At 48.8% G+C, this 243,521-nt stretch overlaps 2 protein-coding genes and 1 pseudogene across 3 annotated transcripts; 2 read left to right on the top strand and 1 right to left on the bottom strand.

Annotated features, from left to right (window-relative positions):
* The first annotated feature begins 92,531 nt into the window (after positions 1-92,531).
* Positions 92,532-171,493, top strand: JPH3 (junctophilin 3). Its single transcript, XM_016197293.2, has 5 exons — positions 92,532-92,913; positions 120,687-121,464; positions 165,097-165,221; positions 167,974-168,857; positions 171,338-171,493. The coding sequence occupies exons 1-5, from the start codon at positions 92,532-92,534 to the stop codon at positions 171,416-171,418; spliced, it is 2,250 nt and encodes a 749-aa protein (XP_016052779.1). The 3' UTR covers positions 171,419-171,493.
* Positions 171,494-172,362: 869 nt separating this feature from the next.
* KLHDC4 (kelch domain containing 4) lies at positions 172,363-223,555 on the bottom strand. Of its 2 annotated transcripts, none has more exons than XM_087827191.1 (12): positions 223,431-223,555; positions 220,421-220,512; positions 218,887-218,965; positions 218,177-218,275; positions 208,725-208,861; positions 194,807-194,899; positions 193,527-193,686; positions 186,243-186,318; positions 184,351-184,559; positions 183,315-183,717; positions 182,273-182,383; positions 172,363-173,782 (listed from the first exon to the last, which is right to left on the bottom strand). In XM_087827191.1, exons 1-12 carry the CDS (start codon positions 223,527-223,529, stop codon positions 173,694-173,696), a joined length of 1,647 nt encoding a protein of 548 aa, XP_087683317.1. In that variant the 5' UTR covers positions 223,530-223,555; the 3' UTR covers positions 172,363-173,693. The 2 variants fall into 2 exon arrangements, with proteins under 2 accessions (XP_087683317.1, XP_087683316.1); XM_087827190.1 differs by lacking the exon at positions 172,363-173,782 and adding an exon at positions 181,126-181,389.
* LOC148091010 (centrin-2 pseudogene) lies at positions 208,918-209,692 on the top strand (annotated as a pseudogene).
* Positions 223,556-243,521: the final 19,966 nt, after the last annotated feature.

Raw genomic sequence — 243,521 nt, 5'->3', positions numbered from 1 at the left:
GAACCGCCTCCTCCGCTGGCATTTGCATTGGGACCGGATTACAGGCTGGGGAAAGGTGGGGCACCCAATCACCTTTAAATTCTGCAACTGCAAGCAGCGGTCTTGCCATCTACAAATAAGGAAACTGAGACCCAGGAGCAAGAAATTCATTCATCCTCTGCCCTATCTTTAGAGCCCTTCTTTTGATGTCTTGCGATCAAGGATGGGTCTGTTCCCTCAGCAACTCTATGGAGGCCTGGGGTGTACCAGGCTCTAAGCCCTGCTGGGCAGCCATAAGCAAAGTGGTGCCCTCAATGCCCTTAGGAACTTTCAGTAGTCATTGCAGAGCCATAGTAAGGGGAAAAAGAAAATTTGCCTTCCACCTTTCTCCACACCTTGGACAGATTTTCCTGGAGCCACCCTGGTGGTGTTGGCCAGTGTAGGAAGGAGCAGGAATTCAGGATAGTTTCCCAAGGGTATTAAATCCAGGTAGGTAGCAGGGGTGAGGCTGGGTCTCCCGCCTTATTTCCCCAGCCCAAACTAATCTCTACAAATAATTGAATTAGCCCTTGTTCTCTTTGAGCTCACCTTTTCAAGTGATTCCGAGGAAGTATTCACATTCCAAAATCTACGAAATGAGGGAGTGAAGGAACATGAAATCGAGACCATTAACACCTTTGTCTTCTATTGATGATGAAGTTCCTCAGAATGGAAAGATCTTGGGATCTTATCAGCATTGGGGGTTCCTCAAATCCAGCCCAACCTGGCTATGAAACCCTCAAGCTTTGGTGCGGAGCCAACCTGGATTTCAATGCCAGCTCTAGCCTGCTCTGGGACCTTGGCTGTTCACTCAACCCCTCTGAGCCTCAATTTCCTCATATGTTAAAGGGAGTCAGGAACTTTGTGCCCTGCCCTCCCAGCTGACAGCAGAGCTCAGAGATGCTAATGGGAGCCCTCCCTAGCTAGGATAACTGAGCCACAGAAGTCACTGGATCAAGATTCCCCAGCTCCTGACAGCCTTTTTACCACTTCTTGCTGTGCTATTTGCTACTTAATGTCTGTACTGGGTTGAATCGTGCCCTCCAAAAGATCATGTCCACCCAGAACCTCAGAATGTGACCTTATTTGGAAATAGTTTTTGCAGATATAATTCAGGTAAGAATCAAATTGAGATCATGGTTAGATTAGGCCCTAAACCCAGTGAGAGTGTCCTTCTAAAACAGGAGTGAGGAACCTTTTTTCTGCCAAGGGCCATTTGGATATTTATAACATCGTTGGAGGGCCATACAAAATTATCAACTTAAAATTAGCTATGAAAAAAGCTCTTAGATTTTTTGAACTTTGAGTCTCGCCTGTTGTTGCTTCGGCAGGGCCAGACCAAAAGATTTATACCGCCTGCAGGCAGGACTTTCCTACCCATGTCTAAGAGACAGGAAAGAACAAGCAGCGACTCGGAGAAAAAGGCCATGTGAAGATGGGGGCAGAGATGAGAGCCAGGGATGCCTGGAGCCACCCGGAGCTGGAAGAGGCAGGAAGGATGCTTCCATAGAGCCTTCAGAAGGAGGATGGCCCTGCCCACACCTTGACTTTGGACTTCTGACCTCCAGAACTGTGAGAAGATAAATTTCTCTTGCATTAAGCCACCAAGTTTATGCTTTGTTATGGCATAAGGACACAGACTGTGTCATGTCCCCCTCACCTTCAGTCGGGCTCAATTTAATGCAACTCTGGATAATAAATTGTTACCCTACAGCAGGGGTGGGGCATGTCCAGCGCCGGGGCCTTATATGGCCCTCAAAATCATTTGGTTTGACCCTGCCAAGGCAACTGCAGGCAGGACTCTAATTTCAATAAATCTAGGAGCTTTTTTTTATAGCTAATTTTTAAGTTGATAATTTTGTGTGGCCCTCGAATGATGCTATAAATATCCAAATGGCTCTTGGCAGAAAAAAGGTTCCTCACCCCTGCCCTATGGGATCAGACCCCATTAAAGTTTTGGGGACCTTTAAGGGGAACAGCATCTAGCCCCCTACAACATTAAGGAACTGGCAGCCTGAACTCCCTCTGCCCGAAGTAGACATGCCATGCCCCCTGTCTGCAGGAGCTGTCCCTTCTGCATACTGTTCCCTTCCCTGGGAAGCAGCCAAGGGTCTCCCAGGAAAGAGGGGTGGACACCCACCTGATAGTCCTTCCGAACATAATCTCTCAGGCCTGGCCCTGAGGCTGTACCTGCTCTCCCTCCCAGCCAGGGCTCCTACTCTAAAACAGATTCCATCTTCAGGATATTTAGAGCTGCCCACTTTCCTTTTCTCTGCAAAAGGTGACCCGTGGCTTCAACATTTCTCCATCTCTGCATTGACATGTGGAGGGTCTGTGGGTCTGTGGGTCTGTGGGTCTGTGGGTCCGTGGGAGGAGGTTGGGGGGAGGGACACAGTGTAGGTCAGACAGTGGGGCATTCTTCCCCCTGAGCAACACTGAAGCTACAAGTAAAAGGCAGGGCTGTGTGTTCAGATAAGGAGTCCCCACACAGCACTGAGTGGGACAGCAGGTTTACTAGATCCTTCAGGCTGTACTTGTCTTGAGCTTAACTTGGGGCCAGGGGCTGATGAGCAGTGGGCCCTGCTGTTGAGGAGCTCACAGTCGAGGATGGGACAGTATGTCTATCTGCATTTTCGAGAGAGAGACTTGGAGCTCACTACAAATTCCCCAAACAAATGATTTTGCAGTGGAGATATGATGTGCCTGGGATTACTTCGTGTGTCTGAGTTAGTGATGCCGACTAAATTACCCAGGAGGCGATGACAGGGCTGAGACCAGATTGGTCATCTGGATTCCAAGGACAGCCCCCTTCCCTCCCCTCCCCCCACCACACAGGCCCGAACAGCCTCGCTTTTCCTTTCTCGTTGAGAATTGGGCAGAGAGGAGCCTGGAGGCCAGGCTGGGATTAGGGAAATGAAAACAGAATGGAGACTGAGTCGCAGATTAAACAGCTGGGGCTGGAGGCGCGCACAGGCTCCCTGCCTGGATCTGCCGCTTATTTTTTCCTGGGAGGATGTTGTCAGGATGTGTGTGGTCTCAAGTGGGATGGACTTAGTGCGTTTCATTTTTCCTTTGTCCTAGACCCTGCTTTCCTGTGACTGAGAAAGCAGACCGCTGATGTGGAAGCCTGAAGAAGTGGGTCCTGCCCTGGCCGGGTGGCTCAGTCAGTTGGGTTGTTGTCCTGTACACCAAAAGGTTGCGGATTCCATTGTCGTCAGGGTACATACCTAGGTTGCAGGTTTGACCCCTGGTCTGGGTGCGTACAGGAGTCAACCGATCAACATTTCTCTATTTCTCTCTCTCTCTTTCCCCAACCCCCTCAACTTCCTCTCTCTCTAAAAATCAATAAACATATCCTTGGGTGGGGATTGAAAAAAAAGAGAAGCTTACTGACATGATCCTTGCCGGGTGCGTCAACTCCTGATAGCCTCCTGTGACTGCCATAACCCCAAGTGACTGGTCCTGAAACTATCATTATTCCCATTTCACAGATGCTCAATGGCCAGTCATGGGCCCAGGCCCAAGCAGTTCATATATGTTGGAGCTAAATTCTGACCTAAGTCAATGGCCCAGACTTTCCAGGAGGAAAGCACAAAGGTGACTTGTCATTTAGTCACTATTTCTGCAAACCAAGACTCCAAAGGTGTCTTTCACATGCCAGTTTTCCTAGCTGTGACGGCTGACAAAGTCCACCTGGGATCGTAAGTGGGCAGTTGTCTCAAACTGTGCCCAGCCCTGTTTCTGCACAACCGCACACTTTCCTCCATGCAGACCTGCTTCCCAGGGTGTCTTTGGCCTTAGGCCAGATGTTGTGTTTCCCCAGTGGGAATTACCTGGGCTCTTATTTAAGATGTGGGTTCCTAAGCCTGACCCCAGATACTGAGTCAGACACCCTGGGAGTGGGGCCTTGGACTCTACATTTGCCAGCTCCCTGGTGATCCCCATACCCTAGTTTGAAGACTGTTAACGGGGTGGAGGTCATGCTTTCAGGCTTCTAGTGTGCTTCTCTAGATCAACCAATAGCAACCACAGTAATAATCAGAGTTAATTTTGTGTTACATGCCTACCAGCCAGCAAGGATATTCCCTATTGACACATCGATAAACTGAAGCTTAAAGGGCTCAAAGAAAAAAACTCATGCATAGTGTGGTGATTGTGGGGGGTGGAAGAGGGTATGAGGGAATGAATGGTGATGGAAAAAAATAAAGGACAGAAAAGTCACACGGTGTGGATCCTCATCAAGTTCTGCAGCCTATTTCTGTTGTACATTTGTTTTTCACATTTCTCTGTTGCTTGTACCACAGTAATGAAATGCTCTGAAAGCCAGCAATTAATTCACTGCTGCTCTCAGTTTTGTGTGTTTTGTTTGTTTACCTTTTTTACTGTGGAAGTTTTCAAAAATACCCGAAGTCAAGGAATAGTGTAGTAATTCCCCATATCCTTATGGCCCAGCATCAACAGAGATGGCATTTTGCCATTCCTTAATCCATCTACTTCTCCCCCGCCACCCTGGCATAACATTTTCTTCATGAAGTATTTTAAAGCAAATAAATTGGAGAAAAAAAATATATATATGTATTACTGCATGTTTTTTCTGATTATGAGGTAATACATGCTTCTTGTAAAGAGATTATATCTCACTAAAATTAATGTAACAGTTACAAATAATCTCACTCCTCAGTCACAACCAACATTAATGTTTTGAAATACATCTTTCTAGACACTCTTGTATTCATATATACATGCCTAGTTTTACAAAAATGGTACACTCCATAAAAATAGGATTGTACTTTATATTTTGTGATCTGCTTTTTTCTACTTTACCTGTCCCAGCTGTCGTCCATTTTCTTTTTTTCTGTTAAACCTCACCTGAGGATACTTTTTCCATTGCTTTTCAGAGAGAGGAGCGAGGCCTGTGGCTAACCAGAAATTAAATTTAAAGAACACTCACATAGCGGGGGTTCATTTTCTAGGGCTGCTGTAACAAAGTACTGCAAACTCAGTGGCTTAAAACAACAGAAATTTATTTTTTTCAGTTCTGGAGGCTAGAAGTTTGAAATCAAGGTGTTAGCAGGGTTGGTTCCTTCTAAGAACTCTGATGGAGGGAATCTGTCCCAAGACTCGTTCCCAGCTTGTGGCGATTGCCTGTAGTCCTTGCCTCGTAGCTCTCTCACTCCCACCTCTACCTTCATCTTCACGTGGTCATTTTTGCGTGTGCCTGTATCCAAACGTCCCCTTCTCATAAGGGCATCAGCTATTAGATTTAGGACCCACCCTAGTTCAGTATGCCCTCATTTAACTTTACGTATTACATCTGCAAAGACCTCATTTCCAAATAAGGTCACATTCATAGGTTCCGGGGGGACACTGTTGGACCCAGCAGAGTGAGGGGAAAGCAGGATTGTCTGGAGCCCCAGTGGCCTGCACCCTGAGAGTCTGGGGATGCTTTGTAGATGTCTTATGTTGCTGTCAGAATCATCTCTGCCTAGTGACGAAGACACTCCTGTGTTGGGAAACTCAGGCCTTACTCTGAGAGTCGGTTTGGAAAAGCATTGACAGCTTGTCACTTTAAGATACCCACAGAAAAAGAAAGAGGAAATCCAATGGTCAGCTCTTCTAAGCCTAAACTAATAGATGGCCTGTCCCACAGCTTTACAGAAGACAGGTTTGTTCATAGGAAAAGTTGGGTTTCCCATTGGAAGCCAGGACTCTGATAGGGTTTTCCATCACTGTAAGGGGTGAATTCCTTCAAATTCCTCTGTGCCAAAAGAGGGTCCATTTCATACCAGGCGGGAGGAAGACAGTGCCTTCTCTGCCCAGAGATCCAGAGAAGGGGCTCTCGTTGTAGCTAACCTCATAAGATCTCCCAGGGTAGAGAGAAGTCTAAGGGTGGCCCCCTAAGATTCCTGACCCCTGGTTATCCAAACACTAATCTAGGTGCTGCTGTGAAGAGATTTTGCTAATGTAAAGTCCAAGGTCAGGTGACCTTAAAACATGGAGATGATCTGGGTGGGCCTGACCCAATCAAGTGAAACTTTTAAAAGCAGAGAGTTTTCTCTGGCTAGTGGCAGAAGGGAATTCAGAGATGTTAGAAGGGTCAGAAGGACATGCCATGCCATTGCTGCTTTGAAGACAGACGGGGCCATGTGAGAAGGAATGTGGGTGGCTTCCAGGAGCAGAGAGTGACCCCAGCCTACAGCCAGCGTAGATCTTAGACCTACGACCTCAAGAAAATAGATTCTGCCACAACCTGAATGAGCCTGGAAGCAGATTCTCCAACAGACCAGAGCCCAGCTGGGTGACACCATTGTTTTCACCAGTGAGACCTGAGCAGAGAACCCAGCTGAGCTGTTCAGATTTCTGACCTGCAGGTTGTCAGATGCTACCTGGGGTGTTTTTTTTTAAGCCACTAAGTTTGGGCTAACTTGTTGTGCAGCAGTAAAAATTAACACACCTTTGCTCTTGGTGAAATTCTAGGGGTGGAGACACTAGATGGGGGAGAAACGGAGATTTGGGGTTGGGCAATTTCATTTCCTTCTGTTATACCTCCATCCAAATGTTCATTCATTCCATTTACAAGAACTTCTGTTCCCTGTGCAAGACATAAAGCTACCAAAGTTAACCGGGTATGGAGTGTCCTCAGTGGCTTCAGAGGTGATGGAAATCAGAGAGGTGTGCCCTCTTCTTGTGGTTAACTAGTTATGAAGACCTGGGAACCATGGGTGTCTAACCACATTTGATCCTGGCATTTTACAGGTTCCTAGGGCTAGAAGGAATCTTGGTAAAGTCTTTTTTTTTTTGGTAAAATCCTCACCTGAGGATATTTTTTCCATTGCTTTTCAGAGAGAGAGAAGCATTGATGTGAGAGAGACACATCAATTGGTTGCCTCCCACACGTGCCCCGACCCAGGGCCGGGATCAAGCCTGCAACCGAGGTACCTGCCCTTGGCCAGAATCAAACCTGGGACCCTTCAGTCCACAGGCCAATGCTCTGACCCCTGAGCCAAAACGGCCAGACGGTAAAGTCTTTTAACACAATAAATTCCCCCTTCGGGGTAACGTTCCAGAAAATTGCATTCCTTCACCCCTCCCCCCCCAAAAAAGAAGTAAGCAGCAAAGGCTTTTGTACATCACAGTTCTGGGTACACTTAGCAAGTTACTTTCCACCTCCCAGTAGCTCTACCTCACGGAGTCGACGATGGTAGGTGTGAAAAACTGACTTCGTAGCAGGTACTCGAAAAATGTTAGAAGTTGGGCTTGTGATCCTCAGCTGTGACGCTGAATGCACACCCCTCCCTGATAGCATGTCGTTAAGCAGTGTGACCCCGAGCAGGGCTCCTGAGCAATTTCCCCATCCCATCACAAAGCTGAGGTCTAGAGCAGGGACTTGCAGTTCTGGCTGCACGTAAGCAACACCTGGGGGGTGGTTAACCGCCGCCAGTGCTGGGCCAGTGAGGAGCTGAGCCACAGCCTAGAAAGATGACCCACGGAGCCCTGGGCATTGAGGGAGCCCGTGGACGGCGAGGACCAGGTTTCAGGTGGGAGGAGGGTTTGGTGCTCAGCAGGTCAGTGTAGGGTTTGAAAGCCATCTCGCCTCTTGCAGACTGTGGGACTGTCGTGCTGAGGAGGGAGTGTGAGGAAGGAGGGGATTTGGAAAGCCCCCGCTCAGGCAAGGGTGACCCGAGGCCATAAGAGTTGATGAGGGGGGAGGGGGAGATGTTTGATCTTGGAGGAAGATCATGGACAGACACGGCCCTGCACCTTCCTTCCAGAAGACAGAGGGCTGATTTGTCTCTGTTGTGGGTTGAATTGTGTCCCCCCAAAATAGGTGCTGAAGTCCTAAGTCCTGGTCCCTATGAATGTGGCCTTAGGGTCTCTGCAGGTGTTATCGGGTTGAGATCATGTCATTAGGGTGGGTCCTAATCCAATAGGACTTGTGTCCTAAGAAGAGACACAGAAAGGAGGCCGGATGAGGATGGAGACAGAGACTGGAGTGATGCAGTCACAAGCCAAGTGACACCTGGGGCCACTAGGAGATGGAAAGGCTGAAAGGATCCTCCGCTAGAGCCTGCAAAGAGACGCAGCCTGCCAACACCTTGACTTCAGACTTCAAGCCTCCAGAACTCTGAGAGAATCAATTTCTGTTGTTTTTAAGCCCCCCAGTTTATGGTACTATGATAGGGCAGACCCAGGACACCAATCCAGTCTTTGAGGCAAGGGCCTGGAATGGGCAACACTGCTGATGAACTACCCAAAAGCTCTTCCCAACTGTTCTCTCGCTGTCTCAGACTACAGAGGTTGGAAAACAAAATCTTTACCTGCCCACTTACTTCCCTTATATCCAGGAGTGACCGTGTGATCCAGTTCAGGCCAATAAGACCCAAGTGAGTCTGCCCAGGGGTGTCTGAAAAGGTCTGCTTCTCTAACAGGAGGGGAAAGGTGTCAGGCACACCTCTTCTCCCCCCCGCCCCCTCATCAGAGCCTCTTTGAACACAGTGTGGCCCCAGCATTAGGGGTCCACGGCTGCGGTCCTATTACCTTGCAGTGGCAAGCACGGAGACTCCCCCAGACTCTGCCTGGCATCACTCAGCGGCTCAACCAAGCTTATGGCACAAGAAAAATAAACCCATCCATATTTGTTCAAATTAGTGGGTTCTCTGCTACCTGCAGCTGAACACTTTCCTAGCTGATATCATGCTCTACCCACAGGAGCCTTTTCAGACCCGCTTCCCTCTGGCGGACCAGAGAGGTTGAAGGCAGGAGCTCTGGAGGGCGGAGTGAATAGATTCTAATCCCGACTCACCCCAGTTTGCAATTCACCCCCTTCTCTGCAAAATGGAGATGAAGCTATCTACTTTACAAGATGACTGGAGAGTAAGTAGGGGCCCTACCAAAAGCTCAGGACTATAAACAGGGCCAGGGGGAGAACTGTCATCTCCCCTGGACTGGACTTGGAACAAGCTCTTGACACCAAATGGGTGCCCCTTTCCTTTGTGTGTGTGTGTGTGTGTGTGTGTGTATGTGTGTTTATATCACAGACACCATTCTCTTCCTACCCGCCCCCCCAGCTTGGCTCAAGCCATTCCCAGTCAGAGAACAGTAATGGCAATAGATCATCACAGTCTCTGCCATTGATCGAGTGGGTTCTGTGCATGGGGCGCAGAGCAGTAAGTCCCTTGCCAAAGGACAGACGGCTAGCAAGTGACAGAGCTGGGTCTTGAGACTGGCAGCACACCGTGCCTCCTGCCAAGTCCGAGCTAAGGGTTTTGGCACTCACAGCAGGAAGGGCAGAAACTCCAGGGGACAAAGCACTTTCACGCCTCATTTAACCCTTGTGACACGCTTGGAAATCAATGGATCGTTATCTGCAGGCAAAGAAGGCGGTCAGACCTCGGGGAAGGAGAGCAGACGCTGGCAGAGCTCGGCTAGAACAGTGGTTCCCTGATCCCAAATCCTGCCACCCTGTCCTCTCTAGAACGGCTGAAGATGGAGGCCGGGTCGGGATTGCAACTCATGGGGAAGGGTCACTGTAGAGCGAGTTTCTTCAACATGACGTAGGTGACCCTGATGTCAAGTTGCTAACAACGGTCGAGACCTACTGGAGTCTGGGTACTTAGCGTCATCCTCTCAGTTCTCCTTTTATAGACGAAGAGAGTGAGGCTCAGAGGGGCTGCTTGTCCTGCGTAGACAGCCAGCAAGGACAGGCCTGTGTCCTCTCCACTATGTGACCCTGTCGCATTGGGGTTCCTGACCACGTGGAGGCCCTTGCCCTTACATGGTAACTACAGCAGCTTTAATACATACATATATATGTTTGTATGCTTTTATATGTAATATGTATGGAACCATCTGAACCATCCTTGGCTGTACAACACTCGAAGGCCATGCTGCATGTCCCAGTGGACGTTCAGTCCTATTGATACACATGTACTGATGACTTCACTAAATTTTTTTATTTTTTTATTTTTATTTTAATCTTCACCAATGAGATACATTTCCATTGATTTTAGAGAGAGGGGAAGGAAGAGGGAGAGAGAGAGAGAGAAACATTGATTGGTTGCCTCCTGTAAGCAGCCTGGCCAGGAATCAAGCCCGCGACCCTTCGGTGCACAGGACAAGATTCCAACCAACTGAGCCACACTGGCCAGGACTGACTGAACTAAATTCTAAGCCGTTTGAGAGCAGGGACCATTCTTTTTTAAAAAATATATATTTTTATTGATTTCAGAGAGAGGGAGAGAGAGATAGAAACATCAATGATGAGAGAGTCATTCATCGGCTGCCTCCTGCGCGCTCCCTATAGGGGATCAAGCCTGCAGCCCGGAATCGAACCGCGATTTCCTGCTCAACTGCGGAGCCACGCCCAGATGGACTCTTCTTCTTTTTTAAAAAAATATATTTTATTGACTTCAGAGAGAGGAAGGGAGAGGGAGAGATTGAAACATCCATGAGAGAGAGTCATTGATCCACTGCCTCCTGCACGCCCCCTGCTAGGGATCGAGCCCACAACCGGGAATCGAACCACAGTCTCCTAGATCCTAGGTCGATGCTCAACTGCTGAGCCACACCGGCTGGGCTGTAGCTGTTTCTTATATGACCTGTAGATGTTTCTTATACGACAAAAAGCAAACATGCTCTCACAGATTTCTACTTAAATCTCACTTGCCAACATTGCATCTGTGGCCACCCATGCTGCGAAGGAGACGAGGAAAGAAAGCGCCAGGATGTGACCAAAGGCTTGACGACTGGGCTTGCTCACTTGAGCCTCTGCCATCGCACTGGGAGAAGCGTGCCCAGGCCAGCCCGCAGGTCCTGAAAGGAGACTGAGGCATGGAGCAGAGCCATCCCTGCTAAGCCCGGCCTGGATCAGCCAGCCTCCACCAGATGCGTGAGTCCAGAGCTGCCCTACTGATCAGCTGACCCTCAGCCTACCTGTAAATGTTTGAGAATGAATGTTTGTAGGCAAAACTCGTATAACTTTACACCAAAACAAACAAGTCAATTGAAAAAATTGTCAGAGGACCTGAATAGACATTTCTTCAACATACAGATGGCCAATAGACATACGAAAAAACGCTCAACATCACTAATCATCAGAGAAATGCACATTAAAACCACAGTGAATCCTGGCCGGGGAGCTCAGTTGGTTGGAGTGTTGTCCTGTACACCAAAAGGTTGCGGGTTCGATTCCTGGTCATCTGACTTGACTTATCTGTGGAATCTAAAGAACGAAATAAAGGAACAAACAAAAGAGACACAGACTCGCAGATACAGAAAACAAACTGAGGGGAGGAGGGTTTGGGGGCTGGGTGAAAAAGGTGAAGGTGAAGAAGTACATATTGGTAATTACAAAATAGTCACAAGGATGTAAAATATAGCACAGGGAATAATTGTAATAATTATGTATGGTGCCAGGTGGGTACTAGACTTATCAGGGGGATCACATTGTAAGCTATATAAATGTCTAATGACTGTATTGTATACCTGAAACTAATATAATACCATGTCGACTGTCATTGAAAAAGAAAAAAGAAAAAAAACCTCTTGAGTCTGCACATTGAAAGATCACACCTTGTCTCAGAAAAATTAACAACAAAACAAAAATAAAACTTCACTGATACAAAAAAAGAGAATTAATGATTGTCATTGCTGTTTCTAAATACAAATTTCCACAACAGCTTTATAATTCACATGCCATATAGTTTACCCACTTAAAGTATACAATTCAATAGTTTTGAGTGAATTAAGAGTTGTACAACCATCATCAAAATTTTAGAACATTTTCATCGCCCAATACCGTCATTCCCCATTTCTCCCCCACAACTCCAACCACCTCAGCAACCCTAGGCAACCACTTACCTGTTTTTATCTTTATGGATTTGCCTGTTCTGGACTTTTCATATAGATAGGGCCATGCACCTGTGGGCTTTTGTCACTGACTTCGTTAACTTAGCCTAATGTTTTCAACATTCATCCATGTTGTAGCATGTGTCAGTATTTCATTGATTTATTTTTGTTTTATAGTTTTATTTTCCCCCAGATTTATTGAAGTATAATTGACAAAAGTATATATACTTAAGGTGTACAACCTGAGGATTTGATATATGGATACATTGTGAAGTGATTACCACAATCAAGCTCATGAACATTCCCATCACCTCACACGGTTACCCTTTTTTTATATGTGTGTGGTGAGAACACTTACAATCTACTCTGTTAGCACACTTCAGGTCTACAGTACAGTATTGTTAATTCTATACGGGACATTAGATCCTCAGCATTTGTTCATATGATAGTTGAGAGTGTGTACCCTTTGACTTATCATTAATGATTGCTGCTTTGTGATGGTTTCTCGCCTGTTACTGTGGCCATGGTTACCTGATGTAGTAGGCAAACCTCATTGTTTACCGCTGGGTCAGTAGCAGAGCATTTCGTTTATTAAGCAGACACTAGGGCATAGCAAAGAGGGCCAAGCTTTGTCTCCCTCAGGGAGTTTATATCTTTAGCTGAGGAGAAGAAGAAGAAAGCCCTTGGAGTCATGGTGACTTGCTATTTTTGTTTCTCATATTATCACCTTGCACAGCAAAGAAAGCCATTGTATGACAGGCATTACAGTAGGTACTTTGTATGTTTAATTCTCAGTGCAGCTGTGCATCAGGCAGGAGGCTTTTGGCTATGCAAACCAGAAAATCTAACATAAAGGGGCTTAAACAAAAAAGAAGTTCATTGTCAAGAAGTCCTCAGGTATTAAGGCTCCAGAGATAGTTAATGCATTGGCTCAAGGACAGTGTTGAGGACCCAAGGTCTTTCTGTCTATACCTTCTGCCTTCCTTTGTCTGTTAACCTGGACCTTCGTCTGGCTCTCCTCATGTTCACAAGTGGCTGCACTGTTCCAGGCATCACATCCAGCATCCAACAGAAGAAGAAAGGTCATCTTTCTTTATGTATCATTTTTAAGGGCAAAACCAAAAATCAAAACAAAACAAAATCTTTCCCTGAAGCCCCTCAGCTCATCGGCCAGGTTGTGTCACATGCCCGTGCTTAAACTAACCACAGACAAGAGGAATCGGGTCATCACGATGGCCCTTGGATATGTCTTCTGGGATTGGAGCCAGACTCTTCTGGTTGTGCAGAGAGTGTGGAAACTCTAACGAATTTAGGGTTCTGTTTCCAAATGAGGACACTGGGGCTCTGAGAGGTTATATAACTTGCAGGAGGTCACATCTGGTATGCTGTTGTGCCGGGCTTCCAACCTGGCACAAATTTGTCTGACGCCGAATGTCTGTCCACCAGACCACCCTGCTGCTTTATACGAGGTGGGAAGATTGGATGAGGAAGGGCTTACATCATTATAGGGTCCTTATTACCCTTTAAGTATCATAACCTGTGGCCAGCATACTCCATTAGAGTCGGGTTTTGGTCATGGAGGTGCTCTGTCATTAATTTTATAGCTGGGCAGGTACAGTGTAGCCTCTGATAATCACACGGGCTTATTCCAATGTTGTCTGAAGGCCAAGCCTGCCAGATTCATCGCCCCCACATGTGGGGGATAGATGCATGGCTTCCTGGTTCCCTTTTTTCCTTCTTGTCTGCTCTGTGGGTGGCTCTCAGAGAGTGAGGTGCCACACTAGGATGAGGGAAGGAGCATCCCTAGCGCCAATATTAACCCAGTGCCACGGATAACTGTGGATTAGGTGCATCAACAGCAACCTACTCATTGTCACCATTCACTTGGCACTGCACGTCCCTGGCATGAACACAGGCCCATGTCGTGCCCAGCCTCGAGCTGATTGTGGGGAACCCTCCTCATTCTGTCTCAGTCATTGGAAGCAAGAGGGACCTGGGAAAACCCAGAGCTTTGGAAGCCTGGGTTCTATATTCCTTACCTGTGTGGCCTTGGATGTGCCACTTAATTCTCTCTGAGCCTCGGTTTTCTTATCTGTGTAATGGGTGATGCCGTACAGGGCTGCTGACCATGAATACTGATACCTGATATGTGGCTGGGCCCCCAAGGGCAGTGGCCGTGAATGTCATTACGGTTGGGCTTGGACCAGTAAAATTGGGATGACCAGTCAAAGCTCCTAAGTGAAACTGCTGAGTTTATAAACTCTGGTGCCAGTTTCTTGCAGCATTTGGAGTGTGGCTGAGGTGGATGCAAATGAAGTGAATTGATCTCCTACTAGCCGCAGAACATCTTGGCATACTCTGGAATAAGATTTTCAAGTTTCCTATGAGTGCAGGCTTCAAGGTCTTATGAACTTCCTTACTTTGTCCAGGGAAACTAGAAAAAAATTTTTAATAGATTTATGCTTCTGTATGGGTGGGTATATTAACTTCCTATGGCTGCTGTAACAAATTACCCCAAATTTAGTAGCTTAAGACAATACAGACTTAATATCTTATAGTTCTGGAAGCTGGAAATCTGAAATGAGCCTTACAAGTTTAAAAATCAAGACGTCAGCAGGGTTGCATTCATTCGAGAGGCTCCAGAGGAGAATTCATTTCCTTGCCTGTTAAAGCTTTTAGAGGCTACTTGCATTCCTTGGCTGGTGGCCCCTTCTTTCATCTTCAGAGTGCATCTCTCCGACCTCTGCTTCCATCATCCCATCCCCTTCTTCTTCCCTGACCTTTTAACTTCTCTCTTATTCAGAACCCAGTGACGACACTGGGCCCACCAGATAACCTCCCATCTCAAAATCCTTAACTTAATCACATCTGCAAAGCCCCTTTGCCATGTAAGGTGACATATTCACAGGTCCTGGGGATCAGGATGTGGGCATCTTCTAGGCTATTATTCAGCCTGCTGCAGTGTGTATAAAGCAAACCTGTGGTGGAGGCGATGGAATGTGCAGCAAATGTCCAATGTGCTCAGTGCTCCTGGGTTGTGGGATGATCTGCTGAGGACCAGAAAGGGATTCTAGATTATTTCTGAAGATTGAGAGAAAGATTTGGCTTTACTAATACTGGCTCTGGATTGACACTGGCTCTCTGTGTACAATTCACAAATTTTAAAATGCACATATAGCCCTAGCTGGGTGGCTCAGTCGTCCTGTACACCAAAAATGTTGCAGGTTCAATTCCCAGTCAGGGCACATACCCAAGTTTCAGGTTCAATTTCCGGCCGGGGTGTATATGGGAAGCAACCAATAGATTTTTCTCTCACATCAATGTTTCTCTCTCTCACCCTCTCCCTGCCTCTTTCTCTAAAAATCAATAAAAACATATTTTAAAAAAACAAAACAAACAAAAAATACACCAAATTGAATGATTGTATAAAACATTTTAGCTTTGTTTTATGTAATCAAGAACTACCTAAGGAGATGACTATAAGCAAATCATGAAGTTCTAGACATTTTTTGTTGGTGCAGAGAAGCTGTTGTATAGCAAAGGTGTTTGGTAGAGGTTCTTTATTTTTTGTTAATCTTCACCTGAGGATATTTTTGCCATTGATTTTTAGAGAAAGTGGGAGGGAGGGAGGGAGGAAGAGGGGGAAGAGAGAGAGAGAGAGAAACATTGATGTGAGAGAGACACAATGATTGGTTGCCTCCTGCATGTACCCGACCAAGGCTGGGAAATGAACCCGCAACCAAGGTACGAGCCCTTGACTGGGAATTGAACCTGTGACCCTACAGTTTGCAGGCCGATGTTCTAACCAGTGAGCAACACTGGCCAGGGTGAGCTTTATTTTTTTACAATTGTACAGAGGAGTCCCTTCCCCTCTCCATTCCTACTTCTCAACAGAGTGAGAATTGGGTGGAGGAGAGACGAGAGCTTCTAATAGCCAGAATGTTATAGGGACAGCTCTGGTCCCCAACCACACCTAGATTTCTGGTCATAAGTGTACCATATATCTACAGAGAAAACACAGTTCTGGTCATTCTCTCTTTCGAGGCTGGGCTAGGAAGTGGAGACCAACATCCCTCCCTCCCTCCCCTTCACCTGAAGACTGTACCTGGCCACAGATATGGAGGGTGGAGGTGAGTGTGTTTGGACAGTTGATGGGGGATTCTTAGCAAAGGCTTCAAGGAGAGTTTGACTGAGGCTCCCTGAATTTATGCACAATGTTTGCATGTAAACACCTATGCTGGGTGTTTTTTTATTTAAAACTGAGGGTTTGTGCCTTTCACCATTTTCCGAAAGGAGTCTGGGCCCTGAGGCAGGTTGAAAAGAATTGGGAAAGCATCATTCTGAGCTCAGGCTCTGTTTGGACTATGAGATTGCCGCTCCACCTCTCTGAGCCTTGACTTTCCTCATCTGGACCATGGGACAGCCCTGCCCCACCTTGGATTGTTGTCAGGGACACACAGAGTCTGTGTCTTTGTGTCTTGAGGAGCTTGGAAGCTGGCGGCCATGTCCAATACTGGTCATGCCAGCATTTGCTGACTCCATTCTTCTTCCAGGGTTGCATGGGCCTCTCTGGGTTCTCAGCTACCAGTTTCCCAGCAGCCTTTTTGTTTGTTTGGAACAGTTTCTTGGGGTCTCCTAGAGGAAAGATTCCCAGCTGAGTTCCAGAAAATGAACACACTCTCTCCCCTCCTGTTTGGAGGGCTCCCAACTGCTCCCTTGGTTGCCCGGCTGAGAAGAAATGATGTGAGGAATGTTTATCTCTTGAGCAAGCAGCAGAGCTCCTTTCAGCAGAACAAGAGGAAACCGCAAAAGGGGGCACAGGGGTCTTGCCAAAGCCTGGCGCTGCGGGAATATCCATGTTCTTTGTCCTGCCTCAGCCCACAACGTCTTCAAGAGAGGCTGAGTCAACCCGGCTGGCGGTTTCGGCTTTCTCAGCCCAATCGTGGTTATTTTAAGTCACAAAAAACATTGGTGGCTCAGGACCAAAGAAACTGGGGTCCTCAACTCCAGCTCTCAGCCTTTAGGTAGCAATGCCAGGGGCCCTCTGTGATCAACGTCTCAGCCTCCTTCCTGGCCAGCAAAGAAGAGGCATTATCCCTAGATGCCCTCTTGCATAAAGAAACAGCACTGGGCGAGTTTGGGTATATAACATGACAGTCAAGGGCCTCTGTTCTGGAATCAGATTGACCAGGGTTTCAATCTAGTCTCCACCACTTACTAGTTGTGTGACCTTGGGAAAATTAATCTTTCTGAGCCTCTGTGGGTTTTTTTGTTTTCAAATATATTTTCATTGATTTCAGAGAGAGGAAAGGAGAGGGAGAGAAGGATAGAAACATCAATGATGAGAGAGTCATTGATCGGCTGCCTCCCACATGCCCCCAACCGGGGATTGAGCCGGGGCAAGTGCAAATCAAACAGATCTCCCAGATCCTAGGTCGATGCTCAACCACTGAGCCATGCCGGCTTGGCTGAGCCTCAGTTTTTCATTTTTATTTTTTTATGCTTTTTTTAAAAATCCTCACTCCTTGGGATATTTTTTCCCCCATTGATTTTTAGAGTGGAAGGGAGGGGAGAGAGGGAAGAGAGAGAGAAACACATCGTTGAGTCGTCGCTCACATGACCGGGGGCGGGGATCCTGCAACCCAGGTATACGTGCCCTTGACTGGGACTCGAACCTCCACCTCTCTGGTGCGCAGGCTGATGCTCTAACTACTGAGCCATGCTGGCCAGGGCTGAGTCTCCATTTTTTTTATCTGAAAAATGACAATAACAAGCATTCGTACTGAATACTGCAAAGGGGCAGTTGTGAGGCCTGAATGGGATCATTGTTCAGAACAGGTCAGTGTTCGCCTGTGGAAAGATCCTAAGTGGAAGCTACTGTCATTTTAGTCATCTGATTATAAAATCAGAAAATTGGAAAATAAAGAAAAATTCTTAGAGAACCCCAAGTGCTCATAACCCCATGCCCTGCAGGCACATACTGCTAGACTCTCGTTAGGATTCTTTCCAGTTGTTTTTCTGTGCGTGTGTATTTCATAGACGCAGCTCGTTGTTGAATGAGTACAGCTTACACATGTATATACATTAGTTTTTCTTAATACCAGGCAGGATGTTTCTTAACCCACTTTTTTTTTTTAACTTAAAAATATATCAAGAACATTTTCTCCAAATCCTTACATTTCACCATATTGTATATTCCCCACACTTTGATGTTTCTGAAATTAGGTTGTGTTTCAGAATCAATGTCAAAAGAAACGTGCCAGCTGCTTCTGTCTCTCTTTTCCCCTGAAGAAGCTGGTTATGAAATGGGCGATACGTGTAACGAATGATGATGCCTCAGACGGAAAGAAACGTGGCATCTCATTCTGAAAGATGCTTCTTAAAAAGACCACAAAGTATTCCTAGGTATTCTGTATAATTAACTTCATCAACCTCTATTTTTGGCCGGTTTTGCTCCTACCAGTAGTTCACTATTATCAAGAATGCTGCAAAAGAGAAACGTGGCAGGAGGAATAATCAGGTGGGTCACTGACCAGGCAGGATGGAGGCCCGGTGGAGAGGTCAAGGTCACAGCTAGCCTGTGCTGACCTTGCAGGGAGGAAGGTAGGAGATAAGTACTCTGGCCGCCCTCTCCTTCCTCCCTAAAATCTCATGCCTGGGCTCTCATTGGCGAGGAAGGGGGGATACCGTGCTTCAGGTCAGCCCCCCACCTCCCTGGCCACAGTGCAGAGTGGCCCTGGATGGGCAGAGGCAGTGCCCAGGGTGCCAGTGTGTTGAATCGTGAAGCCAGCTTTAGGTGGGTGCTTACTGCTCGGGCTTCCCCTTCCCCGTGCAGGACAGAAGGCACCGGACAGCAGCCCCTTGCAAGCGCCAGGCACAGACGGCTCGTGAGCCCACGGGCTCCCAGGCGAGAGCTCTCTCCTTTTCTGGAGTTCCGCCTCATGCCTACGTTTCGGGTACGATGCTATTTTTAAGTGCCTGGCACTGTGAGTCTGTATACTTGAAGGGAGGAGAGGGGACTCAGCACAGAGCCGGGCTGGGTGGGCGGGGGGGGGGGCAGGGGGGGGGGGGGCTGCGTTTATGCTGCTCTAACAATGAGACCTCAGGCTGGCGGGCTGTCACACCCGCAGCTGACATTAATCACATCCTGCCTCCCTTCTCCAGCAGCTCTGACACATGAGGCCGCACCCCGCTTCTGGAAAGCTCCCGCCCAGACTATAAGGGTGCTTCTCCGCCATACTTCCCATGTGGCGTTCCCCCCCCCCCCCTTGGATCTCTTCTGTCTGGCTCTGGAGACTGGGTGGGCTCTGGGCCACCATGAGAAGCATATAAAGCCCTTCGTATGGTAGGCTCTTTGAGGAGAGGACACAGGTCCCCCATGGAAGGTTGGCAGCTACATAGGGTGGGCCAGGAGGGGCAGGTGTGGTTCCCAGCCCAGTTGCTCCTTCAGCTAGGGTTTTGGGGTTGAAAGCAACAGAAATTGACTCTTGCTGACCATCTTGGGGCCGGAGGAAGGGGACTACTGGAAGGAGATGAGCTAGTTTGCAGAATAGAACGGAAAGCTGGATGACAGATTACAGGACAGACAAGAACATCACAGCCTTCTAGGATCTGAGAGGTAGGATTAATAAGCAGGGAGGGTGGGGGGCAGGGGTGAGGGGTTGTGGAGAGGGGGCAGGGCAGGGCGGATGCTGCTGGGATCAGTTTGCTCCATTTTACACATTGAGCAACTGAAAGTCAGAGGGGGAGGGCACTTGCCCAGGGTCATGTGCTCATTGGAGCCAAAGCCAGCCCTGGATCTCAGACCTCTGACGTGCTGCATTGGGACTGGCCCAGGTCCTCAAAGAAATCCAAAGCCTCTGGGGTCCTCCCTGCAACGGGGGAAGGTCCTTACAAGTGGTACCCTTTCCCTTCCCAGATCTTGAATCCTCCGGCCACACATTGCTTACATTGGATTGGCTCAGCCTATGCCCCAGGCAGAGGGAGGGGGGCTCTGGCAGGACCTGGGTGTGACTCATTTCTGTCTACCCAGCCAAGCGCCAGAGAGCCTGGCAAGCAGGAGGGGTTCCACAGCCACTAACCAGCAGCTGGAACCAAACTCAGAGCAGCAGGGCCTCCACTTACACCAAGGCCACTGAAGAATGACCTTGGCAGGACGCCAGACTTTGCCTCTGTGACCACCAGCAAGCCCACCTCCCCAGCGTCTGCTGCCATGACAAGTCCCTCTCCTTCTCGCTCTGGCCATACCAGACAACTCTCCCGTCCCTCCCTCCTCATGCATTGCACCAGGAATGCCCTTCCCCTGTGTTCCTCCCAGCCCCACTAGCTTGACGTGAAAGAACTTGGGCTCTGCAGTCAGAAAACCACATGTCTGGCTTCACAACTTCCTGGTGGTGGAGCTTCAGCAAGTTGCATAGCTTCTCTCTGTCTCGGTTTCTTCCTTTGTAACATGGAGATAAGACCTCCCTTGAAGGGGTAAGGTGTGCAGACACCGATGTTTGGTGCACAACAGACACCAGCTAGGAGGGCTGGTGTTCTCCCTCCAAGCCTGGCATCTCCCTCCAGCTCCCAGCCTGAGGAATGGTCCAGGCCCCAGGGTTGCTCTCTATTGAGCTGCCTGTCACTTTGATCTGTCTCGTTTTTACAGCGCTTCCCAGATGCTACTCTATATTGCACTCATGGCAGGCGTGAACATTTTGGCTGCTTAAAAGCAAGCTGAACAAAACACTGACTGTCATCAACTCCTGCCTTCTAAAGAGAGTGGCAAATTCACATGGAGGATTTGGGCCTAGGGATTCTGGTCAGCCAGGAGCAGAGGAAGACGTGTCATTTCCAAGCACCACCTAGTGTTTTGTGCTGCTAACTGCTAGAGTCCTGGCTTAGCCTAGCATCTTGGAGAGCTCGTGGTCTGTATGTTGTTCAGGACCCTTTTTGCTGCAAATGACAGAAATTTAACCCAAATCTCTGAATTTAAGATAATAGTCATTGGTTCACTAATTAAAAAAAAAAATCTATAGGTGAGTCTAGCTTCAGGTACAACTGGATCCAGGGGCTCAAGTGATGCCTCTCCTCTTGGATCTGTTCTCCTCTGTGTATTGTTTTGTATAGCCTCATATATTTGAGTAAGGATGATCGTGGTGTTGGGCTTCTCTGGCAGATTGTATGTTTCAAATTTGGTCACATTAACATATGACCATTCCACATGCTCTTCCAAAAGATAATGTTCACATACTTCCATCAGGAGAGAGGGTTTATGTTCCCTTCTTTTGACCTTGAATGCCCTTTGTAACTATCTCAACCAATAGAAATAGTGGAAGTGACATTATTTTACCTTCAAGAGTCTTAAAAGGCATACAGCTTCTGCCTGGCTTGTTTTCTTTTGGGACACTAGCCCTTGGAAACAGTATATCAATTTTCAGTAAAGATGCAGATTGATTCAGCTTGGGCGAGAGTCTCATTTCTAAACCGGTCTTTGTGGCCAAAGGGATGGAGAGCTCTGGCTGGTTAGGCTGGATCAGGAGTCATGCTCTGGCCTGATGAAGCGTGGGGAGAGGGAGAGAGAGAGAGTCATTGATCAGCTGCTTCCTGCACACCCCCCACTGGGGATGGAGCCCGCAACCTGGGCATATGCCCTGACTGGGAATCGAACCGAGATCTCCTGGAACCTAGGTCGATGCTCCACCATTGAGCCAGGCCAGCTGGGCAGGGGAATGTATCTTTTACACAAAGGAGGAACCATTCTAGGATAAAAGGGCAGGTCCATAGCTTATCGGTGAATTGCTCTGCTTATCAAGAAAATGTTTTATTTATTAAGGTGTAGGTTATGGGAAGTTGGGAAAAGGGACCCAGAAAAATAAGATTCATGCTGTTTTTCCTACCATACATGGGTAGGATTTGGAGAAAGCGGGAGAAAATCAAGATATGCAAGCAGGGAGAGAGGGGGCCAGCCTTGGGGAGAGAGGAGGCTTGAGGGGAGGCTGAGCTGAGCTGAGAGAGAGGAAAAGAGGAAGATAAGACCAGGTTGGGGGGAAAGGAGGCCAGACCCAGATGGGGGCATCCTCAGGGAATCCCGTATCTGGGCAGCACACACAGAGGCCAGGGCTGAAGTCTCTCCAGGCCTCACTTAGGCTCTGGTGCATGAGGCCCAGGGTTAGGGTGCTAAGGGTCAGGGGTGGCTTCTAGAAGTGACAGCCCCTGAAGGCCACCTGAAGGGCTTTCATGTTTTACCTACACGTGCAGTTGTTTTCTTTTTTGCAGCCTATTGGTCGGCGCTAAATTATCTCTATTTGCAGCCCGGGAAATAAGGCCCACAAGGAAGTGACCTGCCCAGGCTTTGTGTGGGCTTTGGAGTCAGGCCAGAAGAGAAACTGCAGTCTCTCTGAGGCAAGTTCCTTAAACTCTCGGGGGTTCGAGTGACCTCACTTATAGTGTGGGGACCCTGGGCTTCACCTCACAGACTGGGGTCAAAGTGAGAAGTACTAACTAGTGTGTTGAAAGTGCCTGGCCCTGTGCTGTGCAGGAGGTGCTCCAGGCCTGGGAGGGCGCATCCATGGATGGTATGGACCCCTTGCTGTCCTGGAGCAGAGGCTGAGGTGGCCGTAGATTAATTTCCATGGCTGCAGAGAGGGAGGAGTGCATGGAGTCATTCCAGGTTTAGGAAAGCCAGAAAGGGTGGCCCTCCCCAAAGATCTGCCTGCCTTTTCTCCCTGGACCCTTAACTTGGGGGTGGCAGTGGCAGTGGGGGAACCACACCGCTCTTTGTCTTTGTGCCCCAGGGGCTCCCCTGGCAGGCTTGGGGTGTCCCTGAGAGAAGGGTGGTGAAGCCTCCCTGACTTTGCCACCTGGCCCACTTCAGGGGCACTGAGGGGAGCCCCCGCTTGGGGCTGGGCTTCTGTAGGGACTGGAAGCTGCCTGGAGGAGCCTGTGCAGAGGCCAGCTCTGTGCTCCTAGTCATGGATGCGTGTGGCTCAGGGCTGGGCAGGGAGCTCTCCTGGTGCCTGGGCTGGGTTTCCTCCATGTTGACGGGACAGTCCTCCCCTAGCTCTCCATTGGTCTGTACCGGCCCCGGGCCTCACCTGTTGGGATGTGTCTGGATTCTGCTCTCCCTGGAAGGTTGCCTGGGCCGGCAGGCACCTAGGTAAGAGGCTCTTGTGTCTTTGGGCTCAGCTTGGGGTCTGTAATTCTAGGGATTTCTGAATCTCTGGTGTCTACCAGCAGCCTGGTCACCATGCAGTTTTGGAACCTGAGCCTGAGGTGACCCTTCGGGGACCTCGCACACCGTATCTGCCCCAGAGCGCCCCACCCCAGCGCCCCTGCCACAGCCCACTGGTTAGCAAAGCAGGGCGTCTGAGTGGGAGCTCCAGGCTCCTCCCTCGCCTCCCAGCTCTCTCAAAACTTCCTCCTAAATAGCCCTGATCGCGGCACTTCCTGTCCATTCCACCCTCCAAATAGCGGGGCTGCAGCAGCGGCCCGTAGTGACCTTGGCTTTGTCTCGGCCCCTTGTTTGCCTTCATCCTATGCACCTTCAAGTGAGTGATCTGATTCTTGTACACGCCCTGAAATCCTCCCTCCTCTGCCCCTGGCCCCACCCCACCACTTCCCACCACACTGAACCCCTGCATGGAGGTGGAAGGGAGAGAGGGAACCTCCCCCCGCTTTCCAGCTCGGTGGCCTTGGGAGGACCTCGCCAGCACGGCAGGCTGGGAAAGGGGGCAAAGAGGTGCAGGAAACTCTTTCCACAGAGGCCCGGGGGAGGGTCCCCTGGAGGAGGAGCACGTGCTTGGAGAGATGTGTCCGTCTTGGTCTACGCCAGCACAGTCCAGGTGAAGAGCCTCCTGTCACCCCTGAAGCTCCCTGTGGTCAGTCCCCCACCCAGCCTCGGCAGCCACCGCACTGCTTTCTCCTGCAGGTGCCATGTCTCCTTCGTAGAGTTTCACATAAAACACTCGTTGCCCGACTCCTTTGCCCTGCCCTAAGGTTTGGAAAGCTAGGCAGCTGCCTGGATGGGTCACCCCTCCTCTGCCTTGCCCAGTGGTGGGTCGCCCCTCCTCTGCCTTGCCCAGTGGTGGTCGCCCCTCCTCTGCCTTGCCCAGTGGCGGGTCACCCCTCCTCTGCCTTGCCCAGTGGTGGTCGCCCCTCCTCTGCCTTGCCCAGTGGTGGTCACCCCTCCTCTGCCTTGCCCAGTGGTGGTCACCCCTCCTCTGCCTTGCTCTACACACCCCTGCTGTTGTGCTCAAAGCTGCCCCGAGCATTCATGCACACACGTCTTTGTGTGGACATGGGCTTCGTCTCTCGCGGTCTGAAATGGTAGAAAGGATGGATTGAAGTGCGTGGTGAACTTTATAAGAAAGTGCCGGACTATTTTCCGAAATGGCTTCACGTTGTTTCATGCTCTCTTCAGGTCAGTGCTGTCCCCCTTTTAAAGTTCAGCTATTTTCATGGCTGCGTAGAGGTGGCTCATTGTGGTTTTAACTTGCATTTCTAATGAGGAACAGTGTTGAGCTTCTTTTCATGTGCTTATTTTATTGGCTGTGTGTATATCTTCTTTTATGTGAAGTGTCTGTTAAAAACTGGGCTGTTTGCCCTGGCCAGTGTGGCTCAGTTGGTTGAGTGTCATACTGTGCACAGAGGGGTTGCTGGTTTGATTCCTGGTAGGGAATGTGTGGGAGGCAGCGGACCCATGTTTTTCTCTCTCATCGTTGTTTCTTTCTCTCTCCCTCTCCCTCCCCCTCTCTCTAAAATCAATAAAAACATTAAAAAAAAAAAAAAAAAGATATGCAAGCAACTAATGCCTGGGTTACCCGAGGTTGTGTGAGGAACTAACGTTTACCTAGGGCCAGCTCTGTGTTTAGCAAGCATTGCATTGGGTTATTTCATAAACGTTTTCATTTAATGAGCCTGCAACTCTTGAAGGGAGGGACTGAGCCTCCAGGGCTCATAATAGTGTGTATTAATTAAGATTATATCTTGGGTGCAATAACAAAGACCAAAACAACAGTAGCTTAACTAAAAGAGAGCAGCTTATTTTTTTCTATCCCAATTGCTCAAGGTTAAGCAATGCAGGCCAACGTGGCAACTCTAGGTGCTCATATATTTCTCTTGTTTTTCTGCCAACCCCAAGATGTGGTCTCCACCTTAAGATGGCTATTCCAGCTTCTGCCAGCACATTTACATCCCAGCCAGGACAAAGAGGGAATGGGAAAGGGACGCCATCCCCTCTTCTTTGTAAGGCCAAAGCCCCGAATTTTCACTTGTCTCTTCTGTTTACATCCCATTGGTGGGAACTTAGTCAATGACCATGCCTAGCTTCAAGGGAGGCTGGGAAACTCAAGGGTTGTAATGTTAAAGAAAGAAGGGTGAACGGGAATTGGGTGATAACCAGCAAACTTGGCCTAAAACACTCGAAGCTGTAGTGTTGGCAATAATCCTTAACGAGAGAGGCAGTGTGTACACTGATTGAGGAGTTCAGGCCCCAGAGTCAAACTTCCAAGGTTTAATCTTGGCTCTACCATTTAACAGCTGTGTAACCTTAGCCTCGATTTTCTTACCTATAGCACAGGGGTGATGACAATACCATATTTCAATGATCCTAGGATTCACATGTTAACTTCTCTAAAATTGGGATGTGTTTACAAGTACTGACATGTTGAATTGACAGGTTTTTTTCATTCTTTTTTTTTTTTTTTGTCTTTATTGATTTCAGAAAGAGGAAGGGAGAGAGAGATAGAAACATCAATGATGAGATAGTCATTGATCGGCTGCCTCCTGCGTGCTACCCCCTGGGGATCAAGCCTACAACCCGGGCATGTGCCCTGACTAGGAATCGAACTGAGATCTCCCAGGTCATAGGTCGATGCTCAACTGCTGAACCACACTGGCCAGGCTTTCATTCTTAATAGTGCGTAACATAATGGCATATCTTATATCTTACAACAATGGTAGCTAATATTCAATGAAATATAATTGTTTTGAAGATAAAATATGGAATATACACATTCTATTAGTAGAATTATCAATAGAAAATGGAATAATTACATTCATATATATTCACTTGAATAGTTCTAGGATATCAATAAGAACTCAATAAATACCAGTCATTATTGCGATCACCAAGTGTCCCAGGGAAGGAAGTAGTGGTTCATTCAGCTGGAGCTAAAATAATACCCGAGGCTCAGTGAGTTTATAAACCATCTACCTGTCAGCAAGACAAAAGGCAGACAGCTGCTTCTTTCTTCCCACTCACCCCTCAGGTTTTTAAAATCAATTTGGCAACTGATGCCTGGATGGAGGGGTTGGGGATTAGGAAGCACAGTCGGGTTCTAGTGAGGACCTGCTTCTGGGCTGCGGACTTGTGATTGTGTCCTCATATGGCAGAGAGCAGAGCAAGGCAGAAAGCTCCCTCCTGACTCTCAGAAGGACACTGATCTCATTAATGGGGGCCCTACCTTATGGCCTCATCTGATTCCAATCACCTTCCAAAGGCTCCGCCTCCTGATATCATCACATTAGGGGTAGGGTTTCAACATGTGAATTTTGAGGGGACACAGACATTCAGCCCATAACATTTACTTTGTTTTCCATCATAAACCCTGGATGAATGTCCTGTGGCTGCCATAACAAATGACCACAAACCATGGACCTTAAAACAATAGAAATCTATTCTCTCCCAGTCCTGGAGGCCAGAAGTCTGAAATCAAGGTGTCTGCAAGGGCAGGCTCTCTCTAAAGGCTCTAGGGGAGTATCCTTCCTGCCTCTTCCAGCTCCTGGTGGCTCTTGGCAGTCTTTGGTGGTCCTGGGCTTATAGACATATCCAACTTCTGTCTCTGTTGTCACCTGGCCTTCCCTTCTGTGTCTCACCGTGTCTTGTCCTCTGTTTATAAGAAGAGGGCCCACCCTAACCACCTCATGATACACCTGCAATGACCCTGCTTCCAAGTAAGGTCACATTGACGTTTTGGGTGTGAACATTGGCGGGGAGGGGCACTATTCAACACAAAGCACCCTCCCCTGTGGTCCGTTTCCTGTCTGGCCTTGGTGGAGTCTGCTCTTCACCTCCCCATTTCTGCTTGTTTTCTCCCCCAGGCACATCTGCCGGTTCTGCGGCACATCCCTGACACCAGCCTCTTTGAACATTCTGTTCCACGCAGGTGGAAAGGCGACACCCAGACCTTCTGCTGGCTGCGTTAAAGTGTAATAAACCAGAGGGGAGATGAGGGGAAGATAAGCTGGGAGAAATAATTAATAGAAAGGAATGTCACACGGCCCGGACCCACTCAAGCACAGCAAAATTTGTTACCAAAGACCCCTAGGATTCTATTTATTCTTGTTTTATTTTTTCCCTTTTATTAAAACATTCTAGTTAAGCACGGAACTTGTCAAAGCACAAAGATGGCTTAAAAAACGTTTTGAGTTTGAGGTATTGGCTTTTCTCTGTTTTGAGATGAAAAGGAAGTAAACAAGGCAAGTGTGTTGTGACTGAGTGTTGCAAACGAGGCAGTTTCTCGACCAGGGGACAGCAGGAAGCTTCTTAAGAGTTCACAGGGTCACTTAATTGAAATCAGCCTCTAGGTTCACATGGCCGTGGTGGTGCCACGCTGCTTTGAGGATTATTTAAAAGGAATTGTGGCCCTAGCCGGTTTTGCTCAGTGGTTAGAGCGCCAACCCACAGACTGAATGGTCCCAGGTTCGATTCCTGCCAAGGGAACATACATGCTCAGTCTCCAATTGATGTGTCTCTCTCATGTCAGTGTTTCTCTCTTTCTCTCTCCTCCTTCCACTTTCTCTGAAAAGCAATGGAAAAAATATCCTTGGGCAAGGGTTAAAAAAAAAACCTAAAAAATAAAATAAAAGGCATTGTACACTTGACTTTATTAGAATTATGAAAAAAGTTTTCTGAGGCCAGGTTTATTATTTAAAAGCTGTTAGGGATCTGAAGAAATCATGTAGCTCAGTGGTTCCAAAGCCTATGAGCTCTAACATCTTTTTTTTCTTATAAGAAATACTTTGTAATGCTTTTTTTCATATTCTGAAATGAAACTTAGAGCAAACATAACCTATACACCAACTACAAAAAACAATTGTAATGCCCTAACTGTAACATAAAGAAGACATGAAAAATAAAAATCACCTATAATAAAACAATATGGGTTTCAAAAGGTAAATGTTCGGGTCTGACCCCACAAGACAATGTGATGAAGTGGTCAGATGCTTGACCCCAGAGGGAGAATCACGGTGTCAGGCATGTGTCACGTGGAAGCTCAAATACCACAAAGGCATTGCTGCTGGACCTGTGATTTTCCAAAATGGTGAACAATTCTTAATAAAGTCCCAAATAGAAGAAGTGAAGATCTCTCCTTGACTATGTGGTAGTTGTACTCCCAGAATATCCCATGTGTATCACAGCTGTGCAAAAGACAGAAGACGGAGCTGGTTCTAGACCCACAGGTTATAGGAGGTTTTCATTTACATGAAGGTCTGGTGGGACATTGGATTGTGGAAATTCTTCATTTGGGAGACTCTCCCAGTCATTGAAGCCCTGCAAATTTTTGAAGCAAAATGAAGCTGAGAAATGGGAAGTGGCTTACCCTGCGCCACACATCCATTGGGGTAGGGATGGGCAATGCAAGCACACCCAGGGGCCCCGGTTACCTTAGTACAGGGCTTCTTTCCAGCAATAGAGGACTCTGCCGGCACTTGGTCTTTCTTGCCGAGGGACAGTGGGGGTTGGAAAACAGAAGATTCTAAGTGGAGTAACCTTGCGAGCTGCTGAGTCGCCTGGACTTTGGAGGCCTGGAAGGAGGAAAGAGGACTCCTCCAGTGATCTGGACTTCACTTCTGACAGTGAAGTGTTCAGAACACATACTTTGGAGTCAGATGGACCTGGGTCCGAGTTCTGGCTCTGCCGTCAACTGTCTGTGTGCTTTTGGGCCAGTTGATTAATTTCTCTCTGAGTCTCAGTATTCTCATCTGTAATGGGGTTAATAATATCACCCAGTCATAAGGTGGTTGAGATACTGAGAAAAATGTATATAAAATGCTAACTTAGCACAGTACCTGGGTGACATGGAAAGTCCTGCTCAGTGATCATAAGTTTATAGAAAGCCATAGCCTGGGGGAGGGTGGCGCAAAGAAAGAAAATCCCTTTTCAATTAATCTTCTACATTTTTAATTTGTTTTACAATTCAGTGGTTTTCAGGACCACACAGTTGGGCAACCATCATTGCAATCTAATTCCAGAAAGTTTTAATCACCCCAGAAAAAAGCCCCATATCCATTAGTGGTCACTCCTCATTCCCTCCTCCCTTCAGCTCCTGGAAGCCACCCTCTGTCCCTGTACATTCGCCCATTCTAGACAGCCCATGTAAATTGAAACACACAGTACCTGGTCTTTGCGACTGACTTCTTTCACTCAGCATAATGGTTTTGAGGTTCATCCATGTTGTAGCATGTGTCAGGACTTCATTCCTTTCTTTGGCTGAACAATATTTTATTGTTTGGATAGACCCCATTTGTCTATCCAGTCATCAGTTGATGGATATTTGTTTTTCCCACATTTTGCTGTTATGAATGATACTCCACTTTCAGGGCACTAGCCCCAGGCACATTGTGGGTGTTGACTGAGAGCTAGCTGAACATCTTCTGAATCTGCTCCTTTGTTTGGGTGAGAGGATGTGAATGAGATGGGCCTGGGTTTAGGTCTGATTCCATATCAGTCACTGTGTGCCTTAACCTCCCTGAATCTCAGTTTCTTCATCGGGAAAATGGACAATTATGAGGAATCAAGACAGTGCTTATACGTGATTAGCACACAGTAGGTATTCGACATTTGTGCCATTCCAGCCCCTTTAATGCCTTAATTATTACCCTCTGGCCAGGGCAGGGTGTCCCCCTCTGCTCTGCTCAAATTTACAGAATCTGGCCGGGTTTCAATGAGGGGTGCCCTGGAGCTGGCTTGTGCTGCTCCTGAGGACCAGCTGTGTGCATCTCTTCCCAACTCTGCATTCAGTGGTGTCACACTAGCAGCTTGAAATCAATGCAGTGGGAGTATTTATACCCTGAAAATCATCAGACCTTCCAATGAGGGCTTCCCCCAGCCTGAGACCCAGTTGTTAAACGCTAACCAGCACACCACAGGTTCCAGTACTTTCCGTCAAGCTGGCCTGAGTGGCAACAGGATGCAGATTCCAGGAGTGGGTCGGATGGGACAAGGCTAGGGTTTAGCCCAAAGGTGCTAGCTACAGCAGAGGTGGTTTTCTGACCACCAACCCCTCCCATTCCTGGCCGAAGGGCCTGACACCCGCTATAGAGTCTGAAAGCTCCACATCCTGACTGTCCCAATCTCCCTCAGAGCCCCACCCTAGGCAACAGGACCTGGGGGAGAGGCTGCTGGGGGGTACTTTTGGGGAAAGCTTTCTTCCCCAATAAAAAGTGGTGCAAAGCATCAGATGCCCATACATGGTGCCTGGAACCACAGCAGCTCTCATACAACCATGTGGAGATAGACCTAAAAATCAGAGAAATATGCTGAAGATAGGGATGGAGAAGAGTTTGGGTCCTCAGTGGCATCACTGTGTGTCTGAACCAGCCCTGGAACTTTCCACTTGCATTAGTAAAAACAGTTTGTTGTTTGAGCCATTTTTAGCCAAATGTTCTACTACTTGCAGCCCAAATCATTCTGATACAGATGCCAACACAGAAAGAGAGGAGCAGGAGGACACTGGGGTTCCAAAGAGAGTAGAAGGTAAATTCAAAGAGATCAGCTTAAGATTTAGAAGGCAGGAATATACCCTATGGGTGGCCAGGCAAGGATTCTTCCAATTCAGAGTGATAGGAAAATAGGAAAATTCTTAGAAAAAATATAATTGATAAGACTGACTCAAAAAGAAACAGAAAGTCTGACAAGTCCTATAACCAATAAAAAAAATTTGAAGAGTAGTTTAAAATTTTCCTACAATGAAAAAACACCAGCCCCAGTGAGTTTTACAGATAAGTTCTACCAAACATGTAAAGCCTGCCATTCTAGACTTACAAGAACTCTTACAAGGAATACAAAAGGAAGAAATATTTCCAAATTTGTTTTTTGAAGCCAGTATTAGCTTGATACCAAACCTGAAAAGAATAGTGTAAGAATGGAAAATTATAGGTCAAAATCACCCATGAAAATAGACAACAAAATTTTACACACAAAAAAATTTTACAAACCCAATCTTTGATATATAAAAAAGAGCAATGCTAAAATCAGCATCCTTTTATCATAAAAACTCTTGGCACCTTAAGAACAAAATTAAACTTTCTTAATACGATAAATCACATCTGTCAAAATGCAATAGTAAACGTCATTCTTAATGATGCACATTGAAAGCAGTGTCTTTCAAATCAGGAGCAAGGCAAGGTTAACTCTATCTTTGCTTCTGTTCATCATTGCACTGGAGGAGCTACCAGACCAGGAAAATAAGAAAAGTAATAAAGGTTGTCAGGTTTGGAAAGGAAGAAATAAAACTCTCATTCCTCTCAGGTGATGTGACTACATTACATTATAAACTCGAATCTACAGAAAAAGATCATTAGACATGGTAAAAGATTTTTAACAAGGTCATATCCATAATTAAAACTCAAATCTAAGAGCCAGGGGAATGAACAAAGCAGCAGGGGGCATGACTTAAACAAAGGGCACAGGGGACTGTCAGCAAGAACACAACCCAGCCATTTTCAGCCGGTGCGCTACAACAATTTTTAAAACATGCAATACCTGCCTATTTAGTCAGGGGCACTGACCTCTTTTCCCTTAGATTCTCAAATTCTAAAAAACGACAACAGCCAACACAAACAATAGCCACCTAGTGTGCATGAATCAAATCTATACCTATTTTTTTGTCAGATCGGCAAAAAAATATATTTTTCAGTGTGCCACAGAATTTTAGTAATTAGTTGATGTGTGCCATGAGATGCAAAAGGTTGAAAATCGCTTACAGAACCCATCACAGCTCTACTTGTCCCTGGGGTTCTGCCCCAAGGCCAGAGCTGGTACAAGAATGTGGGTGGGCCTGAGGCCAGACATAACTTTGCGGTTTCACCTGGCTGGGGAGGAGGCATGGGAGGGTGGGGAGCAAGGCCGTTCTGGCATTAGCCTTATCCATCTCTTGCTTCACTCTCTTTCCGTCCCGGCAATACTGTCTCTGGGTCTCTTTTAAGCCAGCTAGCTTGCAACCAAATGGTTGGGTTAGATTCTTTCATGTTTGAAAGAAACAGACATACCCAGATCCAATGCCCTTGGCCTGATGCTGGCAAGTCAGGAATTTCTGTACCCCTCTCTTTTTCCATGTCTCCCTCGCCTGCCTCATCTCTCGCCTCCCAGAAGGAAGGATCTGTCTGAGCAGAGCCTGTCTTATTTCCCTTTATCGACACCTCTTTTCTGGTTATCTGTTGCTGCCTAGCAAACTACCCCAAGCCTAGTGGCTGTAAGAAAAACAATGTATTGTGGCAACAAATCTGTGGTTTGAGCAGGGGTTGGCAGGAATGCTCACCTCTGCTCTCCGTGGATTCAGCTGGGGCAGCTCGAAGCCTGAGGGTGACTCAATGTCTGGGAGCTGGGCTCAGCTGAAGGTTCTCTCACTCTCGAGTCTGGGGGAGACCTCAGTTCAGACACCTACACGTGACTTCTCCATGGTGGCTGGCTTCCGAGAGAACCAGGCGGAAGATATATCACCTTTTATGACCTAGCCTCAGTTGTCACATAGTCACCTTGACCACTGTCACAACTCTGCTCCCATTCAAGGGAAGGGAATCTAGACCTCACTTCTTTTGGGAAGAATGGTAAAATCCCACCGTAAGAAGGGCATGTGCATGAGAGATATTGTTGCGGCCACTTGGAGTAATTCAGACTGCCCCTTCTCCCCACTCCCAGCTCCCCTTTGCTTGATACCAAACCCATCTCCGTTCCATAGAGGAGCCCATGACCTGGGTTAGGCCAACCGTAGCCCCCATCTGTGTAGCCACAGGGCTTGGGCCAGGGGTGAGCATAAGACCCAAACCAGCTCAAATGAAGCCAAGCCCCTCTTACCCTGTGGTCATAAACCGCACAGCGGGGGGAAAGCCGCACACTAAGGACACACAGCGGACCTGTACAGACAATGCCCTACAGCTGCTCATCAACGCTGGACTCACATCTTCAAACTTCTTATGTGAAAAATTAAGCCCTTAGCTGGATAAGCTATGGGAGGTTTTTTCTTACAACTGAACACAATCCTAATTTATACTTGGAACAAATGGCCATGCTCACATCCACCCCAAATTCATCACTGACACAGTCACAAAGCCCAGGAACCATCATGGCCAGTGTTTCTTTATCTGAATAGCTATTCGCAAAGGGACCCACTTTTGTTCATCTGTCTAAGCTGGTCCCTTCCAAGCACTGGGAGTAAAACACTCTCAATAAACTCATCTTGAATGAATGAATGAATGAATGAATGAATGAATGAATGAATGAATGAAGGGAGCAGGTTAGCAAAAGCCATGATGACAGTGGCTCTGGTGTCAGAGAAACCTGGGTTCGAATCCACTCCCTCCACTCACCCACTGAGCGATCTTGGTCCATTAATCTCTCAGTTTCCTCATCTGTAAAATGGGGATGGTATGACCAACTACCTCAAAGCGTTGTCACGAGGATAAACAGGTTGAATGAGACTTTACTGCTACTGTTGTTACAGAAACTGGTAGGAGGTGAGGACAGTGATGAGGGGAGAAGAGCTGGAGGATGACCTGTGAGGTGTCGCCCCACCTCCACTCCTGATGGGGTGGCCCCCAGTTCTACCATTGACGAGCTACTTCAGGCAGGGCAGTCTGGGCAGGGCTCAGCTGGCAGTGCCTCCATTGTCCCACGTGGAATCACTCACGTGGCTGTGGTCATCTTGCGGTTCATTGGGCTGCGTGGTTAAAAACGGCTCTCTCACGTACCTGGTGGTTGGCGCTGGCTGTTGGCAGCGTCCGTGGCTCTCCTCTGCTCCACGTGGCTCCATTCTCCACAGACAGGCTGGGCATCTTCACAGCGCTCTGAGAAGGCAAGAGTGGGACCACAGTGTCTCCTGAGACTGAGGTCACAACATTGCTTCCCTCGCATTCTATTGGCCAAAGCCCTCTGCAGATTTGCAAAGTCACATTGTGGAAGAGCAAAGTCACATTATACAGGCAGCTTATTTCAGCTCTAAACTGGGACTCGCTTTCTCCCCAACCACATATCATCCCCTTGAGGACCTCCCCAAATCTTCAGTTTTTTCCCTCTGGATAGTTTCCTACTGTTGTCACAAATTTAGTTACTTAAAACAACATGAATTTATTATCTTAAAGTCCTGGAGGTCAGAAGTCTAAATCAGCCTTCCGGAGGTTCTAGAGGTGAATTCATTCTCTTGCTTTATCCAGCTTCCAGAGGCGCCACGTTCCTTGGTTTGGGGCCCCTTCTTTCACCGTTAACGCCAGCAAGGGAGCATCTCCTCTCCTCTCTGACTTCCCGCCTCCCTCTTCTAAGGACACTTAAAATTGCATGTAGGGCCCGGCTGGGTAATCCTGGATAATCTCCCCAATCTCAACACCCTTAACTGATCATGTCTGCAAAGTGGATGTGGACATCACTGGGGGCTGTTATTCTGTCTACCAGATTCTCATACCCTTTCTTTCTAATCTGGTAGTTTCCAAACATTTTTGAGCATATTCCAATTTGAGTTAAAAAAAAAAAAAAAAAGAAGAACATGCCCCAATACATGCAGTTAAAAGCCTGGGCTCCAGGGCCAAATTGCCAGCCCCCAACTCCTGGCTGCACAGCCATGGCCAGATTTCTTAACCTCTCCACACCTTCGTTTTCTCACCTGCACGACACAGGTGTTAGTTTCCTGTGGCTGCTGTAACAAACTGGCACAGCCTGGGAGGTGTGAACAACAGACATTGATTGTCTCCGTTCTAGAGGCCGTAAACCCAAGATCAAGTTTCTGGCTGATTTGGTGTCTGGGGAAAACCCTCTTTCTGGCTTGTAGATAAATTCCTTCTGGCTGTGTCCTCACACGTTGGGGAGAGAGAGTAAGCTCTCTCATGTTTCCTCTATAAGGACACTAATCCTGTAGGACTTCATTTCTTCTTTATTATTTCATTACTGCAAATTCAGCCATATTGGCCATTAAGGCTCCAACATATGCATTTGGTGGGGGGACACAATTCAGTCCATCACAGCGGGCATAACATCTCGTAGAGTTGTGAGGAATAAATGAGTGAATAGCTATAAAAGGCTTGGAGCAGGGCTGGGCTGGGCTGTGTAGGACCAGCTATTATTATTAATCTCATTGATAAAGCATAGATCTGTACTCTGCTGCTACCATTTTATTCACATTATCAAACATAAAAGAGAAACTTTAAGAGGGTGAGATTAATTGAAGTTGAATTTATAATAGTTTCTTCCTGCAGTTCCAATGGATCATCTTGTATATGTCTTGGGGTACATGTGACTCGCTGTCCTAGCCTGGGGGTTCAGTCACAGGTGGCAGCTTCCTGAGCCCCATCCCAGAGTTCCCGAGTCACCCTCTCTGGTGGAGGAGCCTAATATCTGCATTTTCAAAACATGTTGGTGTGTGAGAAAGTGCTGCAGTCAACTGTGGGAAAACACCCCGAGACCCATTGCATCCCTCAGATCACACAGCCTCCAAGTTAAGGTCATTCCCACCCATCTGAGTGAAACTATAGCTGATGAACATCAAGTTCTTATATTCACCAGGTGGCAGTCACCATGCCAGCATCCAAACCAACCAGGCACCCCCACCACATTCCCATCTTCTTTTCTCCAGATGAGAAACCATTTTGAAAGGTTGAGATTCAAGTCACAGACAGGCCAACACTTTTGCCTAATGAGGGATGTCTCTGAGTTCTCAGTCTCCGGTGAAGCCCTTTCACCTTCACACTGGTGCCAGGTCTCCCCTCATCACTGTAGCGCAGCCACAGTCGGCACATACACCAGTTCTTTTTTTAAATATATATATATATATATCTTTATTGATTTCAGAGAGAAGAAGGGAGAGGGAGAGAGAGAGAGAAACATCAATGATGAGAGAGAGTCATTGATCGGCTGCCTCCTGCACACCCCCAACTGGGGATCGAGCCCGCAACCTGGGCATGTGCCCTGACCGGGAATTGAACCGTGATCTCCAGGATCATAGGTCGATGCTCAGCCACTGAGCCACACCAGCCGGGCCATACACGAGTTCTTGAGGCCCATTTGCACAAGAGATCTATGTTCATTTTAGAAATGTGAAAAACACATTTTCCAAGTCTTTTCACTCATTTTTCCCCTCCTTTTCCTCAACTGGCCAGCAAGGTGGACTGCAGCTGGGCTGAGGGCAAATGCAGCTGCCCCGAGAGCGGCTTTTGGCTAATTCAGCTTTTCAGAGAATCCAAAACCCCAGCCGTCCTCTCAGTTGGGAAAACAGATTCACAGGTTGCCCTTTGCCTCTCAGGAAGTGTTCCCCAGCAGCCTAGGAGCTGGTGCAGTATCAGAGAAAACCACTCCCATACCTGGTTTGCGTTTGCTGGGCCTCTGATTGAAAGCACACAGGGCCAGTGACCTCTGACCTCTAGCCTCCTACCCCGAACGAAAGCAAGCTCTAGAGGCTTGAGAATGAGAAGAAATGAAGATTTTTGCTTCCCTTCCCAACCTCCTCCCTTCCTCCTGCCTCCTTTCCTCTTTCACCTTTCCTTTTTCTCCATGCTTCCATTCTTCTATTTTTAATTGAAAAATTAATGTATGTAAGTAATAAAATAAAGCCCAAACACTATAGAAAAGTCTCCTTCCACCCCAAATCTCAGGGTAACAGACTAGCCTTTTCAGAGCTAAGCAACGTCATCAGTTTCTTGTGTTTTCAGAAATCCACATAGATAATGTACATGCATAGATATGTGTTCATGTACATATATCCCCATGCATGTATGCATATACACACATGCATGTTTGCCATACCTTACACACTTCTTCTTACGCAGCAGGAGTATCCATGCACCTTGCTCTTTTTTCTTAGTTTATCTCAGAGAATGTCCTGCATCACCTCGCACAGACCCACCCCTCTGTGTGTCTGACGTGTGCTGGTTGTTGGTACATGGGTGCCAGGATGCACTGATCCACTCCTCCCTCCCAATAGACATCAGGCCTAGAAGTCTTTGCTATAGTAAACAGAGCTGTTTGGAGCATCACTCCTTGAATGCCTGTGGAAAGTGCCTTGGCAAGTACTTGCCGGGGTACTGGTCAGGAGGGACCCCAAGAGCTGGAACTGCTGCACAGAGGGACTGGCATCTCAGTGCTGACAGTTGTCATCTCATGGCCCTCCAAAGGGGTTACCCCACTCACACTCCTGCCCGCCATGTGTCAGAGCAATGCCCTGTTCCTTACACCATGCAGCGCATGCCATGGGCCAGGAGCCCTTCTGGAGTCCCAGGGAATTCACTCTCATCAGAGAGCAAAGGTGTTCAGTTGGCTTGATTTTCAAATGACAAAATCTACCTCCTCGACTCTTGGCTTGGGAATGTGAGTCCTTTGCTAGAAACACTGTTATTAAAGTAAATAAATAAAATAAGTAAATAAGAGGACCAATTGGTAAGGGCATCTTTCGAACATCATCAGAACTTCTCTCTGCACCAAGGGAGCCAGAGAGACTAGGTCCAGATCCTCTGACCCTGGTCCCTCTGTGCTGCCAGAACCCACCCAGCTAGCCCGAGACATGAAATAGACACTGTCCTTGCCTGCAGGGAAACAGCTCCAAGTCTGCTCCTCTGAGCTCTTGAGTCCCCAAGTCACCAGGAGGGATTTTTAACCCTTTCCACCGCCCAAACCCACCCAGCCCCTTGGCCCACTGTTGTTGGTGCAGGTCTCTGCATCGCCGAGATGCACAGACAAGAAGGAACAGTGCCAGATATGTTCTCTGAAGCAGAAACTGCAGTGGAATGGGGCAAGGCCACCCTTGCCCAGCTGGGTGGAGCAGAGCTTTAGGCCCGCAGACTGTGACCTTGCTTCCCTGGGCATGGCTATTTCCTGTGGATGAAGGCCTGGCCCACTGGCCACCACAAACCGCCCTGCCAAGCCCACCCGGTTCACACCGGAAAGACTGATCTAGAAGTTATTTATAGACTCGAAATCCACAGAAACCATTGTGTCTGCCGTTGCTGTGGCAACAAGGATGTGGAGCCAGCATTGGGCTTGTAGGGGCCAGGGAGGCCAGGGAAAGCAGCGGATTTCCACCCTGGGAGCCCAGGCTCACATGCACCGTCAGGAGTCACCCACGAATGAAAGGCAGCTTTCAGCGGTGCTTCCAGTGGGCTGGCTCCTGTCCCAGAAAACAGCACCACCTGGGCCTTTCGCTGCCGGCTGGCTGTGGGGTGTTGTTCAAACCTTTGACGACATCATGGAGAATAATGGCCCCGAGCCTGGCAGGAGCATCCATCAGTGGGGCCTTGGCTGCTTCAGGCTCCTTGGAGGGTGAAGCCCAGGAATCTGTATGTTATTTTCTGGAATGGTGACTATCCACGGGACAATAATCTAAACATACACAGGGCTTGTGAACTTTCACTCATGCTCTTGCACCCTAAGGATCCTCTCTTAGTTTCTTAATTTCCTTTTTTTAATGGAGATAAACACATGTACAATATACATTTTTATCCTTCCTTTTCTAAACTAAATATACTGTACCCACTGGGAGGCATCTTGCTTTTTCACTTAACAGTATATACTATGTGTCCTCAAACTGTAGCTTACTGTTTCTCCATCTCCAACTCCTCTTCATCTGCATCCCTTCCTCCTCATCTCCATCTCCTCTCCATCTCCATCTCCTCCTCATCTCCATCTCCTCCTCATCTCCATCTCCTCATCTCCATCTCCTCTTCATCTCCATCTCCATCTCCTCCTCATCTCCATCTCCTCCTCATCTCCATCTCCTCCTCATCTCCATCTCCTCTTCATCTCCATCTCCATCTCCTCCTCATCTCCATCTCCTCCTCATCTCCATCTCCACCTCCTCTCCATCTCCATCTCCTCTTCATCTCCATCTCCTCTTCATCTCCATCTCCACCTCCTCTCCATCTCCACCTCCTCTCCATCTCCATCTCCTCCTCATCTCCATCTCCACCTCCTCTCCATCTCCATCTCCTCTTCATCTCCATCTCCTCCTCATCTCCATCTCCTCCTCATCTCCACCTCCTCTCCATCTCCATCTCCATCTCCTCCTCATCTCCATCTCCTCCTCCTTCTCCTCTTTCTCCTTCCCATCCTCATTTTTATTAAATAGCCGCATGTAGCACTGTGTCCTGTGTTGGATGCACTAAGGAATTGGTCTGCTTACTCAAATCTCTTTGCTTAGGAAAAGTTGCCCAGAAGCAGAACCTAACATGAAGGTTTGTTTTTAGTGATTATTAGGGAAGTGTTCCCTGGGAAAACAGGATGGGAGAGAGGGACACAGAACGGGAAAGCAGGAGGCCACACAAGGATGCCCAGGGAGCAGGTTTGCACTCTCACACCCCAGGCCCACTGTCCTGGTGAAGGGCTGCCTAAAGTGATATAAATTCTCAGGCATTTCACTTGTGAGGGCACAGTGGTCTGCGAGAGCCAAGGCAGTCCTCTGTACAATAGCTAAGGTGTTGGAGGCCCAGATATACCAAAGCTTTAGGGGCACAAAAATAGTAAAAAGGGATCCGGGAGATCTGGGAGGAGCCCTGACATCGTCTGCTGAACTGTTGGAACTGATTCTGTTAAATTTGGTTCAGACTGGCAGCTTCTCGGCAGCTGGGAATCCAGGTTGCAAAGGCACTCCTCATAGCTTAGGGACATCAGTAGGCGAGTTACCATCCATTTATGGAGCACATCCATGAGCAAGAGAGTGTGAGGAGGCCAAGAGGCACAGAACCACACCTACTTCCTCCAGAGGCCTTGTGCCCAGCAGAGGCCATCAAGCAGGACCGCACAGCTCCAGCAGTGGGCTAAGCCTGCATTTTCATTGGCCTGCAGCACACTCTTCAAAATGAGGCTCCCCTCTGCACCCCCAGCCTTGGTGCGTACTGAGCACTGCTGTAGAAATCACCCCAGTCATCACCACATTTCATTTATCTGTTTATATATTATGAAAAACGCATTTATTGGTAATAACTATGTAACTGATTCCCAACATTTGGCACTACAGTTCAAGATCTTTTCAGATCAGCAGAATCTTTGTGAGTGCTGGCAGAGATCGTATTATCTGAGGTATCTTAATGGCTTCTCCAATCACTTCCCCCCACTTCCCACATAGACCTGCTGTGTGTGGTCTGTAAATCATCCTACAGGTGAAGGCTCAAGCTCAGGCAGGGGCCGTGTGGTCCTGCATGAGCCATATGTGGCCCAGTCAAGATTACTTTAATGGCCACCCATTTACACCGTGACCAGCCTTGTCTGCATTGCAGTCCTGTGCTGATCTTGTTGTAGGGACCTTGTGTCTTCTCCCGTGTGAGTCTTCAAGCCCACAAGGATGTGTTTGTGCAAATTAGAAAAAGGCACCTCTCTCTGGATGGACTAAGTTTAGAAAGGCATGGCTTCTGGGTGGATGAATTTTAAGAGGTGCTCGTGGTGACAGGGCTAAATCGTTGGGGCTGCCCAGGCATCCATGCGGCCTGGTATGTTAATTAGGTTATCGATTTGGGTGTTGTAACAAAGATAATCAACATAGCAGAGATTAAATTTTCTTTCTCTGTCTCTCTCATAGCAAGGTGAAGCTGGCACGACCCAGGAGCCCTCTCATTTGTTGCTCCCCTAGTCCTGTGGTGCTGCAGGTTGGGTCCCAGGTAGAGACGGGCATGCAGCAGGGGTTCTGGGGTTGCTGTTGAGCAGGAGAGAACCTGATGTGATGCAGCCTCCACAGGCCTCAGTCGGCCCCACAAGGCTTTCCAAGGCTGGCCTATCCCTTCAGGGGTGTCCCAAGCAAGGGTGAAGGGCTGGGCCTTTGTAACCCCACATGGACCAGAAGGGGTGTGGCTCCAGGCAAGGCGGCTCTTCAGCTGAGGGTGTTTCCAGAGAAGGTTGTCTCCCAGCATCAGGGGCAAGGAGTCCTTCGGGGTGGTCTGGGTGGTGAGCACAGCGTTCACTATGGCGCATAGTACATAACCAGGCTAGTTTGCTACAGGCTGCATTCCCACTGGCAGGAAGAAGAGGGGTGAGGGATGGCCCTTCCTGGTCTTTAAGAACACATTTCAGAAGTTGCACACATCACCTATGATGTTCTGGTTGGAACTCAGTCGCATGGCTACATCTCCCTGCAAGGAGGCTGGGAGGTGCTGTGTTTACCTTGGGCAGCCATGTGCCTGTTGGAAGCCAGAGGTCTCCTATGATGTGATTGATGGGAAGATGTGATACCTGGCACTGGCATAGGCCAGCCCAGAGCCCAGCTGCTCAGCCAATCAATGAATGAGCTAAAAAGTAACAAAGGGGCTGGCAGTCTATTGTATATAGGAAAAGTGAGATGTTTCTCACAGTTTAGAGGATTCAGAACGATCATGTGTGTGTTAGTTCTCTATGAGGCGCAATAAATCATCACAGACTTAGCAGCTTAAAATAACTCAGCTTCTGTAGGTTAGGAGTCAAGGCTCACAGGCTGCAGTCCAGGTGTCAGCTGGGCTGCACTGTCATCTGGAGGCTTGACTGAGGAACTCTCTGTTCTAAGCTCACCCACATTGTTGGCATGATTTATTTCCCTGTGGTTGGAGGTCTGGAGGCCTCCCTTTGTCACTGGATGTCAGCTGGAGGCGACTCTTGTGTCTTGGAGGCACCCACGGTTCCCTGCCTCATGGCCTGCTCCACTGGGCATTTCACAGCATTGCTATTAATTCTTCAAGGCCAGCAGGGGAATCTCTCTCACTCCAGTCTGCTAAGTTAGTCTTATATAATGAAACATAGCTATGGGAATGACGTCCCATGTTCTACTGGTTAGATGCAGATCACAGGTCCTGCCCACACTCCAGGCGAGGGAATCACACAGGTGATTCACTGTGGATCAGCCTAACATGAATCTGCCACAGCATGAGATTATGGAATCAGAAGGCCTATGTTCCAGACCAGTTCCTTCCTTCCTCCCTTCCTTCCTTCCTTCCTTCCTTCCTTCCTTCCTTCCTTCCTTCCTTCCTTCCTTCCTTCCTTCCTTCCTTCCTTCCTTCCTTCCTTCCTTCCTTCCATTTTCTTTCTTTTATTAAACACATTTTTATTGGTTTCAGAGAAAGGAATGGGGAGGGAGAGAGAGATAGAAACATCAATAATGAGAAAGAGTCATTGATTGCTGACTTCCTGCACACCCCCTGCTGGGGATCAAGGCCGCAACCCAGGCATGTGCCCTGACCTGGAATTGAACCCTGATCTCCTGGATCCTAGGTCGATGTTCAACTGCTGAGCCACGCCAGCCGGACCAGACCAGTTTCTGCTACTGTTGTGTGACCTTAAGCAAACCACTCATCTTCTCTGGGCCTCAATGTCCTCATCTGTATGAGAAAGCAGTAGAGGTCAATGGTCATTAGCTTCAACATTGAAATAGATGTTTTTTTCTTATGCTCAAAGAATATGTTTAGCAATTCTGTTTTTCATATTAATCATAAGATGAGACTATAAAAGCTAGCAATGACTAAGCACTTGCCATCGCTCAAACGCTTTGCATACACTTCTGTAATCCTCTCAACAATTCTACAAGGCGCAATTGCTATCCTCGCTTTATGGACCAGGAAACCTGGCTCTGAGGGGCTGAGGGACCTGCCCAAGCCACCCAACTAGAAAACGTCAAGGCTGGGCACTCGGCCCAAGCAGGTCCAGCTTCAAAGCACATGCCCTTCCTGCTGCGGCTCTATCTCTTATTGGCAGCTGTCACCGCTCTCTAATGGAATTTAACTTTCCAGCAGACAAGGGTGGGGGTAGGAGGAGGTTATTGCCTTTGACCTTGACAAAGTGCTGGGGAAAACCTGGGCCTGTCTCCAGGCCCTCCTGCTGACCCCTTCCCCTGCCTCCACCTTTTTTATTTCATCAGAGCTCAGGGCAGAGCAAGGGGACGTTAAGGGGCAGTTTGACTTTCTGGTGGCAAGGTTGGCCCTGTCGTGTGCTGACCCATCCTCATAAACCTTTAAGACATCCCATTTCAAGAACAATGATCTAACCAGGACGCATGGTCATCACCAGTGAATTTGATTGTCACAGGAACCTTTCAGACTTTTACAGGGGGATTCTATCTCAGCTCATAGACTTCAGGGTTTCTGAAGGAGGAAGGGTGGCCCTTGGTCTGTCAGTCAGGGAATGCATGGCACACTCACATTAGGATAACAGGGGGAGGGTATTTACAGGGTGTGACTTAACAGAGTGTGGGTGGATAAGGGGCCACCAGGAATAATGCAGGGGGACGGCTGCAGGGCTGCACCACTGCTGGGCCTGGACTATGAAGGCAGGTGGTGCTAGAACCTGGAGGAGGAAGTGCATGGAGTCCACAGCCTTGGAGGGTGTGACCTTCAGTTGTGGGACATGCCAGCCCGAGGCAACCCTGGGAGTAAACAGCAGACCTTGCTTGGCACCTTCATGTTGATTTTACACCAGGGCGCCCCCGTGGGCAGCCTGCAGCCAGAGTGCAAGGGTGTCCGTTCTGCAGGAAGTACAGTCAGCTCCTGGGGCAGAGAACAGTGTGGAGAGGGAAGAGCATGGATGTGCAGGGCATTCGGCTACACCGCCCGAGACAGCAGTTTGAGCAGGCGTTTGTGGCAGAGCGATTAGGCAGGGTATTTGTGGTGGGCATTTGTGTCAGGTTTTATGACAGGTGTTTGTGACAGGCTGAGAAATCACACGTAAGTAAATAACGGTTGAATTGTTGTTAGGGCTCTCCCATAACAGGATAGAGCTGGGCAAAGGAAGAGGGGCTGGGGAGAGCGGAATTGTTCTGTATGATTGATGGAGGAGAATTTGGGTGGGCAAGGAGTGGACCAGAGGGAGGAAGTGAGGACAGATGGGGGTGGAGAGAGGAGAAAGTTGCCAGAAAGAGGGCAGGGAGGCTGGGCTGGGAACCAAGCTGGGGGAAGCGATCCATGATAGTTCTTTGATGGCAGATTGGCTTTTAATAGCAAAGAGGTCTGTGGCTGAAAAAAACAAAACTTTTTTGGGGGAAAAGGGCATATCTTCACCACTTTAGGGTAGGCAAGGATTTCTTTAACAAGATCCCTAAACTGTAGAAGAAAATATTGATGATTTTGACATTAAAATTTAAAAACTTCCATTCAAAACACATTCCTGTAAGTTAAGTGAAAATGCAAGTCACAAATTAGAACTTATTTGCAATATATGTAACCCATAAAGCATTGGTATCAGACTAAAGAATTTCTGGAAATCTATAAGTAAAAGACAAATGACCAATGGAAAAGTGGACGGAAGACCCATGAATAGGGAAGTGCAAGGTGAACAAATGTATGCAAAATTCGGGACTTCGCAAGTCAGCAGAAATACACAAATCAAAATCACAATGTAATACCTTTCCTCACCCAGCAGATTAGCAAAATATAAACACGTGACCATACCAGGTGACAGCAAGGGTGGGGAGAAACAGGTGTCTGATCCCTGCAAAGGCCCCTCCAGCAGGCACCTCCTCGAGCCCTCACCTGGTTTATTTGAGCGTGCGATGGGTTGAGAGATAAGTTTAAGTCCTAATCCCTGTGGATGTGGCCTTATTTGAAAATAAGGTCTTCACAGGAGTCGAGTTAAGAAGAAGTCATGCTGGATTAGTTGAGCCCTAAATCCAATGTCCGGTGTCCTTATAAGAAGAGACACAGAGACAGACACACAGAGAGGAGAGGACATATGACAACTGAGGTAGAGACTGGAGGGATGTGTCCACAAGCCAAAGATTACCACAGGTTGGGGGCCACCACCAGAAGCTGGAAGAAGAGGCAGGAAGGCTCCTCCCTTAGAACCTTTAGAGGGAGTGAGGCCCCACCCACACCTCGATCTCAGACTTCTGGCCTGCAGAAAGTGAAAGAACAGGTTTCTAGAATGAATGAATTAATTAATTAATTAATTTTAAGTTTTATTTTTTAATTGAATTTATTGAGGTGACATTGGTTAATAAAATTGTAAGATTTCTGTTGTTTTAAGCCCAAGATTTGTGACCCTTTGTTACTGCAGCCCCAGGGAGCTAATTCACAGGGTGTGCACAGGGGTTGGAAGCAGGCAGGCCTGGCCCTGGCTCCTGGCTCCCTTTTCCTCTGAGAACTGGCTTGGCAGTGGAGGAGCACATGGTTCCTACCCAGCCTCTGAACACAGCTGCTGCATGTGGACCTCTCCTTATGCACGTGTCCCTGTGTGTCCCTCCCTGGCCCTTGTGTCCTCTGAGGTAGTGCTTCAGGCAGAGGAGTGATGAGCAATCCTGCCCCTGCCACTCACAGCATGAGAGGGATGTTCCTTCTGAGCCTCAGTTTCCTCATCTGTAAAAGGGACTAGTAATACCTAGCTCACAGGGTCATTATAAGGATGACGCTAGACATGGCCTGTAACAGCACATGTATAGAAGGTGCTCAATAATTGCTCAGTAACCATCGTATTAAAGGCTTCTCAAACAATGGGTAAGTGAAAAGGGACTACCAGTTCCTTGTTTTCCTCTTGGAAGTGACTTAGCCACAGAGCAGGGAAGCCAGGTGTAGATCAGGTGGGAGGACCAGAGCCTGGGTGGGCATTGGCTCTGGCCGAGTGGACACTTGCTCACATGGAGAGGGTTTTACAGGAAGCCTGGAGGGGAAAGTCCACCTACATTTATGTGTAAGAGTCACATGCAAGAGGCTCTTAGAGCTCCCATGCAGTTTGCAGGCTAAAACTGGATTATTTGAGGGAAAACAGAGGTCCCACTCTTGAGCGTTGGGAACCGATGAACGGATGCTGTGAGGTTCCCAGTGGAACATGAGCACTTAGAAGGCATCGAATCCAACTGGAAGGTTTCTGAAGTCGGGTGGAATGCAGGCACATGTTGGTTTTCTGGCAACACATGTCAGAGACACAGTTTCAGAGACTGACCTTTTCAACGCCCCCTGTGGTGACATTCATTCACATCTGCCCAGCCTAAGGACTGATAACAGACCTTTTGCCAACAGCAAGTGTAGGCAATAGTGAGCAGAGGGCCTGGGGCTCCGACAGGGGGAGGGCACCAACGGGAGAGCCAGGGCCCAGATCTCCTTCGCACCATAGGCCTGCCTGGTCCAGCCCCCTGGGCCATTGTCTACGGCTGGAAGAATTTGCTTCCATTTGTAGGACTGGGCAGTGGAAGACACAGTGCTGAGAGAAGGTTAAGGTCAGATTTTTGTTGGCAGTTTTTAGGTTAGATATTTCCGTGGGGCTCAAATGGGGTGCTGCAGCCTGATGTCAGTGGACACACAGGCCTTTAGAAATAAAGCAGTGATTCTTGTTAGACTCTGCACTCACTTAGATTTGAACTTTGGGGGTTTGACTGTTTTAAATGGACCATCAAACATGTCCAGAAGGTCGCTGTGCACCTTCTCTATAGACAATCAATAAAGCTAGGCAGCCGGAGAACATTCTTAGACACAGAAGGTGCTTTGGAAATAAAGATGTTGCTTTTAGCCCAGCCGGTTTGCTCAATGGTTGAGCGTTGACCCATGAACCAAGAGATCACGGTTCGATTATTAGTCAGGGCACATGCCCGGGTTGTGGACTCCACCCCCAGTAGGGGGCGTGCAGGAGGCAGCCGATCAATGGCTCTCTCTCATCACTGGTGTTTCTACCTCTCTCTCCCTCTCCCTTCCTCTCTCTGAAATCAATTAAAAACATATTTTTTAAAAAGATGTTGCTTTTAGTGTTATTTACCATTGGAAATGTTGCATATATTGCATATATTTCAGTGCCCTTGCTCTCCTAATCTCATTGGAGGTATAAAATAAAATAAAAACATTGTATGAATATATGTATAAATGTGAATATGTGTATATATAATGAAAAATATATATATATCACAGCAAGCACATATGTAGATATAATCTTAAATTTGTAATTAAGTAAACAAATTTATATAGAGATTATTTTTTATTTTTATTGTTTAATTATATCTTTATTGATTTCAGAGAGTGGAAGGGCAAGGGGGAGAGAGAGAGAGAGAGAGAGAAACATCAATGATGAGAGAGTCATTGATCGGCTGCCTCCTGCACGACCCCCACTGGGGATGGAGCCCGAAACCTGGGCATGTGCCCTGACCAGGAATCGAACCGTGATCTACTGGATCCTAGGTCGATGCTCAACTGCTGAGCCACAGCCGGCTGGGCTAGAGATTATTTTTTAAAATCACGCTCTGGCCGTGTGAGCATAAGGGGTTGGCTGCAACAACCCTTGAGTATTAGGGTTAAGAGTGATATTATTTTCCTCCACCTCCTCATTAGACTTATTTTCTGAATTTTTTGCAATGAGTATGTACTGCTCTTACAATGTGAAAAATAGCTATTTTGCAATAAATGCATAAATAAATGTTGCAAGGAAAAGCAGTGTTCGCCAGGATTATGAAATGGTGTGGACGGACCCTTCCTGTCACGCTGTGGGGAGGACAGAAAGTCAGGCGCCTGCGTGCGCTCTCGGTGAGTCCCGCACGTGCAGAGGAAGCGGCCCTGCCTGGGAAGGTGATGGCCATGCGTCCTTGACTGTCAGGGCAGCATGGGAGGGGCTGCTTGCGCCCTTTTTCTCGGTTCAGGTTTTCTTTAAGATCCATGCACAAAAATTAACCAAATGGGCTTTTAGAAGGGGGCAGGGACTCGGTGTTAAGGAAGGGAGCTGGACTCTACTTGCAGAAGAGGAAGGGGCCAGGTCATATCTAGAGGGTACCGTGGAGTGGGACAGAGTCCAGTCTCCCAGTTTGCAGATGGGGAAACTAGGCCCAGGGGGGCGAGGCTGATACTCCTTCCTCACTCACTGCACTCAGTTGTCACATTTGCACCCTGCAAGAGCTCTTAAGACTAGATAGATACTCTTGTAATGCATATCTTATAAAAAAAACCAGAGAGGTTATGCAATTCATCAAAGGCCACACAGCCAGGAGCAGGCTTTGAACCCCAGAGCATGACCTGTAGGGCTGTGTTTGCTGTCTCCTGGAAGGGCAGCTCTTCCCTGGTCAGTTAACCTCCTGGCCCAGGGTCTAGTCCTTATAGCTGAACACCACTGCCCTGCCTTGTCCAGGCTGTTCCCTAGCCTGAAACACCCTCACTTTCTACTTGGCTGGTGGGAAGAGTAGCTGGGCTCCTGAGTGGGCAGCATGCCTTCCCAGCCACCCCGACTTGCCCACCAGCTTTAGGCCATGCCTCCTTCCCCCTCCAGCTCCCAGCCACAGCAGTGTAACATCTCTGCTTCCTGACTGGCCGGTGTTTTCTCATTTTGCCAAGACTTTCAGGAACACAGCTGGGATGGCTGCTGACCAGAGGGGCCTGGCCCTGAGCGGCCTTCCTGGCTGCTGGACCCCAGGGATATGGAGAGCACAGAAAGGGCTTCTCTTCTCTCCAGCTGCTGAGAGAGAGCCTGGCTGCTGGTTCAAGGTCTAAATGACCCTGACAGACCTGTTCCTGGCTCAGGGCTGGCCTTGTTTTCCTTCCAGTAGAAACAGAAAGCAAAGCCTCAATCTGTGGGCCCAGGCAGGGCCTGGGGGTGGAGAGGGGTGCAGAGGCCATTGCCTGGACACTCTTACTGCCAACTGGGCTCAAGAGGTTAAAAAATTCCCACTGCTCGGGAGGACAGGATGGACCAAGATTCCCTGCCAGTCCAGCAGTCAAGTTCGATTCCTGTAGGAGCACGGTGAGTCCTCTTGGGGCTCATGGAGGGACTTCAGGGTTCTGTGAACTTAGATGGGGAAAAAATTACACCCTTGTTTTCACCAACTTTTTAAAAAAAATCCTCACTCGAGGATATGCCTATTGATTTTAAAGAGCGGGAAAGGAGGGAGAGAGAGAAACGTTGATGTAAGAGAGAACATCAATTGCTTGCCTTCTGTCTGTGCCCCAACTGGGGACCAAACCTGCAACCTAGGCATGTGCTTTGACCAGAAATCGAACCCGCAACCTTTCGGTATACAGGATGACGCTCCAACCAACTGAGCCACACTGGCCAGGGCTTCACTAACTTTTAACTGATGCATTCAGGCCCCAGATTCAGTGGGATTAGCTGGGAGGCAACTTTGTCACCCACAGAAATCTCAGATGCGGTCATGTCAGATTCAGAGTAAGTAACACCATGCACACCCCCAACCTTCCAGGCAGGTGCTATGATCACCCCCACTTTACAGATGAGAAGACCAAGGGTGAGCAGGGCAACATCATTACTCAAGGTGCCACAGCTCATGAATAGCAGGTCTGGGATTTGAACCCAGGTCCATCTGACCCCAGCGCTCACGCATTGAACCAGTACACTAGATGCATCATTCCGCAGGTGCCCATGGCCTCCTGCTGGTCCATCCCCAGTGGAAGAGACGGCAGTGTTAGAGCTTGTTATTTAAGGTCCTAGTATGGAAACATCACTGGATCTTTATCTACAATGGTATTTTTAAAAATTTTGTATAACTGGTTTGTTATACCTTATGCATGTTATTGGTGCATTGAAAACATTATTCTGAGAAGGGATCCATAAGCCTCATTAGAAGGCCAAAGGGGTCCAAGGCATAAAAAGGGTTAGGAACCCTTGGTTTAGAGCATGCTTGGAGAATAATAACAGTAAGGGTGAGGAATATGAAGTGCCGGCTCCGTGAGGACAGGGATCGCCTCTCTATTTTAGTATTTAAATGAGCTCCCAATCAGGGGCAGGGCCAACAGGTGTCTTAGGGAAACTTGCACCTTTTAACCAGCCCCCACTCTATAAGCAGCCTTCAGGCAAACCCCCTGGGATCCCTCCTGCTGCTGAGATGGATGCCAGGGTGCCTCTCCTATAGAGACCCTGGAGAAGCCAGGGACCTTGGTGATCTCCCATGGAAGGAATGAGTCCCACAGGGCATGCAGAGCATGGCTCTGGATCAGACTAACTCAAGTTCAAATCCTGGCCCTCACAATTTACTAGCTGGGTGACCTGGAGCAATTTCCACAACCTTTTGAAAGGTTTCTTCATCTGTAACATGGGTTTAATCACAGAATTGTAATAAAAATGTTCTATATGTACTTGCTTAATCACATATCTGTGCATCCATCCATCCATCCATTCATCCACCTATCATCCACCCATCCCCCATCCATTCATCTGTCCACCCATCCATCACTCATCCATCTGTCCACCCATCCACCCACTCACCTACCTATCATCTCTCCTATTCTTTGATATATTTCAGAGTATGTACATCTTTCCCTAAATACTTCAACCTGCATATTGTTAACAAGACTTTAATATTCCAGAAATTTCATTTTACTTCTGGAAATGCAGATGCCAAGTCCTGCTCCCTTCCTGCCTCTCCCCACTCTCCACCCTGCAGCCACAGACTGAGAGATCCCTGGCCAAAACCCACCCGGACCCTCTGAACTCCCTCCAGACCCCTGGTTCCTGGAGGACCCTCTTCTGGGGAGACTCTGAGGACAGAAGCTGGTGTCTTAGCTCACTGGCTCTCAAAACCCTTAGTATGAGCTGAGTATTGCTTGTTGCTTTGGAGACATATGAGTAACTCTTCCCCTGGATGTCCTGCCAGTTCTAGCACTGATGCTGAGCTTGGAGGGAGTGAGCCCCCACCGCTGGAGGCAGTTAAGAGGGTTCAGACCCGGAACAAGGGTTGGACTGCGTCAGCGTTTCTCACCCTCGGCACTATTGATGTTCTGGGCTGGATAACTCTGCTGGGGGCCACCCCTTGCACGGCCAGGCGTCCTGGTCTCTGTCTACTAGATGCCAATAGCACTCACACTCAATCCAAATGACAACCACAAATGACTCCAGCCATTGCCAGATGTCCCTGGGGGCGGGGGGGGGGGGGGCTTGCCTCCAGCAGAGAACTCCTGAACGAAAGGAAGTGGGAGGTCCCTTCTATCATGAAATTCCATGATTTATCCTGCTCTCAGGACTTCCCCCACCCCCATCCTCTTTGCTCATAGCGCTGCATCCTTTCTGTTGCTATGGAAACTGGGAATTTTCTTGCCTCTTCCGTCTCCTTGCTTGCCTCTTTTATGCCTCTTTTAAACCAACAAAGCCCATGTGGCAAGCCCAGGGTCTCACATTACCACAGGCGGCCTCAGTTTCCTCTTCTGTCAGATGAGAGCAACAGCAGTCTGACCTCCAGAGGCTGATTAAGGATTAAGTGAGCTGGTGCAGGGAAAAGCACCAGCACATTGCGGCCCACACAACGCACAGCTGCTCTTAGAGCTGGGATGAAAGTCTGCAGGAAGGAGGCCAGCAAAGGAGAGTGGCCAGGCCTACCTGGGGCGGCAGGTGGGCTGGGGGGCCAGGGCTGACACCCATCTGAAACTGAAGGACTGGTGATCACTGGGCAGGCGGAGCAGCGGTGGTCTGGGGGTGGTCCTTGCCCCTGGAAACAACAGGCTCCCTGGAGAGTTTTAAGCAGGGGGTGAGTGACATGTTAGGTGTGACAATGGGGCTGGAGAGGGGACTAGTGGACCAGCACCAGCGGGAGGCAGTTACAACAGTCCAGGAAATAGACTGTGGGGCCTGGACCCAGTGGTGATGGCCAGAGCAGGGGCTGGGCAGGAGGAAGGCAAAGAGAGGGGAATCAGGTTCTAATGGAGCACGAAAGAGCCGAGGGTAGGGCCAGGGGGGGAGCCAGACTTCCCTGAGGGGAGGAGGCAGGGCCAGGCCTGGAGAGTGTTAAGTATGGGGTAGGGCAGGCGGGGGCGGGGGCAGGCCATTGACTCAGAGAAGGAAAGCAGGAAAGGCGCCCTCCTCGCTGACCTTCTTACTGTCCCAGCCTGGCCCATGGGGCTACCTCTGTGCTTCCATCATAGTTGTCACCATCTGGCCACACTACACCTTTAAACATCATTGCCAAAGCATGTGCCTGAAAAGATTGACAACAGCCTGGTGGCCCTCAGTCGGGGACCTGTTCCAGGGCTTCAGGTAAACTCACACAGTGAAGGATGCACAGCCCTCTCCACACGCCCTGTCTGAGGAAGTGGCCCTGCTGCAGAGTGGATATGTGCAGAACTGTGTGTTCTGTGCTGTCATTTGGGCGGAAAAGGAAAACAACCTATGATTATATGGGCCTATATGTGCATCCAGTTTTTCTGGAAAGATCCCATGAAACGTTCATTTTGCATGCCTCTGAGGCAGCTGGGAGCTGGGACAGGGCCGAGAAGATCCTCACTTTATTCCAGAGCCAGTTGGAAACCGCATGACTGCGGGGAACAGAACCAGACTCTGGCGCAGCGGAATAAGGAGCGAGTTTCCTCATGGCGCCTGAGGGCTTCCAGACGTAGGCAGTCCAGTCTGGGCGGCAGCTCCACTTTGGCAACAGTGACCTCATCCAGCTCCTGTCCTCAGGGCCACAGGATGGCAGCTCTTCCGCCCACATCTGTGGCCTCCAGGTGGGAAGAAGGTCTGCAAAGCACAGAGACCAGCTTTTCAAAAGCCCCATCCCTGGTGTGCACATGTCATTGGCTGCAGAGAAAGCTGGGACATGTGGATTTTCAGCTGGGACTTGGCTCCCTGGATAAAACTGGAGCTCTGGTAAGAAAGAAGAAGAGAGACATGGAGACAGAGCTGGCACTCTGTGTGCTTTCGAATGTTGTACTAGGTATCTCAGTTACCTTTCAGGCACAAATAGACCTCTCCAACACTTGTCCCACCCCACCCTTCTCCAGCTTGCGTCTGTTACATGGCCTTGTCTGAGCTCGGGGCCCCCTGTGGAGCAGGATACAGGCACAATTTAGAGGGAGAAGTCTCAGGGCAGCATGGACTCCTCACTTCCTATGGTGGGAGGATGCCAGGTGACAGGTGAGATGACAGATGGTATCTGAGGGGGGTGGCAGTCTGCAAGGTAATGAGGTAGCTCATTATCAGGGGATTTTTGATAGTGGCCAAAAGCCCAGCCCCAGCCCAACTCACTTGGCCCAGGGACATGAGGTCGGGGCTTACTGTTGCCTGTCTAGAGAAGGCAAGGTCCTGTCTGCATGCAAAGGGTTATTCGATGATCCAGTGTTCTCAAATTTGCCACCGGGAGATAGATGTGATTCAAATGCAGATCCTACGAGCCTAGGCTCCTCCAACCAGAGAGGAAGATTCAGTGGGTCAGAGGGGCCCAGCAACCGGACTCCCAGGTGATTCTGATGCAGTCAAGTTCCTGGCTAGACTACAGAGCCATATTCAGATGTGATTTGTTGAGCATCTACTATGGGCTGAGTATAATTTCCTTTTTAGACACTATGTTTCATTTAATCCTCATTGGGGCTCGCCATCAATGAAATAAAACTGTCATTAGCCCATTTCAAAGACAAAGAAATTGCCGTGAAGTCCGTTGGTCAAGATTACACAGCTGTTTTGGAGAAGCGTCTATCCTGGCAGATAGCCTTGCTCTTGAGAGCAGTCTTGCACCTGCATTGTCCTGTGTAGTCACACAATGTCCTTGAAGGTCTGGCATTGCCACTTTAACAGATGGGGCAGATTGAGGCCTTAGGGGCTGTGTCATCACTCTGAGTTCCAACTCTACCAGACAGTAGGTGCCTGTATTGTCAGAGAAACAACAAATAGGATGTATATTTATAAATGTATAGATGTATATCTATCTATCTATACTGAGAAAGAGAGAAAGAGAGAGAGAACCAGAGAAGAAGAGAGCAAGATTAATTTTAAGGGACTGGCTCACAAAATTATGGAAGCTAGCAATTCAAAATCTGCAAGGTGGGCCAGCACAGGCTGGATATCCAGGAAAGAGCCAATGCTTCAGTTCTAATCTGAAGGCCATCTGCTGGCAGAATTCCCTCTTCTTGGAGGAGGTCAGTCTCTTATTCAGGTCTTCAACTGATTAGATGAAGCCCACCCAGATTATGGAGGGCAATCTGCTTTACTCAAAGTCCACTGGTTTAAATGTTATTCTCATCCAAAAATATCCTCACAGCAACATCCAGAATAATGTTTAATTAGATATCTGGGTATCACTTTAGCTAAGCTAAGTTGACATATAATCTACCATCACAATGTGCAATAGATGTTTGTTGAATGAATGCATAAATAAACCCTCTTGGGGCCAGGCAAGGCCTAATTCTAGGGAAGATATTTTCATCAATGGACATCAACCTGAACACAGGAAAGTCTACCCTGGCTCAGACTGCATGCCCTGATGACCGTTTCTATGGACTCAGCCCTGCCCCGTATGTTCCCTTGCCAGAGGGAGATGAGTCTAGACTGGGGCCTGCTTGTCACAACCTGCTGCTTCCCGCAATTAGACATGTTCAGCCCTGCAGGGCGAGCTGGCCAGGATAAAGGTGGCATCCTCATAATTGGAAGTGTTCTTGCATCTAACCACTAACCACCCTCCTGGAGGTTATAGAGCTTTGTGTTTTCAGACATTGACCCTGAGTTGTCCCTTGTCTTCCTTCTCTTGTTATGAAACCTTCCACCTGGGAGAGGGTCCCAAATGTTTATGGTGCTCAATTGACTTTGCCATTTCAGGGGGATATTCAGAGCCCAGGCTGCCTGTTAGCAGATGGTGCCAAGCAGATGGCTCTGGAATCCAACTTTCTGGGTTCAAATCCCCACTCTGCCTCTTGGAACTGTGTGATGACTTAGCCTCCCTGAGCCCCAGTCTCCTTGGCTGTCAAATGGAGAAAACAGTAGAGCCTACTTCTTGGGTTGTCGTGAGAATCAAATGGGACAATGCTTGAAGTGTCTGATAGGCCTGGCATGTAGGAGGATATCCCTGAACTGAAGTACTGTCATTGTTATCATTGTGGCATCATTTATAGACACCCAGCTCTTCAGAGGCCAGCATGCTATGGGGGGGTGTCCCCAGACTTCCTCCTCGTTCCTGCCATGGGATTCACTGAAAAGGCTCGGGGAGGGGAGGTGGTGGTGTGCCCGAGTCGCACATTGCCTGTCTTCTCACATCCTTGCGCTCCACCATAAACATCTTACCTGCCGGTTATGTCAGGCCAGCTGTGTGTGAGGAACTCAGAGACCACAGGAAGCGGGTCTCCTGCGCAGAGCAGGAGAAGCAGCTCCACCTGCCTATGAGTGTGGCCTGTGACAGCACTGCTCAGGCCCCATTCTGCCACTCTCTGACTGGGCCTCCTGGGACGTCTGATTCCTCATCTGTAAAGTGGGGGTGATGTTATAATTACTCCTTAGGATAGTTTTGAAAAAGAAATGAGATATTGTAAGAAAAGGGCTCATCCTAGGTCTTGGCATATAGTAAGTACTCAAAATAAAAATATACACTTAGGTGTAATTTACAGGGGACACTGTTTATTAGCGATCTCAGCCCTTTTAATATTAGGCCAGTTCCTTGATATTTTTATTAGCTTTTTAAAAATGTAAGATTCGCCATTTAACTATTTTAAAGTGTACAATTCAGTGGCATTTGATACAGTAGAGAGTCATTACAACCATCATCACTATCTAATTCCAAAAAGAAGCACCATATCCATTACCAGTCACTCACCATTTCCCCTCTTCTCAGCCATTGGTAATCATGAATCTGCTTTCTGTCCCTGTGGATTTGCCTATTCTGGATATTTCATATAAAGATAATCAGGCAATATGTGACCTTCTGTATCTGGCTTCTTTCACTGAGTATAATGTTTGCAAGTTTCATCTATATTGTAGCCTGAATCAGTACTTCACTCCTTTTTATGGCCGAATAATATTCCATTGTATGGACATACCACAATTTGTTTGTCTAGTCATCTATCCATCAGTATTTGGGTTGCTTGCTTTCATTAACTTTTTAAACATATTTTTATTAGTAGACTTTTATTGAAATATGAATGCAAGCAAAAAGAGTGCAGATCTTAAGTGCACTGTTGGTTGAATTCTCAGAGTGAACCCATTCGCATAGCAGCACCAGATCAAGAAACAGAACATCAGCAGCCCCCAGAAGCTCCCTTTCCTGTCCCCCTAGCCACTGTCCCCCCTCTGAGAGGAATCATCGATGTGACTTTCAACATGGAGGACTGGTTTCTGAGATTTGTACAGATGAAATTAGATAGCATGTGCTTCTTTCACTCCTTGCTGTGTTTATGCAATTCATTCATGTTGTTGTAGTTATAGCTCATTCATGCTCATTGCTGCACTGTATTCTATTGTGTGAAGGGAACAAATTTATTTACTCTGCTATTGATGGTCACATGTGTTGTTCCCAGGTTAGGCCTGTCACCATTCGTGCTGCTATGAGAATTCTGGTACATGTCTTTTGGTGAATCAATGAACTCATTCTGCTGAGTATGTGCCTGAGAATGAAACTTGAATCATTGAGTATGTGTGTTCAGCATTAGTAAATATTGCCAGTTCTATAAAGTTCTATAATTAAAGACTCGGAAAGTGTTTGAAAATTCCAGTTGCACCACATCCTTGCTTTCCAGTAACTTTTTTCTTTTTTTTGTTAATCCTCAGCTGAGAATATTTTTTTCCATTGATTTTCAGAGAAAGTGGAAGAGAAGGGGGAGGAGGGAGAGAGAGAGAGAGAGAGAAACATGGATGTGAGAGAGACACATTAATTGGTTGCCTCCTGCACAGGGCCCAACTGGGGAGGGGAATCAAACCTGCAACCCAGGTACGTGCCCTTAATCGGGAATCGAACCCACGACCCTCTCGCACTCAGGCCAACACTCTAACCACTGAGCCATGCCGGCCAGGGCAATTTTTGTTTCTTTTAAAGTTTTATTGAGATGTAATTCACAGAGCATACAATGAAGATGGTGTCGGGCCCAGAGGCACTAGTGGGATTGAAAGTGTATAGTTTGATGGCGCTTACCATATCCTCAGAGCTGTGCAGCCATCACCCCAGTCAATTTGAGAACATTTCATCACCCTAGGAAGTAACCCTGCGCTCCCTGGGTGTCACCCCTTCCCTATCCCCCGAGCCCTACCTACACAACCACTAATGTACTTTCTGTGTCCATGGATTTGGACATTTCATAACAATGAGATCAACTACTATTTGGTCTTTTGTAACTGGCTTCTTTCACATAGCATAATGTTTTCAGGGTTTTCCCAAGTTGTAGCATGTGTTAGTCTTTCACTCTTGTTTATGGCTGATTAATATCCCATTGTATGGATGGACCACATTTTGTTTATCTATTTATCAACGGATGGTCACTTGGGTTGTTCCTGCCTTTTGGCTGTTATGAATAAGCTATTATATACATTCTTGTACACTTTTTTTATGTTTTCATTTTTCTTGGGTGTAAACCTAGGAGTGGACTGCTAGGTCATATGGTAATTCTATGTTTAACTGTTTGGGAAACTACCAGACTCGTTTTCTACACCGGCTGCATCATTTTACATCCCCACCAGCAGTCATCTCTGTGACCAAAAAACAAGCCACTCACTCAGTGGTGTTGGCAATTGGCATGCCTCAGAAAACTCAGCACCTTCTGGCAGGGGAGGAGACTGGTGGGGAGAAGTGCCTGCTGTAATGACACGACCAGCCCCGGGAAGGCCAGTGTCTGGGAGTGTCCAGGGTGCCCTTGGTCCACCACGAATGCAGTGGCCGCTGCAGTGTCTGAAGATAGTGTCTGGCCCAGAGGCACTAGTGGGATTTGCTCCCGTGGCCTTGGCCCTTTACCCGGAGGTGTTATACTTCTCCTGTGGCACGAGTCTCCTGGGAAGGACAATTGGGGCAAACTCCCCACACACGACAAGGGGCCGGGACTTGATTAAATTTCTTTATTTCTAGGGAATTTCACAGAGGCCTGGCCAGAAATCTTGCCCAGCTCCCTGATCATGTTTCCCTAAAGCCCAGTGTCTGCCTGATGGGGAAGGTTCTCAGTCACTCACAGTGCCAAAAAGTTCCCTTTGAAGTGGAGGAATTCCCCAGGATGGAGGGAGAGGCTCCTGAATGCACAGACCAGCAGAGGCTCCTGGGGGGCAGATGCCACTTGGACAAATGCAGAGAGGGGTCCGAGCAGGTACTGGCCAGTGGGGACACCAGAGCTTCTGTGCAAACACAGTGGACGTTCAGGGCAGTTCACATGGACATGTCAATTGGCACCATCCCATGTTCAGACAAGAGAGCTCCCAACGCAGGGCTGCCTGCCTTCCTCTGCCTGAGCTGCTTGTTGCTATAATGAGGCCCGGGAGTCCATCAGAGCCCATGCTTGACTGAGTATCAGGGGCTTGGACTCTGCCCCTAACTCCCCACTGACTCTGGGCAAGTCTGGGCCCATCCTGGGTCTCAGTTTACCCATCAACAGGAGCATGGTGTCAACCCGACAATGCTCATAGGTCCCCCAGCTCTCTGGGGAAGCTGGGATCAGCTGCACAGTGGCCTTTGGACAACAGTCCTCCGAGTCTGCTAGCGGGGCCTGTGGCTCCCCCAGAAGAGGCCGCGTGGAATGTGTTTATATCCCTGAGCTGAGGAAGCCTGGTTCCTGGAGACCCACAGCCCTGGCCTGGGTGCCTGTCGGCAAGGGACAGCAGGGCATCCACGGAGCCTGTGGGCCCCCCAGTGGCAGGGAGGGAGAAGGGACAGTTTTCTCCAGACAGTTCCATTTCAACCAGCACAGGAGCCGCTCAGAGTGCTGAGGTTTTCTTTCTTTATTTCCTCAACTTTTAGCCCAGAGACCTCCATTCAGTGGACGTTTAATAAATATGAGTTGAGTGAATAAATTTATTCATTCACTTTTTCAGTCAGTGAAAGATATTGAAGCCTCATGGTGGGAAACTGTGGCTGCAAAGGCCAGTTTACTAAACGCTCACCACGTGGCTGGGCGAGGGGGCGAGGCCGAGGCCTTCATGGTCTTGTTGGCCTCCATAGCACCCTGGAGAGGTGAGTATTGTCTTTCCTCCATGAGGAGGAGGCAGTGCCAGGGTAGAGGGGCAGGGACCTGGACCCAGGACTGACTACCCTCAGGGCCCCCTCTTTGCTCCACACTGCCCTGTCCCCTGGGGCTGACCAGGAGCAAATCCCCTCCTCCCCACGCCGGAGTGCTGGTTTTGGCAACACCTGTGTGTTGTGGGAAACCTGGGGAAGGGTCCATTCCACCTGGAGGAATGTGGGGAAAGGTGCCATGGAGCAGGTCACCTCTGGGCTGGGCTCCACAGATGGCCATGGAGCCCCAGAAGGAGGCAAGGGGACCATGGGTGACTGGGTGAGACCATCTGCACAGTGGCTATGATGGTCCCCCTCTCATAGGACTGTGTGAGGATGCGGGACACATTGTAAGAACTCTATTTTAAAAAGCCAATCCCCCTGTGCCCACTGCAGAGCCCATCGACTTTGCAGATGGAATGGGAATTGAGGGGTCAGGTCTTGGGCCACCGGGCCCACGCATCCCAACAGCACCAGGGTGCTAATCTGTGCAGCTCTTAACGTGGGGATTTGAGAAGAGTCATTTGGACCCAAACCCACTTCAGTCTCTTTTCTACCTTCTAAAGGTGGTGGGCAGCTGCATGCGTGTCCTGTGGTTGCTGTAACAAACGACCACAAACTTAGTGGCTTAAACAACACACATTTATTCTCTGACAGCTCTGGAGGTCAGAAGCCCAACACAGGCCTTAAGGGGCTGACATCAGGTGTCTCAGAGCTGGTTCCTCCAGGAGGCTCTTGGGGGAACCTGTTTCCTCCCCTTTTCTGGCCTCTCAAGGCACCACGGTCCTTGGTTCACAGCCTCACATCACATCCTCTCTCCCTGCTTCCCGTGTCACAACAGTGTCTTCCTCTCTTGTGGTCGAATCTCCGTCTGCCTCCCTTTTCTAAGACCCACCTGGATAGTCGAGGCTCCTCTACTGTCTCAAATCCTTAACCACGTCAGCAACTCCACGTACCTGCAGGGTCCAGGGACCACAGCGCACCTCTTGCAGGGCCATTCCTCAGCCCACCACAGTGACAAGAGGAACCAAGGGGGAAATGCATCTCTACACTACTCCCTGCTGCTTACAGAAGCTGGAGGTGGCCAGAGAAGGATCTGGAAACACAGAGCACAGCCTTTTCTCCCTGCCGTGTGGGGCGGGGCCCGGCTCAGGGAACCTGTCCTTGTGGTGCTCAGTGAGCCGGACATGACCCTACCGTGAAGCCCTGGGAAAGTAGGGACAGTGGTGTCTGGAGCTCCCACCAGCAGGAGCCCTCACTGGCACCCAGTTTACTGCCCCCTCTTCCTCTAACTCATTTGTCCCCAGATGAGCCTCTTGCACAGATGGAGCCACCATGCTAGTCCCAGGGCCTGGTCAAGGGTAAGTTTCTGAGACTCCAAACTGCTTTTGCAAGACAGGGAAGCCACCACCTCTGCACAGCAGGAGGGCCATGCTCACAGACAATTTGCACTCTGAAATCTCTCTCTCTGGAGTTTTGCTACCTGACCTATGGAGTCATGGGAGTGTCCTCACAGTGGCCTCCAAGGCCTCTGACCTCTGACCTCTCTGCCTCCCATTGCTAATATTAACCACCACACTGAGCCCAAGGCCTGCTCAGTCTCACTGCAGTCTCGCTCCAGAGTTCTGCCTTGTTTCCAGTTAGAGTCAGCCCCAGGCGTGGCCTCGCTCTCCCTGTCTGTGACCTGGCTCTTCTCCCGCTTCTGGGCTGCCACCGTCACCGGGGAAAGGCAAACCAGGCTGCTTGTTTGATGCCCCCTGGCCAGAGCACCTAAGCCCTGGTGGGTTGCCCAACACTGTGAGCACTGCCTCCCCTAGGGAGGAGGTTGTTTTTCACAGTGATCATGGGTGCTGCTTGCACTTGGAGGGCGCCAGGCACAGATTCTGGACATGACACCCAAGCAGCGTCCTATATGCACCCGTTTTAGGACATCCTGTGAGATATTCATGCAGGTGGAAACCCTGTTATAACTGTGTGTGTCTAGGACCAAACTCCATTTTACAGACAAGCAAGAAGTATGGTTTTGCATGTATTTACTCTGCACCATTGCCAGGCATGCAACTTTTTTTAAAAATAAATATTTATTCAAAGGCCTTAGGGTTTGCAAACTGGAAACACAACTAGGCAATATCCAGAATGTTCTGAAGAAGAAACACCGAGGGTCTTTATAGTTAAAAGTATATCCTTGAGAAGAATCAATCCTGCATTCTTAGCGTCTGGATTGGTCCAAGATGGTAATCCTCTAGATGTCAGGTGGTCTGGGTAATGGATGTCAGGTGGTCTGGATACAGGATCATTCTTTTTTAGTTCTTCAGAGGGGTAATCAGAGGTTTATCTGAGGCTTGATGTCTATGCAGGCAGGCACTGAAGTAGGAATTCACGTCAATCAAGATTTTCCACCCAATGGGTGTTTCAGCCCCCAGGTAGGGTGTGAGCCTGTTGGCTAAGACTCCTAACTGCTCACTCATCTGTAGCATGAGCAAAATCCAGAGACTACCCACAACGACCAGGCTCGCAACTAGTTTGCAAATGATGGGGACACTGCGTCTCGTTATGTTCAGAGCTTTGTCGAGAGGTTTTCACCATTTGGAAAGCCACGTGACCAGTAAGTGGGTCCCACTCTGCATACCTGGGTCGGGAGCCACCTGTCCCTGTCACGCTCAGGTGAGCCTGGGTGCCCACACAAGCAGCTGGCTGGCCCATTCTCTCTTCCCAGGGAAGCACGGATGAGCGTCGCTGCACTGAAAAATGTTCATGTTTATATTTGTTCCTTTCCTTTTAGATCTGCTGCAAATTCCAGCTGGGCATTAAGTGGAGTTGAGAAACTTGTGTGGGTTTCTATGCATTTCATTTCAGGATGGCAATGGGGGTGTAAAATTATTTGCTGTGAACGGGGCACTGGTCTGTTGGATTAGGCACCATTGCCTGAGTTGGGCGCACCCTAGTGACAGCTCTGGGGGTTTTCCCCCTAGCTCTGCCACTTGTTCCTTTTAAAAAGAAAAAGAAAACTTTACTGAGGTATAATTGATATTTAAAAAACCTGCACATGTTTAACGTACACAATTTGATGAATATGGACATATGCACACACCCGTGAAACCATCACCACCATCAAATAATAAAAAGTTCCCGTCACCTCCAAACATTTCTTCATGTCCCTCTCTTGTTGCTTTTTAGGTTCTTAGTTTTTGGTGGTAAAAACACTTAACATTAGATTTACCCTCTTAAAGTTTAAAGTGCACAATACTGTCCTGTTAACTACAGGCACTATGTCATATAGCAGATCCCTAAATGTACAATGCTGTTTTAAGAAAAATTATTTTTAACCTTTTATTATAGACTATTTTAAATATACACAAAAGTGGCGAAAAGAGCATAATTATCCCCGTGTAGGCGTCACCCAGCCTCAACTTAACGTCTTGCCATTTTGCCAATCTTGTTTCAACTACTTTCCATTCCTTTTTTTGCCCCCAAATTTTAAAGCAAATTCCAGCCATCGTGATACCTAACACAATTATCAATATTTCCTTAATATCATCACTACCCCAGCCATGTTCAAATCTCTCCAGTGATGTCTTTAACTTCTTAAAATTGGGACCCAAATATGGTTCACACAGTGCATTTGTTTTGTTTCCCCCGGATGCTTTTTCCTTCCTGGTACCTTTCCCTCCACCCCCACCCCAGATGAGGTGACATTCTCCCTCGGTTTCCCAGGAGGAAGTCTTTTTCTTTTTCTTTCTTTTTTTCTGATTTTTATTGAATTTATTGAGGCGACATTGGTTAAGAAAATTTGAGAGGTTTCAAACAGACAATAAGCCTTTTCTTTCTCTCCCCATCTCCCACCTATCCCTCCATGGGGCACCTGCCACACATGTGCTAAGGTTTGGGACACAGTCGTGAAAAAATTCACTTTGCCCTGCCACCATGGGCAGCCTAACTGAGAGAGACAAGCCTTAGAAAAAAGAGCCACTTTGGAACTTTCCTCCTGTCCTGTCTGCCTCCTCCTCCTGTTCTCAATCCAACTCCCTCCTGCCCCCAGCGGGCCCTGATTTATTAATTACCTCTGCCTCCCTCAGGGGCCTTCTCCGTGCTCAGAAGGACACCTGTCGCCCAGCCTGAACAAGAAACCACCCGTCTGCTTCGATAACTGCAGGCCCTCTGTGCACGTCAGCCACTGGGCTGAGATCCTCACTCATATCAACTCATTCTCGGGGTGACCCCCTGAGGCAGGGACCACTACGCCCCTTTCACCAACAAGGATTGGCTCAAAGAAGTTCGTAAATTACCCTAAAGTCACAGCTGTTGACCTGCAGGGCGGAACGTGTGCCCAGGCACTGCCTAGTGCTCAAGCTCTTGGCCATGGGGTCTTGTTTTTAATCTGCACCTGAGGATATTTTCCATTGATTTCTAGAGAGAGTGGAAAGGAAGTTAGGAGGGAGGAGAGAGAGAGAGAGAGAGAAAGAGAGAAACATCGACATGAGAGAGAAGACACGCCGCCCACACGCTCCCCAACCGGGCACAGGGAACCTGCAACCAAGGTAATATGCCCTTGACTGGGAACTGAACCCAAGACTCTTCTGGCCAATGCTCTAATCACTGAGGCAAACGGGCCAGGGCCATGGGGTCTTTTTATACCTACGGCCGAGACAGTGGAATCAAAGAAGACATTTCTGTATCTCTAAGTTTAGATTAATTATATCAGAAGTCGGCAAATTGGGGCCTGCAGACCAAACCCAGCCACTGCCCATTTTTGTAATTAAAGTTTTATTGGATCACATATGGCCCTGGCTGCTTTGGTTCTACAATCACAGAGCCCAGTAGTTGCAACAAAGACCATGTATCTGCAAAACCAAAAATATTTACTACCTAGCCCTTTACAGAAAAAAGTTGGCCAAACCCTGAGATGTGTGTTTGACAGGAGGAAGGTGAGGAAGGTGGGAGGGAGGGAGGGAAAAGAAGGGGAGACTCTTTTCCCCTAAACTTAAATAATGTGATGGCTTCTTCTTGAACTGACTCTGCACAGGATCCAGTCCACCTGCCAGAATCCTTTTCTGGAAGGTAAGTTGTGGTAGATAGTCAAGGTGAAAGTAAAAATTGGAACTCCTATGTCTGAATTCTAAGGATATGCTTCCCAAGTTAAGTGAATTCCCTGCATGAATTACTGAATTTAATTTTTTTCCTCTAAAAAATTTATTAAAATTTTATGTACCTTTCTTTTTTTTCTTTATCTTTATTGTTGAGAGTATTACAGGTGTCCCATTTTCCCCTCCCAATTGACCCCCTCCACTTTGCTCCCACCCCCTCCCCAGGCCCTCACCCCGTTAGTGACTGTGTCCATGGGTTATGCATATATGCACATAACTTCTTTGGTTAATCTCTTCCCACCCTCCACCCCTCTTCCCTCTTTCCTCTGAAATATGATTGTTGCATGCATCAATGTCTCTGGATCTATTTAGTTTGTCAGATTCTTTTGTTCATTCGCTTCTTCTTAAAGAAGATTCTTCAACTTTTCCTGTAGTGTTGGTCTGGTGGTGATGAACTCCTTTAGCTTTTTCTTATCTGTGAAGCTCTTTATCTGACCTTCAATTCTAAATGATAGCTTTGCTGGGTAGAGCAATCTTGGTTGTAGTTCCATGTTTTTCATCACTTTGAATATTTCTTGCCACTCACTTCTGGCCTGCAAGGTTTCTGTTGAGAAATCAGCTGACAGTCGTATGGGGGCTCCCTTGTAGGTAACTAATTGCTTTTCTCTTGCTGCTTTTAAGATTCTCTCTTTCTCTTTAACCTTTGGTATTTTAATTATGATGTGTCTTGCTGTGGGCCTCTTTGGGTTCCTCTTGTTTGGGACTCTCTGTGCTTCCTGGACTTGTAAGTCGATTTCTTTCCCCAGGTAGGGGAAGTTTTCTGTCACTATTTTTTCAAATAGATTTTCAATTTCTTGGTCTGTTTCTTCCCCTTCTGGCACCCCAATAATACGAATGTGGGGCCTCTTGAAGTTGTCCCAGAGGCTCCTTATACTATCTTCATATTTCTGGATTCTTTTTTCTTTTTGCTCTTCTGGTTGGGTGTTTTTTGTTTCCACATGTTCCAAATTGCTGATTTGATTCTCAGCGTCCTCTACTCTACTGTTGATTCCCTGTAAATTATTCTTCATTTCAGTTTGTGTAGCCTTCATTTCAAACTTTATTATGTTATCGATTTTCTCAATTATTTCCCTAATAATATGCTTAAACATCCTTATAAACAAAATTCTGAACTCTGTATCTGTTAGCTTGCTTGGATCTATTTCATTTAGTTCCTCGTCTAGAGATTTCTTCTGTTCTTTCCTTTGTGACATGTTTCTTTGCCTCCACATTTTGGCTGTTTCCAGGTGTTTGTTTCCATGTATTAGGTAGAGCTGCTATGTCTCCTGGAATTGGTAGAGTGGCTTAGTGTAGTAGGTGTCCTGTAGGGTCCAGTGGCTCAGCCTCCCCAGTCACCTGAGCTGGGCCTCCTAGGTGCTCCCCTGTGTGGGCTGTGTGCACTGTCCTGTTGTAGCTGAGCCTTGGTTGCTGTTGGCATCCCTGGGAGGAATTGACCCCCAGACCAATCAGCCGTGAGGACCAGCTGCAACTACAGCCAAAGAGCTGCTGTGCTGGAGACACCCCTAGGGAGCAGGATTTACTTCAGTGGAGCTTTGGTGTTCACCAAGTGTGCCTCCTGAGTGTCACTCGTGGATGTGGTAGGGCTGTAATCCAGCGTGGTCGAGTCTGACCACCAGGTGCACTGTCTCTGGGGCCTCCCTGGAGGTGCAAATTCAGCCTCTGCCAGTGCCTTGCCCAGGGCCCCCCAGCATGAGCTACACAGCAAACCGCAGTTGGCTGCTCCTTGTGCTGGGCTTGGCGTTGTCCAGGAGAGGCCAAGCTATGAGCCAGTGCAGCTGCCACTAGTGCCAGGCCTGGGGCCGCTTATCAAGCCGTATGGGACCCACTGCTGCTTGTTTGAGAGATTTTAGGAAAGTCCTAAGCATGAGGCTCGAGAGGCCACTTGCACAGAAAAGCCCCTGGAAATGGCCTGGATGAGCTGCAGGTGGGGAGGGGCGGGGCCAGAGGCGTGAGTCAGGCGCTGGAGATTCAAATATGGCGCCTGCCTGCTGGCAGTGCAAGGGAAGGAGTCTCCAAAGGAGCAATGGCCTCCGCCAGCCCTTCTGCCTGGGAGGAAGCCGCCCTCCACCTCTCTCCGTGATTCCAGGCAGATTAGTTCCTCCCTGAGTGTCCCGGGTCCTTTCCAGCTGCCACCCGGCGCTGGGCTCAGAGGGAGCGTCCGAGTGAGTCCGTGCCGGGCCCTTAAGAGGAGCTGCTGGGGCTCCCGCAGCCTCCGCGACCCTCAGGGACAGTCCCCGCTGGTTTCACAGCCCAGAGTGGTGGGGACGTCTCTTCCGGGCCTGGAGCCCTGGGTTGGGGGCCTGCTGTGGGGCTGGGACCCCTCGCTCCTCCGGAAACCCCACCGCCGAGATTCCCTCCCGGGTTTCAAATGCGGCACCGGGTGTGGGCCTGCGGCCGTGTCTCCAGGATTCAGCCCCGACCCGCCCGCGTCTCCGCCCCTCCACCCGGTCTCGGTGCTTCTTCAGCTCCCTGGTTGTGGGGCTTCTGTTCAGCCAGATTCCAGGAGGCTCTGAGTGACGGTGGTTCTGTGTTTTAGTTGTAATTTTGATGTGGTTGCGGGAGGCGGCGGGTACAGCTGTTACCTACGCCACCATCTTGTTTCTTCTCCTGTCCTGAATTTAATTTGTAACAAGAGAAAGAAAATAGCCATCCTGGTGTGTTTTTTTCCTTGCTTTGATTCCATAACATGAAATCTCAAATCATTCCTCGATTTACTCAAATACCAGCACCCAGTGTGGCTAAAGACAGAAACCCCTTCTCTGACTGGATCGCGCTGTTACCAGAACGGGCCTGATTTATTTGTGTGTGGGGACAGATGGCGTCTGCCCACGGTGGGCATCTGACTGGGGCCGGGTACCCGCCGTCTGCGCTCGAGCAGCCTGGACTCTAACGCGCACGTGTTTCCCCCTCAGGTGAGCCTCTCAGGGCCACCACCTGCCGTTAGATGGTGGGACTCAGGCCCGGCCAGGTGAATGTATTTGTTTTCTGACAGGGCAGTTTAAAAAACAAATGGATTCTCCCACGGTCTGGGAGGCTGGAAGTCTAAGAGCAGGTGCCAGGAGGGATGGTTTCTCCTGAGGGCTGTGAGAGAGGAGCCTGCTCCAGGCTGGACTTGCAGGTGGCTGTCTTCTCCCGTGTCCTCACATGTCTGCCCACTGTGCACATCCCTGTATCCTAATCTCTTCTTATAAGGATACCAGTCATATTGCATTGGGGCCCACCCATGTGACCTCATTTTAACTTAATTACTTCTGTGAAGCCCTGTGTCCACATACGGTCACATTCTGAAGTTCTGGGGGTTAGGACTCTAACATGTGACTTTTAGGGGACACATTCTACCTGTAGCAGTGAGCTGGAGCTGGGCACAGAAAGCTTTGGGGAGTGACCCCAGGCTATGGGTACAAATGAAAATGTTGGGACACTGACGAACAAACAAGGGATAACCTTGTCCCTCGCCCCCATGACTACAGGACCTCAATTTTTTCCCCAGTCTAAGCTTCCCACAGGCATTTCTGGGGGGCTAGAAGTTGCATAAGAACCAACTCATCCACAGTGTTTGGGGTATTTTAGCTGAACCAGGGATGTGGTGGCACTATTGGCATTTAGTAGACAGGAGGCTGGGGAAGTTAAACATTCTACAGTTTATGGGCACCATAAAGAGTTATCCTGCCCCGGCAGGTGTGGTTCCAGCGGTTGAGCCAAGACATGGAAGCAGCCTAAGTGTCCATCAATAGGTGAATGGATAAAAAAAGATGTAGTACATGTATATACACAATGAAATATTACACAGCAATAAAAAAGAATCTTGCCATTTGTGACAACATGGATGGATCTAGAGGGTATTGTGCTAATAGTGAAAAAAAGTTGGGCAGAGAACGGCAAATACTGTATTGTTTCACTTACATGTGGAATCTAAAACCAAACCAAACCAAACGAACAGAACAAAAACAGACTCATAGAAACAGAGACCAAAGGAATGGTTACCAGAAGGGGGGGGGGGGTAAGAGATGAGTGCAAAGGGGAAGGGGAATTTAGTCAATAATATTGTGATAAGTTTACACAGTGCCAGATGATTACTAGAATTAGTGGGGTAATCACATTGTAAGGTATAAAAATGTTGAACACTATATTGTACACCTAAAACTAATATAACCAGTATAAGATTGTATACCAAATATATGCAAATAAATAATTTTTTTTAAAAAACAGTGAAAAAAATGTATTCCTCACAAGAGAGGGTGTGGTAGACATAGTAGAGACAACACAAAATAGGGTATATATCCATCACTGTGGAAGCTGGGTGGTGTGTACGTGAATGTCCATCATATACTTCATCCTACCTTTGTATGTTTGAAAATCTCCAATATAAAAGTAAATAATAACAAAAATAAAAGAGATCAGTTAAAAAATAAAGTCCTCTAATATTTGTGTCTTTACAGGTCAGTCTTTCGATTATTTTATTTTGAACAGCTAAATTTGTTTGGGGAAGGCACCTTGTTTGGGAATGACCTCAAACAAGACTAGATCAGATCCTTACAGGGGTAACTGGAGGGAAGCAATAAAAAAGGACCCCCCAAATTAACCCAGATCTGGCCAATCTTCCTGCGGGAGGACCTTGTAAGTGTAGATGCCACGGTGAGTAAGCTGTTTAAAGATCCCTTTTAAAGGGGATACTGTAAGTGCTTAGGTTGTGAAGGCCAAGGACCTAATCCGACGAGTCAAGTGGAGGGAAACTGCCCTAATATTTTGTAATGGAGACAGGTATCTTGGTGAAGCCATTGTCAGCAATGTCCTGGATGAATGATAATCTCACAGGACTCAGAAGGGAAAACAAGACTTATGTGCTTTGGAAAACCAAGTCTGAAGACTCAAGAGGTGGTTCTTGAAGATAAAGACACCGAGATTGAAGACACGTGTGATGAATCTCAATAAAATTGACTCGGGAAACATGAGGTGAAAAAAGCATTACTTCTAAATTAATGCATTGACTTAGGAGGTGCCAAGCAGCTCACAGAACAATGAAGACAGTCATGGGAAGCAATGCCACGGTTCATTCTTTCTCACGTAGGTTCTCATTGAGCGTTTGGTGGATCTTGAGGGGTTCCCCATGCTGTGCGGCTCGGCACCCTGGGCTGGATCCAGCGTCCAGCCGGCAGATGGGGTGTGGGCCTGGGAAGGCTGAGCACTGGAGGTTTCTGAGGCCAGGCCCAGAAGTGGTGTGAGATGTCACCGCCCGCTTTCCACCCTGCACACTCTGCCTCGCGTCTGTGCTACCTGTCAGGGTGCCTGGGAAACCTAGACCGTCTTCTCTAGCAGGAAGAGGGAACCGGCTTGATGGGCAACCAGCCAGTCTCCACCGCATGTTCTGTTTGATCTCATTCATGATTCTAAAAAATGCATTTTTAATGTAATTTATGAATCACATCTATAGGCATTCCTGTGACATCCCAAACATTTCTATATTCAAGTTGGGCCAAAAACATTGTGGAGGATTTGCCTGGGCATTTTTCCCTGTGTTTGGGGCTCCCTTTATTGAGGCACAGGGTGATTTCTTGATTTGGAAAGAGGTTTGTAGTAGAGGAAGTGAGAAGAACAAATGAAGGATTTGTTCACAGTTCCTGAGTGCTCACTACTGCCCTCGCCCCAGCGACCAAGGAGGTGGGCCATGGGGTTGAAGGGCCCAGGGAGGGACCTTGCGCCCCTCACCCACCACTGTCTGACTTCTGCATTCACTGCCTCTCCTCGAAAACGCAGGAGGTAGGACAGGATTTTATCTTTCCATGACCAAACATATGCATATATGTATGGGAAAATACTCTGTAAGGACACCCCCCAAAATGTCAACATTGGTGATCCCTTGGGGATAGAAAGGGGCAAGTTTTCACTTAGTAAAGCTTTTATTGAACGTACACGTGGGAAAGTGGGCAAATCATAAATGCACAGCCTGATGTGTTTTCACAGGTGCAAACACTGGGGATAGTCCAAGCTGTCGAATGCCCCGCTCCCCTGGTGGCGTCTAATGCCACAGGTTAGTTTGCCCATTTGAACTCTCAGTAATAATTTCTCCCGCTGGAGTGCCTGTCTTCTTGCCGGTGAGGGTCATCTTTGTTATGTGTTCATCAAGTTGGTTTATTTCCTTGCTGTGTAGTGGAACTGGGAGGTTTTCAGCTCGTATGCTCATTTAGCTTTCCTCATTTTCTACAATAAATATATATTACATAATGAAATGCAGTTTTAAAAATCAAAGAGGGAAAAAGCACAAGTTGATTTCAAGGAGAATTTAACAACCACCACAAAATCGGCGCTGTCCTGGGGCTTCTGGGTCAGGGAAAGCTTCAAAACATGTAATTTCTGGCCAGGGCCAGCCTGTCTGCCGGCCAAGTGGGAGGAGCGCGGGCAGCTCCTCCTCCCTCCCAGGATCCGACCCTGCAGGCAGCCGCGACTGAAGCCCCGAAGGCGAAGACAGCCTCCCTCCTCTGCTTAGGCTAAATACAGCGCTGCAGGCACCGCCCCGGCCTTCTGGTCTCTCCTGGCCTTTCCGTTTGGCGCTCAGGCTTGCAGTAAGGAGGAAAAAAAACACCCACCCTCTGAGAGAGTGACCGTTCAGGCAGGAGGTGCCTGGGGAGTGGGCAGGGCTCTGTGCTGTGGGGAGAGACTCACCTCGGAGCGACAGCAACCGAGCTGGTCCTGGTGGCTGCCCCAGGAAGGATGCAGCTTGTGCAGACTGGGTTGCAAACAGCTCTCTCTTCAGTCTGAGGGCATGTAGGGCCCCACCTGCACTTTTGGCTCCCCCCGGCTCCAGGCAGGTCTGGACCCACACCTGTCACGGCCATGGGACCTTCTCTTGGACTCCTTCCTCCTAGCTGTAAAGTGAGCATATGGACCAGATACACGCTGGGATTTCTTGCTCTCCTGGACAGCAAAGGAAAGGTGGTAGGCGAGAGTGCCACTCTGCTGTGTGGCTCAGAAGGAAAATAGGTTTGTTTACATCTTCAGATATGTGACTTAGAGGTGCAGGGTGAGAGCCCTTAAGTCAGGTTGTCTGGCTTTGCAGCTTGGTCCTGTGCCTAACAGCTGTGTGGCTTTAGGAAAACCATTCAGTCTCTCTGAGCCTCAGTTCCCTTGTCTGCAAAACGGGTAATGGTGGCACCTACATTACAGGGTTGCTGTGGGAGTTCACTGGGTTAATAAATGCAAAGCCCTTAGGATGACGTGGGGGCCGTGGTAAATTGCTCAAAAGCCACTGCTAGGTGTGCGACACATAATACACACATATGTATGCACAGTACACTCATGCATACACACATGCATATGCACATGTACACTTACACATGTAACATCTACCAATATACACATACCCACCCATATACACATATACACGGTTGCTTATAATACACATGTGAACACATAAACAATACACGCATGCACATATATACTTACAAACATGCAAATACACATGCATACACACATGCACTTGCATATACGTATATAGTACATGTATATACATACACATATACACACATATATAAGCATTCACACACACACACTCATGCACATACACACATTCACACTCATACACGTGTACACACCCAGGTACACAGGAGCCTTATCTACAATGGAAACCAAGCCTGCACTGCAGGACCCTGGGTGTGGGCACCTCACGTGCTCTACCCCCCCACCCCCACCACCTCCCCGGTGTCCTGGCATGACCCATGCCTTCAGGGTAGGCAGTGTAGCATCGTGCAGCCCCAGAGAACCAGAACTTAACCATGTCTGGTGCAGCTAACTTGGGAAAGCCTCTTGATTCTTGTTAATTCTTATTACAAATGATTCATTTTTCCTAATGACAAGGTTGGACCCTACCTGGACCAGAGGGTGTTCCTTGCTGTCTTAGTCTGGGTTTCCAAGGAGCAGACCCTGAGCTAGGATTTGAGAGGATCAGTCTACCTGGAGGTGACTGAAAAAATTCTGGGTGGGAGAGTGGGGGGCAAGGCAAAAGGGAAGGACCACACAGGAGTCATTAATCCTATACCATGCTAGAGCTACACCCTGCTGGCGACCTTGGGACAATGTAAGACACAGTGTAGAGTCTCACTCCTGTCCGTTATCGGCCGGGCTGCTCCTGGAGCATAAACCCCCAGCACTTCATTCTACACTGTACCCAACTGAGTGTCTCCTGCACCTGCCAATGGTCCCTCCTCCTAGATCTTGGGCTACCTGGGGACATCTCTGCTTACCTGTCAGCTCACACCTGTACTCCATTCATACATTAATGGGCACTCAGAGTGTCTTCATATGCCAGGCCTGGGTGCAGGAAACCCCACCCCTGTTCACATGGGGCTCACAGACCTCCATCCAGATAATTCCACGAAGTCACATGGAATGTGGGACCTGGAGAGCGTGCAATCATGAGAGCACTGAGATCTGAAGGATGGGTGGAGGTCAGCGAGGGAGTCTCAAAAAGTAAACAGAAAGCTGTCACCAGACCCAGCGATTCCACTTCCAGGTGTCTCCCCAAGAGACTTGAAACCACATGCCCACACAAAAACATGTGTGAGTGTTCACGGCAGCATTATTCATAATTGGCAAAAAGTGGAAAAACCAAATGTTCATCCACTGATGAATGAATGGACAATATGTGACCCATCCACACAGTGGAATGTTACTCAGCCATGAAAAGGAGCGAAGCACTGGCACAGACTACAACAAGGATGAACCCCGAGACTTCATGCTGTGAAGGAAGCCAGACACAAAAGGCCCCACAGTGTATGATTTCTTTTACAGGAAATATCCAGAGTTGGCAATCCACAGAGACAAAAAGCAGATTACTGGTGTCCGGGGGCAGAAGGGAGGGGAAATGGAGAGTGGCAGCTAAGGGAATCTTTGGGGGTGATGGAAGTGTTCTGGAATTACATTATGGTGATGTTGCAATAACCCTGTGAATGTACTAAATGCCACTGGATTAACTTTAAGTGGTTAATTATATGTTATGTGAATTTCACTTTGATAAAAAAGAAAGAAAAAATAGATTTAGCAGGGGGTGGGGGAGATTCCACAATGGCCCACGAGAGCCAGCATAGCTCCATGTGGAACCGAGAGAAGGCCTGGGAAGCTGGGACACAGGAGGGTCCCTTCCCTGCTCTGGACCCCCTGCCCTGACGGTCTCAACCCAAGATCTGCCAGGGAAGCCACATTCAGGCGAGTGCCCTGGGCCTCCCTCGGCTGCTGAGCTCTTCATGTTGTCATATTAATAGGATGAATGATAACCGTGCAGCCTGTTTGCTGGGGGCTCTCCTGTAAGCATTGGCCCACTTGATATGCCTGAATTCTCTCTGCAATCCTGGAGAGAGGTGCAATTATTGACCCCACTTTACAGATGAGGAGAGTGAGGGGAGGGGAGGAGAGATAAGAGGAAGGAGATAGGAAATCCAGGTCCATTGGACTCCAAAACCTCATAACATGAAGGAAAATTCCAAAACCCTTCATGAGCTGGATTCTGTGTCAGTAATTTACTCTCAGGAAGAAAGTTGAACTGGGAGCTAGCTCCCTGCAGACTAACACTGGATCAGAGTTTATTTCATAGTATTATAGTCCCTGGAGGGGCAGCCGGTCAGGGCTGTGAGGGAACTGGCAGAGGACAGCAGGGTTGGAGGACTGGGAGAGTGCGCATGTACCATCCGTGTTGCACAGACATGCCACCCAGACACTCAGCCCATGTGAGGGGTCACAGCTCAGCAGGCTGTGATGGGGTCCATGCTGGTGGCTTCTTGTTGATCACACTTCCTCTGAGGCCAGGACACTATGAAGAAGAAATGCTTTGAGGCTGTTGGTGGTGAAGCCAGCTAAATGCCCAAGTCCATCTGCGTTCTACCACCTGGCCTCTGGGTGACGCTAAATGAGTGTATCAATTATCTGTCACTGCATAACAAATATCCCCAAACTGGGGAGCTTAAAATAACAAACATGTATTATCTGATGGTTTTTGCTGGTCAGGAATCTGGGAGCTGACTGAGTGGTTCTGGCTCATGTAGTTATAGTCAGGGCTGTCATGTGGGGCTTCAACTGAGTTGTGGATGTCGGCAGACCTCAGGTCCTCAGTGGCTGTTGGTGGGAGGCCTTCATTGCCTGCTATGTATCTCCATAGGGCGGTTCCCAGCATGGAACCTTGCTTCTCACAGAGTGAATGATAGAGAGAAAGAGACTAAGACAGAAGCCAGTCTTCCTGTAACCTAATCTCAGAAGTGGCATGGCACCACTCCTGCCATATTCTATTTGTTAGAGGTGAGTGACTGAGTCCAGCCCATGCTCAAGGGCAGGAGAATTAAGCTCCACCTCTCAAGGGGTGTATTATCCAAGAATTTGTGGACATATTTTTAAAACCACCACAACAGGTGACCCCACCAGAGGTATGCGTGTTTTAACCGAGGCCCCTGAACGCACGTGTGACGCCCTGCTGATGAAGTAGAAGGGCCCACAGATTTGGAATCTGAAGATCTGGGCTCGTCTCCTGGCCTGCCACTTCCTGGCTGGGTGGTCTTGCACTCTTTGTCTAAAACACAATGACTATAAGCAGAAATCAGAAACAACCAAAAGCTTATCAGGATGCAAAATAGTTAAGCAAGCTGGGGCTTAGTTACACAGTGGAATAATGTGCTCTACTACATTTAAAAATGCGCAAGAACTGCATACATCAACATGAGTAAACTAAAATGCTATATTGAGTGCAGAAAGATGAGCTGCTAAAGGATTTGAACAGTGTGGTCATCTTTATGTAAATTCTGTGACAGAGTTTATGACATGGATTTTCTGGGTGTTGTCATATGGTGGGAAACAGGCGTGGGACTAACTCACAGTAGCTTCAGTAGGAGGTCACCTCTGGGCAGGGTTGGGGGGAAAGGACGGGGCAGAGCTTCAACTATCGCTAACTCTGATCTCATTAAAAAACACTCCAAAGCAAATATGGAAGAGAGGAACATTCGTTCCATCTGGGTAGTGGTACTTGGGTGTCTGGTATATGCTGAACTGTTCATAATTTAGAATCTGAAGTGCATTTTGACAATGGAACTGCTGTGAAGATGCTCTGGACAGGTGGGTTGAATGCACCCCTCATGCTAACCTGCTGGAGACTCACAGAGGTCATCATGCTCCCTGCCTGATGTATGTGCATGTGTGTCCACATAGCATGTCATGCGTATCATGAGTGTCATGTCAGACACAGGATGGCCAGTGTTTTAATCTGGAACCAGGAAGCGGGCATGTCGACGGGAAGTAGACTGACTCCATTTCAGATGCTGGGTGCTGGAAGCCTTTAAGCCTCACCCTGCTTTCTCTTTGCCCCATATCCAGGCAGGCTGGTAAGAAAGCCCAAGTGCTCCCCACCTGGCCCTCAGGGAATTCAAACCACACAGCTCCATTCAGCTCCTTTCTTGGCCCCACTCCAACCACAATAAGACCCCAGGCCAGTCTCCTTTCTCTGCTCTAAGTCATTTTGGAGAAACTTGGGAGACTGCCCTGCTCTCCCCAGAAAGCCTCATCATGGGGATAACAAACTGGTTCTACACTCTTGATGCTTGTGCAGCTCACCAACTGTGGGAGGGGGTCCACCCTGTTTCTCCATCACGGCCACAGACAAGGACACCTGGGAAGCTCTTACCTCCTTACTCTGGAAGGTCAGGGCCAGGTGAGTCAGTGAGCTGTCTACATACTGGCATCTTTGTCTGTTTTCTGGGATCAGAGCTCAGCCGGATGGCCCAGATTCTCAGTCTGGCCTCCCCTGCCCCACCCTTCCGCTCTCCCAGGGACTGACCACCGAAGTCTAGGTGGAGAGAGAGGTCAGCTCCCACTGACACAGACAGATGCCAGGCTGGGTGAGACTCTTTGTGCTGTGTTGGCTCATCAGTCCTCACAGGCATGTGGCTCTTGAAAGCAGGCATGGAACACAGTGGCTATGAAAGGCTGGAAAGAGAAAGTGGGGGAGGTGTCACTGATTATTTAAAGGTCACCAGAGTATCAACCGTGGAATTCCCCAGCTGGGGGTGGGACCAAGGGGTCCAGAGCACCTCATGCTTGGTGGCATCTTAAATTCCATGAAATACAGTAAATGTTGGTAACAATATGTGATGATGTACAAATATATTGGCATTGTGTGTCCTGAGAATGGGGTAGTTATAAAAACCACCCGAAGCTTTGCAATGAGGGTGAATATTGAACCACACGAAACTGCCCTTTTGGAAGGCAAAACTGGCCTCAGGTGGGCAATTTTATGTGGTTCATATGGAAAGCTGTCCCTCAGCTTTCACCTGGATTAAAGTTGTTGGGTTTTTGTGCGCGCGCACACACACACACACGCTTCCCCCCAAGGAACACAGAGGTATCTGCAGCCTGTCTGGCGGAGTAGAAAGCCAGCATCACTGTGTCTGTTTCCCAAAGTAGGACTTGGCTGTGGAGAGCGAGCTGCTGGGCTGCACAGCCTCTCCGGGCCAGACGGGGTCTCCCTCCGCTCGCAGCGCCGCAGGACAGGAACCTGAAGGCTGAGAGGCTGCAGGAAAGGCCCTCCACGCTCAAGGCTGGACCCCCGCTGCCTGGCCTCGGTGCAGAGAGCCAGTCTCACCAACCCTCTCTGGGCGAAACAGATTCACAGTTATTGGCGCATAAACAGCCCATCTGGGCTGGCGGCTAATGGCAGAGATTCAGGCTCCTCGGGGAGGGCAGGAGCTGTGCGGACACAGGCAGTGTGCCAGGACCCACTTCTCCAGCCCCCGCGGCTCTGTACTAGCCAGCCAAGAACACACTCTCTGGGGCCGTGGTCTGTCTGGCCCCACCGAACACCAGGCTTCCTGCAAGATGGGGATGGCAGAGAACCTGTGAGCGCCTGGGGACCCACGCTACTGAGAGGGTGGGCCTAGACCAGCGGCATCAGCACCGCTTTAGAAACAAGGAGGACTATCCAGGTGGTAGTAGCAGGTGTGCAAAATGCCCTTTGACCTGGTGGTTCTGTATTTCGAAATTTATCCAAAGGAATCCATCAGAGATGCCCATGTGGAAATGTTTGAAATGGCAGTGCAGTGCTGACCATGGCGTCCTGCCCCAGGCACAGTGGGTGTACCAGTTCCTGCCCCTGGGAGGTGGCACCCAGATAAAGAACTCAGGAAAGTTAAAGAGCCCAAGGTTATCCAGCCAGGATATAATAGAGTTAGGAGTTAAGTTCAGACAGTTGCCTGTGGGCCACTGACCTCCACCAGCAGTGCCCCCTGCCTGCCTATGTGAACACATCCCACACGGTGTTACTTATATGTCAGGGAGCAGAATGATGCATCTCTAGCCCTGAGGGGTGCCAGGTACAAGGTGCTCTCTCTCTGTATAACTGAGTGTCCTGCTCTTCAGTGAAGCATGGATACCAACCAGCCCCCCAGGTAGGAGCCTTGTGTACACTTGAACGACACCCCTCCAAACTGGCCTGATGTCTACACTCTCCTCCCTTCTTCCTGCCCCTGTACAAAGTCCAGGGGAGGGATATGCCTTTTCTGTGAGCCCAGGTCTGTGTTCAGCTCTTGCTGCAGAGGCTCCCATTGGCCCATGAAGCCCCAATTTGTGGTGGCTTAGGCTGGCATCACCATGGGCAGCTTGGGCCAGTCCCCATTCTAGAATGTGGTGCTTGAGACCAAGGGGGTAGGGAACTGGGGCAGAAGAGGACTACCCCCCTTGTGCACCTGCAGCTATGGGAGTTCCAAGTTACATGGATTCCCAGTGCTTCTTACAGCTACGCGCATGTGCATGTGGCCACAGACAGGCGTGACCACCTTCTCTCCCACAGGCTTCTGAGAATGTCGTGACAGAAGCCCAGATGGCCCAGTATCAGTTACACGCTGGGCTCAGAGTCAGCAGGCCTTCCTGCCCCCTCTCTGTCTGCCTTCCAGGATCATGCCTGTCCTGTTTCTGCACTTTCGAGGCAGGTTAGACTCTGGGGCCGCACTGCCTGGCTTTGAATCCTGACCCCACCACTTAGCATCTGTGTGCTCTTGGGTAAATGGCTTCACTTCTCTGTGCCTCGGCTTCCTCCTCTGTATGGGGCTGTAATAGTGGACTTAGTTCATGCAGTTGTTGTGAAGATTAAATGAGTTACTATATGGAAAGCATGAGCACATATGAGCACAATGTAAACATTATGAAGCTCTAAAGCACAATATAAACTTTACATTTACATGACTGTTTGCTGTTACTAACAGCTGTAGATGGACACTAGCAGCCATTAAATTGCGCCGTAAAAGACAATTTAATGATGGGAAAATGTTTAGGACATATGCTAAGTGGAGGGAAAACGTAAGTACAAAACAGCCTTTTCAATATGATCCTAATTTTGTAAAATACATACAGGTGTCCTTTTGGTGTTTCAGCTTTAGAATGGTGTGCAAGCAATTTGTATGCAGTAGGAACCCTACGAATTTTGAATTCTGATCTTTTCTTGGGCTAATAATAAGTGGCATGATACTCTCTTGTGATGCTGGGCAGCGGCCAGCCAGTCACGTGATCGTGAGGGTAAATAATGGATACTCTACTATGTAGTGCCGCCAGCAATTTTTGGATATTGTGTTTTGGTTTCTCCATCCCATCATGTCTACAAAACGCCCGTCTGTGTCTCCTGCTTCTGGAGAGAAAATGAGGAAGGCAATCACTCTTGAGATGAAACTCAAGACACTTGCCCAGCTGCAGGCTGATGTAAGTGTTCTGAGTACATTGAAAGTAGGCTTGGCTAAGCTACGATGTTCGGTAGGTTAGATGTATTAAGTGCATTTTAGAGTTGTGATGTATTAAATGAATTTTAGAGTTGTGAATGCCCCATCATAAGTCGAAAATATCATAAGTCAAGGAGCATTTATATATTTGTGTTAACTACACATAGAGGAAAGTGACAGAAGGAAGTAAATCAATTATTGACTGTAACCGCTGGGATATGGGATGATGATTTTCATTTCTTGTGTGTGCTTTTCTGTGTTTTCCAAAGTGTTTATAGTAAGCGTAATTGTTATAATATGAACCAAGCACATTTTAAAAGCTGCTCTGCAAAGAAGAAAGCTATAGGTCAAGGGGCCTCTGACACTTTTCATGAAGGGGAGCTACCTTTCATTTCCCTAAAGCCGTGGCCCCATTGCAGGGTGAAGTCATGGGGGGGAGATGCACCAGTGGGAGAACCACTCTCTCTTTCCCCAGCTCTCCAGGGAACTACAGAAACCCTGGGCCGACAGGCTCTGCCTCTCCCACCTCCTGGATCTTCTGTTTCCTTTCCTGGGGGTGCCTCACATGTGGCCTTGTTGTGCTGATTCAATGGGTAATGCCTAGGCCAGCTCCTGGCGCACAGCTCTTCATAAACAGAGGGATTGTCACCACCTCCTGCCAGGTCGGCACTGGCCATCACTTACATTTGTAGTGTGTGCATGACCTAATTCTGTGCAGGGAGGAGGGGCTGATTCTCCTTTCCATTTGACTCAGAGGCTCAGAATGGCTGAGTGACTTGCTCAAGGCCACACAGTTAGAGAAGGACTGAACACACATCTTCTGAGTTCACTCCAGGCTTCTGGAAATTCTTTCTCATGGAGTTCTTAGTTAGTTAGGGAAGTCCTTAACTGACATAGCTATTTACCAGCCAAGCCTGTTCTCCCACTTCACCAGCAACTACAATTTCCATTGTCAGAGCTTTTACAGTGTGATAGTGTTCTGGCCACGTGGGCAAAGAGCACATCCCCAGCCCTAGCCTTTGTTTTCTTGAATGAATGTCGAGTGAGCTGGTGAATGTTCAAGGTGAAGGCTCTATGTCTTGGAGGCAGGAGGGGTGGGTAGGGAGGGGGCAGAGCACAGAAAGAAGCTAATCTGTTCAGCCCTTTACTTGGCAAAGGGCAGATACTGGCTGCCCGCTCAAAGCCATGTTTACTCTCTGATGAGGCAGACCTCACAGGAGCTGTAATGGGCCTGCAGAGTCATCAGATTCAAGCAGGCTCCAGGCTCTTCAGCCCCTTATAGGGGAGAGGAGCCTGACTTGAGCTCACACTCTCTGATTGGCCCCCTGTCTGTGTCTTCCACGTCCTCCTGGCCCTTCCCCCTTGAAGCCCTCGTGTGTCCAATCAGCTCTGGCCACAGTGGGGGCCAGGAGTGGGTGTCTTGGAATCTGCTCTGTCCAGGCGCCTGGAGTGCTCTCCTCAAGAATCCATTGTGGGGCACTAGACAACACCAATATCATTGGCTCAACCCTCCCCCCCCTCCGTCTTCAGGGCTCTCATTTGGGAAGCAAGGCCACCATGCTGTAAAGACATAGAGCAAAGTGACCAGGGTAAGCAGTCTTCTCAAAGACGGTGGGTGTGTTAGTTAAGGTCCTTTAGCAACAATACCAAAAGCACCACCAACAAAAGAAAAAATAAGTACATAGGGCTTCATCAAAATAAAGAACTTGTACTGCAAATAATAGACACCGCATAGAAAGTGAAAAGACCACCCAAAAAAGAAAATATTTGCAAAGCTGATGGATCCGATAAGAGATTTGTATCCAGCGTATATAAAGAACTGTAACTCAGTAATAAAAATATAAATTTAGAAAAGGGCAAAGGACTTGAGTACATATTTCTCCAAAAGAAAATATACGAATGGCCAATAAGCACATGAAAAGATGCTCAACATCACTAATCACTAGGGAAATAGTGCAGCTGGTCTGGAAAATTCTCGCCGTTCCTCAAAAGGTGAAATGGAATTTCAGTAATTCCAACAAAAATGAAAATATATGGCCTCAGAAAAACCTGAATATGAATGCTCATAGCAGCACTATTCACAATGGCCCAAAGTGGAAACTACCCAAACGTCCATCAACTGATGAATGGATAAACAAAATGCAGTCCATTCATACAATGGAATATTTCTTGGCATTAAGAAGGAACGAAGCCCTGATACATGCTATAACATGGGTGAGCCTTGAAAACATGCTGAGTGAGAGAAGACAGGTTACAAAAGGCCCATAGTGTTTGGTTGCATTTATAGAAAATGTCCAGAGTAAGTGAATCCGTAGAGACAGGAAGCAAAGTAGTGCTTTTCAGGGGCGGGGGGAGGGGAGCAAGTGCTAATAGGTACAGGTTTCTTTGGGGGTGAGGGAAAGGTAAAATTACACTGGTGATCATTTACATCGTTTATGATTATGCTAAAAACATGGAATTATACGCTTTAAATGTATGTATTATATGGTATGTGAATCATATCTCAGTAAAGCTGTTAAAAAGCATCCTTTTGCAGTTACTAAAAAGCCCATCTCAGAGTGATGTAAGCAAAAGGGGAATGTGTTTGCTTCTGTACTCCAGTGAGTGGGTAAGTTCAAACATAGGTCTACCTTCGGGTAATACTTGATTCAGGGGTTAAAACAGGTCAGCACTCGGATGGAGACTACCCAACACATGGGCCGAGGATCAGGGAGCAATCTGGATGCTTTTCCCCAAGTAAAGTGTAACAGATGCTGAACAGCCCTACGTCCATTGCAAGCTTAAGTAGGCACGAGAGGCAGCAACTAGAAAGGAGAGGCAGGCCTTCCTGGCTCTGTCTACGAGGAAGGCAAGGTTGGGGGACAGAGCTGGGAGAGAGAAAGAGCTATCTCTAGTCCCAGTTACCTCTGAGTCACCTCACGATCCTGAGAAAATGCTTTACCATCTTATTCATTCAGTTACCCCGAATCATATTTACTGAGCACTTACTATGTACAGACGCTGAGTTGGGATAGAATGTGAACACATCGGTCACGGTCCCTGTCCTTAATCATCTAGCAGAGAATGCTGCTGATGAAACAAACCTGGACCACACAGTGTGCCAATGCTCTGAGTCAGAAGGTCCAAGGAGCCCTGGGAGAACAGGGCAGGAGTATCCACCCCGGCCTTGGATGGGGTAGGGGGTCAGGTAGGCTTCCTGGGGAAAAGGCATTACTAAGCTGAGACATGAAAGAATGCACCAGGCAGGGGGAACAGAATGTGAGAGGGCAGAGGCCGGCCTAGGCAGGATGGGATATAGGAGCAGAAAGTAGAGAGGAGAGAGGGAAGAGGCAGAAGGGATAGGCAGGCGCCGGTCAGGCAGGTCTTGCCAACCATGTTAAGGAGGCTGGATTCTATCCTGAGGCCAGTGGGCTCTGATGAAACCCGTCACTGATAGGATAGATGTGAACTCACCTGGCCTGGTCTGCACAGCGGCTGGTCTACTCTGGCCAGGCCTCCAATCTACTACTGTGACTTCCAGATTCACCTCCCCGACCTCTGAGCCTCCGCATGCTGGCTTTGACCCTCTGATACACCCGTCACACTGTGGCAGCTCAGCCCCTGCCCGCAGCCCTTGCCTAGACTCGGTGGCTTTCATCTTCCTCTCTGATGAACCAGCAGGTCCGTGGGCCTCTTCCTGTCACCGCCTGCTCACTAATCTTCCATGGGGATGGAAAAATCAGATACACGGGAGATAAGAAAAAGCCACGAGGAAACCACTAGCTGCCTGGCTCTAATGAGGTCTAATCACACTTATTAGCCCTGGGAGGCAGAGAAGGAGGAAAGAGAAAAAGGCAATGAAGTCGGAAGTGTTTTTCTGGATGTCTTTATGCTTCCAATATACCACCTACTGAGCAGCAAGTGTGAGTGAGGCCTCTGTAACCTTCCCCACTCCTCTGCCTGGAGACTGTGTCCCCAGGTGCCATGTCTGTGATATCAGCCTGTGTCATACAAGGTCCAGACACAGATCAGAAGCAGCCACAGCTGAGTGAATGTCTTAACAGCACCTCTGGGCTCCACAATTCACTTATGTGACAAGCTTCAGTTGAACAAAGGATTAGGGAGTGCTGACTAATCATTCATTTTTTCATTCGTCATTTACTCAAAATGCGATCATCGAATTCCTAGTGTGTGCCAGACATCGTGCTGGGTGTCGAGGGGGAGGAGAGGAACCTGACAGGGTCCCACCTTGCAGCGCTCCCTCTCCCCATGTGAGTGGATGAGGCCATGAATTTAAAGGTAACTGCATGGCAGAGTGACATATGCCATAATGGGAGGAGCACAGGTGCTTAGAGAAGAGGTACCTGGCCTGAGGAGTCCCTGGAGAAGAATATTTATGGTGAGTCCTGAGAGTGAACAAATGTTCCTGGGCAAAGAGATGGGTGCACATGGTTCAGAGTGCATAGACCAGCAAGAGGAAGCAGTCGCTTGTAATACCCCCACACTGGAAACAAGCCAGATGTCCAGTTACAGAGAATGGATATTCATAAAAGGGAACATTACACAGCTAAGAGAACAAATGGACCCCAGAGATGCACAACCATATGGATGAACCTCAAACACAATGTTGGCAAAGAGAATGCATATAGTATAATTCTAATCACATAAAGTTCAACAACAGGCAAAACTGAACTACAGTGCTTAGGAATATATATACACAGGTGATAAAATATAAAGACAAAAAGATGACCATAAATTCAGATTAATGGTTTTGTCATGGGGACGGAGAAGGCTATGATTGGGGAGGGGCACATCTTGGGTTCTGGGGGTGCTGATCATGTTCAATTCCTTGGCCTGGGTGGTTGTTTGTGGGCATTTGCTGTATAACCATTCATCAGATTGTGCAAATATATGGCTCGACCAGACAACAGTTCTTCTTACACAATGAAAGGATGTTTATACCTGAGATAGAAGAGTGTGGTGGTTGCAAGCCCGTGCTCTGCTGTTAGCAGCTTGGGCTCATTTCTATCTTGGGCGAGTGACTTGACCTGTCAAAGCCTTAGGTTTCCTCATCTCTAAAATGGGGATAATAATGGTACTAGCTTCATAAGGTTTTAGGGTTAAATGTGATAGCTAATGTAAAGTGCTGAGCACGGAGCCAGGAACATCAATGTAAAATTAATCACCATCAACATCACCATCCTCCTCACCATCACCACCACCACCACCACCATCCTCACCATCACCATCACCATCACTACCACTACCACCACCACCATCACCACCACCATCATCACCACCATCATCACCACCATCATCACTATCATCATGACATCACCACCACCACCATCATCATTACTATCATCACAACATCATCCTCATCACCACCACCATCATCACCATCATCATGACATCATCACCGTCATCACCATTATCACCATTATCTTCACTATCACGACCTCACCACCACCACATCCTCTCTTTTTCCTTCTTGCTAATTCATCCAAATCACTTCTTCATTACCCTCCTCTTCATCCTTTCCTCTACTTCTCTCCATAATTGTCTTCATCTAGAAACTGAATGAACAGTGACAGTGCTTGTTTGGGGTCATAGATGATTTTAGTTCTTGGTAAGTAAGGAAGTAAAATTATGCCTACCATTTTTTTCATAGCTCTTCCCTTCTCAATGTCAAATCATCTGTCCCATCGACAGAATACATGTCCCAATTTTTGATTCAGAATGTGCTTCCTCTACTTGCACTAGAAATGTCAATTATGGTTTCTTCCTGCTGTCCTAGGCAGGATGCCACTCCTTGACCACAGCTGGCTAGGTGAGGAATGAATACCTGACCTGCGTTGGCCCAAGCAGACTCTCCCAGAAATCAGGATCCATAGAGTCCAGGTTATTGACTGTCAGGGTGTTGGACTGAGAGATGCTGGAAAGAGCAGACTGCGGCAGAGAAAACTGGTGTATGGGGAGCAGAAACATAAAGCATACAGGCCAAGAGGAGAGACAGTGGGGCCCAGGAAAAAGAAAAAACTTGGGTTCTGACTTTTCAGTTCTTGGTTTCTGTCCAGTCTGCTTTTACCTTTATCCTTGAGGTCAGAGAGGTCCACCTCTCTTCCAGTAAATTGCCACACTCTCATCCCTGCTGACTTATTAATTGCATAATATTATTCGTTAAATGTATCTCCCCCACTCTTTATTAAAAAAACTTGGATAGATTTATTTTCAAAGAAAACTTTACATTAGCAATCTAAGTAGAAAAGCTGTAGCATATGATATTCTCAGAAGGAAACTAAAAATAAATACAACAAATAATAATATAGACATCAAAAATAAAAATTAAATAGTAAATATAAGTAAAAAATAAGCCTCATTATTTTACAAAGTGTTTATCTAAGAAATGCAAATTAAAATCACAATAAAATACCATTACACATCCACTATATTGGCTAAAATTAAGAAGACTGACATTACCAAGTGTTGGTTAGGATGTGGAGCAACTGGAACTCTCACCCTCTGCTGGGGGAGTGCAAATTGCATCAACCATTTTGGAAAACTAAATACTAAAATTAAATATACATCCACCCTATGTCCCAGTAAGTTCACTCCTAGAAGTGACACATAAAAGTGTTCACAGTAGCTTTATTCAAAATAACCCCAGATTGCAAACAATACACATGTTTATAAGCAGGGGAATAGATAAGTAAATTGTAGTGTATTCAATGAAATACTATACAGCAACAAAAAGAACAAAGTGCTATTATACATTACAAATCAGATGAATTTAAGACATAATGTTGAATGAAAGAAGCCATACATAAATGTATGATTCCATGTGTATGAAGTTCAAGGGTAAGGCAGAACAGCTGTACCTTGTGCTGCGTGGAGGGAAAGAGTGATGGGAGGTGCACAGGGAAACGTTCTATATCTTGAACTAGACGCTTCTATTATTGTCGCTTCACTTGATACTTTCCAGGGCTGGGCACAAGGCAGAGCCGAGTGGCAGCTGTGGTGGCAGAGTGCCGTGACTGCTGTTATTGCTGCTAGCCCCTGATGTCATGGTTCTAGTGGCTCAGCTGGAGAAGATAGTTTAGGAATGAGGGTGAAGGTTTACTGAGGAGAGTAGGGTGGAAAGGGGTGGCTATATGCCTGCTCTGAATCCACATTGCCACTTACTGGCAGGTTAGCTTTTTAGCTCATTTGCCCAAGGCTCTGACTCTCACCCATAAAGTGGCACCCACCCTAGGGGCATATGTGGCTTGGGCGAGGTAGGGATCTCGAGAGCCCAGCTCACAGCCGGCACCCACTGGCTGTCCTTATAAAAGATGGTCAGGGATGGGCGTTCCTGGCACTCCTGGTGGAGAGGACAAATAGAGTGCATGAGGCCCGAAACGCTTAAGCTTGGAATGCCAAGGTTGCAGAACCATTTGTTTAATAATTGACTTGCCTATCTTAGGCAAGTTGCCCCTACTACTATCTGCTCTCTGCCTCGGTTTTCTCATTCATAACCCAGGGATAATAACATCCTCTAGGAACCACTTATTGGAGATGTTATGAGGAACAAATGAATTAAAACTGGAAAATGCTGGGATAGTGCCTGGCAAACAGTTGGCAGTCCTTTTCACCACTGTTATTACTAGCATTTCCTGGGACCAAGATGTGGGCCTAGGGAGCTACAAGGTAAGGGAAAAACCACACCCAGCCATGTCTTAGAGTTGAATTTCAAAGCTCAGATTAAAGTTTTTCAAGTTTTCTCCTTCAACCCTGGAGCTGGTCAGCAATTAATAAAAAACAAAGGACTCCTGTGCCTGACGGCTGGGCTCTGGCAGTGGAGAACAGCCCAGAAGTGAGAGTCCCCCCAATTTCTCCTTGCCTTTTGGGGGTCAAGCCCTGGTGCTGACACCTGCTAGTTGTCTGTGGCCTTGCGCCACTCACTTGACCTGCCTAAGCCTCAGTTTCCCCAGCTTTAAGAAAAAAAGATGCTTTTAGTCTGAACCCCAAAGGGTTTAGACCCTTATGAGTGCCTCCAAGCAATTGTCTCTTCCCTGGGCCTTGGTATGGACAGGTAGAGAGTTACAACCAGAGGCTGTGCAGTGGTGGTTTTGGAGAAGAGAACGGGGTAGAGGACACAGGGCACCCCCTGCAACCCTGGGCCATAGGCAGCTCCTATAACAGATGACCATCTTCATTCTTGGGAACAGCCATCCCTGGAGAGGGAAGGAGTAATAACAACTATGAGTTGCTGAGAACCAACAAGGTGCTAAGGACCACGCAATGCCTTTCCTACCTGTGTCAAGTTGGTTACTTTTTGCCCCAACCCTATGAAGGGGGAACAGGTGTTGATGCCACTTTAAAGATGAGGAGAGAGAGGCCTGGCCAGTTTGGCTCAATGGTTAGAGTGTTGGCCAGCAGACAGAAGGGTTGAGGGTTCGATTCCCACTTAAGAGCATGTACCCCGATTGCATGTTTCCTGTCCCCAGTGGTGCATGCGGGAGGCAGCCAACTGATCGATCTCTCTCTCTCCCTCCCTCCCTTCCACTCTTTCTAGAAGTCAATGGAAAAAATATCACTAGGTGAGAACTAAAAGTAAATAAAATAATAATAATAATAAAGATGAGGAGAGAGGCACAGAGATACCCCATAACTGGCTCCTAGCAAGTAAGCAGCTGAGCTGGTTTTTAAACCCAGGCAGTTAAGGGGACTGACTGCATGGATGACATAGGGGACATCCTTTCTAACAACGACTCTTGGCGCTATAGCCATGTTGACCTCACATTTGCATGAGTTTGTGTAAGGGGATCAGTTTTGGGGTGCCACAGGACTGATCAACCAAACCCTGGAACTTGCCCGAGGAGACAACAGAAAAATAACCCCTCTGAAGGCTCCCCTCAGCAGCTCCATGCATGCCACACACACGGCCCTGATGACTAATCCGTGGCACAGAGACCATAAGTAAACTCAACCACCACATAGCAGTGCAGGGTCACACTGGACTGCGGGAAGAGGGGGGACTGAGGGCTGAGGAAAATTCTAGAACTATGGAATCGACAGACCAGGAAAACCACCTGGTTTCCCATTTTATAGGAGAAGACACTGGACCTTGGGAAGCTGGTAGATTTGCCCAATGTCACACAATAAGTTAGTGTCAGAACCAAAATAAAAACCCAGGTCCCCCAGTGCCCAGAGGGTATTATCCCTATCACCAAGCTATTTACCTTTACCTCTTGGGTTGGTAATTTGTGCAACAAAAGTGTATCATACACCCATTGTGTGCCTGCTACTGGGGAAGAGAGTAAACCACAGAGATGTGGTTCCTTCTACACAAAGCTTACAGCTTGTTCTCGTTACTATTGCTGCATAACAAACCACCCCAAAACTCAGTGACTTAAAGCAGGGTTCCACGGATTGAATGTCTCACCCCAAACTTAACATTGAAGCCCTAACCCCCAGTGTGGCTGGATTTGGAGTAAGAAAGTAATCAATGTTAAATGAGGTCTTAAGGGTGGGGCCTGATCCCATAGGATTAGTGTCCTTATAAGAAAACACACCAGAGCACTCTTGCTCGCCTGTGCTCACTGGGTGTCTCTCTCTCCTTCTCTCTCCTGCCTTCCCCAAGGGTGAGGGCACAGTGAGAAACAGCCATCTGCAAGACAGGAAGAGGGTCCTCACCAGAACCCAACCCTATTACACCCTGATTTCAGACTCCAGCCTCCAGAGCTGTGAGAAAATAACCCCCCCTTTATGTTTTTTTGTTATGGCAGCCCGATGAGACTAACACTACACAGAGCTTGGCAAACTCTTTCTGTAAAGAACAAGATGTTAAATATTTTAGGCTTATGGGCCATATGGACTCTGTTGTAATGACTCAACTCTGCCATTGTTGTGGGACAGCAGCCATAGGCATATGTAAGTGAATGGGGGCGGTTGTGCTCTAATAAAACTTTACTTACAAAAACAGGCCGTGGGCCCGATTTGGCCCCTGAGCTGTAGTTCGTATGACCCCTAGCTTAACATAACAACAATCACTAATTTTGTTCAGGAATTGAAATTATGATAAGACGTGGTGGGGAAAGCTCCATGGGTGGGGTCTGTGCTCCATGTGGTTCTCCAGAGCTGGAGGATCTAGTTCAAGATGATGTACTCACATGGTTGCTAATATGTGCTGGGCTGATTGGGAGTCCAGCCAGGGTTGTGGGCTGGAGGTCCTGTTTCTCTCCTTGTGTGCCCCTCCATGTGCTGCTTGGGCTTCCTTATAGCATGGTGACTCAGGTCCAAGCTCTAGCATCCTGAGACCATGAGGCAGAAGCTGTGTCACCATCAATGCCCTGACCCTTGAAGTCACATTGTGTCACTTCTGCTACACTCACCAGCTGACCCAACCCTCAGCAGGAGGAGTGTCCATGTCACTTTATAGAAGAGTCCCCAGAATGGGACATCTTGATGCAGAGTCAGGGTAAACACCGGCACCGACAAGACAGGTAACTGTAGATTGTAGCTTAGTTCTCTGAAGGAAACAAACAGGCTTCTGTGGAGATAAAAGGAGGGTGTCTTCTCTACAAGGAAACCAGAAAACTTCCCAGTTATGGTCATGGGAAGGGGGAGAAGGAAATGGCAATATAATGCCTAGAGGCAAGAAAGGTTACAGGCTGGAAAGCCAGACCGCCTGGGCTGGAATCCTGCTGGGTAATTATCTTCCCCTTGGCCAGACACTTCACTTAGGTAGGCTCCAAGTTGGTCTTTATGAAAAGAGCGTATATAAGCCCAGGTCCCCCAAGGAGTGCCCTTGGGATACTAATATGAGGTATTCATCCCAGAGCCTGATGCACACAGCCATGAAATTCCGCATGGTGGTATAGTTTCTTGGTTTTCTCCCTGGTTTTTGTTTTGAAATTGCTGGGTGGTACTATGTTTACAGCCTTGGAGAGTTTCCTTCAAAATGAAATCAATACCTCCAGCCCCATTTTATGGCAGATTCATTTCCAAATTGCACAAAACGAATGCCTCTAATATCTGCATTTCAGACAGTAGAGTCTGTCACTGCTGGAGCCGATCCGACCATGCACAGGAGAAGAGGGAGGGTCAGCTGGGGGGAAGGTATGTATTACTTAGAGGTAGAAGGTGCTAACCAGGTGCTTGGAACCAATCACCACTTTCCAATAAGATCTCAGTTGCAATCCACTGCTCCTGTGAGGAAGGGCTGCTGAATCAGCAAAAAACCAGGTTGGATATAAAATGGAAGGAAGTGCAGAGTGTGCAAGAGAAACAGTGATTTGATGTCAACAGTGTTTGGGAGGAGCAGGCTGAAAGCTGGGGGTCCCATGTAGGAACCCATGACCTTTGCTGGGGGGCTGGTTTCCTAATAACAACATAATTTCCTCTTTCTTCAGTGCTTACCATGAGCTGGGGACCCAGCTACTTGAATTCTCACAGCAACTTTATGGAAACTACCATTATGCCCATCTTACCAATGAGAAAACTGAGCTCACAGATATTAAATGACTGCCCAGAGTCACACAATTGGCCAACCCTGGAAGCAGGATTTGAACCTGAATCTTGTAAGGAAAATCTGCAGCCCTTTTGTCTACATATTTACTATATGTAATTTTCATTTTTACCAAACAGCCTTGAGATGCTATTTCATACCCATTTAGATTGACAAAATAAAATAAATGGAAACCTAATAGGAAGTCCGATAATACCAAGTGCTGACCAGTAAGTAGAGAGTCACAAGTGCAGGTGCACTGCAGGGTTAGAAGGAAATTCTCCAAGTGTTCTGAAGAGCAACGTCTATGTCCAGGATTCGCTCCATCCAACAATTCCACCCCCCAGGCATTCAGAGAAGCACAGGAAGACAGGTGCTTTGAATCTTTGTAACTACAAATCACAAAGCTAAACTGAAAGCTCCCTGAACAACCCTCCCCAGGGGGTGCATGAAGAGGTGACTGCCCTCCAGGCTGGTGGCACTTTAGGGAGGGGGCTTGGGTACCCAGGGCAAGACAAGAAGTCAGAGCTTCAACTTTGGGGGTCGGAGGAGGGCTAGTCTTCCAGTGAGGGCCTGTTTACCTAAAGGTGGGAACAATGCGAGCAAGATAAGGCTGGGCAGAGCCCCTGGCTACTTGGAGGTTTCAACTGCACCCCTTCTGCGGTGCTAAATCTCAGGCTCCACTGCCTGGTTTGCAATTCCTGGCTCAACGCAGCTCGAGCCACCCGCCTGCACCCCAATTAGCCTGGACCCTGTGCAGTGTCCCCTCTGCAGCACTGGCTGCTGCCATTTGCCACATGCGCTCCGGGAGAGCTGGGAACGCGGGCTCTGCCTGCGGATTTATGGTCCAGGAAATGCATTTTAAATTGGTCCCAGGATACTCGGATCCAGGAATCAAGACAGCATCTCTTGGGGGTGGGGGTGGGGGTGGGACTATGTGTGGAGAGAGACCTAGTAACGCTGGAGTGGAGATTCCACTTTATTCCCAAAGCGCGACCACTCCCGGAGTGGGGGGCTACCTGTTGTCCAGGGCGCGGGGAAAGGACAGGATTGGGGTATATTTACTCCAAGATATGTGCGTGTGGCCGGACTTTTTAATTTATAGGGAGGGGACATGTTTTCTGAGGCGAGCGCCCCCCTGCTTCCCACATCTGGAACTAAACCGCTTGTAAGGAAAGGACGGATTATTTGTCTTAGGGGAAACCACCTGTGGTCTGCCAAGAGCCTCTCCAGTGAAGCCAGGGGCAGTCGTCGCGGACCTAGGCGCAGGGCTGGGGATCGGAAACATTCGGGGCGCCCCCGGACCCGCGGGGCCTGCTCAGCCCGGCTTTACCCGCGGCTCCTGGGAGGGGTAGAGAGCGCCTTGGGTGCTAGGCGCCTTCCCATTACGCAGTTCCTGTCCCTTTAAATCCAAGTCCCGGGAAAGGGGGGGCTGGGGTGCCCTGGCTGGACCCCGATTTCCAGGCGGGCACGAGCAAGGGGGGGAAAGCCTAGCGGGCCGGAGCGCCGGGTGGGGGAGAGGGCGGGGCGCCTTGGGTCCCCGCCAGCACCCAGAGCCCTCTGCCAGGCCCCGCAGCGCCCCTCTTCAGGCTGCCGGCGCGCCGGGGGCGGGGGGCCAGGGCGGGGGCGCGCGGGGGGCGGGCGCGCGCCGCGCCGGCCAGAGCGCGCAGGCCGGGCTCGGAGCGCACGCCGCTGCCGCCGCCGCCGCCGCCGCCGCCCGACCCGCCGCATTGCTGCTGCTGCTGCTGCTGTGGCTGCTGCCGCCGCCGCCCCGGCCCGGCCCGCGGCCCCCAATATGGTGCAGCCGCCCGCGCCGCCGCCCGTGCCCCCGCCCGCGGGCCCCGCCGCCGGCCTCGGGCGCCCGCAGAGCGGCAGCCGCAGGTGGAGGGCTGCGCCCCGAGCCTGAGCCTCCCTCCCCGCGCCGGCCTGCGCGGCCAGCCCCGCGGGCTCGCCTCTGAGGGGCACTTGGCGCTGAGGTGGAGCCGTTTGCACCAGCGCTGCTGCTCCTGCCCCCTCCCTCCCTTCCTTTCCCTCCCCTCCCCTCCCCTCCCCCTCCCTCCTCCCCTCTGGTCCTGTCTCCAGCGGGAGCGCGAGACGCTGGTCAGGCTCCGCGGCGCAGCTCAAAAATGAATAATCGCCCCCGATTGACTTAAATTCCACCGAAGCCGGCGCCGCGGCCGCCCGCCGCTTGGGATCTGCTCGCAGTGTGTTTGCTTTCTCCATTCTTCCTTAAAAAAAAAAAAAAAATAGCAAAACAAAACCAGCCAGCCAACCAAGAATCCGGTTTGTTGATCGCCTTATTTTTTTTTTTTTTTCACCGTTTGCGGGATTTGCAAACCGAATTACATGCATGTCCAGTGGGGGTAGGTTTAATTTTGACGATGGAGGGTCCTACTGTGGAGGCTGGGAGGACGGCAAGGCGCACGGCCATGGCGTCTGCACCGGCCCCAAGGGCCAGGGCGAATACACCGGCTCGTGGAGCCACGGCTTCGAGGTGCTGGGCGTCTACACCTGGCCCAGCGGCAACACGTACCAGGGCACTTGGGCGCAGGGCAAGCGCCACGGCATCGGCCTGGAGAGCAAGGGGAAGTGGGTGTACAAGGGCGAGTGGACGCACGGATTTAAGGGGCGCTACGGGGTGCGGGAGTGCACGGGCAACGGGGCCAAGTACGAAGGGACCTGGAGCAACGGGCTGCAGGACGGCTACGGCACTGAGACCTACTCCGATGGAGGTAGGTGCGCCGGTGCGGCGGGCCGGGGGCTGGGTGGAGGAGGGACCTTCTTTTTGCCTCTTGTGTTTATCTCTGGAGAAGTTGAGCTTCTCCCTCCAGCGGGGCCGTGGGCACCTGGGCATTTCCTGGGGTTCCCTGGAGGCCCAGCTGCCCTGGCTACAGGTTGCCCCACTGCTCGGTGGGGGATAGCACCCCTGTGCCAGCTGAAGGGTGTTGGGGGCTTTCCAGGAGCAGAGCCAGGCCCTTGGAGCTGCGGAGTTGAGCAGGGTGTCGGTGCATCATCCAAGAGCAGGCCAGAGACCTGCGGAAAGGCCAGACTGGGCCCACGGCCTCCTCTAGGACCCACTAAGGGTGGTGGGGGGGTGGGAGAGGGCCCCCTCCCCTTGCTGACCGAGCTCCCTTGGTGTGGGCCTCCAGGAGTCAGGCCCCAGCTTTGCTTCTTGTTTTCCTGCGGTGCCAAAGGGCCTCCCTCAGACCTGATCAACTCAAGCCAATGGAAAGGGAGCGATTGGGAGAGGTATAGGTGGGGGACATGAACCCAAACCAACACAACAAGGCAATAAACTTCTAGGTGGTTGGATGCGGGCTAGCACTGTTGGAAGGGAGGGAAGGAGGGAGGCCCATCTGTTTAGCGAGAGCCCAGGAATCTCGCCTTTCAGTGGCTGAATCATTTTCCCCATTAGTTCAGGGAATGCTCTGTGCCTTCATTCTAAGATGCCACCACATTCAGGGCTGAGCTGGTGCAGGAAGCCAGGGAGCTGCCCACCACTGTGCTGTAAGATGATTTCTGTACATGAAGCTTTGGTGGTCCTGCAGCTACCCCCCAGTCCCAGACACTCCAGTGTTCATTCCTTGGTGCATTTGAAAGGCATGGAGCATGTACCGTTCCTGGAAACCAGACCCCAAGCAAGCCTGCTCTCTAGATGCAGCCCCCACCCCCACCCCCACCTCCATCCCACCTCCTCCCCAATCTGGGAGCTCATCCTCAGAAGCAGCTAGGTAATTTTTCAGGCAGGATAAAGGAGTGGGGCACAGCAGTGACTTATGTGCTTCTGGTGGGCATAGAAATCATGAGTGTATGTGTGGTCTTCTCCCTGCCTGCTCGCTGCCTCCAAGTCTCATGAAGCAAGTGCTAAACACCTGCTCCCTGGCCACATCCAGGAGTGACAGAGGGCTGGAGAGTAATTATTATTTTGGCTTATGCAACTGAGAGGCAGGGTTCATTATTCCTCAAAGGGGAGGAGGCGTGGGGGGCAGTTAATTATATAATGCTCCTGCCTGTCAGAGCCGTGCCCAGCCCTGGTCCCAGGCGGCCTCTTCTGTGCTGTTGTTTTCACTGATCAGGTTGGAGAGTTCCCTGACCCTGGGGCGTGGGGGCCAAGCAAGCAGACGGACCTGCTGGGTTCCAGGTCGTGGGCGTGTGTGTGTGTGTGTGTGTGTGTGTGTGTGTGTGTGTGCACCCATGTGCAGGCACAGCAAGGTCTGGGCGGCAGATGTGGGTGGCTGAAGTGGGCGGTTGAGCAGCCTGGCACTCCCAGCTGGGCGCTTTGGGAGCCCAGGAGCAGTTGTCACCTCAGGGCTCAGGCCAGGCTGCTCTGCAGATCCATCTCTCCATAGGTGCTCCCAGATGTACTTAAGCCAGGAGAGTGGCTTCACGGTCCTGTGCAGGGGACCCTCACATGGGAGCATGCGGAGGAGAGGAGTCAGGAACTCCCCAGAATGTCTAAGGGTGAAGTATAGCACCCCAGTCTGCCCACCTTCCCTGGACATCTTCAGTGGCCTGTGGAATTCTGTCCATCGTTCAACAAGTATCTACTGAGTGCCTACATTGGTCAGGTGCTCTGGACTCTGGGAAAAGAGCAATGAGCAAAGCAGACAGAAATCTTGGCCCTCATGTAGCTTCCATTTAGAAGGAAGGGTGGTAATTACGTTTTGATTACTGGGGGAAGAGAGGATCTGATTCTGTGGTTGGCCATGAGTTTAGGGTCCGACATGTTGATGTGAGAAACGCTTCGTTTATTGGATTTGTCCTCGGGTCTCTTTCCCTGTCCAACCAGCTAAGCAGTGTTCAGCTCCCTAAGGCCCTTCCCCTCTTCATCTTCTTGTTTGGGTGTCACATGATGGAGGGGTTCATATTCATTTTACAGATGAGATTAGGAAGGCCCAGGGGCCAACCCCCTAGCCTTTGGTGGCACAGTTGAAGGTCTGAACCCCGATCTGTCCTCACCACACCACCTGTATGCCAACAGAGGCAGACACTGATGCAGGGTGCCGGGGCCAGCTGCTCCCTTTTGGTTTGTGCCGTGGCATGGCGGAAAACGAAACTGACCCTTCTGGCCTGGGATAATCAAGCCCAGACATCTGGGGCCACTTTGCTGGAACATGGCCCCACTTCTCATTAGGAGGCCAGTGACTGTGGAGATTGTGTGCCTTTGAGCAGTCCATCAAGCGGGTAGAGCCTAAGTGGGATCTTGTAATCTGCCTGAACAAAGCAGCGGGTCTCTATGCCTTCTCCCCCATCAGCTGGTGGGCTGTGATGGGTCTCCCTTCTGAGAGGGCAGAGCCTTTAATGAGTTAATGGTTCAACCCAGCTTTTCCTGTGCACAAGGGATGGGAATACTGGGCAGGCATCAGCAAAGCTCCCAAACTTCAGCCCAGCTCCTAGTGCTGACTTGGGAAAACAGTGATATTCATGAGTAATGCACAAACAGCAAATGTATTCTACATTTAGCTGGAATTGGTATGGAATACATTTCAACTGGAGACACTTATGCCAACAACTTTTCCTTCAGGTTCACAGTCCCCTGAGCACAAGGCAGGTGTTGCCCATTGAAGTGAACTGAGCTGCTTCCACAGTCTGTTGGGTGACTCCCAACAGAAGATGGCGAGGCTGGGGGTGTTCGGTGGCAGGAGCTCCTGCTGTGGAGTTTATAGCTGTTGTGCTTGAATTCCTGCTATGCCTTTGCTCTGTGACCTTGGGCAAGTTATTTAACTTCTCTGAGCTTGTTTCTTCACCTGTTCAAAGAGTTGATAATAATACCTGTAAATTTGGTGGATTACTTGAGGTGGTGTACATGCTATCCCAGTAAGCATTCATTATTATCCATCACTAATTTTATTACAGTTCACATGCAATGAATTTCACGTGTAACGATTATTTTTTTTAGAACCAATAGCCAGACATGACAATGATAATATTGAAAAGGATACTGTATGGCAATATTAAACACTGCGTGCATGGCATTAGGCAAGTGTTTGCGTGAATTATAGCACTTAATCTCTGTACCTTTCCAGGATTTTGTCCCCCATTTCCCACATTGGGGAGTAGAGGCTCAGAGAAGGCTCGTGCGCATTGGGCCACACCCAGATTCACACTCAGGATGGTGATTCCGGAGCCGGTGCTTTTGTCAGGAGCAAATCTCTCTAAACTGCCTGGTCCAAAACGACCTCCTCCTTCCCCCCTCTTCCTCCACACCCATTCTTCTCTTCTGGGTGCAGCAGCCCAGACTTGTAGGCAAGTGCATGTTCGCAGCACATTCCCCTGCCCCCCGCCACTCCTGTCCCACCGAGTCACATTGCCTCTTCTCCACTCGCTGGACCCCTGTGCTAAGCCACACAGGTAAATATTTCCTCCTGGGTCCTGAGTACACAGGATTCCTGGGACCAAAAGTTACCCCCCGCAAATAAACCCTCCCACAGCCTGAAAGATATGAGTCATCTCACACACCCGGCCTCTCCCCCTCATACACAGATTCCGATCACCGGCCCAGATCCCTCCACCCACACAAATCACACACGCCCACAGCCAAAATTCAGATCTCCCGGCGCCTGCGCGAGCAGGCGCACAATATACCTGTCACCCAGAGACGTTTACCATCCTGTCCCCCAAAACACAGCCACGTGCAGCCTCCCAGCTTTGTTCTCTGGCCAAGTACTCCAATCCCTACTGATTGCTGCTCCTGAGAAGCAGCCCTCCCTGTGAAGGGAGAGCACCAGCCCTGGAGGAGGGCTCAGATTACAGATGGAGCAGACTGCTGCCTTCCCACTTGAAATCCATGGCTATGCAGCGAATGCCCCTTGTAAGGACGAAACCCCTCTTCCAAACAAAATAAACCACCGTTGGGCATAGTTTTGGTACTTAGCCGTGGATACGTGGAAGTAAATTTTTTTAAATCCAAATGCCCAGGTTAGGAGGAAGTGGGGCCCATCGAAACTCCTTTCGGAAACAAAAAGAATCCAGCACTCAGCTATGGGAGATAAAAGCATCATCTCCTCAGAAATTCTCTTTCAGCCACGTTGGGGAAGGAGAAGGTCCCACGAGGTGAAAGCAGAAGGTAAAAGCAAATAACTAGTTCTTTGTTGCCAATAATAGCTGAGAAAGAAGTGTTACTGAAGACTCCCTCACCCGGCACAGCCCTGGAGCAATTTGACGGGCTTTATATTAGGAAGCCTGACGGGGCTGGTGAGGAAGTGAGGATCAGCACCCTCCGAAAATAGCCACTGCAGCGGTAGTTAGCGAGTAGCCCCCAGCTGACGTTAACAGTTAGTGCAGCTAACCTGATGAAACGGGACTGTGGGCCCTCCTGGCTAGAGAGAGGCAGACCCTGGAAAAACAAAGGGGGGTGGTGGCTGTGGAGGGAGGGCCAGGAACCTCTGCTATTTTTTTTTTTCTTCAAGACTCCCTTTCTTCCTCAATTTCCCTCAGGCCTCCACTACTCTAAAGATAACTAGCTGCCAACTCTGAGCTGGTAATTTTGTATATAAAACTCATCATGTCCTCAAATGACTACAAGATATTGAGAGTTGCGAGCACGAGAAAAAGAGTGGTGTTTGTTTTAATTTTCCACGATGGTCCATCCCCTCTTGGATCAGCCGCTCCCCCAATTTGTAGTTTTCTGGTTTGTGAGAGGCCACGTGGTAGATGAAGGTGAGCACAGTGGGGTTCGACGATGCCACAAACAGGCTCTGTGGTTTAGACCAAAGGGCTGGCTCTCTTGGGTCCCCCTGTCTTCATTTAGGAGCGAGCCGTCCCTTCAGCACCTTGGAGAGCACCCCCACAAACTGCCTGGGCGGCTGGCTTTGCTCTAATTCTCCCCAGGCCACCACTTCCAGCCAGTGACCTCCTGGGTCCAACCCCTCCTACATCAGAAATTTGCCTGCTCTCCTTCTGTCAGTGTGTGGGTTCCTTACTCCAAAAAACACCACCACTGGGAGGTGTTTGCCTATTTTTCACTCCAATCCTGTCAGTCTTTTCTAAAAAAATTGAGTACCTTCCTGGTGTTTCCTACTGAATTGGGAGAGCCTCTCGCAGCCGGTGTAGGCAGGTTTGGGGTGGGGTCCTTTAGTAAGACTCGTTGAAGTCACTCTGAAGTCTGAGGTTGACTTCTGCCTCATGTTGTGTGTGCTCAGTGTCCACGGAGCGTGCAGGGATTATAAGTGTACAGCCAGAAGCAGGCAAAGGAGTGATCTTGTCTGCAGCAGCCAATGAAGAGCTACTTTAGCACCGCACTCTTTAAATCAGCATCAATGCAGTAGTCATATAGACCAACCTGCCCAATCCAGTGGCCACTGGCCACGTGTGACTCTTTGAATTTAAATTTAAATGAGTTAAAATGAAATACAATGTATAAATTTCAGTGTCTTGGCCACACTGGCCACACCTCAAGTCCTCAGGAGCCACATGTGACTAGCGAGAGTACAGTATTGGACAAAGCTGAGATGGAACATCTCCATCATCATGAAAAGTTCTCTTGGGCAGTGCTGGTGGAGTGCAAGTAAGCTCCTTGCAGGAAGGGCTGTGTTGTCTGTGCTGATCACCGCTGTGTGTCCAGGGACTGTAATAGTGCCAGCATACAGTGGCCACTCGATAAATATTTGTGGACGGGATGAACTGGGAAATGCAGAAGTATTTGATGATTTCATTCACCGCCATCATTTCATACGTCCATCTCGTTGCAAGAACTTAGAACTGGATATGGACCGTTAAAGGGAAGACTTAAAATTCTCTTTAAAGTATCACTTATAATTCCTTGATTCATTTTGTTTTGTTATTGGCTCTGTCATTGCTCATAAGAGTCTCTCCAGTGTTTTACCGGAGTAAGATGAATGGTGTTGGATACAATGAATAATAGAGTGACAGTGTTCTGATGGTGCAAGCCAGTCATGACCAGAAGACATTTTTGGAGCACTGTTTAATGAGCAGCGTTCATTGCAAAGTGCTAGCACAGATGAGCAGAAAATAACCTTCTGTCTATTCACTTTCTATCTCTTTACTGCTATCTTTTTCCTGGCTTAATTCATTCAATCGTTGAGAAGCATTTACTGAGTTCCTGCTGTATTCAAGGCACAAAGACAGAAAAGCTCGGCTCCACCTTCAGGGAATTAACCTGGAAATATTTGCTGAGCACTGACTCTGTGTCTCAGGTCTTTTCGGGCTGCTGTAACAGATACTGCAGACTGGGGGCTTATAAACAGCAGACATTCATTTCTCACAGGTCCAGGGGCTGGAAGTTTAAGATCAAAGTGCTGACAAATTTGGTGTTTGGTGAGGGCCCTCTTCTGGGTTACAGACTTCCAACTTCTTTGTGTCTCACATGGTGGAAGGGGGACAAAGGAGCTTTCTGGGGTCCCTTTTATAAGGGCACTAATGACATTCATGGAGCTACACCTTCATGACCTCATCACCTCCCAAATGCCCCACCTCCTAATACTATTACATTGGGAGTTTGGATTTCAATATATGAATTCTGGGGACACAGATACTCAGTCTATAGCACTATGTATGCAGTACATAGTTTGTAGTAATATAGGCTACTGGAATAAATAAACGAATAAAAGATAAAATATAAGAAACAGGATGACATGATTTCTACCAAAGAGCACATGCAGTCTGGATGCAAAACTAAAATATGTGACATAATTAGGGTTTTCTCAAGCCAGACTTTGGGGATCCTGCATGGAAATACTACAGGTGAGAGTTCTGAGATGGGAAGGGAATATGTGTCCTTGAGTGAGCAGCAGGGATATCTAGGGGAGGGGATCCCTGAGTTGAATCTTGAAGGGTGGGTAGGGCAGCTCTTGCTCCAAGACTAAAGTTGCTGACTTTGAAGAAGGCTTGTCCTCTCTCAGCCTCAATGTTCTCATCTCTATGATGGAATCATAACATTTTCCCCCTCTCCACATGTGCAATCTCCCACCTTCCCAGGAATGTCACAGGTGTTAGTTGGGATCCAGGGAGGGTCCCCTAGTGCTTTTGGAGGTTCCCCCAAAATCAAGGGTCAGTTTGTGCTGCTGTAGGAGCACAGGAGTTGGGCAGGGTGTTAGCCTATCACTGTCACTCTAGGCCAGTGCTCCCCAAAGTTGGGTGTGTATCAGGATCGCCTGAAGGGCAGGTTAAAACAGATTGCTGACCCCACCCCTGAATTTCTGAGCCTGAGATCTTGCCCAGGAATATGCATTTCTTATAAGTTTCAATTCATGCTGAAGATGCTGGTCCGGGCCCCACCTTTAGAAGCACAGCTCTAGGCTAGTGCCTGTTAACCTCGCTGCACAGTAAATCACCAAGGATGGTCCCCTGGGAGACAGTTACAAATTCAGAATCTCAGGCCCTAATGCATATCTCCAGGGTCAGAATCCAAGTGTTTGGGAGATGCCCAGGAGGTCCGAGTGTGGGAAGCACTGCTCTAGCACATGAGTTCCAGTCTTGGCTGTGCATGAAGTCATCTGGGTGCTCTGAAAAATGCTGATGCCTGGAATGACTGAGGTGATCTGCATGCAGCCTGGCACTGGGGTTCTTTTGCAGACTGTCCAGGTGATTCCAGTGTGCAGCTCAGGTTGAGGGCCTCTCTTCCAGAGCATCCTCAGCTGCACATCGAAATCACTGGGACGCATCTGGGGTTCCATCCAACACCACTCCAGCCAGGATCTTGGAGGGTGGCACCCGGCCTGCGTATGTGATAAAGGCAGGCAGGGCCAAGAGTCGCTACTCTAGACAGAGGTTTTCAAACTCCGGGTCAAGTGGCTCTTGAAATTAATGTGGTGCTTCATTTAAAAAACTGAAATAGACTAGAAGGTTTCCAAGCGCAAGACCTATATTACAGTAAGGAAAGCACTCTTATTTTGCTGCGTCTGTCACCACATGGCCTTCTCCCCTGTGTCTGTGCCTTCTCCCTCTCTTATCAGGGCACCTGTCATTGGATTTAGGGCCCAGCCAGAACCCAGGATGATATTATCTCAAGATTTTTAACTTCACTGCATTTGCAAAGACCTTTTCCCAAATAAGGGCACATTAACAGGTGCCAGGGGTTAGGATGTAGATGTATCTTTCGAGGGGGGGTCTCTGTTCAGTTCACTGCAGTGTCTCATAGACTTCACTTTGACAGTGCTCCAAAGCACACACGTGAAACCTGCAGTCACGTATGCAGGTTTTTAAATGTCTGTTTGAAAGAAGGATGCAGTTTTTAATGTCTGCTTTGTTCCGAGTACTGGGCTGTACACTTTACCATGAATGTTATTTCTTTTATTCCTTAAAGCGGTGCTTTGAGATAAGCCATGTGCTCCCATTTAAGAGATGAGAAAAGTGAGGCTCATGGGATTATGTGGCCTGATGAGGTCATTTGTGGACAGTGGGGCTCAACTGGCTCCAGAACAGTCTCCAGCACCCAGCGATGGAACAATTATTTTAGCCACTTCCTTGCTTTACAGATGAGGAAACTGAGAGACCCAGGGAAGAGTGCAGAGTCTAATAGTGCAGGAGAGACTGGGAAAGGTGATACCACGGTCTTTGAAACCTGGCCTTCAGTGAGCCTTTATCTAGCAATTCATAAACTTGTGTGTTCTCCCAGGCCCCTCTGAGAGTGTGATGGAGCTGTGGGTCCCCTTTCAAGACACATGCATGTCCCTGCACACATGTGATGTTTTATGGACACTTGTGAGGTTCACAGACTTCCTGGGACTTATCCATGGACCCCAGGATGGGAACACATCCATTCTCCACAGATGGCTAAATGTGCAGAGATGAATCTTATTGAGCACAGAGTGGGAGACGGGAGGAGGGTGAAGCCAGCAGACTCCTACAGGCCTGTGGATTCGAATCAAAGGCCAGGAGTGGGAAGAGCAGGAGATGCTGGACCAGGGACTCAGCAACATGTGGCCGCCGGTCTTGATCGCCTGGCCCGGGCCCCTTTACAGGCTCCTCAGAAGAGAGCTCAGGAGTCTACATCAGGATCACACACCTGGGGCCATCCGATACAGGGGGTCCTAAGGACACACCTTGAGAAGCACCTGTGCCTCTCCCCATCAGTCTATGCTTCAGGGGTGAGGACCGCTAAAAAGAATATGAGGCATTTCTGAGTGTAGGGGGTGGCAGTCAGACTATAGGGAGGCCCAGGAGGGCATTTCAACGGGGAGGATTTCAGAAACTAAGGGAGGCAGGAGGCCCCTCTCAGAAATACTGGGGGGGATGCCTATCTGGTAGGCAGGTATCACATCCTCACCTTATTTGGAGGTGAGGGGCCGTGAGCTGGCATGTGCAACGGCTCAGAGGCCGAGCAAGCTTGGCTTGTTTCAGGAACCAAAGGAAGAGGCATGTGGCTGCAGCAGACTGAGGGGGAAAGTGTTAGTGAGCCTGAGCGCAGAGATCTTCCAGGCCTCGAGAGGGACTTTGGATTTTGTCTGGAGGCCAGGGAAGGGCACTTAACAATTGAAGCAGGGCAGCAACACTATCTGGTGTTTGTGGTTTTATAATTAACCTTTTTTATTTTGAGATGATTGTAGATTCACATGCAGTTGTGAGAAATAATACAGAGAGATCCCCTGTATCTTCTACCTAGCTTCCCCCATCGCACTCACCTCCCCCAACCTTTGACAACCACTAATTTACTTTCTATCTCTATGGATTTGCCTGTTCTGGATATTTCATACAAATGGAATAATATGTGATTTCTTTTATTTAACACGATATTCTCAAGGTTTATCCATGGCACATGTATCAGAACTCCATTCTTTTTTAAGACTGAATAATATTCCATTGTGTGGATGGACCACGTTTCGTTTATCTAGCCATCGGTTGCTGGACATTTGGGTTGGCTCCACCTTTGGGCTGTTGTGCATAGCGCTGTTATGAACATTCTTGTCCAAGTTTTGTGTGGGTATATGCTTTCCTTCTCTTGGGTAGATACCTACAAATAGAATTACCGGGTCATGTGTTTCACCTTTTTGAGGAACTGTTTTCCAGGGCAGCAGCACCAGCCTACACTCCCATCCGCAGCGTGTTGGAGGATTCCAGTTACTCCACAGCCTCACCGACACCTGTTGTTGCGTCGTATTGATTATGGCCGTCCTAGTGGGCGTGAAGTGGTATCTCACTGTGGCTTTGATTTGCGTTTCCCGGATAAATAATGATGTTAAGCATCTTTTCATCGGCTTATTGGCCATTTGCATGTCTTTGGAGAAATGTTTGTTCAGATCCATGCTCACTTTAAAATTGGGCTGTCTTTTTATTGTTGAGTTGTAAGGTTTTTCTAAAAAAAGATATATTGTAGATCCCGCAATGACTGAGATTTCAGCTCCTGACTCCTGACCACCCCCACACTGCCTGTTTGTATGTGGGGTCCTTGAAATAAACTGTGTAGACACCTTTCTGTTACCCCTAGAGTACCTAGCACAGTGCCAGGCACACAGTAGATGCTCGTGAAGTGTCACCTTACTAGAACCTGGACCACTGCCCACTGGCCAGTTCTCACTGCAGAGGCTTTGGTGGGCTGCATTTATGGTCTCCTTTACCAGCTAAGAGGGAACAGCCATGGTGTCTGCCCAGGAAGTTGGGACCCACAGGCTTATTTATTGAGTACCGATTGTATGCCAAGCAATGAGCTGACTCCAGGGACAGCAGTGAATAGATAGCCCCAGAGCTCTGTATGGGACACAGCTCCCTGAGTTTTAATGCTGATGGAGAGGGGGCTGGGCCAGGCTAACAGAGAGACAGGCAGGCATCTGTGGTGTCTGAGAAAAGCCTCTAGGGAGGTGACTTTCTCACGGGGACCTGAGGCTGGGGGGCATCACAGATGCTCCAGGAGGAGCGTTATTAAGCACCTGGAGGCAGAGGGAGCAAACCCACCTGGGAACCAGCATGATTTTGGCTGTGTCAGAGCACAAGGGGCCACATCTGTGGGCCAGACCCTCCTGGGCAGTGGAGGTCATGCCTGACCCTTTGGGTCTGCACAGAACCCAATAGTTAGTAGAAATAAGACAGGAGGTAAGCCCACTGGGGATGAAGGTCCCAGCCCACAGCCCAGCTGGGAGTCTCCCTCAGCTCCAGCGTCCCACACACAGAATGGGGACTCACGCTTCCTGCATGGAGGCTGAGTGGCTGCATCCATGGTGCAGGGCCCAATTTGGAGGAAATTGTGTGTATGTGTGTGTGTGTGTGTGTGTCTGTGTATCCTCAAGAGAATGTGGTAGAACTATAGCAGAGGTCAGGGTTTTCTCAGGCTGGAGGCAGCTGTGGTGACAGTGACCATGAGGTGATCACAGTGTCCTATTAGCTGGAGGCCTGAGCCAGAGGAGAAATGCAGTGATGTGCGAGCCAGGGGAGGAAGATAGTAGAGAGACAGTGGGAGGGGCGTAGGGGAGAGACGCTGAGAGAGACAGAGACAGAGGAAGAGGGACCAATGGGAGGGAGAGAAGGAGGAAGGGACTAAGGAGACAGGAGAGAGGAAGGAGAAAAGGGAGGAAGGGAGGAGAGGGAAGGAGAGGGAAGGGGGAGGAAGAGACAGAAAGATGGGGTAGAATGTGAAGAGAGGGAGGCCAGAGGGGTGCGGGTGGGGGGGGGAGCCCGAGAGAGGGAGAGTGAATCACTCCTCCCCACCCCACCCCACCCCACCCTGTTTGTAAGCTGCCATTTCTCTCACTTGCACCGCCCGGCACCTCTCCTTTAAGTCCAGCAGCAGCCTCTGCAGCAGGGCGCCCTGTTGCACAGAGGAGGAGGCGTCACCCTTGTGGCCACATGGTCCCCAATACAGAGCAGGGGCCAATGGGGGCTGGGCGCCCCTCCCTGCCTCAATTTCCAGTCCTGCGCCTGCCTCTCAGGACAGTGAGGAGCATTAACTAGAAACGGGATCCCTGGAGTGTGGCGGATATGGAGGTAACGCTCAACACTGCTGCCGTCTGGTCAAGCTGGGGTTGGAGTTGTCTGGAGTCGTTCTGAGCTTGTGGGACTCAGAGGTGGTAGGCTGAGCACTGGTACCTGTGACCCTCAGGAAGGCAGCAGCCCCTGCCTCCAGGCTCTCCCTCCGCCCGCAGTGGCCAGAGTGGGGGAATCCTGTGGAAATATCCAGAACTCCCTCAGGTGCTGAAGCCTTCTCGCCAAGACCCCCAGGAGCTTGCCTGGGGTGGAACAGTCAAGTTTACTCTGTTGCAGCCAGGGCGGACACCCCCCAGGGGAATGTGCTGAGAGGGGGAGTTAGAAGAGCCTGGATGGTGCCTGAGTGTGAGATGACAGGACAGAGAGAGTTGGGCAAGAAGGGGCAGTGCTAACTCTGGCAGCGTCTCCAGCTGACCGTGGCCGTGACCACCAGGTGCTGGGGCCCTTGGAGGGCAGCAGAGCCCAGCAGGCTCCTCCCCCAAGGGCCTGTAGCCTGGGGGACCTGGCACTCCTGCCTGTGTAACCGGGACTGTGACAGGTGCCTGGAAGGAGTGCTCTGCCCGAGCCAGTGTCACTGGGATGGAGTCTGGCCAGGTTCCCTGAGGGACTAGGGGTTGGGACCTGAAGGCAGAACCAGGTAGAACTGGGGATAGGGGGACCCCAGAAAGGGTCAGGGTCCCTAGTCTGTTTATCAGACCCCACAGAGAGCCCTCACTGTTCCCTCTGCCCTGGCCAGCAGCATCCTGGGGTGTGAAGGCACAGTACTGGATGTTCCTTCCCCAGGCCAGGACAAGCTTGAAGTGGCATTCATGAGGCCACAGAGATGGGCATGGACTGTGGGCGCTGTGTGTCCTTGGCCTGTCACCCTTGGCTGGCCGATCTGATGTCCGGAAGGGTGGGTGTGAGGTTCATCCTGAGCTCTCCGGCCCTACCCTGGCCTGGACAGGCCTGGATGTAACACTATCTCAGGGTGCTTGCAGCCACTCTCACAGGACGTGCCATTTCTATTGGTGACAAAATCACAGGTTTGCCCTACACCACAGTGGTTTGCTGCCTGTCTACATCTCAGGTAGAGGTTAGTAAAACAATAAGGCTTAATTTCTCTCCCCATGGTCTCTGGATTGTAACCATGATCCCTGGGAGTCTGCACACCCCAGGTTGGGGACCCTTGCACCAACCCTGCCCTGGGGAACAAATGTTATGTCTGAAATTGGCACTCCACCTCTGTCCTGTGGGGAGTCTTGAACCCAGCCTTCTCTCTGCATAGGCCAGTTGGGCACTCTGGGAAGATTTTAGGAGTGCTTTGTAGAGGTTTGGGGCACAGATTGGAAACACACCCCAGCTATGGGGGCCCCTGGTCTGCTGAGCAAGCTTCCTGAGAAATACTCATCCTGTGAGGGTCCCCCAGGGGGCCTGGGCAAGGAGGGGGGTTGTGATTAAACAGGCTTTTGGCATTTACAGGAAGTAGAGGGTGGGCAGGGCAGCTGTGGTGTCTGTTAGGAGGGGCAGAGACCTCTGTGCCCCTCCCTGGGGCAAAGGAAGGCTGGAGCTGCCTCTCACCAGGCCCACTCTTTGCCACTTGCAGAGAGGGGGCCACTAATTCACGACTCTACTTTTAATGGTTTTTTTGAGATACAGTTCACACACCATACAGTTCACCCACTTAAAGTGTGCAACGTAATGATTTCCAGTGCATTCACAGAGTTGTGCAGGCATCACCACAGTCGGTTTTAGAACATTTTCACCACCTCAAAAAGAAACCCCGCACCTAGCTGTCATTTCCCTCTCCTCTCCCCCAGCCCCTGACAACCACTAATCTACCTTCTGTCTCTATGGATTTGCCTATTCTGGACACTTTATAAATGCCATTATGTAATGACCTCTTGTGACTGGCTTCTTTCACCCACCATAATGTTTTTGAGGTTCATCCCTATGTCATACGTCAGTGCTTCATTCCTTTTGAAGACTGAGTAATATTCCAGTGCACAAGTAGACCACACTTAGTTTATCCAGTCATCCAATGACGGATACATGGGTTGTTCCCACCTTTTGGCTTTTATGGTAACGCTGCTGTGAATGTTAGTGTGCAGGTTTTTGTGCGGACATGCGCTTTCATTTCTCTTGGGTAGGCACCTCGGAGTAGAATTGCTGGGTCATATTGGTCACTCTAGGTTTAATTGTTTGAGGAGCTGCCAGATTGTTTTCCAAAGTGTCTGTACCATTTTACATGCCCATTCAGCTTCTTTTTACAAGAGAATTCTGGAAGCTGAGAAGTGCTTGCCAGTTCCCCCGGTGGTGGTGGGGGGTTATCCCTGGATGTGGGGGAAATCCTGACACAATGGAGATCGCAGTGATTTGTTGAGCGTACAGTCTGCTGGCATAGGAACCACTCGGTGTCACCTGAGCAGGTGGTCCTGACCACATTCCTGCCCCTTCTCCCTCCACCCCAAGCCCTGCTCTCCTCTCTTTTATAGGATTGGTGCTCACAGAATGTCTGTTTCTCTAAACCTCAGACCCAAGAGGTCCTTGTTCTCTGTGTACTGTCAGCCCCTGGCACGTGGTGGGTGCAATATCTATGTGGTAGTAGATATTGGTTAGGAGAGTAAACAGGCATTTAGAGCAGGGGGTATTATCTCCGCGCTGCAAGAAGCTGAGACTTGGGCAGGGGTTGAGGGCAGTGATGGAGCAGTGACCAAGCCCTCTGCATCAGAGGTCACTGGGAAGGAAGTGACGTTGCAGGACAAGCTGCCTCCCAATCACTCTTTCATTTTTCTCAGAGAGGACAGATTCTGGGAAGAACCTCTATGAGGAGAGACAGAGACCTGGGGGACCTCCATGAGGAGATGACAGGCACGTGGGGGCTCCATGAGGCTAAAAGAGCACACAGGGACTGAGACTCTGTTGCCGGGCTGCCCCAGTCACGGTCTTGCTGCAGCCCTGCCAGTTAGGAGCTGTTATCATCACCATTTATAGCCGCGGAAACTGAGGTTAAGTCAGTCACCCAGTTAATGGGAGAGCTGGACTTGAACCGAGGGGTCAAGAAGGCGACTTCCTCTACCAGTCCCTTTTGAACAGGAGCCCCATACAGAGGCCCCGTCCCCTGCCTCCCAGGAGGTCGTCTGGTTGAGGGATCTGGAAACTGAGGCCTGTGGAGGTCTCGATGGGGCCCATAGACGGCCTTGGGGAGGTTTGGAGCCCCTGTGTATGGTTGTAGGTGGACATGCGTCTTTTCCTGCAATTATGGCTCATAAATCATGTCACAGGCCCTCCATCTCAGTGCAGATCCAGGGCCTGAGGCTGGGCCAGTGAGAGTGAGACTTCCCCCGAGAGTGTGAGACAGGTTGCCAGCTGAATTGACTATGGAAGCTGGACCCACAGGCAGCTTTTCAGCAACAGGATCCATGGTCCTCAAAAAACAATGAAAAAAATAAACAATTGTTGGTTCTGAAATAAGAATCACCTGGGAGTTTCAAAAACCATGACCCACCGAATCTGTGTCTCTGGGAGGGCTGGCTATCAGTGATTATTTGTCAAAGTTCCCCAGGTTTCTAATAGGATATCCTGGGTTCTTGACTTTGAGTGACATCAGTGCCACCTGCAAGGTGTGTTACGTCTCTGGGTGTCAGTCCTCACTCAGAATTTTGGTGGATCTGAATCCAGCTCAAGAATCTGCATTTCAACAAATTCCCAGGTGATGCTGATGTTGCCCGGACAACCACGGCATGGAGTAGCAACTGTCCCCACTGTTTACCAGGAGCCATCCAGATGCCTCCCTCGGTACCAGTTCACTTACCAGACTACAAGGGCCTCCTAACATATTTAAGCACACAGGGCTTGTCACATGCTGGCACCATCATAAAATACTTTGAAAACACAAATCAGCCTGGCCAGCGTGACTCAGTGGTTGAGTGTCAACCCATGAACTAGGAGATCAGGGTAAGGGCACATGCCTGGGTTGCAGGCTCGATCCCCAGTGGAGGGCATATAGGAAGCAGCCGATCAGTGACTGTCTCTTATCAATATTTCTATCTCTCTCTCACTCCCCCTTCCTCTCTCTGAAATCAATAAAAACATATTTTTAAAAAATTATTAAAAAAAAGAAAATACAAACTAATATGAACCATATATTCCTCACAAGCCTATGGGGTGGATATTGTCATTGTCCTCATTTCATAGAAGGGGACACTAAGGCACAGTGAAGTTAGGTTTCTTGTGCAAGCTTGTACTGCTGTTAACTGTCAGTCTGGCTCTCCATCCCTTTGCTGTGCTCCTGTCTTGTAGCTCAGAGGGAAGTAATTTTTATCCCCATTTTGAAGATGGGGAAAGCAAGGCTTAGAGAGGTCAGTGAGTCTGTCCAGGGTCACAAGGCCAGGATCTAAGCCCAGACCTGCCTGATTTCCAGCCACGCCAGTGAAGGGTCCTCTCCCGTGAGAGGGGCTCCCTCCCTTCCTCCTGCCACACTCCTCGCTGCCCTACCTCCAGGCATTTCTCTTAACCCCTGACCTCTAAGAGGCCAGCCCTGTGGGCCTCAGGCAGCGATGAGCCTCCGTGCCTGCTGGCTGACCAGAGAGGGGAGTGTGGGTCCAGGGAAGGAGCCCCCTAGATAGCAGGATACAGAGTGGCACCCTCTGGTTCCTGCAGTTCTATTCCGGCCTCCTCTGTTCACGCCCAGAGGGAGAAGTGGAGGGAGAGGCAGCCGGGGTTGGGCGAACAAGGGCGGTCCCTGCTTGCTAAGGACACCTTGAAAAATTTTAATCTTTAAAAGATGCTATGTGCCTATAGTTTAAGATGTCAGTTAGTGCTAAAACCAATATAGTGCTTAGAACAAAAATCAGCAGGACCCTGGCCCCCTCCATCTGCTGCGGCCCCAGACTACAGCTTCGAACTTTCAGCTGTGTCTTCAGAGCCTCTTCTCCAAGTTGCTGCAATATGCTTTCACTGCTTTCTTGGTTCATAATCACTTTTAGCTGTTATCTGTTGACTTCTTGCTGTGGTAGATGAAGATTTTCAGTCTTCTAGACTCCTCTTCCCCTTACCTTCCCTAACCGTTCCAGTATTTTGTCACAATTTTTTGTTAACCACAGTCAGTTTTTTCATTATTAAAAGACTATGCAAGTATTTCTTACTGTTGAGCTAAGCAATACACTCTGATTCTATGTACTTTTCATGCACAACTTGAATTAGTAATTGCCTCATTTTTGCAATTGCAGAGTTTTCTTTAAATCACTGGTGAGTTCTTTCCCTACCTTCCAAATGCTCAGGAAAACACAATGCAGCTTTTCACATGAACAAACCCACCAGATTCTCTACAAGTAATATATACACACATGTATACGTACTTTTTATATATTTGTATATTTTCATGTATTGCTTTCTGGAAGTCATATATACATAAGGGGATATCTACCTATATGTAGCCCCATTCACACTAACCCCTCTTCCTGGAAATTTCCTTCACCTCTCCTGTGTTGGACCTCCTCTGTGTCTTCCTCTTTCTTGGTTTACTCCCTCGTTTTTGGTGGAGTGCATTCTGCAGTAGCTTTCTGAGAAAGGCTGCATGGAAGATATAGTTTTGCTAGCTTGAAAACTTGATTGGTTGTGTGTAGAATTCCAGATTGATAATTATTTTTGTTCAGAATTTGGTGGTGGGGTGGGGCAATTTCCCGCTGACTTCTAGGTTTTGGTGTTGCTATTGAGAAGTCTCATGGGGTTCTGATTCTCAGTCCTTCACCAGCAGTCTGTTTTTCTTTTTCTCTGGAAGTGTTTGGGATCTTTGCTCAGTGGAGTTCTGAAATTTCACAATTCCATGTCTCGGTATGAGTCATTTTCCTTAATTGTGCAAGGTGCCTGTGAACCCCTTTCGCCTGGACACTCAAATCCTTCAATTCTGGGACGCTTCCCTATTTTACACCTTTGGTGATTTTTCTTCGATCTCTGGAACTCCTAATATATAGACATGGTGCCTTCTGGATGACTCTGATCTCGGTATTTCATACTACTTTTCTCACCTCTTTGTTCCAGTTTATTGAAAGATTTTGTTGAATTTATCGTCCAGCTCATTTACCAAAATTGTTATTGTAACCATCATACTTTTAATTTCTAGGAGTTCTTTCTTTTTCTCTGATGTTTCCTAATTTTTTGATTCTCATTTTGTGGATGTAGTATCTGATTTGAAGATATAATTTCTGGCTTCTCTGATGTCTTCTTCCACGCTTGGCATTTTTCATGATTCCCCCAAATTCCTTTCCCATTTATTTGTGTGTTTTGGTCTCTGTCTTCTCTGTTGAAGGCTTTCTCCAAATGTCTGATGGTCTTGGCTGTTCATTTATTAAAGTAAAGTACCAGAAAGCTTATTGGAAGCTCTGCGTGTGGCAGCCTTCACTGCTGGCCGATTCTATCTCTTCAGAGGAGTTCTCCTCTCCTTCCCAGGTGTAGTAATTCCAGCTGAAGTGGCCAGGGAAGCAGGCAGGGTCTCTGTTCAGAATGAGGACTTCCTTCTGATAGTCCTGTGTCTGGTCCATGCCTCACCCCACCCTCCTCTCTGCCTGGTGTCCCCCGGACATGACTTTCTGGTTCTTTTTCTCCAGAAACTTTTCTTCCTGTGTCCCAAAGAAGGGGAGAAGGCTCTCTTTTAAAATGTATTGTTTATATGTTCTTAGCAACGTGACTTTTCATCCTTTCCCTTGGTTTTCCCCCCTAACTTTTACTTCTTACTTACATAGTTACATCACCTGCATAGAGGCTGAGAGTCCTGTAACAGTTTTCCAGGGCTGCCATAGCAGAAGATCACCGTGGGGGGCTTAACCAACGGACATCTACTGTCTCCCAGTCCTGGAGGTGGGAAGGCCAAGATCAAGGTGCCGGCAGAGTTGGGTTCTCCTGAGGCCTCTCTCCTTGGCTTGCAGATGGCCACCCTCTCACTGCCTCTTCACATGCTTGTCCCTCTGGCACGTGCCCCTGGTGTCACTTCCTCTCCTTATAAGAACATCGTCCTATTGAAGTATGGCCCACCTTAATGATCTCTTTTTTAAATGTGGTAAAATACACATAAAGCTTACCATCATAACTGTTTTTGTTTTTTTATTTTATTTATTATTTTATTTATTTATTTATTTATCTTTATTGTTGAGAGTATTACAGGTGTCCCATTTTTCCCCCCAATTGATCCCCTCCACTTCGCTCCCACCCCCTCCCTAGGCCTTCACCCTGTTATTAACTGTGTCCATGGGTTATGCATATATGCACATAACTTCTTTGGTTAATCGCTTCCCACCCTCCACCCCCCCTTCCCTCTTTCCTCCGAAATATGATCGTCTGTTGCATGCGTCAGTGTCTCTGGATCTATTTAGTTCGTCAGATTCTTTTGTTCATTAGCTTCTTCTTAAAGAAGACTCTTCAACTTTTCCTGTAGTGCTGGTCTGGTGGTGATGAACTCCTTTAGCTTTTTTCTTATCTGTGAAGCTCTTTATCTGACCTTCAATTCTAAATGATAGCTTTGCTGGGTAGGGAAATCTTGGTTGTAGTTCCATGTTTTTCATCACTTTGAATATTCCTTGCCACTCCCTTCTGGCCTGCAAGGTAAGCTGACAGTCGTATGGGTGCTCCCTTGTAGGTAACTAACTGCTTTTCTCTTGCTGCTTTTAAGATTCTCTCTTTGTCTTTAACCTTTGACATTTTAATTATGATGTGTCTTGCTGTGGGCCTCTTTGGGTTCCTCTTGTTTGGGACTCTCTGTGCTTCCTGGACTTGTAAGTCTATTTCTTTCCCCAGGTAGGGGAAGTTTTCTGTCATTATTTTTTCAAATAGGTTTTCAATTTCTTGGCCTGTTTCTTCCCCTTCTGGCACCCCAATAATACGAATGTGGGGCCTCTTGAAGTTGTCCCAGAGGCTCCTTATACTATCTTCATATTTCTGGATTCTTTTTTCTTTTTGCTCTTCTGGTTGGGTGTTTTTTGTTTCCTCATGTTCCAAATTACTGATTTGATTCTCAGTGTCCTCTACTCTACTGTTGATTCCATGTAAATTGTTCTTCAGTTCATGTAGCCTTCATTTCAAATTAGTACTTTATTATGTTATCGATTTTCTCAGTTATTTCCCTAATAGTCTGCTTAAACATCCTTATAACCAAAATTCTGAACTCTGTATCTGTTAGCTTGCTTGGATCTATTTCATTTAGTTCCTCTTCTAGAGATTTCTTCTGTTCTTTCCTTTGTGACATGTTTCTTTGCTCCGCTTTTTGGCTGCTTCCTGGTGTTTGTTTCTATGTATTGGGTAGAGCTGCTATGTCTCCTGGAATTTGTAGAGTGGCTTAGTGTAGTAGGTGTCCTGTAGGGCCCAGTGGCTCAGCCTCCCCAGTCACCTGAGCTGGGCCTCCTAGGTGCTGCTCTGTGGGTTGTGTGACTATCCTGTTGTAGTTGCATCTTGGTTGCTGTTGGCGTCCCTGGGAGGAACTGACTCCTAGACCAATCAGCTGTGAGGACCAGCTGCAACTACAGCCAAAGAGCTGCTGTGCTGGAGGCACCCCTATGGAGCAGGATTTACTTCAGTGGAGCTTTGGTGTTCACCAAGTGACCCCTTGAGTGTCACTCGTGGATGTGGTAGGGCTGTAATCCAGCGTGGTCGAGTTTGACTACCAGGTGCACTGTCTCTGGGGCCTCTGGGGAAGTGCAAAGTCAGCCTGTGCCTTGCCCGGGGCCACCCAGCATGAGCTGGTCAGCAAACTGTAGTTGGCTGCTACTTTGCTGGCCTTGGAGGTGTCCAGGAGAGGCCAAGCTATGAGCCAGTGCTGCTGCCGCTAGTGCCAGGCCTGGGGCCGCTTATCAAGCTGTATGGGGCCGGCTGCTGCTTGTTTGAGAGATTTTAGGAAAGTCCTAAGCATGAGGCTCGAGGGGCCACTTGCACAGAAAAGCCCCTGGAAATGGCCTGGATGAGCTGCAGGTAGGGAGGGGCGGGACCATTCATATATGGCGCCTGCCTGCTGGCTGCGTGTGGGGAAGACTGGCCAAAGGAGCAGCGGCTTCACCAGCCCTTCTGCCTGGGAGGAAGCCGCCCCTCCACCTCTCGCCCCGACTTCAGGCAGGTTAGTTCCTCCCCGAGTGTCCCAGGTCCTTTCCAGCCGCTGCCCGGCGCTGGGCTCAGAGGGAGCACGTCCGAGTGAGTCCCTGCGCCGCCCTTTAAGAGGAAAGCCTGGGGCTCCCGCAGCCTCTGTGACCCTCAGGGACAGTCCCCGCTGGTTTCACAGCCTGGAGTTGTGGGGACGTCTCTTCCCAGCCCTGGAGCCCTGGGCTGGGGGCCTGCAGTGGGGCTGGGACCCCTCGCTCCTCCAGGAAACCTCCGCCGTCGAGATTCCCTCCTGCAGCTGCGTCTCTGATTCAGCCCCCATCCGCCCGCGTCTCCGCCCCTCCTACCTTCTCGGTGCTTCTTCAGCTCCCTGGTTGTGGGGCTTCTGTGCAGCCGGATTTCAGGAGGCTCTGAGTGACGGTGGTTCTGTATTTTAGTTGTAATTTTGATGTGGTTGCGGGAGGCGGCGGGCGCAGCTGTTAGCTACGCCGCCTTCTTGTTTCTCTCGTCACCGTTTTTAAATATCTTCAGAATGTTGTGTGGCCACCTGGGGATGGATGGTGGGGATGGCCGCACAACATTCATCTTGTAAAACTGAAACTCTGCGCCATTAAGTAATAATTCTCCGTCATCCCCCCCCAACCCCTGGCACCACCTCCTACCCTCTCTACTACTACAAGTATCTCGTATAAGTGGAATCATACAGTAATTGTCTTTCTGTATCTGGCTTATTTTTCTTAGTATAATGTCCTCAAGATTCGTTTGTGTTGTAGCGTGTAACAGAATTTCTTCATTTTCCGGGGTGAGGGATAATCCACGGTAGGGATGGGCGCTTTTGCTTTATCCATTTATTCTTCCGTGGGCGCCTGAGCTACTTCGGTTGCTTGCACCTCTTGGCTGCTCTGAATGACGGGTGTGCAAATATCTCTTAGAGACCCTGCTTCCAGTTCTTTTGGGTATGTGCCCAGAAGTGGAATTGCTGGATCGTATGGTAATTCTATGTTTAATTTCTTGAGGAGCTGCCAGACTTTTCCACAGTGGCCGAACTGCTTTATGTCCCCACCAGCAGTGCACAAGGGTTCCTGTTTCCCCACATCCCCTCCAGCACTCGTTTCTTGTTTTGTTTTGTTTTCATAGTAGCCGTGCCAGCGGGGGTAAGGTCTCGCTCAGCCTGGTTTTTATGTGCATTTCGCTCGTCATCAGTGATGTTTCGCACCTTTGCATGTGCTCATTGCCTGACAACCTCATTTTACCTCAGTCCATCTCTTTAAAGACCACGTCTCCAAATACGGGTACATTCGAAGGTACCAGGGGTTAGGACTGCACCATATGGACTTGGGGGGAACACAGTTCATCCTATAACAAATTCCACTGGCTATCACTCTTCAGAGCCCAGCTAAAACAGGTTTTTTAAGATAATACTTCCTAGTGTTGGTGGCGACGTGGGGAAAGGAATCACTCTTGCCTTGTCTCTTCCGAGGGAAATTTATCAAAAACCTTTAAAAAAAATCTTCCTTTGACTAAGCAACTTCATTCTAGGGATTTATCCAAGTTTATAACTTAACATTGCATACAAAGATTAGCTATTAAAAATGAGCACTACCTAAGTACCCGAAGGATGGGGTTGGCTTGTAATTTGTATGACTGTGGAATGTTCATGTGTTGGATTAGTTGCAAACATTATTGATGTAGAAAAGGTGGAGACAGGTCCAGTATTTAGTGTAAACTAAGGAAGTTTCCAGAACATTGTACACCCACCTGTGCCATGATGCTGCTACGCTGGCTCTGCTGCCCATGAGCCGGGTGACCTTGAACTAGTTGCCTCATCTCCTAATCTTCCTTCTCCAACACCCAGGGATGCCCTGATGAGAAACATTACCTGGGGCTGTGACAGTTATAGGTCACCCGGTCATTTATAGCCATCCTGACTCAGGAGGTCAGAGTTGGGCCTGGGAACTGGTATTTTTCTTCCTCTCTCTCTTTTAAAAAAAAATACAAATACAACAGGTGACTTTCATCTTATCTTCAGGGACATTTGGGAAGCGGTAACTTCCTCACCGGTCATTTCAGGGCCCTGCCAGCTTGGAGATTCTGGAGTTGGCCCTTGAGCTGTGAAGCTGCTGTGCTGGTCTTTCTAACTCTGGACCAAGTGCACACTGACATTTGTGTCCACAGACTCTGGGAAAACTTCTTCCTGGTTGGGCTACTGAGCAAAAGAAATAATGAAGTGTTGCTCGGTGCATCCTCACGCTGGTCAAACGGCCCCTCTGTCCACCGTCTGGGGCTTGGAACAGATGAGACAGGAAGGCGGGGCAAGGGATGTTCGGTCCATCTGTGAAAATAGGGGCCTGGAGCTTTGTAAATGCCATTTGTTACCCGCAGGGAGATATCCTTCGACATGGGGTTCTCGCGGCCAAGTCTAACGGGTGTCTAGGGCCTGGTGCTGCAAGGGGTCCAGAGGCCATTTCATCTTGCTGGTCATCTCCAGGCAACTCTGGAGGCCAGCATATAGTGAGACTGCATTTTCCACAAGGCTGGTCCTCTGGGCCTGTGGTGAAGGCTTCAGAACTTCAGCTAATGGGTATGGGCTGCAGAAGAGAAAAATAAGAGTGCGTGTGAGGTGTGTGGGGCCCTACAGAGCTGCAGATAACTTGGCTAGAGCGGACTGTCCACCATACCCAAGATGTGGGGCACTGAGGTTGAGGCTGGATCTTAGCTGGCTGAGCAGCGTGGGCTGAGCTGGCCAGGCTGTGCTCCAGCCCAGGGCTCTGGTTTTCACATTTGGACCCAAGTGTTTCCTGAACAAAACAACACTGGTGCCCACACAAGCCAGGTGCTGCTGTGCCCAGTGCTGGAGTGAAATGGAGTGGGGTCTTCGGAGCACAGCCTCACCCGGGAGCTCATTAGGAATGCAGACGCCTATGTGCACCACCACCCTGTGGGGTTGGAAACTTGGGTTTTAACACGCCTGGTGAGGGATGCTGATGTTGTTCAAGTGTGAGACCCACTGGTGGTCTTGTCTCATCTGCTCTTCCCCGGGGTCTGGGTCATTGTAATTGGCATTTGACAGGTGAGGTTTAGGGAGGTTTGTTTCCTCACCTGAGTCCACTCAGAGCTCTGTCCAGGGCCTGCTGGTGTTCTGGGCAATGTGGACCTCCACCCCACCCACCTCAATGTCAGAGGGGGAGAAATAACATGAGAGAGGAAGCCCAATGAGGGTGGGCACAGGTGCCCTGGGAGCCTCCCTTTGGGTGGAACCATTCCTGCAGCCACCTCCTTGCTGAGCTGGCCTGCGTTCTTTCTCTTGCTCTTTACCACCCTCTGCTGTGGAGCCATGAGGCCAGGCTGCCCAGGGCAGTCATAAGAGAGCTCATCTGGATTGTGTTTCTGTATTACTAAACCCATTTTCTTACTGACGTCAGCTATGAAATCAGAGATATGTTCCCACTGGGGACAGAAACGCAAATATAACAAGATTGCAAACTCTGGGCAAAGTAGCCTTAGCTGCCCTGTCACGCCCTGCGCTGTATTTGTGTACATTGCAGAATTTGAACCTAGCGTGTGGGTACAGTTGTTACCTCCATTCTACAGGTGAATAAACTGAAGTCTGAGAATTGAAGTGGGGTCCCCCAGGTTGTGGGCTTCGCTCCCCCAAAGCTCCAGCCCCTCTGAGGGGGACCGCCCCAGCAAGACCCTGTTGGCCACAGGAGTTTGTTTTAAAGCCCACGTCCCTGACTCTACTCTCAAGAACCCCTAGAACTTGATCAGCTCTTCTTTATCTCGTTGCAAGAATTTGAAATTATGTATACATAATTTTTTTCACTGTGCTTCATTTCTCTGCCTCCAATCATTTTATCTTTTTTGAAAAACTGATATGAAGTCTACATAATGTAAAGCTAATAATTGTAAAGTGAGCAATTCAGTGGCATCTAACACATTCACAATGTTGTGCAAATACCACCTCTCTCTAGTTCCAAACCATTTTCATCACCCCAAAAGGAAATCCCGTCCCCGCTAGCATTCACTCCCATCCCCCAGCCCCAGCCATCGCCAGTTTGCTTTCTGTCTCTGTAGATTTGCCTGTTCAGGACATGAAATGGTGTACAGGTCCTTTCTCCTTGCTGGTCACCTGTGTCTTTGGCTCAGTACATGCCCTGTGCACACATTTTGACCCTCCCCAGTGCTAGCTAATCTGTCAAGGGAACTCCGAGGTCACAGAATTCAGGGATAAGTTGCAGAGTGGATGCCCTCATTTCACTGATATAAAAACTGAGGCTCACAGAGTCTGTGGTTTGTCTGATCACTCTGCCCCTCAAGGACACAGTTGAGCAGCTCGTGGAAGGCCAGGATGACATGACATGGGAGCTCAGGGAGAGTGGGAGGGACAGCCCGAACCCCAGATTTGGAACCCTTGCTCCTCCCACTCTGTCACTCAGAACAAGCTAGTGTTTGCCTTTGGTCTGTTATTAGATACACTCTGTGAGTAAGGGCAGGCTGTGTGGACAAGGTCTCAGAGACAGAAAAGCCCATGAGTGGTTCAAGACCGGTTCTGACTTTGGGGTGATGGCAGTGTGGAGTGGTGACAAATCAGTGACAGATCATTTGGGACCATGTATTTGGATTCCATACTCAGTTTGGACTTTACCTCCAGTGCAAGACACATAAATAAAGGAGATGGTCCAGGTGGGAGACAATAGGGAGTAGTGGCGAGTGGGGCAAACTGGATGGGGTGTGCCTATCTAAAGGAGGCAACTACTGCTGCACTCCAGTCCATTTTGCTGTCTGTAAATAAAGACCCAGTATTGCTAGATCTTGTACTTTTTAGGAGAAACAGAAGATCTGAGCTTTTATGTGAAATCTCTAGATTTTGAAGTGTTGTCAATTCCAATTTTTTATAAAATTCTCTGTGGGACAAATAAAGCCTGTATATTGGGCAGGTTTTAGCCTCTGAACCTCTGGTTTGTAGCCTCTCTACGGTGAGTTGGAAGAGTGATGGGACAGACCTCCCCATTCTAATCCAAAAGCCCTTACCAGGTGGAGTGTCCCCTTATTGGTGCCTTGCTGAGGCCTGGTAATAATTCTAATAACATATAGGACAGATGTAGATTGAAGTTTACTTCATGTCACCATGCTGAGGGCCATTTAATTCTCACAATGACCTATGATATGAGGAATTTTAGACTCCTATTATAGATGAGGAAATTGAGAGTGTTCCAGAAATTTGCCTAAAGTCACACAACCAATAAGTAGAGCAAAAATATGAGCCCAGTTTTGCTGATATTTTTCTTTATATTTTATTGTGGTAAAATATAGATAGATGTAAAACATGCCATTTTAAAAATATATATATTTTTATTGATTTCAAAGAGAGGGAGGGAGAGAGAGGAACATAAATGATGAAAATCATTAATCAGCTGCCTCCTACACGTTCCCTACTGGGGATCAAGCCCTGACCGAGGCATGTGCCCTGACTAGGAATCGAACCACGATCTCCTGGATCATAGGTCGATGCTCAACCGGGAGCGGCACTGGCAGGGCAAAACATGCCATTTTAATCACTTTTAAGAGCACAGTTTAGTGGCATTAATTACATTCACAATGTTATGCAACCATCACCTTTATTTTCAAAACTTTTCCATCACCTCAAACAGAAACTCTGTTTCCATTAAACAACTCCCCATTTCTTTCTCCCCAGCCCCTGGCAATTACCATTCTGTTTTCTGTCTTTATGAATTTATCCTAAATACCTCATATAAATGTAATCATATAGTTTTTGCCCTTTGTAACTGGCTTATTTCATTAAGCATAATGTCCTCAAGGTTCATCCATGTTATAGCATGTGCCAGAATTTTTTTCCTTTTTAGGGCTGAGTAATATTCCATAGTATGGATAGACCCCACTTTTGTTAATTCATTCACGTGTCAATGGACACTTGGGTTGTTTCCACCTGTTGGCTATTATAAATAGTGCTGTTATGAATGTAACAAATATCTCTTCAAGTCCCTGCTTTTTTATTCTTTGGGGATATCAGGCCTGCCAATTTCAAGCCCTTAAGGTCTCTAAGCACTTAAGGTCCCCATGCAGTTAAAGATGTCCCCACTGAGTGCTCTTCCAAGCTTTTCTTGGGTACCTCTGGCAGCAGTGTCATCAGTACTCAGTCGGTAGCCCAGATCTGTGTCCCTAAAGCTGCCGCTCACCCAAGGATGTGCTTCTGCTTTTTTCTTCACTGCGTCCCTCCCTGGTCATTTCTGGGGTGGCCTTCTGCCCACGTACAGGGAGGGCTCTTGATTCTGTGTGCCTGACTGTACATCACAGACTCTTAGGCCTCCCTTCTCCCTCCCCAGCTTCTAAGGGAGAGAACAAAATGCAGCTGTGGGAAGCAGGATGGAAGTGTCTTTAAAAACGACCATCAGTGATATAAACTGTAAAAATGCACCACGGACTGTCTGCCTCACTGTTCTCACCGAGTTGTCCCAAGACAGAGCGAGCCACGGGGGCTCCGCCCACCGTGAAAGGTGCCCATCTTCCATCGCTGTCTTGGGAGCTCACCCTTTCTCCTTTGTCTCCGCAGGGACCTACCAGGGCCAGTGGGTCGGTGGCATGCGCCAAGGCTATGGTGTGCGGCAGAGTGTCCCCTACGGCATGGCGGCGGTCATCCGCTCGCCCCTGAGGACATCCATCAACTCTCTGCGCAGTGAGCACACCAATGGCGCGGCCCTGCACCCAGACGCCTCCCCAGCCGTGGCCGGCTCACCAGCTGTGTCCCGAGGGGGCTTCGTGCTCGTGGCCCACAGCGACTCCGAGATCCTCAAGAGCAAGAAGAAGGGGCTGTTCCGGCGCTCGCTGCTGAGCGGCCTGAAGCTGCGCAAGTCGGAGTCCAAGAGCAGCCTGGCCAGCCAGCGCAGCAAGCAGAGCTCCTTCCGCAGCGAGGCTGGCATGAGCACGGTCAGCTCCACGGCCAGCGACATCCACTCCACCATCAGCCTGGGCGAGGGCGAGGCCGAGCTGTCGGTCATCGAGGACGACATCGACGCCACCACCACCGAGACCTACGTGGGCGAGTGGAAGAACGACAAGCGTGCGGGCTTCGGCGTGAGCCAGCGCTCCGACGGGCTCAAGTACGAGGGCGAGTGGGCCAGCAACCGGCGGCACGGCTACGGCTGCATGACCTTCCCCGACGGCACCAAGGAGGAGGGCAAGTACAAGCAGAACATCCTCGTGAGCGGCAAGCGCAAGAACCTCATCCCGCTGCGCGCCAGCAAGATCCGCGAGAAGGTGGATCGCGCTGTGGAAGCGGCCGAGCGGGCTGCCACCATTGCCAAGCAGAAGGCGGAGATTGCAGCCTCCAGGTAGGAGGGTGAGGGGGGGGCGTCGGGCGGGCAGGGTGGTCCTGAGTTGCCAGCTGGGCCTGGTCTGGTCAGTCATGCTCCCTGCTTGGCGGCCTGTGCTGGCGTTTCTCAAATTGTGCCCCTGGGAACCCTGGGGTTCCTCAGAGGTTCTCAGAGGTGAGGTGAGGCGAGGAAATGGGTGACCTGGGAGGTTCTGGGTCCTATGGCCCCTCCTCAAACAGAGAGGTATCTCTTTTTGTCTATTTTATATGCTGGTGTTTAATGTAAAATGTTGATGGATAAAGAGGGTGGGCCATTCTGCTGGTAAGATGCTTAGGACAGTTCCGGCTAAGAGGAAGGTGCAATGCCACCGTGGCCACCTTCCCTGCCGGGCATGGAGTGCCCAGTATTGCTGGGACGTGGGAGGATGGTGAAAGCTGCCCTGGCCAGCTGGCCTCCAGCCCAGATTGTCCTGGGCCCTGGGAGACAGCACCAACTGGACAGATCAGCTGTGGGCGCCAGGCGAGACTTGGTGCTATGGGCCAGCAGCTGTTCAGGATGGGATGCGGACTTATTGAGGTCGGGGTCAGCAAGGCTGCAGGACCCTAAGCAGCAGGTCCCGAGTTGATGTGGGTGGGCGGACGCCATGTTGGATTTTGCGGTATCTTTGGCGTTGGCGCAGCGGTAGGGGCTTCAGAGCTGGAAGAAGGGTGCCCAGGGACTGTTTCCCTGGGAGAGTAAGCGTGTAAGCCCAAATCTGGTCCCGGTGAGGCTGTGGGAGGCTGTGGACAGCAGGAACATGGCAGGTGCCTGCCGCAGGCTAAAGGAAGTTGCCCTGTTGAAACCCAAGGGCCACTGGTTGCCACAGTCCTGGCATCCAAGGAACAATTTCTGACTGAGTTAACCAGAAGCTTCCACCATATGTTTGCTTTCCTGGGTCAGGGTAGAGCCCTTGGGGTCTGCCCCAGTCAGGGCTTGGGACAAGGGTCTGGAGATTGCTTTAGGTCCCTCAGGATGCCCAGACAAGAGGCTTCTAGGACAGGCGTCTTTCTGGATGATTCTGTCTTCCTAGCCAGGGACAGGCCTAGAGTTACTCCAGGAAAGCTCCTGGCTCAGTTTTTTGTTGTTGTTGTTGTTGTTTTATGTATCTTTATTGATTTCAGAGAGAGGAAAGGGAGGGAGGGAGAGATAGAGACATCAATGATGAGAGAGTCATCTATTGGCTGCCACCTGCACACCCCCTACTGGGGATGGAGCCCGCAACCCGGGCATGTGCCCTGACCGGGAATCGAACCTCGATCTCCTGGATCCTAGGTCGATGCTCAACTGCTGAGCCACGCCTGGCCGGGCTCTTGGCTCAGTTTTGCTCAGACCTTCCCAACCTTGTTACTTAATTAAAATTGTAGTCCATTTGGTTCTGGTTTCCAGTGACCTTTGATCCACAGTGAGGGACAAAAATGGTGGCTGTGGTTTGTTGGCAGCATATCTGCCACTCACAGGACCTGAGGCTTCAGAGGGAAATGGAACCCATTCCAAGAAGCCGAAAGAAGAACGCTATTACTACCTGAGCACCGAGGTGGAAATTGCTCTGTCTTCCCCCCTCTCCGCCCCCAGAAATGTGCAGGCAACAGAAATAAATAGGACTCGCGTTTATGACTACTCACCCGGTATTTTAGGATCAGATTCGGTTTCAGTAGTTCTTTTTTCCATTATAAATGTAATACTTGCCCCATATAGAAAACCTGGAAAATAGAATGCAGAAAGAGAAGCGATTTTAGGTCTGGTCCACTATGTCACCAGACTCTTGTTGGCATTTTGCCCTATTTCTCTCCTTTCAGTGTTTGTTTATCTTGTTACCATTTGTATTATGTTTGTTTTGTTGACCTCAATGGACAGAAGCAGTTACAGGGCAGGGCACGGCATTGTCAAAGATTTGGGGTGCTCGTGACAGCTCCCTTCTGGCCTACAGGTTAGTTCTCAGGCAAGGGTCTGGGAGCACAGAATTCAGTGGACATGGAACTGGTTTGATTTTTAAAGCCTGATGACCAGGGGAACTTCTTAGGACTGAAGAGTTTCCTGACAAATCCCACAGAAGTTGGGAGCCGAGGTGGTGGTGCGGGCAGAGCTAGAGTCAGCATACCCAGGGAGCTCCACCCAGGCAGGTTTCAGCATTTCCGAGCCTTGGTTTCCTCATCTGTGAAATGGGCCCAGTAGCGCCTGCCTGCCGTGAAGGCCTGGGAACAAGTGAGGACAGCTTCATCCTGGACCTGGAGCCTCCTGTCTCCTCCGGGCAAGGGGACAATGTGGGGTTTCATGAGGGCTGATTGATGAGCAGCATGGACCAAGGAGAAGACCAGGGCACTGGGCCAGAAGGACAAGAGGGGCACAAAGAAGTTGGGGCAGCTCAGGACCCGTGGGGCATTGGCAGGCCAGCCTTGGTGCTCCCACATCTCCTGGGGAGGCCTCTGCTAGTGCATTACTTACGGGGGTGGGGATTAAGTCTGGTCAAGGGTGTGACCGGCACCTAGGAAGGCACGTACCTGCTGCATTCGGGGCTTTGGAGCCCTGCCCCTTGGTGAGAACCAGGCTGGCTGAGTGAAGTGCCCCACTCTGTACACACACATATTTAGACACATACCCCCCCCCCGCATGAAACTCAGTCATGCACACACTCATAACACATTCACACCACTCACACACACACAACTCAGACACGCACATACACGCTCAGACGCACATGGAGACGGGCGCTGTGAGAGGGGTGATGAACAGCCTGAACCTGTGCAGTGCTGGGGTGAGGGGTGTAGCCCTTTGTCCCCTCCATCTCCTCCTAGGTGGGTGTCCCAGGTCATGGGAGCAAAGTCACAGAATCTGGCTTTAAAACATGTCTGAGAGGAGGGCAAACCTCAGGCGGCATCTGGAACTGCTTCCAGCCCCTGGCCTTGCAGGAAAGTGGGTATGTCTGCACATCCACGGGTGTGACCTAGCCGTGCTGGCCTCCTGGTGCCCAGGGTTGCTCCTTGGAGCCCAGAAGTGACAATGTCCTTGGTTTCCATGATGGGGTTGAACATGAGCCTTGTTCCAGGCTGTGGGTGGAGCTGCGTGTCCTGCATTTTCTCAGTGGGCTTAGATTTGGAAAAACAGGGGAGGCAACAGAGGCTGCATCCTCAAGAGCTAAGTCAGCAGATGGACAGCTGGGTCAGTGCCCCCAAAGCCCCAAGGCCCACCCTCCACTGGAGCGTGAAAGTGGCTATAGCTGCCCCGTGGGGCTGTGAAGTGGCTGGCTTCGGGTAGACTGTGGTCACTGTCACAGCCAAAAAAAGAGACCACCAGGCAACAAGGGAGCTATGGCTGGCTGGGCTCCAGTTACTGAGCTGAGTCAGAGAGAAACAGTTTGGTGTGTCCTCAGAGCACCTGGGGCAGCTGCTGCCAGGAGGGCAACACAGGCTTTCTTGTTAAATAGGAGTGGCACTGAGTTTGAGTTCTGAGAAGTGGTCCATTCTCTCCATTTCACAGAGTGGACCGAGGCCCACAGTGGCTCAGGGCCAGGACTGGCCACACAGCTAAGAGGGAGCTGGGATTCCTCCTGGGACAGTGTCTGCAGCAGGTTCCCAAGCCCTCCTCCCCCCTTGTGTGTGCCGGAATGGCCTGGGGTGCTCAGACACATGCCAGCCACTCCGAAATGCCAAGTTCCTGGGCTGCAGAGGCCTTCAAATCTCTCCAGGTGATTCTCAGGTGTCCTCAGCACACTCGGGAGATGTATAAAATGCAAATGGCTGGGCCCCACCTCCAGAGCTTCTGATCCAGCAGGCCTGGGTGGGGGCCTGAGAACCTGCATTCTTGAGGCACCCCCAGGATGCCGGCACTGCTGGCCCGAGAACCACCTCTCTTCTCCCTCATGGGAGGCCACAGGGCAGAGGAGCCGCTCGCAGACGTGCCTGTGACAAAGGCAGAGGTAGAGGGTGCCCTGAGTTTTCAGTGTGAGGGGAGTGTGAGGATTGATCTGGATGAGATGAGATCAGAGCAGAAGGCACTGCTATCCTTTACCTGTGACTTCCTCCTGTAGGGTCCTCTACACTCCATTGTGAACCACCGTTAGTGACGGGCTGTGATGTATTCCATTCTGCCTTGTCACCCAGCCAAGTTAGTCCCAGCCAAGTGGGAAATGGGGGCACTCTCAGTTAACCTGCTGTAAGCCACATGTATTCCAGTGGACCACAGGTAGAGCCCTCTGTCACCTTCATGCACTCGGGACACTTTTATGAAGTGTCTTCTACCTAGATAGCGAATATGTCAGCATTGCACCTGCTGCTTCTCACCCCTCACCTCACTCATGGCAGAAATAACTAGTCAATCACTGTGCTCCTAGCTGTTGACCTGGAAGATGAAACCTAATGGCCATCATCTGTTGCTCAACAGAGGTCCTGGTCCAGCCTGTGGTTGGTTGGAAATAAAAATACAAACCTGTCCCCCTACTAGAGAACACCTAGCCCAGAGGTTGTCACACTTTAGCTTTCAGTCTCAGAGCCCTTTGTCATGCGAACTCTTACAGCTTCTGGAGGCACTGTTCAGAGTCAAGTTGGGGGCCAGTCGGGGGCAGATTGTAGCCTGTTTGCCTCTCCCCTTCCTACCTTCCTGTGGTGGCCCCAGGACATTCAGCAGTGTCCTGGTTGATGGCTCATGCTTGAGAAGGTGCCTGACGCTGCACCTAGTACCGGGCGAGAGAGTGCTGGGGTTGACTAGCCATATCTCCCCAGAGCCAGGGCAGGGAGGGGTCTGGCCGGTGTGAAACCCATGACTTATTGGACCCTCCAGACCCTGCGAGAGTTACATGGGAATCTGGTGGCGTTCCTTTTGCTGGGACCCCCCCACTCTGTCTTCTCTGTGATTTATCTCAAATGTTACTGTGAAGAGATGTCAGAGAGTTTTGCAAAGTGGTAAAAGCTGAGAGGAGGTGTTTATTATCATTTATTGACTCCATTCTGTTGGTACATGAACTGCCCCAAGCCAGGGATTCATTGCTGAGTCCCTGGAGCCTGGGACAGTGTGTGGTTACCACCATAGTATCTGCGCAATAGTTATGTGTTCTTTTTTTAATCTTTATTGTTGGAAGTATTACAGATGTCTCCCTTCTTCCCCCTATGACCCCTCCACCCCACATCTGCTGCACCCCCAGGCCTTCCCCATATTATTGTCTGTGTCCATGGGTTTTGCATTTATGCATAAAAGGTCTTCGATTAACCTCTCCCCACCCTCTCCCTCTCCCTGACTTCCCTCTGAGATCCCTCAGTCTGTTCCATGCTTCTGGGTCTCTGGATGTATTTTGTTCATCAGTTTATTTTGTTCATTAGATTCCACATATGAGTGAGATCATGTGATACTTGTCTTTCTCTGACTGGCTTAATAGTTATGTTTTGAATGAATGAATGTATAACTGCTTAGGCCCCACTTTCATAGTCAAGGGCCCTGGCTACTTCCTTTGGTTCTGGGGACCTGGAGGTATGGCAGTCACCATGGCCGCCTTGGGGCGTGGGATGGCTGGGTCAAGCTCATGAAGAGCAGGGGTTGTCACAGCTGAGTGTTCAGTCCTTTCCAAGGGGACCGTGGGATCCCACTTGCCCACAGATTCTTGAGGGTGAGAGGTGGACCCTGTGGGTCCAGCAAGGCAGCATCTTCTGGAAAAGTTCATGGGAGAGAGAATTGTGTGCTCCTGACGTTTTGTTCAGTGACTCAGTGCCCGGGTCCCGACATCCCACAGATGTGGTCCAATTCCTGATGTGCTGGCTTGCTCTGTGGCTGTGGGCAGGTCACCGACTCACTCCGCAGAGGGTGGTGCAGGTAAATTGCCCTCAGGGTCCTGTGTTGTGGGGATCACACGAGATGGTGTGTGTACAGTGTGTAGCACAGCACCCAGGCACGGGGTGTTTGTGAAGGTGAGAATGAGAACTCACTGTGCAACACCCCTCCCCGGAGGTCCCTGCAGGGGACCAGGTTGGTTCCTGAGCTAGCTTTTTGGGTTGATTGTGTGGCTGGAGTGGTGAGGGACAGATCGCCAGAACATATTGGGCAGGATGATGCCCCAAACACTCTGCATCTCTGTGCCTCCCCCCCCCGCTTCTTGGCCTGGCTCCCCTCTGGCGTTCAACTTACAGCCTAGAGCTTGGAGCCAGCTCTGCTTCCTGGGAGTGACCGCTCACTGAGCTTGGGCGTGAGGAGGAGGTGGACAGGGGTGGCTGTGCTTTTCGAGGATCTCTTCTTCCCCTGGGATCAGCCCTGGATGAACACGGGTATGTGGGCAGGAGGTGGGGTGAACTGGGAGCCTGGGACACAGAGGGCATCTGTGTGTCCTGGTGGGGGCAGGAGCCTTCCCGGAGGTGGCTGGGTGGATGAGGGCACCTGCTCCTGTGCATTGAGACTGGCTGGGTCGTCATGGCAGTTGACAGGGCTGTAGCAACAGGCCTGTGTGCCAGCTGTCAGCTGACTCCCTGTCTTGTGATGCTTTGCTGAGTGAACAGAATGGCAGGCAGGTGGAGCCAGGAGGGACCTCGATAGGCATTTAGATGGGAGGTGACAAATTCTTGGCACATTGGCAGCCATTCCTCCCTCCTGCAACCATGGCAGACATGGCTAATTGATTGTTGCACTCAGAATCCTCACTCTAGGCAGGTAGGCCCTATGAAGGATGGGGCCTACCTCTGCCAGTATGGTGGGAAAGGGAGCCCAGCGGGCTGTATGGCCAAGAGCCAGGCCCTCTATATTACAGGGCAGTGCCACGTCTCAGAGCCAGGACTAGACATGGGTGCTGCTTCCCGCCCTGCTCTGTCTCTCAGCCCCTTCAGACCTGGACCAAATTCAGGGACCCCCCCCCAATCATGAACATGAGGGTGTTGGCTGGCTCCCTTAAAATGTTCTCTAAATACAGTGTTGCCTCTAGAATGGGAAGGATTTGGTGTACAAACCCCAGGTGTGGCCTGCTCAGGAAGGGGCTCCCAAATGCTTGGCCGATTTTTGAGCACCTGCTGTATGCCAGACCCTGAGCTGGTATCTGTACTGCCAGGTCTCAGGGCACCCTGCCTCTTTGCTGTCAGCTGTCCGCAATGGCTCCGCTGCTCCTGTGAGTTGCAAATCTGCACCAGCCAGGTCCCAGAGCCAGGTGCAGGGAGACCTGCACAGAGCCCCAGGGTCCAGATGGAACCACCATTACCTGCCTGGAGATTTCCTGGGGCTCTGACTGGGGCATCTTTGCATTTTAAAGGAAACAGAATCTCTGAGGATCTGAAATTGGGGGAGGGGTAGTATTTTTGGTTTAAAAATATTGTTAAAATGATAATATATTCTTGCAAAATATTAAAACAATAAAACAGATTGGGATGAAGTAATTGTGTCCCACCAGGACCTGCTCATCTCCTTACAGGTGTGGACAAAAAGGGGCCACATATTAAACCTGAGTGGCAGCCTTACATAAACTCAGAGACTTAAAATAACCACAAAGGATGGTCTGAAATTAAAACTTTTTAACTAAAAGCAGTTTATGGTGGGTAGCCATGTCCTAGGCTAGACTCTTCCCTGACAGAGGTCAATTTTCACCTTAACTAAGCCTGTCTGTGGACTGTCAAAGTAATTTCCTTTTTCCAGACCTCTCAAAGCACAGGCACGGCTCTGCAGAGACCACAGATCCCCTCACCGTTACTGAGTTAACTGTTGACGGTTAACTATCCTGTACCCACCTATATAAAAGAAATATGTCTTATCATTTTACTCTTTACTCAATCCCAGAGGTTTCCCTGCTTTGCTTTCTCCCACCTCCCTGATCTATCGCCAGTGCGTTTCATGTAACCCACCAGCGTCTCCTCTTTTGATCGTAATGTATAAAACAAGGTGCAAAACCGCCATTCTCCGGAGCATTACCTCAGGCCATTGAGACTTTGTTTCCCGGTTGTCGACAGTTTGGTTCAGATAAACTCACAAAAATTCTCTACAGGTCTGAACGTTCCTCACGGTGACACAGGGAATTACAGGCTTTTCAGACTTTTCCAACACACGTGCGGATAGGCGTGCCCCGTGCATGATTTCTTGTTACAGGGATGGAGTCACACTGTCGTGTTATTTTGTAACTTGCTTCGCTTTTCTCCTCACTTATACCAAGGACGTCTTCCCACGTCAGCATATCCAGGCTTGTGTGTTTCTCTAGTGGCTCCGTAATGCCCTGGATTGGACCCTTACTCTAGTTATGAATGTTAAGGATACGTCCGATCTTTCAGTCTTACAAACGAGGCAGCAGAGACTCTCCTTGTCCACCCACCTTTGCTGCTGCCCTGGGCATGTTTGCACCGTGATCTCCCAGAGCAGGCACTGCAGCTGAGCGGTGGGTGCATCTAAAGTCTGTGGGACATGCTGCCACGTTGCCTGGGGAAAGCAGCACCAGTTTACCTTGTCTGGGAGAGAGGTCTGCAGGAGGAGGCAGTGGGGTGGCCTTGACTGCGGTGCCACTGAGGGGAGCTGATAATGGGCCCCAAAGACGTCCACGCCCTACTCCCTGGAATCTGTGGCTGTCACCTTCCATGGCAAAAGGGATTTTGGAGAAATGATTAAATTAAGGATCTTGAGATGAGGAGATTATGCAGGATTATGTGGTTGGGGGTGGTGGTCAGTGTAATCACAGGGGTCCTTATAGAGGAAGACAGGAGGCCAGGTAGAAGCAGGAGCTTCTGATGGAAGCAGAGGTTGGAGTGATGTGGCCACAAGCTAAGAATGCAGGCGGCTTCTAGCAGCTGGGAAACACGAGGACATAGGTTCTCCCCTGGAGCTTCCAGAAGGAACCAGCCCTGCCGACACCCTGATTTCAGCCCCAGTAGATTCAGTTTGGACCTCTGACCTCCATAGCTATAAGGTGATCGGTGTGTATTGTTGAAGCCACTGAGCATTCAGGGATTTGCTACCGTTCCATAGGAAACCCATGCACTCCCCATTCTGGCTGAAGACAGGGCATGTCACCCCCGAGGTTCCCTGGTGTCCCTGGCCAGAATGAGCATGCCCACCCCTTCCCGCCCCCACCAGGCAGCCCACTCTGTAGCAGCGCTTCCAGGTCCTGTGGAATTGGGCCCTCTGTGCAGGGTACATGCAGCTTCCTCCCTCAGGGGGAGGGCCAGCCACATGTCACACAGGCGACAGCCATCTGTTCCAACTCTGCCCTCCAGACATAAAAAAACAAACAAAACACGGAGAAGGAAAGACTAGGGAGTGGGTGCACCGTCTTGGGAAATGACCAGGTGCCGGGCCGGCCAAGGGCTCGGCTGGGGGTGAGAAGCTGCTGCCCCAGGGCCGGGTGTGCCCGCAAACCTTGGGTTCCATCCCAGAGTTCCAGGAACTCTTGACCTTGGGCCTGTGTCTAGCATCTCTGTGGTGCTTCTCAGGGGCTGGCAGGTGTCAGGGGCTTGGGACCTGAGGAGCCAGCTCCTGCCCCCACCTCTACCACCTCTGGTCCTCTCCTCATGGTGTCTGGTCCTCTAGCACGGGGTCAGGGGATGCAGGCTGTCAGATGCGATTAGGATCTGGCCCACTTCACCCTGTGCCACTTGTTAGACAGAATGCACAGAGCCTCTGACTCACCCACAGGCAGCTTTCCCACTTGGCACTTGGAAGGCACCTTGGGTTACGTGAGGAAACAAGAGCCAGCCCTGTGCTGGCTGCATCCAGGACAGTCCCAGGCCAGGGGTCCTGGGGCCCAGAGTAAGCCCAGGGGCCCTGGAGCCTTTTATCTTCCCTCCCCTGAGCTCCCATCTTCCCAAAAGAAGTTTTTGCCTTTTACAAGGCCCTGGAGAAAGGGACTCCAAATGGTCTTGGTGATATGTCCCCAGACTTGGTGACTGTGGGAATTTTACCTGTAAATCATAACCCCAAACCCTCCTGTTGCAGCTGGAGCCCATTTCTCCTCCATCTTTGAGAGAAATGGTAAGTGGTTCTGCTGTTCTTAGCTCTCTGGCCTCAGGAAAGTTGCATACACTCCCTGGGCCTTCTCTTTCAACTCTGTAAAATGGGTTGAAGATACGGTGTGTCCAATGGGGTTGTTGTGAAGAGTAACAATGTCTCAAGGAAAGACAGGACACCTGGTTGTCTTTCCCTTGACATGTTAGAGCAGGCGGGGAGAGAGGCACAGAGAGGACTCCCCTGCTCTCGACTTCTTGGAAGTCACCGAGCCTCAGTTCCCCCACCTGAGTGAAACTGCACTCAGTGCCTGGGACAGCCATATCCACACTGGTCAGATCTGAGAAGTTTAATTTCATTTCAGTTCACTTCAGTCCACCTGGGTACCTGAAGGTGCTATGGTTCCCCATTCCTCTCCCCGATGCTGAGCCCAACACGCCCTTTGCCCGGTGACTTTCAGGCCCTCCCACTGGAGGCTTTGTTCGGTCAGTGGAATGAGACGGCAGTGATGATATGCCAATCCCAAGCCAAGGCCCTGGGAGGCTTTGTATAGCTGTATGCTCGCCCCCTCTTGTACTTCTTCCAATGTCATGACAACATGCCTTGGGGAGTGCCCATCTCCCACCACCACCGTTCCCTGGGGATGAGGGGCCCTTGGGATGACTCAGATGCACGAACAAAAAACATAAATGATTATTTTAAGCCACTTGCTTTGGGGGGGACTGTTACAGAGCATTATTGTGGAAATAGTTGACTGATACAGCATTCAGTGGGTAGTTCTCGAAAGAATGTCTTTGCTGTGTTTGTCCCCACACACCGTGAGCTCCAGCCACACTGGACCATTGGTCCTTTTTGAGACACTCCTGATCATCTGTGTGTGAGTATTCTGGGGCTGCCATAACAAAGTGCCATAAACTGAGGGGTGGGCACCTAAAACAACAGACATTTATTCTCACAGTCCTGGAGGCCGGAAGTCCAAAGTCAAGGTGTTGACAGGGCTACTCCCTCTCGAGGCTCTAGGGAAAGATCCTTCCTGCCTCTTCATGCTCTTGGTGGCTGCAGGCATCCCTTCGCTTGTGGCCACATTACTTCAGTCTCTGCCTGTATTTTGACGTGGCCTCTCTGTGTCTGCTTTTATGAGAATGCATCATTGGATTTCGGGCCCACCCTAATCTAGTATGACCTTATCTTAATTACATCTGCAAAGACCCTATTCCTAATAAAGTCACACTCTGAGGTTCCTGGTGGATGTAAATTTGGTGGCTCATTCAAGCCCACTGTAGGGCACACTACCCCACAACCAGGCTGTTCCTGTGGTTGCAAATGCCTCTTTTCCTGTTTCTTCGCCTCAACTCCTCTGTAAATCACGGCTCCTTCCTTTGAATCAAGTCTGCCCTCCAGGGAGGTTGGGTCAGAACTTCCTATTCACCTGGACAGCCCAGAGTCAGCTCAAGTCCCATACCCCTCCCTCCCCCCCAAATTTATTTGGTTCTCAGGTTCTCGCGTGCTCATGCATTGTGCCTCCAAGCTTATTGGCGTTGCCCCAGCTTTCCTGGCTTTTTGCTGAGCATGAATTTTCCATGAAAAATGACCTACACAGGCGGGTGTGTGTGATGGACTTTACAGGTGGTTTGGTGAAATGGAAGGGAGTGTTATCTCAGCTACTGAAAGAACCCGCCACTGCTTACAGATGTCACTATTCCCAAAATGCCCCAGCCACTCTTCCAAGGTGAGGTACTGGCAGGGCTCTGTCTTTCTCTTCCTCTATGTGATAATTTCACTCTCCAGCAGGTTCTCCACATATGTGGTAGGAAAGACCCACAAGTTTGTTCTCACAGAACCCTTACAGTTCTCGATCCTGGAGGCAAGGAAAGTCTGTTTCCTCCCGGCACCTGGATAGCGGTGACCTGGAGAGACTCTATCAGCTCTGCTGGGGTCACCTGCCCACTCACTGCCCACGAGGGACGGGATTTTCTGATTGACTAGGCTGGGTCACCTGCCCACTCAAATGTGAGGGGGTGATCAGAGGACAGAAACACTGACACCGCACTAGGACTTGGAGTCGGGCAGAGTTATTCCTTAGTGAGGGATGCTGGGCAAACAAACTTCAGAAGTGAGCAGTGTAGAGATTCATTTACTCATGTCTATGAGAAAAAATGGAAGTGCTTCCGTCACTTTCTTTTTAAAAGTCACCCTTTTAAAGGGTAGACTGCAGAGGTTTCTGGTGTATTCAGAGTGGTGCAACCATCACCAGTGTCTACTTCCAGAACACTTTGTCACCCCAAAAAGAAACCCATTACCCATTAGCAGTCACTTCTCATCCCTGCCCCCCCCCCCCCCCATCCGCCCCTGTAACTACAAATCTACGCTCTCTGTGGATTTGCCTCTTCTGGACATTTCATGTAGGTGGAACCACACAATATGTGCTCATTTGTGTCTGGCTTTGTTATTATGTTTTCAAGCTTTGCCCATGTTATAGCACGTGTCGGAGCTTCATTCCTTTTTATGGCTGAGTTACAGTCCGTCATCTGGCTAGACCACCTTTTACTTACCCAGTCAGCCATCGATGGACGTTTGGGTTGTTTCTGCTTTTGTCTGTTATGAATAATGCTGCTGTGAACACTCGTGGACAGATTTTTGTGTGGACATATGTTTTCAGTTCTCTTGGCTATACACCTAGGAGTGGGATCGCTGGGCCATATGGCAGTTCTAGGTCAACTTTTGAGGCACCGACACGAGGCACCGACACACTGTGTTCCACATCGGCCGCCCCATTTTGTGTCCCCATCAGCAGTGCAGGTGGGTTCCAGTTTCTCCACATTCTCGCCAACACTTGTTGTCCCTGATCGCTTGGATCCTAGGTCAGTGCTCAACCGCTGAGCCACGCCTGGCCGGGCTCGTCTGGCTTTTTAAAAATCCTCACTTGAAGACATGTTTTGTGGTATGGTTTTTTAAAATTGACTTTAAAGAGAGAGGAAAGGAGGGAAGGAGAGAGAGAGAAACGTTGATGCAAGAGAGAAACATCAACCGGTTGCCTCCTGTACACACCCTGACCGGGATTGGACCCACAACCTAGGTATGTGCCTTGACTGGGAACCGAACCCTCAACCTTTTCAGCGTACGGGACCATGCTTCAACCAACTGAGCCACCTGGCCAGTTGTCTGACTTTTGATTCTAGCCATCCTAGTGGGGATGCAGTGGTGTGTCCTTGTGGTTTTGAGTTTCATTTCCCCAATAGCGAGTGATGTTGAGTGTCTGTGTGTGTGTGTGCGCGCGCATGCTCGCTTATTGGCCACGTGCACCTTCTTTGGAGAACTATCTACAGTTTGAGTTTTTAATAAATATTTGTGTTCTCTTTCCTGTCACCTGCATTTGCTCTACACTGACTGCCAGACTCCAAGCCCTCGGCCCCATGGTGCTGTCCTGGGGAAGCAGTGGGGTTGGCCTGGGGCAGACCTGACTTTTCCTGCAGTTGTCACCAGGCAGACTCAGTCCCTCCTGCCCAAAGGTCCTGGTGAGCTTTTTTTTTTTTGAGGAGTTAAAAGAACCCTCCCTGGCTTGAGTGCCTCAAGAAAGAGAGAGTGAAGCTGCTCAGACCCTGACCCCTTCTTAAACCTTAGGATGCCACCCAGGCACCTGGGAAGTCAAACGAGTGTCAGGGAGGCAGGAGGATGTTTGTCTCTCCCCTTCTCACCTTGGCCTCTCTGGGCCCCACTACCTCTTCCCTTGAACCCCCAACTCCAGCCCTGGGCCCCCTGGGTGGGGGAAGAAGGTAGTGGAGGTGTTAGAGTCCCAGCTCTGCTGCTCTGCCCTCAGTAGCTCCATCCCGAGGTAAGTAGATAAGAACAGCCCACCTTGGGGCTCGTGAGATCACAGTACCTGGGGTTGCTGGCTGGGGGTAAACAGTGCCCCCAAAACTTGCGTCCACCCAGAACCTCAGATGTGACCTTATCCGGAAATAGGGCCTTTGCAGATGCAGTATGTTAAGATGAGGTCAGACTGGAGTAGGGTGGACCCTAATCCAGTGGCAGGGGTCCTCATAAGAAGGCCATGTGGGGACTCAGAGACATCCGTGGAGAGGGAGATTTGAGGGATGTGGCCACAAACCAAGGGGCACTTGGAGGCCCCAGAGCTGGAAGAGGCAGGAAGGACTCTCCTCTAGAGCTTCAGGGAGGAGTGTGGCCCTGTCCACACCTGGATTTCAGACTCCTGCCCTAAGAGACTCCTGTGAGAGACCTAAGTTCTCTGTTCTAACCCACCCATTCTGTGCCAGTTTGTTGCAGTGGCCCCAGGAAGCAACACAACGCTCAAACACAGGGCCTATTCCAGTCATGATTCCTTCGCTATCGCTGCATTGTGCTCTTAACCCACGTCTCCAAAGCTGTACAGGAAGGTGTCACACTTTCTTCACAGGGACCAGGGCCACACAGCACTGCTGCTCTCTTTTCACTTGGGCAGATTCGTCACTCTCTATTTCTAAAATGACCTTCAGTAGGAATGTACCTGGGGGCAACAAGGAAACTTAAAGCAAAACAAGGCTGTTTCCTCTCCACCCCGCTGGTTGCTGGGTCCAGCATGACCATACAGGGCTGACTCTGGCCCACCAACATGGTCCCCTTCTCCCTGGCACACAGCTGGATTGCATCTCCTGGCCTCCCTGTGGTTGAGGTGGCCTTGTGCTCCTTGAGAGAGAAATGACCTTCCCCTCTGGGTTCTTGGCTTCACCGGACACGTGTGGCAGCCTTAGAAGCCAGTGTTGAATATCAAAGGCCCCTGGGTCCTGAGTCACCAACTGGAGGAGAGCCACTCCCAATGAGGACCATTTATTAAAATTTATTAAAAAAAAATTTTTTTTTAATTGTGGTAAAATACACATAACATAAACTTCACCATCTTAACTATTTTTAAGTGTACAGTTCAACGGTACTAAGTACATTCTTATGTGCAACCATCACCACCATCCATCCACAGAGCTTCCCGTCTTTCCAAACTGAAACTCTGTCCCGGTTAAACACTAACTCTGTGTTCCCTCCCCCAGTCCCGTGCAGCCATCGTCCAACTTTCTGTCTCTGTGAATTTGACTGCCCTAGGGAACTCCTATGAGTGGAATCATACGGTATTTCACTTTTGTGACTGACTTATCTCACTTAGCATATTGTCCTCAAGGTTTGTCCGTATTGTAATGTGTTAGTGCTTTATAACTTCTTTTTATTTTTAAGATTCTTTTATTGACCTTTAGAGAGAGAGGAAGAGAGAGGGAGAGAGAGAAACATCGATTTGAGAGCGAGGCATCCACTGACTGCCTCCTGCACGCCCCCTACTGGGGATGGAGCCCGAAACCCAGGCATGTGCCCTGACCGGGGATCAAACCAATGCCCCACCAATGGAGCCACACCGGCCAGGGCTGCTTCGGTCCTTTTTAACGTTGGAAAATAATTTATTGTTTGGAGATACAGGAGTTTGTTTATCTATTCATCCATCAGTGGACACTCAGGTTACTTAGACCTTTTGGCTGTTTTGAATAATGCTGCTGTGAACATGGGTGTGCTGTTTATTTTAATTTTATTTTTACCCTGTATTATGGAAAATTTCAAACATATACAAAACTGGAGAGAAGAGTCTAATGAACACCATGGCCACTCATCTGGCTTGAACCATTAGGAGCTCATGACTCATCTTGTTTTTCTGAACCCTGACCCACCCTTCCCCCTAAGGTTACTTTTGAAGCAGATTTCAGGCATCATACCATTTCATTGATACAGATAAAAAATAATTTAAAAATAAAACCATAATGTCAATATCACCTCTCCTAAAAAATAACACCAGTATCATTAAAACTCCAGCCAGGCTTCTCATTCTGCTGGCTGCCTCATTTTTAATTATTTGTTTAAATCAGGGTTAACATAAGATCCATATGTTGTCCTTGGTTGATGGGTCTCTTAGATCTCTTTTAAGCTCTAGGTTCCCTCCCTACCTTTTTCCTTGCAATTTTTTGTTGAGACAACCAGGTTGTTTATCCTGTAGAATTGCCCAGGCTGAGTTTTGCTGAGTGCCTTGTGGGGGTGTAATATGTTCCTCAGTCCCCTGGATTTCCTGAAACTGGTAGTTAGACCAAGAGGCTTCATCAGATTTCAATAGTGTTTGCTTGTTTGTTTCTACAAGAGCATTTCCTAGATGTGCTGAGTAACTCTGAGGACAGTGAGCACATGGAGTGACTGGGACAACACTGGGCCCCTGCGGGTGCCCTGACTTGCTGGGCTGACTACTTAGAGCATAGGGGTATATTGCAGGGGTGGGATCCCTGCAGCAGGGAGCACATGTCCTGGTCTCCTCTCCTATCCTCATAGAACAGGCTAGGACCCAGGAGGTCCTTAGGGAGGGCTCAGGGCTCAGGGCTTCAGCCACGAGCCCCCTTGAGTTGGCACCCCGTCCCTTTCCTGGACCGTGAGGCTGTGACAGCTGGTGCTAGCCCCTGACTGTGCCAGCCCCCGGCTGTGACCGCTGGGCTTTGAGGTGAGATCTGCAGGCTTGCTCTTCTCGAAGGGGAGGAGCTAGCTGGTGGCACTTTGGGAATAAGGGAATTGTAAGAGCAGAAAGGAAATCTGGAGTCCGGGTCCAACCCTGTGGAGGCATTTTCTGTAACTCCCAGGCTTGGTTGTCAGTCTGGTCTCCTCACACCCCTGGAAGCCCAGAAAGACCAGCCAAGACACTAGTTGGCATGGGACCAACTGGTATCCAGTCTCAGGGGTCTGGGATCCAGCTCCGTGGAAGGCCTCCCTGGTACAGAGAAGGGAGAACAGAATGGGGCATGGGGACCTCCGCTCCACAGCGCCCTCCTCTGGAAGAGCTCACAGCTGCCTGACATCAGTGCCTATGTCCAGTCATCTCTGCAGCAGACTGACAGGCAGATAGCAGCTGTAAGAACAGGAATCTGATCTCTCTGTTCCAGTGCTTCAGATCCTCTGGGATAAAGGCCAGATTCCCAGCCAGATGACCAGCTTCCTTGTTTTCTGCCCCCCCCCCCCCCCGCCATAGTCCCGCACTGCCACTCCACCACCCCTAGGAAGCCTCCCTCTTTGCACACGCTGTTCTCTCTGCTTGGAATGCCTTCCTTCAGCTCAGTCAGTGAGCTCCTATGCCTCCCTCAAGACCCAGTTTAAACCCACTTCTCTGAGCTCATCCCCAACTCCAAGAGGGAGTCAGCTGGTCTCTTTTTGTGATCCCAAAGCACTTTCTTTCCCCCTCTGTGTTGGCATCTATTTGTGGTACAGGAGTTTTTTATTCATTAGGACTCTATGAGCTCCCTGAAATCAGGACAGTTTCCTTCTCAGTACCCAGCAGGTATGGGAGTGAGGAGGGTCAGGAGGGGATCTTTCTAAGACAGATGATCACGTCTCAGTAGTAAGTGGTGTGGGCTGTAGGGTCAGACCAGCCTTCACTGCTCTGAGCCTCCGTTTCCTCATCTGCACATCAGGCATGACAGACCTCACCCCTGGGGCAGCTGGGAATGGAATAGGAGGCTGCGTGTGGAATGCTCAGCATGTCCCTGCCACTGGAAAGCCCTCAGGGATTGTAACAATCAGAATTGATATTTCCACCTTGAGATCCTGGGAACCAGCAACAAGCTCACTAACCAATAATTCAACTTCCAGGAGGGGGTTCTCCAGCCGGGCTCTAAGTCCTGTCCCACATACGTAGATCCTGTTCCCGAGAGTTCACAGAATCGTAGGTGACCCCACACACCTGCACTGGTCACCTGGTGGGTGACCCGCTGCTAAGTACTCCTGATAAAGCATCCCGGCTCCCATTTGGCTCTGGGAAAACACTGTCTCACAGATGAGTCTCTCTTTGTTGCCAAGGGTTATATCTTAGCTAAGGACTGTGTGGCACTGTGGGGCTAAAAAGGGCTTGGGGACTGACCTGCATTCTCCTTGAAGCTCTTGCGATTCTATACACCACAGGAGGTGGGGCCCCCCAGCTGCTGCTGCTGCTCACCCTTCTCAGCCCCTCCTGCCACCCTGCCAGAGCAGTGAGCTTTCTAGGAGTGTGGCCCACAGGATGGCCGCAGGGAGACTGCCACACTGGGCCTCCCCTGCCTCCTCCCACTCAGCCACCCAACAAAGCTGTTTCCCTGTCCATGGAACAAGAATCATTTCTTAGTTTTAACTTCCATTTCCGGTTTTTCCTAAACAATCATAACTGTTCCCAGGGGTGACATTCAAAATATTTAATGGCCGATACAAACAGCACCAGCCCATGCCCTGTCCTTGCACAGAGAACAGGGTAGCTGCCCCAGGTCCAGACTTCCAGCCCCATAGGAGGTCCTGAGTTAAATGAGGCGAGGGGACGTGCACACACGCACCTGCCACCAAGCACACACTCAGGAATCTCGGCTGCTACACTGCCATTGCACACCCTGCCCCTCCATGTCCGGTGTCCTCCCTCCATGCTGTGTTCCCTTTGACCACCTGCCCACCCGGCCTCTGCAAAGTTGTCCTGAGCGGAGGCTGCCGAGGGTGGGGTTCACTGCTCAGCGGTGAAGCCTCGAGCCCACCCCCAACAGAAACCCCGTACTTACCTCTACTGCACTTTGTGTCTTCTGGACATTTCATACGAATGCAGTCACACAGTATTTGCCCTTTTGTGCCCGCTGCTCTCACCAGCAGCGTGTTGTCAGGGCCCATCTATGTTGCAGCATGTATTAGACCTTAAACAACTGTGATTTTGGGTCTTGTCAATCTGACTTTCCTAATACACTATCTGCTGTGGACTGAATTGTGTGCCCTCCTCCACCCCCCATTCAAATGTCACTCTATTTGGAGATGGTACTTTTAGGAGGTAATGCCATAAGGGCGTGCCCTGACCCTGTGGGACTGGTGTCCCTTTAAGAAGAAGAAGAGAGAACTAGAAGTGAAAGTTACTTCCTGAGGTCACAGCCACTCAGCAGCCAAGGCAGGATTTGAGTCCCAAGCTCAGCACATCCAGGTGGAGAACTCTGTGTTCTCTATCTTCTGGGGAACTCGGGCATTAGGACAAAATTCCCTCTCTGTGTCTCTCTAGCTCTCTCTTTGTCTCTCTGTCTCTATATCTGTCTTTGTCTCTCGATTTGTCTCTCTGTCCCCCCTTTGTCCCCATTCCTGTGTCTTCTACCTGTGCATTCTGACACAGACCCAGGGGAGGACAGTGAAGAAAAAGGGAGGACTTCCAGGTGGCCCCAGGTGTGGGCGCTGGCAGGCCAGGAGGTGGCGTGCGGGGCTGTGCTCCCTCCACGGGGGCAGCTGGACAAGCCAGCTTTGCTTCCCGACCATCTTCCTTCTCCAGGCTGCCTGCTCGGGCGTGACAGGGTTCTACGAGGGCCTGAACCCTCACCACAGTCGCAGGCCGGCAGGCTGGGCTTGCTGCGGGGCTGGAGCATTGCCGTCTGCCCCCCGCAGCCACTGGTCCTCCCCCTTCTGACTGGAGCTCCCCTCTTAGTTATTTACCCAGCAGGAGGTGTGACTGGCTGGTGCTTGGCCGGGTAATTACAGGAGGCGTCTGAACCAGGAGTGATCACCGCAGGGCCATTGGTTATCACTGGCGCTGGCCAAGGTGCTCCTCTGGGACAAGACAGCCAAGGCCTGAGACAGCCCGCCCTGCGTCTGGAGCTGGTTCTGGTTTAGACTAGCTGTGGAGGAGTGGCTGCCGCCATCTCTGATGGGCAGTCACCTAGGGCTCTGGGTTGAAAAGGATTCTGAGGCCAAGTCTGGGTCAGAGGAAGTAAAGCCTTTCGTGGGCACACAGAAAGGGGGCCACCAAGAGAGGCACACGTGCTCTTCCCTGAGCTGTTCCTGAGGAGGGACTTGCAGGGAGGCAGGTACAGGTGCTCTGGCAGCTGGGCTGCACTTCTCTAGAGCAACTGGAGACCCTTGGTGGCCAAGGCATTTTTAAAAAAATAATGTATTTATTTTAGAGAGAGGAAGGGAGAGGGGGAGAGAGAGAGAAACATCAGTGATGAGAGAGTCATTGATCGGCTGCCTCCTGCATGCCCCCGACTGGGGATCGAGCCTGCAGCCGGGGCATGTGCCCTGATGGAAATCGAACCTCAGTCCCAGGATCATACATAGGTCAATGCTCAACTGCTGAGCCACGCCGGCCAGGCAAGGCATTTTTGTTTTCAATTTTTTAAACTGTGGTAAAATAAATATAAATTTTGCATCTTACTGTTTTTAAGTATATGGTTCAGTGGTATTGAATACATTCATAATATGCAGCCATCGCAACCATCCATCTTCGGAACGTTTCACCTTCCTGAACAGAAGCTCCGTCCCCATTAAACACAAATTCTCCTCTCCCCCCTCCCCCAGCCCCTGGAAACCACTATCTGCCTTCTTTCTATGAATTGGACTCCTCTAGGGGCCTCACGTAAGTGGAAGTATACAGTGTTTATCCTGTTGTGACTGGCTTCTTTCATTGAGCGTAATGTCCTCAAGGCCCACCCCTGTCGTCGCCTGTGTCAGAGTTCCTTCCTTCTTAAGGCTGCGTATGATTCCACTATATGTGTGGAACACAGGTTGTTCATCCATTCACCTGGCGATGGAAACTTGGGTTGCTTCGTGTTTCAGTTACTGTGAATAATGCTGCTCCGAACATGGTTGTACATACATGTCTCTTTGAGGCTCTGCTTTCAGTTCTTTTGGGTGTGTCCCCGGAGGTGGAACGGCTGGGTCACATGGTAATTCTGTGTTTCATTTCTTGAAGACGCATCAGACTATTTTCCACAGCGACGACAGCATTTTACATTCCCCCCAACAGTGCACAAGGTTCTAATTTCTCCACATTTTTGCCAACACTTGTTATTTTCTGTTTTTGTTTGTCTGTTTTTTATAGTGGCCATCTTAGTGGGTATAGCATTTTGTACCAGCTTCTGTTAAATCTAGGTTTCCCATCTCAGTAGAAGGTACCACCATCCACCCAACTGGGCAGCACAGAAACCCAGACTTATCCTGGACCCCCTGCCTCCTCCAGCCCCAGCTCATCCCCGATCAAGCCCTGCTGGTTCCCTGTGACTGTGCCTGCAGAGTGGCCCTCAGGTCCCTCCTTCCTCCCGTGGGTCCCATCACCATCCTGCCTGGAGCAGGGAGCAGCCCCTCCTGGTTTTCTTCTCTCCATTCCCACACACTCTCCTCCTGTAGCCAGAGCAGGCTCCCAAAGGGCAGATCTCACTGTCCCCAGTGTAGAGCTGCCAGTGCTTCCCACCACCATGAGGGGGGTCCCAGAGCCCTGGTGGTGTCTACAGTGTGGAAGCATGTCTTCTGACTGCCCAGCCTCATCCTGGCTCTTTCTCATCCGGGCGCCTGCCCCTGCAGCTGTGCTATCAGGCTCTGTGACCCCGTAGACAGTTGCCCCACCCACTGTCCTTTACCTGTGGCCCTGGCACCACTCCTTTGGGGGGCCTTCTGGACCCTCCCCCAGGCCATGGCAGGTGCCCCTTCTCAGAGCTGCCACTGCCTGACTACTAGGAGTTGCCCCTCCTAGTCTATGGGCGGCCTTATGGGTGGAGAGAAGTCTTGGGAAGGCACAAGCTGGCCCCGCCTCTCTGCTTCTGGGCCATCCCTCCCTGCCTGGAGGAGACGCCTTCTTCCCATGACTCCTGGAGGTCATGCACCGGCCGTTTTCGGCCCCCTCTTCAGACCATGGAAATGCTGACATTAGCTGAGAGTTAGGCGAGGTTTGCTCTAGGTCTGTATAAGGTGATAGGACCGTTTCAAGGTTAGTTAGCTTCTTAATAGCAGTAGTTATACCGTCAGTTCTGCTACAATGCTTGTTTTGAAAAGGAAAATTGCCTGCAACGCGATTGATATATGAGGGAACAATTTGAACATAACATAATTTGCGTGTTTTTTTATGCATCGTTTCATCCACCAGAAACACTGTGTGAACACAGACAATGGCAGCAGGGAGTCGGGGGCGAGAGGAGAGGTACAGGTAAAGCCAGGAGGCGAGGGCCTTTGTCACCCCGGTCGCTCACGCCAGGGAAGCTGACGGCATCGCAGGGCATCCTGGGAGGCTGATGAGGAGAGCCCCAAGAACAGGGGCTGTCCGAGAGCCAAGGGCCAGGCCCCCAGACTCTGCTGTCTCTGAAATGAGCAATCTGGAAGCAGATCCCCCACCTCCTGGCATCTTCCTGGGAGCTCACTCAGAGCAAGACTTTGTTGACATTATTGCTCCTTCCCCCCAGCTCTGCTCTTTCACTCAAGATGTATACTTCCCAAAACAATTCAACACTTTTACAAGAATTTAAACTTCCCTAAGACTTTTACCCAGGCCGTTGCGCTGCTTTTAAGCCCCTCCCGCCCACCTCTTGGCCACTCTCAGGTTTAAGGTCTAGCTTAGTGATGAAGTAGGAGCAGTAATGCAGCGGCCCTGGCCCAGCCATGTGCCCCACCAGCTCCACACAGACTGTTTGTCCCATCCGTGTGCCTGTTCGCTAGCCTCTCCCACCCCAGGGCTCTGGCTCTGCAGCGCCCATGTCCTCGCTCTGTGGCATGGGATGTCTGTTTATAATCATCTCAGTTGTGCTTGACCTGCCATCCAGTTACTGTCCCGCTTCACAGTTGAGAAAGTGGAGGCCAAGGCCATGCAGCTGGTGAGCACAGGGGGCTGTTGCTGAAGACTAGGCCTGTGTCTCTTTCACCTCTGTCCCCAGGTGTCTGGCTTGGTGCCACCACCTGAAGGCCCAATGAAGATCGAACCAATGGACCCTTCCTGGAAGCCTGGACAGGGGTGGAAACTGCTCATCCAGAGGCAGTCGCTCAGGGCTGCCAGAGCAGCAGCCTTGGCCTCAGCAGCTGGACCGCCTATTGGACAGACTGCCATCACTGAATAAGTGACTTCAGTGGAGGCCAGTGGCCAAGCAGGAGGGCACACCAGAGCCAATAACCCTTAAGTGCTGGCCACATGCCCTTACCATCCTCACAAGGCCCGGGTGAGATGGGTGTTATGATCAACGTTTCACATATGAGGAAACTGAGGCCCCAGGGGCCATGTGACTTGTCCTGGGTTCCAGGTGGCAGAGCTGGAGTCAAACCTGGGCACTCAGGTCACTGCTGCAGCTCCAGAGACAGCCTTGCCCCTGGCCCAGCCTTGCAGGTTTGTCCTGCCCCCCCCCCCCCCCCCCCCCACCACCAACCTCCAGTGCACAAAACTTTGAGCATCTTGTGTACAGGAGCTGCCTTGTCCATCTCTGGGCTCATCTAGCTCGCTCCGAGCAAATAGTTGGCATTCAGTGGTTGCTTCTTGCATGGATAAACCAGAGAGCTAGTCACCCACCTTGCTCCCCAGCCCCAAGCTCTTTGCTGTGACATGGAGAAGGAGACGCTGGTGGCCTTGTCTTCTGGGGGAGGTAATGAGCTTGCTGCAGAGTGGCCGGACTAGAACCTTCTTCCTGGGGCACACACTTAGGGTGCCAAGCCAGTACTCCTGAGCCGGTGGCTGCCTGGGACCTGCTGTTTTGTTTCAGCCAGGCTGACCTCTGAGACTGTCACCTTCCTCCCTGCCTGCATCTCGCTTCTGCTCACACCCCTACCAAGCCCAGCTTGTGCCTGGCAGACCAGATACTTGTCCCGCACCTTTGATGAGGCCATTTGACAAAGTACTTTGTCTGCTCTCCAGAATGTTCTGTCTGCAGTTGGAACTTTGATCAGCATGACTCTGTTCTCAGTGTTGATATCGGATCTCATCATTGAGCCCTGACCGCAGGCAGCCAACGGCCCAACAGCCTCCAGTTAACTGCGTGCTTTCCGGTGCTGAACTGCAGGTGTGCAGGGTCACCATTAGTCCAGAGTTAGCACCACAAACCAGGGTGTTTAGTGATATTTGAATCTCAGGTAAACACTGAAAAAAAATTTTTTTAAATGTATCTTTATTGATTTCAGAGAGAGGAAGGAAAAGGGGGAGAAAGTTGAAACATCAATGATGAGAGAGTCATTGATCGGCTGCCTCCTGCATGCCCCCAACTGGGGATCGAGCCCACAACCCGGGCATGTGCCCTGACCAGGAATCAAACTGCGATCTCCTGGATCCTAGGTTGATGCTTAACCACTGAGCCACGCCCAGCCGGGCTGAATAATTTTTAATATAAGTATGCCCCATGGTGACCTTAAATCCAACTGTCATGGCCCCCCCTTGAGGTGGGCAATATTGTTATTCCCATTCTATAGATGGGGAAACTGAGGTGAACTAGGATTGAACCCAGGCCATCCAGCTCCGGTGCCTGGGTGCTCCCCTGACAGCTGAGTGTCCTAGTCCGCTCAGGCCACTGTAGCAAAACACCACAGGCCGGGGGCTTAACAGACACTTATCCTCTCACAGCTCTGGAAGCCAGGAGGCTGAGATGCAGGTGTGGACAGGACTGTGCTCCCTCCAGAGGCTCTAGGATAGGATCCTTCCTGCCTCTTCTAGCTCTTGGGGGTCCAGGTGTCCCTTGGCTTGTGGCCGCATCACTCCCACTCTGCCTCTGTGGCCACATGGCCTTTTCCTCCTTTGTCTCAACTCCCTCCCTGCCTGCCTCATAAAAAGGCACTGTGATGGCATTTAAAGCCCATGTGGATAGTCCAGGATGCTCCCAAGATCTTGAATATAATCACTCTGGCACTCAATGCTGCTCCTGCATGGTTAGTCGATTGCTTTCTCTTGGATGTAACTGTCCTGGGTTTGGGGTTCCACATAGGCCCTATCCCTGGCTTGCAGACAGAAACACTCTTTCTGGGTCATTTTCAAATCCCAGCGGTTGGCAGGACTTGGGTGGGTAAGCTGGTGAGCATAGCCAAGCCTTAGTTCCTCTCTGTTAGATGGTAATACTCGCTGTCTGTCATGCGCGAGTCAGGGGAGAGAGCTCACTCAGCACAGCGCGTGGCTGGTCATACTGGCTCTGTGTCCATCACAGCAAACCACTTTCCTGTCCTGCAAAACTGGAGAGAATCACCTATCCCTGCTGTGTGTCTGGAGCAGTTAGAGGAGCTGATTGAGGCCTGGGCAATGCTCACATTTTGGTCTTGTCCCCTCCCTCTCTGATGGAGTAGGGCCCACACGTTGGCTGGTTGAATGGATGGTCAGTCTCTAAATGGGTCCTTTCATGGCTGGTGCTGAGCTTCTGGTGCTCTTGATGTTACATACCAAAGAGCTGGACTCAAGGGCCACCTCCCCACCCCTTCCACTGGGAAAATGGGAAGGGGCTTCCCCAAGGAACCAGGGCAGGGCTCAGGCCTCCAAGCCCCTACCCTCCTAAGCTGACATGCTGGGCAGGGTTCCTCTACCTGGCACCTTGCACATGCCTGGATCTGGTCTCCAGGGAGCTCCAGACACTTTATAAACATCTCATTAAGCCTCTCAAGGTCCCATGAGGTTAAGCTCATGCAACTCTGCCTTCGGAGAACTGAAAATTAGCAAGGAAATCTCGCCCAGCTTCTCTGGATGGATGCAGAAGCATTGAGATGCTGCTGCTGTCTCCTGTCTCATGCCAAGTGGGACAAGGGACTTCTGTAGGCTGCGAGGTCTGCCCTGGCCCTACACAGGGGTGGTGTCCACAGCAGTGAGTGCAGGAAGCTGCTAGCTGTAGGAGTGGGGGTAGGCTGAAAGTCCCTGGTCCCCCCTCCCCTCCTGCAGGAACCTGGTCATGTCAGTCTGTGAGGGATTTGGGATCTCGATGCCTGCCTGCTGGGTGAGGCTGAGCCCAGACCGCGTGCCTCATCTCCACACTTGACTTGGGAGGGGCTGAGTAAAGGAGAGACTTGCCTACCTTTAAGTTGTGCCCGGACGGGTGCTGTAGGATCCCGTCACCCCTTGGCCTCTTGCCTATTGCCTTGGGTGGATTGCAGAGCCTCTTTTGTGCTGTGCCTTAGTGTCCTCTTCAGTGAAGTGGGGTGATCCTAGCACCAGGTGCTCTGATGGGTGCTGTGTGGGAAGTGCAGGGCATTGGGGGTCCTCTGCCTGCAGCGAAAGCTCCGTCTTCCTCACTGGTCCTGCTCCAGGCCTGGCTCCCAGTCATGGCCGGCCCCAGCAGGATGTGTAAGAGCTTCCCGGCCCTGAGGGGAGCGGGAAGCTGAGCCGGTCTGGGAGGAGGGAAGAAGAACATTGGTTGTAGCAAGAATAGTAGCAGCAGCAGGTGACATCCACAGGGTGCATCCCTGATGCCTGGCCCTGTGGGAGGCCTGACTCCCTGGGCCTCACCCCTCATTTTACATTTAGGGGCTCAGAGAGGCGAGAGGAATGTGCCAGCATCACACAGTAGGTTTCCAGCTGCACGTGGAGCCCGGGCTGGGTTGTCCACAGGTGCAGCCACGTCTCCGCCTGCCTGAGGACTGCATCTGGTCACCTCTGGCTGTTGGAGCCTCTGGGCCAGCCTGCTTGGGGCTGTGTCCAGCAGGTTGTAGGAGCTGCTCCTTTCACTCTGCCCCAGAGCATCTCAGCCCCTTCCATGGATAGAGACGTGAGGTAGGAACTTTCCGTAGCGGGTCAGCATCAGCTGGGTCACCCCGCTGCCGGCAGCTGGTCGTAGAAGCCCGAGGCCTGACAGACTGGTGTGCACTCCACAGGAGCAGAGAGGATGGCGGGTCATGAGGAGGGGGCTGAACTGGCACGGGGGTGATGGCTGCACCCTTGGGTGTCCAGCAGTGGGTACAGTGGCCAAGGGGGAATCTGCTAGAATGATGGCTCCTCCTATAAACAGTCTTTTTCTCCATTTATCCTGGAAGCCAACCCATAATCTACGTTGAGTCAGCTGGTGGAAGGCTCTCCACCAGGCTGGGAGCACGGAGCATGGCATCCCTGCTTGCTCTCCAAGGTCCCCTAGGGCCGGGCCTGGCCTTAATTCATTTATTCTGTCAACAAACGCTTGTTGATTTTTCCATGTGTACAGCACTGTGCCAGGTTCCAGGATCCATGTGGGTGGACCTCGGGGGAGGGTCTGCCCACCCCAGCGGCCTCGTACTCTGTCAGCCTCCTGTCGGTCGTCCGTCTGTGTCTCTGCTCATGATCTCTGTCTTTTCCATCCAGTCGTTCATCAGACACACCTCCTGAGCACCCACTGTGCACCAGACACTGCCAATGGGGCCGTCAGTCCTGCCCCGGGGAGCTGGTGGGAAGGGGGCATGTGAAGGAGAACCACACAAATACATTGATTCCTCAGTTCAACAAGTGCCCGTGAGGGGCCCGCCCTGCGCCCACCACTGGTCTTGGTGCTCTCACAGGGCGGCCATGGTAAAGCAGGAGCACACGCTGGGGTAGAGTCCCAGGCTCTGGGAGCTTCTAAGGAGGGTGGGGAGAAGTGGGACAGAAAGGACTTCCCAGAGGAAGTGGCATTTGGTCAGGGGTAGAGGGGCTCTCCCTAAGTTAGGAGGCAGAGGGTGGCAGTGGTGGTAAGCAAGTTATGCGGGCATTGCTCTCGCCTGGGACCCACCCCCAGAAGGGTCCTGAACCTGGGGTTTAATGCCTGGGGTCTAATGCCTGGGGTCTGCATCGTGACATTCCCAATCACTGCGGCTTTGAAACTGTGTGTAAGTGAAGTCTCGTGGGACAGGAGCTGGGGTCTGGAGCCTCTGCTCACAGGGCCAGGTTCTCAGCTGCGCACTCCTGGGGCAGGCCTCCCTTCATCCTGAGATGGTGACCGATCCCATGTTCTGCCACTGCCCTGTGCCCTGGCAGGGACCTGGGGGTCTGGAGAGTCAGGTCCCAGAGCACGGCCCACCTCAAGCTATCAGGGTCACAGCACATCTGGTGGGCGGCATGGCAGGGGCCCCCTGTCCCACCCCATCCAGACACCAGCACTCCTGGCTAGGAGGTTGCCCTGCTGATTGCCTGTCTGCTGGGTGTGGAGGTGGCAGGCCTATTAGAGGGGAGTCCAGCAGCCCTGGGCCCAGTCCAGACTTCTTGGACAGACTGGCTCCTTTTTTAACTGAATATAACTAAGTTATTTCAAAGATCATGTTTCAGAAAGGGCATTGAGTAGGAAAAATAAAGAAGACACGGATGTGAGCTTCTCTGACTGGTTTTAAGTAAATGTGTCACCAGCCCAACCTTTTTGCGTCTAAGACAGTACCCAGATTTGATTTGGCTCATCCTGCATTCAGTATCTGTCCCTGCCCTGGCGCCATGACCCCATCCTGTCCTGGTCACGCCCACCCTACCCCCTGACCCTATCTAGGCTGTGGGGTGAGGGAGAAGAGAGGGTCCTCGGTCGAAACATAGACTGTAGCCCGGAGGGGAGGGGAGGCAGGAGGAGGCAGAAATGGTGTTGGGAAGTCAATTCTTTAGGAGACTCGTTTCTAATGAGCAGGAGCTTGTGCGCCCCTCTCCACCCCACCAGGACAAGCTGGCCCAGGGCCTAAGGGTAATCTCTATGGGCCGACCTGGCTCCCATCGATGGCAGCTGGGCTTCCAGCTGGAGATGGTAAACACACCAGCCACAGGGCTTCACCTCCAGAGGCCTCAGTTTTCTCACCTGTGAAACGGGGGATGGCCGTGGCAGCTTCGTAGAGCTTTTCTAATGAACACTTCTACAAATCAAGGGGGAAAACCCACCCCCACTGCTAATAACCAAAGTGCAAATTAAAACCACGAAGAGAGAATCCGAGGTTTCACCTGTAAACTCGGGAAGGTAAGCAGTTGCTAACCCACTGAATTGGAGAGGATGTGGGGCAGTGGCCCTCTGTGTACTGCCCCCGTAAATTGATAGGGCCTCTTGGGATGGCAAAGTGTTCCCCTCTACCGGAGTTCAGGCTGTAGGAACACCTGAACTTCATTGTTGATTCAGCAACTGCGCTTCTGGAAATGTATCCTGAAGGTAGATTTGTACGTGAAGTGTCGAACGCACCAGGGTATTGCAGGACCGTGATTTGTAAAAGCAGAAAGTGGAAAACAGCCTACATGTCCCTCAATGTATTTCCACACAAAACCCATTAAAAAGAGCAAGAAAGCCCTGTGTTTGCTGATGTGGAACACCCTCCAAGATACGGTGTTAGGTTGGAAAAAAACACACCCAAAACCAAAAAAGACGCAGGATCGTGTGGTATGCCAACACCTGTGTCGAGTTTTAATGATATTATGCAGGCATTAAAAAAAATGAGAAATACCTTGGTGAACTCATAAGCTGAGACGTCCCTGACATGTTAAAGGCAAAAACAAGTCATAGGAAAAAATATGTAGAGTATGATCTCATTTATTTTTCAAAAATAAGATGTGTATGCCCTGGCCAGTGTGGCTCAGTTGGTTGGAGTGTCGTCCTGTGCATCGGAAAGTTGCAGGTTCAATTCCGGGTCAGGGCACATACCTAGGCTGTGGGTTCAATCTCTGGTCGGGGCACGTACAGAAGGCAACTAATCAATGTGTCTCTCTCACATCAATGTTTCTCTCTCTCTCTCTCTCTCTCTCTCTTCCTCCCTCTCTAAAATCAATTTTAAAATAAATAAGATGTGTATGCCTAGAATTATATAGAAAAATAACTAAAAGAGAATCCACCAGGATTAAGGATTGTTACCTGTGGGATCTTGAATAAATGGGGAAAATGTTGAAAAGGGAAATTTACATTTATTCTTTACATTTTTTATTAAAACAAAAACTCTTTTAAAAGACCCATATTGTTTTTGTATATTTTTAAAAGAAAATATCCAGCCACAATAGCCAGGCAGTGAAAGGCTTTTTTTTTTAATTTATTTTTTATCTTCACCCAATGATATTTTTTCCATTGCTTTTTAGAGAGTGGAGTGGGGTCAGGGGAGAGACACGTCGATATGAGAGACACACGCCAATTGGTTGCCTCCCACACGCTCCCCAACTGGGGCCAGGAATTGAGCCTGCAACTGAGGTATGTGCCCTTGGCCGGAATTGAACCGGGACCCTTCAGTCCTCGAGTCGACGTTCTAACCGCTGAGCAAACCGGCTAGGGCTTTAATTGATTTTTAGAGAAAGGAGCGGGGTAGAGAGAGAGGCTGAGACTGATGTGAGAAACAGTGTTGCCTCCTGTACTCGCCCTGACCTGGGATCAGCCCAAAACCTTTTTGGTGCACAGGACCATGTTTCAACCAACTGACCCCACCCCCACCTCCACCCTGGCCAGGGCAACAGTGCAAGGTTTTAAACCCAGTGTCTTAGGGGTGTTTCTACTACCCCACTCCCTCCCCACGAGGCATATGCCTTTGCCCACCCCACCTCCCTGTACACTCTCACCTCTCTCAGGTCCCTGACACATTGCTCCCTCCCCTGCCCCTGGGCCTTTGCACCTGCTGCGCCTTCATCCTTGAACTCTCTCCTGGCCAATCCTTCCTTGTCTCTCAGGCCTCGGGGGCTTGTGTCCATCCCAGAGCATTGCCAGTTCTCACTGTTTGTGGTTGTGTCCAGACCAGCATTTCCCATCAGACCTTCCACTCCCGGTGGGCAGGACCTGCCCCTGTGCTTTGAGTTCCTGATACCTGCACCTGTCCAGCCCACCCACCCCGTCAGTGATCCCACCAGACCTGCCCTCCCAGGTTGTGGCTGGTGACCTGCAGTGATTGAGTCGTGCTGTGGATGTTTGTGTCTGGAGGCGAATTTTCTACACTCCCCTCTGTCTTCTGTTTTGTTCCAGGAGCATGGTTTTCTAGAGTTCTGTCAGATTTTACAGCAAAGAGTATCTTTTAACTCAAAAAAACCCTTCATAATGAACGGAGTTCAAAGGCGACTCAGGCTCAGTGGGAGAGCATGGAGGGGGCTGCAGCTCTGGTCCTGCCCCACGGTGTCACCTGGTCCTACCTTTCCCTGCACACCCCCTCTCCCACCCCTTCTCACCCCACCCCCCAGCTGACACAGATTCAAGCACAGCTGCTTGAACCTCTCCCTGCCAGCCCTGGGCTCCTTAATTTCTCCCTGAGAGAAATTCTCAACAAAACAACAACACAAAGCAGACTGGCAGGTGACAGGAGCTGGGGGAAATGGGGAGTGACTGCCGATGGATATGAGCTTTCTTTTAAGGATGATGAAACTATTATAAAATTAGATTATGGTGATGGTTGCACAACTCTAAAAATACTAAAACCCATTGAATTATACCCTTTAAACAGGAGAATGTTATGATATGTAAATTATACCTCCATAAAGCTGCTAAAAAAACACCTCACACACCAAATATCCACTAAGAACCACAGGGCTGCGTGCTGTCTCATTACTCTTTACAGAGATCCTGCATGGATCCTTATTACTGTACCCATTCTACAGTTGAGGAAACAGGTTCAAAGAGGCATAACCAGCCCCTGGTAAAGTAGCTGGTGAATGGGGGACCTGGACACCAACACACTCGGCCCCATCACACCTTCCTGGGTCCTGACACCAGTCTTATGAAGCCCAGAATGCTCATGGGGATGAAGGGTGGGGGTCAGGACTGCTACCTGGTGGTGACATCTGGCCAAGGATCAAAGGTTACAGATAAATGAAGCATTAATACCCCATAGTAGGTTAATGGTGGACCCCGAGAGATATGTCCAGCCAGAACCTCAGACTTTGGCCTTTTTTGGAAATAGGGACATTGCAGCCCTGGCCGGTGTATCTCAGAGGTTAGAACGTGTGCCTGCACACCGAAGGGTCGTGGGTTCAATTACTGGTCAAGGGCACTTACCTGGGTTGTGGGTTCACTCCCCGCCCCCAGTCGCCCCCGGTCGGGGTGCGTGTAGAAGGCAGCCAGTCAATGTGGCTCCTCTACATCGATGTTTCACTCTTTCCCTGTCCCTTCCTCCCTTCTACTCTCTCTGAAAAGCAATGGAAAAAATATCCTTAGGTGAGGATTGACCAAAAAAACAAAAAGAAAGAAATAGGGACATTGCAGATGTAATTAAGGTAAGGATCTTGGGATAGGTCATCCTGGATTAGGGTGCGTCCTAAATCCAACGAGTGTGTCCTCTAAGAGACGAGAAGGGGAAACACAGAGGCCATGTGAAGACAGATAGACACTGGAGTGATATGGCAGGAGCTGCCCAAAATCGCCAGCAACAGCAGAGTTGGGAGAGACCTGGGACAGATCTTCCCTGGCGCCTTCAGAGGGAGTGTGGCCGTCTGGCCTCCAGACCTGTGGGAGACTCATTTTATGCTGTTTTAAGCCCCCCAGTCTATGGTCATTGTTACTGCAGCCCCCGGACACTTGTCTTGTGGGTAGAGGCAACTCCCAACCTCAGATCCACTCCACCAGCCCACCTCCTGCCCCCAGGCCCAAACCCCAGACATCTGGGGCCCTTGCTCATCCCAGGCTCCGGTGCAGAGTGTCCCTCCGAGTTGGCATTTCCTTGACCCCCGTCTGTGTCCGGCTGCCTTTGTGAGTCAGCCTGGCTGAGCCCGCTGGTGCACCATTTCTTTCATTACTTTGGGCTTTCATTTTTCTTTCTTTGAAGATTTTTTTCATAGGAGAAAAAACGGGGGTAAGGGAAGATGTGGCAGGAGGAGAGGGGCCAGCTGTCGCGATCTAGAATGTTTTCCAGCTTTTCTGGCAGCTGCACTGTGACCTGCCCCTCTTTGACGTTGAAACTGGGTCTGGCCAGATGAACTACACATTCCAGGGACCCCGGTGTGATTCAGGCTCCTTCCCCCATGTCCTGGCTCTGGTAGAAAATCCCATTAGAACAGTTGCAACAGGGGACTTTGCTTTCATTTTATACTGTTTGGCTCTGTTTGAATTCTTTTTTGACTTTAATAATTTTTTTTAAATCCTGCCAATCCCCTGCCTTACTCATGTGGATCAGCTTGGGCAACCGATGTGGATGTCATATACACTGCTGAGGGCGGTGGTCTGTAGGTCTTGTGACTAGTGCAGTGTCCGATTGTGTTCCTGAGAGGGCCCCTCTCAGTGTGTACCTCAGAGCCGGTCCTGCCCACAACCCTTCAGAGGCTCTTTCCTGGCCTTGGGATGAGTGAGGCCTCTATGAGCCAGCTCCTGCCCCGGCTCCTTTCTCTACTTGGGCCCTTGGGTGCACCGTGCCCCATCCAGCTCCTTGCACTTATCTTTACCACCCTCTTGCTAGTCCTTCAAAGCCTAGATCATAATCACCTCCTCCAGGAAGCCCTCCCTGACCAGGTGTGAGCCCCTGGGAATGCATTCTCAGCTCTCATTCTCTCTGCAGCGCTTATATAACTGATTACAGTTATAACCAGTGTGCTGTGGTTAGTTAATGCCTGTTTTGCCCTCTAAGTCCCCTGGTGCAAGTGTTGGGTCTTTCTTCCTCTCATGCCCTGATGCCTGCACAGGGCCTGACACAGTGGTAGAGCTCAAGGAAGGTTGCTGTGTGAGTGACTTAAAGTCAGTGCCTTGCCCTAGTCGGGTTGCTCAGTGGTTAGAGTGCCGGCCCGTGGACTGATGATTCCTGCCAAGGGCACATACCTCGGTTGAAGGCTTGACCCCCCGGCCCCACTCAGTGCAATCAATGTGTCTCTCTTACATGGATGTGTCCCTCTCTCTCTCTCTCTCTCTCTCTCTCTCTCTCTCTCTCCCTCTCCCTCTCTCCCTCTCCCATTCCCCTCCCCCTCTCCCTTCCACTCTCTGAAAAGCAATGGAAAAAATATTCTCGGGTGAGGATTTAAAAAAAAAAGCCAGTGCCTTTCCCGTCTCTGGTCTCAGTGTCCCCTCCTGCCACCTGCCACCTGGAGTGCAGTGGACTGACCCTACACAGACATTGGGGGTTCAGCCTTCTTGTGGCACTAGAAGAGCTCAAGGGTGGACGCTTGACCTTTCTGACTACCAGCTGTTGGCAGAAGGAGAGACGGGAGGTTTGCACCATTGGCCCCGGAGCGTGTGAGATCCCTGGCCGCCGTGCTCAGATAATGGAAGGGTGGGAAAGGCTGCTGTGAGTTGAGCACACACCTAAGAACCTCCGCCTCTCTGTCTGATGGGTCTTCCCAGCCAGCTCGCCTGCTGCCCATAACAATATAGCAACACAATGTGAATGACAAACAGTGGGGATGTCCCTCAGTAATTCCCATGTGCCAGTGCCGGTTGTGAGCGCTCAGGGTGGCAGGATGCCCAGGAGATGCACATTTCCTGTGGGGTGCACAAGCTGGGCCCTGAGACAGAGCCCCAAAGGTGTACAGAAATGTCTCACTAGCAAACTGGTTTATTTGTCATCCCTGACCTGGTCGGAGCGCCCAGGCCTACCTGGGAGGGACATTGGGACCAGGTGGGCCCTGGGAAGGCTGCTCTTTACCCGTGCCTGTGTCACCATCTCTTCTGTCCCTGGGAAAGGCCTTCCGTGCAGGATTTTATTTTTGAAGATGTGACTCAGTCAGATACAGAATTGAATTAACCTGACAGCTCATCTTCACCCCCAGGTGTTGTTCCAGCTTTGCCGACCCGCACTTGCCTAAGCTGGGCTTCCCTTCTTTACACACCTCTCCCTGCTCTGGCCCCCCACCCCCAGGAGCAGATCTCAGGAACCAATGAGGCACAGTCATTAGGGCTTTAACAACATACCCACGTGGGCATTTTGTATTCTTTTTCTCAAAGAAGGCCCAAGCCACATAAACTTCAGTGCCGAGAGCCCCAGCTCCTCCCGTGCCCCAGCTTTAGCCTGATCAGGGCCGTGGTGCAGGACCATGCAGGCCTTTTTGGGGCACAGGTCTGTGTGTGAGAGTCCCCTGGACTGCTAGTTCAGGCAGACGTCTGACCTTATGGAGTCAGCAGGGTGGGAGGGCCTGAGAATCTGCATTCTGTATGCCCCCAATGATGCAGATGATGCAGATTCAGGGACCTAACTGTGAGCAGCACAGGTGAGCCCTTGACCATCTCTGGCAGGTGCATCCCAGTCTGGTTGGGTCAGGCACAGTGAGTGAGTGGTCCCTTTGGATGGTGTCTGCACTGTTCACAGGGTTTTTATGGTAATCATACTGGCCCAGGGTTCCCCATGAGCTTATACAGAAATAAGTAGCAGTCTGCCCAGGAAGCCACCTAGCTCACAGCTTGTCAGCTGATTCTGATTGACTGGTCAGGGCGGCTGAAACACAGAGGGTTCCCAGGCTGTGGCCAGAGCCTGGGAAAGAATGCAGAGGTTGATTAGTGATGTCTGCTCAGGAAGGGCCATGGGAGCTGCCCCTGGCCTGAATATTAACCTCATTTCCAAGGCACCCTTGTCTATTTGATTCCTGAGATGAAGCAGCCTCAGGGCTGTGCCAAGAAGGGATGTTTCATTTGCAAATGGGAGGGCAGGGCCTCAGGGCTCCAGGGCCCTCTGCGTGCTCTGAACACAGCAGCTCCTTCTAACACCTGCTCCTTGCCAGTGCTGCTCCAGAGCCTTGGGTGGGCCGGACCCTGTGCCAGCAGGCCCAGGGAGGGCTGGGGGACTGTCTACATTGGGTCTGTTGTTACAGGCCTGTGCCAGGAGCTCCATTGGTCCTTCCAGGGGTCTACTCCCTCTCAGCTCTGTGGTGGGAGCAGGGGGGACACCTGGGGAAAATCCTGCCTGAGTCACATGAGGGCAGCAGGGAAGGGCCCTGGGGGGGGAGGGGGCGAGCACTCCCATCCTAGGGAGGAAGCAGGGCTGACTCAGGCACCTGCAGCCCCCTTCCCCACACATGTGCAGGGATGCCACCCAAGGTTGAAAGAATACAGCTTCCAAATCCTCCAGCATTTACTGCGTGCTGGGAGCATGGCCTGTGCCATTTTAGTTAATCCTTGAGATGGCTCCATTTTACAGACAGGAAAACTGGGGCCTATGGGGCCTGGTGACCAGCCCAGGTCTTTCCACAGGTAAAGGGCTGGGCCTGTCAGGAGGGTCCCCACCTTTCCCAGCACCCTCTGAATCATGATAGGCAAAACCCTGGACTTGGAGGCAGTGACCTGTCTATGCCCCAGCAGGTTCACAGGGACTCTAAGGGTGTCCTCCCTCCAGTGTGTGGTCTGGGATCCACTTAGGGGACACTCCAGGCAGAATGTGAGAAAGGAGTGGGAGTTCACACTCTCCTATGCCATCAGCTAGTACTTCTGAGACCTTGCCAAGCTTACGAATCCCCCTTCAAAAGACAGGTTCTGGCCCGGCCAGTGTAGCTCAGTGGTTGGGCATCAACCCCACGGTTGCTGGCTCAATCCCCAGTAGGGGGCGTGCAGGAAGCGGCCGATCAATGACCCTCTCATCATTGATGTTTCTCTCTCTCTCTCCCTCTCCCTTCCCCTCTCTGAAATGAATAAAAATATAAAATAAAATAAAATAAAATAAAAAAGACAGGTTCTGATTCTACAGATCAGGCAGGGTCTAAGAGCTTGCATTTCTGACCACCTCCCAGCTGGTGCTGCAGGCCCTGGCTCCCCAGGAGGAGCAAGGCTGCGGCTGCTTGCAGCTGAACACACTCAAGTGTGTAAGGTCATCCTTGAGGCCACTGGCTCCCTTCCAGCACCTCCCCCTCCCCTGCCCCGACCCCTACTTCTCACAGCCCAGCCTGGAAAGGGTCTGCCTGCTTATGGACGATTCACCAGTGCTTGGACTCTTGGAGAGGAAGTCACAGGGCTTGTGAAAGGTACAGCCCCTTGTTCAGAAGGAGGATTGGCTCCAAGCTGAGTGGGACCAGCAGCCTGTTTACCAAGATACGTTTCCTCAGGCAGCAAGGGGACAGAGCTGGCTGGGGGGTGGGCAGGGAGGCCCTGGAGGCAGGAGGAGGCTGCACTGGCAGGCTGTCCCTGGCTTCCTTGCTGAAGGACCCTGGGAGGTGAGGTTTTGGTCCCCTGAGGAGATGGGGGCTTCAGGACAGGTCATAGCACCGCACAGCAGACATGCAGAGCAGGGGGATCAGGTTCGAAAGCTGGCTTCCAGCTTCTCTGGCCTCAGTTTCCTCATCTGTAAAATAGGAACAACACTAATTCTATTTGTGGGCTGAGCCCTCTGTTAGCTGATACTTGGCTGCAGGGCCTGGGGATCCCAAATCCAAAAGAGATGGCTCTAGTCCTCCAGGGACTGACCAGTGGGCCTGGCCTCCAGGGCTGGGCTATGCTCTGGGCACTGGTTCAGAGGGGCAGGAGGCCTGCTGCACACCCAACCCTGGTTGTGGGTCCCTCCCTCCAGGAGGCAGGGTTGCCTTGGCAACCGCAGCTGAGGAGGAACAACTTGCTCTAGGCTGGGCTGCCTCCTGTTCAGCACAGTGGTCCCGAAGCTGGCGTTGCTTTGGAGCCAGGGCGAGAGGTTTTCTTCCTTTGCCTTAGAATTTAGTTTAGTGGGAGCACCCCTGAGCCACCAGGTCAGTGGGACTGGATTGAACCAAAGGCCAGAGTGTAACTGCAGGATTAGCAATGGCCGGTGAGGAAGAGATGCTGCAAGTAAAAGGAATCTGTGGAAAGAAACCGCAGATACTGTGTTCACATGCTCAGGCTGCTGGAAGCACCCCAGACTGGACGTTGAAGCAGCAGGGGGTCTCTCTCCTGGTTCTGGAGGCTGCAGGTCGGAGATCCAGGTGCTTGCTGCCTGCTTCTGTCTGAGGCCTCTCTCCTTGACTAGCAGATGGTGGCTTTCTCCCCTGTCCTTCCCTCTGTGTGTGTCTGTGTCCCAGTCCCTCTTCTTGTAAGTGGATTAGGGCTCACCCCAAAGACCACATTTTAGTTTCATATCCTCTATAAAGACCCTACTTCCAAACCAGGTCACATTTACAGGTACCAGGGGTTAGGACTTCAACATGTCTAGTTTGGACACAATTCAACCCATGACATACACATATATCCTTTGTAAAGTTTAAAGATCTTCCAGGGGTGAGAAAGGGAAAAAAATAACACATTTTTAAGATAGGAAGAAAAGTCCCCCCACCTCTTGGTGGCTGTCAGCGCCTACTTCACCACGCGGGGGCCCAGAGCCCCTGGGTCTGAGACCTCGACTCCACTTACCCTTGTGCAATGCTGGGTGGTCCCCTCATTTCCGTGGGCCTTGGTTTCCTCACCTGTGAAATGTCACATGGAGATCTGATCATCAGTGCTCCTGTCCTGTGTCACGAGCCTCACCCTCTCGGCTGGGTCACCCCTGTCCCTCAGCATGCTCTGGCCCACATCTCTCCTAGGGCAAAGCCTCAAAGGCACAGCCACCCATTTCCTGCCATTTCTCCTCCATGGCTGAGAAGATGTGGACAGAGAGACAGACAGACGTGGTAGGGGTCAGATGGGGGGATCCTGATTCAGGGAACCTAGCCAGCTGATTGGCGGGAGGGACCAGCACTGCTGTTTCTATTCAACAGTGGTATATCCTTCCTTAAAACTCGGAAATCTGTACTGTACCCGACCTGCCCAATGCACCCTGGACTCCGCCACCACTTTCTGGGGGCTCCAGGCAAGTCACTCAACCTCTCACGCCCCAAGTTTTCTCACCTGCAGGAGAGGGACTCACTGACCTCCTGGAGTCGGCGTGACTCCAGGAGCGTGTGCGAGGGGCCTGAGCACATGGAGGGTGGGTCATCAGACCTGGTGGCCGTCCGTGGGCAGGAGGTCAGACAAGACAGCGTGGGAGCCCGGCATGGGGCCAAGGGGCACCCAGAAGCGTTGGCTCTGTTGTTCCTGCCCAGGCTGGGGCTGACCAGCTGGCTCTTAGCCCGGCAATGGGGAGCCGAGTGGGTGTGACTTTCTGTAAAGCGAGCGCTCTGCTCATTTACTTACATAACAGGCCTGATCGCATTTCCGTGTATTGATCGTTTATTGAGACACATTAGGCTCTGGCTGGAAGGCAGCTCCTCAGCACATATTTAATGACGCAGAGACGGTGAGCGGCACAGCGCTGCTGCGAAAGGAAGCATTTTCCGCTAACGTGAAATTATAATTCCCGCACTTGTGTTTCCCTAAATCCTGCTCTGAGATACTAGCTTTTCTTCAAGGAAACCACGGTTTTCTATTTTGCCCTAAAGATGCCTGTCGTCCCGCAGGCCCTGTGTGGGGTGGGGGGGACATAAACAGATCTGGCACCGCCCTCTTGCAAGCGGGAGGCCACCTTGCACACTGACAGAATGGAAAAGTATTCTGTGTCAGGCAGGCACCGGCCCTGCCTCCTCCTCCAGCGACCCCAGCCGGGCAGCAGCACGCCTGGCACCCCCAAACCGGGCTGAATGGTAGCCCCCAACAGACAGGTCCACCAGGAGCCTGCGAATGCAGCCTTCCTTGGAAAAAGGGTCTTCACAGACGGAATCGAGTGATAGATCTGGAGATGCAACCATCCTGGGTGAGGGACGCCCTAAATCCGATGGCTGGTGTCCCTGTAAGAGACGGAAGAGGAGCCACAGGCACACAGGGGAGAGTGCGTGTGAAGATGGCTTAGAGTGATGCAGCCACAAGCCCGGGGACGCCTGGAGCCCCCAGGAGCTGGAGGAGGCAGGAGGGACCCTCTGGCATTGTCTCTGGCGGGAGCACGGCCCTCCCCACGCCTGGAATTCCAACTTGGTGGAGGATTGGGTCTCAGTCCTGGGCCCCACAGGAGGCTGGTCCCGCCTCCCTCCCCCACACGGATGTATGTGCTTTGTCTCCGGTAGGTGCTTTGCCAACCAGTTGCCTCGCCCCTGGTAATAACGAGGGAACCAGCTCGGCAGCAGAAATCCTAACCCACCAGCCCTGGCCAGCCATCGGCGTCCAGATCAGAGTGTAGAAGTCTCAGAGTCAGTTTAACTCAGAACAGAGGATAAGAGGACACCCAAAGATGGAGACAGCTGGGCCCAAGCCACCACCCCTCAGCTCAGAGACCTGTGTGGCACTTGGGGCCAAGTGGGGGAAGGAAAAGGAGGAAGGATGGGGTGGCAGAAGGAAGGAAAAGAGGAGAGGAGCCTGGGGGGGGGGCGGAAAAGGGAAGGAAGGGAGAGGAAAGAAAGAAGTTGGGGGGGAGCAAACGCACGTCCACACAGCCGCGCACAGCCGTGTTCCCAGCAGCACAAGCACCAAAATGTGGGAGCATCCAAGTGCCCACCGGTGAATGGCTGGATAAAGTACGTGGGGCACCTCCATACAGTGCACTAACCATGCTGTGGAATATTATTCAGCCCTGAAAAGCAATGACGTGCTACGTGACACTCAGTGAGGGAAACCAGACACAAAGGCTACATGTTGTCTAATTCCATTACGATATGCCCAGAACAGGAAATCCTTAGAGACAGAAAGTAGATTGATGGCTGCCAGGGTTGGGGGGGGGCGGGGGGAGAGGGAGGGGAGTGACTGCTCACTGGTGGAAATGTTCTAGAATTAGACAGTAGTGATGGTCACACATTTCTGTGAATGTGCAGCCATGGAATTGTAAGCGGGTAAATTGTGTATTATGTGAGTAAGCCTCAATAAAGCTGTTGTAAAAAAAAAACAGGTAGGAGGTGGCAGTAACGAGGTGCAGAGGACACCTCCACTGGGACCTGTTCTGGGTCCCTTCTGAGGAGTCACAGGGTTCACCTCAGAGGCTGCTGGGAAGGATGACAGTGTAAGCTCTGGAGGGCAGAGGCTGGTGTTGTCTCTCTCCACAGGCTGTGGGGACAGTCATGCGTGTGGAGCCTGGTCGCTGGCCTTGTGCAGGAGGGGAAGGAGAGGCCCTGGGCAGCCCCCCAGGTTGTCTGGCAGACCAGGACTCCCTTGTCCCACCTTCCTTGGGGCCTCATCGAGGCATCATCAGCCCTGAGGCCTGAGTTCTCGCCGGCCTTCTCGGACTTTGGGGGGCTGTCAAGGAGGAGGGACTGGGTGAGGCGGGACCTCATAACATCTGACATCTGCTTGGTGCCTTTTCCTCTAAATGTACCCAAAGCACATCTCCAGTTCTGAAAGATGGCCATTCACGTGGCCTAAGCAACATACGTGTGTCTCAGCCCCGCTTCCAGCTGCAGCCCTACCTGGGCCCTCGGGAGATGTGCAAAACCGGCTGCTGCTTCGCTGGCACAGGGAGCCTCCCGGGTGGGCCCAGCTGTATTTGTGCCTGTAGCTCCCTAGGGCCTCCAGAGGCACTTGGGCAGGATCCTTCCTGCCTCTTCCAGCTCTTGGCGGCTCCAGGCATTCCTTGGCTTGTGGCCACCTCACTCCAGTTTCTGTCTCTGTCTTCACATGGCCTTCTCCCCTGTGTGTCTCTGTGTCTCCCCTCTTCTTATAGGGACACCTGTCGTTGGATTTAGGGCCTATCCTCATTCAGTATCATCTTATCTGAACTAACTGCATATGTACTGTTTCCAGATAAGGCCACGTTCACAGGCTCTAGTGAATTTGTGGGGAGACGCTGTTCCCCAGTACACGGTCCTTCCTGAAGCAGACGGCCGGGGAGGACAACACCCCGAGTCACACCTTGTGTCCTAGACGCCTGGCCCTTTCTGAGCTGGAGGAAGAGAACTTGGGTCATTGACTAGGCCAAACCCCTAATGGAATATGGAAACGCAGACCTCCATGCCTCGGTTTCCTCAGTTGTCAGAGGGGAGTGATACCATCTGTGCCTGTGTTAGGGTGGCCATGGATGCAAAGATGAGCGCTTTGAGAAACAATGTCAGGCGTCCTGTTGCAGTGTGTGGGAGACCTCTGGCCCCAGGCAGGGTGTCTGCTGGAATACGGGTTGAGGACCAGTGACAGGGCCCAGCACAAGCCCCCCCACATCCCATGGCCCCTGTGCTGCACCCATCTTCTCTAAGCTTTTTTTTTTTTTTTTTTTAAATATATCTTTATTGATTTCAGAGAGAGAGAGAGAGGGAGAGAGAGAGAAACATCAGTGATGAGAGTCATTGATCGGCTGCAGCCTGCAACCCGGGCATGTGCCCTGACCGGGAATTGAATCCTGATCTCCTGGACCCTAGGTCAATACTCAACCGCTGAGCCACGCCCGGCCGGGCTCTATGCTTCTTTGTCTGCTCCGCCTCTTTCCGTGGCTCTGGCACCACAGCAAGCACACAGTAGGTGCTCAACAAGTGCTGAATACAGGCATGAATGGGTGGGAAGGCAGATCTCCTTTGAAAAGTCCCAGGCCCATTTTAGTCCCTTGGTCACCAGCACTGCTGACAGCTGGGTGGCCAGGGGCTTCGTCCTAAGGGGACCCAAGATAGAGCATTGCAGGCCATGTCAAGCGGACCTGCCCTCTCGGAGCTGACCCTGGTTGGGGCAGCACACGTGAAAATCCAGTTCTGAGCTGGGGGGGGGGTGCCTAGGCTGGAGACCCACCAGGAGATCACATGCCCACTCCTCTGCAGAGGAGAGAGGACAGTGCTGGGGACAGGCGTGCGCTCAATCGGGAGTATAGGGCAGGCTGAGTTAGTTCACTATGGCGTGTGGCCCGAGGGCAGAGGGGCTGATGCAGCAGAACAGTAAATAGGCAGTGAGGGGACACAAAACTTAGTGTCTCCCCCTTTTGTGCAGCGGTTCTCAGACTGACATCCCCGGACCACCAGCAGCATCACCTGGGAGTCTGAGGAATGCCAATTCCAGGTCCGTCCCCGACCTGCTGATCAGACACGGGGGGGGGGGGGGGGGGGGCAGCCAGGCTGGCTAGGTTTATTCGCACCTCGAAAGACCCTATTTCCAAACTAAGGTCACATTCCCAGTTTCCAGAAAGGCAAAGCTTGCGAGGACACCAGTTCAGTACAGGTGCTAAGGGTGGGCCTTGGCGGACATGGGCAGGTCACCCCAGGCCCTGCCTGTGCGTATGTGACCTTATCTGTTGCCCCTGAGGTTGCATATCCATCCCCTGAGCTGCCTACAACGGCTGGCCTCCCGTGTTGGTCATCCCACCCTCTGGTCAACAGCAGCAGAGAGGGTTGGTTTTCATGACCACTGCTCTGGGGTCCCAGCTGGCTGTGGGAGTGGGGGGAGGGGTGCAGGCCTGATTAACATTGGGGGCGGAAGGAAGAGTGTGATTGAGATGCAGCCTGTGGAGTGGCCAGCAAGTGAAGAAGCCCCCAGAGCTAAGTGGCCTCCCACCCCACCCCCACCCCAAAGGTGTCAGCCAGAGGGGTCTCACCCCTGTAGCCCTCATCCATCCAGGAGCTTGGCTGCTGGCAGAGTCCTGAAAATCTCATTTAAAATTAACCTTTGCGCCCAGCCAGGTGTGGCTCAGCGGTTGAGTGTTGACCTAGGATCCAGGAGATCACAGTTCGATTCCCAGTCAGGGCACATGCAGGAGGCAGCTGATCAGTGACTCTCATCATTGATGCTTCTCTCTCTTTCCCTCTCCCCTCCTCTCTCTGAAATCAATAAAAATATATTTTTTAAAAAAGTTAACCTTCGCAATGCACTCACTAGGTATTCTTTATTAAAAGCACTTGTTTTATTTTAGGGTTGGCACAGCATATCCTTTTTATACATGTGTGAACGTATGTATGTAAATACACGTATGAGGTTGGTGAGTTAACGCTTGTGGTGTATTTACTAAGCGAAGCTGTGGAAACCAATAGTGGCCCCCTTACGGGTGTTTCCCATTCTCTCACGTGTGCTGCGTGCGTGCTGGGGAGCTCTGAGCAGGTGGGGAGCAACATGCCCTCCTGTCTAGGAGTGCACGGTCTCGGTGGCATTCATGACAGGCACCCATCAAGGCGGGTCAGTGAGCACTGTGATGACAGGGCCACAGGACCCAAGGGGTGGAAGGACTCAGCAGACCCCACCATGCTGGCGGTCTCTCTAGCCTGGTTGATGCCCAGTGATGTTCGCTGAATGAATTAATGAGAAATCTGGGAATCTGAGGGCACAAATCCCTGGGCGACCAGCACCCTGTCCTGGCCCAACCCGCTGTGGGGACCGGGCTGCCCAGCCCTCTCTGCCTCCTGCGCCTTCACTGTCCTCCCTGTCTCTCCCCACCCAGGACCTCCCACTCCCGGGCCAAGGCTGAGGCAGCTCTCACTGCGGCTCAGAAAGCCCAGGAGGAAGCACGGATTGCCAGGATCACTGCCAAAGAGTTCTCACCTTCCTTCCAGCACAGGGAAAACGGTGAGTTGGGTGCAATGGGGGGCGGGGCAGCTGGGTGTCCTCCAAGGCCACATTCCAGCAGGTTCTGCCCGCTGCCATCTCCCCTTGTGTTCACTCTCCTTCATGATGATGCGTGTCCCTGCAAGGGGCCTTGGCACATGCCTCCCTCAGACACACGTTGTCGGAGCGTGTGTGGTTTCAGCATCTCTCCCTGCCTCCAGGGCTGTGTCCCTGCGTGCACGCGTTTCCATGCATCACTCTCCTGCTTTCTGTGATGGTGAACGTCTGTGCTCTGCTTGTGCATGTGGCCTCTCTCCCTGCCCTTCTCCCAGTGTTATTCTGCAGCTTCGTGATGAACCAATTATTCTGTAACTGCTCTGTCCAGCAAGGTGGCTACTGGCTATGTGGGAACTGCAGCTAGTGTGGCTGAGGACCTGGGTCATTAGTTTCACTTGATCATAATGATCTATATTTAAATGTAGACAGCCATGCCTGCCTACAAGCAGCCACGCTAGACAGAGCGGCTCGGGAACAGTGAGGGGAGCTTTGCCCATGTCCTTCAGTGGGAGCTGGGAGGAGCTAGAAGCCACTGCAGGTTAGCCAGATCTGTGACCCTTGTCCTCTTGGGAACAGACCTGAGGGAGGCAGAGAGGGCTGGAGAAGGGGGGTATTTTTTAAAAAAATATATCTTTATTGATTTCAGAGAGAGGAAGGGAGAGGGAGAGAGAGGTAGAAACATCAGTGATGAGAGTCATTGACTGGCTGCCTCCTGCACGCCCCGCACTGGGGATTGAGCCCATAACCTGGGCATGTGCCCTGACCGGGAATCCAGCTGCGATCTCCTGGATCCCAGGCTGATGCTCAACCACTGAGCTATGCCTGGCTGGGCAGGGGTATTTTTTTTTTAAAGGGAGAGAGAGAAACATCAATGATGAGTCATTAATCGGCTGCCTCCGGCACGCCCCCCACTGGGGATCATCCCAGGCATGTGCCGACTGGGAATCAAACCTCAATCTCCTGTATCATAGGTCAATGCTCCACGCGGGGTGGCCGAGAAGGGGGCTATTGATGAGAGGCCTGCTGAGGCTGAGGTCCTTGCAGGCCAGCCAGCCACCCTGTCTCCACCCTATTTCCCTCTGGCCTCACTTAGAAGCTTCCTTCAGCAGGAAGCCCTGGAGAACGGGTTAGACTGCTTCCCTCAGGCCATGCTCCCGGTGGGGGGAGAAGCCCTGGAGGTTTTAGGCTGGAATCTGCTATGTGCCGTCTGTATCCTGAGGCCACGCCCTGAGCTCTCCTCCTGGAGCCCTGGGGCTCCTGGCCTCACTGGGAGGGTCCTGGCCTTTGGGGCAGCTGAGGGAAGCCAGGCTGGCTTCTGGGAGACAGGAGGACCCAAGATACGGGACAGAGGTGTTGGAATTCAGCCACACTTGTTCTTTGCATTTTCACAAGGATGCTTCCAGGAATGTCATGTGCTCAGGAACTAATTTTAGCTGAGAACAGTCTCCAGGTTGGTGGCGCTGACAGGGTGCTGGAGCGGAGCATGGGGGCACCCTTCTCTGGGGGGTGGGGGGTTCCATGGGCTGTCCAGAGTTGCCCCCAGGGCTGTTAGTGGATAGACAGTCTCCCTGGAAGGCCACAAGACCCTGCAGGGTTGGACGTCCAGACTCATCTGGGGTCCTAGGGTGTAAAGCGCAGGGGCCTAGCCTCCAAAAAGTCCAGATCACAGGCAGGTCAGGAGAGTGATCATGGGAGTCCTGTAATGGGGCCAGAGTCTCCCACAGAGCTGTAGGGCCCCCCACAGGGAGGACAGTTCTCCATGTGGTTCCTCAGACACCCTCTGGCCTGGGAGGCGTGGGGGGGGGCAGCCCAGCTCGTGTCCCCATCCCATGGCCTCAGAGGTATGGTAGTTGAATGAGACCTGGACTCACCTGCGCTGCACCCCCATGTGACAAATCGGTGCAGAAGCAGGGGGACTGACCATTTGCCCTGAGCCCCATGCATCTGCCTCCCCAGCATTCAAGGGCCTCAGATTTCCCCCTCCACAACCACGCAGGGCTCCCCTTGGAGGCCTCTGCCCTTTGGAATAGCCCTGGTGACTGTTCATGGTTGTTTACAGCTCTGTCTTGTTCTGGTCCCTGCTGTGTGTCAAACCCTGAAGTGAGAGTAGGAGCCTCAGGCCATGTGTGCCACCAACAGCATGGTGATGTGTCTTCATAAACGGGGCGCCTGGCCACACTGAGGGTGCCATGTCCCCTAAGGCTTTCTCCTGCCCTGGTTCAGAGGATCCAGTATGGAAGCAGGGAGGGGAGCCCAGCCCCAGGCAGGGGGTGGGGCAAGAAGACCACCCTGCTCTCTCGGGACAGGACAGGCCACCAGAAGGCCCAGTGCCCCTAAGATGGAGGTGTCCTAGGTAGACAGGGCTCCCTCCCCAGGCTGTGAGACCCCATAGAAGGTCACTTAGGATCCTCAGGAGGGCTCCATGGGGGGTGGGCCCTGAGACACCCCCCCAGAGTAGGCTGGGCCCAAGGCCTTGCACATGGAGACCAAGGTGCACTGGTCTGCCCTGCAGCCGGAGACCAGGGCCAGAGCTGCTGTACACCACTGCCTGTCGTGATCCTCAAAGCACCTCTGGGGTTGGTGCCTTGGGGGTCCGTGGAAGGACTTTGGGAACCACTGTGTCCCAGTCTGTTCTGCCATCCTCAGGTGAGACCTGGCCTCCGCACAGAACAGCTGAGTAACCCAATCTCTGTGTGCCGCCCACTCCTCCATACAGGGCTCGAGTACCAGCGGCCGAAGCGTCAGGCTTCCAGTGACGACATGGAGGTGATCTCCATCGGGACGCCCATGCAACAGGAGAGCCCGGAGCTGTACCGAAAAGGCACCACCCCCTCGGACCTGACGCCGGATGACAGCCCCCTGCAGAGCTTCCCTGCCAGCCCCTCGGCCACCCCACCACCAGCCCCTGCCTCCAGGAACAAGGTCGCCCACTTCTCGCGACAGGTGTCGGTAGACGAGGAGCGTGGCGGGGACATCCAGATGCTCCTGGAGGGCAGAGGAGGGGACTATAGCCGCCACTGCTGGGGCGAGGAGAAGGCAGGGGGGTCCAGGGGGGTACGCAGCGGCACCCTCCGCAGTGGCCAGCCCGCGGAGGACTTCCGCACCCGGGGCTCGGGCCACAAGCAGCCCGGCAACCCCAAGCCCCGGGAGCGGCGGACGGAGTCGCCCCCTGCGTTCTCCTGGACTTCCCACCCTCGGGCCAGCAACCCCAGCTCGGGGGGCGCCAAGCTGCTGGAGCTGGATGAGGAAAAGCTGAGCAACTATGAGATGGAAATGAAGCCCCTGCTGAGGGTGGACTCCCACGTGCAGGAGGCACACCCCCAGAAGAGACGCTACAGCAGGGGGGCTCCCTGCCGGGGCCTGGGCGAGGACCGGGGCTTTGGGGCTCAGAGACTGAGATCCAAGTCCCAGAACAAAGAGAATGTCCGGCCGGCTGCGAGCGCGGAGCCCGCGGTGCAGAGACTGGAGAGCCTGCGGCTGGGTGACCGGGCTGAGCCCCGGCTGCTGCGCTGGGACCTGACCTTCTCCCCACCCCAGAAGTCCTCGCCTGTGGCACGGGAATCAGACGAGGAGAACCCAGATGAGCTCAAGTCCAGCACGGTAAGTGGACGCCCAGCAGCCCTGGGGAGCAGGAGACTGAGTCCTGAGACTTCCATGGAGTCCTCCTCTAGTCAGGGGTGGGGTGTGTGTCAGGAGTGGCTTTTAGGGTGATGGCGTTTGCTTCCACAGGACCGGGACCCACCCCCACAGAAGCCATGCAGGGCTGGGGTGGCATTTCCTTCAGACAGGTCCTCAAGTGTTATTCCCAGGCTTGATTGATCCTTATAGTGAAAGCACTTGGATGGTTTTGGAAGCTCCCAAAAAGAAAATGGGTAGCATGGGACCCCAGCCTTGCCCAGATCTTCCCCCAATGTGCTCAAACTTCCCAGCTGTGCAGGGGGTCCTCCCCTGTGCTAGAGAGTCCCTCCTGGTAAGAAGCCCTCACCATCAGTGTCCCTAAGAAGTATCCCAGTCCTGGAGGGGGACAGGGCCAGACACAGCAAATGGGCGTTGGCCTGGGTCAGGTCTTCTTTGTCCAGGCCACACCGATTACTTATGGACCAGGCACTGTGTTCCCATCTGCCAGAACACACGTGTGTCCTGCTCCAACAAAGCCTACTTTCTAATGGGCGAGATGGACAGTTCTGTGAGCCTGTCCACCCCACGACCCCCTTCCTGCCAAAGCCGTGGTTCTCTGTATGTGCCAGCGCTCTGGAAGTTTGTTAGAATGAGGCCTCTGATCCACCCCAGGCCTGTGGGATCAGTGGGTCTGGATGGGGCTCTAATCCAGGTTGATCAGGCCCTGTGGGGGACACGAGATGCTCAGGAGTGAGGATCGTGTCTTAGGTGTGAGACTCACAAGTACTACTCCCAAGGTGGGTGGGTTGGAGGAAAGAACAGAGACCCCTGGGCAGGACTCCATGTCAGGGGCTGGGGAGAGCTCTTGTACCCAAAAGGTACCACCTGGGACCCTTTGCCAGGGAGCTTCCACCTATAAGCGGACATACTGGTCCCTTGGCCAAGTGGCAGCAGGAAGGGCCAATGGGACAACTGCAGACCCACCCCCCAGGGTGATGCCCCTGTGTGGTCCCACACGATCCCACCCAGGACTCAGTGTCAGCCTGCAGGGCCTCCCTCACTTGCTGGTGGGCGCCATGTGCCGCAGTAATACTTGTCTAAGAGGAACACTGGGGGCCTGTCTCATGGGCGTAGAGCCCAACACCTGCACTCCACACATCCAGACTGGGCCCCTGGGGCTTAGTGCTGCTGCAGGGCAGGGGTAGTGTCTGTCCGCCCCCCAAGAGGAGTCCCACAGTGTCAGGATGTAGTGTCCCTTGGAAGAGAAGCTTCCTATCAAAAGACGGGCTGCTGGCTGGCCCTTGAGGGCATTTCTGCTTCCCCTTGAAACCACTGTAAGTGTGTCCTTCTTGCTGGTGGGCTGGTTCCTAAAATGCTTCTGCCCTCCCCATGCCCAAATCCCTCTAGACCCTCCTGGAAAACAGCCCTGGGACCTAAAGACCAGTTGTCACAACTCGGTTTCCCTCATTCTGGCAGCTGGAAGTGTGTGTGCATGCACACCCGCACGTATGTGGCGCATGTGATGTGTACCACCCATGTACAGCTGTGTATGTATGGTTATTTTAGGAACAGCCAAATGATGGGCAGGGGTGGGAGATGTAGGAAGGGCTCCATATTTATCCCACTTAACCATGCTGGCACATCTGGGTGCTTTAAGATGGAACTCCCTTGGGGAGAGGTACAAGGCTTCCAGCTGGGCTCTTGTCCTTACTACGCTAGACCAATACCTGGTCCTGAGGGGCAGAGGGGGAGGCTTCTAGCACAGGCCTCAGGTGCGGCCCCTGCACCCTCGCTGAGGCTTCGAGGATGGCAAACTCAGAGGAGAGCCTGTAGTCTGAGTGCCCAGGCGGGCTGGGGTCTCTGCTCCAAGGACGTCAGGTACTTCACACCCCAGGAAAGGCTTGAAGGGAAACAGTGCTCCTTCCTGCTCTCGAGGGAGGCCAGGGCTGCAAAGGATGGCAGTTAGCACAGAACTTGAGTAGCTTACGGGAAGGTGGTTCTTACTGAGGAAGATGTGTTCAGGGGCCTAGTAGAGGGTTCTCCGGCTGAATTTAGGGGCCACTCTTGGTGGGCTGCGTCTGAAATTCAGTGACAATGTCTTAAGTCCCGATTGTACAGAGCTGGAGGCAAAAATAATGTGGGTGTGGGGATGTTTACTTAAGGAGAGACCTGGGGCAAAGGAGGGAGGGCAGACGAGTTTCCAGAGCCTCAGGGGTTCCAAGGGCAGTGACTGCAGACAGAATGGAGCAGGCCGCCCCGTCCTCAGCTCTGACCGCTGAAGGGCATCGTGCTCTAAAGAACTTTGTCTTCCCACTGTTTCCCTGGTGGTCCATTACCCTCCCACGCTGAGGGACCTCCCAGTTTGGCCCCGGGCTGGGCGGTGGGGGTGGGGTATGCCCGAAGAGAGCGAGCGCTCCAGACCTGGCCTCGGGCTCACCTCTTCTCTCTCCCTTCTCTTCCAGGGCTCCGCGCCCATCCTGGTAGCCATGGTGATCTTGCTAAACATCGGAGTCGCCATTTTGTTTATTAACTTTTTCATCTGATGAGACTGTCACATTAGCAAAAATACCAGTTGGTGTATAAAAGGGGAACGTTAAAAGCAAAACAACAGAAAGGAAAGGATCATAACTCGGACAGCTCACAGCTACTTCCGAGTTTCTTCACAGGACAACACGATTGGGTATTACTCACAGTTTGCCTTTTTTTCTGGGTAATGTTTTTTGGATTTTAGCCAAAATTCTTTGCTTGTATAACACTATGCTGTGTGGCATGGCAGAAGGAGGCCAGCACGCCGACCCTCCAGCTTGAAGTGGAGAGAAAAGGGATCCCGGCAAATCAGCGGCAAAAAAAAAAAAAATCATCACTGTCGTCATTGTCATCACACTCCCACCTGGGATGGAAAAGGAGGCAGCCGAGGAAGACCCCTCTGAATGTCCTGCAGTGCCCGGCGGGGGGGGAAGCAGCTGCTGTGAGGTGTGACGTGGGAAGCCAGTTAACTCTGCTTCTCCTCTCTGTTCTGGAATAGCGGTGACAAGTATGGGCACGAGGCATGGGGAAGACAGTGTCCCATCCTGGCTGGCAGCAGCCTGGGCCTTTTTCTATTTTAAATCTGCTGCATAGTTAAGGAAGCAGAGGTCTGTCTTCTCTTCTCTTCCCCATGAAACAGGTCATAGCCCTGCCCTTGTCTCGGCACTGCCCCACGGCTTTCCTCGCAAGGCCAGATGCCCACACCAAGTCTTACAGCGAGTCCTCATTTCCCTCGCTGTCCTCCCCACTTCACCATCCTCCCACCAGACCCCAGGGGAGCCGCGCTGCGGAAGCCCAGGACTGGTGCCGGAGGACAGGGAGCAGTGTGGGCCCCTGGGCTCTCAGCAGGTGGCATTCTTGCACTTACTGTGCAGGACAGGTATCCAAGCTCTCATGTCCCTGTCAGACATCTGTGGCCCTTACATGACATCACCTCTCACTCACTGAGCCCATAGGTTTCAACCTCTGTCCTGTGCCTGCAGTTTCCCCACAGATATGCCTAATCTTTCCAGATGCCTCATTCATCCTCCGGAGCTGGTCTGGTCCCAGGACAGGGAAGTGGTTGAAACCCATGGGCTTGAAAATTCCTGAGAAATCGTTGCATATCCATCTCCCCCAAAATATGATACAAAACTTGTTTCAGTCAAACAAAAACAGGTTCCTGGTGTTTCTGCCTTTTCTACCAGCGTTGCTCTGTCATCCAAACAAAAGAACAAAGCTCCAGAATGCTTGAGTGCTCTATGGTTCAGTTCTGGAGCCAGCCTGGCCAGCGTGTATGGACGTGTCTATGGGGCCATGGGCACGTCCATATACAGGTCCCCCTGTGCTCACACCTGAGAAGGTCCTTAAAGTGAGTTCCCACAGTAATCCTGGGTACAGCCCGTCTATGACTCTGCCTTGCTTTGCTTATGTTTAGCTGTTTCTCTGCTACCTTTCAAGCAGATTTCTTTACTACACTGCACTGGATTGCTATATTTTTAACCAGAAATAAACTAAAGATTAGAGCATGTTCCAGTTAAATTCAGTTTTATTTTTTTCTGTTACACATTCAAGCCCTGTTCCTTCTCACAGTTTGGTTTAGGTTGGGGTCTTTTGGGGGGCGTGGGGACATGGGAGGGAGGATCCGTAGGAAATACATTTCTGATAATGTTGCTTTCTAAAGGGATATTACATCTTTTTGTACATCTTATTTTCCGTTCCTCTTTTTTAATATCAAGTGGTTGCTGCAGACCTGAAGTGAACCAAATAAAGATGCCTGCTCCTTGCAGCTCTAAGAATCACCCATGCTGGGATATGTGTTTTATAATTCTGTTTGCAACTCTTTGTAAAGATTACAGACTTTTTTTGTACATTCCAATAACTGCATGACAAAAACAGTACCTACAAATGCAGGTTACATATTTACATGCAAACACCATGAAGTTGTGTTAGATGCATAAAAGCAACAGCACAGAAGAACATCATTCAACAGAAGCAGTAGTGGTTTCATGACTAGGTGTCTCCATCACTAGTCCAGCTGCCAATCACACACGTGAAAACCAAATCAACACCCCTCAGCACCCGCAGAGGGCGGTGCCAATTTCCCTGCACTCCCAGTGAATTCCATCTTGACCAAAACATACTGGGTCTGAGACTCCGGAAAGCTCCTTTTTAATTGTTCCAAACAGTGTGATTAGAGACCAGGCTGCCTCACAGCATCCCTGCACACAAGCCGAATGCTTTCGCTCAGCCCAACTTGCTTTTCCTACCTGCCCAGAGCTTCAGGTTTGCCCAACAGGTGCACCAGTCACCTCACTCCAGGGCCAGGTCTGCTGACATGCTTCTCTTATGCACGTTCCTGGTGCATGTAAGTGTGCTGAGCTTGACAAGGACATGTGGGACTGTGGGGAGAAACAGACGTGTCACAGCTGGCCCCAGTGGTGCAGAGCACTGACAAGTTTTAATCAATCTGAGAGCAACCTCATGAGAGTCATTCCTCCCCTGACATGCTCTGGATGTGAAAACCAGAGGCAGAGAAATTGAGATACCCGAGAAACTGGGCTGAGGCCAGGGGGATGAGGGGTCACCACCCCATGCCCACCTCTCCTCACCACCCAAGGCTAGGCACCTGCACTCTCACCTTACCCTGAAAGAGCCGGAAAGGACACTGCCCTCTAAGGTCACCAGGTGACATGTCGGCCGGTGCTTCACTGGTTCCACTTACCACAAATGTGAGGAGCCTTGTACACCAAATTTACTTGTGCTTTTAAGTCTGCTTAGTGCCTGTACAGTGCCTGGATAATTTCAGGCCCCTGAAAAACCCTCATCCATCCTTTTGAATCCTAAAATTTGCAATCATTAGCACAGAGATTCCCAAAGACAGAGATGAGGTAGGTAGTACATAAGCCAAAATAACTGACAAGGAAGGTGATGTTGATATAGAAGAATTCAATGCATCCACAAAAATGCAATGCCCATTGCCAAAATCATTCTAAGACACTCTGACTGGCTTTCCTAAGAAGCCTACAAGCACATGTACCAACCAATACACTCAGGTCTTTGCTGAAATGCCATGGTGTGGGGTGTGAGTAAACACATACATGGTAGGATGACAGGCTCTTTCCGACATGCACTAAGCCCAAGTTAAGTATGAGGTCTCGCAGTCCACAGACTCCCCTCAGGGCCTGTCTGGCGCCCGGGGCGCACAACTGGAGGAGCCACCTGATGTCCCAGCCTGGTCATGAAAGCGCTCCCGTTCCCTTTCAAAAGGTTCCAGTTTGGACCATAAGTTACATGTTCACCCCACTTACAGACCAAAGGGCATTAATGAGAGCCCAGTGGAGGTATTCAGATCCCACAAGTCCAAGACACTAAGGACTTGTTAAAGGAGATGAATATTTGGGGACGTGAATGAAATAGTTTTCTGGTTTTTGCAATTTTTTTTAGTTTGGGTTTTTGATTATCCTTTAAAGACACCCAAGCATCTAGAATCACCACTAGTATTCTCTCTCTGGGCGGGGTTTTCCTGGACCCAAGGGTGGGGGGAGAGCCCTAAGAGGCCCTGTAGGTGCTCCCAGAGATGAGCACGGTGGCCTCCTCCGGGGGAAGTTGCTTATTTCATCTTCACGTGGACAATAAGACACTTTTCAACACTAAGGGTGGAAGGAGCAACCTCTTTTCTACAGTAAGCTCAGTTTCTTTAACTCTTATAGGTCTTGTCTTCCAATTTTTCTTGACTTTGGTCTCAGAAACTTAACATAAAGGCCTAGATTTTAAGACATCTATTTCCATAGCTGAATGTACTGCCTGACCCTCACAATCAACGGACAGTACTGAGCTGACAAGACCTCGCTTCATGATGCTGAGCAAACACCAGGGTCATTTTTAGTCTTGCCTCGGCCTAGGATTCGCTCCCAGTCAATTCGGAATAGAAGTGACGTGACAGGATCAAGAACCCAGAGGAGAAAGAAATGAGGGTGAGGCTCCAACTGTCCGTAAACTTCAAGTGTCTGGTTAGTTTTGTTCTCCAGCCAGGGCTGGCCACAGGTCAGGTGAGACTGTCAGTAAGCAAAAACAAAAAATGACCTGTCCCAAATGCCCGGAAGTATCCCTAACTCAGGCTTAAAAGAAGTGCAGCTGCCTTATTTATACAGTGTATCCATATGCCTGGACAATGTAAACAGAGAATATTCAGAATGTCTGAAAGCTATGGAAACACAAGGGTCGCACCAACACGTGAGGGACAACCCGTACTGAGGAGCCAGGGGAGGAGGTGCGCGGCACCTAGCGAATGCAGAGGGAGACAGCGCGGCGTGCCGCCCAGGACAGGTGAATACCCGAGGGAGACAGAAGCAATGCTCTGGAATATGGCTAAATGTTCTCCAAACTCAGAGAACACGCACTGTTTTAGGAGTTTGCTTCCGCATGAAACCCCACATGGAAGTGCCTGAGACAGAAATGTGCAAACATGTTTCTAAGAGAAGCAGGCAGCCACCAGGAGCAGAGCAAGGTGTGGACGTGAGCTTGCCACGGGCAAGTCAGGGGCAGTGAGCCAGGTCCAGGGTTTTGGGGGATGGCGAGCAGGGCAGGGTGAGAGCCGCAGCCCTCACACACCTACCTCACATGGCTGCCCCACCACACCCCGCTGCTTGAGACAGACACGCAGCTCACTGTGGGCCAGGGCTATGGGTTCAGGGCCCACACTTCCCTTGCCTGTTGTCACATCTGTGCACACCCTCTCCTGCTGCCCTTCCCATCTTATCTGTGCCACACAGGGACATAGGTCTCCAGCTGTGCTGCCACTGCTTGGTGATGTGGTGACAGCAGCAATCCAAGCCCATGAAGGCAGAAGGCCCCAAGGAATGGCGGAGGCTGGTCTTGGGTGGACCCCTGCCCCCTCCACCCTGCTGGCAATACCAGCCTTGGTAATTCATCCACACCTGCTAGGTCAGAGAAGCACCAGAGCTGCTTCCTTACAGGTCAGTGCTTGACATACTCAATGCAGGCGTGATTAACTAGAACTGTTGAGATTAAAGTTCCAGTCCCTTAAGATTAGAGCACTCATATTGCAAGAACACTTACACAGCCCAAGAATTTCTCTTTTTCTCTAAATGTTATTAATTCCAAAGGGGCAGACACACTATGCACCCACTGACCTTCCATGAGTGACGTCTACACCATAGCATTATATGAGCCTGTGAGAGGCAGGAAGTGAGTCAGGAGGAGGGCTGCCCCACGTGGGCCTCCCAAACAAAGGAACAGGTCAGGAACAAGACAGTGTGATGCTCAGGAGGAAGGAGTCAGGCCCGAGGGCCAGCACTGTAGCCCTCCAGGCTACTCCGGCACCCCTCGCCCAGGGCCCAAGCTCTCCCCACTGGGCCTCTGAGTCTGCTCTTTAGCGTGGTCACTGCCACCATCAGAGCACATGGCCTGCAAGCTCACCCCCACCTTCCTTGGCCCTCACGCACACTCAGTGGCTTACACAGGAGTGCACGTGCCCGACCCCTGATCTGCCACTGCCTCCTGAACACTGAGCTAAACCTGACAATGGTCTCCAGTGGCCCCTGCTTATTTGTACCAATCACCATTTCCAAAGACATGCCACCCAGTGTAGCCTGAAATAAAACGGTGAGCAGCAGCGAAGCTCATCTTCACTCTAGACATGAAACCACTAACCATGACAGAGATGTCTTTTTGTGAATGAACTCTAACATAAATCTGTCTCAATCTGCAGTTTCTTTTTCCCATTTTTTCCCATGGTGCATGTAAACTGTTTGCTGATACTGTGCAATCATTTTGTGCATTGACAAAAGGGAATGTTGACTATGTTCTAATTTTTCTTATTAATGAAGCAGCTAAAAACATTACCTCGGCCTTTTTCTTTCAGCTGGAAAAATAGCTTGGTTACTTACAATTAAAATAAAATAATTTTCTTTAATGAATGTGTTTAAATCATACCACTACTATATATTTCACTATATGAAAACAAGGGACACTGTTGAGATAAAATAATTCCTAAAGGTTTGCTCCCTTTAATAACAAACATTGTTATTTGAAATTTGGGTAACTTGGATCATCGTATTAGTGCCTTTACTGTAAGGTCCTTCTAGTGACAAAATTTCAAGATGGATAAATGCCACTTACAGAACTGAGCCTCTGTCTCACTTGGAGGATATTATTTTGAGTAGGAAAGCTCTGTGAACAAGAATCTGAAACGTGTTTCCCACCTGCCTGCACCAGCATTTCCTATGTGATTAGACAGTCCCCTGTCCACCATCTCAGGGCCCAGATTCCTTACCATAAACTGAGTGCCTGAGGCCTCCTACCCTGTCCGGTGCCCACTTCCCTCTGCCAGCTAACGGCCCAAGGTTCTCACAGTATTGTTTTTTCAAACCTGTTTTAATTTTCTTAAACTTCAACATCTATATTTCTCTTTCTTTCCCATGAGAGCTTCTCTGCCTCAGAATCCTCCCAACCCACTGTGGTCTTTCCAGGCCCAGCTCCATGGCCCCCTTCCCCACACAGAGTCCCAGTCCCAACATACAGCTCAGCATGCCAGTCTTTAGCCCTACAGCAACAGCTCGTATGGTGGCTTCTCACTGTGGTCCCACCACCTGTGGCCACCAGCTGTTCTGGTCAGTGCCTTAGCTTCCTGCTGGACACCATGGTCAGACCCCTAATGACCAAGCAGGGCCTGGACTCAGAAGGCACTGCCGAAGCTCTCTTGCACAACAGAAAAAAGGATAACCATGGTCTATATTCGGGATAAGATGAGACTGGTTTCTGGCGATCAACCATCTACACACAGATTGCTTCCTGGTTTAAGACACCTGAGAAAGCAGCAGTTATTAGGAAGTTCCTTCCGTACACATGGAACTAAGCAACAGACAGGAGGATTTCAGACTCACTGGAGCTAATGCTGATCACTTTTCCCTCATGCCAGGGAACAAGTGTCCCCTCCCTGCCATCCTCTGACATAATCAATACTTGTGTCACCTTCTCATTGCAACACACTTGGGGGCTTCTAACCAAGCGAGCTCCTAATCTCACATGGGGCAGCATCTTGAAGATGCTTTCACCGGCAGGCCTGTCCAATATCTGGTTCCTCAATGTACTTCTATTGTCACCTTAGCCACTGGCTTTCTGCTTGTACCAACTTGGTTAAAAAAAAAAAAAAATTTAAATCAGATGTCAAATTGCAATAAAAACCACTGTCAACACCTTTTAAAAATCAACACTTTAAATGATGACTACTCCCAAGCCTAACTGATAGTTCCTTTGATATTTACTCAATTCAGTCCAATCCCAAGAAAGCCACTGCCTTTGGCCAACCCCTTCTAATTCCTCTTACTTCAGCCTGACCCAGACAGTGGCTCAGCTGCTCCTGGGAAGCAGGGAAAACGGAGAACTCATCACACTCAGAACTCCACGGAATCCTGAGGAGCTCTGGCACGGTGTTCACAGGATTGTGGCAAGTTGATGGGCACCAGTTAGAGAAAGGGGTTGAACCCACCAAGGGGGTGGAAATTAAGGGGGGGCTTACCAACAACAATCAGCCAACCGAGGGCCTTTTCTGACCTGGACATGGCCGTCTCCCAGCTGTTCCAGCTCCAGCAAGGCAGGGGTTTCATACTGACACTCATGGCCAAGGTGGCGATCGGGTGTCAACAGCATTTGGTTAGGCAAACCAGTGACTGACTGACAAGGGCTACAGGGTGTTGGCCACTGAGCTGGGGCACCTTGCAGTCCTGTGTTGAATTTCCACCTCCCTGGCTGCTGCAGACCGAAGGCACACTGTTACTGATGTTTTAATCACAGCAATTAAACAGCAGAGACAGCAGCTCTCCTGGAAGCTTGTTTATTTAATCCTCGTGGGTTCTGATTAACCTCTTTACTCAAACTGCATCTTTAGCAACAGCCCCATGGACATGACAGCAAAATGAATACTTGTTTATGCAAGAAGTTTCTTCTCTGGAGGTTATTTCTCTTTCAGCTTGATTAAAAATTACCTTCTTTCAAATCTCATTTAGCTACACGCTTCTCTAAGAAAAGTGGCCTCTGGTAACAGACAACTGCGTTGGAGCTGGCAAGATCTTCCAATTATTTCCTCCCAAAGTCTCAGCAAAGCCTTAGCAGCTGCACCATCAAGCCTGGTGTGCTAATGTCACAGGACTGGGCAGAAAGGCTGAGGGACCCCTGCGCTGTTGCTGTGGTGTTCACCTGGTTTTTTAGCCCTGCCCTAGAAGCTTCCAGCTAGACTCTGCCCAGAATGTCAGAAAAGGACTCAGACTGCCCCAGGACCCAAGGAAAGTACCACAAATAAGAGGGTAACGCCAGAACACCTCACCCTTCTACCCAACTCCACCCATGCCAACCAGCCAGGCGCTATGCCACCTAACACCCCCCTGGCCTCTCCCCGATGATCAGGGTTCCCATGGGCACTACAAGGCACCGCACCCATAGGGAGGCTCTGGTGGGCAGATATGGCAGGCAGGCTGCTGCAAGAGAAGAGCTTCTTATTTCTTTTTTTTAAATGTTTTTATTGATTTCAGAGAGAGGTAGGGAGAGGGAAACAGAAAGAAACATCGATAAGAATCACTGATCGGCTGCCTCCTGCATGGCCCCTACTGTGGGAATGAGCCCACAACCATGGCATGTGCCCTGATCGGGAATCGAACCATGACCTCCAGGTTCATGGGTCGATGCTCAACCACTGAGCCACACCAGCCAAGAGCTTCTTATTTCTAATCAGCCTCCAGGAGCCCATGTCCCCTCTGGGTCCCATTACAACACAACGTCACACCCCTGGGAGCTAGTAGGGGCCAAAGTCATGAGAAGATAAAGGCAAAGTGGAAGGAGGGGCTGCTGCTGGAGCACACCGGCCCCTGTTCTTCCATTGAAGCTTGAGCCCACGCCCTGCTCTGCTGGAGGCAAGTATTCCCACTCTTTCTCTTTTTTTCGAACAGGTAATGAATGGGATGTTGGCCCCATTACTAAAAACTAAGATCCAACATTCTCATTGTTGAAGATATTTAAGATGAGAAAATACAGCAAGGAGTAATTAAAAGCCCAACTTCTGACCCCAATTATACAAGTGAAAAGTGGTCTGTCACTCACACTGGAGCAGGCACCAGCCAGCATGTTAACACACCACAACTTCTGCAGTGAGGAACCCTTGCTCCCAGGCCAGGCACTACACAGCAACATGGCATGGGGACGGTGCGATAACTTCCCTTCCTCTCTGTCACTTTGCAAATGACTACCTTGAGCCCTAGGGGAGAGGCATAGAGGATGGCTCCACTACCTCCTCCCCAACAAGACTAAGGGAGCGGTCCCTGAGGTTTCAAGTACACTTGATTGCCAAGAGAGCCCCAAGAAAAGCCAGTGACAGAGAAGGAGCAGAACTGCCCAGCCAACAGCTATTTTACTTTACAGATAATAAGAACACTCATATAGGCAGTCTGAGGGCTACTCCTGACCATTTTTAAGAGTCAAAAAGCCAATCTCCAGGTTGATGATATCAATCAGAAAGCTCATCTCCTAGTTTTGCAGAAGGGGACCACACACACACACAGCCCAAATATTCCAGTTGTATCAGAACAGAAACGTGCTTTTTGTGGACACTTCATATTCAAAGTGGTACCTGCTGTGTGGGTGGCCCACCCTCTGCCTGGCCCTGCCCTTGAGAGGCCCCACCAGGACTTTGGTGCATGCAGGGACACACAGAAGACAATCTTTGCAGAGGCCTGTTCCAAGTCCAGTTTATTTTAAATCACACCGGTGACGCTGAGGGAAGATAAACCCACTCAGTTTAACTTGTGGCCCAGCCCAGCGGCTCATGATGAGTCATCAAAGAAAGCTTTTGCCCTGGCGTGGGCTACCTTCAGCACTCTCTTCTCTTGTGCTTCTGGCCCAGCATCGTCTTGGGCAAGCCTCACCCAATACTGCTCAGTCCTAGGCAGGTAGTCTGTGAACTGCTCACCAGGCATCACCAAGGGGTGCTGTGGCTCTTTCATGGAGGAGGAGAGTAAGAAACACACTCAGTGAAGGAAGGCCTGGGTCAGGCAGCGTGGGCCACCTGCTCGTGGCCCGATGGAGCAGGTAAGTGAACACCAGGGTTTACAGAAACATACCATAAAGCCATTCTGAGCTTTATCAACGGAAGCACGACACTCCTCAAAGAGCAAGCTGTTCAAATATATTCCAGATACAAATACTTTCTAAAAACCTCAGTGTGGACAAAAGGGGCCACATGCTAACCTGACAAGCTCAGGGATCCTGCGTGGTGGCCTTGCAAACTCAGAGACCTAAAGTAACCACAAAGGATGGTCTGAAATTAAAACTTTTTAATAGTGATGTCCTAGACTAGAATCTTCCCTGACAAAAGTCAAGCTTTACCTTAACTGAGTCTATTATCTTTTGCATCTAAGATAGCATACCTTTGGAATGGCAGAACTTTCCTTTTTCTGGACCCCTCAGGGTATAACCAATGCACCAGAGCAGAAACTACAAATCCCCTCATTGTTATTTTTATCCTGTTAACTGTTGACAGTTAACTACCCTGTACCCACCCATGTAAAAGATGTATCATTTTACTTTTTATCCAATCTGAGATTTCCCAGCTTTGCTTTCTCTCACCTCCCTCATCTATCGCCAGTGCATTTCATGTAGCCCACTTGCGTCTCCTCTTTTGATCGTAATGTATAAAACAAGATGCAAAACCGCCATTCTCCGGAGCATTACCTCAGGCCATTGAGATTTTGCTTCTTGGTTGTCTACAGTTTGGCTCAAATAAACTCATAAAAATTCTCTACAGGTTTGAACGTTCCTCACGGTGACACTAGGCTCACCTCTAGAGCACATCTACAAAGCAGTGACATTTACACACTCACCCCCGTGCTCACTACCGTCCTGGTCCTCGTCGTCGTCCTCGTCGTCCTCTCCACCCTCAGCACCCTCGTCGCTGTCCTCCGAGTCGGTGTCCTCCAGCCACTCCTGAGTTTCTTTAGAGCAAAACGAACATCCACAGAGCATCAGTGCACCAGGGCAGGGGAGCCGAGAGTGGGAGCTCCTGAGGATCCCACCTTCTCATGAAAGAAACTCAACCTGAATGCAAGGCTCCTGACCCCAACATGTCAAAATGTATTGTTTTCCCTGGATCTTAGCGGAGACGGTGAGAAAGAGATTAGCAAAACCAGAAAACTCATCTTGGAGTTTTCTCCAACCCCCCTTTGCTATAAGACAGGAAAGCGATCTTACACCAGCCATTTTATACCTATTCCTAAATATGTAGATTTTAACTTTATTTTTAGTCTCAGATCTTAAAGAAACTAGTGACTTAAGAAATGAGCATTGTAGCCCGGCCGGGCATGGCTCAGTGGTTGAGCATCGACCTAGGATCCAGGAGATCGGGGTTCGATTCCTGGTCAGGGCACATGCCCGGCTTGCGGGCTAGGCAGCCGATCAATGACTCTCATCATTGATGTTTCTCTCTCCCCCTTCCTTTCCTCTCTCTGAAATCAATAAAGGTACGTTTAAAAAAAAAAAAAAGAAAGAAATGAGCATTGTACCACTAGCGACAGCCTGTGGTACAATGTGAAAGTTAGGAATGAAGGATGTTGGGAAGAATTCACAGGTAAAATCTGCTTTGCAACTATATGAGCAGCCTGGATAGTTCTGAGGCTCACAAGAGTAGTGTCAAGAGTGAGCCTGTGTCCTGTGATGTAACCAGCCTCGCTCCCCAAGCTCCCAGAGTAGAATGGGTGTACACAAGGAGGTGCCTCCTCCGTGACCAGGGCCTGCCCTCAGCCAGAGAGCACATGGCCCATTGGCATAGAGGAGATTTAGGTGGCACCTGGGGGCAGACTTCATGAAGATGCTTTTAAGAGTGCCCTCACCCCAACATCAGGTGGTGCTTACCCCACCACAGCTCACCTGGATCTGCCTCCACCAAGACCGTCCACTGGTCCATCTTATGCAGGTCAAGGCAGTACAAGTCGCTGAGGGTGACCTGGCGGTCACCGGCCTCAAACATGCCGCCGTAGAGGTAGAGACGGCTGTGCTTCACAGCAAGCATGGCATTGGAGCGGGGACGGGGTTCCACCAAGGGGCCACCGGCCTCCTGCTCAGGGCTGTCGTCCTCATCTGACTGTGGCTGTTTTAATGGGCCTGGGGCAGCCAGCACCTGCTTAATGGTGACCACAGTCCCATCCTCTGTGACCACCTCTTTGACCACCTCCAGGGGTTGGGCACTGGCCTCCCCACACTCCTGCCTGTCAGCACCCTCAGGCTCTGCCTTCGTGCCCCGCCTGCGCTTCTTCTTCTCTGACTTGGGTCCCTGTTGACAAAAAGCAGGGCAGCCCACTTTAGCAGCACACAGGGCGGGACGCAGGGCGGCCTGAGAGCTCCAGAGTGCAGGGGGAGCATCATCCACCCTGGTGCTGGGCAAACAGCTGGAGGGCTGCACCCCTAATCCATCTGCTGGGGTCGCCCCTTGAAGACCACACCCAGTGTTGCCTCTACCCAGTGTCACCTCTCAAAGACAGAAGGAGGTGGTAAGCCCAGAAATAGGCCCTCACACTCACCCAACTCTCAGCAGAGGCGCCGAGGCCCTTCAACCAGGGCTGAGTCTGCCTCCCTCCCTCAGCCTCGGGCCGTTTCTGAGCCTGCAGACCTGACCCCATCAGCTCTAAACCCAAAGCCCCTGGGGGCATCACTAATGAGACAGAGCCCACTATGTGCTTCTCTGGGGCAGAAGTGATCAGTTCCCTGCTTACAGTGACAGTAAAGACAGTGACAGCTCACAGAGCCACAGAGACCCAGGTGTCTCAACAGCTGGCCTGGAAGGCAGAACTGCCTTCCACACAGCCTCTACCCATTGTTGCCTATAGAGGTGAGAGCCAGGTGCCATGTTAGGTCGCGTGTCTCATGCAGGACACGCCATGGAAACCACTTTGGAGTCCAACTCTACCTTCAGCTGTCCCACAAACCAGCGATTCTTGGTGGCATCATAGAAGTACAGGTCGTTGAGGAAGTCGCCGTCCAGGCTCTCCTCTTCTTCCTCATCACAGACACCCCCGAAGAGCAGCGTCTGGTGGTTTGGGGCCATGGCCACGGAAAAGCCAGACCTGGGAGTGGGCTTGGTGCCTGAAGGGTTAATACGTGTCCACACCCATCTGCCTGTCACGGGAGAGCAGGAGCTGAGGTAAGATGTAGGGATGGAGGGGTACCAAGAGCCAGCCAATGGCACAAGTGTCCCTGGCCGCCCCCCCGCCCCGTGACTAGGACAGATGAAAAGACACAGGACTGTAGGTAAAACAACACGAAGTTCATTGTTTTGCTTCCTCTGCAGAAAAACAAAACACAATTCAACACCCCGTCCCAAGTCTAATTCTTCTCCTAAAGGCTCAGTGTGCACTGGGGTACCTTTTTCACAAACCCTCCAAACACTGCCGCCTAAAAGCAGTGTCCAGCAGTGGGTGGAGACAGGGATGAGAGGCCTGGAGGCTGCCACGCCCAGTGCCGGGAGAAGCCCCTCTCAACATCCTCCCTTCCTCCTGTGTGGGCTACACAGTCATGGCTGCAGGCCTGGCCCTCCTACAGGCAACACCACTTGTTCTTCTCTCTGGCTTGTGTCTAATTTCTGTGATCATCCTCAAAATGTAACCTAGCATGAAATGTAGGGGAAAGTTTTCCACCACGTCTAGAAAGAAGAATCAAGATTTTCCCTCTAACAAACATTAAAAAAAAACTTAACAGAAGCAGCAAATGGAAACATTCTTCTAGGTCCTGCCCACATGTGCTCCATCGGCACACAGCGCAGGTGTGACTCCAGGCTGTGCCCACTAGAGGACCAGGAGATCAATTCATTACCACCAACACTTTAATGCTTTGAGGAATAGAAAAGAATACACATCAGAGTGCCCTGCACATAGCGAAAGTAAGGCATACTTGTGTGACACATGCACACGAGCATGTGCTAGTTCATGACAGAGTTCCTTCTCACGGGGGGGAAGGGGGGGTCAGGGCCTAGTGGCCAGGACACAGGGGCAACATACAAGCTTGAGGTCTCACTGCCTGGAACACAGTCCAGCTTTCAAGTTCAAGTCCACTGCTGTGTAAACTGGGCAAGTTACTTCATGGCTCTAAACCTGGTTTCCACTTGGAAACACAGATGTCCTCATCAGTCATGCAATGCAGTTTAGTTGGCACTTGAGAAGGCCCTGGGTAGGACCATTTCTGAAGCCTTGGCTTAAAGAATTTTAGAACAGGAAAGAGATAAAGGTATTCTGCACAACCACCCCTCATTTTACAGAAAACAGATCTCATGGGGAGATGAAATAATTGCTAGAGGTCATAAAGCAGACCTAGGTCATACTGGATCCCTTGGGTACAAGACCTGCATCACACAAATGAACCACAACCTTGCTTTCTGTAAAGGAGCTTTAAAGAGTGAATGTTGGGGATGTCAACCCCATAGTAAGCACTCCAGAAGTCTACATCCCAACATCAGTCACTTGTTCTTGAGCAAGGACAAGAGAAATGACGAGAAAGCTGTGGTTCCCATTCTCTACAAAGGGGAGTTATTGGTTTGACACAGTTTTCAAGCCAGTCCATCCTGAACTCCCCCCGAGGGTGAGCACTCCTCAGCCTCATCGGCTGTGCAGACAGGCAGGCACTTAGGGTTACTTTGGAGGGGCTAGCCTGGCTGGCTCAGGGATAAGGGTGGCTTGTCCACAGCTCCAAGCACAGGGCCGAACACCAACCCACGACCACAGGGGCATCTGGGCTTCCATTTCCCTGCCCTGCCTTTGCAGCAACATGCAGGCCAGCCACGGGCCCACCCTCTCATGGTGCACGAACCTTCTCTTTCCTCCTCAGATTTCAGCAGGAACATATCTGAATGCTGGGTGCCTTTGTCCACATCTTTCTTGACTCTCTGCAAAGGGAAAGGGGAGTTGTGTGAGAATTAGCAGGGTACCATCTACAACACCTAAGAACAGATTTTAAATTTCAAACATCTGCCATTCTAATAACCACTATCATGCTAGAAACACTCTCGTGCTCTCTTACTAGAGCTTCCGGTGGTTCGCAGCAATCCTACTTTAAGTGGAAGGGTGCTCTAATGGAGACCGTGGGACTGCTGATGACATCACAATATTGCTATTCTTCCATTTTCAGTCCCTGCGTATCTTCAGCGCCCATCATCTTTCAAACTGTGATTCAGGCTTCACTGCAAGGATCAAATTGATGTTCCAGCAGAAGCCAGCCAGTACCCAGATAAGACTTTTCTGAGCTTCTAAAATAAGCAGCCCAGGTGCCTGAACCCAAAGTATTTAGCGTCAGATCAGTGTTATTACCCAGCCAGACTCATTCTCAATCTCCAGGCCTCAGGACACAACTGTTACCTAAACACTAAAGATGTCCAGAAAGCTACTTGGCAATTATTATCCTGGGTGGAAGGATTTCAGTAAATCTTAACTTCTTTGTATTTGTACTTTCAATTCCCTATTTTTAATAAAATTTTAATTTCAGAATAGCTTTATATTTGCACAAAATTTCAGAAGTACTGAGGATTCCCACACGCCCCACACCCAGCTTCCCCTACAGTTAACATCTTACAGTGGTGAGGCACATTTGTCAGAATTAATGACCCAATACTGACAAATTACTATTAACTGAAGTAATTCTTTATTCATATTTCCTTAGTTTTCCCCTAACGTTCTTTTCTGATCTAGGACACCACGCTACATTTAGTCATCACAAATCCTTAGGCTGCTCTGGACCATGACAGTTTTTTAGACTTGCCTTGTTCTTGATGACCTTGGCATTTTTGAGGAGTGCTGGTCAGGTGTTTTACAAAATGCCCCTCTATTAGGAGATGTGTCTGGTGTTTTTCTCACCATCAGACAGGGTTGTGGGTTTTGGGGTGGTAGACCTAGAGGTACAGCACTCTTTTCGTCACATCATATCAAGAGTGCATGCTGTCACCATGACATCACTGCTGATGTTGAACTTGATCACTTGGCAGAGGTATTATCTGTCAGGTTTCTCCACTGTCAAATTACCCACCCCCACCCCACCACCAGCTTTCCACACTATCCTCTTCACAAGGACACTACTGTGAAGCCCCCACTTACGGAGAGGGAAGTCATGCTCCACCTCCTGGAGTGCACTGTCTCCTCAGTCTCTGTGGAACTCTGTATAGGAGCTTTGTCGCTTCCCCTAATTTATCTACTCAATCATGTTTATAATCATATGGATTCATGGTTTTTTATATTACACTGTGGGCAATAATCCAATACCATTTCATTTTGTTACTCAAATGGTTCCAGCTCTGGCCCCTGGGAACTCTTTCAGTTGGCTCCTGTGTCCCTTGGACACGCCCCACAATGTGGGTTTTTTACAAATACTTCCTTAGGATCTGGCACTACAAGATGCTCTTTTCTTGCCCCAGCCCTAGAACTGGCCATTTCTCTAAGGGGTCCTGGCTCTTTTTACTGGAGGTAGTGTTAGAAACCAAGACATGAGCATTGGTGCGCTCACTGCTGGGTGGTTTCCTCTTCGCCTGCTCAGCTGACAAAGCCAGGAAATGTGCCTGTATAACCCTATTTTTTCTAGCCAATGAGTATGTATTGTGTTTACCATAAGGGGGGTAGTGGCTATTCTCCTTTTGGAAACAAAGCAAACAATCCAATGCCCATGGATTGGACAGGTGACCTGAATATCCTAAAATCAAGGAGGTTCAACATGGGCCATGAGTGGGAACAGCAGGAATCTCAGGAAATAAAAACTGGCGCAAGCCTCTCGATTTCCTTCTGGAAATCCCTGCACAATCCAAGTGACGCAGTGTCTGTGTGTTACAGTTATTAAGACTAGATAGTCTCCTCTTTTCCTCGCAGGTTAACAAGAGGAAATGACTACCACCACACCTCCATGCCTACCCTTTCAGACTGAAAGACCCAGCATTCTCAGGAACTAAATTCACACCACTGGGGGGACAGGGAAAGAATTCAGTGACATCTCTATTTGTCCTTAGAAACTCAGACAACAGCTATGCTTCAGCCAAACTCTCTCTTGGCCTCCTTGTCATCACTCCACCTGCCAACATTAACTGTGCTCTTTTGCTAACAGCAATGATTTCTGCTCAGAATGGACAAGCTGGGGGGGAAGGGGATCTTTTATGCCATAACATTTAGATACATCCCCTTCAAGGCCTTGATAGCCAGAACCCTTCCTAATAAGGGCTACTAGCTCGCTCAAGTCCACAGCTTCCACAGAGCCAGGAAGAGTTCTGGCTGGGGAACAAGAATGCCATACGCTTCCGACTGGAACTGACTAGTTAAGGGGTCTGCATGCCCAGCAGGTTTCTAACTCCTCATTTATAGCAGTTTCTTTCCTTGAAGTGTTGTGTGACTTCACCCAAAATCCAATCTCCCTGTCCTCAAAGGGAACAAAAAGCTACCTTGTATTATTCTCTTAACGTGGGTGACCTGTGCTACACATTCTATCCATGCTAATCACACTGGCTTTCCATCCACCCACCTAGTCCTTCCATGGATTAAACTACACTAGAAGAGGAAACAATTTGCACAGATTTTTGGAGATGTCAAACTTCCATCCAGGGAGTCAAAGCTCTGAAGGGGGTCCAGCCTCTTCAGAAGGGACAAACCTCCTCTTTTCAGCAGCTCAGGAGACTGGCGTTAGTGCCACACAGCAGTAACCGGGCGTCCACTCTATAGAGCAGAATTTATTCCTCCACTCCTAACTTTCAGTCTAGCACAGCATTAACAGAATCCAAAGACATCTGAGGGATGTGTACCAAGTGTTACAGCATTAAGTTGAAAAAACCCTCAATTGTCTCTGAAATTATTCAGTCTGTCTGAGACTCAAGAGCCCAGCTCTGGGCTGCACACACCAACCTCCCCCACCCCAACCCAGGGCCCTGTCCTTGCAGCCCACACCAAGCTCTAAACTCCTGTCCTCGAATCAGCAGCTCTGGCTCCCTCAGTCTCAGACTTAGAGATGGACTTATTTCGACTGTCATGAGAGCAGACACCCTAGGCTACCCCAGACTCCCACTTTCAGTGCAGTCCGGTCCCTGGAAAAGGTGGTAGCAGCTCTGAAGTGAGCAAAGGCCTTGTATTCCAGAGAACCAAACTCAGCAACCGTGCTCTGAAGAGCTCCTACTTCTCCTGTCCACTCTCTGGGGCATTCCCACATTTATCCCCAAAAGGCAGGGGAGGTTCCATAAAAGTAGTTGCAACCTGGCCAAGATTCAATCAAAATGAAAAGCCCTGAAAGGGAGAAGTTAGCTTTAAGTTAACTGCTTTCCCAGGGTCAATTAAAGTAGCCTTACAACACATCCAAGCCAGGGACTGTGCAAACACAGAAAGCTCCTGTCCTGATAGCTGAGAAACAGCACGACAACTGACAGCGAAGAGAGGAGGCCCTGCCAGCTGGGCAGTTCCAATTCACAGCTGACTGACAGAAACAACCCCACTCTGCATGTGTGCTCGAGACACCCTCTCAGATAGGAGAGGATGAGCTACAGTATCCCCTTATCCACGGTTTTGCTTTCCCCAGTTTCATTTACCTGTAGTCAACCACAGTCCCAAAATATTAAACAGAAAGTTCCCCAAATAAATAATTCATAAATTTTAAATTGCAAGTCATTATGAAACAGCATGATGAGACTTCACACCGTCCCACCTGAGATGTGACCTGTTCCTTTGTCCGCCGTCTCCACACTGTATACGCTCCCTGTCCATTAGTCACTAATCAAACTGGCTATCAAACTGACTGTCATGGTATTGTGGTGCTTGTGTTCCAGTAACCCTTATTTTACTTAATAATGCCCCAAAGCGCAAGAGTATTGATGCTGGCAATTTGGGTATGCCAAAGAGAAACCCTGTTTCCATTAAGTGAAAAGGTGAAAGTTCCCGATTTAATAAAAAAAGAGAGAGAAAACTGTATGTTGAGGTTACCAAGATCTACAGTAAGAAAAATCTTCTAACCGTGAAATTGTGAAGGAAAAAGAAATTCATGCTACTCCTGCTGTTGTACCTCAAACTGCAAAAGTTAAGATCACAGTGCAGTAAAGTTAGTTAAGATGGAAAAGGCATTAAATTTGTAGGTGGAAGATATAAACAGAAAATGTACTGCAATTGATAACATGTTGTGCCAAAAAGCATTAAGCCTATAGAAAGACTTCAGCAAGGAATCCCCTAAAATTAGCGACATTAAGCCATTTACTGCCAGGTTACTGAATGGCTACACAGACTCAGGAATAGGTTTGGACTAAAAAATATAAAAATTACTGGAGAGGGAGAGAGAACAGAACATCCATGTAACTTTTATTACAGTATATTGTTACAACTGTTCTATTTTATTATTAGTTATTGTTACTTTCTTACTGTGTCTAATTTACAAATTAAACTCTCATAGGTATGTGTGTATAGGAGAAAACATAGTACATATAGGCTTGGTACTCTCCATGGTTTCAAGCATCCCACTAGGAGTCTTAAAAGGTATCCCTCACACATAAGGGGGACAACTGTACTTCAAAATGCCATGGATTCCTCTTGGCTCACATGTCTGGAGCAGTGGAAATGGCAAGCTGCCTTCTGTTCTCTAATCTACAACCCTCAGCACCTTGGCCAATGGGAGGCTGGATAAAGTTATCAGAATTTCGTCCTGCTTCCCCTGGATTTACAATGGCAGTAATTTTTCAAAACCAGGCACAGTGATGGCTGACGTCCCCAGCTGGACCACTTGTGAAACACAGAAACCATTAAGACACTGTCCTTTCTGACACCTCATGATTTAAAATCCTACTATGCAGGCTGCTCTGAGATGGTTCCAAGGCATTTTCACTGGACAATGCGCTAGGCATGTCGTCCGCTCACCATGTAGGTTATCAGCAATCCCACTTTGCCAGGTGGTGACGCCAGGCGAGGAGGCACTCTCCCACCCAGGAGGCTCCCTGTGAAGGATGTTCTGATCGGGACTTGAGCAGACCACTGTCAGTTGTCCCATGTAGCCCACAGTCTACTAAGACTAACCACTTTTTAATATTCCATAGCATTCACAACTCAAATCTTTCACTAATTCTGATAAATCCCCCATGAATCTCAACGGATAAGCTTTTCACTGCAATGCAAATGCCACAGGCCTGGAGTAAGTGGACTCGGATTATCCACCCAGTTTGGTGGCAGGCTGGAGAAAAGTAGGCACCAAGATTAGGCACTATTTTGATTAACAGCGGCAACAGCTTGACAAGATTACACTCTGTTTATCATCCTGGTTACTCTGTGAAGCACCTGTTGTGATAAAGTACTGGATCTGAGTACTTTGCACAGCTTTTGCCACATCAGCCTGTTTCTCAGGAACTTCCTGACTTTCAAACATTTTCTCTTTCCAAAATAAAGGCTGACTGTTCACTGGGGTGGGTGGGGGTATGGAAGAAGGTGGGTGCAGGACACCTCCCTGGTGCAGGGCACCTCCCTGCCTCAGCTGTCCCAACCACCCTACAGGCAGCCTACTGAACCACCAAGTCAGAGGGCCCATTTCATCTGGGGGAAATGAGAATGAAAACCACATGAGCTGGCACACATCCACCAGAAAGGCTGAAAGTAAAAAGTGTGGCACCATCAGGTGCTGGCAGGATTGCGGTTTGGGTGCAACTACTTTGAGAAGAGGTGCAATAGTTTATTAAATTTAGTTACACTCCTCTGTGGCCCAGCAGGTTCACTCCTAGAAATCTACCGAGATATATCAAAATGTGCAGCCACGGCCCAGCTGGCGTGGCTCAGCAGTTGAGCATTGACCCAGGATCCAAGAGATCATGGTTCGATTCCCGTTAAAGGCACATGCCCAGGTTGCAGGCTCGATCCACAGTAGGGGACGTGCAGGAGGCAGCTGATCAATGACTCTCATCACTGATGTCTCTCTCTCTCTTCCCTTCCTCTCTCTGGAATCAATAAAGATACTTTTTAAAAAAAAAAAAAAAAAGTACAGCGTTTTATTCATAATAGTCAGAAAGTGGAGAGAGACCAGGTATTCACCACTAAAAAATGGACAACTGTGGTGTGTTATATAAGGAACACTACTCAGCATGAAGCAGCAGTTAACTGAAATGTGCAACGTGGCCAAATCTCAAAACATTCTGGGTGAAAGGACACTTCCTCTAAAGAACACATATTGTATGACTCTATCTGAAGTTCCAGAATACGCAAATTGAACATATGGTGGGGAAAACCAGCACAGTCCTTGCCTCTGGAGGGTGGTGAGGACAGGGGGTGGCTGGGAAGGGCTCAGCAGAACCAGAGCTCACAGGTGCATCCGTCATAACCAGCGAGTAAACACTCAAAATGTGTGCACTTCACTGTAGGTACATTCATGTGAAAAATTAAACATTGAACTCTACTCAACGATATACACATTCTGGTATTTAGGGGGAAGTGTACAGATGTCTCTAGGCTTTTCTTTGAAATACGTAAAAAAATGGGTGGAAAGCAGTATAGACACAAATATGTGACGAAACAAGTATAATGAAATATCAATGGCAAAATCTAGGTGAGGGGATATATTAAGTATTCACTAATTCTTTCTGGTTGGTGAATGTTAAAAAAGTTTTCAAAATAAAAGAAAAAGCCTATAATGAGATACCAATTCATCCCTCTCAGATTCACACCCGTTTATACACTGATAGGCAATGGAGAGAGAGGAATGTTGGTTGGTTTTGATGGTGTGAGTGGGCATACTATGTGGAGGACACACGCCACGAGCCAGCAAGAGACCCTCTAGTGCACGTGAACCGAGAGATGTGCACGGGAATGTTCATGTCATGTCAGCACTGCTTGCCGGTAAGAAAAGAAAAGGCCCATTAGCAACAGAGAGGAGAAACAAGTCATGGTATATTCTACAATAGACCACCACACAGCGTTAGATCCCCATACACAGAATTATTCACTACAGCGCTGCTGCACATGCAGATTAGAACGTAATAGAACTGGAGCAGATTAACACCATCTTTGTCCATTTCTAATTCAATAAAAGGAATTATTTCTATGAAACTAATATGCAATGTTTCATTATTGATGAAAATATAGAAGTTACCATATTTTCCTACATGCCACGTCTTACCTGTTTCGAGTAGCCCCCATAGATGACGATGCTGCCCTGGGGAGTGATGGACATTTGGCAGCCAGATCTGGGTGTGGGCCCAGTCCCTGATGGGGACAGCTTGCTCCAAGTGAATGTGTCCAGGTTAAAGGCATACACGTCATTGTAATAGATGTAATCTCTGTTTATAATAAAGTCACATGAACAAAAAGACAGTGACATTAAAAACCAAACTTAATTTAAATTATAGGTAAGTTTTCCACCATTTGTACTATCATCAGTATAATTAAAATTTAAATTCATGGGAGGAAAAAAAGGGGACATCTGTAATTCTTTCAATAAAGATAAATTTATATGTGTACATATATAAATTTTAAACTCATGGCAGGACTGGAAGCATATATGAGTTTGCATTTGAAAATAGAAATAATGCTAGACCATAGAAGCACAGTAATTTGCCTGGATCTGAAAGACTTTTTAATCTGAAAGTTACACTGTATTTCCTTACACAGTTTATAAAATTACAATCTTGCAGCCCTGGACACATGGCTTAGTTGGTTGGAGTGTTGTCCTGTACACCAAAAGGTTGAGGGTTCGACTCCCAGTCAGGGCACATACCTAGGTTGTGGGCTCAATCCCTGGTCAGGGCATGTACAGGAGGCAAGGAATCGATGTTTCTCTCTCTCTCTCTCAAATCAATTAAAAAAAACAAAAGCATATCCTCGGGTGAGAAGTTTTAACAAGCCCGTCAGGCTTAAGTTTGAGAATTCTGTGTTAAATAAGATGACCACATCATCTGCAGGGCTCAGTCATCTGCAAGGCTCAGTGGGGCCTGTTCAATAATTATTAAGAATATCAAACAGTGCCTGATCAAGCATGGTTCAGTGGTTAAGCATTGACCTATGATCCAGATCGAAGAGTTCGATTCCCAGTCAGGGCACATGCCTGAGTTGTGAGCTTGATTCCCAGTGGGGCGCTTGCAGGAGGCAGCTGATCAATGACTCTCTCATCATTGATGTTTGTTTCTCTCTCTCTCTCCCCCGCTTCCTCTCTATGAAATCAACAAAGATATGTTTTTTAAAAAATGAATATCAAACAGTGACAGAGGAGCATTAAACTAAGCTCAGGCCCTCTTGAGTGTGGGGCCCTGGTTGGCTACTTGAGCTGCATGCCCATGAAGCTGGCCCTAGTGCTAGGAGATGGGCAGCATTTTCTGTGTGTATTCAGAATGATTCTTCCCATTAAAAACTCCCCTCATTACTACTCTAGGAAAGAAAAATCTTTCTCCTATTGGCACTAACCTTGTACTCTCATGGAAACCACCAAAAAGGATTAACTGTCTCTTCCAGGCTACCATCCGATGTCCACTCCGACCTGAAGGACCCCCTGGTGATCTAAAATTTTTTAAAAAGACCACTTTTTTAGACCACTTTCTGTTTCACAAGCACTTAGTACCATTTAATTTAACCAGAAACTTTTGCAGATTTCAACAAGCTCAAATATGCTGAAAACATGGACCCCAACACGAAAAGGTTTTCTTTAAGAGAGAGGAATGTTCATGGTGCGTTATCTGCTTACAAGTAAATTTATAATGAAAATAAGAAACAAACCTATCCAGCCACCATGGACATATTTTTGAAAAGAGTGACACCTCCTCAAGAACCTCAGGCAGGTCCTTCAGGAGGTGTTCCAGAAGAACAGAAAGCATTGTTATCACAGGAGATGACAGCTCCAAGAGTGTTACTGCCCCTGAAGACCTTTCAGTGGGATAAGATGCGGAGGTAGAAGACAGTGATATTGATGATCCTGACTCTGTGTAGGCTTTAGCTAATGTGTATGTTTGTGTCTTAGTTTTTAACAAAAGTTTAAAAAGTAAAATTAAAACATTTTAAATGGATAAAAGCTTACAGAATAAAGACATAAAGAAAATAGATTTGTAAAGCTATACAATGTGTTTGTGTTTTAAGCCAAGTGTTACTACAAAGAGGTTGAAAAGTTAAAAAAAAATTTAAAGTAGAAATGTTCTAGTAAGCTATGGTTGATTTATTTTTGAAGACAATAAATTTTATATATTTAGTGTAGCCGAAGCATACAGTAGTGGACAGTGATCCCTAGGCCTTCTCATTCACTCACCACTCACTTGCAGACTTACCCAGTGCAACTTCCAGTCCTGTAAGTTCCATTCATGGTAAATGCCCTATTCAGGTGCACCATTTTTTAAATCTTTTATACAGTACTTTTACTATAACTTTTCAATGTTTACATGCACAAATACTGAACACTATTACAATTGCCTACAGTATTCAGTACAGTAATAGGACGTACAGGTTTGCAGCCTAGGAGCAATAAGTTGTATCATATAGCCTAGGTGTGCAGTAGGCTATACCACCTAGATATATGTAAGTGCACTCTGTCATGTTTGCACGGTGACAAAATTCCCTAACAACACATTTCTCAGAATACTTCCCCATTATTAAGCAATGCATGGCTGCAGACATGCCCTGCAAAAAATGTTAAAAAAAAGTTCTTCAGAGAAAAGAAAAAGAATATAGGTCAAAAATTTGGATCTACAAAGAGCACTGAAGAAGGTAAAAAGAAAAAAAAGAAAAAGGTAAACTAAAATAAAAATTTTTACTTAATTGATCTAACAGATAATAATTTGGGTTAAAATAATAGAAATAATGTATTTGATTATATAAGCTTTTATACACATACACATACACACTTGTGTATGTTTATATATCAGTGAAATAAATGACAGCAATACTATAAGGAATGGAGGTACGGAATTAGAATTATTTTGTTATTATAAAGTATTCACATTACTCTTGAAGTAGTATAGTGTTATTTGAAAGTGTACTTGGGTTAGTTGTAAATGTGTATTGCAAACTCTAGGGCAACCACTAAAAAAAGTAGTACAACTGATGGGATATGCTAAGGAGAAAAAACGTAATCATATAAAATACTCAATTAAAACCACAAAAGACAAAAAGAGTGAAAGACAAGCATAGGAACAAAGATCAAGGGCAACAAATAGAAAACAGTAATGAGTATAGTAGAAATTAATCCAACTATATCAATAATCACATCGTCAACAGTCTAAATGCACCAATTTAAAGTCACAGACTGTCAGAGTGGATTAAACACAACCCATAGTTGGCCTTGACTGGTACTCTGCACGGTGGGAAAGGGCTCTCCTAGGAGCTAGGCCCACTCCGCAGGCTGAAACAGATGGCACGCCATCTCCAGCCCCTATGTGCTTGCTGGGTGCTGAGGAAACAGGCCACACAGTACAACTGCACAATAGAGAAGCTGAGAAGAAGGAAAACGTCACATGTGCTGGGCAAAAAGCAAGCTCCCTTTTGATAAATTCTCCAATGTAATACTTTAGAAGTACAACCTGGGCAACAGGTTTTCATTCAACAACTAGCATAGCCCAATTATACTGCAAAAATATTTACACGGGAGAGCTGGAATGCTACTGATGTTAGTCCAGTACCAGTGAACTAACTAAAGGCCCAGAGACCTACGGAAACGGTGTCAGCAAGCTGTCATCTTTAAATGACTCCCAGCAGCTGAGATGTACCAGGTAAGGGCCTCCGGTCAGCTTATCCTGCACAAATCTGATGGGGGTTTCGCCTTCCAGTGATCCAGGCACCAAGAATTTAATTTACTTTTTGCAGCAGCCACCACATACCACTGTGCTTTGTAACCAAAATGGGAAAATTTTTCTATAAAAACACTTCACATACCCCTTTAGAAAAATAAAGCCACCCAAAAAAGCCTGTCTATATTTGAATCTCCAACAGGCCTTTTCAACTGCCATCACTCCTAAATATGGAGTCTTAAAAAATCCCCATGTCGTACTCAGCCAGATCTATATGCAGCACAAAAATACATGTGCAATGCTGTGGGAGTGAGTGCTCTCAGTGCAGCTGAGTTATGTGCAAAACGGCATTCCAACAGGGCAAGATGCCACTCAGCGTCACCCAGGCCCTTTCTAATGGGCCACTGTGGTGACATTTACGGAAAATACACTAGCATCAAATAACTCCACGGGCTTAGAGTACAAACAGGGTGTTAAGCACTCTGCACGAAAATGTTTCCCTGAGGTAATTCAAAGTTTATACCTTACAAAATTACATGCTATAGTACCATGCCATACCACGCAGCCCCAAGACATTTACTGAGCAAAAAACACAATTTCTCTCATAAAACCTGAGAGTCAACATCACACAGGCACACTGGACAGGAAACAGTCTAGTGGCTCATGCTCGGATCAGAAAAGCCCCTACTCCAAGAACAGTTACAGCATGGCCCAAGCAGGAACCATGTGCAAAAGCACTGCTCTTTTCATTTCAAACAGTGTCCCTTTGGCATTCGGCCCCACTTTTCCAAGTGTGAAATTAATCAAATAATGAATGTGAGGCTTAGGAAATAAGTATAGGGTATTTTATCACCTTGTACAGACTAATTAATAGCTGTCTCTAGAATCCAGGTAGCCTATCAAACTGTGTTCGTTTTATTTTTATTTTAACTACTACTGTTAATAAGAAAACTATTTGTGGAATGTTTATTCTATGCTATATGTATTTATTCCTCACAATAACTGCATGGCACAGACATTATATTTAATCCCATTTTACGAATGAGAAAATCAAGACTTAAGAAATCAAGAAACACACTAAGCTAGTCAGCAGCCGAGCCAGAACTTAAATTGAGGCAATCTGGTCCCATAACCCGCACTTTCAACAGCGAAGTAAGACACTAAACTAAAGAAATCTATGGGCCAAAAAATTACCACTTACCCTAATGGCAGTCTTCAATTTCATAGATCCTTGTCCTTACCCCTTGATTTTCCTACAAATCAGTCACACTGTCTCTATGTGCTGGTCTTCCTCCTTATACACAGCACATCAAGACGATCGTCAATCAGCAGTGAAGGAGCAGGGGGGTCCACACAAGCTTCCACTCCCACTTCTAGGGTTTTCTGGCTTCACTCACAGTTGCTGCACAGCTGTTAATAAAGCCTGCCCATGAAGTCCAGAAAGCCTCAGACCATGAACCCAACCAGCTCATGGGAGGAGCCAGAGAGCAGAGCACATCTGTGTTTCCATTTCCACGTGAATGTTTCACACTCCAAGATTCATGGTCTGATTTCAACTTACTCATCATTGCCTTTTGCAACAAGATCATAAAAAGAGCTCTGAATCATTTTGCTATTAATTCTTCTTTTCTAGGATGTCAACTTTTCTCAGACACAGCTTTAAGATACATATACTAAGTGGGTTTAGCTGAAGCCTCCACAAATGTTGGCTCCTTTCCCAAATGAAGAGAAAACAGAGTGCCTTCCAACATACACACACACACAGTATATTATTTTTCATTCAACCAATTTTTATTGATCATGTACTAAGTACTCTGATGCATATAAAAATGTATTAGTTGTACACAAATGTTCACAGAGGCATTATTCTCAAGAGTGGAAATTGGAGACAACTCAAACATCTATTAGTGAATGAATGGATAAACAAAACATGGTATATCAAAACAATGGAACATATTCAGTCATAAAAGAAATTCTGACACATATGGCAGAATGGACAAACCTTAAAAACATTATGCTAAGGGTAAGCCAGTCACATAAGAATACTGTAGGATTCTAATTACATGAAATATCTAGAATAGGCAAATCCACAGAGATAGCAAGCAGATTAAAGGTGACCAGAGACTAGGGGAAAGGACAAATGTGAGGTGAGTGGGCAATGGGAATGTGATCTTTTTGGGGTGATGGAAACATTCTATATTTAACTAGCAGTGGTAGTTTTACAACTCTGTGAATATGCTAAAAACCATCAAATTATGTATTTTGAAAGGGTGATTTTTTTTTTTAAAATATGTCTTTATTGATTTCAGAGAGAGGAAGGGAGAGGGAGAGATAAAAATATCAATGAGGACAGAGTCATTGATTGGCTGCCTCCTTGCACAACCCCCGCTGGGGATGGAGCCCGCAATCCCAGCATGTGTTCTGACCAGGAACTGAACCGTGATCTCCTGGATTATAGGTCGATGTTCAACCACTTAGCCACACCGGCTGGGTGAAAGGGTGATTTTTCAGGAATATGAAAAACATCCAAAAGTAGCTGAGTTCTATAAGAAGCCTGACCTCCTTGTTTGTGTTTATGGAGTCACAGATGACTAGTTAGGATGGCACTGTTTTTAGAAATAAATGGAGAAAGGGTGTCAAAATATTTCTCCCCTTACCCAACTATATCTCTTCCAGGGGGTAAGAAAGGAAAGTGGGGTTCACCTTTAGAAATGCTGGCTTTTCAGTGTGGCAGGCTGACCTAACTAAACTTTAACAGACTGGAAACCTGAACTAGTAGGACAGGCCCGCTATGACTGAAGAAGGGGTTAAAGATGCCTGAGCACTCTGTCTGGTTACACATTCAGTTCCCCTCCATGACTCCCAGCTTTGCTCACTATCAGAGAAGTCCCACCAGAACAAGCAGCACCAGCGGGATTTTGGAGGTACACAGAGAAGGAAGGAAGGAAGGAACCAGGGCATGGCCCCTTTCCTCTGCCTTGGGAACTTCTCAGGAGCATTGACATCTCCTCTAGCCCCAGAATTGACCCCACCCCCAAAGCCTAGCAGTGGGATGTGGCTTCTAGCTGTCCCCATTGGTTTGGTTTTCTTCACCACAGGTGCAACCAAGCTCCTTCCTGTCTTCCTGATTAGAACTTCAATGATACACCCTTTGTCAAATGAAAGATGTTTGAAAACACCAGATGCTAGCTATTTTAGGCTGAATGCTTGTGTCCTGCTCACCCATCCCACCCCTGCCAAAACCATATGTTGCAGCACTAACCCCCAGTGTGATGGTATTTGGAGGTGAGGCCTTTGGGAGTGATTTGGTTTAGATGAAATCATGAGGGTGGGGCCCCCATGATGGGATCAGGGCCTTTATAACAAGAGGAAGAAAGAACTCTCTCCATGAGCAAAAAAAGACCATGTGAGGACACAGCAAGAAGACAGCCATCTATGAACCAGGAAGTGGGCCCTCACCAGACACCAAATATGCCAGAGCCTTAATCTTGTGGACTTCCAGCTTCCAGAACTGGGAGAAATCAGTATCTGTTGTTTAAGTCGGGATATACAGTATTCTGTTATAACAGCCAAAAAAGGCTAAGAAGATAGCCTTTCTACTGTTTCACTATTTCAAGGTTGTTTCTGCTGATAATCACAAATACACCTTCAATTATCAGCCACTCATTTGCTTAAATGGGAAGGAAAAAGTAATTCTTTCAATCCCTTTCCTGTCCCTAGCCCCTCTGCAGGTCCTCCACCATGAAACATGGTAAAAGCTCCTATACTGTGAGTGACAGAGCAGGCAGGGCAGATGCTCACAGTCCTGCCTTTGGTGTCTAACTTCCCTCAAACTTACGTAAGTGCACATACATATAAAACACAGATACCCACCCACCCACTTTGCTTCCCTACCCCTGAAGCAAATGCAGCTGGGGAAGGAGAGATTGATTGTATATTTTATAAATATAAAAAACAGTTAGTGCCTGGCCAGTGTGGCTCAGCAGTTGAGCACTGACCTAGGACCCAGGAGATTGCAGTTCGATTCCCAGGCAGGGCACATGCCCGGGTTGTGGATTCAATCCCTAGCAGCAGAAGGCAGCCGATCAATGACTCACTCTCATCTTTGATGTTTCTATCCCTCTCCCTTCCTCTCTCTGAAATCAATAAAGTATATTTAAAACAAACAAACAAACAAAAACCAGTTAGTATACAGAATCAATGTTGCCAAATCAGGCTTTTTTCCTTAAATTACCAGGGCAGTTTTGCAGGCACCTCCCACTGGAGATAGATTGAAGGGAATCTCAAAATATCTGCCAAAAGCTGGTCATACACTTCCAATGTACAATGAGGAGGCCAATGCTGGCATTTCACTTAAGCTTTGGTCTTTTTGATGATAGTAACCCTATGATTTTTCCTTTCATTTTCAAACTCTTACGATGTTGAGTAAACACCTATTGCTAGAATGGAGAATGTGCATAAATGAAGACAATTAATGATTACTCAGTGTCCATTTGTTGTCAAATGTGCTACAGAAACACCACCAAAATGACAAGAACCAGAGAGATGAAAATGCCAAGCACTGGCCTGGATGGAATAGCAGGAGTGCTCCTGACCAGCTCATGGTGCTGTAAATCAGCACCACCAGTGTGGGAAACAGTTTGCCAGGGCAGGCTACAGCAGAACCTGTGCAATCCTATGTCCCCATCGTCTTATTCTACTCATTAGACATAAACACAATGGAAACACATATATATGTTCATCATAAGATGTGTAAAGGAATGCTGACAGCAGCACCATTTGTAAAAACTGAAAACTGGTAACTTACCAATGCCCACCACCAGTCAAACACACAGTGGTCTATTTCTATAATGGAGTATTATACAGCACCAAACCGAACAAACTATTACCATATGCAGCAACACAGATAAATCTCACAAAGATAATGCTCAGCAAAAAATGCCAGACGCAAGAGTCCATTTGTATGATGTTCAAACCAAGCAAACTTTATCTGTGCTTGGGGGTGGGCACTGGGGCTTCTGGGGTGCTAATAGCACTATTTCCTGGACTTGAGCAGACAGACACATTTACTTTGTAAAATTCATCAAGCTGCATGACTATGTATTTTTCTTTATATATAGTTTACTTCATTAAAGTATACATTTCTTTAAAAAAAAAAAAAAAAAAAAAAGCACTTTTACAAAAACCGAACCTGCCTTTGGTCCACTTGGAGCCATACGCACCATTTGGAGAGGCCATCCTCTGAGTAGACAGTGGCTGCAGAGGTGTTTCAACCTGCAGGGTGCTAATGGCTGCATTTGGTCCCTCTTATGCCCACACACAGGCACTCTGACAACACTTGGGGCGGTAGCAGGACCTGCTCAGGTCACTCAGCTTCCAATGGCAGGACAAGGCATGAGAAGGATGTGATCAGAGCCTGTGCTCTTGTCTCCACATTCACTGACCAGTGCCGCACCCCTGCTAAAACACAGAAGATTCAAGGAACCCCTTCCGTGACCTGTGAGCGCGTACCACCTGACCTCAGACCGCAGGAGAACAACTCTTACCTAACTACTCCAGGCAGGCCCTGCCTCTTCCTGCTATCGTGTCTTCAGAGCGGGCCATACAAGGATAGGCCCGCTGTATCAGAAGCCTAGCTTGAATCAGTATCAGAAAAAACATGTATTATATAAATCAAAAAGTCGCCAGCTAGGAAGAGAGAAATCCATCCTCTCCTCCAATGAGAAAAACCTGTTTAAAAGCCAAGAAAGGGACTAAGTAGAGGTGCTGATTTAACTTGGCCTCTGTTGGCCTATACCAATATGTAACCCTTCTCACTCGCAGTTGTAGTCTCTCCAACTATAAAACTACCCCACGAGAGTGAAAAATATTTACAAAAAAATGAGTGCAGAGTGCCCAGCCAAATTCTGTTAACAAAATAAATTCAGTTCATAGTGAACTCCTCCTGTGCTTTTCAGATGATACAAGCCAACATCATGTGGATTCTCCCAGACTGAATAGTCTTCCCTGGAAAGGGAAAATCAGCCTTCATTTTGGCTAAATGTCCTTACCTTTTCTTTTAGATTAAAAAAAAAAAAAAAAAATTAGAGAGGATAAACCGTCAGCAATCATCTTCTTTCAATAGCGGTCATTACGTCAGTGTACTAATAATCAAGCCCAATTATGAGCAGCAGCAGCAGCTCCAAGTCAAAATCCCACATGCTGTAACCTAGCCCACAGACTCCAAAGGCTGACTTTAATAATTAGTCTACCTGCACTTTCCATGGTTATATTGGGTTGCGTTAATTAAGCCTGCACAGCCCTGCTGAACAATTAGGTGATGCTTTCGTTTTGGAATAATTAATAAATTACAAAAGCAATACCTTCATGATTTAAATTGTTAAGGATCTGAGAAGCATTTTATGTGAGTTTCCTAACTTCTGAAGGGACAGCAGACATCTTCACAACAGTGAACAATGCTCAAAATCAGCACAAGACCAATCAGCAACCAAGGCTGATGGACCAGTCAGCGAGGTCTACAGCTGTGGTCTAGGGCCACCTGGATCAGGGTTGCTAAGGGGGCTGAGAAGGGGTTAATATAAAATACAGATTCCTGAGCCCCATCTTAGAACGGCTATGAATCAGACTTGATATTTGGGGTGAGGGCAGGAGTATGCATTTTAAAAGCTCCCTAGGTGCTACTTGGACATGAAAGTCTGAGAATCACTAATAAAGTAACATAGGTATTCTCTCAATGCTGAGCCATCTCCCCAGGCTGACAAGTCTCCCAACCACTCCTGCTGAGAAACCTACCTTAGGGTGACCCTTCCAAATGCAGATGAGGCCAGAAAAACTGCTTATTCCATGGGACTGCCCACCGGAAGTCTAGCACCTGCTACACTCTTAAATGAGAGTGAACACTGAACAATTAAGACCACCACCCAAACAAGAAAGCTGTGTGCTGGAGGAGCACTAGGAAACAGGCCTCCGCACACTCAGTATGGGGTGCCAAGTAGTGTCTTGGGGAGAACAATGAGACACAAAGTAAAGGCTTTAGGAACACACACCTTTGACTTTGCAAGTCTACTTCTAGGCTGGTTTGCACTTTACTAAAGGATAAAAAATGAACCTAACTAAATGGAGATAAGTACAATGTTCCTGATTGGGAACAGTGAGGATTAGAAAGATGCCCACTCTCCCTAGGTGCATCTATAAGTGAAAGCAACCCAATAATAATCCCACTGAAATATTTAAAAACAGAACTTGAAAAACCAATTCTGAAGTTCATATAAAAAAAATGAGTGCTGCCCGGCCGGGCATGGCTCAGCAGTTGAACATCGACCTAGGATCCAGGAGATCACGGTCAGTCAGGTCGCATGCCCGGGTTGTGGGCTCAAACCCCAGCAGAGGGCATGCAGGAGGCAGTCAATCAATGACTCTCTCATCATTGATGTTCCCATCTCTCTCTCCCTCTCCCTTCCTCTCTCGGAAATCAATAAAGATATATTTAAAAACAACAACAAAAAAGAGTGCATGACAAAGAAATTTTTTAGGTAAATGGGAAAAACCCGCCAGCTACCAAATTATATCACAGAGCCATAGCAATTACAATGGAGTAGTTCTAGAACAGGTGAAAATAAAAGATCAATAAATCAGAAGAAAATCAAGAAACAATCCAGACCTTCCTTGTGTATGCGCGCACACCTGCACACGTGTGTTTGCAGGCACCGGGGTTTCCGGCCCACCTTGCAAACACACGTGCACGTAATTCACACTCAAACTTTTTTCTCAGGCATGTGTTTTTGTGCATTTTGTTTGTATGTATTTTTGCACATGCTTTTCTGTACAAAATAAGAGTATTTCCTTAAGGTATATTCCTAAAAGTGAATCTGGAGTCAAAAGGTATGCACATTTAAAAATATGATAGAATGACAGATGCTGCCAACATTCTAACCAGAACCAGTTTGTTTTCCCAACCCTCACTGGCACTGAACAGGACTCCTCTTTTTAGTGTTTGACATTTGTGACTTGCCTTTTTATGCCCTTTGCTCAGTTTTCTGTCAAGTCACTCACTGCTTATTACCTTACAGAAGGCCTCTATTTTGAATATGAGCTCACTTTATGCTGTAGGTACTTTCTCCCCATTTGTTGTTATTCTCAACTTTCCTCGCAGCATCATTTCCCATACAAAAACTTAAATATTTCATATGGTCAGATCTATCAATCTCCTGTGGATCCTGGTGCAGTGACTGACTTAGGAAGCCCTGACCAAGATATACTTGTTTCCTGTGCACAGACTATAGACAACTGTAACAGCAAGAGAAGGGGCTACACCCGAAGTGTGCTCTCAACAAGGCAGGGTGGTTGGGAGGACGGCAGTTGTGGGGCTGGTCAAGGCACCGAGCATTTTAGGAGGGCATTTTAGGAGGGCACCCAAGATGAGTAAGGGTGGGAGACAACACAAACAGGGAAATGGACATCTGTCAAATAGTATCTCATACATACCACTTATGACTTTTTTGTATTCCATCAGGAGCCTTAAAAACTGAGCAAGCCTCAAATATAAGGCATCTCATAACCATAAATATGTGAAGGAGTAGTATCTGAACTTTACTGAGCAGCAGAAACACAGAAATTAAACTGGTCATTTAAAATCTCCTGGCAAACAAAGTAAGAAGCAAAGCTGGGGACAGACCCTCCCAACTTCCAGATCTGTGCTCAGCAGGCTTCACCTTTCTAGTCACAAGGGCACTCCCACATGGCCCTTAGGGACTATAGGTTCAAGTGAAATGCACTCGTCACACCCTGGCCACCAAAGCGAACAGCTCAAAGCAACACTCTGCCAGTCTCTCTGCTCTTCTCACCCATAAAGAACTAGAGACCACCACCCAGAAGGCAGGCTTGAAAAACAGCGATTTAGACAAAAAAAACAAAGCATATAATCCTTTTCCTGCCCCACCACTCTATTTAAACTAAAATCAAGAATAGCAACTGACCCGGCAGAGCGTGGCTCAGAGGTTGAGCGTCAACCTAGGATCCAGGTGATCGGGGTTCGATTCCTGGTCAAGGCACATGCCTAGGTTGCAAGCTCGATCCCCAGTCGGGGGCGTGCAGGAGGCAGCCAGTCGATGACCCTCTCATCATTGATGTTTCTATCTCTCTCTCCCTCTCCTTTCCTCTCTCTGAAATCAATGAAGATAGCCCAGCCAGGCATGGCTCAACGGTTGAGTGTTGACCTAGGATCCAGGAGATCGGGGTTCAATTCCTGGTCAGGGCACATGACCTGGTTGTGGGCTTGATCAATGACTCTCTCATCATTGATGTTTCTATCTCTCTCTCTCTCTCTCTCCCTCCCTCCCTCTTCTTTCCTCTCTCTGAAATCAATAAAGATGTATTTAAAAAAAAAAGAAATCAATGAAGATATATTAAAAAAAAAAATAGCAACTGAATTTTATCTTTGTAGTTTCACATTAGTCTTTAATAGGTTCTACACTATGCCTTCAAAAAATATTCTCATGCCCTAGCTGGTATAGCTCAATGGTTAGTTAGAGCATTGGCCTACGTACTGAAGGGTCCCGGGTTAGATTCCAGCCAAGGGCACGTGCCTCAGTTGCAGGCTTGACCCCCGGCCCTGGTTGGGGCTCATGAGGGAAGCAAGCAATTGACGTGTCTCTCTCACATTGATGTTTCTCTCTCTCTCCCCATCCACTCTCTCTGAAAAGCAATGGAAAAAATATCCCCGGGTATTATAATGAGCAAGTACTCAGGTAATGAGAGAGATGTTTATCACAGACAATTTCTGATTTAGGACAAATGCCTCAAATGCTGCATAAGCATAATTGAGCCAACAGCATCAGAAGGCAGCTGGAATCGTGTGCTAAGCCGAGGGCAGCCATCTCTGGCTGGGTAGGGGACAGCAGCCACAGCGAGCTGTTCAAAGGGCACTACTCAAGTGGCCACACATCAATAGTGCCTCCCTGCTTCTTTGGAAGAAACACCCACAATACATGTTATAGAACCAGAAAAAGCTGAAGGACACAAGAAAGTGTGCATGTCATAAAATACCTCAGAGTATCCCCTACAAGACCACCCCACAGATGTGCCATCATCAACACTAGGCCTAGCCGAGTAGCAATAAGACGTGTACATATTCTTTCATGGAGAGGTTTATTGTTCCTCATCCATAAATTTGGAAATATAGCAACCAAAGCTGATAAAAATGCTATGAAAATAACAATAATCATCACCAACAATGAACAAACAAGCAAATATAATTGGGTTTTGAAAAAAATAATTGATGCAAAACCAGACAACACAGACTGCATACTCTGGGCCTAAATACTTTTTAAATTAAGGGGAAAATGACTAAGCTTCAATATACACATAATGAAATCAATTTTAATATGAAAATAATTTCCTGACTGCTGTGCCTACTGAGATAATGAAGCTTTCCCAAAGCAAGTAAGAGAAAGGGAAGTGAAGTCAGTAATTGGCAACGCACACCAGGCTCTTCTGGTTCCGATTTTATTCAGATTGCCACTAGGCCCTTCTCCAGCAGGTTAGCCCGGTTTGGGCACTCTACTTACACTTTGCACTTGCACAAAGGTCTCTTTACATAGTTAGTTCCACTCCAGGCCTGAAGCCAATCAGATCAGTTCTCCACAGCCAGGCACTGTGGTCTCCTAAGAGGCTCATCATCAAACAGCCAAGCACACCCTCCAGGGAGGGATGCTTCCCTTCAATGAAAAGTCCCAGGACCTGAAAACACTTTTCACCACCACTGAATTCCGCAGTGCAGGTGCCTGCTCCACTGAAGTGAAGAAACTCTGGTTTGCTACTTTAGCAGTAGAGAGGGGCACACTGCAACATGGCACACAGCCCAGCAAGCAGGCGTGCACACCAGGAGAATGAAGCCAACTAACTCCTTCAATCTGTCACTCTCCTAGGTTTTTTCTCATTAATAATTTATATGCAGACATAATGTGTACAAATTATGTCTTCACACAGAGAGTCAGGAATACAGCACTGACCACTGACACTAGTGGTGAAGTGCAGTGGTAAATGTGACAACCACATACCAACATCACTGAAAGATGCAGAAATCAGGCTCCAATAATGGCTGAGCCTAGTTTATTGAAGAGCAATATAAAGGCTTTCCTGTTCTTCATCTTACTGGCTCCACTGTTTCTATGTCAACTAGACCTGGAAAGAGCACTCCCTTTTAGTAAATGCCACAGCTCCATTCCAGCAAGCTGAAACCCAGGGCACGTTTAAGGAGATAAACAGATGGCCCAGGAGAACTGCATTAAAATATCATCAGTGTAATGCAGAGAAGGGAGGAACAAGACAGTAAGCCCGGATGCGGGGCTGCTCCCAGCGACCCTGGCAACACCTTCAACAAAGCCAGGTGTCAGGCAGCAGTGGCCAGGCTAGGCTTCTCTGTGAAGGATGCAGAGAAAACTCAAGCTCTTTCCTTACTGCAGTTACCAGTGAAGCTGGGCCCTCAGGGCTCTGCAATCCGTGCTCTTCAAAGCCATGGAATTCTACAATATCTGATTCCATCACTGTGAACCAAGCATGCTGGCATGGACAGGAGCTGGGCCCAGAGGTTGACTCATCACCCAGTGCCTTACCTGACTTGCTCCCAGGTCTTGGTGGCCAAATGCAGAACCCAGAGATCCTTGTAGTGGTAAAACTGCTCTCCATCGGGAGAAGCAAACTCCCCCCCAAAGATCCACAGCTGCCCGCCACCTTGAGGCACCACCACAGCCTGTGAAAAGAAAGGTGACAGGTAAAGGCAAAGCCCAACAGCTCTTGGCCAGCTCCATGGGTGCAGCCCAGCGTCTGCACTATCCACCAGAATACATGGTAGTCTTGGCCAGCACCCACAATCCCGCCTTGAGGGAAAAATTCCTGGAAAATCCCTCACCAACAAATCCTCCTAAGTCAAAATCTAATAAATTTTCAGGCATTCCTAGATTATGCCTGAAATTAACATCCACTTATATTTAGACAACCCCACATCCCATCAGAATGGACACAATTAGAGTTAGTGTGTACTCTGGTTGCTGTAACAATGCAGTGAGGAGTCGGTCGCTAACTTTAAGGTGGCAAATGTGGCATTATCTGCCCAGCAAAAAAGGATGAGTCCTAAGCCGGAGCTTACCACAGGGGACAGAAAATCTGGCAAGCTTTTGATCTCTTCAATACTGATGCAACAGGGACTACTAATGTTAAGGAACTTAAGGTGGCAATGAGGACACTGGGCTTTGAATCCAAGAAAGAAGAGATTAAGAAAATGATAGGTGAAACTGATATGGAAGGGACAGAAAAAATGAATTCCAATGACTTTTTTACTGTGATGACTCAGAAAATGTCAAGAAAGATACCAAAGAAGAAATCCTGAAAGCTTTCAAGCTCTTCGATGATGAAGAAACTGGGACATTATCATTCAACAATCTCACACGCACTCAAGGAGTTGGGCAAGAACCTCACTGATGAGGAGCTGCAGGAAATGACTGAAGAAGCTGATCGAGATGGAGATGGAGAAGTTAATGAGCAAGAGTCCCTGCGTATCATGAAAAAGACCAGACTTTATTAAGATTATTCTCCTTTCCTACTGCAAGCACACATAACTAGGTTCAGTGTGAAATCTGATTTTTGAAACATAAACAGTTTTTCCCCCAACTAACCTCCCTGTGTAACTTTAGTAACAACCTCACATCTATTTTAGATTTTTGCAAGTGTTCACAATAAAGTTCTTTGTAAGATGAAAAAACAATAACACAAGAATGGACACAATTATGTCAAAAGTTAACATCAGTTATAACACAAACTGCGTAGTATTTTCCTTTTATTAAATACCTTTAATAAAGCTGTTTACCGACCCTCATTAATCCCTTTCCTAACTATTAAGCAATGTACACCTAAAACCACACTCATGAATAAAACACGTAATACGCAATATTACATGTAATTACAAGTGTTATTAACACTTATTTTTTTAAAGACTTAAGCATAACAGGAAGGCACAGAGAAGCAGTAAGGACAATGTCCTTTGTACCACACCTGCAGAAAGCTCTCACACAAGAGGACAGAGTGGCACAGCCACACCAACCCTGCACTGTACCACGTCAAACTTTCAAGAACCACACATATATATTTCAAGGTATTAATGGGGTTGGTGGAATGTCAAAGTTTTCACAGAACAAATGGTCCACAGGCCAAACATTCCATAAATTAATGTGTTGGTCTGAGTGGTAAAGCAGCTGAGAACAGGAACTCCAGGGCTCACATCCCATGAGAATTACACTTCACATTCCCAAGGTTACTAACTCAACAAAAACGAAGCGAGAACACCCAACAACCCAGACCCTGCCTTAGTATCAGAAATGCAAGGATGAAAACACAGAAGTTTGTTCAGGCCATCTTGGTGTTTTAGAGAACCTAACACTTGAGTTTCCCATCACCCCAGTGAAAGCTCTATCTCCATGGGGCAAGGGTAACATTCCAGACTCTAGACTGGGATTGCCATGCTAGATCCCCGCCAGAGGAGAAAAGCAAGTCAAAGTGTGTGATTAAAAATGCCTTTCCAGAAGAGGAAAATATTAGGTGAAGGCAGCAATTTTCAACTGGTGTGCCGCAAGAGGAACACACACAGGTGTGCTGCAAGAATTTTTAAAAAACATGCAATACGTGACTAGTCAGGGGCACTGGCCTCTTTTGCCTTAGACTGTCAAATTTAAAAAATGACAACAGCCAACACAACAATAGCCATCTGGTGTGAATGAATCAAAATTATACTTTTTTTGTCAGATCGACAAAAAATATATTTTTTGGTGTGCTGCAGAATTTTAGTAATTAGTTTATATATGCCATGAAATGAAAAAGGTTGAAAATTGCTGGGTAAGGGAATGTATTTCAGGTAAGAGTGGATCCTATTTTACATAAAATAACCTTTACAGATGGAAATACAAGAAATACAGATTTTGAGAATTTTAAAGGCAATTCATACACTACCTAGTCCAGAGTTTTTAAGCTTTCGGACTGGATTTTGTCAAAGATTGTTGAAGTGAAAACTAAAAGGTAACACACGAGACTGGGAACCCTCCTGAGAACTCCAGGTCGGCGTCCTTCCCACCCGCAGACACGTAGACTCCAAGCTCCGCCTGCCCTGCCCGCTCTCCTCAGGGCCTGCCGCCCCAGTGGTTTTGCTGAAGACCCAGGACACAAGAGGCCCTGACAAAACCACCCAAAATGGCCCGGCTCTCCAAGCCACACACCCATTGGCTAGCCAGTGGCTGAGAGAGCCCGCCCTCCACTGAGAAGTTCAGGGGTGTGCCACCTGACGGACAGTAGTTTCAAAGACAGCCACGATGTGGCTGGTTTTGCGGTTAGCTGACTTATAAACTGCATATCTGAGGGGACAGACTTCACAAAAACTTCTCCTGCAAGCGCCCCACACATGTGGAATATAACACTCAGTTGATACCTGGCACAGAGCGGGCACCAGGCAAGCCCACCCTGGGAGTCACTAGCCACAGGGTTCAGGCAGTGAAGCAGAAAATGCGACCATATCCTTCACACCAAGGGCGTGTGGACAGGAAACAGCCAAGAAGCCTCCTTGCCAGGGAGCTCTGAAATGGTGGCCACAACAGCAAGCACAGTGTGGCAAGGGAGACCTGGGTCTGGTGCTACTGGGCACCAGGACACTCTTAGGCATTCCATGTGAATGCCTACTTGCCCTCACATGCCTCCACAGAAAAGTTCACACCGGGAGGATCAGACGGCGATTCTCAGGAGCTCCACTCCAGGCACCTAGAGCACCTGCTGCAGTTTTGTGTGCACTGTCTCAGCACAAATGACAGATCTAAAGAGGGACAAGCCAGTTTCCTATCACTCTAAAACTGAGGTGGGGAACCTTTTTTCTGCCAAGGGCCATTTGGATATTTATAACATCAATCGTAGGCCATACAAAATTATCAACTTAAAAATTTGCTATGGCCCGGCCAGCATGGCTAAGCGGCTGAGCATTGACTGATGATCCAGGAGATTGCAGTTCGATTTCCCGGTCAGGGCACATGCCCGGGTTGCTGGCTCAATCCCCAGGGAGCATGCAGGAGGCAACTAATCAATGACTCTCATCATTGATGTTTCTCTCTCTCACTCCCTTCCTCTCTCTGAAATAAAAAAATTTTTTTAATTAGCTATGAAAAAAGCCCCTAGATTTACTGAATTTTGAGTCCCCCCTGCAGTTGCCTTGGCAGGGCCAGACCAAATGATTCTGTGGGCCAGATACAGCCCGCCGGCTGGATGTTCCCCACCTCTGCTCTAAAACCTCAGCAGTTTCTATAAGAAAGAAACTGATCGTTTCAAATCTTTAAAGCAGGTATGATTATTAGCCCAGGCCCAAATCTAACATATTTTTTCAGTTTAATGAAGTTAGGTAATACATTCATGCTATGCAATACAATGGAGTTTTGAAACATAATAATACAGAAGGCTATTTAATGGCATGAAATAATACTATAAATAATGCATCAACTGGGAAAACCAATATACAAAAGATATATACATATATGTGTGTTTGTATGCATATGCCAACTAATGTGAAATATAGATGTGAAGAAATATAAATATGCAGAGAAAAAAATGAAAAATGTAAATGAGCAGCTCTAGGATGATGGAAAATGAACTTACTTTTTTTATTCTTTCACTTTTTTTTTTACAATGAATGTTACATACATAATCAGTGTTAAAACCATTTTTAAAAAATGAAGTCCAACGCCAGGCAAGAAAAAAGGCTGTAAGTCACAGTTCATCTTCTACATCCTAACCCCCATCTTAATCACAGTATCAGGCCTGTCGCAGTCAAAAGTACAGGGAATATAGGAAAGTGGACCAATAGTCAGTGATCTGGGGGATTTTACTAACCTAGTCCTCAAAGAAAAAATAATAATATATTATTCAAGAGAAGATTAAAGCTATAGAAACAAGCATAAGACTTCCACTTTGACCGGGATGAAGCAACCTGTACCACTCTAGCCCTCCCACAGTAAATGAGAAAACTGGACAAAATCTATGAAGGAACTAGAATCAGGCAACAGAAAGTATTGGACTGTGACCCTGAGGACAGTAAATGAGAAAGGTGAGACCCATGCCTCTGGGGGCAGTCTCTGTACCCTGGTACAGACAGAGAAGCCCAACAGAGCAAGTAGTCTTATTGAGCTGAGGAGGCAAAGATCAGAGTTTAGGAATACTGAAGTAGCTAGAATTTGCAGGCAGAGTATTGGAGAGAGAGCATCCTAGAAATCCACATGGGGTCCCCTGGAGCCTTTGAGCACTAAGCTGCACATCTGCAGGAGAGGCTGGGAACAGAATCACCACTGTGAGGCTGAAAGCTTGAAAATGACCTGCACTTACACGAGGCTTGGAGACAGGCAATTTCCAACCAGAATTAGTGGAAGATGTCACCAAACAACCAGGGCACTCAGTAGAGACCCAAAAAAGGACACACCCTAGGGTTAAGCCATCTCAAAGATCTGTAAGTGACTTAACCATCTGCCAAAACAAAACTCATCAATTGCTGATAGATGAAAACAAAATCCAGATAGTCAACAGGCAGCATTCACAAAGTTCTGCATCTAACCACACAATACTAGTGGGAAAATGTGATTCATAACAAGGAAAAATGTCAGTCCATAGAAAGAGACCCAGAAATGACAAAGATGAGAAAATCAGTAGACAAGAACTTGAATACAGTTATAAATATGTTCAAAGATTTAAAGGAAAACGTGAACATAATAAACAGACATGCAAACAATAATCAAGACCCAAGCAATTTCTAGAGCTGAAAAATACCATACATAAAATTAATAATTCACAAGTTCACAGCATATCCACTTATCTTGAAGAGCAATAAAAACTATCAAAATGAAAAGAGAAAAAAGACTGGGAGGAAAAAAAGACAGAGACTCATTGCCCTGTTGGATATTAAACAGTCTAACATACATATAATTGGACTTCAAGAAAATCACAAAGGTACATCAAAATCAAAGTGCTGTAAAATCCATCTTTTAAGCTGTCACGGGGAGGGGGAGAAACAGACTGAATACAGAAAAATTCAGAAAAAAATGACAGTAACTGACTGCTCCTTAGAACACTATAAAAGAAAAAGAGAGAACACTTTAAGCCAGAAAACAGAACATCTTTCAAGAGCTAAAAAGAGCTGTCAACCTAGAATGCTGTATCTAGCAAAAATATCCTATGAATGACTATAAACTGAAGACATTTTCACTTAGGGAAAAAGCTGAAAAAAATGTGTTGCCAGTAGATTTGCACTTCAAGAAATGGTAAATAAAGTTTTAGGCTGAAGGAAAACATTCCTACATGAAAACATAGATCTAAACAAGGAATGAAGTGTGCTGAAAATGGTAAATTTGTAAATCAATATAAGATATTTTTCTTTCTCATTTTAAAACTTCTTTAATAACTGTCCAAAGCAAAAACAATAACATTGTATCACTGTGGGGCTTCTAATATATTTGGAAATAAAATATATGAGAACAGCAGCACAAAGAATGTCTTAAAGAGTTTACTTTAAAAGAAGTCAAAGCATTTCAACAAAATTACTACCTATAATATCCTTGTAAGATAAGGATTCTTTTGCATATAGAAGAGATAACTGAGGTATAAGTTGGCCTATGTCAGTTCTCCAGAAGAAAGATGGCTGGATTCTAGGAAGAAACGAAGTCACTGGCTTGACTGAGATAGAAGCAGACCTTTCCCCTACTCACTGCTCGCCCCCCTTTGCACTGTCAAACTTACAGAAAGAATTATACCCCCAGGCTCTCTTATGGGTGATTAGTTTATGTATTTTGTAAAGGAAGCTATAAAAATAAAACAGCTTTATATATATTCATGCACAAATACACAGAGTGGTTTTGAAGTAACTGTTTAGACTAACTGGCAACCAACATTCTCTGTCTAGATATAATGCAGGCAAAGCACTATGCTGTGACCAACTGAATGAAGTAGGACAGCACTGCTCGGGGGCAAGGCAAGGCCATCCTCCCCAGCATCTACTGTCCTATTTGTCCCATGAGGCTATTTGCTTCCCAAGCATTTGAGTTTGTTGTCTTAAATGGAATAAAATCATGCCTGAAAAGCTTTAAGTTAGCAACTCTCCCTTCAAATAAAAAAAAAAAAATTAAATTAAAAAAAAGCCCAATGGAGTCCAAAATAATACACAGGCTCTGAATGGATTTTGACATCAGACACATGCTTCAGCTTCGTGAAAGCTGAGTCCTAAAAACATGCAACACCATCAGGACCAAAGAAAACACAAAATATGGGACATCATACGAAATGGCAGATTTGTCTTTCTTATATGTCCCAGCCCAAGAATGGTGCCTTACACTTAAAAGATACTCAGTATTTCCTGAGTAAAAAAAATCTAGGAGTCTTACAACACCTGCTCAGATGGAATGTAAAGAAGCTATTATTTAACTGGAAGTTAACACTTGCAGCAGTTCAAATGAACACTGCCAATGGAATTCCACTTATTTCATGAAAAAACATTTTGTATATAATAACTTTTCTCCATAAACTACTTACTGCTCTTTAATGCACAAAGGCCAATAAGAACACAGGTGACATTTTTTATTAACCCATCTGAAACTTTTTCTATTTTTATGAGAATGTATTTTGTTTCAAGGGAATTTCAGTCATTACTTTGGGAGATACAAACATTAGATGAAGAAGACAACAACAGGAACTCACGACATTTGCCGCCTGCTTCTCACCCAGCCCTCGATTCTCAAGTCTCACTGCGTGTCCTCCACAGTCCAGGCAGGAGAGTCTGACCTCCCGTCTTCTCTCCCAGGTCACTTAATCACTTTCAGCAGATGTTACTACCCTTCACTTTCTCTCATTGGGCTGTATTCATTTTCAAAAGGCCATCTAAACTCTCCAATTACACACTAAAATAAACTTCACCCCATCCCCAAATCCAGAGATCCTGGAGAAAAGAATAAAGGGTACATGCACAAGCTCTCTCTTCCTACTCCTTTGCTCCCTAACTGGTTAAGATAAAGACCACTGCTCTAACGTCATATTCATTAAACTAGTCTATAACAAGGAAACTTGTCTCAGATTTAATGTGGTAGAATTTGAACTGTAATGACCTTTAGGCAAAAGACTCTATAACCAATTTTCTGTTTCTCATCACTATGATTTATTGTGAAATTCACAGCATAAATAGCAAGCCAACCTTAACTACAAGGATATTATTGAGCCGCAGACTAATAAAGTCCTCATCAGGCCTGCACATGAATCACAGCCTGCTGAGCACCCTGCCAAAAAGCTGAATTTAAATATCTCAAAGACTTTTATGACTCTAATTCTTTAAGGACACAGTTAATAACTGTGATGAAGAGAGAAAAGAGCCTGGCCGGGCGTGGCTCAGTGGTTGAGTGTCGACCTAGGATCCAGGCGATTAGGGTTCAATTCCCGGTCAGGGCACATGCCTGTGTTGCAGGCCTGATCCCCAGTCAGGGGCATGCAGGGGGCAGCCAATCGGTGACTCTCTCATCGTTGATGTTTCTATCTCTCTCTCTCTCCCTCTCCTTTCCTCTCTCTGAAATAAATATCTATTTTTAAAAATTTTTTTAAAGAGAAAAGAAAGCCCAGCTGGTATGGCTCAGCGGTTGATCCCTGTTCGATTCTGGTCAGGGCACATGCCCGGGTTGCGGCCTCAATCCCCAGTAGGGGGCATGCAGGGGGCACACGATCAATGACTCATCACTGATGTTTCTAATTCTCTCTCCCTCTCCCTTCCTCTCTCTGAAATCAATAAAAAACCAAAAACCAAAAAAACAACAAAATAAAATAACCATTAAAAAAAAAAGATAGAAAGGAAAATAAACACAAAAGCAGCTCCTAGCCTGTGTTATATGACATGGGCATGAAGCTTGACTGCTGCATTGGGACATCAGCATTCTTGGAACCCAGGAATCTGATGGGACATTCAGGAGGATTGGGGACTCCAAGTGCTCACCACTGGGGCAGGACAGGACTTAGTCCTCAGCTTAGAGGCCAGGGACAGATTATTCACTTCAGAACTGCAGTGGGCTCTGGTAAACAAACTTGAACTTATCAAATCCCTTTATTAAAATCCAAGCTTACTAAATCTAATTTTTAAACCTGAAAGCAAGTGCATTCCTCTTTTCCAGAGGATAAACCAGTCCAAATACTTACAAGCCTTCTTGTGCACAAGATGTTCACACACTTCAGGCAGGCAGGTCCTTCCTCCCACCCAATTTCAGATCAGTAGGCTATTTCTGAGTACAGAATCATACAAAGGAAAATCACATATGCCATGGTGGGTTCATGTAATCATCTTCCTCACCATGGAGAGGTATCTATCACTCATTCAAATTGTTTTTCTGAGCCCCGACACTGTTCCAAGTACTGGGTTATAATAATGAACAAGACCAAGTGCCTGTCCTCATGTAGCTTTACAGAAACTGAAACCAGGAGCCCTTCCCAGATACGTGAACAGGTCTGACAGAGCTCTCCTGGGGTAAGCTGAAACCAATCAATAACCTGCTGATTTAGTGCTACTCCTTCATTATCCCCAGTTATGACTCATTCCTTCCAAAATAATTATTTTCCATGCAGCATTTACACCTATTTTTGAACCCTGTTTTCTCGTTTTCATCTCTCTAGTCACCAGAGCTTGGGCCTACGGGAGCCTCTTTCACACCAATGGAGAAGAAGCAATTTGCTGACTACTGTATGCCAGGCACCACACCAGGTATTTTCACCTGGATTACTTCATATGATCTTCGTACCACCTGGAGCTGTAGGCGTTCATCTCCTCACCTTACAGGTAAAGACAATGATGTGTGAAGAAGCTCAATAACAAGTCCAAGTTAGAAAACAGCGAAGTGAGGACCATGTGCAGGACCCAGTCTCTGTACCAGGCTGCCTGTCATTTACCAATTCTAAAAGTCTCTAACAGGATCCTCAGAGTAAAACCCCAATAGGAACAGAGGGAAGGCTAAGGGTCAGTACTGACACATACCTGGTGAGCACAGCGCCTCGGAGGTGGATTGGGGATTTCTACCTTGGTCCAGGTGTCCTTCCTGATGTTGTAGATATAGAGTTCATTATATAAATGCGTCTGCAGGAAGAAAGAGGAACTTGACTGTCATGAATGATGCTTCCATGCAAGTGACAGTAACTGGAAAAAAGGATCTCAATCACTAGCCTTCCCTGGAAAATATATTTCCTAAAGAAGTTTTAATGCAGGGTGGGTGCAGCTGGTCCCCTGGATCCTTTGGGATGATGACAAAAAGTAAAAGACCATCTGTCCACCATGCAGGGAAAGTGAACTTTATGCTTTTGTAACTGTTTCATATACAACTCTGAAACATCAGTCTTTCTGGCCTGTTTAAAAATAAAAATTAGATCTAAAACTGATCAGTACTTTTCCTGTTCAAAACAACTTTGGAAACCCATCACGAGAAAGAACAGCATGAACAATCCACCTGAATAAGTAGCATGTTGGCCAACCTCAAGCAGGCAGTAAGAAGAGTGACCCTAAAGGTCACTAAAGGATGCTGACAGCTTGTCAAGGACAACGTCACATGCCTGTCCTAATGGCTCAGGAGGTGGGATACATGGGAGGGGAGTTAAAGGACCAAGTATTTGCTATAACTGCTCTAAATAAATTTTACTCCAAATGAGACCCATGGAAATTTGCAAAGGAAAGAAAAAATATATATACTTTACTTTTTGGCCATTGAAATATTCACCTCCAAAAAGGATTAATTCATCTTTCTCAGGATGAGCGGAGAGAGAGGCATTTAACCTACAAGAGACAAAAGCAGCAGATCAACACAAAACCAAACCATTTAATGCCCAAGCTGAGAGCTATTCTCTCTTCCACCAGAGTGCTTCACAAGGAATGAGGCTTTTCTAAACTTTTGTGGCAGAGGAGCCTGGGGTGAGAATAGAGGCGAAGGCACCACCCTTTAAAGTAGTCTGGGCCACGATACTAATACCCAGGATCCCTGTCCCAGGAGGGCTGGACCTGGGCTACTCCCACAGTATCTGGCTAAAATCACCAGGTAGTGACAAGCCTAGATACTCCTACTTATGTGCCAAATTTTCCAGAACTGTCCTATTTTAAGGGCCTATCCTCCTAAATCACAATCAAAACTGCTCTTAAAAGTCCAGTATTTAAGCGTTTCCATATACATCCCAGACACCTTTGATCTAGAAAAAATGGCAAATAACTTTCTACTTATTTTATACATGATGGCAAAAGAATAGCTATAAGGAAATTATACATACATCCTGACCATTTCAGTGAAAACTAATGAAAGCTATTATGGTGAATGAAAGGGTAATTCACTGGAAAATGCCCTTCCTTCAAAATCCCGAGTGGTATTCCCCAAGGTGCATTCCATAACGCCAATTCCAAAAGATGCTTTTCGAGGGGAAAAAAAGTTTCAAGGTCAAGTAAATTTGGGAAATCTGAAAACTATTTTTCTCTTGGGGATTTATTGTATACAGAAACATCTTACAGGCTAAGAAATTTTGCAGTAAAGAAACCAGTGTTAAAATAGTGCCGCTGCTGTGGCAAACAGTCTCTCAAAAGTTAAACAGAATTCTCCACTCCTAGGTGTGTAGTCAGGAAAATTGAAAACACCAACGTTAATTACAGCACTATCCACAATAGCCCCCAAATGAAAACAACCCAGCATCCATCAATGGGTGAATGGATAAAATGTGGTCCATCCATACACAGAAATCCTACAAAAAACTTTGGAGTTTTCACATAATTTACAAATTCATTTAAAATGGCTTATACACAATTTATATTTAACAATCACATTTTTCTCTAGAATTTAAAAGCATTACAAACAAACGCAGCTAAAAGCTATTGTGATTTTAAGTTTTCCACCTGTGATAGGCACTTTTAAAATACCGTAAGAACCAAAGAAAAGCTCATTAGGACAACACTTTAGTCCACAAATTGTTACCAGTTGGGGAGCTTTTAAACCTGGCACAATTTCCCAGGTGAGCACCTGTGCTGAGACCTCAATTCCACGTTTCTGCATGACAAGAGAGCTAAATAGCCTCATGCCATCTTCAGGAGAAAGTAAAAAAATGTTCTGTGGGAGCTAATAAGAACAGGTTTTAATGATGAAGATGTCGCAAGTACCTGGTTATTTATGAAAACGTTGCCTATTTAAAGCGGTTTTCCAATTTATACAAGAAAACTGTCTGAAGCTATAATGAAGAGTCCTTCCTCACTTACCTTGGTGAAGGTGGAGAGCAGGGTGTTTCCACAATCTGAGTCTTTTTGGCATCTAGTGTCTGGAAATGGGCTATGAGAGCTTCAAGGTCTTCCTAAAGGCAGACAAGCAATCACATGAGATGTTTTCTTAAATCCTACTGTGGAGTCCAAAGCCTGGGTCAGCTTTCCCACTGCCCATTGACAGAATCTGACATATGCAAAATACTCAGAGTTTCACCTTACAGGTAATTTTCTTGGAAGTGTGGATGCTTGCACATATCATCTCATTCCAAATCCTCACACTCCCCATGAAGGGCCTTCCACTTAGACAAGCCAACCCTGACTTCACACTGGCATCTTCAACCGCCTCTCAGAATCCCAACCCTGGGCCACCCAACCAGCCTGCTTCGCTGTCTGCACAGCAGCATCTGATATAAGAATTATTGCTCATTTATTTTCCATTTTCTGTTTCCATCTCCCTCCCACCAAAACACTAAGAGCTCCAAGCCAAGCAAGACTCGTCAGTCTGCTTAGAACAGCCTTCATGTGCAGGTTTGGCAACTATGGGCTGCAGCCACTCTGTGTAAAAGGGTCTCTATTTTTACAACTGCAGACAGGATTTAAGATTTACCTATCTAGCTGGGTGGCACTGGAACCTGGTTTTCCTACCTCCAGACCAGTGCCTATTTCTCTGTATTAACCACCCTCCAGTGTCATGGGGAAAGTCCCCTTCTAACCCTATTCTCTTCTTGAAAATTCACTCCCCCACTTTGCTTATGCTGAGACCTGGGATATGTCCCCTGCCTTCCTTCCTACCCACCCCCCACATATGCGTAACCACAGCCCTCTTTCCCTGGTTCCACATCTCATACTGAAGGTAGATGTCCTTCCTGCACCTACAGATACTTGCAGACCATTCTTCCTTCCTCTCCAGCCTCACTTCCCACCCCATTCCCCTCACTACAAGCTTCACCGGCTTCCTCTCAGTTCCTTTAATCGGAACACATTCCCTTGGCCTAAAGAACCACTGAGACCATCCCTCCACTTCCCCCCAGTGTAATACCTTCACCTCCCTGAAATAGCCACTATCGGGAACTGGGTGCTCATTCCTCTCCAGCACTTCTTTACATTTTACTACAAGTTATGTATCCCTAAGCGCTATATATATATACACACACACACACACACACACACACACACATATAAAACAACATATACATTACAGCCGGTCCTCAAATAACATTATTTCATTATAACGATGAGATACCATAAGAACTTAACTCTTGTTTATATCAATTAGCACAGAGTAAAACTAGTTTCAGTATACAATCATACCTCAGAGATACTGCGGGTTCAGTTTCAGACCACACAATAAAGCAAGTATCACAATAAAGACAGTTGTAATCTTTTAGCTGGTGGAGGGTCTTACCTTCAACTCATAAAAACGCAACACCTGTGAAGCGCAATAAGGTATAATAAAACAAGGTACGCCCATCTGTCGTTTTGCTTAAAGTCACAGAACCTATGGACAATGTTGAGGACTTCCTGTGTTGTTTTACATTTTTCAATCCTATGTAAATGGTATCATACTGTATATTCTCTTGCAACTTGCTCTGTTGCTAAACAGTTTGATATACTGAATCCACTCACTTTCACTGTCACAAAGCTACCATTCCATCACAGCTTCTCTATCCAGCCTGTCAATGAATGAATGTCAATTTCAATCTTTTGTTTACATAAACAATACTACTATGGCCATTCTTTTTTCCTTTTTTTTAAAATATATCTTTACTGATTTCAGAGAGAGGAAAGGAGAGGAAAGACAGACAGAAACATCAATGATGAGAGTCATTGGGGATCGAGCCCGCAGCCCGGGCACGTGCCCTGACCAGGAATCAAACCTCCATCTCCTGGATCCTAGGTCGATGCTCAACCGCTGAGCCACGCCTGGCAGGGCTATGGCCATTCTTGTACCTGTCTCTGTGTAGCTGGGGGAAGTTTTTCCAAGGTAAACTTTTAGGTGCATAACTACTGGGCTTCCACTATGTCCAGATACCTGGAGTTTTACAGAAAGACCTGGAAGGAGGAAGGAATGCTGGAGTCACAATTAGTTCAAGAGCTCCTGGCCCAGTGTAACTCGTCTCAGAAATTATCTTCCTTAAGGCAGATAAGGTGGGAGGAAGGAGTGGCTGGAATGAGGAGCAACAGGTGTGATGGGAGAGCTGTTTTATCAGTCCCAGTGCAAAGTGGTACTAAAGCCCACCAATATGCAGTTAATCCCAGTCACATGAGGATAAGCGTTATCACCGGTGTGTCTGGTTGGGAGCAGGCTTGGTTGCTCTACTCATCAAGAGCACAGGCTCAACCACCTCAACTCCCACTTCTTGCTACTTAGCAGCTGTGTGATCCTGAGCAGTGTATTCTGATTTCCTGTCCTATGGGGACGCCAAAGCTACCTAGGTCACTTGGTTGTGAGGGTTAACACCCAGAGAGCACAGTGCCTGGCACACAGCAAACACTCATGAACCATTACAAATTGCCCCAGGTTAGGGAGCGGGAGAGCAACAGTCAACAGAAAGCAGAACGCTCAACTCTTAAATTCATCCCCGTTCCATCTGCAAACCCTGCGGGGGGGGGGGGGGGAAGGGGAGGCAGAGAAAGAGAGAGAAGGGAAGAGGGCCTGAGAAAAGAGAGAGTGGCGGTTGCCGTCAACTGCTATGGAACGCCCCAGAGTTTCACTCGGTCAGTCCACGGACGCTCGCTGCCCGGGGCTGCTGCGAGAATTACAGTCTTTTAAAGATGAGGAGGAAAGCTCAGAAGTCAAGCCCCTGTCCTCAGATCACGCCCCTGGCAGACGCGCGCCCGCTCACCCCCGGGTCCTCTTACACTAACTCCCGGCCCCCTCCAGCGCCGGGCCGAGCGAAACCCGGCAACGCCAATGGACACCTGACGGAGGAGGCGGCGGACGGAGCAAGGCAGCTCGCGCGGAGGAGTACGAGCGCACGGGGGCCCGGCCGGCCCGCCCGCTCACCTCCTCCTTCCGTGAGCGCTTGGACACCTTCTTCTCCATTTTGGCGGCCGTCTTCTCCGCCCCGCGGCCCTTCTTCTCCTTCTTGCTCTTCTTGCCCATCGTGAGGGTCTGTGGCGGTGCCGGGATGCTGAGGATGGCGGAGAGCAGGGCGCGGCGCGCCGGTAGTACGTAACGGCCGGCGCGCGTAATGCGTCACTTCCGGGGGCGCGGCCCGCGCTCCGCTGCTTCTCTATGGGTCGGGGGAAAGGAGCCTGGGGGCCCAGTGCGCCGGCTGGCGCCGCCCCAAAGTGGCGAGCCTGCGCCCGGTCCCCTCCGCGCCGAGACCTTAGCAGCCCAGAGCGACTCAGCAGTTACGGTTTTCCCAGCGACCGAGCCTGGCCTTGAAGGCTGGCTTCAGTGTTTATTGCATTTGGGCAAATTGCTTGGCCCTGTGTGGAATGACCCAATTGGTGACTGTAAGGGAGCGACATTTTTTTCTACCTTGGGCCCTTTTGTGTTCTTTTTCTTTTTTTTCTTTTTCTTTTTTAAAAATATATCTTTATTGATTTCAGGGAGAGGAAGGGAGAGAAAGAGAGAGAAACATCAATGATGAAAGAGTCATTGATCGGCTGCCTCCTGCACCCCCACCCACACCCCCACCCCGGGAATGGAACCGTGACCTCCTGGTTCATGGGTCCGTGCTCAACCCCTGAGCCGTGGTGGATGGAGGTGGGCCCTTTTGGAAATGAAATGATTGTTGTGGCTTCAGCCCCAGAAAGACGTTCATGCTCCTGGAAGGATTTGCAGGCCCTAAGTGAGGACAATGCCTTCTCTCCCCACAAAACGGCCCAGTACTGTGAGGCGCTGAGAATATTTTGCTCATCAAGAAAAACAGCTCTGCTGTTCCGCTTTCTACGCGACTTTCCTCCAATGTCCTGTGTTACAGGACTTATTTCTTCATGGGTAGAATGGGACTGATGGCACCTCCCCTCCAAGGGTAGTCAGTTTTTCAAGCCTGAGGAATTCGAACTGCCCACTAGGAAACTGTGTTCTAGTATTGGACTCAAATAACATAATACATGGGAAAATCACTTGTAGGACATGGAATGCTAAGGTTTGGACAAAGCAGAGTGGAAATGCTTATCATTACTTAGAAGACAGCAAATAATAAAAGAAATTGGACAAACTAAGGACAATCGCAAGCAAACATCTGGCGAAGGGAAAACATACATCAGGATATGATGTAGTTTCTTTGTGGGTGAACAGCCACAGGGCTCCGCCTTCAAGAAGTTACCTTAGATCTAATCAATTTGCTAATCACTGAACAGCCAGGGAGCAATGCTTTCCAAACAACTCCAAGCCTTGTCCAGAAACTTACCTCTTTCAGAAGAAAATGAAATTTGGGGAAATTATGGGAAGAAAAGGTAGAATAGAGTTCTGGCTGCCACAGTCTCCAGCACTGCCTGTCAAAGAATAGGAGAATACCTGTGAGGATGGGAAAAGGAACCAGTTAGAAGCTGATCAAGGTGGAGCTGCAGAATTTCACAGAAACCTGGCTCCTGAGTCTCCAGACATAATCATCTTCAACAATGAGCTACAAAAGGCCAAATCCTCACTAGTGCCCTGTGGAAATCATTACTTTCCTTCTAGTGCAATATGACTCTAAGAACATGCCTAATCCTTTTATACTTTCCTAAGAATATAAGGTAACCTTGAGGCAATGCACTTGAAGCAGGATGGCCCTTCAGTCACAGCACACCTGTCGGCAGTACATTACACAGTCCCCTCTTAAGAGCTGCAAAAGGGGAGCACATTCCCTATTGAACATTTACAAGGATCTGGGAGATGCAGGGCTTAATACTTTTATTATCCAAAAGAATCTTGAAGCTGAATTGGAAGGCTCTTGGGTTATGTGTCATGGTCACTTACGTATAAGTTTGAAATTCTCATTACTGAGAAAGAAAGAGAACATTTAAAATGAGATCAGAATCCTAAAATAGTAAAAAAGATTAAGTACAGGGTCCTATTTTAGTGAAATTCACATTTTTAAAACTTTAATGGATTATCTTAAATCTAATAATATATCAGCTTTCAAAGGTACTTTTGTGTGGTCAGATGCCCTCTGCTGTCTTCAAGTTGAAATCCAGAAGAGAGAAAAAATATAATGGACCTAACTTCTAAATTACTGTCACCACCAATAATCAGTGTCATTGGGAAGTTCTCTCAAGTGTGGTATAGACGAGGTGATTCCTTTTATGTTTCCCATACGGAGAGTAAGAATCTGCCCACCTACTATACAGAATTCTTGGGAGAATCAAGAGAAAGCATCAGAAAACTTGGAAAAATAAAAAGCAAAATGCAAATTTAAGAGATTTTATGTGCTGTGAAATGAGGTCATGATTTGAACTGGCTGACAATCATTTCGTTAATTGGATATACAACTTGTGGACATTGAACCAGGTCACCTGAGATACAAGACAGAAAACCAGCCACCAGCTTCAAGGTTTTGTTCTAGTGAGAAAAACATGATGTTTCTCAAATGCTTTGTGAAATGAAACAGGAATAAGGAAGGAAGAAAGGAAGGAGGAAGGAGGGAAAAGGAAAGTAAAGAGAAGGGAGACAGTGAAGTCAAAGGGAGAGAATAAAATCAGTCATTGTTTCATATATTTTGTCCAGTTTTCTAGCTGTCTGAGGGAAAGCATAAATTCAGCCTCATTGTTCCAATGTGGCTAAAAGCAAAATTCTCTCCTCTTTTGGGTTAAAGAATGCTGCTTAATGTCCAATTATTTGGAGATCTTTCTGTTATTTATTTCTAATTTAATTCATTAATTTAAGCTAGCTAAGAGTTTAGCGCTCTCCCATCCGGGCGTGGCTCAGCCATTGATCCAGGAGATTCCAGGTCAAGGCACATGCCCCCAGTTTCAGGCTGGATCCCCAGCAGGGGGCGTGCAGGAGGCAGCCCATCAGTGTCTCTCATCATTGATGTTTCTCTCTCCCTCTCCCTCCCTCTCTGAAATCAATAAAGATATATTTAAATAAATTTTAAAAAGTTTAGTGATCACAATTCCCCTTCAAATACTACGTCAGCTCCACCCTACAATTTTTAATATATTGTGTTTTGATTTTTTTAAAATATATTTTTATTGATTTCAGAGAGAAGAAAGGAGAGGGAAAGAGAGACAGAAACATCGATGATGAGAGAGAGACACTGATCGGCTGCCTCCTGCACGCCCCCAACTGGGGATTGAGCCCGCAACCAGGGCATGTGCCCTGACTGGGAATCGAACTGCAATCTCCTGGATCCTAGGTGGATGCTCAACTGCTGAACCAGGCCTGCTGGGCTATCATATTTTGATTTTCATTCAGTTAGAAGCACTTCCCCTTTTGATTCTTTCTTAAACCGCTGGGTTACTTAGAAGTGTGTTATTTAGTTTCCAGATAGTTGGAGATTTTCTAAAGATCTGAGAGGCAATTTTTTTTCTCTGTTTTTATGATTTTATCTTTATCTTTATTATCCTACAGTTTCAGTAAGATATATTTAGATATTAATTTTTTTATTTGTTTTGCTTGGGAATTGGTAGTCTTTGTGAAGCTGTGGATGGTGGCTTTCTCTCCCAGCCTAGTATGCTGTTGCTCCCTTCTCCTCTCCTTTTCTTCTGGAGCTCCAACTAAATACACGATGTTCCTTCTCACTTTCTCTTCCAGGTTTCTTAACCGCTAGTCTCCAGTTTCTATCTGTTTGTCTCTCTGTGTTGCATTCTAGGTAATTCTTTCTGATCTATTAGCTCCTGGATTCTGTGCTCAGCCCCATCAAATCTGTCTAACGTGGTCCTTTATTTTTAAATTATGATTAGTTTATTTTCAAAGGTTCTGTTTCTTTTCTCAAATCTGCTAGATCACTTTTATAGCTTCCTGTTCCCTGCAACTATTTTCTAACTCAACTTTTTATTTCCTTAGGTTGAGGAAGTATGTTAATCCGTTTGTGCTGCAATAATGCTGCTCCTTCTCCTAAAGAACTGCTTGTGGCTATCCTCTGAAAGATTTCAGCTGCAGAATCTTTCTCCAGAGAGGAATTGCTCTTGCTTCTGCCAGCTCATAACATCCTAAGTCCAGATTCTGACAACCCAGGTGATGCAAACAGAGGATGAAAAACGAAGGAAGAGTCAGGATGTGGTTACAGTATCTCAGGGATCTTGCCCCCACCCCCGCTCCCCCCTTCTCCACTTAGCACTGAGACGACTTCCCTGTGGTTTCCCAGGTCCTGGGGGCCAGGGTCACTTTTACCTCACTTTCATCCTTCAGGCACAGCTCTTGGATCTCAGCTTAACCCACAGGGGACCTCCTCTTAGATCCCACATGAGCAGCCTTGGGTTTTATGATTTTTTTCCCTTGTCCTTTAAGGCTGTCAGAACTGAAGTCAAATGTGGCAACACGTGCTCATGCCCGGAAACAAAAGCCATCTCAAAGCCCAGTTTCTACCCAATTTGTTGGTTCTACTTCCTGTTAGAAATCTTTCTGCTTTGGTTACTCTTTACTCCTTGTTAGCTTCCTGATGCCTTTAAGAAGACGCGTTTCAACATTTGTCCAGCATGTTCTAGTTATTTCGAATGGGAGGAATGGTCCAAATAACCTAATCTAACATATTACTTGAGGTGTAGCATTGCTTCATTTTTACAATGGTGTCTTTCAGTGTGTGATTAGTATAGACTGATTTTTAAAATTTGGAAAATATAGACAAATATAATGAAGGAAGCCTCAAAGTCACCCATGGTCTTCTCTCCCACACACAACTCAGCGTTTGGGGAAATTTCCTGCTGACTATGTAGAAGCCTATTCATCTGCTTAACTCACATGTGCAGGGCCTCCATTTTTTTTTTTTTTAATTTTTAATTTTTTAGATTTAGAGAGGAAGGGGGAGAAAGAGAGAGAAGCATCAATTTGCTGCTCCCTCCATTCTGCATTCATTGGCTGACTCCTGTATGTGCCCTGAGCAAGGATCAAGCCCACAACTTTGGCCTATCGGGGTGACGCTCTAACCAGCGCACCTACCTGGCCAGGGTGGGACTCTTTCGTTCTTGATCTTTCCCTCTCTTCTTTATCACCAGATCTCAGAGGCATCACAGGAAGATCAAGGACATTTTGTAAACCATCAGATGCAAAAATTGGAGAGAAGAAAACACCAAAACCTAGACAGTAGCACAGCAAATGGAACAAAAGACAGTAACCATGCTGGATATGGTAATTACAAACTAGGAGGCCACTTTCAACATCATAGGGCCCACAATGAGTCAGTGAGCAGATTGAAATGAAACCACAGACCTTGCAGGTCACCCATATGAGCCTGCAGGCTCACATATGTCCTGGCGAGTATGTTCCCTAAGCCTACCCAAGCACAGTCCAAAAACAGCTTTCCTTCCTGCAAGGGTCAGAGGCACCAAACTAGAGAAAACACAGTAGGCAAAACAGTGCAAATGCATCCCTAATCTGAAGTTTGTTTTTTAAAAAAATTTCTTGACTAAGTATTTGAAGATGTTGATGATTCTTAAAGTTAAGTCAATTTTTTAAATTCTTATACTATCACTAGTTGAATATCTGGTTCTTTAACCCTGCCTGACCCAAGGACCAGCTCAATTGTCAAGCCCAGTCATCTCGTAGACAACAACTTATGCTTATGCAGTAAGTTCATGCAGTAAGTAGCCCCTTAAATTCTAGCTGCCTAGCTATGAAAATAGATTGCACCCACTATAACTGAATTCTCCAGGAGGGCGTTTCTCTCACTGTTCACCCATGTGGTTCTGATCTCAGGCCACCTGGAGGAGGCCAGGTGTTAAGCTTTCACAGAAGTGCAGTTCTAAAACCTGCATTCTGAACACAGAGCTAACCACATCCTCCCACTCTTGGCCACACTAGTAAGTGAGCTAATTAATATAAAACACGAGAAATCAACAAAGACTTCTATATCAGAATCTGAGGGTTGGTATGCTGCGAGAGGCACTCAGAAACTGGATTGGAGAATTGGTGTTGCCCAGTATTTTTTTTTTTCTTTTCTTTTTTTTTAATATGTTTTTACTGATTTCAGAGAGAGGAAGGGAAAGAGGGAGAGAGACAGAAACATCAACGATGAGAGAGAGTCATTGATCGGCTGCCTCCTGCATGCCCCCCACTGGGGATCGAGCCCGCAACCCGGGCACGTGCCCTGACCGGGAATCGAACCTCGATCTCCTGTATCCTATGTCGATGCTCAACCTCTGAGCCACGCTGGCTGTTGCCCAGTATTTCAAAGACATGCCAGGAATAGTATTCATGTTATGTGATTTCCAAGTAAGTCAAGATTTTCCCATTAACAGCATTTCCTCCAACAGTCATGAGACTACTCTAGAAACTTACTGCATTTTAATTATCCATGTGCTATATATCTCTCTTCCACTAGATTTTAATTCCCCCTCAGGCCTCATCTTTTTTGTTGTTCATCCTCCCCTGAGGATAAAATCAATCCATTTTAATTGATTTTTAGAGAAAGGGGAGGAAGAGGGGGAGAGAGAAAGAGAAGCATCGATGTGAGAGAGAAACATCGATCGGTGGTATGAGCCCTGCCCGGGGATCAAACCCGCGACCTTTTGGTGTACAGGATGATACTCTAACCAGCTGAGCCACCAGCCGGGGCAACAGTCCCTCAGACCTTGTCTTACTCACCTTTGTATCCCTAGAACAAACTGTTGCACTGTTTGTTAAATGTTAATAAATTACCAGTAAGCCGTGATTTTATTAGGTCCCCAAGTGACTCGCAAAGCAATGCAGAGCACGTTTGTCTGGCACCGTCAGAGGAGGGGAATTTTTAGTTGGTCAAATATTTCAGTTAATATAATATAATGTACGTGGACCACTCATTTCAAACGCTGAGAATCTCACACATTTGAAATGAAAACTCCAGTGAGATGAAAATGGATATGTAGAAAGATCTAGCAGGAATATAGGACTGATGGATAAACTTACAGTCGATAGGATGAGAGATGAGCCAGTTCTGACGCAATGTGACTAAAGATGCAAGTCCCGCAGCCTTCCCTACTAATGGTCTTGGTAGGAGGTTTGATAGTCTCATTGCAAACCCTTCATTCTGATCCTTAATGTCCCCATGAACAAATCTGGTGTTGGATCTCACTTATTTCTTATATTTCCCTTTTTTCCTCCCTCCCTCCCTTTTTATTTTTTTGCTCTAACTTGAGAAGGAAGGGCAGAGGGCAATTCTACAGCAGTGGGCCCTGAAAACACTGCCAATGCTGAGAATGAAAACACAAAGTAGGTTATTCCAGGGAGTGGGTGGGAACTGTTCCATAGCAAAATCGTGACACCTGTAAAATTGCTGTTAAGTTGTGAGGCCCTCACGCTACTTTTCTGTTGCCTGGACCCTCCCATGTGAGCCTCCACTTTGGCCCTTGATGTCCCCTCAGTATGTCTCCTACGTCCCAGTCTCTCAACTATCCTCTCTCTACAAAGAGACAGTTAACTTATGATGTTATAAGTCATGTAGATTGCTCCACATCATATGTCATCAGGGAAATGCAAATTAAAACAAGGCGACACCACCACATACCTACAACAGCCCAGACCCAGAACACTGACAGCACCAAATGCTGACAAGGATGTGGAACATCTTTTCATGTAAGTAATGTGTTTAACATTACCCTCAATTCATCCCCAAAAATAGCAAGCCTGTAAGACCAGTGCTGAGAAGTCAGGATTCAGTGGGTGGCGTCTGGGAAGCCAGTGCTCCCCTCACAGAAAGCGGGTCAGGGGACACACTAAGCCTGAAGACTCCCATGGCTGTGGCTTCGTCACAGCCCCCTCACTGACTCAGGGTGGTGCACATGACGTTAATGTCTGCTTCCTGGATGACAAATCCTCCCGACTTCCCAGAAAGCGAGCTGCCCAGAGTCCCAGAAGCAACAGGGGACCTCCACGCCCATGCTGCAGCTGGCCGGCAGGGGACAACAAGCAGGCAACACAGGGGAAACTGGCCTTGGGCACAGGCGCGCGAGAAATGCTCATGTTAATACATACTTAATGATAATCAAAGAACAAGCGAAAATAGAGAAATGCTTTATCACATTGAAAAATTACCAGGCCCGCCTCCCCCCCGCCCCCCACGGGCTGCTCTGAAAAGCCACGTTTGCCTTGTTCCTGTGGCCCCCTCTCTGCTCGCTGCAGCCACCTCCCCGAACTCTCGGTTTTGTTTCTTCAGTCGGCTGCATCGGATCCCCGGCGTGTCCCACCGGGTCAGACGCTGCGGGGACACCGGCTCTGAGATCACCGCCAAGGACGGTAAGCGGAAGGAAGTTGTGGAGGAGACGGAGGATGGAAGAGACCCGCGTGCTGATGAGAATGCTAATGAGAATGCTAATGAGAATGCTAATGAGGACGATGGGGTGCAGGAGGCTGGCCACGAGGTAGCCAAAGAGAAAGACAGAGGGGGGTAGGCAGAGGGTGGAGATGAAGATGGGGAGGCTGAGGCAACCCCGGGCAAACGGGTAGCTGAAGATGATGAGGACCATGTTCACCCCAGGAAGCTGACGACGCATGAGGATGACCAGGCAGCAAAAAGTTAAACTTAAAAAAAATAAAAATAAAAAGCTGCTGTGACCTATTCACCGCCCCCCCCCCATCTCAGAATCTAAACCTGGTCACCTTCCAGAACAGCACCACCCGCAGATGACGCGAGGTCTCCACCACCCAAGCAAACACACGGGAATTTGCAACAGGGGAGGGAAAAAGAACCCAGACGTCCAAGGCCCTGCCTGTTTTTCTTAAAAGTACTTTAAAAGGAAACTTTGTTTGCATTTTTAAATTTATTTTATATTTTTGTTCATATTGTTAAGGGTCAGCCATTTTTAATGATCTTGGGATGACCAAGCCGGCCTCTGGAGCATTCTCTGTGCTACTTCTGACTTTGCCTATTTGTGTGTGACCGTGTTTATTATAATCTCAAAGGAGAAAAAACCTTGTAAAAAAAGCAAAAACAACAGCAGCAAAAACAATCTTATTCTGAGCATTCCAGGAACTTCTTGTGTATGTACTTAGCTGTGCTATAAGTAGTTGATTTGTATGGGATGGTTAAAAAGGCCAAAGATAAAGGTGTGGTTTTTTCCTTTTTTTGTCTATGAAGTTGCTGTTTATTTATATATTTATTTTGGCCTGTTTGATGTATGTGTGAAACAATGTTGTCCAACAATAAACCGGAATTTTATTTTGCTGAGTTGTTCTAAAAAAAAAAAAAATTACCACTTAATTTGTGAAGTAGGCATCCTTGCCCTCTCATTTTTGACCCTTAACCCACGCCTCTCCGGTCCAGGGGAAGAGGCTGCGTTTCTTTGTAATAATATACTTAAGTAGAAGGTGATGTGTTATTTTCTCTTAACATCAAAGCACTTTAGTCCTCAGTCCAGGTGGCCAGGGTGGAGTAAACTGGGCACTTTCTGGCCATTACAGAGACAGACAACCTGACCCTTTTTGGGGCCAAGCATGTGGACAAAAAGAGCCCGAATGAAACCTCACACAATGGGTCTGGGCTGCCTGTCCCTACTTCAGCCAATTAAGCAGAGACAAGGTTGACTCATATGTGAGCATGTATTCTAATAATGTCCACAACATGAGAGAGCCCCAGGATTTGTCCACATAAAATCTGTTCTACCTGCGCCCCCCCCCCCCCATAAGCCAGTTGCTTATATGGGGTAGAAGGACAAAGGTTACATGGGGAAGTGGGCAAAAAGAGTAAGAGTGGGTGTAATGACTGATAGGTTTACCTGAAATGAGGGCTGGGGGGTTGCAAAAAAGTGGAGCACCTCTGGGACCCCTTTGTTCCAGGTTGTTATCTTTCCCTGATAAAGAGAGAATGGACGGCACTCCAAGGTCAACTCCCACGTCCAGGGGCGTACAACTCCCAGCCAGGTTAGAAAGTGCTTTTTCTAATTGGAAGAGAACAATCACAGTTAACAGAACATGATCAATATTTCTTATAATTGTAGCTAACGATCACGGTCAACAGAGCATGATCAGCATCTCTGCCCCCAACAAAAGGACAAGATCAAATCAGACCTCAGGGTCTGGGCTCAACAACAGCAGACAGAGCTTGTTTAGAGGTGCCCAGCAGTGTCATGCTTCTAATGGGTCATTAGTTCTCCTGGCCCGACTGCGGACACAGTTCTCACAGCAATGAGAAAGGAATCTGAGGGGCAGGCATCACCCCGCCGCCTACACCCTCACTCTAGCGCTGCGGTTTGGCGGTGAGCCTGCAGTCATCCGGAGCTGGCCAGACCTCACTTTCACTAAGCTCCCGCTGGCTGATGCAACTTGGCCTAGAAGTTGAGCCTGGCAATGTTGGAGCCAGGCAGCAGAGGTCAGTCCTTGCACATGGATGGCAGGCTCCTCCGGAGGCCACGTGATGCCAACATTGCATCATTCCTCCCGGCCTCCAGGGGTCCGGGGGTAAGTCTCTTTGACTAGCCGCCGCCGGGGCTGAGCTCCCGGAGGGAAAGCACCTGGGCATCGGAGATGAAAGCATCCCAAGCTTTTCATGCCACAGAGGCCAGTCTGCTGCCAGCGTCATAGACAGAGTTCGTGTGTCCCCAGCAGACCTGCCGCCGTACACCGGATCTCGCCCACAGGCTGGCTGTGATGGCTCAGGAAAGAAGCCTTTCTGAATTCACGGCTCGCTCCGAGATTAATAATGTGTTAGAAGCTGCATTTTTGTCTTCCTCGTTTTTAAAAAAGGGCTTCAGTACTGATTTAACAATGGTTTTACAGGATGAATTGAGAGAGTTAATAGAGCCCGCTGGCTTTCACATTTACATCCAGTACCCTAGGAGTGAGTGTGGCTGGTGCGCAGAGTCTGCCAGGCTTTCATAGCCCAGACAGAGGACGGGGGAGCTGGGGAAAGGAAGCCAGCCATATGCCGAATGTTTTCAATCCCTGGTGTCACCATCACCCAGTGTCTTCAGGTGTCTATGGAAACCCCTAAATACTGACTTGCTCAACTGTTCTGAAAACAAACGGAAGCAAAATCCTCCTTTCTGCCTGCCGGGGCTCAGGGTCAAGGCCGACCGCGATTTTTTTACCCTAATCCTTCAGCATCCTCACCTCTGACATCCAAGTGCTTGAAAAGCCAGAGTTGCCCACCTCTGGGCTTCCTACAGACAGAGCCTCGCCTCCCTCGCCCACCTCCTTCCTCTGCAGGGCTTACAATTGGCCCTCTGCACATGGACCTGCCCCTCTCTCCACTTTCCCCAGACTCTTAGTGCTTTCACCTGTGGCTTTATTATTATTATCATTAAATTAAATCATTTTCTTCTTTTTTTTAAAATATATCTTTATTGATTTCAGAGAGAGGAAAGGATAGGGAGAGATAGAAACATCAATGATGAGAGAGAGTCATTGACTGGCCGCCTCCTGCACATCCCCCACTGGGGATCGAGCCCTCATCCCGGGCACGTGCCCTGACCGGGAATCGAACCCCGATCGCCTGGATCCTAGGTCGATGCGCAACTGCTCAGCCACATCCGGCCGGGCTTCTTCTTCTTTATTTTTTTTTTTTTAATGTATCTTTATTGATTTCAAAGAGAGGAAAGGAGAGGGAGAGAGAGATAAAAACATCAATGATGAGAGAGTCATTGATCAGCTGCCCCCTGAGCCTGCAACCTGGGTATGTGCCCTGACCAGGAATCGAACCACAATCTCCTGGATCCTAGGCCGATGCTCAACCACTGAGCCACGTCTGGTTGGGCTAAATCATTTTCCTAATTTGGAATTGTTGTTGGCGGTGAGAGTGGCACCAGGTGTCTGACCTGGAGGGAGTCAGACAGGACCTGGGTTCAGCAACCTCGCTACCTGAGTTCTGGCTAAGAAAAGAATTCAGAGCCAAGATTTCAACTCGCTAGAGAAGATTTACCGGGAAAGCAAAGAAAAAGTACACTTGAAGAGAAATTTCAAGAGGGCAGCTCAAAGAGCCTCCCGGGGAGTGGGCTAGGGCTCCTTTGAACCCCTCAGAGGGGGGGTTAACTGCTTTCTTCTTTAAACTGACCTATCAGGGCCTGTCTGGTCATCTTCTGTCCTTGTATGGAGGTTAGATGGGGTTTTCCTCCAGCCCCCTTGCTCTCCTCTAAGGATGGAGGTCTACCACATGACTAACCACATGCCAGAACAGGGGAAAAGAACAGGGGAATCTGACCTGCATGACTCGAGGCATTCTAGGGTGAGGTCTCACATATTTTCAATATCTGCTCTACCAGTTCCTTTTCATTGCTAGGTGTCCAGGACGTTCTGTCCTGGTGACCTTCTATAATTGGCCCATCGTCCTTGCTCTGCTCCTGTCTAATCTAACTGCCTACCACAGAATAATCTTGGATTTGCAGAAAAGTTGCAAACATGGTTCCAATAGTTCTTGTATGCTCCTCTCCCATGACCATGATACATCAGTCAAAACTCAGAAACCAACATTGGGACTTGATGATTAGATTAGCTAAACTCCAAGCTTTATTTGGATTTTGCTGGTTTTCCCAATAATGCCCTTTGTCTGGTCCCATTGAGGATCTCATGCAGGGTATGAAGTTGCATGTAGATGTGGCTCATTTCTCAGTGCAGGCTCTGGACCATCCCGACAGCCTGTAGTCTCCACCCTGGGCTCTTGGGAGCAAAGATACCCTTGATAGTAGTTCTCAGTTCTTTTAAGTGCCTTTGTGTGAAATGACAAAAATGGCCTAGGGCATCCATTTGACATTCTCCCCAACCACCTGAGACACAGGTCTTCCCCCACCCTTTTGAGGTACTCACGGTCCTCCTTATCTCTGGTTGTCTTGCTATCAATATTCTAAGCATGAGTCATTCACTATTTAGTATAAACTGCAGGCTTTGCTGCAGTGCTTCACATTGCTGAGATATGAGGAGGGGGAGTTCTCTGGGACAGGAACCATTTAGAACCTCAAGTAGAAGTAGAGATTAAAGCCTCTTTGCGAATCCCATTAATTAGAGAGAGTCCCCTCACTCTTTCTGTGACTGGCCCTTTTGTACCCCCAGGATGCCTGAAATAGCATTTTAAAACATCTACCCCCAGGGCCTTCACATTAGCTGTGTCTCACTGATGCCCACCCCCCACACTCTTCCCTGAACCCCACAGCTGAAGTGCTGACACAGGACATCATTGGAGACACACTTCCATGCAGCATAGAACGCCCATAAAGGTTGGTTACCTAGCACTCTCAGCCCTCATGGCTGTATTAGACAGCCAGGAAGAGAAACCAAGGCACGGAAGAGGGCTTGTGACAACTCGGGAGGTAAAAGCCTCTTGGAGCTCAACCCACAAACAGCACACTTTCAACCCATGACACCACATCCTTAGAAATGAATGCAGACCCTACAGATCTCAAAATAAAACTAAAATCATCATGGGAAATTGTATCTCCAACACTGGTAACTCCCAGACCCCAGGCCCCATTAACACTTCTTACAATTAACAAAAAACTTTTCCTTGCAAGTGCTTACAGAAATGGGAATAATTAACTAAAAGTGATATCAACTTAAGATGGTCAAAATATAGCTCTTTTGATGCCTAAATTAATTTTTACATGCAAATTTTAAAAAGCCAGCTCTAAAACTAAAATTGAATGAATGGGAAGCTTATCTTGATTGGAAATTAGAGGCTTCTAGGAGAGGCACAGGTAAATTACACCCAGGATAGAAGAACCGAAAAGGCTGGTCTTAAGTAAGAGGCAAAACAAATTATATACATTCCTTATATTAAAACAGAATTAGCCTGGCTGGCGTGGCTCAGTGGTTAAGCATCAACCTATGATCCAGGAAATAGAGGTTCGATTCCCGGTCAGGGCACATGCCCAGGCTGCAGGCTTGATCCCCAGCAGGGCATGTGCAGAAGGCAGCCGATCAATGACTCTCTCATCGTTGGTGTTTCTATCTCTCTCCCTCTCCCTTCCTTTCTCTGAAATCAATAAAGACATATTAAAATTAAAAAAAAAATTAAAAAAGAAACAGAATTGAAGAGCCTGCCTAAAGATTTCCCTGACTTTCCCTAGGGCCCTAATGGGCTTGCAAAGGAATTTAATTTAACTATTAAGATAATATGGTTCTGGCTTTTTTGACCTATTCCAGTTAATCTACCTACCGGTTTCTGGGAGCAAAAGAACAGAGTTACTAGATAGGATCTGCTGGGAAATGCTTGTAGAAGTCTGTTTTTATTGTAGAGAGCTAGTATACCTTGAAAAGGGTTATAAAAAACTGAAACAGGGACCTAGCCGGTTTGGCTCAGTGGTTAGAGTGTCAGCCCATGGACTGAAGGGTCCCAGGTTCATTTCCAGCCAAGGTCACATACCTCGGTTGCAGGCTCCATCCCTGGCCCTGGATGGGGTGCGTGCGTGTGTGCAGGAGGCAACTAATCGATGTGTCTCTCTCACATTGATGTTTCCCTCTCTCTCTCTCTCTCTCTATCTCTCTCTCTCTCTCTCTCCCTTCCTTCCACTCTCTGAAAAAGCAATGGAAAAAATATCCTTGGGTGAGCATTAAAATATAAATTAATTAATTAAGTTAAATTAAAAAAACAAAACAAAAACCCCCAGCTACCCCAACCACAAACAATATCTCATCAGACCAGAAGCAAGAGAGGGTATTACATCTCTCATCATTGATGTTTCAACTCTCTCTCTCCTTTTCCCTTCCTCTCTCTCTGAAATCGATAAAGATGTATTTTTAAAAAAAGCAACAGCAAAAAACTCTATACAAAATATACTTCCCAAACTGACCTGGTTCTTTCCCCTACTAGGTCCTGTGACCGCGATCCTCCTATCACTTTTTGGTCCATGCCTACTTAACTGTCTTATTCACTTGATCTCCTCCAAAATTCAGACAGTCCAACTTCCTATAGTGGCCATACAGGGATTTCAACCCATTATCTTAATAGACGACTCCGATAGCCCCCTACATCATACAGAAATTTGGTTTTGTCCTACCTAAACCTGTCCCAAACAGTCAACAAAAGACTAAGACCCATTGGTCTACGTCTACTAAAAACAACGGAATATTGCAAAAGCCAAAACCATTGCCCTTCAGCTTCCCCAAAACTTTTCAATCCCACTTACTTGAGAGGGGAATATTAAAATAAATAACTAGTTATGTGGTAGGCAGTTAGACATGAGCAGAGCAAGGACAATGGGCCAGGTACAGAAGAAGGTCACCAGGGTGGAAAGCCCTGGGTGCCTAGCAAAGGATAATTGCAGGGTGGGATCTTGCCCGCAAGGTAACCTTGCCTCCTCTAGCATATCAATGGTCATTCGGTTTAGATCCCCTGACCTTTCCTCCCTAGAGATAACATCTAGGCCTCAGTAGTATTTTAGCTCCAAGCCCAGGAAAGCAACAAAACCAGCCACGGATGACCTCTGGACTAGCTGCATTGATAACGACCTGCTGCCCTGGCACGGACCAATCCATCAATCAATCAATCAGTGGAGACCCAGACCCTGAAAGAACACACCTGGAAAACTACTGAACATTCTATTGAGATCTTCCCCCCAGGACTTCCCCTAAAATCTCCACCCTTAAGTCCCTTAGGACAGAGGACCCAGAGAGCTCTGCCTCCTGGGAGCACGCCCCAGCCTTTCCCGCCCCTTCCTCCTCTCTCTCTCCCTCCCCCCAGGTGAGTTACCATTACCTCCTTAGCTCCCAAGCTCCAAGGGCCCTTCCTTTGCCTCTATACCTTGTTTCCTCAGCCCATTTATTCTAGGAATTACTTATTTTATCTCTGTAATTTTAGAAATAAATGTTCACTTATAGTTTAAGTCTTGGCTCTGAATTCTTTCCCAGCCAGAACTCAAAGTACTGAGGTTGTTGAACCCAAGTCCGGTCTGACCCCCCCAGTCTGACACCTGGTGCCATTCCCACCACCCAGAACAGTTAGATGTGAGCCAAAACAAACAAATAGAGAGAAAGGGGTTAGGTTATCCACATGCATTCCTGCACGTCTATAGGGCCTAAAATGAAAATTTTAAGCCAAAATAGATTTCACCATACCCAAATTTATGGTCATCAAATCTCTAATTCAATCTCAAAACATTATTCAGCCACATAGATCACAAATTCCAGTAGCCTAACACATACACAGGTAATTAAGCAAGAGGGAGGACCTAAAAAAACAAAAACAAAAAGTCCAAAAAACAAAGCCCATAAATACTAAACTCTATAGCTAATTGGGGCACTCACTCTAAGGTGCCCACTCAGTTCTGTCTAAATATATTTACACACTGCCAATAAACTCTTACTTTACTACACTTGGCCTCTTAATTAAAATCTTTCCTTCAAAAAGACAGAAACCGAGCCCGGCTGGCAAGGCTCAGCGGTTGAGCATCCACTTATGATCCAGGAGATCACGGTTCGATTCTTGGTCAGGGCACATTCTTGGTCTTGGGGATCGGGTTGGGGGCTCGATCCCCAGTGGGGGGGGGAGGGCTGTAGGAGGCAGCCGATCAATGACTCCCTCATCACTGATGTTTCTATCTCTCTCTCTCCGTCTCCCTTCTTCTGTCTGAAATCAATAAAGATATATTAAAATTTAAAAAAGACAAAAACCAAGACCTGGTCGTCTCACTGATAACAGTTTCTTCTGCTCAGGGGCCGCAGGCCACACAGAGCCAGGATGTCAGTGATTTCATCCAGTTTCACCCATGTCTCATTGCGATTTGAAAATGAGCTTAAAGTGTTTTGGGCTCTGAGACATGCCAGTGAAGTGAGCACCACTGCTTTTCTGAATCGATGACCACAGTAAAGCCATAATGACCTTGCAGGACCATGGAGGAGATGGGCCTAACTCTAACCAGAGTTCTGAGTCACCCGGCTCTCGGGCCAGGATCGGAGAAACAGGACTTCTTCCTGCCCTATGGCCTCCAGACGAACAATATTGGGTTTGGAAAGCACACAGCTCCTGCACACCACGTGGCTGCTGCCCCTTCAGCTGTGAGAGCAGAACTTGGGGAGGGTGCAGTGCTTAAAGCAGCGCCTGGCACAGGGCAATTGGCTGAGGTGTGAGCCCTGTGACTCTGACAAGTGCTGGGAGTTTGGGACAATAGGAGCCACTTCCCCTGTCCCCTGCCCAGCCTCCTCCCTGCTCTAGGGATACAGTAATTCTGACGGATCTGCGATCAGTCTTCATTCTTCCCTAGAACTTACTGGTCTTGCAGAATACCCCTGCTTTATTTTGCAAATCAGGGAGCTGAGCACAAAGAACCTGAGCCTCTGTGGAGGCAACAGAGCAGCCAGAACCAGGAGCTGCAACCGCCTGGACCCCTGAGCCATACTTGCTTAGGCTGCCAGGTCCCATCAGCTCTGGAAGCTTCTGTACCTGGGAGACGTGGGTGAACGGTTACTCCCAGCAACCCTGAGCCCACTCTAGCCTCTCTGGCTCTCCTGCTCGGGTGCCACAGTGGGTCTGCACTGCCTGTCCCTGCTTCAGCCAATTAAGCAGAGACAGGGCTGAATCATATATCTGCATATATTCCAATAATGCTGACAACGTGGGAGAGCAGTAGGATTTGTCCACACAAAACCTGCTCTACCTGCCCCCCGTAAACCAGTTGCTTATATTGGGTAGAAGGACAAAGGTTACATGGGGAAATGGGCAAAAGGAATGAAAATAGGTATAATGCTTTACAGGTTACAGGAAATGCAGGCTGGGGATTTGCAAAGGGTGGGATGCCTCTGGGACCCCCTTTGTTCCAGGAGCAAGGTCGTTATCTTTCCTTGATAGAGAGAGAATGGACAGCACTCCAGGGTCAACTCCCAGCCAGGTTAGAAAAAAGTGCTTTTTCTGATTGGACCAGAACAATCACAGTTAACAGAACATGATCAAGACTTCTTAAAACTATAGCTAACAGTCATGGTTAACAGAGCATGATTAGTATTTCTGCCCCCAACACTTTCCCCTGGTTCCCCATGGCAACCCCCATATTCATTCCCACCTCCATCTCCTCTGAACAATGAGACCAGAGAAAACTCTTTCATCCCTCATAGCGAACCCTGATCGCCTGGATCCTAGGTCAATGCTCAGCCGCTGAGCCACGCCTGGCTGGGCTTTCTTTAAACATTTTCAATTGATTTTCAGAGAGAGGAAGGGAGGGAGTGAGGGAAACATCAATTTGTTGTTTCACTTATTTATGCATTTATTGGTTGACTACTATAGGCGCCCTGACCAGGGATGGAACCCACAACCCTGGTGCTGGGAGACAATGCTCCAACCAACAGAGCTACCTGGCCAGGGCAGAAAGGTGTCAATTTTTCTCAAACTAAATTCCAGAGGGCTGTGTGTGTGTGTGTGTGTGTGTGTGTATACAAACCGACAAGCTGATTCTAAAATATAAACGGGAAAGCAAAGGACCGAGAATGACAAAGACAATATGGGAAGAAAGAAGACTAGGGCTCAGCTTTCCAGACGTGACTGAAGGAGGAGACATGCATGCAAAATAAAGTACAGGCGAGAGGTTGGACACACAGAAGAGGTTTTCCACAGAAAACCAACACGCTTCTTTCATCCCAAAAGAAATGGCTTCGTAGCACATTCCCACATTTTGCACCGAAGGAATTTCCAATAAGGAGGAAACCAGGGCTTGGCCCAGCGCTTGTTTCATAAGGGCTCAGGGTCTGTGGGAATTCGGTTTGGGCCTTCCTGAGACCTTTCACCAACCTCTCACAGAAACCAGTCAGACACTCTGACTCCTAACATGCCTCGACGTCCCCCATTTGAGCCACCGGCTTCTCCTGGAGTCATCTCAGTTCTTTGGCAGGGTTTTTTCAGGTAGCCGGGAAGCCTCAATTTCAAAAGGCAAAACCAAACTAGTTTGTTCATCTTTGGACCAAAGTGCACTGTCAGGAGCTGCTGGTGTTCTTTGCTTAGGGGGGAGGTTATTGAAATGGCCCACAAGTCTGCACTTGGCCATTTCACTTATTTATAACCCAAGACTCACGCACTGTTGAAATCTTTGGAGAACCATTGAAAACTGACATGAAAACAAAAGACGAGGGGCGAAGTCAAGTTGGCTTCTCAGAGTTGTTTGATGGGTTTAGGGAGCCATTAATCTGTTGGGGTGAGAGCCCAGCAGTTTCTGAGTAACCTCCAGTTATTTCATGTCTTAGAAATTAACACAGGATCCTGCACGTTTTAACAAACAAGGCCAGAAGAGGGGAACAGGATGGGACTCGCCTGGAGCATCAGAGGCCCTGGTCCCATGGATGGAGCAAGGGGGTGCTGCTCAGTGAACACCAGGCAGGGGGTAGGCATGGGGAGTTCCTCCATCCGAGAGACAGTCACAAGTCAGTTAGACTGTACATTGCATAATACAAACATGGGCTTAACAAGGATGCAGAAATTCACTGTGCAAAATGTGGCTCAACACCGCACTGAATGGTGGTGCATCCCCACAGCAGTCCTCACCGAGTGGCTTTCCAGAGGCTCCGTGTGACCCCACTGGACCCCTTGGACCTCTCCCTTAGAAAGCAAGCCAATTCCCCACCTTGAGTGACAGCTTTTGGCCTCCAAGATCTCTGTAGAACGCCTCCTTGGGGGAGCAGATGTAAATAAATTCACATTAGGTTTTCCATTTTATTAACCCAGAAGGCTCTTGCTTCTCTGGCCTTTTATGTACTTGGCTAGTGGACACATCTTTTCAGCCCTGGACAAGGCTATGCAATGCCCACATTCTTCAGAGATAATTGTATAACCTCGCTGCAATTAACAAGCATGCCAGAGCCCTCTGAAGGTCCCTGCGGCGCTGGGCAGGCCCGGCGCAAGTGCTGGGACCCCGCCTGCAGGGCTGGGCTGCCTTTTGTCTCTGAGTATCACCATGTTCCTGGCTCTCCAAGGTTCTCCCACCCAGAAGGGGGCAAGCCATGTCCTGCTGCCAAGACATGGGTTATCATTTAGGCCCTGGGGTTACAAAGCTCAGCCAAACTGTGGCACCCAGGGAATAGTGTTCTCTGCTGTCCATGGCCGCGCCTAAACTCAGACTTGGAAGTGACAGGTCAAATAAGCAAGATTTCCAGATCACGGGTGGAGAAGATGCAGCAGAGAGCACA

This window comes from Miniopterus natalensis, chromosome 18, assembly GCF_054644295.1.
Source record: "Miniopterus natalensis isolate mMinNat1 chromosome 18, mMinNat1.hap1, whole genome shotgun sequence".
In the NCBI taxonomy this organism is placed as follows: domain Eukaryota; kingdom Metazoa; phylum Chordata; class Mammalia; order Chiroptera; family Miniopteridae; genus Miniopterus; species Miniopterus natalensis.
This window is presented reverse-complemented; position numbering and strand designations above follow the sequence as displayed.

Coding starts and splice junctions, on each gene's coding strand:
- JPH3 (XM_016197293.2), top strand. CDS start 92,532: ATGTCCAGTGGGGGTAGGTTTAATTTTGACGATGGAGGGTCCTACTGT. Junction 121,465..165,096: donor GCGGAGATTGCAGCCTCCAG/GTAGGAGGGTGA, acceptor CTCCCCACCCAG/GACCTCCCACTCCCGGGCCA. Junction 165,222..167,973: donor CTTCCAGCACAGGGAAAACG/GTGAGTTGGGTG, acceptor TCCTCCATACAG/GGCTCGAGTACCAGCGGCCG.
- KLHDC4 (XM_087827190.1), bottom strand. CDS start 223,529: ATGGGCAAGAAGAGCAAGAAGGAGAAGAAGGGCCGCGGGGCGGAGAAG. Junction 193,687..194,806: donor GGTTTCCATGAGAGTACAAG/GTTAGTGCCAAT, acceptor TATTATAAACAG/AGATTACATCTATTACAATG. Junction 183,718..184,350: donor GGTTTGTGGGACAGCTGAAG/GTAGAGTTGGAC, acceptor TTTTGTCAACAG/GGACCCAAGTCAGAGAAGAA.